This window comes from Solea solea, chromosome 20, assembly GCF_958295425.1.
Source record: "Solea solea chromosome 20, fSolSol10.1, whole genome shotgun sequence".
Taxonomy (NCBI): Eukaryota; Metazoa; Chordata; class Actinopteri; order Pleuronectiformes; family Soleidae; genus Solea; species Solea solea.
In genome coordinates this window covers 13,602,279-13,856,699 of record NC_081153.1, presented here as the reverse complement: position 1 = coordinate 13,856,699, position 254,421 = coordinate 13,602,279, and the positions used below count along the sequence as shown (strand labels likewise).

Here is a 254,421-nt window from a genome sequence, read left to right as displayed (position 1 = left end):
GGTTTCTGAATGTGATAGCTTTGCCATCCACTGAGTTTGCACCTAATGAGTGTGCAAAAATATTTGCTGGATTGTGTGAAATTATTGCAACTGGAATTGAAATTGGATATTTTGAAGCAGCAGCAGCAGCAGCAGCAGGGGGGGAGGGAGGGAGAGCCTGAGTGCGCACTGATGGTTCCGTTCCTTATACCCTCTGGTGTGCTGACAGTCATAAACTGGACACAGTGCGGCGATGGGGTGATGTGAAATGACAAGACAGAAGTAACTAAGAGACTGTGTTCGACACAAGGGGTTTCATTCAGCAGCAGTGACAGAGCTCCTGTTCTGCTCCTGTCTGTGTCCGAGCGGATGATCTGACCGGTGCATTCATCACACATCTTTGTTTTCCTGGAGTTCTGCCTTTAACAGTAGGTTTTCATGCATTACTATGCGACATTCTTTTTTTTATTTTAGACAATTTAGTGATGTACAGCCTGTCATTATTACTCTTGTTTGCATATGAAGCTAAAACAAATAGGGTATAACCTTTTTGATTAATCACCCACATTATGTTCCTTATGGAACTTTAATTGACATACAAAGCACAGGAGAGTAGAAAGGATCGTTCAGGGAATACCACTATACACTGTAGTGACTGGATTGTCTATAAGTACTTACTTATAGCCAATAATTTTAATCTTTTATGGTTTAGTTATGCATGAATGTAGGATAAAGTCATCTGGTTTTCTTTATATATTCTCTCTCTTTCCCTCTCTCTCTCTCTCTCTCTCTCTCTCTCTGTCACATGTTACATGTCTTTAGTAAACTGTGTGGAACAATTGTGAAGATATTTTGACCTTGTGAGGACATTTTGGCAGGCCCACACAATTTTAACTTCAGGATTAAGACCTGGTTTTAGGTTTAAGGTAATAGGGTTAGGCATTTCCATGAGTGTCCACACAAAGAATGCAATACCTCTTAAGACCTTTTCTGGCATACACACTGATCTTATCAGGACCAGTAGTCCTCATGGAGACCAAAACCTGGTCCTTTTGAGTCAGAACCTCATTGCCGGGGAACTGGTTAAATTTAGGACTACTAGAGTTAGGGTTAGGCATTAAGTGGTTAATCCTAATCTTAGGGTAATGCTTTATTTCGGCTGTTCAAATGAAAGGGAGTCAATGCAGTGTCCTGAGAAATCTGTGCAAATCTTTGTCTATCCTTGTGGGGACCCATACTCTAATGACCTTGTGGCTATGAGCATCTAGTCTGGCCAGTAGGGGGCTGGTTAAGTGAAAAACTTTAAAAGTAAAAAAAAAATAATAATTCATAGGAGCTTAAATTTATATCACAAAATTCCACCATGATAACAGACACAATAACAGAGATTAAACAGAATTTCAAAATAAAAGTGTCTGTTGATATGGAACAATATAAAGTTCACGATAAAAGTGACACAAAACTAATCGATTATCAAAAAATAAAATAATAAACGTATACATTTATAATAAGTGGTGGGCCACATGAAATGGGCTGCAGGGCCGCATGTGGCCCCGGGCCATGAGTTTGAGACCCCTGGTTTACACAGTCACATCATGGAGATTTCCTTATGGGGACAAAAATCAAGTCCCCATAATGTAAATGACTACATTTTAGGGTAAGGACAGGGGTCAGGCAGGGATAGGATGAGATCAGTAGTAGTTATGGGTAAGGTTAGTGTGTGTGTGTGTGTGTGTGTGTGTGTGTGTGTGTGTGCGTGCGCGCGCCACCAGTCACTGAGGAGGAGATATTAAATCACGGAGCCAGTGCAGAGCTCACCGCAGACACTGATGGAGTGAGTCTAAGTGTGAGGGATCGCTCCTCACTTTGTCCGCGGGTAAATCTTCACTTTATCAGCCGCTGTCAGGAGCTTCCACACAGACACACACACACAGGATTTACATAGCCAAAGCCGGTGCGTCTCCGCGTAAGTGCAGTCTGCGGATAAACGGATTCCCCAACCCGCCCCCCGCCCCCCCTCCCCGTTATACTACCAGGACTAAATTGACTCTCGATTCCGAGGGAGAGAGAGAGTCTGACTGCGAGGATGACAGACAGAGTCAGCCAGAGAAGAGAGTTGCTCACATCAGGCTCATCCCGTCTTTACTGCGGCTGGAATGGAGAAAAAAAAAGGTAGGATATGATTCATTTTTACTCATTACACAGAGCAACAAGAACGGATGTTGTAACCAATGCGTCTTTAATGATTGATGACTTGAAGAATACTTGTCCCCTCATCTGCACAGACACTTTTATAAATGGACGTCATTTCCTCGCAGGCCACATTAGCAGACGTGTGTGGAGATCAATCACCAGGGTGTATTGGATTGTTAGTTGTTAGAGGACATTTATTTTCCCATCTACAGCAACATCTATAGAAGTTCCATGTTTGGGCAGCGTTCACATTTCACAGTATTCATGCACGTATGTGTTTATGGCTTCAGTGGGAAATGAAAGTTTAAAAGTGTCTGATGATGAGAGCTCTGCTGACTCATACATGATGGAACCAGCAGCCCTGAACACAATTAACGTACCACTCACTCACTCTCTCACTGAGCCATACACTGTGTGACCTCACACAGTGAAGACGTATACTTCTTTCACCCTTTTTTTGTGGACCTCACAACAGCAGAGACATACCAGAGTGTCGTGTCCTGTCCTGTCCTGTCAGCATCTGCAGGGAAAAAGCCTAACCCAGCAGAAGCAGCAGTCACTGAGCCAGACCATCACTTCTGAAATGCAACACCAACTCCATTAGTGATGAGGAAGCTCTGGCGAAAAGACACACTGTGCTTGTAGCTGAATGTGTGACGGTGCATCTGCATAACTAGATTCAGGTGTGTGGTTGCACTCATTTGTCCACCTCTGTGATTTACTCCCATTGTTGTGGAGCTATAAAAACTTTAGGGTCCACACTTGAGTTAGTTTGCTCATGTTTTATGCGTGACTGTCTCGCTGCTTCTTTTTTACCTCCGTCTTTTTCTTCCTTCACCACTCACTTTCCCCCCCCAACCCTGTGTTATAGGAACGCTGATAGGAAGCGTTTCTCTTTTTTGATGCATCATTCAGAGAGTGAGTGCTCTTAAAGCACCCACTGGGCCAGTAATGCATTTATCACAGACATTCTTCAAATCAGAGTGCGAGCGAAGAGACTGATGCAGGAACACAGAGTGAGACAGGACCAAGGTCACGCCAAAGTATCACTTTGTGAAAGAAGAAATAATCATAATCATTTTGTCCGTGTGGCAGATTCTTGAAGCACAATCATTAAAATCGGGAGTCTTGCTGTTTCACACAGAACCCTTCATCATCATCATCATCATCATCTCCCTCCTTTGAGATTATTCACAAAGAACTGTCTCTGGAAGCTGCGCATGGACTAGCAATAAGAGACTTTTTCCTCTTGTCCTCTTTTTTCATTGAAACCCTTGTGCATGCTCTTTACCACATTTGCAAACTTCTTTATTTTATTTTTTTTATATGTGCTGGATTAGAAGCTGCTGGCGCATCATAAATAATCAAATTGAGTAGAACAAAGACGCTTGGTCGACAAACAGGGTTTGTTTGGATCACGACGAACCCGGCATCCAGAGCCGACGAGAACAGTGGCTCATTCACAAGACGCCACACCAGGGTAAAAGGGACCCAGTGGAGGGAATAAGGTCTCTGTAAAAGCCTGTGTATCCCTGGAGAATAACAAGGAGAGGAATTGTGAGCGGAGCAGAAAAAAAGCCCACCTCCATTATGTGCTGCTCATAACAAAATGATCGAGCGTTAGTGTTCAAAGGCATGCCCTTAAAGGCAATAAAAGATGTCGTGGCTGTACATTCCTTTAATGGTAAAGTCACTGTGAGTGAGCCTCCCTGCACATTAGGAACAGACGAAGCATTCCACGCAGGTAACCTTGAGTTTATGTTGCCGTGGTTCAGTTAAGGTCATTGGTAGTTGTCAGTTTGCATGACAAGTCTTACGGCCCTTGTATTCTTCCGCATACATGCCGCATATCGTGGACCCTGGTATACTCGCGCGTCAGGGTCCTGTAGTATCTGACTTCAACATCGGGTGGTGAAGAAGAGAATGAAGAAGAGGACAATGCTATAGCTCCCTCGCACACGTCTGGTTTGAGCGGCTCATCAGCCGAAAGGTCCGTCGGGGTGTCAGCCGGTTCGAGGGTCGCAAGGTTGAGGCTCGGATGACTGTCCTTGGCGACTACTTCTTATGTTGTCAAAATGTTTTTTTGGGGCTTAATTCTCCACCGACCGGTGGGGCGGAAATTCAGTTCACAAATCCCACCATGCGTATGATCCATGTTGGGTCCACCAAGTATACCAGGGCCTTTAAACAATAAGCGTCAGAGGTGGGGTTGGAGATCCTGGAAAAACTGTTTGAACAGGCTACATTTTGAATTGAAAAAGTCCATGCCCCTTTCTTAAGACTTTCCCGCAAAGCTCCGCCTCCAGAGCACAGGAACGTGCAACGAACACAGACTCACATGCACTGCGCGGCATCTGTAACTTTCGGTACTTTTTGGGTGATGCTAAGTTTTTTGGATAACGTGATGCCGAAAAACAACAAATACTCTCAAAAAAGATCGTAAAGACATGAAGTTAACGTACTCGGCCAGTAGAGCCACCATGTCATCACTTCGCAGCCTTTTTCTTGGCAGTAGCTTTCCCAAAAAACGTCGTTTGTTTGCGACCAACACCTGCTGTTGGCACCTTTTCTGCCATAACGTTGCTGCAACCGTCTCGTTGGATTTAGCAAGCTAGCATCAGCGTCATTAGTGCACAAAGAGGGGTTCGTGCATGGGGGGGGGGGGGAGGGAGGAGCAGAACGCAATTTGATTGATGCATCACAATCCGATGGATTTGTTCCATATGATTGGACAGTGTTTTCACAGGCCTGTCCGCTCCACAGCTGACTGACATTTTTCAATGTTGTGACTATGCTTTCAATTAATTGGTTACAATCGGGGTGTGACGAGGCTTTGAAGTAATACAGTAAAAAAAAGAGCTCCTACCCTGCCTTAAAGTCAAAGACAATGGTGTGAAATGGTGGCGTATTTATCTCCCATTTTCCTTGATTGCCTAACGAACACCCACAGTCAGACAGGACCGCTCTTTTTTCCCCCTGCGACTGTTGCAGAGCCCCAGCCACCCTGAGCATATTGACTGATTTAATGTGCGTGCGAACAAACGTTTACTGTTCAATTGCTGTGAGATAATAAATGGAGCTAGTGATGCCTTGTGTCTGATGTGAAAGTAAATATGAAGTTTAATGAGTGTGTTCACACCTGTGTGAGCCTGTAGACGGTCTCATTATAAACTGGTTAATGCAGATGAAGTAGGAGCACAGGGAAACTGTCAATATTAGGATGAGGTTTCCTTTTTTCTTTTTTTTTTTCCAACACAGTCACAGTTGACACAATGCACCGTTGTTAACTGTCTATTGTGTGAATCTTTGAGTACGGGGAGGAACCTTTCTGACGATAAGGTTTTTTAGTGGAGGGATGCACGGCACGTATCCATTATCTAGAGAGTGATCATTGTCCTGATTGTGAAGAATAAGTGGGACTTACTACTCAACATCAGCACTTCAATTACAAGTCCCATTAATTGCACACCGCCGCTGCACAAGATTTTCACCTGGCAAAGTCATTTCAGCTGTCAAAACCCATTGTTACCGTGGTAATGAAAGGCAATTCACAAATACAATTAAATGTAGAATCTGGGTGGCCTCCTTCTCGCCACAGCCGAGTTGCCTTGGGCTGTTTCCAGTAGTATGCCATCCATTATTAGTAAAATGAAGGCCGACGAGCGCTGTGACTTAGATTGCAAAAGGTGCTAATGTCTTTTAATACACCAATATAATATTTCCTTGCCTTTAAAGATTTGAATATGAGACCAGAGCAAAACCTGTTTTCAATTTCTTGTTTGTATCACAAGCTTCCTTGAATGAATAGAAATCTGAGCATAGTTAAAAGCCAACATTTTTACAGAGCTGTGATTTGGGCAGTGAAAGGTTATAGAAATAAAGCTAGTAATTCTATGTCTCATTTTGTGAAAAATCGACAAATTTCAATAGACAAAGTGCAGTAAAATAAACACCTAAATGTGTATTTCTTCCCACTATAGTCTGAAATAAGAAGCAATATAGCCTGAAATCCCTACATATACCAGTGCAGGAATAAACAAAGTTTTTCCATTTTCTATCTGGCCATTAATTGAATTTGGCCCCTGGCTCTCCACTTCTTTTTCCCCCCACTTGCTTCATCCTTCAGCTCCTTTCATCTGTCCTCTGAGTTCATATCCCCGCAGTCTCAAACCTTGTTTGGACCCATTTTTGTCCAAGGAACACGGCAAGAGAAAAACACTCCTGTAATTGCCGGTATCACAAAAGCAGCAAGTCTGGTGTGACCAGAGAGGCTGATGTATGCATCTAAAGATCGAAAGTTTGAACCTGACAGGAATACAACACAGAAACAGAAATTATGAGTAAATGTCACCGGGAAGAAAAAAAAAAAGGGGGGGGGGGGGGGGGGGGGGGCGGAGGCTGTTGATTATTTTTCTTGTCTCGTCTGATGATGTTCCGTTCGCGGATATGAGAACATGTCTGTGTATAACCGTGACATTTGCAGACCTTTGTTTGTGATACACACGGCTCAGAGTTCACTCAGCTATGACCTTTTAACGCCTGTGACATGGCAAACTCACTGTGAGAGATGAGAGGAAGGAAAACTGGGAGAAGAAACAGAGTAAGAATTAGAAGCGGTTTGAGAATTGATTGGATATACAGTATATATATATATATGTATATGTATATATATATGTGTGTGTGTATATATATATACATATATGTGTATATATATATATATATACATATACACACACATATATATATATATATATATATATATATATATATATATAGCATATACTATCTTTTTCTGTGGACCCGTGACACTATAGTAGTCATTAACCTTTGAGTCAGGCAATTTGGGACAGAGGAGATTTTTCTCTGGATGTGGAACAGAAGGTGTGAGATGTGGGAGGAAAAGCCAGCCCCTGCCTCTCACAAGGTGCTAAAGGTTATTTTCATTGGCCAGGTGATAAATGTGATGTCTTTGGAGATACATTGCCCCCATGGTGCCCTCTCCCTCTCACTCGGATTCACTCTCCATTAGTATTTCCCCTGGTTCTGCGATACCTCGTGTTCATTTTCCCTCTGTTCCCGCCACTCGCTATCACGTTCTTCCCTTTTTATTTCCATCCGTCTGCTCCCCTGTGTTTCTCACATAGAATGTATTGTGATTGACTTTATCTCTCTCCCCCTTATTTCCTTCCTCTCTGTCTCCAGTGTCCTCCTCCTCCTCCTCCTCCTCCTCCTCCTCCTCCTCCTCCTCCTCACAGTGGACCAGCTGTTACCGGCCTGAGCTGAAGGTGACCTTTGGGCTGGGCCAAGGGCTGCAACACAGGACATGGGTTCTGCCTCTCATCCCGCTCGTGTCTTGTGTTGCAGCCAGTGGAGCTGCCTGTCTGCGTGCCCTCCACTGATGGACTAAGCACCCAGAGCAGATGGAACCTGCTGACCCTGCTCCTCACTTTACAACAGGCTTGTATTTTTTTTATTTTTTTTTAAGTGTAGTTTTCAAAATGTATAGATGTTCCTCTCGCACGGGTGAAAGGTAATCATGTACGTTTGAGAAAATGTTACTCCTGGAGTGTTTGTAATACTAATAATAAGGGATTCAAGGATTTTCATGAAAGGATATGCTTGGTTTCCCCTGCTTTATTACCTGCAGAGATCAACACTCTGATGACATTTGCACTCTGACATTTAAAGCCAAGTTCGCGCCGCTGCATTATTATTATGACTGTGTCGAAACCACAAACATAAGGTGAGCCAAATCGGTTTTTAATGAGCCTTGTCTCGCATTAAATGAAGCAGCACTTGTGACTTTCTCGAGGCAATCGCTTCTGACAAGGTCAGCAGCGATGTACCCCCTGGGTGAGGCGTGCAGGTGCTGGGGGAGAGAGACATGCACTGGCTGTCTGAAGCCATTTCAATGCTTCATTGTCTCTTGCAAAGAACAGCATAGATGAAGGAGGGAGTCACACGGGGTCGAGCTTCGTCTTTGTTCTCGCGTCAGTAACGGGAGGAGAGATGAGGGGATGCAGAGGAGCGGACGGGGATTGAACAGCGCTTCCTGCGACAAGATGCGACTGTGTTACTTTGCGTTGTCGCTCCAGTGACCTGGTCAGAGATCAGTTTGTATGCAGAAGTGCTTGTGGGTCTTAATAATACAGCGACTGTGTGTGTGTGTGTCCTGACAGGGGGGCGTCACTTGATTGGAATGTAAATCCATGTGCAGATGTTTGCCGATTTCAATCCCCCTCTGCCCAGACTGTTTACTAAAGGGATAGAGAGGAGATAGTGTGCTGAATTTGCTGTGTGCACTCGTGTTGATGTTACCTCGTGTTGGTGCAGATGTCTCAGAAACAATATTTATATTTATGCAGGCCAAATACTTCTGAGACATACTGTACCTCCGGGAAATGTACCCTGACCCCGAATTGAAGTGAACTAACTCAGAAACAGCATGGATATTATTGGGGAGCATAATTAAAAACATTTGGGGACCACTTTTTCATTTGGTTTTGGAAAAAGATGTTTAAAGTAAACGTCGGTGTCTTTTGTTTGAAGAAGAAAATGATGTGACTATTTCATCAAGACTTTTAATAAATACTAATACGATTCCTTTGCAAGGGTCCCGTGAAGAGAGTGATCACCCATTCTCATGCTTGTAGGTGAAATATTAAAGCTTAGCACATGCTGGAGAAACCGGAGAAACCGTGTGTGACACATTTATGTCATTGTTTTTATTTGGATGTAGCCAGTCTGTAACCGTTGATGTGTTTAAAGCCTAGAAAATATGGTCAGGAAGGTTTGATTTTTATCTATTCTACTATGGCTTGCTGGTTTGTATACATAAATAATATAATATTTGTATAAATAATGCATGACACAGTAATAATTAAAAAAATATATTTGAAATAAAAGATTCATTAATGTATCTGAATTTGCTGAAAGTATTTATTTTATAACCTTTATGGATGCTTGTGTAATTTTCCCTCCATATCTCGGCAAAAATGTCAAATCCTTCCTTTAATTACTTCCTTGCGATCATCCCTGGATACTGTTTATTCCCCCCCCCCGCTCACTCTGTTGTGCATAAAGAAAATAATGCAGACATTAAACGAGTCCGTGTTAACTAAAATACAACCTTTTAAATCATGTAATTAGCATTTGCATCTTTCTCCCCCCAGAGATGGAAAATGTCAGATCTAACAAATTGTTAGGTCTTAACGAGGATTTGCGGCACTGCATAATCTTTCCGTACCACTGCACGTTTGTGTCTGCAATCAGTGGTTACAGACAGACATAGAGATATTCCCCCTTTGCTGCTGTGGATTAAAGTCCCTATAACAACCCAGTAAATGTGGAAATGTTTCTGCTACACTATCAAGAATTGATAAAGAGCAGGTGCATTGCAGGGAGGGAGTGAGAGGAAGCCAAGAGCAAAGTCACATGACATGACCTGGGTTTACCGTCACGCCACCAAATTAAAAGCCTTCTGACTGACGACGCCACGTGGTGAAAAACAAGGAAATAAATTTGGGGAGAGCGAGTGATGACGTGAGGAAAATATACAACACATCACAGTCCACCGCTGCATTTCCGGGCCAATCAACTGCTGTTTATGTGCAATCGGTCACGCTGAAATACAGCTATAGACAAAGGAATAAATGATAATATGGTCCAATGCTCGGATTCAATAGCGGCGCATTAAACCCCGTTGAGAGATGGAGCGAACACCAAGACCTCATAAAGTCAGGGCTCGCTCACCGTGATAAAGGATTACCAGCAAACATCCAACTCATTTATGAGATGGAGCACGCGTTGGCATCTCAATCAATTCCTCAGCCTATTCCAGTGACTGTGGATCCATTCCCCACTCACAAGGTTATTTGTGTGATGATGCCTATTACATAGTGTGGGATGGCCAAAGGAAGGAGGGGGATGAGGAATGACAGGGTTGGGGGGGGAAAGAAAGGGGGGAGAGGGTTTATGTGAGAGGTCGCCATTAATTATGCCATAATTCTGCCACTTTGCAAAAGAAAAAGTGAGGAAGCCACATGACCAGAATCTTTCCAAGGATTCTGGGCTTTCAGAACTGGCTCAGTACACCAGTGCTCCCGGGGGAAATGACTGAGCAACTAAGCAATGATAAAAGGCTCTAAAGAGAGACTAGAGAGTGTGAGGAAGAGAGGGAAGAGGAAGTGGAGTAATAAAATGCGGGAGTTAGAGATGATAGAAGAGGGGTGTGGAGATGCCTCCCAGAAGGCAGCTGGGAGAGATAAAGACAGACACGGAGGAAGTAAATGGAAGGCAAAGGAATGACTGAACAGAGATAGTGAGTGGCGAGGAGCGAAAAGCACCGGTCGTAGATAAGTAGTAAAAAGGAATGAAGGTGGAGAGGCAGAGCGGAGAGAGAGAGAGTGGAGAACAGACCGACGGGGGTTGATTTATTAAAGCTGATCGAGACAGCTGCCACTTTCCAGAAAGTTTCAGACAAGGCAAATGGCTTTGACACATGAGGTGATAGAAACAAAAACGTCCCCCTGCACTATTCAGCAAAAAACTACAGCAAAATACCTGCATGGTGGAGGTCAGCGAGGATGTAGAGGCCCAGAAAACACCGAGACATCAAAGTATAAATATGCCAGTGGTGGGAAAATAAAAAAGAAAGATGGTATGACTTCCAGTCCCAAAGCACCTTCTCTGTTTTCTTTTTTCCCCCTTTTTTTTTTGCTCTCCCTGTTTACTGATCGCAGAGACAGCAGCACAAAAAAAAGAGAAGGAAAACATGCCAGCATATGCAGATACAATCCCAGACAGTCTGAAATGGAATAGTTTGAGTGCAATGCAAACAAAACCACCATTACCAGCATTTCAATGAGCGTCTGCGTCATTTGTGCGGCGCAGACACAAAATGAAAACATGATGGAATTCAACTTAGTGACAACACAGCAGGTTGTATAAGATTTGACATTGTTATTTGTCATCCTTGAAAGCACTGAGCGCACTTTGTTGTGAAATGTCACGCACTGAAGGGAAGAGAAATGATCAATAGTCAACTATTCTACAAAGAGAAAACATCATAGAAACTATGAAACTAGTAAATCTTTAACACCGAGCATATCGAAAATGACACGTTTCCACTGTTTGGACATTGAGACAAAGACTCAAACAAATGCTATTTTAAATCTGTAGACATATTTATCACGCAAAATGTTGCACTGTACAACTGCAATGTTATTTCTAAATAAAACATTTAGGTTTTCTTCATTTTAAATTGTTAATACACAAGTTTGACATGCAGTAAACTGTAAATAAGTGCCCGATATTGAAACTTATTGGGGAAAAATGGACAAAAGCACTTGCTCGCATTTCATTTTCTGGCCTTTTAATGGTTAAAATAAGCAAAAAATAAAAAGACATGTAGCCTTAAATGATCCCCCTTAATAATCAGTGACATGAGGGATTTATTTGTGTCAAAATGTAAGTCCTTATGCATTGTTTTTTTTATTCCTATGTGCACATGTTGTGCCTGTGTTTCAGGGTCAGTTACCGCAGCATATTTGTAAGATACTGCAATTTTTTTTTTTCTCCTTTTCAAGTTATAATTACACAAAATGTATGTACATTTTTTTCTTTTTATATTTTACCATGACACGGGCGTTTAAGTTTTCATGTGGAACATTTGTGATTTTGGGGCGCCCACCTGGTATTGAAGGGTGTGTCTCTGTGGGAGAGGTATTGTTTAGCATTGTCATTATGCACATCATAGGTTTCTTGCTAAATTTGACACACACCCTGTACACATTTTTATTTTATAGAGGGCACATTTTGCTGTGTTTCACATGCTGATGGCAGTTCCTTTTATTTGCCTCATGTCAGAAATAAATAATAAAGATAAAGATATTCATCTGGCGTATGGCGAATTCTTCACAACACTGTGTGGTTATATGTGCATGACTCTGTGTGTGTGTGTGAATGTGAGTCCTCACACTGGAAAATGCCCTTGAAAGGTTCACTGATTTGATGGAAGGATCCACATCATAGATTTCCTGTAAAACTCACAGACGCGTGTCGCGGGCAGATGTTTTCCAAACCCCCTTGAAGCACCTACAGGCTGCTTGGATGTGACTTTGATCATGCAAATGTCATCAGACGCTGAGCTTGTCGCGATTTCTGTCTCAGTCCAGTTTAACGCCTCACGGCGTCCTCCGCCTGCCCACCAGTGGTCCCTGGATTGTCTTTCTGTTTTCCACTTCCCTGCCTGTGCTTGTACACCTGCTCCTGTTTTCTTGTGGGGTTTTCTATCTCAGCCTCCTTCAACAGTCAAAAACACAGACGTAGACAGAAAAGACCTTTTTGATGGGGTTATTTATTTTAAAGCGGCCTGCTAAGGTGTATATTTATAAAAATATAAGAATGTGGCAGCAACACAGTTGGTGTAGTGGTTAGCACTTTTGTCTTTGCAGCAAGAAGACCCGAAAAAAGATCCTTTCTACATTAAGTTTGCATGTTCTCCATGTGTGCGTGGGTTATCTCCAGGTTCTCCGGTTTCCTCCCACAGTCCAAAAACATGGTTCATTGTCTCTTTGTGGATGTGTGATGGACTGGCGACCTGTCAAGGGTAGAAGATGGATGGATGGATGAATGGATAAAAATGTGAAAAACAATCAGGACCCTGTGACTGCGTCGACTGCCTTTCGCGTTATGGAGATTGGATTACAAAATCAAAGGATTCAAAGTTTCTTTTTGCTTGAATTTATTTCCCCAGGTTGAAGCAATTTATGCAGAGTAAATAAAAATGTAACTTCTTAAGAAAAATGTTTTGGGCTTTTTTTCTCCTTTGCCTAAATTGGATGGTGTTTCTCTGCTGTGCACCTCTGTGCAAGCTCAAAGGTCGGAGTATTTTTTTTTATGCATGCGTGTATGTGCAGCTACTCAGATAAGGCAGAGAAGGAGACACCAAAGGGAAGGACATTTAATCAGATTAAAATTTAAAAGGGAGCGGAGGGAAAAGAACTCAACCTACTGAAAGAATTGAAAGTTGCTGTTCAGATGCATGCAGGTAGGTAAAAAAGTAATTAACCCTTAGATGTGCCCTCATAAAGGTTATGTTAACACACTTAGAACACCAAACTGTGTTCATAAAAAATAAAGCTATAAAAATTTTATAAATGTAAAAAAAAAAGTGGTAAACCAACATCAGTCCTTTTCCCATCAAATTTGAATGGATTTTTAAAGTTTTTAACCATTAAATTGCCAAGTTTTTTTCATGATGCACCTTCATCTTAAGGTCTAAAAACACAGTGAATGAATTATTTTCAATATACGTCATGAAAACTGGATTATTTTTCGTTATTATTATTATTATTGCAGCCTGGTATATTTGAAAGATTAGCAGAAACATTTGTTTATATGCATTATTATTTTCATTTTTGCAATGTAATTTTTCATAAAATAATCACATTAACACACTTAGAGCACCAAAATGTACTAATTGTATAAATGATTATCATTATTATTATTTTTTACAACAACAACAGTCCTCATCATATATCAAACATTAATGAGTTTAGTATGTTTCTAACCCTTAAATGCTTAAATTGTTATGACGCATCAGTAGTGATTTGACATTTTTGTCCGTAGGCGTGTTAGTGTGAGTATTTTAGTTAACGTTGTTTACAACAGACTAAAAATAAAACATACATCAATTTTTATTTTTTTGTTAACAATATGAATGATCTAGAGATGTGTGCCTAGGTGTGTTAAATAGAAGACAGAGATGGAGTGAGGATGTTTCAGCAGGAGAAAATGATGCATAAAAACATGGGCAGTGGGTGAAACTGAAAAGAGGGAGACACGGACACAATGTGATGGATTTCCAGTCGACAGCAGATATGGGCCAGCTGTGATACGTGTCTCTATTTCTATTTCTCAGACGGAATATATTGTAGTGCAGTGCTGAAGCTACTGTATCAGCTGCCAGTCCCAGGCTCAGGTCCGACAGAGACAAGGTGACCTTCCTGTGAGTCAGCCAGTCGGTGTCCGGGAGCTGCAGACCGCTGACAGTGACAGGTGTTCACTTACAGCTCTCGGCTCCCACCGACACACTCTGCATTATGACTCGTTCATTCTCTCTGAATTAACACCAAACTTTAGAAGGGTAAAGAGAACTCCTCCAGGGCATGTTAACTCATACACTCCTCCTTGCATGAAAACAGGAATGCAATGTACATTAAATTGGACAAATCACAGCAGACAGGATGGAAATGTCGACACCCTGTCAGATTCGCTCACAGACGATGTGCGGGTAATTATGAGGGTGTTTCTTTAAAGGGACCAGGCTTTGAAATGACTAAAGAGTGAAGTGATGAACTGCTGCATCCCCTCATTGCCGGGGATAATGTGTTTTCAACTGGGCCTGTTTTTCCTCTGACAGAGATAATGATTGTAATACATCACTGAAATGTGAATTTAATATGGCCGGGTTACAAGAGAGCCGAGGTGAAAGAAACTTTTTTTTTCCTCTTTTCACTGTGATTCCCGGTGAAGATGCAATTTCCCATTTCATTGCCAAAACACTTTTGATTTGCACCAAGAAAAAAAACAAAACCTCATACTTCCTCTTTTCCAAATTGACGAGATTGGAACTCATTCACGAGTACAACGTTGGTGCTGAATGCAACTGCTGGTGCTATTTTTTTTCTTTTCTTTCCAGTGGTGGGAACATTTTTATGAGACCAGCAGCCATGAAAACACCACTTTGCTCTGGACTATTGCTTCGTACCAGGGCTTTTGATTAATGTGAGAGGCAACTGAAGAACAATTCTGATGTTGTTATCGGCAGCAAACAGAGGGAAACAAGGGGCCCCTGAGTGCAACAACAGGAGCCCCATTAACTGAGTTCCCCAGGCCAGCTGAACTGATAATGTCCAGCATCACATATTGTTTCTGTTTACCTGTGTGTGTGTGTGTGTACTTGTACTTGTTTCCTCTACAGGACCTTCTCTGGCATAAACACTGCTCTTTTCAGGACTGGTAGTCCTCATGGAGACCAAAACCTGGTCCTAATGAGGCTGAACCTTATTTCTGAGGTGTGTGTGTTCTTGTATGGGAGTCTTTGGGAGGGAAAACGTATAAACCTAAGGGTGTGAGGACATTTTGGGAATGTGAGGACATTTTGGCTGGTCCTCACATTCAGTCGGTCCTTAAAAGGGCTTTTTGAGGGTTAAGACCTGGTTTTACATGCAGGGCTAAGGTTATAATTGGGTTTATGTCAATGCGTGTCCTCACTATGAATGCTGCACAAACATTCATAGTGCTGTGTAAATGTGTGTGTGTTCTTGTATCTTTGTGAGGATAGAAAAAACTTAGAAACCCAAGGGCATGAGGACATTTTGGGAACATGAGGATATTTTGGCTGGTTCCCATTGTGTCAGCCTTTAAAATTACTTTTTTAAAGGAGCTAAGACCTAGTTTTTAGGGTTAGGGTTAGAATTGGGTTTAGGTTAGGGTTAGTTTAAGGGTTAGGGTTAGGCACTTAAGGTTAGGGTAAGGGGCTAGGGAATGCATTATGTCAACGTGTGTCCTCACTTTGAATGCTGCACAAACATTCATCATGCTGTGTAAATGTGTGTTCTTGTATCTTTGTGGGGACAAAATAACCTTAGAAGAGAAGAAGAATTGGGTTAAGGTAAGGATTAGGTTAAGGGCTGGGGTTATGCACTTTGTTGTGATGGTTAAGGTTAGGATAAGGGGTTAGGAAATGCATGATGTCTATGAGTGTCCTCACTATGAATGCTGCCCAAACATTTGTGTGTGTGTGTAAATGTGTGTAAATAAGTTTTGTGACTTTTTGTGTGGCGTTTACGCTCTGATTGAAAATCTCTGTTCGGCTGCACTTAACTGCTGATTGGTTTGCCCTTGCCAGCCCAGTCTATTTGTGTTTCCAACAACCCTCATACAAAGAACCTCCATCATGCCACATTTCACAGCCCGTTTTTATTTAAAACACAGTGAACTAATAATGTTTTTTTGCCAGTGTGGAGTTTGTTTGTGGACTAAGAAATAGCAAATATTTTATGAAGTGTAGAGATGCACTTTTATCTTGGGCACCTCTGTGATGGTTTTCTGCCACTTACAAACATTACACTGCGTCCCTACAAATAGGGCTACGCCACTCTCTCTTGCAGCTGACCATCCTTCAGGTACAGTAAGTGGCCCCCAAAAGAAAAAAGGAGCCAGAGAGAAAAAGAGTTTTTCCTCTCTGACCTGAAAGAAACCATCAGCAGCTGTCATTCTTTTTTTTTGTCAAAAAAGGGGGATCTAATTATAGCGTTTTGACAGTTGTGCTAATTTCTTGTTTCAGGAAACCTGCGAGGCTCATGCTTCGGCTCACACTCTGAAGTTGACGTTCCTTCCTGGCAAAAGAGGGTTTATTTACATTCAGCAGCCTTCTCAACTGTGTTTTCACTCTCACCATTCTCTCTCTCTCTCTCTTTCTCTCTTGCCACCCTGTTCTCTCCCATTGTGAATTAGATGTGAAACAAACAAGTTGGACGGTCACTGGACTGAATGTGATTCGTTGCCTGGACGACAGCGGGACAGGCTGAGGAGTCTGGATGTGGATGAGAGATTGGAGAAGGCGGCCGTGTGTGTGTGTGTTTTAGACACTCCCACTGGGCCCCCCCTGGCTGGCGAAGGTTGACTATTGAGTGGACTCACTGGCAAATAGACAACACTTGCCGCATCCCGACTACTTCCCCCTCCACTTCACTTGGAGTCTACTTTAATTGCATTAATAAGAGGATTTGTCCCTTTGTTGTGCAACCTTGATGTAGCCGCCCAACAAAATACACAACGACGACAACAAGGCACACACACACACGCAGCCTCGGACTGTCACTCAAGAGAACTACATACTTTAATGATTAGATGATATTTTTTTTTTTCCTTACACACAAAATTATCATGCTACACACACACGCACACACACACACACACACACACACATGCTGCATCACAATGAGGCGTTTTCACAGCAGACATTAACACTGGTTTCATGAACAACACCACAAGCTTAACTAAATAACAGTGGTGGAAAGAGTACTGGAAGTTAGTTTTTTAACAAGGTTGCGGTTGTTTCTTGTGTCGTGCAAAAAGGACAAGGGGACACAAATGTCTCACATTAATTGTTGTGAATTAAAGGCAAACCATAACAAATTAAAGTGCTGATAAAATAAAATATGTAAACAAAGTCAAAATGGGTCAACGATCACATATGCTTTAACTTCCTCACTCACTCAGGGACCTTAATTAACGCCAATTCACCTGTCCTAATCATTCATTCACCTGTCCTCGTCATTCATTCACCTGTCCACATTATTATTTCACCAGTCCTCATCAGTCATTCACTTGTCCTTGTCATTGACCTGTCCACATCATTCATTCACCTGTCTTCATCATTTATTCACCTGTCCTCATCATTCATTCACCTGCCCTCATCATTCACCTGTCCACATCATTTATTCACCTGTCCTCATCATTCATTCACCCTCCCTCATCATTCACCTGTCCACAACATTTATTCACCTGTCCTCATCATTCATTCACCCTCCCTCATCATTCACCTGTCCACATCATTTATTCACCTGTCCTCATCATTCATTCACCCGCCCTCATCATTCACCTACCCTCATCATTCACCTGTCCACATCATTCATTCACCCGCCCTCATCATTCACCTGTCCACATCATTCATTCACCCGCCCTCTTCATTCACCTGTTCTCATCATTCACCTGTCCATATCACACATTCACCTGTCCACATCATTCATTCACCTGTTCTCATCATTAACCTGTCCACATCATTCATTCACCTGTTCTCATCATTCACCTGTCCACATCATTCACCTGTCCACATCATTCATTCACCTGTCCACATCATTCATTCACCTGTCCATATCATAAATTCACCTGTTCACATCATTCATTCACCTGTCCTCATCATTCAAGCGTTTGCTAAATGACATGTAATGTAATGTAATGTAATGTAATGTAATCATTCAAGTGTCAAGTTTCCGGTGCATGAATTTATTTACTTATTTTTTAAATTCAGGGCAACATTTTTTTTACTCAGTAACAGATAAAGTGAAATTACAAATTTAAGAAATTCATTTAAAAAGTGCAAGTACACAAAAAACCTATTCAGTTGCAGTAACACGAGTAGTAATTCATCACTTTCCACCTCTGCTAAATGGAAGTTATTATAGTGAGATATTTCTGTCTGAGCCCTTTGCAGAAGGTGGGCGTGGCTAACATAGTGACATCACTGATGTGCTGTTGTCACATTTGTCTGTCCAATTAGAATTTTAATCACATTTTGTATCACATTAAAATCCTGTGATACAAGCAGAGCTGCTGTCAATCAAATAAACAATATATGGGATGATATTTTAAAAATACATAGAGGGGCTTAAAGTGAACGCTGTTTAATGAACATGTACAACGTGTCTGTCTCTAGTACGGAATCAAGAGCGGATTACAAATGTGTTATGAGCTGTGAAGAATTCTGTCAAGGCAAGAAAGTGTTAGGGAGGGTTATTTTTTTTTCGTTGTCCCTTATCTGTCACGTCTCATGGCCATAAAATTGAATTGTCTTGTTTCCCTGGATTGTTTTTCTTGCCTTTGTCCATGACTTTCTCCATCTCTCCCCCACCTCCAAACTCACTCACGTATACATCAGTTTCAAAGGCAGTCTGCACACACATGCCAACCTCTCAGAAGGATAACATGTGAAATATTAACCAGCACTGTGAGCGTAATGATGCAGCTCTGGCAGATGCACCCCCTCCTCCCCCCCTCCCTCCACCAGTTGAAGCAGACATATTTCAGTGAGCTGCTTTCACTATATGTAATAGGCTGCTCACAAGGTTGAAAAGGAGGCCTAACCTTCAGTATCAGAATCACTAATTGATGACCATATTCAGTTTTGATGGCTGTAGGTCATCGTGTCTTCTGCTCTATGGGGAGTTAATATGCTCTGGAAGAGTACGTTCCAGAATCCATCTCCATTAAATTAAAGGAGCCTGGTCCCACAGCGTGACCTCTGTTCACTGATGATTTATTGCACGAACAGATTAAATGAACATGAAACACAACGGACGTCCAGCTAATGAAATCATTAGGCCAAAAGGTAAATCAGTTCCTTTCCAACATAATGTAGGTGTCGTTTTAATAAAGTTGTAGAGACGTAAGAGGTGCAGATAAACATTCCTCACATAACTGCTTCGAGTGTCTAGAGGTTCATTTGCCCACTGACAAACTTGGCATGTACTGTGTCTCAGGTGTAAAGAGTATTAGGGCCACATGTAAAACATTTTCTGGAAAGAAAGTCATTCATTTATTTATTTTTAAATCAGATTTCTGAGATTGAAGTGATATTCTGAGAGAAAACTAAAAATATAGGATTTATGAGTTTTTGGATGCTCGAGTGGTCCCAGAGGAAACCATCGCAGAACAAAAGGTGAGTGCAAATAGTGATTTATGTGCTTATTAATTAATAATATTTTAATATTTTTTCTCGAAATTCTTTTTTTATTCTTTTTTTTTCTTTCTTTCACATGTTTTGTTTTACCCTAATACTCTTCCATAGTAATGACACCTTTATCTGGGCAGATGAAATGACACTGAGCTATTGTCTACTTAAAAGAAGAGTGAGTGTTTCGCTTACCTTTTTTTTTCCTTTTTCCTTTTTTAAACTTGTGCACTGGACGAGAGAGGAAGAGCAGAGTGGTGACCTTGGTCAGAGCAGGACACAGTTTTGCAGTTCGACACCAGAGGGATTGAATCATCCAGATATCTAAAGGTTACAGGTGTTTTGGAAACTAGTTCATGAACGTTATTTATTCAGAGAACTGTTGGTCAGGAGGTCTCTTGTCATGTAACCCTACATGTATCATTTTCTCTGCTGGGCAAGTTGGGACGTTATTATTCAGAATGGGAGAGGTTTTTATTCTATATTAATGACCCCTGAGTATAAACCGATTGGAACGCCCCCCCCGCGGTCTGTCTTATCTGATACAACAGGCAATTGCTCCTTTGCCTTTTCCCTTTGTTTATATGGTGAGATTATGTACAATGTTGTGTTACGTTTTTTACTCTGTTACTCATCTTAAAACCAATAAAAATGTGGCAAGGAGATCCGGGCTTGTGACCCGGTTGGAACAGGGACCCGAGTTTGCATGTTTCTCCGGTTTTCTTCCACAGTCCAAAAGCATACAGATTTGGGGATTAGGCAAATGTGTAGGTTAAAGCGGATTAGCGGTAGAAGATGAGTGAGTGAGTGAGTGAGTGATTGAGTGAGTGAGTGAGCGAGTGACCTATGTAAAATGTAAACAAATGTGGTGCATTTTAAGCAATCACTAGGTGGTGCTCTTTACTTAACTGTTTCATCTGATCTTATCGCCTACTACAGCCACATGCAGGTCAAATAATAATCATTAACACTGTATTGTCCCTCAAATCTATAAAGTTAAAGCGCTCTCAGTCATATGTTGTGCAGCTGTTGAGTTGAATCCACATGCAGATTATATATATATGTAAAGACAATGTGTTTGATGAAGTCTTAAATTGGGTTATCCTTTGGCCCGAACAAAAATAATCATGTTAACTAAAACAGCTACACTTCTTTGTGATAGTGATACTAATTCTAGATTTTAGAATGACAATGAGTGAGAGCTATCTTTATAGGCCAGGAATCAATGGGCGTTCCATTCCTCTGTGCACTTGCACAATAAAAAAAAGGGTCATTAAACCAAGGACAACACAACCTGAACAAGGAAGTTGAATATTACATTACGCAATTGCACAGAAAGGGTTAAACAGGACTCACGCAGGAGCAGTTGTGTGACTGTGTCGTTTATGCAACTGATGTGTGAACAAGGCACGCAAGAGAAAGGTTTGTGATGGTAAATAAATACTGTATGAATACGAGGTTATATCTATACACACCCCCACATGAGTATTTTTACATTATATAAACACAAATTGTTGGGATATGGTTCCTGGTTGTTTATCAGAGTGTGTGTGTGTGTGTGTGTGTGGCCTGTCGGGTAAAAAAAAAAACCCTGTTGTTTAAAGGATTATCTATAATCTAAAGGGATTCAATTTAAAGATTCATAGAATGCTTAGATGTATTTCAATCTATGCAATGAAATTATGGAACGAGCTAAAGCTGAAAAACATCATCTGTAATTAATGTATGTTCATTTACGTACGCATGTGTATAATAATTAATCTAGAAAGTTATTTATGTCAACTGTGAATAGTCCTCTACTATAGACAGCAATTTATCATTATATCAGCTTCTGATTTGTATACAATATAGATTAGGGGTCCAAGAGAGAATATAATACAAAGTTCAAGTTCTTACTTCTTCCTACCCTCATTTCAAACATGAAATATGTTCGAAAATAAATAAATAAAGGACCTTGACACAAATTCAGCTGTGAATAATCTGTTGCATGTTTATAGAGAAAGGATTTGTAGTTTCAATCAGGGTGAAAGGCTGGATTACAAGACCTGCAAGAGCCCTCCTTGTAGCTGTGAAAAGCCCCAGATCCTTATCACAGAAATGGGACCTTCTTCAGTTCTGGATGAAAGCACATGAGAGAGAGAGAGAGAGAGAGAGAGAGAGAGAGGTGTGAGAAGAAAAAGAAAGGCAAGAAAAGAAAGAAAGGGTGAGATAGAAGACAGTGGCAAGTTGCCAGTTGTTGCAGGTGTGACAACAGCGTAACTCTACACACTGTGGTCAAGTGAAGTGCAGCCGGATCAGGACCTACACTTCATAGGAAAGCACACCACGCCTAAGATGGCAAACACACAGAACACACACTCACACTCGCACTCGCACTCTCTCTCTGTCATTGTCCATTCATGCAGAAGACGAATAGATCCTTTCATCATCCTCCAGAACATTAAGACACTTTGTGACTTCAGATTCTGTCTGTGACGCAAACGTCTGTCAAATCATTCGTTCCAAATATGTCATCATATACTCATATGTTTAAAAGTACCCTAAAGGGAAACTTGAGTAAAAGTACAAGGATTTTACCAGAAAATGACTTCGGTATAAGTTGATAAGTCACTTTTAATATAATATTACTTCAATAAAAGTCTTAAAGTATATGACGTTTACTGTACTTAAGTATCAAAAGTCCTTTTCTGATATAAAATGTACTTAAGTTTTACTATAAAAGTAAAAGGACATGTCGTGGAGTAAAAGTAAAAGTTGCTAGAAATATAAATAACAAAGTACACTGGGTACAATCATTCAAATTGTATGTAGTTTGTTTACGTATATATATATATATATATATATATATATATATATATATATATATATACATATATATATATATATATATATATAATTCCAAAGAACCAATTTAACGTTGCAATTTACTGAACACAGTATTGTTCCAGATACAATGGCGAAACCACACGTCTCCACTGGGCTTGGCAGAGTCACTCATTAAACAGAACAAAGGTCACTTAGTTCACATTGCTCATACATTTGTTACAGACAAGGAAGCGAGAGTTTAAGCAGCTTTTATATTTTAATTCATTCATATTTTATAGCTTTTCTTCCCCACCACACACACACATGCGTCACTAAAAGTTTCAATTTAGACTAAGTTTAGGAGTCTGTAGAGAAGTACATATCCTAAATATTTGTTCATTTTAATTAAACTTGACATTAAAGTTCAAAATATGAGTTCACACTGTCACTGAAACGAAACCACTAAAACCTGCTAAAGTTTTAATCACCCTTTCATTCCTAGAGGCGAATTGCAGGAAGACACAGATTACGGCTAATAAACAGGCTAACGTGGAGTGCTGCGTCAAGTTAACTGGAGTTAGAGTCTCACCGACAAACGGAAGTATGACAGAATTAAACCTTTCTTTTTATTATTTACTTCTTGTATGGAGATGTTTTATTTCACTTGAAGGGCTTTCATATGCGAAATAAAGGTAAGAATATGATACAGACTTCAAACACGTCATAAAAGTTTCCAGAAAGTCATATTTGCAGTCCTATGACTATAATGTCCATTTTGAAGACAATTTTAAAAGATGAGAAACATTTAGTAAAAGCTGTCTTAAATGTCTCAAAATGTTTCATATTTTGTGCATATAATTATTCATCGAGTATTGGAGAAGCTGAAAGAAAAACATTTATTACATTTTTTATTTAATAATGGTCTAATGGTGGGATTGCTACAAGGAACTACGGTGGCCTTTGCCTACCAAAAAGGATGGTATTCTTCATTCGTGTATAGGAGCCAGGATTGAGTTGATTTAGTTTAGGTTTAGTTTAAATGATGAATGCAGGATTACTTGTTACAGCATAACGTTTGAACAGTTGAAGCCTTAAGCCTTTAAGTGAATGTCCATGAAGAAAAAGAACGTGCCTTTGTGGACCTTTGATGTTAGTGTTAGTGTTAGGGTTATGTGTGGATTGAAATGTAACCTGGATGTACAGCGAGTGAAAATAAGTTTAACCCCTCGTTTGCATGACTCTTTCTCGCCTTCTTTGTCTTTGCCACTTGTTTGCCTGGTTTGCCACTACTGTGTGGTTCTCAAACTTAAATTAAGTACCACTTGAGAATATATTGAGCTCTTGAAGTGACACTAATATCACCAACGTGAAAATACAGTGGTGTCAATAGGTCCAGCTACAGACCTTTCACAGAAGGCAGATTTATTCCCAATAAGATAATTTGCTCTCTCATAGTCCTCCTCTTCATCACATATACTTTACAGTGAGATTAGATTAAGATATTTTGTTAATTGTTTCATTTTCTACACACTCTGGTCAAAATTCCTCAGCTCCACTCTGATCACACACCCTGGCATATACAGTAGAACAGTATTTCTGTTCTGTTTTAATATACAAAATACCGTATTGTGTTTTTATTTTGAAAGGTCGTACCGGAAGCTCGTTGGTTCTCACGGCTGCATTAGCGCATATTTTGGTGGAGGAGGAGGAGGAGGAGGAGGATGTGGGTATGCTGACATCTGCAAGTCAAGAGGTTCGAGTGGAGGACGGTCAGTCTGACGAACGACGGCCCCAACATGCTTTAAAGATAGTCCAAGACATGTAACCCGTGTCTGAAGGTAAATAAATCACCGCATCAATGCTATCTTTCTCTCTTTTAATCCCGCTTTTTATAGTGTTGTGTTCGCTGTCGATACGTTCATTTGCATTTTCGACTCTCCTCCTGCATGTTTAAGTGATAGAGTCTTGCAGGGCGACTCATTTGACAGCGAAAAACGACTTTAATGAAGCAAATAAGTTCCAAACTCATTCAGTAACAGTCGTTTTGTCGTAAAAAAAAAACTTTTTTATTATTCTTATAAGTTATTGTTTACTAATGTATGCGACGTCCAGACTCTGTTGGACACATTTCAAACCCTGACGATGATGTAGTTTGACACATGGGGAGAAACCTGTTGCTCTGTGTGAAGACTCACTCAGTCTCACTTCCTCAGTCTCTTAATCCTCTTTTCCTCTCTAACAAAACCAAACCTGATAATGTGTGTAAGATATAGAGCATCAATATTAGGGATGTCCCCATACCACTTGTGTCCGATACCGATATCTACAACTATCGACCGATACCGATATATTCCGATACAGCCATTTTAGACCATTTATGAACATATGAAGCTGTTGACAAAAACATTTGTGCTGAGTCATTTCTGACAAGACTGTGTAACTGACTCTGCTAAAATGCTATTGTTGGTTTTTATTAACATTTTTACCGTCTGTGTGTAATGAAGCATGCAATATACAGTAAAGATGTTTGGATTGTATCAGATTCTACATTTTTATCTGTCCGATATCCGAACCAGTGATTTTGACCAGTATCGGACTGAGACCGATTCCCATCCCTTATTAATATACAGTCACAGTGATGTCACATCGTCATTCTACTGTATCATGGTGATATATGATATTATCGCACACTGCAGTGAATATAAAACTTTCACAATGTGTTGGTGAATTTCCATTGTTGGGAGCATCATGAGAAACAAAAACCAGCAGTGACCTGAAGATACTGGACACGTATATACAGTCCTAGTGATTTATACTGTAGTGCCTCAACTTCCAATATCTAATGTCAATATTTTACAAACTATCACTCACTTCTTTTTAGGGGTGGGTAAACATCCGTTTGTTGACAAATCATTGTCCTTCCTCGTGTAATACGATAATGGATGTGCAAATATCAATGTTTTAATCAACAAATTACGACACTGCTGTTTTTGCTCACTGGGCGTTAATTCTTGCGTGTCTCCTCATGGTGGCGCTGCTCAAATGAATGGGGGGAAACTTGGGTGGAAGTTACCTGGCTGAAGAAGAGAGAGTTTACAGCGGGATAAGAGTTGCTCCATCCACGGTCAATACATTTATATTTATCCTTATCCTTTATAGACTTCGTTCTCTATGTTGAGATTAAATAGAAAAATACTGCACTTGTGAACTTTTCAGGTCTTCTTCAGTTAGGCAGATATTGCAGTGTATTGTTATACGTTTGTCTTGCAAGATATTGATTATCACAGAATCGCTGTATCGCAATATTATTGGTATTGTGGACAATGTATCGCCATGTACCCTGTGATTCCCACCCCTGTTTCTTTTACCCCTTTTTGGTTTACTTTCAAATAAGTCTCCGAAGCTGACGGGTCTCAAACGCTGAATATTATGTGCAGGCTCGTCCAAAATCTTCCCACTAATTCCAGCCCCTCATCATTTATAATTATATTATATTCCCACTTAAGAATGTTAAATAAAAAATGTAATGTTTTTGTAAGATGTTTTTGGAAATCTACGTCTGTTAGTCACGCCCATTGGAAGTGGGAGGAGATGACACACTTTCCAGACTCAAATGAACTTGACATACAGTCTGGTGTTAACCAGGCCACTCTGTATCTGTAAACTTTCAGAAAATGCCGCCAAATAAGAGCCCATTTCTCAATCATGTCGGACTTTCATGTTCTCAAACTGCTTGATCGGTGAATTATCAGCGTTTTTTTTATCAGCACAGGCCACTTCTGAAAGCTTTAGAGGCGTTTTCCCTCGCCTTCGTCAGTCTTATCAGTCTTGTTGTAAAACCATTAATTTCCTGTGTGCAGTGTGGGAATGTCACTGGCTGACATGAGATTCCAAACACTGTTAAAGTAATAAATCCAGAGATAGTCGCAATGAGCTGATAAACTTAATCAGAGCTGTGTGATCCCATGTGGTTCCAATGTAACAGGCATTTATTTATATTTAAAAGTTGCACAACAGCTTTAAAGCATTTCGCTTTGAAAGTTATCTCAATAATATTTAGATTTTATTGATATTGTGTCAAGTCATTTCAACTTGAATGAAGGGAGAAGAGGTGGGTCTTTAGCAGATTTAATTTCAATGGGTAAATCGTTGCAACCTGTTATTAGACCTCAGGGATTGCGATTGCGATATGATTTGATCAGAGGAATGGTAATCATTATTCTCATTTTCATGCAAAAAAACCACCTTTAAAATGTAAAAATTTCAAAATTTACTGTGTGATATGTGTGCAGATCTGTGAGGAGCAAAGATGTTCTCTTCAGTCTGTAGAAAAAGATGTGCCTAGATCAAGACAATAATTCATCTGAAGGGATATTTTGACAAGGGACCACACGGTTGGTGTAGTGGTCAGCAAGAAGACCCCGGTTCATGACCCAGTCGGAAACAAGGGCCTTTCTTCTCCGGGTTCTCCAGTTTCCTCCCACAGTTCAAAAACATGCAATATGGGGATTAAGTCAATTGGACACTCTAAATTGACCGTAGGGGTGAGAGTGTGAGTGGATGGTTGTTTGGCACAGCACCCCCCGTGACCCTCATGTGGAGGATAAAGCGGTAGAAAATGGATGGATGGATGGATGTTCAGCCCCAAGTGGTCTGAGTTCTTCTCTTGATTCCCTTTTTGCAAAGGTGAAGAGAGAAAAGAGAACCATCGTTTATCAAGGCTCTCTCGTGTCGTTGCACATTTCAAGTCTCTATCTGTCCAGCTTTTATCTGTTGGGCCTAAAACGCCTCCGAGGCTCATTTTACAGCCCTCTCAGTCAGTGTTGTATGCACAGATCGTTTTTAGTAAAGAGCTGTTTGTGCTGTGGAGGGGAGCCAGCGATACCTGTTCTACAAGCCTAACAGCAGGATTGCTTTATTTTCTCAGCTGCAGCATGTGTAACCTCTTCCTCTTGTACTTACTGCATGTTACACATTACAGCTATTTGCTCTTTTCTCTTGACTGGCTGACGAGGAAATGAGCCATGTGTGTGTAGTACACGCTGTTCATTCCAGGCTAACCATGGAGAGTGATGGCGTCCTTCCTTCTCCAGCGTCATAGAAATGAACTGTCCTCACCGGTTCCTTCATCGCTATTAAAGAGGTTGGGAAAGTACATGTAATTCTTATCCTTCATTTTTCTTCAGTACCTTTTTAGTCAGGAAGCATGGCTATCGGATTCAGAGACAGAGAGAGAGGGAAGTGTGATGGACAACCAGTAAATGGGGGTTTTGTCTCCAGGCGTCTCCATTTTGTAACCTCAGGACTCCCTAGTCTTCTGGCCCAGGCCCAGACGAGAGTGAAAGGACTGAGCTGCTCCTGCTGCTGCTGCTGCTGCTGCTGCTGCTACTTTCAAGAACTCAGTGGAAATTGAGTTCCCCCTGACTTTGTATCACAGCACCCTGATGCAGTTTTTGTTTTGTTTTACAGCGCTTTCCCAGCGGCAAAATCAAATTGTTACCAGAATTAAGCCCAAAATAAGGAAACAACCATGACTGGGCTCTGATGTGGATAAGAGGAAGGAGTGTGTGTGTATTTGTTTATCTGGCACTGGCTGGTAGTCCTGTAAACAACACTCTGCACGCTGCTTTAAAATTAATGTAATGTGATTACGTTCAGCTCAGTGTCAATACAGCCAAGTGCTCTTAATTACTGCAACCGTCTTTCATATTCACACACGGTGACTCGATCTGACAGACATGAATATCTTACTTTAATCTGACACCGATTTTCCTTATGTGTTTCTGCAAATCCTATTTTTAAGTCCAGATAAAAGGGATCTGTCTGGTTGTGCAAATGTTCCACCCAGGTCTCTGGGCAGTCTCAGACAATGGAAGTCCTAAAATTAGGAAGCCTTTACAAAAGGCCTGACTTTTAATCTCAACCTGAACAAAAGGCTTGCTGAGGCCCGACTCATTGAGGTTATTTTAAATACGAGTAGGCTTGGATGTAATGGTGCAGTGTGTTTGCTACATAAAGTACTGCAGCACAAAACTGATGAATATGCAAATATGTGTTAGAAAAATGGGGGGGGGGGGGGGGGGGGGTGCATTGCTGTAGCTAAAACATTTATGCTGTGTATAAACATCCAGTTTGAGCTTTTGTTGACAAGAACTGGGTGAGAGGTAAAATGTCTCAACACGAGCATGTCCAGTTACCTACAGCTGTTTCCTGAAGGGTTAGGGTGCCTAACGGTAGACGATGGATGGATGGATACCGGAAAGCAGAGAAATAGATCTTGTGTCCAAATACTTGTCATTATTCACCAGCGCGTCACACATCTGTGACGCCAGCGTCTTAGTACCGTAAAAATGCCAGATATTGAAATTGAAAGTTATCTTGGAAAAAGGAGGCAGAAGCACTCACTCATTGACTCAATTTTTTTGGACAATTCTACAGCTGTAAAATCAATATAAATCCAGGTGTCCTGATTATCATGATGGTCACAAGAGGGTTTCATGCCTGACCTTATATTTAAAATGTCAGTGTTGATTAGCGGTGCTCTGGTCTATTAAGAGTTATGTCCTAAGGCCACTTTTTAATATGATTTAGTTGATTAAAACGCATTAACACCTGATATGTAAAATAAAATATTTTACAACCCTATCGCCTTTCTCTTTTCCCCCCAGAGGCTTGTGTCCTGTCGGGCACCCCGAAGCTCCGCCAGTCACGGTGCCTCCCTGGGGCTGTCCGTCATGAGGGGGCGTTTCTCTCGAAAACTGGGTGTGCTGGCCAAGGCGTGCCTCCTGCTGTGGCTACTGTGGCTGGGCTACCTTCTGCTGGAGCGTGCCTCGTTCCCATCCTCTGTGCAGGAGGAAGATGAGGACCTCAAATTTCTGGAGAGAGATAAGGTCTTGTCAGAGGAGAGAGGGGCTGAGGGGCTGCTGGCGAGGCCTCTGTACATTAAGCCAGTGCTAGAGGGCAATGCTCCGGGGGAGTGGGGTCGGGCTACGCACCTCACCCTCAGTCCTGAGGAAAAGAAACTCGAGGAGGAAAGCATAGAGAACTATGCCCTCAATATCTATGTCAGTGACAAGATTTCCCTTCATCGGCATATCCAGGACCACAGGATGATTGAGTGAGTAGAATTCAATATGGTTCCTATAAATAATGACTTAATAGAAGTCACTAAGTGAATAATTTATATTCACGGAGAATCAGTTGCCTGTTGTTTTCCAGCAAATCACTTCTTTTTTTATTTTTTTTATTGCCTGCTGTTTCCTTTGAGGTTCTAGTCGAAACATAAATGCACCTCTGGCCCTGGCCGCTGCATGGAGCAGATAGCTGTGCTGCAGCTGTGTCAGGGAAAAGTGACTCAATAGAGATTAAGTCGAGCTCTTTACTGGAATCAGTTTTCCTGTGACAGTTAGAAACAAAGATGAAGGCTCATGATGCTGCGCTGCAGGGCTTACCAAAGCTGCTATAAGCAGCTCTGTGCCTGAATGGATTTATTCCATCCAGAGTGGTTCTCCACGGCGCAGCCTGTGATGAAACGCAGAGTAACGTGTCTTTTATTAGTCGTTTTTCATCTTGCCCTGGCATACTAATGAAACCCAGATGCGCTGTCTCTCGTTTTGTGTGTTGTATATGCCCTGGAGCACACCAGTGATTCATAGATTCCTTTTAGCACTGGATTTCTTGAATTTTTATCTTTGTGTAACGTGTATAAATGACTTGTATTGAACATGCTGGGATGAAACTGACTTCAAGCTACAGTTGCAAGAAAAAGTACAGTGAGCCCTTTGGAATTATCTAGATTTCTGCACAAATTGGTCAGAAAATGGGAGCTGAGCTTCATCTTTCTGTTTCTGCAAAACAATAACAGCATCTCCGTACAGATGACTGTTCATAGAACCACATTTAGGGACCGTTGCCCTTTCTTACTATTTTGTTATTATCAGACCATCGCAAAGAAGCTCCTCCTCCTCTCTTTTTAAGTTCGACGTGGACCGTGATGGGTTTTTTTGAAAGATAAAGACAAGATCAGCATCAATATGAATATTGAGAGTGTCTGAAAATCTCTCTAATTTAGGACATAACTATCGGGGAGACTTGCCTCTGCTGTACTACATGTGGGGGATTTATACAGAAGCATCGTTTGTAGATTTAATTGTGATTGCTACTCTGTGCTGCAGATCTCCCGCACAAGCTTGTTGTGTGGGTAATACTGTGGCCAGTTTTTACTTAATAACAAACAAACATTTTGCAGCTGGGATATGAATGGGTGTCATCCAATCTAGGCCGATCAGTCGTTACAGGCCAGTGAAGTGAGATCTGAGGATTACACCCCTCACAGATAACAGTGAATAGATGGTGAATGCTGCACTAGTGTTTCTGTTTGGCTTTTTTGCGTAGCAACAGTGTGAGCAGTGGTGTGACGTCCTCCCATGCTGATTTATTTTAGGTGGTGTTTGTGCACTTTGTTACACTTTTAGTTTCCTCTTTTGTTGCAGAACAATCTTTCGCAAGGCAGCACAGTGAACGCAGTGCTTTTAACTCGTTTCCAAAGACGTAGTTTGGTGATGTCAGAGAGCGGCGTGGGAATTGCTTTGTTGTCTCATTTGGTTGAACTTCCCGTTTGCGCTGTACAGGGAGACCGTTGGTGGCAGAACTTGCTGCAAACGAAGTAGTTGTGATTCGTTAGTGACAAATGCACAATATAAATAAAAAAAAAAAAAGACAACACACTGCCTAACTTGGAAAAAAAAACATATTCATTGGTGGTTTCCCCCGGAAGTTACAACAGAGATGGTAAAGCAGATGGTGTTGATCAAAGGGGACCAAAATGAAACGGTCCATTACTTTGAACAGAACGACAGATTTCTATGGGTATGCAGAGTACTAACTCCACCATATATATACCATCAGTCTTGTCATTTTTAGACATTTTAATGTCATATTTCAAACTCAAAGGAAAGGAAAACAGTTGATTTGATTGGTTTTGACCGTTGCGTTATATATTTGTTCCAATCCAAGCACCATTCCAACTGTGTCATAGTTGTTGGTTTAAGCCTCTGGCTGTAAAATTGGCCTAAAGCCATTCCGCTTGTGTCAGTGGTTACACTTTGTGTTGAACACATGGATGTACAAAGATACAGCTCAAAGAAAGGAACACAAGAAAAGCCTTTGCTGTTGCTTCATACCTCCGTTTGTACTCAGTCTATCAAATTACTACTTTTTCATTTCTTTGGTTTTATTTTGTTACCAGTTTTTTCCCCCGGCCCATCTGTTCTTCCCTTTATGTCTGTTTGCCCGGGTTTCTGTGGTCTGTCCCAGAGCACTGCCGTGGTATGTTGCTCATTGGTATGATACCCTCCCTACACCCCATCCGTATTTTTTGCAGCTCTTTATTATTTTAACGACTGCCATCTGGATCGAGACCAGACACCTCTTCTGGCTTCAGTAGTTGCTTTAGGTTGCTGACCTACGGTATATGCAGGGAATTGTTGCTGAGTCCTTTTAGAGGGCCAATTTGTTCCTTTTTTTTTTAATAAATCTGCACCCTAAATGTGTGACCATGTCTCCCCAACACCACCTACACCCACAAAAACACATTTCAGATGCCGAACCAAGACGTTTGACTACCGGCATTTGCCAACCACCTCTGTGATCATAGCCTTCTACAACGAAGCCTGGTCCACCCTGCTGAGGACTATCCACAGTGTGCTGGAGACCACGCCTGCAATCCTGTTGAAAGAGATCATTCTCATTGATGACTATAGTGACCGAGGTTTGACACTCAACATGAAACAAATGTGTTATTATTTCCTTTTTTTTTTAACCATTGAGGGCCTGATCAGAAGCCCCCTTTTTATTCATTTGCAGCAATTTTGGACCAGCAACCATATGTGCACATGTAATGTACTTTATTTTAGAGCTGCAACTAACGATTATTTTAATAATCGATTAATCTGTCGATTATTTTCTCGATTAATCGTTTAATCGTTCGTCCATAAAATATCAGAAAACCTTAAAAGATGTTGATCTGTGTTCGTCAAACCTGGAAATGACGATGTTCTCAAATGTCTTGTTTTGTCCACAAACCAAAATGATTTACTTTTAATGATTTCTTTGTTATCCAGAACAAAGAAATGAAGAAAATATTCACATTTAAGAGGATTAAACAATCGGAAATCTTGTTTTAATCATGAAAAAGCATCACACCGATTAATCGATTATCAAAATAGTTGTCGATTCCTTTAGTAATCGATAAATAATCAATTAATTGTGTCAGCTCTACTTTATTTCTATAGCCCTTTACAACAGCTCACAGGGGCTTTACAAAATAAAAGCATGTCAGACACACAGCCTCAAAAACACATGGTATAAAAACAAATCTATGAAACATAAACCAAAGCATGGAAATACAAAAGAATAAAACTATCACAAGCAATTTAGGACAATGGACAGATGCTATTTGTGGAGAGATAATTAGATAATTGTCTTATATGAACCAACGGAGGAATGAGTCAGGACACATTCTTTTAAAGATAAACGAAAGTGAAATGTGACTGCAATTTTTAGCCATTAAGGATATAAATGATAAGGTCTTAAATGTTGCTGCACAGTGCGTGTTGTATACATTTGAACTTCAGTGCAAACATTTATTCTTGACCTTAAAAGCGAATGTGATGTGTAAAAAAACAATTTTCACTCACTTGCTTTTTCTAGTCTTCATGTTCTAATGGAACTAGTATTCAGCCCCAGCTTGTCTAGTCAGTGTGCATCGGGAGACATTTCTCCATAACGATGACTTCAGTGAGCCCTGAACTGCCCTGACATCATTTCCTCTCCTCTCACCACCCTGACCAAATGGAATGCCAGAGATGCCACTCCAGAACCAGAATGGTTACTGCAGACAAGACAGGGACGACGGGACTGACAACATACTCTCTCGTGTTTCCGAGCTGGTTGAGTAGGATGTACTGTAGCATCCAGGCCTCAGTTTTCAATCATTTAGCCCCTAAAAGCTCAGTTAACGGTGATAATGGAGTTTAGACAGTTGTGAAATGGACGTCCTTCATCAGCAAAGACACCTCAAATCTTGGCCGGCAGATATTTCCAAAAAAACTTTGATTTACCACTGCATGCTGCCTGTCTGACCCAAATCAGTGTAAATAGAGTATCTTTGACTCTTAAGGTCGCTGCTTTTGCTCTTTGTACTGGCATTAACATCAGAAACTTCTTTTCATATTAATAAGTAAAGCATATTTTAATGTTTTCTGTCCCCTGGCACACTTAATGCTAATAATGGTTGTGTGTGTGTTTGTGTATAGTATATCTGAAATCCCAGCTGGCCGAGTACATCAGCAACCTGCAACGCGTGCGGCTCATCAGGACAAACAAAAGAGAGGGTCTGGTCCGCGCTCGTCTCATCGGCGCCACCTTTGCTACGGGCGATGTACTGACGTTTCTCGATTGCCACTGTGAGTGCGTCCCAGGCTGGATTGAGCCTCTGCTGGAAAGGTGAGTTCAATTTGTGCGTAAAGGAATTTGAAACGAAGCACCCTGCCCAAGTAAAACGAGAGGGCACGCAAACCGGTTGGAGTATGAATGAGAAGGTTTTTGAAACATTTCAGAACGGCATTCTACTGCTCAATAAGCCGGTTGTTCTGCATTTTTACTGGATAAACACTTCGTGCCCGACCCACTCCTGCTCAGTGGCAGTCCTCGCTTGTATGACGCCCTAGGCGGATCACTACCCTGGCAACCTCCCACACACACACACACACACACACAAAACTGTTGTGTTTACATATCAAATGTTTGTAACTATTGTACAAAAAACATTTTTTATTATAGATGCATATCAAGACTATGTACAGTCATGAATTTAAAAAACAAAACAAGAATAAGAATAAATCCAACATAGAATATAAATGTGCTTTATTTATAAGCAATTTGTGTTGTAATTGACTTTTAACCTGAGGACTGAGGTGAACTCACCCCCACCCTCCGTTTGGTTCTTCCCACTTCATGTTGGCAGTGAGGGTGCCGGCGTCCCTGCCTGTAGAGGGCGCCCATTTGCAACACATAACATTATTAATTAATTACATCATTTGTGTTCACAAAGATTAAACAGAGGCAGAATAATAACCTCAGCAACAACATAAATCACCAAACGTTATGCACTGCAGCTTTAGGAAACACCAGTAAGAACACACACATAACACTAAATCATGTGTTGTGTTGTCTCGTCTCCTCCTCCTCTACATTCTGTTTTGGATTTTAAGGATTGGTGAGAATGCCAGCACCATTGTTTGCCCCGTGATCGACACAATTGACTGGAAAACGTTTGAGTTTTATATGCAGACGGATGAGCCAATGATTGGAGGATTCGACTGGAGACTCACCTTTCAGTGGCACTCGGTCCCTGAGGTGGAACGCAAGAGGCGCAAGTCTCGCATTGACCCCATCAGGTGATGGTTGGACACTTTGCAAGATGTACTCGCAGTGAAAAGCACTAAAAAGACTAATTGTTTTCCTTGATTTTACTCTAGATCCCCTACAATGGCAGGTGGATTGTTTGCCGTCAGCCGGGCTTACTTTGAGTTCCTCGGCACGTATGACATGGGCATGGAGGTGTGGGGAGGAGAAAACCTGGAGCTCTCCTTCAGGGTGAGTTCAGGTTTCCTGCGGTGGAAACCGCAAATCACTTAGACATGTATCAGTTTGCAACCTGTGACTAATCTCACCATTATCGCATTTGACTGAGCTTGGGTTTTTCCACTGTGACAAAAAAGTACACAGAAAGATCAGTGAAATGTTGACATCCCATTCGCAAAATGAATGTTTTGTTGATGGTCTTACGCCCCCCGAGAACGCTTGATTCATCCGCTTAACAGCGAACAGTCACTGCTTAACTGACGTGACAGAGACACGCGTCAGTGTCGGATCACAGTGGCATCTGAAACTGCTCCCTCCTATTGGCGGATACCTTGTTGGGACATTGGTGTTGATTTTCACTTGTTTGCGTCAATCAAATTGGCACAGACGTAAGGTCACTGTGAGGGAGGTCATGTAAATTGTGTGTGAACTTTCTCCATTTGTGATTGGATTCTGGTTTAAATGGGCTGAGGGGTTGCACTGTATGTGTGGGGATAGGAATGCAGCTCACTGGGAAAAATAACAAAATGCTTGGTGAATTAAGATGTCGAAACTGTATAGACAACAATTAGTTTGCCCTGTTTTGGTCAAAACACAGTGGCCATTTTGCCATGTTTTAGCAGGAAAACAGGTTTTTCTGATCACATTAATGATGTCTCTGTTCAGTTAATATAAACCAGGTCACGGTGACAGTGAACTGGCATGCGTCCTGAAACTGAGCAAGCTAAATGGAGCTCAAAATTCATTCACTAATTCAAAACGAGTGAGTGTTGTTTATTCGTTTTTGTTGATTCCACAATAAAGGGGGGGGGGGCATGTATACAGTGCTAATCAATATCATGAACAAGTTACAGCACACAGCTGTGTTTCTCACGCAGGAAGGATCTGTCACCACAGATACCATTGTTTGTGTACAAAGGCTGGGATGGACTTTAAGCATTTGCAGTATATAAAGTATCGACTTGCTCATTTGCAGATAAGTCAGTCAGTGGCTGAATGAGAGACAACGTCATAAATGTCAGTACAAACATGTGGCGTATTATTGACAGTGCTGGAGGATAATGATAAATCTTTCAAGAATTGTCAGAACGTGTGTATTTTAACATGTTAACATGAGATATCACAAGGTTGTAATTATCTGATGTGTGCACTCAGGTGTGGCAGTGTGGGGGCAGCCTGGAAATTCACCCGTGCTCTCATGTGGGCCACGTGTTCCCTAAAAAGGCCCCTTATGCACGGCCCAACTTCCTCCAGAACACCGTACGAGCTGCAGAGGTTTGGATGGACTCTTATAAACACCACTTCTACAACAGGAACCCTCCAGCCAAAAAGGTAGGAGTGCTCAGGTCTTTAAACTTTGCTGAACATTTTGCTGGCTGTCAAATTGACCTGTAAATTTAGAGTTGACTTTAAGCTCCTCCTCCTACTTTGGAACACGCTACCCTTAGATATCAGGGAAGCCAGCATAAAACTTTACTCCGCACATTTCTGTTTACATATTTTATTTATTTATTCATTTAATAAAATGTATTTGGACTAGAACATGATTATTGAATGATTCATAAAGTACATGTTTACAGTGTTGGCAAACATTGAACAACTGATATATATTTAAAATGCATTTTAACATCAAGGATTTAGAGATTTTAAGAGGTTCCTCAAAATATATATAAAAAAAATAATTCTTTATTTTAATCTTTCTACTTACAGGTCATATTAGCCTATTCACACATCTCTGTCACTCACACCCGCACAGTTTTCTGGGGGCAGGAAAGGGTTTAGTGTCTTGACCAAGTACATTCTGACATTTTGACCCCCAGGATCAAACCACCAACCCTCTAATAGGTGGACAAAGTGTTGATCCACAGTTTTATTTCCATGACTGTGGGTTTTACTGTTTTATTGTTACATGATCTTAGCCGCGGGCAGTGCAAAAAATGTTCCCGACTTGTGGTTTCTTTGTGTTGGAGCTTCACCTGAGCAAACACCTATGATGATAACTACAGTACAGTTTGTGCACTAGGTGTGATCAGTCTGAACAGGATCCAGGATGTAAATATTACATTTACTGGTATGCTTTATCAGGTTTTCCAGAGGATGTAAGCTGAACTAACAGAATGATGAGGATAATAATAGTAGTGCTGTCAAACAATTAAAAAAATTGAGAGATTAATTAATCACGATCTGTAATTAATTCATCTAATTAATCTCTTTTTTAATCTCACCTAAAAAATTTGTGTGTGAGTGCTCGGGCCCTAATAAAACATCAGGTCCATATAGACCCTTACATTGTATACAAACATTCCAAGCCTAGTATCCTGTCGACTAGTCCCACTTCTGCTTGTACTAACTAGTACTAGTACTACTACTTCTACTAGTTCCAGGCCAAGTATGTTTTCTGACCCCACACATGAAAACGGATTTTATAAAAAAGATTAAAAATTAGATTAACGCGATTATAAAACTGTCATTAATAAATCGTAATTAACGCGATAATTTGACACCCCTAAATAATAGTTTTGCTTGTTTTCCAGGAAACCTATGGGGACATCTCAGAACGGCTGCTACTGAGGGACAGGCTGAAGTGCCAGAGTTTTGACTGGTACCTGAAGAACATTTATCCGGAATTACATGTACCTGAGGACAGGGAGGGCTGGCACGGGGCTGTGAGTGTCTGTTTTTTTCCTTTCTTCCCTCTATGATGAATCCAGACAAGAACACCACGTGTTTAAAATCCTGCGGATGGATCGATGTCTGAACCGAGACAAACAAAGGCTTTAAAACTCATTTGGTCTTAGCTGAAGACAATTTTAGGCCAGACGTCTGGTCGGAGTGCTTCACCCACCACAAGATCTTTAACAAAGAAGTTAAATCCCCGCAAGATTTCCTAAGACTTAACCACCCTCTTGCCTTGCTGCCCCTTGTTACACTTTGACAGCTGTGAGGCATTCATTGTCTGATGTGTATCATACTGACAACATGGATACACAATGGCACATGTTGAAAATAACGTGTTTTATGTAGAGGTTAAAATGTTGACTTTTGGTGAAAATAAGCACACCAGCGGAAAATGTTTTTGTTTTGAGATGATATTTCAAAAGGCTTTCTGTCATTTAATCCAGTAGCTTCAGGGGTGTTGTTCAGTGTATGGTCTCACAGTCTGACCTGCCGCTCCAGCATAAAACCAACCACGTCTTACAGCAATCAATACAGCATTTTAATCATGACTGATATTTATTGCTCTCCTCTTGCCAGGTGCGGAGTTTAGGAATACAGTCAGAGTGTCTGGACTACAATGCGCCAGACCATAATCCTACCGGTGCCCACCTTTCTCTCTTCGGCTGCCATGGCCAGGGAGGCAACCAGGTACATTAAACTTTCTCCCCTCTTGCACGTACGTACTCTGGGAGGTGTATTTTAAAATGTCAGCAATTTCTGCCAACACCTAAAACGATTCATGTCTGAAAAATAATCTGTGCTGTACTTGAATGTAATGAAGGGAGAAGAATCTGACATCCACATAAACCCCAAACTATCGCACGGTGCCATTTAGTTTTTTTAGGTTTCAGATGAACGCCTGTCAGCTCCAGTGATGGACGGTTGAGCAAGCTGCTGATTATTTGTCTCTGAGGGTGTATATTTAATGTTGGGCAATAGACAGAGCTTTCTTTCTGTTAATCTCCACCCTGCTTGATGTCTCTGATTACCCCACCAGTGCACGCCATTGAGTCATAGAATAGCACAGCGTTAGACTGAAAATCGATGTTTGAATGGCTCTCTGCTGAAACAAAACCTGAGGGCCCTTCACAAACTTCTCCCTGCTCCTTTTTCCCTGGCCCACATAAAAAGCACTTTCCTTTTAAAAGATACATGAGCGTCACTGGCAGAATTAATGGCACAGCCTGGGTAAACACGTTTGAAGCCAGAAACCGGAGCCTCGAGAGAGTCTTTTATTAGAGGCAGCCACCAAGGGCCCCAATGCACCTGAAAGATGTTTGAGAAGTAAAGACAAGGATGGGCAAGTATGAAGATTGATTACCGGACCCTCTGTTTAATGGGTAACTAGGGATTGTTGCATGTTTTGATGTTTTGTCCCAGTGGGCCAGGATGTTGAAATGACACCAGTTGGGTTTGTGTTCACGTCTGCTTGACAGGACCTGCCAACGCTCCATCTCTCCCTCAGCAGAGGAAGAGAAAAAACATTCTGTTTTTCATGCCAACCTGCAACATTGTGCTTGTTGAAATCCCTCCTGAACAAATAGAGATGAAGGTAGAGAGAGAGATGCACTGAAAGTAGACGGGGAGGGAAAACAGAATGCTAATCTTATAATCACCAGTGCTTTTCCAGTTGGGTTGCGTTTGAAAAACATGTACAATACAATACTATGTGCTGAAGTGCTCCATAGACAGACCTCCATCAGATTGAAGCACTGTCCTCAGTGATGGGGACATCAAGTCACCTAGTATCCTCTGGGATTCCACAGGTCCGAGGGTTGCTAACATTTACACACCAGTATACTTTCTGTCAACCAAGTTCTAACCAGAGATAACTCATTAGCACGTGACATGATAGCAAGCAAATACTGGATGGTAAAAAGACAGTTTAAGCCACTGCAGAGCTTTTGTGTCAATGCAGAGGACAAAACAGTTCAACGCTTTCATAGTGTTTGGGTTGGGTTGCTTTCTTAAACACACTTACAGTAGAATACAATACAATACAGAGATGTGTACAGAGCAAATAGCCACACAATCGGGTCTCTCTTCTCCTGCAGTACTTTGAACACACATCTCAGAAGGAGATCCGTTTCAACTCGGTGACAGAGCTGTGTGCCGAAGCGCTCGATGGACAGACCTCCATCGTGATGAAGCACTGTCCTCACGACGGGGACATCAAGTCTCCAAGTATCCTCTGGGAATTCAGAGCGGTAAGGGATACTAACATTTACACACTGTCTCTCAACCAAGTGCACACCCAAGACAAAAGCCAAACAATTTGTGTGCATATGCAACTGACAGAAGAAAAAAATACATATGTACACAGATCCATCCCAAAACAGAGCTCATTTCACAAGTTAAAGGGACTATATGCAAGAGATGCAACTAGTTTGAACCAATTCTGCACAAACCAGAAGGTGGACCTATAAGGATCTAGCCACACTTACCCCTTTTTTTTTCATAACATAAACAAAAACAGAAATTTCAATCAGTAAACACAGTTTTAAGTTGTGAATAAAATGGCTCTATCACTGTAGTCAATCAGTGCCTTTACATGCATAGTTTAGTTCAATCAATGTAAGGCCGTAGTCCGACTAAGACAGGCAATCGGACAACTTTCCAAGCCCGGACTCCAGTCCGACTAAGTGTATACATGCAGGAGTAATCAGACTATGAATCGTATTATCCAGGTATATTAGCCTGACTAAAACATGCTTGATTTTAGTCGGACTAACATGATTCCATGACATTAAGAAAAGCTAATTATTGTCTTAGTCTGACTTAAATCAGACTTTTAACATGCATGTAAACGCACTGAGTGTTTCAATTAGATGCATGCACAGAACACCAAGTCCGACTCCAGTCCGACTAACCGTATACATGCAGGAGTAATGAGACTATGAATCGCATAATACAGATATGTTAGTCCGACTAAGACTAGCTTGAATTTACAGTAGTTGGACTAATGTGTTTACATGACATTAAGAGAACCAAATTATTGACTTTTAACATGCATGTAGAGTGTTTCGATTCAACATGTTTTCTTAATCTCTGATGACACATCAAATAATTTTATGACCTAATACTGTAATGTATTGACCCCCAAACCCAACTTAGTATAGCATTCAAGGATTACTAAACTGCACACATTTCTAACCCTACACCTAATCTACATGTCCCCCCTCAAACCCTGTCAGGATGGGACCATCTATCACCCTCAGTCAGGCATGTGTGTGACTGCCTACCGCAAAGCCGACGGACGCACGGACGCGCAGATGAAGCAGTGCGCCGCGGGAGACAAAAACCAGCAGTGGAAGTTTGAGAAGTAGAAGGAGAAAGAGTGACCCTCACAGGAAGTGACCTTCTTTAACCGTAGTGCAATTACTACAGTGGATGTCTCTGTCCACTTCTCCCAGTCCTCCAGCTCTCCAAGTCTGCACTCTATCGAATGGGAAAAGCAAGCAAATGCTGGATAGTAAAAAAGACACTTTAAGCCACTGCAGAGCTTTTGTGCCCATGTGAAGTGCAGACTGTGGTGGAGTGGAGGAGGATTCCCAGGTGAGATTTACTGGGTCTTTTTTGAGACTTAAACGTTTGTGTTGCCTTCGTCCAAGTGCCTTTGCAACCAAAATGGAATGCAGTGTCACGTCTTTTTGCAACGACGCGACGGCAGTAAAACCTGTTCGACTGTCCAGCTCTCCGAAGAAGTGCCTTTCAGATTAGTTCGAGACATAAATGTGTTCGCCGTCCAGCCTAAATGTGCAATTAATATTGATTTTTAATGTTTAATACTAAATGTTTGTTTCTTACATCTAAAAAAAATAAAAAACCAGTGGAAAGATAGGCTGCTCAAAGACATAATGCCAGGAATGTAACATGCTCCGTCATGTGAGAGGAAACCTGGTAGACCGACGGAGAGATTTGTGGTCACACTAGACTGACACTCAATTCTATGCTTTGCATGTGGAGCCAGTTTCATGGTAGAATGCTGGCTGAACAAGACTTGAAGCAGTCCCCCGAGGTTTAGAGTGATGACAGGAGTCTTGTAATCCATTCTTCCCTGTGGTGTAAAAATGAAGGAGACACTCCAAACTCGTCTGTCAGTGTGTGCCTTTGACAGGTTTGTCGTACTCAGAATGTGTTTGTGCCAAAATGAAACGTGCCAGTGGACGTCAAATGTATTTAGAGCCTGAGAAATGCTTAAAACATCTAAAACACTGATTAAATGCACTTGATTTTATGTCACACAAAGGCCTTAGTCTTAGCCTGTTTAACTTAATCTTGGCTGTGTGAAAACCTTATACTTGAAATGGCATCGAAACACTCCTCTGTTTTCTTTTCTTTTAATTTATAATGAAGATTTTGTCAGCATTTGTACTGTGGGGTGTGAGGACAAAGAGATGCGGTGTAGATGTTGTTGACATTGTAGATGAATAGTGAGTGAGTGTGCTCCGAGTTCACGGATGAAGAGTTACTCAGACATGTCAGTGGATACAGAGTGAAAACATGAGAGGTGGTTCTTGTGTTTGTTTTACCTTTTTTATAAATAATGTTTGGAAAAAGGGACCAGAGGGGGGGCCGTGCTACTCTAAAGCACCGCGAAAACTACTGATAATGCAAAAATGATGATTACTTGACATGAAGAACAGGGTGATTGACATGGGATGGATGATTTAAATGAGGTTAAAGCTGTAAGGATGGTGAAAAGAAATAAAAAAAAAATCTTAACCACAAATGTCCATTTGTCGTATTCTTGCACTCATTTCTTCACACACAGCATCACTTACAATATTCAAAATAGACATTATTTACTTTTACTGTGCTATGGTTCTAGCCACAAGCTTCATTTCTCACTCCCTGTTCCACTCAAGTGACACTATTTTCAGTTATTTGGCGCCACCTTCTGCTAGGTAAGCGTATAACTGAAGAGTAAGGTGAGAGAAAGGTATAGGTGATTTCAAAGAATGAGTCAAATTTATGCTGTAATGTTATTTAATGTGATTACTTAAATTGCATTGCATGATTTAATTTTATATTCATAAAACAATAAAATATTTATTATTATTATTTTAACTTGTGTGTGTGACTTAAGTGTAAACAGATTTCCCTTACACACATTAAAACCATTTTCAAATGAGTTCACCCACGATTAAAACTATCACCTCAGTCACAGGAGGACTCTTGTGTCTTTCAGTAAAGCAGGGTTTTGATCCTATACATTGAAGCACGAGGGCTGTAAATTACATACATAACAGAAGTGAACTGATTTAGTGTGCAAGCATGGCGTTGGTGGTATAGTGGTGAGCATAGCTGCCTTCCAAGCAGTTGACCTGGGTTCGATTCCCAGCCAACGCATTCTTTTGGGATGCCCAAAAGGAAAGGTGTTTGGTCCCTGAGCAAAGCACCCTGGGCACAGATAAAAACTGCTCGTGCAGCCGGCTTGTTTGAGCTCAGTAATGGTGAAATGCAGAGGTCCAATTTACTGCTCGCTGTACACAAAAATGACTGTAACTCTGAATTAGTGCAGTTTACATGCGGCTGCATTTGTTCTGGTGTCAACAAGTTCAAAGGAAGACCGTAACATTGAGTGCCATGTGCTTGTTTTGCCATGGAAGTATTATTTCTATGAAACACCCATCCTAAATGTTTGGAAAAATGCAAAAAAATGTGTAAATGTACAAAGAAGTAAACTGATTCACACTCAAGGCGTTGGTGGTATAGTGGTGAGCATAGCTGCCTTCCAAGCAGTTGACCTGGGTTCGATTCCCAGCCAATGCATTCCTTTGGCAAAGTTATTGGGCTTGTAACGTGTCGAACAACAAAATAACAAATTGAGAGTATGACTGAAAACACCAAGAAGTGCATACAAAATCCACCACTGAAATGCTTCTTTCTGCTGCCGTATCCACACAAACTCTCCCCGAGTTAAGTCTGAGAGATAGATAGACAGATAGACAGACAGACAGACAGCCGGGATCAATCCCTTACACGCCGGGCCACGGAAAGTTCATTTTTTTAAAAGGCTGCATTGAAGTGACTACAGAAAAGATAATTACAGCCCTGAACTGTATTGTGTTTTATCTCCCCATCAACACATTTGCACCAAATATCTGTTGCATGGAAACTGTTATCCATGAGCCGGTCCTAAATGAAAACGCCCTCATGCATTAACGTTAACATTGTTTCTCTGACAGACACAACATGCCCAGTCAGCCGTGGTATATTACAACACACCCGCTGACTTGTTGTCTTCCCGTGTCTCTTTGTAGTTTTCACAATATGTCGACTCGATCAAACAGCACGACACTCAAATTACCTTCTTGCCTTGAATGGCCGCCTTAATTATTTAGCATTTTAATTTGCTTAAACATACATTTTGCGTCCAATTTCATCTTAGGTGTCAAGAGTTTTGATATCAGTTTCATGTGAGTGACAACGGGCCTCATGTGAAGTAAGATCACCGAGGTAAATGATCTAATATTGGGTCCTGGGTTTGTTTTTGTTATTTTTCCCTGAAAAATAATCCCTAATTTCTGTAAACCATTCCTATTATTTTCTGAATAATTTATCAGAAATATCTATCAGAGTTGTTCTAATTTATCTTATTTATTCATCTTATTATATCTTATGGCTATTATTTTATTATAAATTGTAGTATGTATTAAGGATGCTGTTAAGGTTATTTGTGGTATCTGCTTTAAGATTAACCTGCTGCTTTATTGACATTGAACCTCATCTTCTCAAAGTAAAAAAAAATAGTACATTATATATCTGGTTTAAAATAAAGGCATAAAATCATTGTAAGGTGTTTTAATACCACAGTGTTAGTTTTATTCATATACAATAATATGCCTTTTTTCCCACAGACCATGGAAAAAGATTTGTGAACTAACTAACTAACTAACTAACCCTTTGGAGTAACAACATTATAGATATAGTACTTAGTTATTGTTAGCCTTAATGTCTTTCAGCCAATAAAGCATCTGTTGAGTGATCAGAGTGTTGGTGCTGACCCAGAGGATGGAGTGGTGGTTTAAGGGATCTGTTGCCCCCTGTCAGACATTAACCCTGCTGTCCTTCAGGGATTAATAAATCCCATGACATCGACCTTGGATAATCTGCAGCTTTATATTCAGGCACTTGATCTTGTGCAAAGACTATGTTCCTGTAGTTGCAATCCAGAAATACATTTTGATTTAATTTTTTGGTATGATGTATGTGTCAATATGTTCAAAAGAAGAGAGTGACAAGTGTTTGGTTGCCCTGGAAGTAATGTTTTTTATGAAACACACATCTTAAACGTTTGGAAATGACATGAATGTGTACACAAAGTAAGCTGTTTTTTTTTTAAAGTCTATAAAATCGTGCACATGCAAGGCGTTGGTGGTATAGTGGTGAGCATAGCTGCCTTCCAAGCAGTTGACCTGGGTTCGATTCCCAGCCAATGCATTCTTTTGGGAAGCCCAAGAGGAAAGGTTTTGGGCTTGTAATCCCCAAGCAAGGCACCTAATCCTGGCCACAGATAAAAGCTACCTGTTGCTCCTGCACCCAGCTTGTTTGTGCTCAGTAATGGTGAAATGCAGTGGTTGAATAATGACAAACTCTAAGTGCTGCAGTTCATTTTGATTTATTTTTTAGTTTTCATACAGTGTCAATAAGTTCAAAGGAAGAGAGTAACAACGAAGTGCCATGTGTTCCAAGTGTTTGGTTACCATGAAAGCAATATTTTTATGAAACACATACACATACACAAAATACATGAACGTGTAAATGTACACAGAAGTGAACTGATTTAGTGTGAAAGCAAGACGTTGGTAAGCCCAAAGGGAAAGGTGTTGGGTATGTAACTGGGAGGAGTCCCTGAGCAAGGCACCCAAGCCTGTCAATATTCTTACAACTTTTCCTTTTATCCCTTACTACATTTCCTCAAACTATCTTTGTTATTACCAAATAAAATCAGAAGAGTATAGTCTGTATTTATATAGAGATTTTCTAGTCTTGATGAGCTGCTTTACACTACAGTTTTGCCGTTCACCCATTCACACGCTTAAACATGGGGTTAAGTGTCTTGCCTTTAAAATGTGTTTTACTTCTAAAATGTAAGTACATTTTATATCAGAAAATTGCTTTTGATACTTAAGTACAGCAAACGTCATAAACTTTAATTAATATCGTAAAAAGTGACTTCAACTTACTCGTACTTTTACTCAAGTATCCCTTTTGAGACCACATAGGCAGTTGCCTAGGGCGCCATCTACTGGCGGGGGTTCCACACGACTACAAAGAAAAAAGACAAAACTGCTCTTTTGACGTGTAACGTCACTTCACAGGACGTAGTGACGTACGTCACACTACAGCAGACGTGCTCATGATGCTCATTTGCTCCCACTAAAAAGCCCCGAACACATGACACGTTTGTGCCCCAGCTGCAAACAACAGAATTCAGGGGGAAAAAAGAAAAACCGAAAAAGATTTGCTTTATTTTATTCTGTTTGACCCGCACATATTTTTTACTTTGTTTACTTTATGCACCGGAAACAGAACTGTCCTCCCTCAGTCCAGCTTGACCGTGGACTAAAAAACTTCACCGACTTCTATGTGTCAGGAGGCTGCGCGTGACAGGAAATATTATTACTTTAAAACACACAAACTAAATTTGAAGTCTGTTTCGAGGCCTGTTTGTGTGTTTTGTGTGCACAGTCTGTATCTTTTGATTTGACCTAGATGTGTTTTGAGTCGAGGGAGGCCACAGGTTTAAACGTAGCAAGCTCATCCGAGGAGATCATTTATAATCCGAGTTTGCTAATCCGTTCACACTTCTCCACGACGTCGCTGAAGAAGAAGAAGAGGACCAGAAGTAGGAGGAGGAGGAGGAGGAGAAGGAGGAGTGTGCTCCAGTGTTGCTGCTCCAAAGTCCATCGAAATAACAACATTTTGAAGAACATTTCTCCAACTGACCTGAAACTCACCTCAGACCAAAGCCTCGTTGGAAGTGGAGTAAAGTGAAACTACGCTTGATAACTTTCGAGTCGTCGCCGGCTTCACGAGGACGTGACAAGGCTGTTAAACTGGAAAGGGGACACAAGCAACGGAGGAAGTGAAGCAGTTATTCGGGGCATGAAACCTCGACCCAGCTTTACTCCTTTACACGATGGCAGCATGCGGAAGGAGGACTCGACCGAGGTTTCTTTTCTTCCTCTTTGGTGCCACTTTGCTGGGATATCTGATCTTTTTTAGACACAACTCCGAGGACTTGAACGCGGCTAGTCGACAGGGGTCCCCTGAGAGGAAGAGGGAGAGGGAGGTGGACAAGGAGGAGGTGGCGGCGGCGGCGGCGGAGGGGAATGAACTGCTAAAGAAGCCCGTCTACGAGAAGCCCCCCCTGGATTTAAATGGCCTGGGTGAGATGGGGAGAGCGGTCAAACTGCACCTGACGGGCGAGGAGAAAAAGAAAGAGGAGGAAAGCATCGAAAAGCACAAGGTTAACGTGTATGTCAGTGACAAAATCTCGCTTCACCGCAGGGTGCCTATCATCTGGAACCCACTGTAAGTAACTGGTGGAGTAGGGACGTTGGTAGAAGTTTTGTGGCCCAAAACACACACACACACACACTAAACTGTATTTATTTGTAGACTTATAGCTGTGCTGTAGTCTAGGTAGATAAGTATAGCTAGGGCACAAAGGTAACGTTAACTTTCTAACTACTAATGCTGCTAAAGAAACTGGAGTACTATCATTTGGCAGGCAGTGCATCATTTTGTTAAGTCATCAAAGTGAAATAGTTTGAGTTCCGTGTAACTTCTCGTCTGATTTATGGCTGGAGTTCAAACTGCTAATCACACTGACAGATGCTGACACAGATTCAACATGATGAATCGGCTTAACAACCATTAGCAGGGCTCCTGTTGAGGCCAAAAATGTATATGCAACAAGTGCTATGGGTGGCTATCGAAAGGCAGTCAGTCGATGACCACCAGGGCCAAGTGTCTAGAGCTGAAACAATTAATCGATTATTAATCGATTACTAAATTAATCGACAACTATTTTGATAATCGATTCATCGGTTTGAATATTTTCTTCATTTATTTGCTCTGGTTCACGAAGAAATCATTCAAAGTTAATCATTTTTCATTTGTGGACAAAACAAGACATTTGAGAACATCATCATTTCCAGTTTTGACGATCACCAATCAGCATTTTGATAGATTAATCGATTATGAAAATAGTTGCAGCTCGACAAGTGTCCTAGGCTTAATAAACTGAGTAACCGAGTGTCTGCCCTTTCCTTCCTCTCCAGCTTTTCTTGCCACACTCTTCTTTTCTTAAATGATGACATAGGCCCATATGCAGTGCCTCGGAGTCATCCTAGCACCCCCCCCCCACCCCCCCCCTCCCCCCCCCCCCCCACGCCGACTCCACCCACACTGCCTTACAACACCCCTGGGTGGAGTGTGTCAACTCTCACACCACAAGTAAATCATCACCCTGAAGTTAAGCTGAGAAGGAATTAACTGTGTGGTCTTATTATCATATTTTTATAACCATTTTTTATGGCAGCACTGAGATTAAAAATCTCTTCTCCACAAGGGTCTTGTCCAAGTCAGGCAGCAGCACAATTAACAGGCTTATAGACACAATAACAAATCACAGTAAAGGTTAGAGCATCTCATTTACCTAATTGAAAAATGCCCCAAAATGTATTTTATTTGTAATTATCATCTACAGTTGCAATGACCTGAAGTATGACTACCGCTCTTTACCAACGACCTCCGTTGTCATCGCCTTCTACAACGAGGCGTGGTCCACCCTGCTGAGGACTGTGCACAGTGTGCTAGAGACGTCGCCTGACATCCTGCTGAAAGAGGTGGTCCTGGTGGACGACTACAGTGATCGAGGTACAGACACGGGGGGAGACACATGAGGGAATCCAGCTACAGGAGATCATTTGCATGTTGTAGAATTACAGGGGAATCATCCACAGACTTCACGAGAATGTTTTGTGTCCTCTGTATGTATGCACAGAAATATCCAAACACCATTGTGATAAGGAGTGTCTCCAAAGTATTTTGGTGACGCAAGTGAAGCAACGCCTGCCACGCCCACTGCTATTATTTTGCCGACACATTTAGGGTGTGCTTGTTGGCGTGTTGGTTTTCCTCATGGTTTTGTGAAACATATTTGCTCAGAGCCTATATGCACACAGAAAATAATTATCAATTCCCTCCACGGAGTGGGAGTGAAGTATTGTTTTGGTGGCACTGTCTATCCATCTGACTGACTGTCTGTCTATGCTTCCGCACTTGCACTTGCCAGTATGACCAACAGAGGCTGCCAGAGGCTTGTTGCGTGATTGGGGTGAAGTCTGCCATCTCGGATTGCCTTGTTAATTATTTTTCCTACTTGTGTCATTTCCTGAAGAGCACCTAAAGGAGCCATTGGAAAGGTACATCTCAGGTTTGAGGAAGGTGCGCTTGATTCGCGCCACCAAGCGGGAGGGGTTGGTGCGGGCCCGGTTGCTAGGGGCGTCCATTACCACGGGTGACGTGCTGACTTTCCTGGATTGCCACTGCGAGTGTCATGAGGGTTGGTTAGAGCCGCTGCTCCACAGGTAAGAAAATCCTCAGCAGGAAAGGGAAGAACTGTGTCAAATTGTCTGTCATCGAATAAATCTGTACAAGTCAGGTGCAGGAGAGCGGTTGTGCAAGTGACGGAAGACTTGATATACCCTGTACTCGGATAGACACAGACATTTGAGATTTACAAACTGCTTCCACCTTGTCGACAGCTTTTCTCTCCTTCCTTCACCAGGATCAAAGAGGAGCCTTCAGCTGTGGTGTGTCCAGTCATCGATGTGATCGAATGGAACACCCTCCAGTATTTAGGCAACGCGGGTGAACCTCAGATCGGGGGGTTTGATTGGCGGCTGGTCTTCACCTGGCATGTTGTCCCGGAGTATGAGCAGAAACGCCGTCACTCACCCACTGATGTCATCAGGTGTGTAACGTGACTATTTAACTGCATATCAGGTCTCTCTTGAAAATGAGATTCAACATACAGACAGACTTTATTTATCCCACTCAAGTTTCTAGCAGGACATGGGAATAGAAAACACAGTAGATGACAAAAGAGATATAAAATGTATAGAAATTGTATGTCTGATAAAGCAGTAGAAGATGGATGGATGTCTTACTTACCGCTACTAAACCACACACAGATAAATACACCTGTCTTATCCAAATGTGTTATTTTATGAACGTGAGTGCTAATTACTGTGTGAACATGTTTTTCTCCTCAGGTCTCCTACGATGGCAGGTGGTTTATTTGCTGTAAGCAAGAACTACTTCCATTACCTGGGAACATATGACACCGGGATGGAGGTGTGGGGAGGAGAAAACCTGGAGTTTTCCTTCAGAGTAAGAAATGATGTTCATTTAGTGTCTGTAAATGTTCACATGCTACATGTGCCAACCCTCCAGCTGTGTGACAAAAATACACAAAGCACATACTGCCTCCACATGGACATGAAAGATGCATGGTTTTAACATGAAGCTACAAAGCACGGCGTGGAAAAGGCAGTCGTATCTGGTTTATATTTAATAAATGAGGCTTCCTCATTCGCTGTCAAAAGCTGAACCGGTGAAATAGGCCAAGGAGTCACTTTTGTTGCTGTGAAAAAGTTGAATATAAATTTTCAAAGGCTAGAGTCTGATTTATGTCTAGTTTTGTCCATTGTATTTGAATCAACAATTACCATCATGGCAAATTTATACGTGACCAGCCTTGGCAAATGTACTGTATTTCTCAATTCTGCTTATTGTGACGCCTTAGCATTTCGTAGGTGGTTGCAAAATCAGATTAGAGGTGCAATATGTGGCCGCCAAGGAGTTGCTACTTTCTCATACATAGGCACTCTCAGTTCACATGGAGTGACTTCTTGTGGTAACCTTCTTCTACCTATATAATCTAACATGTGTAGGGACATTGTTGTTTTTTAGGGCGCCTTGGTCTTCATAAATTGAAATGTAATCAGTTGAAAATATTTACACTAGCCCCACCCTACAAACAGACCAACCGTTTTATTGCCACACCAGTCGACTACAAAGGGCCTGCATTGTGTTGCCTGATGAAATGGATGAGTCATAACCAAATCCTCTTGGTGATGTTAGATTTGGCAGTGTGGGGGCACCCTGGAGGTCCACCCATGCTCCCACGTGGGCCATATTTTCCCCAACAAGGCCCCGTATTCGCGGAACAAAGCCCTGGCAAACAGCGTGAGAGCTGCTGAGGTCTGGATGGATGAATACAAAGAGATCTACTACCATAGAAACCCCCACGCACGACTGGTGAGTCTGCAGATTCTGCAATCTTCTTTACCAAGTGAATGTTTGAATGACTTGAATGCGTTTTTGTATTTATGGAACATCGTGAAGCAGTATATTTTCGGTAACTGGCATCATCACATCAGCGATCGGACTGATTGACGGCTTGATTTCACCGGTGACACACATTTGCATTCATGGAGTGAACACAAACTACACAAGCACACGCGGCACTCCCGCTGTGGCGTGAAAGCTCCCCTGATTAGGTGACACTTGGGATACATGAGCGGCAGACACCCGAGGTGGCAGCGCTGTCGGGGCGTTACGGCGTGTGATTACCACCTTTCCATGTCACCTACCTGTCCTGTCCTTGACAAGGTGAGAGTAGTGCCATCCCATAGTTGCCCTGGCTTTGTATGCGTGCGTGCCTGCATGCGAGTCAGTGTGTCACATTGTAGTTAAGAGGAGAGGCTCTCTAAACACAGATCAGGTAGCCTTCCTCTATGTTAAATCTTTTAACTCCAACACAAACTCAGGACACAGAAGCCTCCACAGAGGTGGTGATTAATCTTTAGTCTTTTATAATCTTTGTTTTCATATACCTAACTCTTGTCTAACCTGCTTTGTTGAAAGAAGTTAACAGATGACCTATCAGTTTGTTTTCATTATATTCATAATGTGTGGTTGGTCAGCATGTACTAACACAATAATCTAGTTCTTTTAATCTGGAAATAGGTGTTTATGTGGTTTTACCACTGCCTGGTACTTTACTAATTGACAATTCTGCCCTTCTATGTACTAGTGATGTTCGATATCACCGATTTCCTTTCCGATCCGTAAAATTCAGGCTGGTATCGGCGATACCGATCCGTTTATTTCTTTTAAACTTGGAAGTAGCCTATATTGAGGTAGCGGCCTATATTGAGGTATCTTTATTTCAGTATTGATCCGCACATCACTACATATGTATGCTATATCACATTGGCGTCTAGTTGCTTCCTCAGATTTGTTTTTCAGTGACCGTTACTGGTCAATATACTGGATTCTGGTTTTCTGGTAGGTCCCCTGATTGGCCTGATGTACTGAACAGGCCCACACAAGTCCCCATTGTCTTTCTATGGACCACAGCATTCATGCCCATTAACAACAGACTGTCTCCTATGGGAAATACTCTGGACAAAATAAGCCCCAATTAGAGGTACTGTCATCCACCCTCGACCTGAATCAAAGTGGATCCACTCTCTAGCTCTTTATTTGTTTTGTTGGCGTCTAAAGTGCCCGTGCAAAGATGTTTTTGCAGTGTACTCACCTTGATCCACAAGTCTTTGAATAGGATTTAGAACTGGTTTACTGTTTTTTTTTGAAGGATGGTCAATTGCAATATAATGTCAACAGCACTGTAGGTGGTGCTATTGTATACCATTTCAGCACTGAGCAGCGCCAAAAGCTCATCATCTGACACTGCAGCATAATGTGTACACATAGCTTTTTTATGTATATATATATATATATATATGTGTATGTATGTATGTATGTATATATATATGTATGTATATGTATATATATATATATATATATGTATGTATATATATATATGTATGTGTATATATATATGTATATATATATATATATATATATATATATATATATATATATATATATATATATATATGTATGTATGTATGTATATATATATATATGTATGTATATATGTATGTATATATATGACACTCATTCACTCATTAGTTCCATACATATTACAAACTATCATTTGTGCTTTTTTTGTTTTCTAGGAGGCCTTTGGAGATGTGTCAGAGCGGAGAAAGCTTAGAGAGAAACTAGGCTGTAAAAACTTCAGGTGGTTTCTGGATAATATATACCCTGAAATTAACATTCCATCAGATCGGCCAGGCATGTTCGGAATGGTGAGAATGCATCACTTTTTTTGTCAGATTTAAGTTAAAATATGAATTTATGCTGACTTTGATTTCCTTTCTACCCCACAGTTGTTTGAAAGACTGTGAGCTCTCTCTCTCTCTCTCTCTCTCTCTCTCTCTCTCTCTCTCTCTCTCTCCCTGTCTCTCTCTGTCTCTCTCTGTGTAAAAAAACACTCTCTTTTGATATGACTTTGCTTTTTGCTTTGCTCCTTTATATAGCTTAAAAACCGGGGTAAGGTCAACTACTGCTTTGACTACAATCCTGGAGATGAACACATTGTGGTGGGCCAAAAGATCATCCTCTACCCGTGTCATGGCATGGGTCAGAACCAGGTACTGGACTTTGGTCTTTGACATGTAATAGCTGGTGTTTTAAACCGATCACAAAACAGTATACACAACCAGAATAGTGTGCACTTGTATGATGTCCATAGTACATGATAATTAATCATTTCTCAAAGCATCATCTTACTTGAACTTTACCTCAAGAATTTAATTAATTAATTAACCAAGTTAAGGAACTTATCTTTGTAGACGAGGCCCACATCCCAGGTGGGAAAAAATACTGCATGTTGGCTTTGTTGAGAGCCAACATGCAGGATTTTTTTTTTATACATACATACATACATACATATATATGTATATATATACATACACACATATATATATATGTATATGTATATGTGTATATATATATATATATATATATATGTATGTATGTATGTATGTATGTATATATATATATATATATATATATATATATATATATGTATATATATATATGTGTGTATGTATGTATAAAAAAGGTGTTTTCTAACATCTTTATCCTTGTGATTAAGGAAACACTGTGAAAGTTACCACTGTTATTCCTGCAGCCGTCTGTGTGTGGCCTCTTGCTGCTTGTCTTATTCCCTCTCAATAACACATACACAAAAGACAAACACTTTTATTTATTATTATGAAAAGATGTGGTTTGGATTTGATAGATAAAAGACAAAGGAAAAGTGGTGGATATTGTCTAGATTGTGTCAAACCATTCTAGGAGGAGGAGGAGCACTTACTCACAAATAATACTTCAATAAAAAGGAACATTACATTTTACACGTTACACTAAAAGTCACACAGATGTACACTGAAGCTCAGCCACCGTTGTCTCCTCCCACAGTTCTTTGAATACTCGACCGACGGCGAGATCCGATATAGCACAAGGGAGCCTGGTGGATGTGTTGTGGGGGACAACATCAGCACCTACCTGACTGTCCAGCTGTGCAAGAAACGAGACCAACCCGTACCCGTTGATCAGAAATTTGTCCTCCGAGAGGTAATGCGTCTATTTTCAGTTTAATTTTCTGTGTCCACACTTAAAAACCCTAACAAAAGACTTTCTGATGCCATCGGGAGGCAGGGGAATTGTTTGACCCAATCTAGACCAGGGTGAAATAGTATATACATTATTTCTGAGTGTCTCACTATTAAATAGGCTTGTTGCATAACATATTATTTATTAATTGGAAGACACTGTAGACACAGGGGAATTATATAATGTAAAATATATACTTTAGGCATGTCGAAAGTCTGGCACGTGGGCTAATCACGGCCCTCGGTGAGATTTTGGACGGCCAAGGAAGTACTTGGACAAAAAATCGACCTTGGTCACACGGCACCCCCATTAGCTCAGCTGGTAAGGAGTTTTGTTTTGAAACCAGAGTCTAGGGTTCGAAACCAACCTCTGACTCACAGCTATACGCACTCATCTCATATTACTGCTATACTTTTTTCATTTTTTCACAGCGTGGCTTAGGTTTGGTTACATTTCCATTTAAAAATGATAATTGTGACAATAAAAAAAAGTTATTTTGTTTGTCAATGCTACTGTTTAAAGAAGGTCTGAAGTGACCATTGGCCCCCGGAAATCTTCACATTATCAAGTCTGGCCCTCGTGACCCCTGATTTACTTCAATTATATAAATATTTGATAGCGAACTGAATAGTGACGTCCCTGCTAGGACCAAAATCTTATTTATACTAACTTGTGAGGCAATATACTGTATGCTCAACATGACTTCATATTACAGAGTCATGTCAGGCACATTTCCTCGCCGCGCCAAGCTCCAGATGTTAGGGACCAGTGCGGCTAATACTAAACTGTAAATCACAGAGCAACATCCAGCTGGGTATCCATCACACAGTGTCTGAACTCGCTTAGCATGTATTCAGCAGAGACACCATCTAAATGTAAATGTAGTCGGTAAAGACTGAATGGACGTAGAAGAGCAGGGGAGCTCAACAATGAAGGGAGGGAGGTGAGGAACTGGAGAGAATGAACGAAAACTGGACGGATAAACGGGCAGAATAGAAAATAAAGAGCTACATTAGCAGCTACTTGTTAACCCTTTAACACCGAGCGTATCACAGACGACACGTAAGTGCACTTTGCATTACTGTAAGTGCATAGCGGTTTGTGCTATCGGGAAAAATTCCAACGCTTTCTGAAAAGCTGAGACGTCTAAGTGGTTATTACGGTAATTTCACTCTTTTTTTTGGCTGTTTTTGGACATTGAGACAAAAACCTTAAACAAATGTTACTTAAAATATGTTTTATATTGTTCAAATACTACAGTGTTTTGAATAAAACCTTTTGTTTTTCTTCATTTTAAATCGTTAATACACTATTTTAACATGCAGTAAATCGTAAATAACTGCCAGATATTGAAAGTTATTCTGGAAAAATGGGCAAAAGAACTTACTCACAGGAAACTTTCTGTCCCTTTTTAATGTTTAAAGTAAGCAAAAAAAACATTTTGAGATTTAGGTGTTTAAAGGGTGAAGATGTAACTAATATGTTCACATTTTATATTCTCACACCTGGCTGTTTTCAGGACGGGACTCTGTACCATGTGGCGAGCCAGAAGTGTGTTCACGCACTAGACAAGGATAAAGACAGCGGGAGTGGGGCCCCATCGCTCCAGCCGTGCTCTGACAACCTTCGCCAAAAGTGGTTCTTTGAGGAAAAAGCATAAAAGCTTGGACGCCGAATGTAATGTACACATGATGTCGTTTCAGGACCAACACACTGTGGAGGGATATCAATGAACTGTGTTGTTTTTTTTGTTTTTTTCCGGAAATGCGTGCCTTGCTCTGAAAAGGAGCCTAAAGGAGGAAAGCGAATGTGCTCTCTTCCAAACTTCATCTTTTGCACAATCTCCTGCCAGCTGGATTTAACTGATCTATAGGAAAACATAATGTACATGCAGGGAAAAAGAAAATCTTGGTTGCTGTTGCTGGGAGACGGGAACCTGCTGGAATATGAAATGTGTTTCTAATCAAGGGGGTGTTTGAGAATGGGTGATGAGCTACAGAAAGTCCTTTTTATTAATCTAATTTACTTTCTTTTCCTTTACTCTCCTGTGCTGGTGAACTCTTTCAGAATGAGACCAACTTAGTGCTTTAAGCACACATGGATAAGCTCTGACACATGTGTGCCTCTATTGAAACAACTACTTAATACCTCGCTCATCACATCCGGAGCAGCCTGTTAGGAGTTAGTGGCAGACATGACTGTGATTTCTCCATGACGCCATTTAGGTTATATCCATCTTATCCTGTAGAGGGCGCCAAAGCGCCTTGTTGCATTCTATTTTATTCACCTCTGCTTTCTTTTTTTGTTTGTCAGGAGAAAAGTAGATCAAAAGATATTTTGAGAACGTTTTTAGGACATTTGAGTGCATGTTTAGATCACAGGCGTTATGCAAACTTAAATCACAGATAACAAGGCTGTACTGATCCTGCTTTTACAGAGTTATTTGAAAAGCACAAAAAAAAGAAAACATTCAGCATATTGTACTTTGCCATTGCATCTTGGATCCACAGCTACTTTTTTATGGGTTTAATTCATGTTGTGTAAAGTCTCTTTGTTTTAAATTATTTATCTCGCGGGCGACACAGAAGGACTGCTACAGTATGTCGTAGCGTCGCTGCAGACTCACCGCCGGTGATGCATCGGTGTGAATGTTCGTTTAACGGTGGCGGGTGCAAATGCATAAACACTGATGTCTGATGTAACACAGATTTGGGTCTTCGCCCTCATCTTCCTCGTCCGCGTGGAACCTGTTGGAAGTGCCTAGTGTAAAAAGCCCATGAATCAATCGTATGACATCGCTTCACCGTGATAGAATCATGAGAACTGCTCTTGAAGTGAATGTGTTATTTGTCACAAAGTTGAGATTTACAGTACACACGCACACACACACACACGTGCACCTGCTGAGGAGCGAGGAGGCGTTCCCACGAGTAAATGAATACACTCGGTGGGGTTGTACTGATCTGTGCACTCTAACTCTGTTTCCATTCGTCACAATTGGACAAGCATAGATTCCTCTGTCCCCAGCTGTGGTCACTCGTGAGACTGTCCCTCAGGCGATGCAGAGGGACTGAGGGAAAACACGGCGGAGGAAGAGACAGTTGTTGGTGTCTCCTGAGTCCCGGGATGGCAGATGGCTTTCTGATTGATTTTCTGGTTCTCTCCCAATTCTTTTATCACCACCTCTGTGTTTCTGTCTCTCTGTGTTTGAGGTGTGCAGTGGAGGACTTATCTCTTGGACAGTTTCCAGCCAAATCCTCCTCCTCAGAAGAGCACTTGTACACGCGAGGTTTGATTGATGAACTAAAGTCACCGATTGTACAGTTTTTAACAGTAGAAGGAGATAATGGAGGCGTGACCTCTGTTTCCATGTTACCATTAACCTTCAGAGGCCGTTGACCCACGAGTCTCAAAGGACCGGTGTGGGGAATTGATGTTATGGGATGGTCGTGCTAAATTAGTTTATTACTCACAATACGGCAAATGTGAGATGGAGAAATACCATTAAGGGTGGAATAGGAAGCCCTTACTTTGCCATGTATGATGAATGTACAGTAATGTGAAAAACATCAAGACCTGATCACTCACAATGAACATGGGTTTACAGTTTTATCACAGTGGGAAAGAGCTGCTCTGAGCAGGACGAAGCCATGAAATACATTCCAAGCACGTCGCAGTATGGATTAAATCCTCAGGTCAAAGTTCCCCACTGGGCTTCTGCCGGCATTACGTGCAGTTTATGGTTGTGGAGAGAGGAAAGCTTGGTTACAAACAGATGAGAGGGAAGATTATGGTCAGCTTTACATAGGAAGGGGCGTGTGGCATCTGTCTGTGAAACCAAAAAGGGGCCAGGTTGGGGACAAAGCTCGATTGTGGCCCTAATAGAAGTAAATAATATGCACTGAGTGTCCGGGAAAGTCCTGACAGTCCCGGGCAATCCTGCAAACTCTTGAACTCGTCATTATCTTTCCATGATTCAGGACTCCGTGTCATCCATGGAGGCTGAGTTTCAGCAGGAGCAGGTGAAACGGCTGTTTGAATACAGTGCTCATGCTTTATGCATCAAACACTTGTAACTTGAAGTGACAGCTTTTCCATTTTTTTATTTTTTTTGCGTCTTAAGCCTGTGAATGCAGTAAAAATATTCCATCTCATTATTCAAAAAAGGTTATTTATTGTTCACTGTGACCATCTGTTTTTCCCAGACATGTCCTACATACGGGACGGGGGACGGGGGGGGGGCATTATATTGTATGCTAATTTGATATTCTACAGGCAGCTGCAATAAAATTCACATTCGCCAGAAGGGGGGGTCGTATATCTGGCAGGTTGTAAAGGGCTTTTATGTCTCTCTTTGTCGTAAAGAGCGCTGATATTCTTGGGGTTCTGTCGGCGCACTTGTACACGCAAATTTGGCGATTGTACCATCGCCCAACCTTCAAGGACCGAGTGGTGCTGTTTTGTACCTAATTCTGTGTCACAAATCCCAGCGGAGACCATTATTGAAGTTGTTAATAATGCACAAATATTAATGCTGGAATTCAAGAAAATGTCAGGTGTCGATAACTCTGGTGGTCTGGTATTGTTAGAGGAAAATAAATAATGTAACATAACCTCATTTTTGTATTGGTGGATCCAATAAATGGACCATATCTGATATCGGCATGATTGTTGAAACGCATAAATACTGTTGTAATGTTCAATTTTTATGTGCTCACAATGTGCATTTTAATGTGACGGTGATGTGAATCGAGATGCTTTTTGGCGAAATGAGAGTAGAAGAATGGAGAGGTTCCCCGACCATGTCTGATTAGTTTGATTCCCAGCTGATGAATGAGGTGGTGGTTAATCTGTGGCAATGCTCTGCTCTTTTGTTTTCATAGTAATAGCACTTCGCTTTCTACCGAAGGCACGGAGATGGCGTACATCGGTTAGGTTGGTACTAAAAAGTATATGCACTTCTTTGTGTACACATGTTCAACTGCATTTTAAAGCTAATATTTAGTTAACCTATTACATATCATATTCTACAAACTGAAGAAAACGCCCTTGTTTCCTCACAGAACTGCACAAATATCACACATTGGTAATCATTTTAAATATGTTATTCAAATGAATAATGAGAAGAAATAGGATAAAAATGACCATTCCCTCTGCAATTGCAATTAGATATTTATACAAAATCGTTCAGCACCAGGTGTTTGGTGCCAGAGTTTTTCATGAAATGCTATAAATCTATTGGGAGTGTTCCCGCACTATAATCTCTAAGGCAGTGTTTCTCAATCGTGGTGCTTGGTGAACCCGCTGCCCTGCATGTTGTTTCCCTGCTCCAACACACAGCAGGTCCAGGGTTTATTGAGATGGTCCAAAAAGGAGAAAAAGCAGTTCTTGGAGCAAAAATCCTTGTTAATGCCAGAGTTAAGAGGCAAACTGGTTCCAAATGATAGAGACACGACAGTCCAAGGACACGTCATCAAACCTTGAAGCAGATGGGCTCCAGCAGCAGAAGATGACCACACTCCTGTGTGCTCACTTTGTTTTTGATACCTTTTATATGAACCCTACACGTTTTTAAAGACCTACAGAAGGTGCAATCCCAGTGTGTGCTTCACTGCCAATAATAACACTGAGGGATATTTTTACCCCGTTGACGTCACTGCATGAGACGAGCTATTCTCCGTCTTGCACAGGAGGCTGTGATGGAAACATTTTTGACAGGAATCTGCATAGACGCTGCTCAAAGTGTCTGTACAGATTTTTGGCAAGTAGCAGTGCTGCAGAAGGACTGTGGCGATACTGCTGTCTGCTGCACCCTCAAGCCCTTCACTGCATCCCCTCCCCCCGTGGAAACAGTGCAATGAAATGTCCCAACGTTCATCCCAGTGAAACACAAGAGATGGGACCAATATTTCTGCGTCTTTACATGTGGCACGCTTCATATGTGTCTTTAAAGATAATGCTAAACATGACTCCCCGCGGTGCCAGTCTCTGGAGGTGCTTAGATGTCAGTTGTCAGGGAGTGACGGGGAACCATGGGAGCACACGCATAAACACCAGCAAAGGGAACGCCGTCTCCGCTCTCCGTGTTGGTTTAGTTTGCGTCGTCCCCAATACCCAGCACAGCTTAGGAGACGGAGCCTGTTGGCTGCATACATTAGATGACACACTTTCACTTTCAGGAGGGACTCCAGACGTTGCAGCAAACATGTGAGGCCTAGTTACAGAGGCGGCGTTGCGTTTTCTGTGTGAGCCTTTTCCATGCGGTCTCTCTCGGGTGGCAAATTTGTTTAAACAACCATAACCAACTATTGCACAGTTCACCAGTCATGTCTGAGCAAATTACTACAGTTTTGTTTGTGCGTCATTGCTATTTGGCAGTGCTCATCAATTTAAAGGTGGGGTGGGTGATCATTTTTTACTCCTCTCCTCTTAAATCCTCTTCACAACCCCATTGTAACCAATTCATTAATGCATTGAAAGGCCTGTAAGAACAACATCCAATCATATTGAACGGCCCGTATGAAATAATTGGATCGCGATGCATCAATCAAACTGCCATGTGCATACCGCCTCTCTGTGCACTAATCGCGCATGCTCAGACGACTTGCTGAATCCAAAGAGACAGTTGCAGCAACGTTATGACAGAAAAAGGTGCCAACAACAGGTGTCGGTCGGAAAAGAAAGACCGTTTTTGGGAAAGCTCCTGCCAAGAAAAAGGCTGATGAAAACCTGAATCCAAGACCAGAGTGAACATCGCTGCTGCGTTTGAGCGGTGGTGACAACTGAAAGTCCAACTACAAAGTGATGACGTGGTGCACAGGTAGGTTAACTTTATGTCAACAATTATCCAAAAAAAAGCACCGGAAGTTGCCCGTGAATCTTTTGTTTGTTGCACGTTCCTGTGATGTGGAGGCGGAGCTTCGGAGGGAAGTCTGAAGCCTGCTCTTCCTGTTTCTCCAGGATCTCCAACCCTACCTCTAATGGAAACCAGTTTTTCCTGAAAACAAAGACAGAAAACATGTCAGCTGTCAACACAACAGATGTGCAAAATTGTAAACACAAGCAACTTCTGGTGGGTTTTGTAGCAAAGATGGTCCTAGAAGTATGCTTATTTATTTATTTATTTATTTATAACAGTGGAGTGACACGAATACCACAGAAACACTTGAGCGCCGCAACTATGAGAGGAATTATTTGCTTCAAACGATGTCCTCAGAATTCCTCCTAATACTTGAGGGACCGGTTTCCCAGACGAGCCTGGACTTAAACGCTCTTTCAGCTCAAAGCCTTTCGTCAGTGTCGGACCAATCTCGACTAATCCATGTCTGTGAAAGCAGCCAGTGCCGCATCAAAGGCAGATTGATTGTTGCTGCGTTGCCTTGAGTTGCCCACTGTGTTATGTCAGCCGAGTTGGACCTCGCCACGATCTCATTTGCGGAAACAACGTCGAAATTCTCCAGCTCCAAAATATGATTCGGCTGAGAGTTTCAACGATCCGTGTTTTTCCGCCCATCTGCTGTGATTTAAATCCAAAATCCTCGCGCAGCAAACACACAACACTCGACGTGCTATTCCTATTATTAAAACCTTAGGATGCCATTTTCTTTGGGCACAGTTTTAACTTGTGTGAATCATTATATCAAGTCGATATCCCTAAAAGTGGACTGTGGATAATATCTTGCCCTTTGCGATTGCTGCAAATTAGAAGGTCGTAGCTTTGCTAATGACATCGGGGACCATGTCCTTGATAATGAGTCACTTGTCACTTTGTGACCATTTGTTGCAGAGCGACAAATATGCAAGAGGCGACAGGTGGTTTCTGATCCTCCGTCGTGTGTGTGCCGCTTGTGGAATTTGTGAAATTGGAAGATGCAATTACTCCCACAAAAAGACGTATTTATTCCCGTAAAAAAAGTGACTCAAAGGAGATATTTTTAAACGGCAAGTGGAACAAGTGGAATAGAATCCGTATATAGTATATAATAGATTTAATCTATGTATTAATAGATTATCCTCTGTGCAAATGTCTTTTTTTTTAAGTTTTAAATTGTGTTATTGTTTGGTAAAACTTTGAATCTATTACACAATGAATATTGACCTAAACCTTGATTTGTGTTTGGCGGGAAAATTGCAATTAGATATTTTCAGCCCGTAAATGAATAGAATCTTTGTGGTCGGAGTGAAAGGCCACTTTTATTGTCCGGTCCGGTGTTCTTAATTTAGTGAAACAATTTTGCTCCCATCTTCTGTCATCTCTCACCGTTGTATCATTTATGGTGACGCCGCCAATTATGGAGTTAATTATGAGGAGCAGAGAAGGAGTCACTGTGCATATCACACTTGTCTGCTAAAAACAGGAGCCTGTCACTCTTTTTTCCTCCCATAGCAAATGGACGTGGCAGAGCCTGGAAATATGTGTCCTCCGTAATGTAAACGACGTGCACTGGGATATAAATAGAGAGTCCAAGGCAACATTTTGTTCCTATGGTGCCTTGTTACGTTTCGGCTCTTCAGATGGATTGATGCACTCTGTGAGGCTGAGTTTTCAGTGTTAAAAAAGAAAAGAAAAAGCCTCTCATACAGCAACTCATATTCTGCTTAAGAGAGAATACCAGAGTCACTGTGATTTACACCCTGGCAGGCTGTCATTTTTCACAGGCTCCCCCGGCGTTGCCTGCAGAACAGTCACAGAACACCTCTTTAATGTGTTCCTAAAGAAAATGCTTCCACAGGCAATTAACCATTTCCCCCCCCCCCTCACTCCCGTACATCTCACGTCATCACATTACATGATTGCTTGCCAAATGGGCCGCCAAACCCCTGGGGAAAACTCTAACTGCGTGTATATGTATATTTATTTATTTTTTCTTTGGAAAAATTAGATGTGGTTGATTTGTTTTAGACACTTAGTTCCATTCAGTCAAATGTGTACCTCATGCATTCAGTTGTTATTAATTCTTAGTATTTTTTTCTCAGGCCTTGATCCGTTTTCGAGTTTCAGGTGGGGAAAATATAAGACTAAATTAAAAAGGAAACCATTCAGGCTTGGCCACAAACTGGATTGTCCACCCCTGCAGAAAATTGCTTAATTTGGGCTTCACCTGGAGCCAATCACAGAAGACAATGGAGGTCAATCTAGGGTATTCAGTGAACTTCTGCTTGTTTTTGGACTTTGGGAAGAAACCGGAGTAACTGGAGAAAACCCATGCACACACGGGGAGAACGCGGGAATGGGAACAACTGGTCTTTTCCTGGTATAGTGAGCTTAGATTAGGATGGAGTGATACCCTGGTATGATTTTCCTCCAAGTACCACCAGAGGAAGCTCACGTACCACTGGTGGGACACCTACCGCACTTTGAGAACAAACACATTAGAGAATTAACTTCATTACACTTTCTGAGTGAGATTCAGTCTCACGTTGGAGAATTTATTTTAGGCTTTTAAGAATGACTGAGTGAGATCTTGCCGTCTGATGCAGCTTTTTTTTTTTCTTCCCATCACTCCCAGGAGATGCAGTAAATCCTACACCTTGCATCCTCTGATTTACAGCACTAAGGGCAGCTACACTGCCTCTAATAGTGCACGATTAAATTAAATTCTGCCGTCTCTTGAGGGGCTTTTTCACTTAAGGGGTGTAGCGATTCAGGTCAAACGAACAGATCCCTTTGCTGTCTGGGTGAAGTCATGTGTGCCAATGAAATGCCTCATCACTTTGCGGAGGCAGCGTGAAAGTTAATTGTGATGGTCGTCCACGTGAGCACACACACGCACGTCTGTCTGTCTGTCTGTCGGTGTGTGTAGCAAATACAACCTGCCGCACGCAGCAGACTCACAAATCTGGGCTTTGTGTTTTGTTTTGTGGTCTTTTTTTCTCAAGTGCTCTTTAAATATTGTTTTTTTTCCTGCCAGGGAATTAATTGCTGCACAGTATTAATCTTAGCTCGTGGACGGGAAACGGGGTAGAAGAAGCAGGAAGCAGTCGAGCTCACGCTCATCTGAGAACTGCCCTAATGTTCTTCCTAAAGAGAGGCAGCACTTAGAGTTAGCAGTCACCAAGTCTAGTAAAAGAAAAAGAAAAAAAGGAAAATCCCTGCGTCTGCATAATTCATTACTGATGTGATGATGATGTGCTTGGTCAGACAGACAACCAGCTGCCCTGGCAGTGGAAATTTAACTCAGATTGATGCAGCGTACACATGGTATTAATCATCTAAGTCGTTGAGCTGACGCCTTATTTGGAGTTGATAAAAACATATTCATTAGGGGATGCCTGTCAGTGGTTATCCTCCCCTCCCCTCCCCTCCCCTCCCCTCCGTCCCCTCCCTCTTTATTACCTCAAGTAATTTTACTTTCTAAATTAAGTACGTCTCCGAGGTGAATGTGAAGCTACAATCAGCAGCCGATTGGCTTAGCTCAGCACAAATGTAATGGATTTATGAGAACACCGCTTATTCTAGCACTGACCAAATGTAATGACGAACGTCTCGAAACAATACGCTGCAAGAAATTACAGCATGCAAAGTTTAGATACGGCGCAACAAATCCTTGCAAAAAAACAAGCGCTTGGTCGTGAAGTTGCGTCGTATATATGACAGAGGAAAAACCTCCACCAGGGCTCCTCTGGTCTAATCTTGGTCCCTGAGGACCCACTGCCCTGCATGTTTTAGATGCTTTAACACACCGTTGTTAAAATCACTTTTCATTAGTTTTGACTTTTTGTAAATGCTTAGTTTGAGTTTTGTTTTTATTAGCCGTAGTGTTAGTTTCTTTGTAATATGGAGTATTTGCCAGGTGCATCATTCAAAAAGGCCATAGTAAGTATTATGTCATAAAACCACCAGCAAATGATGCCATTTTAAATGTTTATTAGTCAATTAAGTCAAATATTCTACAAGGAAGTAGACTAAGGTGTTTGATTCATTTAGATGAACCAAATCAGCCCAATTAACTACATAATAAATGTTATGTTTAACTTGCAAAGACTTATGTGTCACATTGTAAACAAAAACAAATAAATAAACGTTTTATTATGGAAGAACTAAGCACATTTTCGCTGCAATTTTAGTTAAGTTTTATAAACACACAGTTCATTTTCAGTTAGTTCTCCTTTTGAAATCTCTAGGTTTTACTTTTCTAGTTTTCGTTATGTAGTTAGTTTTCGTTAACTCATAACCTTGGCACGCACACCTGATTAACATTAACTCTCATCAAGCCTGATAACGAGCCGTTCATTTGGATCAGGTGTGTTGGAGCAGGGAAACATCTAAAACGAGGCAGTGGCTCCACAGGACCAGGATTGAGAGTGTGTTGAATCTAAGACAATAGTGATAATAACTTTTCTGCCTCTGTAACATCAGATCTGACTGAGGCAGCATCCGTGTGTCTACAGCAGCAGCACCAGGACGGGTTGAGACGAGAAGCATTTTTCCAATGAAACTGCTGAACGACCGGGTTTTGTGAGTAGTAGAATCCACCTCTGAAACTGAAGAGTGAGTGCTTCTTTGTGTTTCCAGTCATAAATCCAACCTGTTGGCAGCTGTCTACTACTACAACTACTGCTACTGCTTTACTAGCACACTGATGCTGTTGCCTCTTTCTGTCTCGATATGAGACAAATCATTTCCTGTGTGCAGGCTGCAGCGTGACTGGATTTCTAAACACTGCTACAATGACAAATACAGAGAGGTGAGCTGATTGAATCAAGTGTGAACTCATTGAACAATGCTTCAATGACACTTAAAGTTATGCACTACTATTTCAAACTAAAGCGGTGTTCAGAAATAAAGGACTACGGTGCCTGGCGATGATTGAAAGGTTATATAGGTTTGTGTTCTTCCTCTTCTGCTGGTGCATGGCGCCGTCCGAGTTGGACAATGGATCATTGTGGGTGCAGTGCAACGTGGGGGGTGGGGGGGTTGGGGATAACCGGCAGCGGGCCAAGTCACTGACCTTTCCAGCATGCCAATCGATAAGGCTCAACGTCGCAGGGCTCCGGAAATCTCTCAGCAGAGAGACAAGAAGCAGAATACTCATGCTGTCAGATGATGTGCTAATTGCTTGTGGTTGCTATAACCTCACCTGCCCCTGCTGGATGAATGTCAGTGGGATGATTTCCTGCTCCCATGTGCTTCTGTCGAGTGTGGACCCACGAATCACTTGGAGCCACTCACTCTTAATCACTCTGTCACATTATGTCTATAAAGTCCAATACGTCGTACTAAATACTTCTTACATTCTAACCATTGTTAGATGAGTTCACACGATGCTGATTTAAGTCGATCAGCGCCACACGACTCTCTGTGTCTCTCAGTATCGCAGTGTTTAGATCTCATGTCGCCCAGTGACGCTCTGGTGCTGCACACAGCAAGTGACTCATTTTAGAAAAAGACAGATGGAGGCAATGGAAACATTGCACGAGTAAAGTGAGACGGCTGCAAACAAGTATTACTAAAACCCCAAAGAATCTGCTGTTAAAATGGACGGAATAAACGCGTCTTGTTCCCACCCAAACCTGCAGTGCAGGTGTATACACACAAGCGCTCCCTCGGTCAGGTCTTAAGCCTTGTCCAAACAGAAACAGGACTTTCTCTAAATGATCTCTATGCTGTTCTTAATGCACATACTAATGACGTTCAGCATATGCATTTAGCATGAACACTGTGAGCGCATTTTTTTTAGTTTTTTAAACATTATTTGAATTAATATGCATTACAATGTATACAATCACAGAAGGAGAGACAGAACGGACCAATCCAGGTCAACTAAGGAAAGAAAATACAAGTAATCATAAAGCAAATAGACTAAACAATCTCCAGCAACAGGAGGAAGATATGTGGGACTATGACATCATCGTTTCCCCAAAGTAGTGCACTGTCTATGTTTTTGAGATTTCCTTGTTTTTAACAGTTTCAAGCACTGTTTCCATGTGGATAAAAAAAACCTTTAGCAGATTCACCTACACTAGTTTTTGCGTGGACAGCTCCTTATAGTATTGTTTGACAACATAGTTTAATCAACAACAACAAAAATCACCAAAAGTTGTGTACTGCAGATTTAAAATATTATACATAATTACTGGGTCAGACAAACCTCATGTAAATCACGTGTCATGTTTGACAAGCTCGATAAAATGTGTGACGTCATGCTATGTTATCAAACAAACCACACCTTTTTTATTTGGGGGGGGGGAGCATAAGCCTTTTTTGGGATAGGAACATCTGCCACTTCCACAACAAAATGTGCATGACAGCATTCTCCTCACCGCCTCACCAAGCTGAACTACAAGTGTCCACACTGCTACGTGTGAACGAGGCCCCAGTATTTGGAGTAATTGTGCACAAAAAGTGAAAGGTGAGCAATACTCAGCAGGTAGTGGTATAGAAATAGTACATGCAGGAATACACTCATTGAGCCTTCTTGCTGATAATGAGCCTGCAGACATGTGGAGGAGAGGCAGCGAGCAGGGCCAACTCCTCTTACTGCCTAACTCCGCTTTCATCGGCCTGCTTTCATCAAGCTCAAGTGCCACAGCTATTAGACCTTTGTGCCATGTTGAGGGGGGGAAGCTGAATGTGCCAGCACGGTTGGCTGGGTTACTTCCAAACTGCTACCCACAGCAGCTCTTTGATTATGCACTCAAACGTATGATTAGCCTTAAGCATTTTGATTTTTAAACATACTGCATGAATAAATTTGGTCACTGTTGTTGTTTTGTGGTGTTACTTTGTCTGATAGTAATTCTTCAAATGGGAAGGAAGAGTGACATCCATTTAATAGACTCTGAATTTTCCAGAAATGCTGATTTAAATAACATTGGTGTATCTTCTTTCACTCACCACACCTGCAACCTTAACTATACCTTTGTCAGTGATATTGTCCCTTTAACACCTAAGGCTGGACCTATGGTTATTTTAACCATAAAAGGGCCAGAAAACGTCAGGTAACTAAGTGCTTTTGCCGGTTTTTCCAGAATAACTTTAAATATCTGGCAGTTAATTACAATGTACTGCATGTTAAAATACTGTTTATTTGAAGTTTGAGTTTTTGTCTCAATGTCCAAGAACAGGCCAAAAAATGGAAACTATGTACAGGCGTTTTTCCAACTCTCTCCACTCTAGTGACAAAGACTCTGATTCGCCGGCTTCCTGCAACAGTGCGAGAGAAATTACTGTGATAACCATGTTTTCTTTGACCTGCAACTTCTCAGCTTTCAGAAACCGTTGGAATCTTTCCGATCGCACAAACCGTTGCATAATTACGGTGACGCAAAGTGCACTTGCGCAAACGTGACGTCTGCGATACACTCGGTGTTAAAGGTTAAAAGCTTTTTTTTTTTTGTTGAGAAGGGAAATTCATCATTAGGTAGTAATATATGCACTTTCTTTTTATGAGGAAACATGTTAAAGGTACAGTATGTACAATTTACTTACATCTATTTGTAAATTTGCATATTGCAGCTGAATACCCCTCGGCCTGGACACTGGGCTTCTGCATGATGATTGGAGGAATTGTCTGAAAGGCGGAACCCGTTTTTAATTGACAGCGATGCAGAAACAAACCCAACGGCAGAGCCTTTTCTGCCACAGTCCAGTGTAGATTTTGTGATGGAAGTCTGCAGACACGTATATATGTAAATAAAAACACTAGCATTTCAGTTTAACATAATTATCGCGTTCCCTTGTTCCAGTTGTTCGTTTATGTGAAAATGTACGTAGAAATAACTGGGAAACAGAAATGAGCTTCCCCCTGTTTCAAAAACCAGCAACCGCCATTGCTCTCTACTCACTCTTTGCTTCTAAGCATGAAGGAGAACCTATGGTAGCCTTCAGTTACCATTAAAACTGAAATTATGTATAGTTCGTCCATTAAATATGTCCTAATGAAAATATAAAGCATCCATTATATGCTAATGAAAGCATTACTTTAGATTCCTGCCTGATGGAAATCACTTCACCTACATCTCACCTTTAACTGTTTATAGAATGTATAGAATGTAAAAGTTAATGTTTTGAATTGTATATTAAAAGGGGATACTTGTTCATATTTCTATTGCATCAAGCCGCATATAGTAGTAACGCTGATAATAGTAATGCATTGAGAACGTGAAAAAGGGTTATTTTATCTTCACCATCCATTAAAAACTGACCGTGTCTCTATTTGTATTCCTGTCCTCTCGTTCTCTCTTTTCATCATGTCTTCCATGGGCCTCCTGACGCTTGAATTTGAATGGCGTGGCTACAGCGCGGTGTTTCTCGCAGGGCCTCAGGTTGCCATCTCTGGAGTCTTGCACATCTTCCACTGCATGTCAGAATATGTGCCTTGATGGGTGCCAGTGCAGTGGCAGGTACAGTATGTAGTTTTCTCTCTCTGCCCACATGCTTTCTTGAAGCAAAACACACAAGAGATGGAGGAGAAGACACAGAAACACAGTCTATTGAGCGGAGGCTGCCAGAGGCACAGTATGGAACTCCTGCCAGAGAGGAGCCAGTGAGTGAGCGGCAGGTGGCCCGGCCCCAGGGACTCCTAATGAAGAGAGTCTGCCTGCCTGCTTATCGATCCAGCCACATCAGCTGATCTGATGCCTGGCCGACTGGCAGACTAGAGGGAGGCCCCTTAATGGGTACCTGGGCCACACACACACACACACACACACACAGGTTTACACTGTTTTGACGTCTTTAACCATAACTGGTTTCAAACTTCAAATTTTAGCCCTTAACTTAACCACCCATCCATCCAACTACTACCACTTTATCCTCCACATGAGGGTCCACACTGGACAGATCATTAGCCCGTCAGAGGGCCACATAGAGACTAATAACAATCCACTCTCATGGTCAGTTTAGAGTGTCCAATTCAACTAACCCCATATTGCATGTTTTTGGACTGTTGGAGAAAACCAGAGAACACCCCGAGTGGGTCACAAACTCGGGTCTTCTTGCTGCAAAGGCAAGAGTGCTAACCACTACGCCAACCGTGTGGCCCCCTGAACTTAACCAGTTCCAGAAATGAGGTCCTGCCTATTTAGGACCAGGACTACTGGTCCTTACAAGTTCAGTGTTTATGCCAGAAAAGGTCCTACAGATGTAACAAATACAAGTCCACAGTACACACACTAAAGCTTCTTGAGCTGTTGTAGTTCAATGAAAGAATAAGATGAGACAGTGGAACAACAGCTGCCCGTCTGTCACACAGCAATTTTAAGTACAAGTGTGCATAAACGCGTGCACGCACACACACACACACACACAGCCCTCTGCCAAAATGCTCCTTCAAGCTCCCTCATTATTTCTGGGACTGTCGGCTTATGGCTTGTTGTGTTGCCTGGGTAATGCATCTTAAGCCGAGCTATCAAATATGAATGAAGCGCTGACTTCCTCATCTATCTTTCATGGCTCTCATTTGTTAAGCTGTTTGCCTTAAAAAAAATATTTTTGGATGTTCCCAGTTACTGTAGTGAATGTGGTGCTAAAGCAGCAGCAGCAGAGGGCCTATTAAAAAAAAACCCCGGAACATTCTGTTCTTGTTTGAGAGAAGCTTATAGTTTTTGAGAAGATAAGTTATAGTTAAAAGCAGTTTTATGTGGGTGGAGCCTATAGTCATAAATGCATCTGCATCCACACTGCTCTGCTCTGTTAACCAGTGCACTATACTGTGCTGTTGATTCCTATAAACTATTTGAGTCTTCCAACTGCGCGTATCACCCAATTTGGTCCAATTAGGATTGAGTGTTTCCACGTGCTGGACTGGCGACATATTCAGTCCAGTCTGTGAGCTGAGATTGGCGCCAGCGACCTTCACGACCCTTATATGGAGAATAAAGCGGTAGAAGATGAGTGAGTGAGTGAGTGAGTGATTCCACCTGCAGTAAAAGTTTTCCCAAGCACATCACAGAACTATGTTGGCCTTTGTACACCAGAAAAAATACCATTCTTCTTCTTCATGTAGTAAAGTTTTCCCGTCCTACCTAGAAATTCTACTATTTAAATTCTACTATAGCTACATTTTACACATTGGACCTTTAAGAACATATCCCAGGTCTGGCTTCTTAGTGATAACCCAGATTTGAGTGTAGCACTCTGAGGCCAGACTGTGGGAGAAAGAGATGACTCTTAAGATCAAACACACGGTCCTGGTTTTAAGAGACCACATACACGACCCCTGAGACTGAGCAGGTTTTCTACAAAAGGGCACATGAACCTGACACCGCTCTCCACGCTGTCCACATCTCTGAGCCATTAGGATATCAGCATTTCACAAGCAATTACTGATCAATACACACACTGGAGAGCAGAGAGGCTTTACATCTCCTAGTATGTCCATTGGTGCAATCCCAGGTGAAGAGATACAGAGACTTTATCCCCAAGTGCTTTTCATTTGTCCCAAAAGAACCATGGTTATCATGGAGAGCCACAGGAATCAGCTCCCACTTATAACACGTATAAATCATCCAGTGGCTTTTAACCTCTTAAGAATGTGCACCCAGAAAGTGTCTGTGTATAATTAATGCTGTTGCTGGGGTAAGCTGAGGTGGGAGGTTTTGGACGCCGCCGTCCACCCCTTCTATCTCTGAGCTCATGCTCCGTGGCACAGAACACGCACATGCATCAACGTCTGACGTTAATTCGACCCAGAGAAATGCCCGGAGATTCTTTTTCCTGCACTACTCTTTCGTGCGGCTTATTCTTCATGTCTTTATCTAATTCCCCCACAGTTCCCCCAGTGAACCATTTTCTTTCGCTTTTACCCTTTCGCCCCGGCTTGCTTGTACTGTTTTATCACTTTGAGTGAAAGTTTGTGAGGAGGATTTTGTGTGTGTGTGTGTGTGTGTGTGAAGAACGGCCGTGCATGCGACAGAGGGATTTTGGCTGTGTGCATCAGTGCACTTGTGCTTGCATTTCTGTATATGTATCACCTCATAGCCACTAATTAGAGTGACAGTTTTTATTAATAGTTTGGGGCTGATGTGTGATAGCATGACTCTGGCTTTCCTACTCGCTTATTTATCCTGCACTCTTGCAACCCCCGGCCTTAATTATCGAGCTGAAGATCTGACATCAGAACACTGAGGCAGACGACACATTGACATATTGTCACTCTGACTTTGGAATGCACCTCTTTCAACCTCAGGTTATACTGTGTTCCATCAACCGGGTCCCTCCTGTTTATCTAAATCTGTGTGGATTGCAGGTTATAAATATACAAATGTTCCACTCTTATTCTGCATTAATCACAGAAAACAACAACAAAGTCATTTTGATATAAAAAAAATATATGAACACATTAAAAGGATGCTGCTTTCTATCTTTTGAAATTGTCCTTGCGTCTCAAGACACAAATCACTGCATGGATCACACATCCATGTAGCAAATGCATAATATTTTACGCAGTACATAGTAAAAAACATCCATTTCTCTATTCAGGTCTGTGCTACACAGACATTGTTAACATCGACTCTTGTTATATCCCATTATTTTTAACCTACAGGCATGTGGAATTGCTGCTGAAATGATCCGCCCTTGCTGTAGAGCGCTCTCGATGACGTTGGAAACCATCATTGTAAGTGTGTGATTATATAAGACACAGTTCTTGCTATTACTAAGACTTGACAGTAATCAAAATAGTGTCCTCCCACAGCTCATCCGCAGCTGAAGCTCTTTTGAAGGCAGTGGCCTACTTTACACCGTCTCTCCTCCATAATCTTGATTCAATTTCAGAATGGAATAAGAAAGAATATGATCACCTCGACGTACCAGGAAAAATGCAACAATGTAACACACTCATTCAAGATTATTTTTCCAGGGTGCAGAGGAGAGGACCCACTTTAAATACAAAAATATGTTGTGTGCTATTTCTGGATATACCGTTTATGCTTATACCTATTTAGCATCTAGTGTCTCAAACATTTTAGGAAATCCCACCTAGTAGTGTCCAGATTACCGAAAGACCCCCCCCCCCCACCATAATATATTATATTATAAAGGTTTTCTAAAACATGTACACTTGTACATGCTTGTGTATTGTGTATTTTAGGTTGTCCAAAGTACATACTGTGGTACAACTGTAATAAAGGAACAGAAAACAAAACACAAACCAACCAACAAAGCAGTCACAAAATAAATAAATAGTAATAATAATAAAAAATCATATCTACAATTCAGTTGTGGAATTCTACATATCTCTAACTCCAGTTTCAGATATAATTTTGACTCATCTTAATTCAAGATCGGAATTATGACAAGTCATAATAATGTTGTAGATATCTGAAACTGGAATTGTAGATATCTACTGTATAATGACAACCCCCATACACATGAATGACAAACGTGACGTCATTACGACAAGTAAAAACAGAATTGCAGGTATCTGTGACGTCATTCTGACAAGTCAAACAGAACTGTAGATATCTGTGACGTCATTCTGACAAGTCAAACAGAACTGTAGATATCTGTGACATCATTCTGACAAGTCAAACAGAACTGTAGATATCTGTGACGTCATTCTGACTAGTAAAACAGATTTGTAGATATATGTGACGCCATTCTGACTCGTAAAACAGAATTGTAGAAATCTCTAACTGTAGTTTTGACTTGTAGGACGTGAGTATGCGCTTGCCATATGCGCCTCAGCAGCGCACCACCGAAGCAACAAGAGGGACGTCACTTCCGGTGGTTTGTCACGCTGTCGACAGCCACCATGACAGCAATGGGGGGAAAGTTAAACATTCCTGCTGAATGGAGTTGTGGCAGAAGAGCTCATGGAGTTTCGGGGTTGAAGTTTTAAGCATTAACACACGCATGAACCGAAAAAACTAAATAATATTTTATTTAATCTTCTTAAACAAACAGGTCCGTCTGATCCACAAACACAAGATGGCGGTAATGCACCAAATACGCCGGTTGACAACCTCCGGTAAAGTGAGAAAAGGAGGAGGAGGACTACTACTACTGCTACTACTACTAAGTAAGTGTTGTTGAATAACGCATGTTATTTGTGTATTTGACAGCTTAGAGCTGTTAGGACAGAGTGTTTCATATTATCATGATAACTAGCATAATCAAGATAGCTAGCATAATTTTCCAGGACTAAGCCTCAGTTAAAGTAACTTTAGCACTAGCTAATTGGTAAACTTACCAGGCTGTTAATATGGAATTATGGAACACACACACACACACACACACACACACACACACAAAGCTCATTAAAGGTGTGTGAACCACCCAAAACATCACAAGATCAAAACGTCTTGACAATATAGGTTTCTTTGACAGTTAGTCCACACAGCCTATTTAAGACACAAGCTGTATATAGTCACATTTATTCACTAGCCAATTAATTGTGGAAAGCTGTTCAAATTCTTGCTAAAGACGTAAAGGCATGGTCAAGGACCTGCTGAAGTATAAACCGAGCATCAGAATAGGAGAAATGTGATTTAACCTTTCACTAACTGCTGATCTGGCAGCCCGTGGCCAAGTGGAAAGGGAACTTGACTTGTAACCGGAAGGTCGCCGGTTCAAATCCCCACCCGGTCAAAAAGGCTGGGGTACCCCTGCGCAAGGTACCCAACTCCCAATGCTCCCCGGGTCATAACATGCCAAACTCAGTGTGGCAGCCCACTGCTCCTAATTCTAGGATGGGTCAAAATGCAGAGGAATACTTTCCCTAAGGGGATTAATAAAATTAAACTTTAACTTTATCTTGTGAGATTTTCACCTACATCCATCTGTATGGCTTACAGTGAGCGGTGTGAAAAAGAGAAAATATCCAGTGAACAGCAGTTCTCTGGGTGAAAATGCCTTGTTGATACCAGAAGTCAGAGGAGAATGACCAGCCTGGTGCGAAATTTTCGAAAAGTATCAGTCACATTCAATTGTTATCTCTTTGAACCCAAAACTCTGCATGAAGAGTCTTTTTTTTAGGCAGAATGGTTTTGTTTTAGATGATTTTGTAGTTTCGTTATTTTATTGCTTACACGTCTGTAACTCTAAATGGTATCAAATTAAGGTCATCACCAGTTTTTTAAAATGGTATCTACAAAAGGAGATGGCCCTATTTTTAAATGACATTTCAGGAAAAGCGCAGGTGTGTTTTATAACTTAAATGGTGGTTTTAATTATCTTTGTTAATTAGACCTCCTCTCAGGGCTGAGTATACTTGTATAGACTTGGCTTGATTGACAACCCCTTAATCACATTTTTAGGATGGGACAAGGTAAACACATTTTGACATGTTCCATGAGGCAACAGTACAGCTGTTGTTACCCCACTGCTAAAGCTGCTTCACTTTAAATGAATATGCATGCTGTCTCACTGTCACAGACTTATTGTAGAACTTGAATAAAAAACAAAGCCAATGTTAATCTTACAAGTAACACGTGTGCTTCTCCTACTGTGACAAGTTAAAATGTCTGCTGTGGAAGAAGCGTCTCATTAAATGTGGTTTCTGGTGACATCGCTTTCAACCAGAGCCAAATCTAATCATCTAGAATAATAGTAAACACGTGTGGTGGGCCATCAACGTATTATTGAACACCTGAGAAGAGACTGTACACTTTGTCCACTCTCTTTTTTTTTATATATATGGTGAGGTTTAAATAAATTTTGACCTGTATTTGGCCCGGTGACATGCTGCTGACCTGTCCACTGTACCCTGCCTTTCAGCGAATGTCAGCTATGAATGGCTCCAGATCTCCCAGCAACCCTCAAATGATGAGCATTACAGGTGATGGATGGATGGTCCTGCGTTTGCGGACAGCCAGTGGTGATCTGATGGAGACTTCGGTGACTGTGCATCTGTCTTCTTGAACATTTCCAGGTGAATTTCTTGTAGTCAGTTTATTATTGAAGTCCCAGTTTTTTATGACCTGAATGTAATCTGCTTAGTTAAAAAACAATACGCTCCAAAATATTACCATGATCCCTCATGTACCGCACAGAAATGCCTGAAGTGTTTCTATTTTTACATGTTTTAGAAATGGCAAATGAATCAATTGTCTGCTTACGCAAGTGTGTGTATTTACAGTAGTTCTTATTTATGCCATAGTGATGATGACCAGCAAAACCATTTTTTTTAGCATATCTTGTTAAAAGACAAAACTTTGGGTTCCAGTCCACCACCAGAGACCAATGTGAGTAATCCCTCTTCTTTATCTCAAGGGGAAAATTGCCGTCGACATTCTGCAGTGTTTTCAAGTTTTCCAATCTCATAAACATACATTCGCTACCTCCATGCCTGGAACACGCCCTGTTGAAGAATTGCTACCCAACTTGTTGGTATGCATGGAATTCACAGGACTGTGACACCAGATTTTGAAACCAATTATTTAACTCGCCACCACTGTATCTGGCAGGGCAAGTGTGTCGAGAACAAAGGAGAGTGGCATCTCAGAAATGCATAATGAAAATGTTCTCTGCTATATGGTTGAATTACTTGGCTGCACCATATCGAGACAACACTGTCCTTGACTGGGAGTTTTCTGATTAGTCATGTGTGGGATGACTCTGAGGTCAGGTGTTTATCTGGCATGAATGGAATTTCTGGCTTTTAACTCTGGTTCAGATGTCTGTGCTGTAAGAAAATCGCAGTAAAGCACTTTTTTGTTCAGAGATGTGCAACATGATATCACAACCTAACTCAACATGATGTGACTAAATATTGCATTACAAGGCTGGGTATGTGAGTAAAGTTGTTAAAATATATCCTCCCCTCCCCTCAGATGCTTGAGAAACACGAGTAACAGCAGGGAGTGATGTGATAAAAAAACAAAACAACAAACAACAACAACAAAATCTGTGATTTTACATGAACGTGACACGCAGATGAACGAGATGTAAATGGATATTCTCTCCATGAGCACAAACATCTGAGCAGTGAAATATGAGAGCATCATAAATATAATTTTTCATTCATCCTTTTCTGAATACCTGGCATTTAAAATTCATAGAGCATGTCGCGGCGCATTGTCAAGAGTTTTAGTGAGTGATGTCCTTAGGCAGCCCCATTAATCTCTTTTAAACAGGGACATGTGACCTATCGGTGTGTGACTCTCTTTGTATGTGTATTGAATGCATCCGTGAGTCTTTTGAGCAATGAATATCAAATGTTGTAATAGTAATATTGCTTATAATGTAGTCTTGAGGTTGTTTTTTTGTTGTTCGATCAGTACCACAAGAGAAAAGAGAAAGAAAGAATTCCCTTTGTTTATTGATCATTTGCTTTAAGGTGGATAAATTGGCGATGCAAGTATTTGTAAACGTGTCTAGTGTAGCGGTAAAAACCATTATAAAGACTCACTTATGGTGATGGTGTAGGGGGGGTACGCCATCACCATGACCATAACAAATGGTGTGAAGAAGGTGTAAACAAACAGAAAGACCTGATCATCGTGATAAATAATCAGAACCGCTCCTATACCTGATTAAAAGAAAGCGGTTGTCCAAGTAGCTACATGAGCATGGTCATCTACAGAACATTTTATATGAAATTTAATCTCTTGATTGCTCAAGTACCAACATCTGCATAATGATTTCCCCGCGTGTGTTTCTTACCACACAAGTACGTTCCAATTAGTGGAGATTTATTGGCTTGACATCTAGTTTTGTGAGGAAGGGCAGGTTGCAGAGCCGTGATTGAAAGCGTATTGAATGATTCATAATCTGGAATGAAATGAGCATTTTCCTTTGGGTGTCTGGCAACAATCATTAGGACACAGAATATTAAAGCAAAAGCGTCAATTTAGAGGTAATTGATTGTACCTGAAAATGTAGGTTGTCTTTTTCAATATTAACCATGTGCTAATTGAGATACACATTGTGTGTTTTGCTTGCTCAATTTGGAGTTAAAGATTCCAAAGACACAGTTGCCTACAGCTAAATCCTGAAGAACCTTCACACATATTAAAGGGACAGATCTTAAGATTTAAGATCACCTCACTCGTTGGAGGCTCAATAGAGCTCACCCGGCTTCTGATATAAATACAAAAAAAGGCTCACTCTTGGGTAAAACAACACGTGATTGTACGCCTTTAAGTAGAATTGTACCTCTGGTTTTTACACACTGGACCTTTTTGGTTTGCTGTTGGGTACAGTTTTGTGCTCTACACTGTTCTAAGCAGGATGGGATATTTGCTGTTGTAAAAGAAACAGATGGGATGACAACTTGACCTACATTTTTTTATCTGGACCACTCTGAATAGAAAAGATGGATGGTTATTTTGGGGGGGGGGTGATTGTAGAGCCATGTGATGGTTTATTGTTTGCACGAATACAAAGTGCATAAAAAGAAGTTATTTTCTTTCTGATTTGCCTCTCTTTGTATCTATTTTCAGCATTGTGTTGTCCCTGTTACATGTGTCCTGTACATCGGCAAACTCTTCCCTGCTTCTGCCTGGACTAGTTATTTGTATTGAAAATAAATTAAGACCCAGACGTACACAGGTCAATAAGACGACCCGACACCACACTATGTTTCTGAAGGGGTTAGGATGTACAATTTGAGAAAAGCTTTCATATAAAGGATGTGCTTGTATGTGAGAGAGAAGGGAATAGACCTATATTCCAGCAGTCCCCTTTGGCTATGCAGTTCCTTTGTGTGTTGTTATCATGGAGTTGCTTGGCCTTGTAATAAATGACCTGTGTTTTAAGAAGTCAGAAGGGTCAGCTCTCCCATATCAACCATGTCATCTTTTATTAAAGCCCTAATGAGAACTGAGGAAATTGGTTCTGTTACTGGAGGAGTTTATGTCATAATAAGGCTGCATTAAGTGCCATTTTGTGATCTCAAATTTAATTAATTTAGGAAATGTGGCTATTTTATAGTTCATAGTTGTACTACTGATATTATCCTTTGTATGTCTTAGTTTTCAGCTTTGCCTCGCATGGCCATATTTTTCCTTGTCTTTAGGGATGCATGATATTGGACTTTTTGCTGATATATTGGGAGTGCTAGTAATGTTAACCGATACCAATATACGTCTTTCCTTTTGTCCAACTGCAGAGGTAATTTAGTTTCTTCTTTAATGAAATTGACTAGGGCTGCAACGATTGTTAGATTAGAACTATTTTGATAATCGATTCATTAACACAAATTCTCTGTGTTTTTTTTATAGCTTGTTTTATGTGAATATTTTCTGGTTTCTTTGCTCCATATTACAAAGAAATCATAACTGAATCATTTTGGTTTGTGGACAAAAACAAGACCTTTGAGCAGGTTTGAGCAACATTTTTCAACATTTTCTGACATTTTTACATGACATTTTAAGTATTAAGAGAAAATAATCGTTAGTTGGATATAAATTATTTTTTATTGTGAATAAATATAAATATATATACGTTTTTAATATATCATTTTTTTAGCAGCTTTTTTTAGCCTACTATTTTAGTCATTAGTCGTATGTTTGCAGATGTTGGCAAATGTATGGTGGACATATTTGTTGTGCTTTTGTTTCATTGTTTTTGTCCCATTGTGGGACACAGGATGACAGAAAAAATATACCCCAACCACAAGCTACTGCCCCACTATCTCTTTATTAATGCAACAAGCTACATTTTAGCATAGATTAACACTATGACTTTATAACTATAATGAAATGATTTTAAAAAGGAAAAAGTAAAGTAAGGGAAAGTTTGAGAATTGTTACACCCTAATTATCCAGGCACTTCTCATGTAAATGAAGACCCTTAATGTTATTTGTAACAGTGAATGTGATATTCCAGGTCAAACATGCCTTTGTTTTGAAGTGAAGTTGCAGCTGATGGCTTGAAAGGCTTTTATATTTTCCCCCACATGTGGAGAACATTTACCCAGTTGGCAGCATATTCTGTTCACTTCCCACACCTCTTAAACAACACCATGAATTGTGATGCACACTGTTGAAATAACACTAATCGTCGTACAGAGAAACATGAATGAGATGAATATACCCTGCCCTGGGGAAGCACAGGTAATGGACTGATGTACAACAACGTAAATGAATACCCTACTTTCTTAACAAATGCACTTGTAGGTTCTCTGAGATTTAATGATCCAGTGTTGATGTATCAGTAACCAGAGAAACATGTCAGTAGTAAACAGGATAATGTTTTTTACATGATAAATTACAATGCTATAAAAACCTAAACCCTGAAAAGTTACTAAATAATGTCTGGTGCTGGCATGGGCAATTGATCTGTTCAACCATCACTACTTGAATGGGGTAACTGACAAATGTGATACTTAACCAATTGAATTAGTCTGAGACTTAAATGCTGACAGCAATTAAGTCTGAGAATTATTAAGATACAATTCAAGTGTGTTGCCTTGTGGGGATATTGGGTTTAAATACACCCTGTCTCCAGAATGGAATGGCATCACACACTGTTAGTTTGTACAGTGTTTCTCTCTTCATGCATCAGACACAAATAAAATTCTGCTGCGCCTTATGCTGCTGCATCCCAACCAGTTATTAAATACAATATGTTTTTAATACGTTAACCTTTCCATGAAGAGTAAGTGGGTGGATGGGGAAGATGGGTTATTGATGATATGTTCTCTAGACTTTTTAATAACATCACCTTTCAGTTTGGTTAAAGCAGAGGTGTCAAACTGGCGGCCTGTGGTCCACATGTGGCCTCCCAATTGATTACATGCAGCCCACCTCTTAATATCTTGTTATAATGAAAACATGGCCTTTGACCTACTCTTCATTTAAACACAGTGTTTTTTTTAATAGATTAATTTTGCATCATAAATAAATGTTATTATTGTGAAGTATCAGTTGTTCCATATTAAAACAAGCACTTTTACTTTAAATTACTGAAATTTAGTGAAATATCATCATGAAAATCTTCATTGTGTTATAATTTTAAGGCTACTGAACAGTTGCTTTTTTTTTCACATTTCACCTTTTTTTTCCCTCTCGCCTGACCCATTCTTGACCAGACGAGATGCTCATTGGCCCCCAAGTAGTTTGCATTTAACACCCCTGGGTTAAGGTATTGACCAGGTAACAGGAATATTTAGCTACTCATCAAAATGCGCACCTAATAAAATCTACATCTACTGAAGTCTATAACATCCTCTGGTCTCTCTCTTCTGTCGCTACCTCGCCTCTGTCTTGCTCTTTCTCTCCCCCACCTCTCCTTTGTTCCCCATTTTTCTTTTCACCCCAACCGGTCGAGGCAGAATGCCACACATTTTTGAGTCTGGTTCTTCTCTTAGAGTATGAATTTTTTCTCTCCACTGATGCCTAGTGTTTGCTCATTGTGTGAACTGTTGGGTTGCTCTTCTTTCCATAATATTTTAAAAGTTTCTGCCTTAATATGTACAGTGCCTTTAAGATAATTTATGTTGTGATTTGGTGCTTTACAAATAAATTGAATTGAAATTTATTTGCTGGAAAACTACAGTTTGCAAACCGCTTACTCCCCTCACCAAAGTCCATAGTGAAAATCAACTGTTTTTTATCACAACACTCAGGAGTTGATAATCCAGTGCTGTTTCTGTGTTTCATTTTTTTTGAGATTTACTTGAGTAACACAAACTTTTCCAACAAAGGCAGCAGTAGATCAGCACCTCTTGTGTCACTACAAGCCAAAAATGCTGATGTTCTCCCTTTGGTGTGGGAAAGAAGCAGTTTAAAAAGTCTGTCTAATAGTGAGATAAGCAGCAAATACCTAAGCAGACAGATTTTATTTGTTGAGCATTTTGTTAACTCGCCAAAATCATGTTTTCAAATGTGTCCACCTCCCAGGCTGGTTCATGGAAAAACTGACCTAGCCCTTTAAGGACACGTTGTGTAATGCTTTTAGAGAGTTCAGTTGACAATCCTGTTTCCAAAGTATTTTACGACACTTTGTAAAATACAGTCGACAAGGATAAACCCACGGTTGCTTGTGTGCGTACTCAATCAGTTTCAGTGACCCAATTTCGTTTTTCCCCCCTTTACTCATTTAAGAGGGACTCCTGATGATGTCTGAACTGCTGTCTTTTTGGCCCATTTAGTTTAAGTGCTTGCCATGTAATACCATTTATTTTAAATAGCCCCAGCCCTTGTGACTGTTTATGTCTAATATTGATTTTTTATCTTTATTATTGGTCCTGGTGGGAGTTTCATTCTTTTCCTCCTCAGGTTGAGCATCTAGCTGAGCTCTTTACTGTATTTCTGGTGATACTCCAGGTTAGATGAGGCGGGTGCGACTGTGGGAACAATCTCACCACGAGCGCATCAGCATTTGTAAGGAGGCCCCTGAATTATAGCTCTAAGAAGTGGTTTTCATTTTTTTTATGTGAGGTGCAACACATAGTAGAGCATGTATGTATACAGCTCTATTTTAACTGGCCCTTTCATGCATGTCTGAAACATGGTCTGCCTCCACCATAAAAGCCCTGTAAATCAGCCCTGGCTGTCAAGCCGCTGATGAGTCTCTGCCCTGTACAAAGCCTGTGCAGCTTTTCCACCAGGCTGTTGTATCCCTCTTCCTCCCTCCCTCCCTCCCTCCCTCCCTCCTTGTTTCCTCTCCTCCTCCACATTCAGTGCTCCCTCTTGCGCGCACGGCGAGCATCAGCATCAGCAGCATCAGCAGCAGCAAAGGCTCCAGCGCTTCTCTGATGCATCATCGCGGATGAGCATCCCAGTCCCATAGGCTGTCAGGGAAGACTCTCGACATCTCTCCGTACAGGACCTCTGCGGTCAAGCCTTTCTACCATCAACACACGTGCGTGTTTTTAGTCTTGTTTTTTCGTATCTCTATTTTTTTTTTGCTGTCTCGAATTCAGTCAGTCTATGCGTCGCGTTTGGCAGGGATGCCCGCAGTTGACATCTTTTGGCTGGGAATTTACTTCGGAGGTGATTTCGCATCCGCAACATCTGTCAGCGAGTGATTGATTCGTGTCCACTCTGTTGGAGATAATCTCAGTGTTTTTCTGCGCTTTCCCCGGGACATCCTTGTGCTTCTAAGAATAGTGGTTCAAATTAAAGGTGAACAGGAAGAGAGGGCTGGCTGTTTGACTGGACATCGAGTGGAGGACGGACACCCAAACCCAGTAGCTCTCCCTCTGCAGCGTCCTTGGAATATTTTCACACAGGAACTGTTAGGGAATAGAAATATTTTCACAGTCTGCAGTCCTCAGCGTAAGAGAAGTTTGCCCATTGCAGGGGGCTGTTGCGGCTGTCGTGTCTGCACTATTTTGCTGTACGATTTCCTCGGCGCACGGGCGTCTGAGAATCCCGGAGGAGCCCGACTTTGCGATGCCAAAACAGTGAGAGTGCGGCGGGCTCTCTTTTGGTCACCCTGCGCGGTAGCATGGCTCCAGCCCGGAGGGACTGCAGTGGCTGGGAGATGCTCCTCCCGACGGGATGCCTGCTCCTCTCTGTTTTGCTGTTTCACCCTGCGCTGGCCAAGGTGTGCAACGACCGCACCAAACACGGACAGGACAACAGCTGGTTCACCAGGGACGGGAAAAACTTGCCCATCATGGTTCTCATGCCCATGAACAAGTCAGCCCCAATGAGCGGCATCAGCCGCGGGATCCAGCCCGCGGTGGAACTGGCCATCCAGCACATAAATGAGTCCGGGAAGTACTCCTTCTCACTCATCACCGAAATCTTCGACACCGAGGTAAACAGACATATTGCAGTAAGCTGGTGCTGACTGGTTCAGGCGTGTTATTAAACAGAGACGGAGTGTGTGCGGCTCGTGTGTGCGTGTGTGCACGTGTCTTTATGCGCGTGCCATTGCCCCGCAGCGCTCCACACTGCGTGTGTGCGTCCAAGGGGAAACGCTGGGGTCCGTTCTGTTCGGCGTCTGCACACACCGACCGACCGACCAGCTTGTTTCCACTGCAGCAAAAGTAAAGCGCCGTCACCTTTCCCCCCCCCTCGAATGACAGCGCGGTCGGTGATAGTGTCTGTTTTTCATGTTTCATCCATTAACGAGCGCTGATCGTTGATGGTGCATTTTAACGCGTCAGAAGACACTGCATCACTCGGGCAGTTTCCCTTCATTGAAGGCTTTTCAGTGGTTACCGCATTCTCAAGATGAAGCGGATTGACCAAGATGTCTGATCATTCAAATGTCACTCATTGTCGTTACTTGGATGACTTTTTTGATTTAAACACTTCACTTAGGTCTTTTTTTACTTGTCACTTTATAAGGCGTGTGTATGACTGAAGCTGGATTCCTGCTCTGATGATTTTCAGTCACGAATTCAGTGAATCCATTTTTTATTTATTTTTAAAAAAAAACAGGAGTTGGTTCTCCTGAAGATGGCGGTAATTGGATATAGGAACTATTGTGACTCCTTGCAAGAACTGGATCTCACATCATTCTTGATTCTCCTGATTTAGATCTGTTGATGTGGTAACAGTAACAATAATTAAAGGCTTTCACTCCTGCTGAAGTTATCCTGAGATCCAGTCATAGTTAAATCTCTGTAAGCTTTGACAATGTGGGGGTGCTCTCCATATTATTACACTTTATTCAACAGTATGAATTACATGGTGTTGACTTGCACTTACATGGATACATTTAACAGTGTAATTATAATCTGTTTAAATGTGTCATGGTAATTCCTGCCCCTTGAGCCTTTAAGTGTAGTCATTATTGTGGTTTGTTCAGTGAAGCAGTCAGAATACTGTACGTGCACAGGTGTGTCGGTGTGAAAGAGCACCCAAATCGCCTATTGACAGAGGTAAGCCCTCACTGGCAGGTTGTGCTCAGACCATGAGATTAATATGGGAACTCATGAGACCAGTGTTATTCGATGACTTGGTGGTAAAAGGCTAAACACTGTTAAACTCTATTGGCACCGACGATCCCATCGTATTTGATATTTGTTTTGTTTACAGGCCAGCTGATAATCCAAGATGAGATTTTTAAATGTCTCAAATGAAATAATTTTGTGGATGCAATAAAGTAAAGCAACAGAATAATGCTATGCTATATGTGGAGTATATAAAGAAGCAGCCGGAAATGTGATTTCAAGAAATGAGAAACACACATACACTCACAGCTTCCCTACATGCCAAACGCTTATGTCAGAAAACAATACATGCATCAGTGCGTTCATTGCAGCTAGCAGCAGGCCAAGTGTGTGCCTGTGTGCTGTTTGTATGTGTGTGTATGTGTGGGCACTGGGATTTAGCCTAGCAGATGTAAGTAATCAGTCCCTGAGCAGAGGCTCTTTATCCCTTTATCCCCTGTCGGTGGAGCCATGGGTAGATGGAGCAGGCCCAGTCCATTCCCCGGTGGTGTCGAGCTCGGTGGTGGTGCTGACGAAGGGGATGGTTAACACTGGAGGGCTGTCCCATTGTAAAAAGGCCCGGGAGCTGACACTGTGCTGCTAAGATGAGGCACTTGGAGGTTAGAGGACTGAAGCAGTGGTTACTGCAAGTAAAACAGTTCTCCTGGTGTGGACTGAGATAATTGCTGAATGCACTTAAGCTCTAAAACCAGAGTATTGCAGGTGGAAAAGAAAAAAAAAAGGTGGTTTATATCAACTGGAGGGCTTAGTGAAGGAGCCAGAGTTGGTCCTCCATGGCAGCTCTAGATGTGTGAGTGTGGGTTTTAGAGTAGCTGAGCACTGATACTGTAACTCTGCAGGCTTAAAGGATGAAAGCTTTGGAGAGGATGGGAAGCAGTGCAGGAGGATGGACGGGACCGCTTGGGCAGCGAGCACATTTTTGGGCTAAGATATGCAAGAATACAGGTTTACAGGCTGTGTGACAGGACTTTGACGGGGGCTACGCCCGAGAACTCAACAGTGGTAGGCTAAGTTTTTGAAATGATTGCCACCTTGTGATAGGGCTAATCAGTAGACATGAATGTAACGATCATGAATCACTAGTTACGCAACACTGGGACTGAACTCTTTCAAAATGTGTTTAATATTGACAGTATTTTCTAACTCTGGTGTCAAATCCAAATAAATGCTTCCATACTGATGGGTGGTTCGTTTAGCATGGCTCACCACCTTTATTTTGCATTAACAAACAGAACGGCACTTTTGTCACACAGCGACAGTGCAGTTTACAGACACCTCTCAGAGAAGGAGGCGCAGCCTTTCGCACGTATGTGCTGTGAATTTTGCAATTCGGTAAGAACATCGCGGCTTGAATAATTCATCTCGGCCGGCATTTGAACAGTTGTTTGAACTGTGAATGAAAAGTGACAGCCTGACCACCCATGCATCCTCTGGGATCCAACACCTTTTGTTGTCAGTTGTAGAATGGAGACGTTACTTTTGATGCCATGTGATAACATAAGACATGAGAAAAAAGGAAGGATATGGTGATATACTGTTTGATGCCCTTTCTCAAGTGTGATCGTTTCAAAATGGGCGAGATTAATAAACACAGGGTATCACCCACCCCCCCCCCCCCCCCCCCCCCCCACCCCCTTAAGTGATGGTGTAACTGATAAAATTGTGTTGCTGCATTGGCTCTCGGGGCTTCTTCCTCCTCTCTTTTGTTACTGGCTGGTGAATCTGGGGACCTGTAGGCAAGCACAATCTGGGGTCTGGGTGTATACAGAGGCAGAGGAGCTGCATTTCAAGGTGTTATGGACATTTTGTACTTACTGCTTACACCAAATATTTGTGTATTTTGAGTTATACTGTGTGTATAGAGTTTGACTGATATGGCTTTTTCTATGGCCGATGCAGCCGATTGACAAAATGTGATTTCAAAATAGATTTTTAGCAGAAATGTTTGGCTGTTTTTTTTTTTTCAGCTGAGAAAATAATAAACAAATAATACACAAAATGGCTTACCTTTTGTAACTATGTGTATTAAATAACACTTAGGGCATTTCTCTCCAATTCAAGTGGTATGTCTGCACTGTCATGAACTAAATATTAAATGCATGGAACAGGCAATCAGAGAACTAAACTTTGTAAAATCCAGTTTTTAATGAAAAAAAAAAGTTTAAGTGACAGCAGCATTTGTAAAGATTCTGAAACAGAATTTATAATCAACAGATTAATTAAGTAATAAACGGCTGATCTAATTAAATGATGATTTAGTTTTTAAGAATTTGTGTTTAGAAAGGTGATCATTTTAATACCATTTTGATTTCAGCGAATCAATTCGTTATTTGTCATTTTGTTTTGTATTTATTTGTTTCTTTCGTTTTTGGTTGTTCGGTCATAACCTCCATGGCAGATTGTCTCTTCAGAGGCAACAGGCAATTTGATATCAACTCTTGGAAACTTTCCATCTAAGATCAATTTGACAAGAGAAGTCCTCATTTCTTGGAAGAAACCTCGATTGAATGTATTTTAAGTGACTCTTTGCTATCATGTATCCTGTATTCTTAGCAGTCCGAAGAGCGAACACATGTATTGTAAAGGAAAATCAATACGACCGCAAAGACACAGAGTCTACAGTCCGAGATGTGGATCTTGCCCATGTACAGTGCACCAGATACAGCGTGCATATGGTATTTATAGTATTTGCAACACCATGAACCTCCTGAGACTATGTTAGCAGTGACCTATGTTCAGGTACTGCACATAGAGACATATGTAAAGTGTAAACCGTTTTCCCAGCTGTCTTTAGAGGACTAGATGCAACATGTCACATTTGTGCCATCCTGAAAACCACACGTTCACCGGGAAAAGAGCTTTCCCCTCTTGAGTGTACGTAAAATATTCTGTCAGTTTGTCAGAAGAAAATGTGAAAATGCATTACTATAATGGAGGTTATGATGCTGTTGAGCATAGGTCCTGAGTTCAGGGGAGCTGGTTCAGCGCTCTTGGCCTTTTTTAGGGTTGTTTCAGCAATAAATCATATGTCTGCAGTGTAAGTCGTTCACAGATTGGTTCAAATTGAGGGTCATATTACCTGTCGTTTTCTAGGAGACGGTGACTATTCAGGGATAATAGAGAAAAGCAGCCTATGACAGCCTGGGTACTCTAGAGGCATACAGAAAGTGCTGAGTGTGGCCACGTCCACTGACCTGACACAGATAGTGGGGATCAATGTACAGCAGCCCTTCTTGCAGAACGGACAGGATCTCAGGGGAGAATGGGAGAGAGGCAAGTGAGAGAGAGCTAGAGATGTGTAGGGTTATTAGATGGAGATTCTGAAATAGGATTATACCATCCTCTGTGCAGGAAGAGGAAATGGCCAGTCTTTTAATTCTTATTGGATCATAAAGTAATGCCATTTGCGTTGCTTCTCTTTGGCTACAAATTTTAATGGTCATGCGAGGGGGGGAAAAAAAGCAATTACACCATGCACAAAGTATGATCATTAGATCAGTTACAGGCTCCCAAAATGTTAAAAAAGAAATGTTGTGAAGCTCTGTGTTCATATCATAATTCGTTTTTTTTTGTCTGATTGACTCCAAATTAAAGGGACATGGGCTATTTAATAAAGCTACTATATGAGCATTAACTGCTGACCTTTTGTCTGAGTCTGGCTTCCAGTGGCCTGGAGGGCTCGAGCACAATAACTAGAAATGTGAACTTTCTTGATAAAAAGACTGTTGTTTGCCCTGAAGCTGACTTTACAACGATAGCCGGACACAAGCACATACACAGTTTAATAGAGCGTCACACGAAACAGAGCATTATCTCCTAACCCTAACCATAACCACTTAATGACTAAGTCTAACTTTAACCTAACCACAAGGACCAGCTTTTGGTCTCTATGAGGACTACTGGTCCTGACAGGTCCAGTAGGTCCTACAGCGGTAACAATTACAAGTACACGCTCACACAAATAGACACAATTAGCACATGCAGTCATGCACTCCCACATATGGTCAAGGCTTTTTTTCACTTGGATCCCTGCAGCACTGCCTGAGGTCATGACAGTGTTGTCAGCTGAGTACTGAAACACAACGTTGTTCAGCACCAACAGATATAGTCGTCTTATCATCACAGTGCTTTATTGCACAGTTAGTTGAACAGGTATGTTTTCAGCTATTTAAAATCTTATTTTTATGAATGACAAAAAAAATGGAGACAGTAGATTTCTCAACGCATTCTCACTACTGTCATATTCAAAACTTGTCATTCCTTGTGCCCATGTTTTTCTCACCATGCTCAAAACCCACTGAAGAAAATCTTGAGAAAACCGAAATAAGTTGGTCTGCTCCACTTCTCTGGTACATTACTCCACCACACAGCAGCATCTTCTTTCTAACATGTTAACCACACAATGCTTTATTTGATCTAATATTGTTATTCCCGGCATAAAGCTCAATAGGCGAGTTCAAGTGTGACAAACACAAATTAGCCTATGGCCTCCTCCACACAACAACCTTGCATTTGCCTGCAGTAGATTACAATGTGTTTGACTGAATCTCATTCTTTGTGCAAGTATATTGCTAATTGGACAGAGAACGAGTGTGTTAGGATTTGTCTCCCGTCTGTGGAGTCGCCCTGCAGGGCCTGATGTACCAGTCAAGTCAAGGACTAATCACATGAGAGAGGCAATGGCTGAATTCACTCTCAAAAGCACCTGTAGTGAGTCCCATTGGTTGCTTGCGAAGCAGTTAAAATATGTGTTTGTCCACAAGTGCTGCTGGAAGTTGAGAAAGGATGAAAAATAGTCTGTACCCTTGATGTGTGAGTGGAGTACTTATGCAAGTATATTAGTCACTGGCTGCTGAATGTGATTCTTCAAGATGGAACCAATCACCCCACAGTGATGTTGTTGAGAATCAGACAATTACTCTGGAGCCTCCTGCTAAAATTCAACTCGGCAGAATAATGACGTTAAGGGTGTCGCTGTCATCACTGTAATTAATCTGTAGCAGTCTAATTAAGCTATTTGTTATTGAACCAAATAACAAACTGTAAGGTGCCCTGTTTCCTAGCCTGCACATATTCCTAATGTGATCCACGGCCTGTACTGTGGTCAACACCATTGTTTAGGTGGTGTTACATGAATAACAACCTAGTATGAGCACTGTATACTTAAGTGTCAGTAAATGAAAGGGTAGGTAATAGTGATAATAATTGGTTCTTCAAGAGTTGAAAGATACATTGATTTGTAATCAACTACTAAATTCATCAACAGCTATTTTTATAGTTGATTAATCTGTGTTTTTTTTTTTTAAATGAAAACACTTCTTGTGATTTCATCTTCTTAAATGTTATCATTTCTGAATAATTTCTGATTTCCTTGCTCCTCTACGTCTTATGGACAAAACCAGACATATGAGCATTTGATTGAAGTTTTTGGATAGACCAAAAGAATGAATCGCTTCATTGAGGAAAATAAGCAATAGAATAATCAGTAATGAAAATGAAAAATGAAATGGTTGCATCCCTAATATTAATGACGGCTTGACGCCATACATTTTAGGAATGACCATCAAGGTAATGAGGCTGTCTCGATTTTATTTTGATTTTATGGCCCTTTCTGCTCCTTTTTTCGAAAATAACTTTCAATTTTGATATCTGGCAGTTATCCAACTGTTTAGGAATTTTGCCTGTGTTTGGTTGTCGTACCTGGAACGATTGATCCAGTATAAATCCTGCATATGTTGCTTAATTACAACCAGACATCGCACTGGTGCATTTAAAGCTGTAATGAATTCAGCTTATGATAATCAAAAAGGGTTCAAATGAATATGTCACTGTCATATTTGAATCTTCATTTCTTGGCACTGTCCTATTGTGTTTTCCCAGCAGATACTTTAATGAGAAATCTGTTGGCATGCCACCCCTCCGCACACATCCTTTTCTTTCATTCTTTTCTGTGCTGTTTTTCGAGGACAATGACTCCAGAAGGTGGTGGCCCTGGCATCTGGCCGCTATTAAGATTAAACAAACGGTTACTCTCAGATTCACATGGCTGTACTGAGGCGCAGAGGAAGGCACAGCCATTGGGAAATCACCCAGGAGATGGAAACAGGGTGGAAGGACGGAAGAAGAGGTGGGGGATGCAGAAAAGTGGTAACTCAAGGCTGACGAGAGATAGCAAAGAGGTGGAAAGATGAGACATGGAAGGTGAGGCAAAGTAACTGCAGGATGTAAATCACTTAAAATGCAGCTTCAGCTTTTAGGAAATGATAGACAAAATAGGGTTAGCTGGGATGAGGAGGAAAAATCTACCATCTTTATTCACTGCTGCTGAGAATGCTGTCAAGATGGCTGCTACCACATTGAGTGCAAAAATGAAGTCGGTCTGTCTGGCTGCTACTGCTGCTGGTGCTGCTGCTATAAAGCTGCTGCTGATCCACAGCCAAGACATTTGCACAGACAATTAACACAGATAATGTTTATGCACTGCTATAGCTCTGCTTTTCTCATTCTAACTTCAAAATGTGGTTAAAAAGTCTCCCAGGATTCTTGATTTGGCGGGCGAATGGTTTCGTAATGATACACAGTATGTGATGTTGTAGTTTGTTTACTGAACTCACCTCTGCAGACACGATACATGAGGATATGTGTTTGTGTGCTTATGGTTACCAACCCCAGGAGAGGTGTCCTGCTGCTGCATGTCTGTAGAATTTCCATCACTGAAAGGCTGCACATACAAAATCTATATGAGGGAGAGGGACGGGCAAATCGGAGAGGCAGGTTGAATGTGAGAGACTGTAAAATGAGTTGCATCTCCTCAAATGTTGTTTGACTTTTAAGACTTAAGCTTAACAGGATCTGACAAGGATGTTAATATTTCACAGGGCTGTTTTAAAGGACGTCTTCTCTGCTTCTCAGTACCTTCTTTGTCAGCCAGTATTACGGCTTAATCGTTCAAATTTTACCCCCCATCACTCCATCACTCCATCACTGTCTGCTCCTCTCACTCTACCGCACACAAACACCATATTTGCACACACACATTCACAGGCACAGCATTCACCTCTGAGCCTCGCTGTCCCTTTCCCGTGAGTGGACAGGAATGAAAGGATTATTGTGGAGAGGGTGTGGCATTGTCATTAGTGATTGGAAAAATAGTGCATGTTCCTGTCTGGCGCTCTCAAGGGAGCCCAGCACAGAGCAATAAGCAGAGAGAGTCTGTCCTTGTCAGTGCTGTAATTACATTAAAGCTCATGTAATTCTTGGCCAAAAAAAGAGGAGCCAGCCATTGTCTGCTTCTTTAGAAGGTGTGAGTGTGTGTGTGTGTGTATGTGTCATGGGTTGTGTATAAGTGTGATAACTTATAAAGAGATAATGACTGGTGCTTGCATGGTTCCACACATATTGTACGGTATGTGTTGGACTCGGAGGGTTGGTGACTCAGTGGGTCTGTGTGTGCACTTGTGCATTTGCGTGATAATGGCTGCATGCAATGTGTTTGATGATAGCATGAGTGCACCCAGTGCCCATGGGTGAATGGCAGTTAACATTTGCTCCCAGGGGGCACGTTGGCTGTCATGGCCACAGCTGCATTGTGTGGCGACTCCAGCATGTGCCACGGATGAATAATGACATTTCCGTGTTTGTCTCCATGACATGTACCTACATGTTCAATCTTGCCACAAAGTGATCAATCTCCACACTCCAGCTACGTGTAAATTCAATAGCCTGACCCATGTTACTGTCTGATATTGGATTCTCACAGATTAGTTATATAGGATTTCTAATATGCTCCAAAATTATTGCTTAGAAAAAAAAAACCCAGAACATAATATGGAAGAAAATTAGAGCTGCCTTCGGAGTCAATGTGCTGTTTACTTAGTGGGTGTCTGCTGCTTCAGTCCATCCTCTCCACTCGGTGAAGTTGTCTGTGATGGGTAATTGTAATTTACTAACCGAGCCACTCTCCAGCCAGGTGAAATGTTTTAGCTCGACACATACCGTAGCAGTAACCAGTCATTAGTGGAGCCACTAATGACTGGTTTTTCCCTCTTCAGAGTAATTAAAGAATACCCTAATTTCTTAGCAATTAGACAAACATTGATCTATCTATAGTTTGGGCTGAGCGACACGGCTGAAAATGTGCATTTCAATTTCAATAATTGTCACAATAAATGTCAGATCATGTCTTTATTGATTAAAAATGTCAGACAACTGGTTAAACAGAAATATTTTATACAAATTTGAGCTAAAACATTCAAGCCAGTATGTCTTAATATATATTACATTGCCTACATTGAAATTTATATCTCGATGTACTGTATGTTACTGAATTATTTCCAGCCCCATTTATAATGCATTTCAATGATGAAGTGAGAGCCAATTTAATATTTACACGGCAGTTTTGTAATACAGTGATGTATAAATGATTGACTCACTTTCTTTTTTTTTGGGGCTCTACCTTTTGTCTTCCGTGCTTTGATGATTTGCTTTCCTGGCTATCATAGCAGGTCATTGTCGCCGCTGTTCCTCAGGACCGAAGGAGTGCTCACACAGTTCCAGTCACACTGATAAGGACTTTTATGGAGCACAGCCCCTCTCATTTATTATTTTGTCGAAGTAGGCTGCTGAATTTAATACATTAAAGCTTCTTTGAGCAATAGTCACGCTTTTGTGCTCATCTAGCTGGAGGGAATCAAAGTGTCAGTTCGAGTTTTGCAGGGTGTCTGCCATTCAGAGTTTGTTTTGTCAAACATCTGGTGTGTGTTTTCTACAATTTTCCTGCTTTATCTGACTGTATGTTAAAGGATGATCCGAAAGTGGTATCTACTGCGATTCGTTGCGGGTAGCGTGCCTCGGCCTACATCCCTGTGGTATGCTGCAGCTTTTTTGCTACAGCAGTCTCTGGACACATATCAGACCTTTGTCCATTAGTGGCTTCCTCTCCCCCATCAGTGATTGCTGGGGCCTGTTCGCAGAAAGCAGTTGGTGAGCCCATTGTGTGCCAAGAGCGATAAAGGCAGACAGTGGAACCACAGATGTAACCTACACACAAATACACGCGCACACACTCCTTGCTACACTCCCTAAGTGCCCATACACAGTAGTGGTATACACATCTGTCATGCCCATCCAGAGCAGGCAATCATGCCACATGCGAGCACAAAAGCCTGTGCAATGATGATAAGAGATCATTTGCAACCAAGCTCTGTCTGCTGAGGCTGAGTCCTAATCTTTCACGCATGTGTGTGTGTATGTGTGTTTTCATAGTTGGATAATGAGATAGCAAAACAGATTAAATTGTGCTTTCTTATGTTGTATCAGGGGAACTATGTTTTGTGAGTGTAAAATAAAACTAAATAGTAACATGCAGGCAAACAGAGCCCATTAAAACACAAAACCTCACAACCTCACACCATTTTTCACAGATGTGGCCACATGTGTAAATGTTGGTCTACATGTTGTGATGAAGTAGTTTCTCTTTGGTGAACGTGTCTCTAAACAAACTGCGTTAGAGACTGCAGAGGTAAATGTGGCTGCAAAGAGTAGTTCGTGTTACAGGAGCATGTGTCAGACTGCTGCTGATAAATGGGGTGGGGTCCTGATTGGACAGACCTGTGGCTGCCTGTCTGACTAATGAAGTACTGTAAGGCAGGAGGCTTTTATTGGCTTCTTTATGCGGAAAGGACACTTATGACTTGGCCCACTGTCAAGTCAATTTCTATGTGTATGTGCACACTTAGACGTGTATGTAATAACATACTCATACACAGGGTCTGGGTTTCCTTGAAGAGCTGTTGTGTCTCTTGATAATTACTCCCAGGTGAACCAGAGGCTGCGTTTTTTCGATGACCAGGCAACAAACTGCTGGATCACACTCAATGGTAAATGGTCTGTTCAAAACGTAAGTAGGTAGGAACAGGATTTGCAGGGGATGGTGTTTGTTGAAGTTTTATTTTCAATTAAATTAACAATCCTGGTTTATTGTGTGTGTGATTGGAAGTTGAGCTGCATTGTCATTCTCCAAAATCTTTGTCTTCTTCAGTGATCCTGTTTGCGCCAGTCGCAAAACACAGTGATGGTGTGTTCCATTATTTGTACCTTGGCCTTACATTGGCCATCAGTCTGCAGCCATTTCATCACATTTACATCACATGACATGTGTCGCAACAAACATGACATTTAGAAAACTTTCAATGCAGTTGATATGTTCATCAGTGACTGACGGGATATATTATAAGTGTAATCTTATAATCCTTATTTCGGACAACCTTATCTGGTGATAACACTATTTACATGATTAGATGCCCCTTCTTGCATGCTTATTTCTCGCTTCTGTCCAAATACACAAGTGTTTTCCTGAAAATTGCTCTTCTCTTCATGTTGCCCCTCTATGTGTGGATTTATTTCATGGATAAAAATGGGCTGAAGAGTTGAATAGTTTATTCTTGCACTTGGGGAACATCCAAGAACAGCTGATGCCACCCCCCCCAAAAAAATGGAGCTTATTGACAGTATAAATCCAACTGCACCTGTCAGTGATCACTTACATGCCATGTCATGTCAGTTCAAAAATGTAATATTTTGACTGGAATTCATTGACCATTTACCATAATGTGGCGTTTCATGGGCTCAATGGGAGACTCTGATTACTGGGGTTTTTGACCACTTATGACAAGAGATACTGTCATCAGTCAGTCATCATCTACCGCTTTATCCTCAACCAGAGGGTCGCGGGGGGTGCTGTGCCAATCTCAGCTACATCGGGCGATAGGCGGGGTACACCCTGGACAGTTCGCCAGTCCATCGCAGGGCCACACACAGATAGAGACAAACAACCATTCACTCTCACACACACTCCTATGGTCAATTTGGAGTGTCCAATTTACCTATCCCCACATTGCATGTTTTTGGACTGTGGGAGGAAGCCGGAGTACCCGGAGAGAACCCACGCACACACGGGGAGAACATGCAAACTCCATGCAGACAGGCCCTTGTCCCAACCGGGGCTCAAACCCGGGTCTTCTCGCTGCAAGGCGAGAGTGCTAACCACTACACCACCGTGTGGCCCAAGAGATACTGGTCTGTGGTTTATTAAACCCTTCCTTTATGTTTGAAATTCTAAGGTAAAAGATGCTCTAGGGACTGAATGTCACCAGCCCTACTCAGCCACGCCAAGATGGTGCAGTACAGTTTGTCTTTAAAATGGAAGCCATGTTTATGTGGAGACCCCCATTATAGAGTAGGGCACAAATGTCCCATCCATGTATAATTCCTGATTTTTTTTTTACTGTCGTGGTTATTGAGCTTTTGCAAGTTTTTATTGCCTCAGTTGTCTGTGATTGATGTGCCCAATGAACAGGGAATGCGGGTCGGGCTGATGACACCCCAAGCTGTGAGAAGGAACTATGCCTTTAACGGTAATTCAATAAAAAGCAGTTGGATAGTGAGTGAGATTTCATTATCCCACGTAAAGCAGATAATTCCAAGGGCCATCTGGGTGGATGGAGGACATAACTCCTTAGGCGTGTTCATATCAACCTTTGTATTCACATAGACAGAGCTATCACAACCCTGCACTGATATAATTGTCGACAAGCTGCCTGTTGGCCAGTGTGGTGTTATGGCTAGCTGTTTTTTTTCATGGAAAGGACTTTTAAAAGGACATTATTTTTTTGATGTTGCTTTGATTGTGAAAACTTTGCAACCATTAAGCATCTGCCAAACAAAACCAAATGCTAATTTTAAACGTCCTCTCCCTGCCAGGGATTTCAGTTGTATTTGAAAGGCAAAACAAATTCATGTCCACACTGAGCTACAGCCCTTGTTTCACTAATTACTGACTTTATTATTATTCTAGTGGAACATAAGCAATTAGCATAGTGATTTAAACTATAAGGAATTCCTCTGAGGGAATAACAGGGAAAAACATTAATGAGGCTAAAATGTATGCCATTGTAATATAACTGTTGGTGCAATTGCTTTTACACTTTTCAACCTTGGCTGACAAATGTGTAAAGGGCACTGTGGAAATAAACTACTGTCTAATGTATGTAAATTGTGGGGAGAAGGGACATAAATTAGAGTTGGCAATGCGCACACACTCCGTATTTATTCATGAGGTTGGTTAACTTGTTAATTGTTTGCACTGGAGAAATTTGTCACGGACGCTGGTGACTGAATCAACGAAAACGCAGCGAATGACAAGGACGCTCATGAATCTGTCCCGCGTAACGTTGTGGGGCGTGCGGGTGCGATCGCACAACCTCTCGCACACACACACGCAAAGGTATGCGGACATGGATGGATGAGTGTGCTTTCGTGTGTTCAGAGGCATCTTGTGATCTTAAAAAAGGAACAACACGCACAGTCGCGGGGTTGAATGCATGAATATTTAAAGGTGGCACACTAAACAATTCTTCGGCACTGACCTGTTGCTGCGTGTAGTTTTATTGAATAAGAGAGTGTGCCTCAGATTTACTAGATCACTGCTTTCAAGATGTATGAATAAGAATTATACATGGTCCCAGGCGGTTGTTGGTAGCCCCCCTCTACATAAATATTATCTGTGTGCTGCTGCTCTCTGCTCTGTTGACTTGCTCTAGCACACAGGGGAGCTTCTATTGATTTCTGGGAAGCCTTCATGTCGGTTTCTTCAACTCTCTGACATCACATTTTCAGGAATGGGCCTTCCATCTTTCTCATTGTGTGCAACATCCCATCTTTGCCTGCTTTGAGTGTCTCTTTTAAGAATGGAGTGGTTTGGCTTCCTTGGTGGATTTTCGTGTTATTGTCTTAAGTCCAGTTAATAATTTATGCATGGAGTGTTATGCAAAGCAGTTAAATTGTGAAAAAGAAAACCCCATATAAAATCACTTTGGCTTCAGCATTATTTAAAATGCCACTGTAATAAATTATGGCGTGCACTTGCTCCTCTAACCCACTCACACTGTCAGTGGTGTTGCATCAATGGGGGAATCAGTGTTAGCTCAGATTTTCCTCAAGGCAGAAAGTGTGACAACGATGGCAAGGGTACCGTGGGGTCATGACCATTCTCCTCTCTTTGACAGAGGGCAAATATAAATATCAGCAGTGTCTGAAAAAGGAAGGTCTGCTGGTCGGATGTTACACATAATAAGCTGTGGCAGATGGGAAAAAAGGCAGAGCAAGTAACAATTTGTGGAGGCAAAGCGGAGAGGAAGAAAGATGTAATAATACTAGGCGAAAGAGCATGGAAATGACAAAATCAGGATTTTAGAATACCAATGTCATGGGTTCAGTAAATATACTCTTGATGAGGTATTTCGACTTGTTACCAGAAAAAGACAGAAACACAGTGTTCAAGCTGCAGTAAATTCCATGACATTTTGGTACAGTACATTTTTTGCAAACATCTTTTGAGAAAAATCCTGTGGAACTACCCTGATCCCGTGTTGTTGTAACCTTTTGATTTTTAAAATTTTTTTAATCTGATGCTGACTCTTAATTAGTCACGCTTGGCACCAAATGTCAAAATTCAGATGTAGTGTTGTAAAAAAAACATAAATGAGCAAATCAAGATCGCATTTTTGAAACTGAACTGCATAATTTATGAAATAATCCTAACCATATTTCTCAGAATACTGTGGAGCCACTACTCTCCAATCTGGAAAGTATTAGGAAAAGGGTTTTGGCCGCAGAGTCTTGTCAAAGCTTACTCCCGCCACGACAAAAGCAGAACAAGAATGTTGTTGGTTCATATTTAATTCATTTATTCATGATGGTAATTGAAATATTAACGCAGCTGGTTAGACGCTGAAGACCGAGTGTCTTCAGTGATCAAATTGCACTCGGCTCACCAAGGAAATTATGTTTTATTTACACATGGGTTCCATTCGTCACATCATAATCCCCATGTTTAATAGAAGTGTGTCTCGGACAGGTCCCTGGACGGTTTATTACTTATATGCAAATCATTTGTTTATGATACACATTTGTCCCGTGTGCTAATTACCAACAGACCAAAAGTAAATGGAGTAAGAGGGGGGAGTGGCTCAGGTACAAGTGTAGTAATGTAATGGATACACCCCTCCTTAATGATGTGAGAGTGGTGCAAGGAACAACATTTTTGTACCTGTGATCTGTACAGACATAGCTTAGGCCTCCGAGACACGTGACATTATGTTCATGCTCTACACTTGCTGTGTTCATGCCTGTGTCACTATATGCGTCTTAATTGCCCTGATATGCATCCATGTCTGTCGTATGTGTAGGTGTGTGCATGCCTCCCGGATAGTCATTTGGGGTTGCAGACTGGGGAGCGAACAGGAACGTGACAAGTGTGCCGAGCTTGTTGCGGGGAGTCAGTCAGGGGGAGCTGGGAGGCCATGTGCCGCTACTGTCACATGTCACGCTCGGCACGGTAGCAGGGCAAGCGACAGGCGGGCGAGGAAAACACCACCCACCAAGAACCGTGGGGGTGGGGGAGCAGGATTGCTGCAGTGCTCGCGCTTCTTCCTCAGGCTTTATCAAAGAGAAAAAAATGAAACGCAGAGAGATGGATCTGCCACTAACAATCAACACATTCTGTTTGCGCGTGTGCCGCGCAGAGAAAGGATACGATAACTTACACGGACGACGGAGTGTTTACTCAAAATGTAATTTAAAAAGTGAATGATTTTATTTTTTGTTGTATTGAATTAGTTATTTACAGAATCTGATGTATCTGTAGGTATCTCCTCAGATGAAAATAGTCTGAGGCCATGTGCACTGTTGAACAGGCTTTTGTTGATTACCTCATTGGTATTGGGCCTCATCCATCATTTCCCTCAATCATGACCTCAATCATGACTCACTCGTGAAGAACAGTCACTCACATACCATGAATGCTGCCTTATCCAGGCTTCATATTTCACTTTAAGGATGGCAAGTTGATATGCAGCATTTGGTTTGTGCCAGATGGATCATTAAGCATTCAAGCCACAGTCCTTTAAGTGCCATTTGGAAAACTGGAGTAGCTTCTCTCCAGCTATTTTACTAAAAAGGTGGGTTAAATGGAGCATGTTTTCTTTCCTCCAGGAGCAGGTTATGCAGAGGAAACCTGGAACTATTACAGTGGTCAATGGATTCTCATGTCCCCTGAGGAATATTTAAGGGACAGACTGGTGATATTACCATTAGATCCAATGAAAAGATGAAAACAACATTGATTTTACAAACACAATTTGCTTCACATCCCTTTGTTGTTGTAAAAAAACAATTAAAAACACATCATGAGCCGTGCAGTTGCACTTGGCTTTGTGAAATTATAGATTGTTTCATGCCAGTCCCACATACACCGTCTTTCTAATGCAGAGAATTGTCACCAGATGTGTATTAATCTGGCGCTGAATTCTACCCCAGCAAATTGTTTTATTGTTATTGTACTCTTGTTTAAAATGAGAAGAAATACAGTGTTTAACTAAGCTGATCCAAGAGCTACTGAGAAAGATAAATACTTCAGCTCAGTTAAATCTATAGTCGACCTTGGTGATAATTCAGCAACCTTTTTCCCCGTTGCAATCATGAGAGGTTGTATTTCAGTATTAAGCAATTTGAATTAATATTTTCAAGCACATTTTAATTCTCTACATTGGAGTGCAGTTTTATCAGGTTACTCTTTTCACATTATGTATGAAAATAATGTTTTCCTCTTGGGAGAATACTAAAGTGTTGGGGGGCCATTTTGACAGGTGCATGCACTTCTAATTATGTCCAGTCTCATTTAGATCAAGAGACATTTCAAGTATGATCAAAGGAAAACAAATACACAGGCCTCGTGTGTCACAGAAAAGGAGGAATACATTCAGGTTGGAAATGCTTTGCTTTTGCATTTCAGACTCAGTCGGGAATTTTAAGCAACCGAGCATTTGGCAGGGTTAGGGAAAGAACAATTCCGACCGCATAAATCTGTTTGTCCAAAAAACATTTGCCTTTTTTTTTAAAGACGCAGACTTAGCACACATCTCACCCATTAGCCTTCCTGCCTGCTGTTTGATCCTCAAGGCAACCAACAGTCCACACCCCCACACTTGTATTACTACATCCCCAGTTCCCCCCTTTAAATTTTTCCCCCCTACCCCATCACTTCTTCTCCTCACCCTGTACTTGGTTGTGATGGATGTCTGCTGTGTGCGGCGTACAGCTGCCTGGAGGAAATATTCTGTCACACATCATCATAATTTGCCCAAGGACGCTGTTGTTTAAGCCCGAGACCCCGGTGCTGTCATGTCCCCAGATTATTGTGTAACAGATTGATTAAACCTCAAGTGGAAGCAACCCTTTATGTCACGGTGGCGGATTGCTACCTTTCTCTGGGGTGTCATTTTGTGAATATTTGTTGCTCCGTCACTCTGCGTGCATTCAACCTGTTGCGCTATCGATTAACACACCCACAAAATCGATGTCTTAAAAGGTCATGTGTCTTTTATTCACACGTGCCACAGCGAGATGGGGTAACACCATTAGTATGTTTTCTCCAGCTGATGGTTTTATGTGGTGACGAGTGGATTGTGAAGAATCTATGTAAACCGTGCATTACTTATTGAACTATGTATGAAAAACCGTCACAAATCCAAAAGTGATTAATATTTTAAACCATGTATCACATCTTTAGACACACACACACACACACACACACTGTGAGGGCCTTTGTTGTTGCCTGAAGAAACAACACAACTTGTTTATAAACATAGGTTTAGGTTTATAAATGAACAAAACCTCCCTTCATTGAATTTAACTACATTTGTGAATAAATATACATACATTCTGAGTCAAAAATGAGTTAGTCAGTACTGATTATGGATACAATATTTGTTTTTACACTGAAAAACAATCATACTGCATCTAAAATATTTAAAAATGTGACATTTTAATCATCTTGCAGACACTAAGGATGATGTGTTGCACATGTGTGTGTGTGGGGAAAAAAAGGAGAAACAGATTTATTGGATTTAATCTGCTTCTGACTTTCTCTGAACACAATATTCAAATGTTTGTCAAAGTCCGAGAGAGAGTCACTCTGTCTAATCTGTTGATTTAGCTTTTGGCAAGATTAAGGGTTATAGTTTAGGGTGAAGGAGGGAGTGAGAGAGAATAGCTGTGGTGAGATGAGAAGACAGAAAGGAGGGAAAGAGATGACAAGGCACAGGGGGGGAGTGGTGGCAAAGCAGGGATGATTAGGAGAGATGGAAAAAGAGAGAATTGAGCAGAAGAACTGAGAATCTACACAAATATATTGTTCCGGTTTTGATTGTTTGGTACAATCCCTGAGATCTGTGAGTTTATCTGCAGCTATTTAGGTCAAGGTGTTGGTAGTAGTTTGGAGGTGGTCTTAATATTGTGACCTCTTACATTGAAGCTGGGGACCTTACACTGTGCTGTCTTTCACACAGTGTAGGTATGACTTCATTCTATAGGCTAAAACTGCTACGTATCTTGCCTTAACCAGCAGCTTTATACATACAGAGGTGCAGTAGTTTGCAGTAAAGGTTAGCAACAGGCGGTGTATTTCAATCATGATTTTTTTTTTCTTCTTCTTTCTTTTCTGTTAATTGGACACGTTTTGCCGCAGCAGGGTGGAGGTGGAATTAGAGCCAGTCCCACATGCAAATCTGTTCGAAATGTTGTCGTTCTGAATGATCAGAACAAAAAGAAGGATGAGTCACACTTTCACCCGGTTGTGCCACTCAAGAAGCTAATGTCACGTCCCACTATATGCCGAGGAAAAGCACCTCTGTTTTCATCCTCCTCAGCTACATGTTCATCTCAAGGCTCGTTATTATGGTGAGCTGTAACTGGTGATGGATTTCACTTTAGTTAGTTATAGTTGTTGATTATAGCAATAGGTTTTTCCCCAGTCCATTTCTTATTCTTTTAGTTCAGGGACCTTTTACTGCGTTTACATGTACACAGAGTGATAAACTACTCAATTTTTCATGGCGGTCAGAGGGACTTTCTTCACACAAACTTGACATTAAAGGATATTCCCAGGGGTTTCTCCCTCTGGGTTGTGTAGAGCTATAAGAACCTGCAGTCTAGGGCCCCCCCCCCCAACTCCTCACTTACAGGCCTATTTGTCTTGCCTGGTCAAGCCTATTCATTTAGTTCCCAACTGCCACAAGTACAGTAGTGGTACAGTTTATTTATAGCTCCGATTCAAAGCTCAGTCTTCTGCTTGGCCAGCAGTGCTTTTGTGCAGTACAGAGTAAATATAGCATCTCTTCTGTTTCGCCCCCTCGCCTCTTTACATCATTTGCTCTTTCTTTACTGTAATCTTGACTCTGCCTCACAGGTACGCTTGCCCATGTGTGTTGCATGCACATATGTACACACTGATATCTAATTGGGCTTTCCTGTTATATTTCCTGTCAAATATAATCGTATATGCACACAATGTCAGCGGCTCCACGTGCTTTCACTTGACTTCTTTCATCTAAACCTATGTGTGGGTTTAAAGAAACATACAATGTATGTTCTCTCTGAATGCAGTGTGCTGGATGTGCAAATTGTGTCACACATGAGAACATGAATAATGCAAATCTGTAAGTTTTTCTCCTCTATCTCTCTCTCCCTCTCTCTCTCTCTCTCTCTCCAACATGGCTATTTGAAGTATGGTTAATATGAAGTGTATTAACCTGCAGGGCTGAGACAGAAATGCTCTAATGAGCTTGGATTGCTACTAAAGTGTGTATTTGTGTGTGTCTCTGCAATCAAATCGGTGTGTGTTTGTGTATGGAAGGCAGTAGATTTATTTTCTCCCTCAGTGCTTTGGCGTTGCAGTTAGCAGTATGACACAGAAGTGGGTTTCTCCCGTACTTTAGTCCCAAGTTTCATTAACTCAGTCAGTATCCCATAGTTAAGAAGACAAAGAGAGAAACAATGGTGGGGAAAAAAAACTAATAGGTTTCCTCAGGAGAATAAAAAGAGTACAAATAAAGATAGAGAGAAAGAGTTTAGAAGCACATGCACCTGAACCCAGCTGGAGGGTCCTTTTTCCTGGCAGCTGAGACTATAGTTAAAGCATGCACACACACACACACACACACACACACACACACACACACACACACACACACACACACACACACAATCACTATCACAATCTGCCACAAACACCCTCAAACTCTTAACACCTACACACACACACACACAGTGCCAATGCTACTCAAACCTCTAACAAACCGGGCCCCGTTCCACACCATTGGCTAAAAAGATGGGGAACGCAGCTGACACTTCTGCCGAGGAGATGAAGAGCAAACACAGCCAGCTCCCCCTCCTCCTCTCTGCTTGCAAGTGCTGCTTGCAAGTGCTGCTGCTGCTGCTGCAGCTTTTATAGCCCAGGCTCCTTCTGCAAGCCATTTAACATTTCATAGCTGTAATGCTTGGTCCTCTCCTGGGCTGAGAGTCGCGGCACTGGTTTATTCATCAGACCTGACCAACTCGGCTGCAACAGGACAGACAGACAGACGGAGAAAAAGAGATTTTGAGTTTGCAAGGTGTTAGTGATTATCGTAATGACTATTGGAGGCACAAAACCAGTTTGTTTGTTTGTTTTGGTATGAATAGAAAAGAGAGGAAGACAATCTTGGTTTGTCGTGGTATTAAAAATACTTTTTATTTTTGTTCTGCAGTCAGACGCTGTGTGGAAGTGCTGCATCTCACGTGCTTTTCCTGCATCACTCATCTGTTTTTAGCTCTTCTTATTTGAATGACAGTGTGTTCATCTTCCCCATCACCTTCTCAATATGTCTCCCTCTTTTTCACAGCTTTCTTTTTCGGCTCTCTAATTAAGGCTCCCTGGTTCCTCCTCTTCTGCACTAGTTGTTTTTTCCCACCTCACTGCCTCCTCTGTCTAGAGAAGTATGGGGGACTAGTGTTTTCTCATTGAGTTAGCAGGGGAACTGTAGAGCACAACATTCTAATATCTGCCCAGATGCCCATTAGTCCAGCAGCTTGGCCCAACTGATGGGAACACATATCAGAGGGCAGACAGTACAAGTCCCCACTGGCTCTACCTGATCAAGCGTCCTGTTGCAGTGTCGTATTGGGGCAGTCAGTTGGTTGTGACGAAGTCACAAAAAGACTGCTCCAGAGGGGGTTACAAAGATGTGGGAAATGTTTTTCTGTGCAGATTGTTAGCTTTACAGATGGCTGACGGAGCACCCATCCTAAAAAAGTCATGGCGCTCATTAGAGCTGTCTCTAGCATTGAAGACAAAATACATTTAATGGATATCCATTCCTGCAGAATACATTTAGTGTTGTGATTTTCAGTTTTAATTGTTTCAAAAATGTCTTGACATGTATCGAGCGTGCTTTCCTTTCTCCTTCTCGTAATTATGACGTTTATTTTCCGTAGAATTCAATGTGTGCACTTGTGACGACGGAGAGATGGAGGGCAGGAAGCGAGGGATTGAGAGAGTGGTAGCAAAGATCAGTGGGAGTTGGCAGGGTGAAAGGAAGTCAGCAGGGACCTGCAGAGCTGAGTGATTCACCACCAAAATGAGTAAATCACATTCACATATTCACGTGTCCACACAGACAAGCTACCACACGCACGCAGATGTACCAACCGAGACGGACGCTGGTTACGTTTTGAGTATGTCAGGATGCATCACTGTGAGAAATGTGTCCGTAAGAGTGAGGTCTCATGTTTACTTATAGATGTTTTTGACTGAAAGCAAAAGAGGGGGCAACATCTCCATCTTCCGCCCCTGTGAAATTTCATGCATGTGTGGAGAAAAGCCTTTTTGTTATTAGTCAGTCTGTGTATGTTTCCCATTTTCAAAATCCCAAGGCCATTCTGCCATAATTACAAGACAACATCTGGAATAGAGACCAATCAGTCATTAGTCTGTGCTGTAATCCAGAGTGTTCAGTGTAATGTAAACACTGTTCTCCTACTTCTCATCCACGAGAATGTAGAATTGACATCAGTCACCTGACTTTTAATGACATCTGATGAAAGTAATCACAACCAAACACACCTGCTACATATACTGTAGGTGTAAGGGTTTTTGCATGTCATGCAGAAGGAGTCACAGAGGCTTCTCCTGTATACATACATGCTTAAATGGACACATTTTTTAAATGGACGTGTTTCTGTGTGTATGCCTGTATGGCCTGACATAATGAAGCAAGCATCTCATTGCACTTTCCCCTGACTAAGGTGCAGTCATAACGCCTGACACACAAAACCACACACAGAATGGCTTCTTGCCATTTAGTTAAGCATCCAATACAGTGCTGATGTAATGATTTTCCATCTTAGGTCTGCTCTGCCACCATGATCAGAAGGACAGACGGTAACACTTGTATGCTGCATGTATCCAAATGCACCATCATCAGTCCCTTTCCCGGCACAATGACTATACTGTGTTAGACGGCATCTCCCAGCATTCCCATGTTGTGTGCATGGTGGTTAGGTCAGATATACTGTGCAGAAATGCCTGAGGGTGACTTCACTCTTCATTGAGACCAGCCCTGGTGACACTACTGAACAGTGAAGGAGGAAAAAGAAATACAAAGAAAACCTAGTGGACCAGAAATGGAGCTTGTGTGCTGTGTTAGAGGCCCATGTGCATTGTCTGAGTGTCTAATAATAATTAAATGAGTCACATTAACATAGAAAATGGAAACACAAATGCACACATAGAGAGAGAGACTCAAAATGTGTGATTACTTAGTTTATACAGTAATACAAAATGGCATCAGGAGAAGCAGTGTCATTCCATTTCTGTATCTTTATGTTAATTTACTACGTAATAGCTAAAGCATTTGTCTGGACTGCATATTGCACATTTTGTTTTCTTCAGTTAGACCGATATCATGATGTATCGCTACATGATTGTCTTGCAATATATTGATTATCACAGAATCATTGTATCGGGATATTATTGGTATCGTGGACCATGTATCGCATATTGTATCGTGAGGTTCCCTTTGATTCCCACCCATACTAGTGACCAAGGTATCGCATGGAAAATTGTGTTCTACTTCTAGCATAATGAGACTGATGATCCCAATGAGGACAAGGGGGTTACAAAGCCAAGTTCTCTGAGTGGCAAATATTACTACTCTGCATTATCAGCATTTCCCAGCACTTATTCTTGCAACAACCACACAGGCGTCAAATGCCAGAATGTATTGTGTCGTGAAGGCAAAGTTCTCTGCATTGCTGAAAATGAATCATCGTGTTGTAAGGAAAATTAACTTTGTCAAGTTTGCAAAACGTATTCTTAGGCCTTGGGTCTCCAGTGTGCTTTATCGAGCCACATTTCACCACCATCTTTCTACAGCATCCGGTCAAACAAACCAGCCAAAGCAAGCATCCTGCTTTTTAATGTGGAGACTCACCAAACAAAGATATGAAGGCCACCGTAGTACCGCGACGCTCTTAGGAAAGGAAGGGCTGAGCAGTGAGTTGTCTCTCAACCTTTCTCACTGGACCTTTTGAGATGAGGAATTAGTGTGGACGTATTTTATATTGACTTGCATAACACTCCAGCTAAGGTTGTGCATATTTCACAGATATCAGGCCTTTGATGATGCCTTTGGAAATGATACCACGATAAACAAAAATACCCATGTAGGCACTGTAGGAGCATCTCTACTGCAGGGTTCAAACGGTTAACTTCACCCTCCTCCTTCTTAGTACATGTGAGTAATTATAGACGTACGCATACAGAGACATGGATTTTCATAAATAAACACTTTAGGATGAAACAAGTCATCGAGTCACCAGCTGTTCCATGTACCATCGTCTTTGATGCAAATTAGATGTGGATTATGGGTGATTTGTGAGTTATTGTTTTGTTTTTACAGAAGGTAATTTCTAGATTATTGATCCATGTGTCCATTTTTACTGTCTGTGTATGTGTGTGTGGCAGGTTTCATAATTACAGTTATGCACCTGATTGCCATTTCTCTGAGCGTTTGGATCCTTCCTGTCTATTTGCAACAAACTCAGTGGGAGACTGTTTGAAGTGCTCAACACAGGCTATGATAAATCGGCCTGTTTAAAAATATATTCACTACCCCTTGTCAGCCTCCTCTTTCTCACACGCACACGAGCAAACATGCGGACAAGAAAAGAAGCGGAAACACGTCAGCACTCGCTGTGTCACTCATACGTAGATGGACACGCTGAAGGCATGCACACAAATATGAACATGTTTTCCGGGCTCTGTCCCAATCAAAATCTGCAAATACCCTGACCTGAATACCTATATACCAAACACCAGTGATGCAGTTTACCCCTTCAACAGGTTCTCTGTTGCCATGGCAACATGCTGCAGGCTGACCGAGCGGGATGAGTGAAGAACTCATTTCCTTGGCGACCAGTGGAGCCATGGGGAGACATAAAATGGTTTGCGTGTGTGTGTGTGTGTGTGTGTGTGTGTGTGTAGAAAGTGAATGAGCTGATGTGGTGTGTTAATGTAATAAGATCTCATCTGCTTACTCGCCACCGTGCTTTGTATCTCCTCATTCCCACCAATGATTAAACAGTCTGTAAGTAAGGGGCGGGATTACTTGTAGGTGAATGACATGGCTCTTGAATCGCAATTGATTCACACACACACACACACGCACACGTACGCATTCACAAATTCACACAGATACAAGCGTAGTCCTACTTGTTCCCCCTAATGATCGCAGCCATCATTATCTGCTAGCGGTTTGTGGCTGTGTGCAGGAATGTGGAGACATGAAAAGAGAACAGGCTCATACTCGTTCTACATCTCTGTGGATGAGCTGATGTAAGGGAAGTGAGAGAGAGAGAGAGAGCGAGATGGAGAGAGAAAAAGAGAGAGTCATGAGCCAGTTCCCTCTGCATTCTTCTCTCCCATGAATGCACCCACGCACTGCCTTCCACCCACATCATCGCAGCAGTGGTGGAACTTTTCTACCTCCTCCCTGGCTCGTTCTCTCACTCTCTGCTCCTTTTCTCCCTCCTATGCACATGTCCTCTCCGTTTTTTTCTATCTGTCATACTCCCTTCTGCAATTTGTGTCTCCCTTTCCTGTGCGCTCTTCATTTGTCATTGCCAAACTCTGCCTTCCTCTATCTGCTATTTCTTCTTTATTTATGTCCCCCTGTCTTGTATTTTCTTGAGGGTTTCTCCACTTCTGTATTTATCAGCCAGATGCTGGCACTGCACCAAAACTCTGGAGACCACATGAGGTCTTGGGATTTTCCAATTTCAGAGAGTTGTCCTATCTAGTGCAGCACCTGTTAGTAAATTATTATTTTTTTCAATCTGAAGAAAAGATGCTTTTTATGGAACTGTATTGTGTTTTCTGGCTGAATTGCACTAAACATAGTATCAGAGTTCAACTGTAGATGGAAAAACTCTCATTTCCAGTAAATCTCTCCCACCGTTTAAGGTTATCATCATGTCCAGGGACAGGTGACTCGGTTTTATCCAATCACAGCCAGCGGAGGTGCCTCATCAAAGGCCTTCTGGCCTGGTTTACTCCCCTGGGGCAATGCTATCCTCCAGGAGACACATGAAACACATGAAAGAGGAACCTCCAGAGGCACACTCCTTTTTTCTCCATCACAGCAGTCCACATTTATCATCATACCTGACCACTTATTCCCTGTGATGCTTTGTGCAAAGGTATACAGAAGCTGCCAATGATTCCTTTGGTATTTATTCATAACATCCACTTCTCAAACCACGTTTTTGTAAAAAGTAATAGCACTATGAGCACTATGTTTTTGAATTTGAGCAAATCAAACTGAACTTGAATATTCTTCTTAGCAAGTTTATCAATCATAGGATGTATAGCAATATCGACAAGAATATATTTCACATATTTAGATGTACTAAAACAGATTTGTATATGTTTTCCAGGCTAACACACCTCTCCATTTTAGTTCTTAGAGCAAATCCTCATGTGCTCCATAACGCATTCTACCATATTCTCACCTGCAGTGTGCTTTCCTACTGTCAGATGTAGCACACAACACAATTCACAAGGAGGGGGCTGAGATGCAGCCATCTTGGAGTCAGTGGTGCGTGCCAATGTCTGCCTGATGAGTTCACAGAGGAAGGAGTTCATCTTCTTCCATTGTTATTTTATTCATTACTGCCTGTCGGAGAGGAGAACAGATGCACACGCTCACTCTTTCTAATATAGGCACACATACACACAGGCAATTAGGTGGGCTGAAGAATACGTCTTTATGTGGAGCTATGTTCCTTTTTTTTTTTTCTTTTAACCTCTTATATTTTGTTCATTATTTTCATTCTGATTACTGTCGTTTAGCTACGTCAATGGTAACTGCTTAAATGGTTCGCCAGCTTTAATACAGTTGTCCGAGGGTTTTAAACACCTGTCTAAACAAAAGTGCTGAAACCTTCTGAGGATTCACTGGAGATATGAGAGGAACCCTGGCAGCTTGCGTTCATACCCCTCTGCCTTGTATTTGTCTTTGGTTCTTTCAATTTGAGCTGAACTGCTCTGGCCTCCTTGTGTTGGGGGCAGTTAGGAGAGAACCCTTGGGCGTTTGCTATTGAGGATTTCCGGATTCCCTCGCTTGAGTAAACAGCAGTAGATTTCAAATACACACAACGCTCGCACACACTCAAACACAGAGTAAAAGGTGCAGCAAAGCACTCGGTTCAGGCCTGGAGGTTGAGTTTTTTTGAATGTTGCTTCTTTGCCTTTGTATGACACGTTGTGTGTGAAGGGCTGTTGGTTCGCTGAAAAAAAAAAGAGAAAAGGAAGCCATCGGGCATGGTAGAGTTAAGAGAGACAGTATGGAGGAGGAGTGTAATGTTCTGTAACTGCCTGGTAGCCTATGCTTACTGCAGTTCAGCAACACTCATTAAGCTCAGCTGCATGTGCAGTAGAAGTTTGGGAGATTTAAACTGAAAAAGACTCCTATCCCTCCCCCTGCAGGCCAAAACAGCCTCTGAATTACACTACATCTCCCTGGCTTCTTCCTAAGATGGAAATAAGTTCTGATTTGCCTTCAATGTGTTTATGGTTTCTAAGGCACAAGACTATTCTGAGGCTGTTTTTCAGGAGCATGATCTGTATTGTGCTGAATTGCTGTTGAAGTCAAATGTAAGTAATAACCTGAAACTGAAATACAGATAACTAACTCGGATTTTACCTGGTATTAAATCTAAATCTGATCAACTGAAGCATTAGATCATAAATGTCTAAAAGTATATGTCAGTTTTGATTGCTTGATTTCGTTTTTGCTGATAATATTTTTTACTAATATTATATACAGTGACCAAGGATTTCCAAAGTTTCTGTGCATTATCTCTACAAAATGGAAGCCTATACAGTAGGTGATTATACACACAGATATTGTTTGCTGAAGACAACATCTGGGAATCCATCACCCTTTTTTTGCCATAAAGAATCTGCACGTGCACTCCCAACTTTGCTTTGATTGACAATGATGCTGGCAGGAAACAAAACAATATAATAATATAAACATTTTACTCTTCACCCCAATGGAAGGGTGTGGAACGGTCGGGGCTGGTTACTTTTTACTGATGGAAAAATAATACGATGTACTATTTCTGATGGAAACACCAAAAAATATGGTTGTGGTCGTTTATATTGCATTTTGAGCTCCTGACAGATGCACATTCCCTGAGGACGACAACAACACAAGAGAGTTTCTCCCCCAAAATGTTCTCTCTACTTTTATCCTAACTTATTTCTGCTGAAATTATTGATCTAGTGTACATCAGCCACTCAACCTGTTTAACTATGCTTTCTTTCAAATATCTTATCAGCTGGCAAAAGCATTTAGGCCTCTACGTGGTCAAGACGACAGGGCATCAGACTGAGGAAGAAAGGTGGTTTAAGTGACTTGAACGTGACAGCTTCAGAAACTGCTGATCTGATGAGATTTCCATACACGACCATCTCAAGGGTTTATAGAGGAAACATTCCTGTGAGCTGCAGTTCTCTGGGCAGAAGTGCCACGCTGATGCCACAGATCAGAGGAAAATAACAATTTATTGATTAGACACCAGGGGGCAATACAGCTGGTTGCAGATAAAACTCAATTTGAATGGAAATCCATAGGAAATAAAGCAAATTCTCCCTTAAATTATTATGTAGGTATGGAGAAAATGCTGATTTTGAAAAAAAGATCTAAAAATAGATTGGATTCATTGATTTGCATTGTATAATGCTTATTCAGTCCTATGTGGTTAACATGTAATTTAGAATGGGCACTTTGCTCTCTCTTAAATTATTCAGGCATATAACTTCCTACACACACACTCACAGGAGCTCTGTGATCGGTGATGCAGTCACACAGCGTCACGGGTAATGACTGTCACTTGCGGTCCCCTGTGTAGCTCAGTGGTCTGAGATTGGGATGTAGCAGAGAAAGACTATTATTGTGATCTGCTCAATTATTTATCAATGGATGAACTCTATACCTCGGGTGGAATAGAATGGCGTGAAGCACAGCTGTCACATGCCCGAAGATGAAAGTCTGTATTTTGACACGGTTCGTTCATGAATCAGATTTTTCTTGCGTTAACTGATTAATTCTGTACCATAATGGAGGTATATTATTTGCAATGCATTATATTTTAAAGGTAAAATGTGAACGATTTAGCAGCACTTTGCATGTTGCAGCTGAATATCCCTCACCTAACTCTTCCCTTGCAAGAATGTAGAATCTTTGGTAGCCTTCACTTATCAATAAAACTCAAACGGCATCTAGTTTGTCCATTGTGGGCTAAAGTTAAAAACTGGTGGTCCAACATGGCAGCCTCCCTCACTGCGATTTAAACATAAAGGACTCATTCTGGCGTAATGAAAGCAACACGTCATACATTCAGGTGATAATATTTATTTAATCTTCCATTACGGAAATAACTTCACGTAAATCCTCCACGCTGGACCGTCGTTAAGGCTGCAACACACCTTTCCAAAGGTCACATTTTCACAGTGTCTTGATTGCTCTTCTGTTGTCAGGAGCAGTGCCAGAGCTTATCAGCTGTGTTCACTTTGTACCTTCTCTGCTGGACTCACTTGACAAAGTGGTGTTTCTTCAGCGATGCAATTGCCAACCGGCCTGAAGCTCTGCTGCTACGAGCCAAAATGTTCAGTTTGTATTTATTTTACTCAAAATTAGAGGAAATAAGTCATTTGTATGTACCGCACTCCCCGCTGCCTTATAACTTTAAGAATACTTCTAAATTGAGGAACACTTGCGACTATGACTGCCAGACAGGCCTTTCTATCCCATGTTGTGTTTACGTACTAGCAGAACGACCTTTGATGGGATTAGAATCACTAAAGATGTGCTTTTTGCCGACATGCGAAGCTGCTTGCGAAGAGAATGTGCAGGGATTTATGCATTTTTGATGCAGCGTGGGGAGGAGTGGAACTCTAAAAAGGCTGCATGACCTACTTAGAGAGCCGTGGAATTCAGATGACTTGTCATGCCGCAAATCTTCCTCTCACTCTCTGTATGTATACGTGTGTGTCAGACGGACGAAATACACCAAACTTCTCTGTTCAATATTGAGATTTTAGCTAAATGTTGGAGATTAACTCATGTTTTCAGGTGTTTTAGGTCATTGTTTGGTTTGATTCTTGTGTCGGATGTCGCGCTTGTGACTCTTCCAGTGACGACACTCTCTGTCGACGGCACATTTTAGTATCAGCTCAGCTCGCTTGGAACCTTGCCAGTCAAGTAAAGTCAAGCCTTGTATAGTAGAAAAGTGCTGTATACCTGCAAAAAGCCTTTAAAGTTGTGGGGACTGACAAAAGTTATGTATCTATCTCCATGGGCTTCATTATCATACAGTTTCTGTCTGTTGTCTTTAAAAGAATCTGTGATAAAGAGCTTTCGCACACCCTGCTACACAGCTGGCCACAATACACTGAGGTGGCATGTGGAAAGCTGTTCACACACACACGCACACACACATCCACACAGGCAGTGTGCTAACAACTGCTTCCCCCTCTGTCCCCATCTAAGAGATAAATTCAATTTTCTTTGTGACATGGCCTTGTACACAAATCTTTTAATTTTCCTTTGCAGTCAAGACCCCCCCCCCCCCCCCACACACACACACACTCCCTCCCCTCTCAATCACCCCCAACAATCTCTCTTTTTATCAGTAACTATGGTAACACAGCGTTGTACATCAGTTTCTCAAATCGAGATGGTATAGTCCTCATTCCTGCTTTGCCATCACTCTGTATGGTGAGAGAAAAAAAGCCGGCGAGGGGGCTGAGAGACTCTTTCTTGTTGCTCCGAGGTCTTTCCACTCACCTCAGTGCAGACAGTCAATGAGCGATTCATTAGCAACGACAAGCACCCACAGTCAATGTTCTCAACTGGGGCTGTTGATTTGACCTGGAAATGAGCTATTGTGAGACAAGAGTCGACCACCTGGTTGGATGTTGTGTGTATGTGTGTGGTGATTGATGATTGTTTGTGTGGACACTGTTGGCATGGCCCCCAGCCTAGTTAAATATTCGCTGACTGATGAATCCCAGGGCGCATAGCGTTAGTGTGCACTTGCACGTGTGACATTGAGTGTGTGTGTGTGTGTGTGTGTGTGCTAGTGGTCTTGGACTTCCCACTCACATGTGGAGCTGCTCTGTTTAGTCTTTGTGAGCAGAAATGAAGTAATGTTATCTGAATGTTGCATCCTTCATCTCTCAGGCTCTCAGGCTCTGTCAAGCAATACTATCAGACCTGACTGCGTTTGTGTGTATACACTACCAGCGCAGTGGGGACAAGATGTGTTCATCCCGTCAAACTGCAGGTTTTTTGAGCAGTAAAGCTCAACTCTGAAGCTTCTTTGTGTTTTCAGTACAACTCCAACCTGTTTGTTCTGCTTTACTAGCACAATGTTGCTGTTGCCTTAGTCTATAAAAAACAAATCACTTCCTGTGCACAATGTGGGAATGTCACTAGGTTATCTTAACAGCGCTATACTGAGAAATTCAGAACAGTTGCAAACAACCATTCACTCTCACAGCTACAGCCAGTTTACTGTGTCCAATTTATTGTGGGCCATAAATGTGGTTCAAAATAAAGAAATTAAATTAAATTAAATTAAATTAAATTAAATTAAATTAAATTAAATTAAATTAAATTAAATTAAATTAAATTGAATTGAATTAATTGTATATTGCTGTACATAGGCATGGGAGGGTAAGATATTCTGATGGTATAATAACCACAGCTAACAACGCTTCACCCTCAGCCACCATGTCACAAAAACACACACTTGCACTTGGTGTGACAGAAACTTCTAGTGGTTTTGATATCATGACTCTTTACTATCATGGTATACCTTGAAACCGGTAACCAGCTCATGCCCACTTGGACATCGGGGCTGCTTTTGTTCAGAATAAATCATAGTAACACTCAATCTGCTTTCACGCAGACGTCAACATCCATTTACCTTCAACCGCTAATCTGAATCCTCCTGTGCTGTCCTGTCACTGATTATTTAATCATTTTCCAGCTCATGTTAATAATTGATAAGCACATTTTGCTTGACATGTTATGACAGTCCACTCTTTAAAAGCATCCTTTGAAAAAAAATAAAATAAAATATGGTGATAGATGATAAACTAAGAAATTAATTGGATTGAGCCGAAAAAATCATAACATCCAGAAATGAGTTAATGATGCAACACTTACGCAGTCATGACCCTTTATAACTTTAAACCTCCTGGAGCTGAGAGAGCCGAGGAGAGAGAGAGAGAGAGAGGGGGAGTTGAATGAGAGGTTGGAAGGGAAATGTTGAATAGAGGGAGAAAGAGAAAGGTGTGACAGAGAGAAGCAGGAAGTAACTGCGAGACAGAGAGAGAGCGAGGATGAAAGAATGACAGGGGAAGAAATAACAATGTTCATAATAAAGCGGGGAAAGAAGTAGTCGACGGGCAGAAAGGTAGAGTGGTTGTGAGAATGAAAGAAGGGTCCTTAATCCAAACAGAGACTGGCCAAGGATTACTGGGAGTGCTGTGTTGTGCTGTAACAAGAGTGATGTGTGTGGACAGAAAAATCTCCAGGCTGCAAAGAGGGACAGCTTGAACTGTGCTCTATCCTTTAAAACACACACACACACACACACACACGCACACACGCACACACACACACACACACACACACACACACACACACACACACACACACACACACACATCATGCTGCTTTCTCCGCAGTCATTCATGGTCATTCATGGTCTATTTTCCAAGACTCTCTCCTTCACTCAACTACTGCCTTGTCACAAAGTTGTCAATAGACGGTCTCTTCATTTGGAGAAGGATGAGAGTAATCTGTCGGTGTTTGTCCTCTCAAGACTAAATGTCAATAGCAATATCTGCCTTTTCCCACTCTTTTAAATGACCATATTAGATATCCAATCAGAGGACTTCACCGCATCGCGTAGAAAGGAGACGGCAATGTCACTTGAACACGCACTCGTACGTGACTTGTGTGATGATTGCGGTGGGTAAAGTGCCTTTCCCGAATGACAATGTCAAGCTATATCTAAAATAAACCTCCATTATGTGTTACATGGGAGAGATTAATGAAAACAACATGCCAGAGTGACTGACAGGTATGTCGCAGCAAAACAGAATAGGCATTTGGCCGTGACGATTCCCGTCCTTTAACCTTCAGGCAATTCATCTTTACTGTAAAAGTTTGCTTGGCATGTTCTCAGTACCTTAGTTTTGTCAAATCTAGGTTGAATTCTTTTTTGAAAAGTTGGATCTTGTATGAAAACACTGTCACCACAAATATTAGAAGACTTATTATCCCTGATTAATAAATGTTTAGTATCAACTTGTGATATAAAAATATAGTCAGAGCTTTTACCTCGTTCTCACTGCACGTCTGACCACGAGCCATTTCTCCCGGCTATCGTTCTACACACACTTGTGTTTACCCACAATGCCCTGCGTTGTAGTCTGCGTCCTGCATCCGAGACCTACATTTTTGGTCGGTACCGGAGTTCGCCTTTTTGATGCACATCAGAGTTTGGTTGCACATTCACCCCTCTGCAAACGAACCAGACTTTCCGAGCAAACAAAGTAGGGGTCGATTAAGAAGGGAATGCACTCATAGACTGGATACTTTACAGGCATATTTACACTTTTGGGTTAATACACTTGTTTAATGTCATGCCAAGAGATGGGAAGATTATACCTGTCCCATTCTGTAGGTGATAAACACAGAGCAGTACACACACACACACACACACCAAGCTCCTGCAAAGTCATCATTCCTATTGGCCAACTGAGGCAGACCATCATGGTCACGGCCATGTCTGTTTACACAATCTAATATAAAATTTGCTCCTAACTTGAATATGATTGATGGGCTCCACTGTTGCAGGCGGCATTATATGAAGTAAACAGGCTGTAAATGGGTTATAAAAAAGTGCAGCCTCTGACTTTTTAATGTGAATTCACAGGAAGCAGTGGTCAGCACTATCCACCAGAACTTGTATACAGTATTTATTTATGCTTGAAAAGTTTTCAAAGGCGAGGGATGGCTGTCAGAGTGGGAAGTGAGGGATCGGGTTGAAACTTTCTCAGTTTTCCATTAATCATTTAATATGCCGATTGACATAAAACTTCTTGTGATGCCTTATTATTCCGTTTTTTTTAGGCGCCTTCAGTCAGAAAAGCTCAAACATAACAAGTATCTTGAAGGGTAACAATTTTTCATTGTGAGTTCATTTGGAGGACATGCTGTCAGTGATGAAACCGAACCAAAAAATTATATGAAAAGCACCTTGAGTCAAAATGAACTGAGATGCATTTTTTTTTTTGTAGCAGCAGCAGACGTTATGATTCTACCAATCAAGAAGACTGTGGAGGAATTGCTAACAGACCTGCAGACATGTTTCTGTCTTTCTCTTCTCCGACCTTATCTATCTATCACCAAAGTGACTTTCATCCCATAGCTGGACTCATTTTCTACCCTCCACCTCTTTCTTCCTTTGGAATTTATCTAGTATAAAGGAGAGCTTGGTAGACCTTCAGGGCCAAGAAACAATTAACTTGATAATGGGCTCCCTCCCTCTTCTCCTACTTTCCACTATCCCCTCTTAGCTGGTCTTTATCATTTACTAGTTAGCAGATACACCAGCTGCAGGCACGTCGATGGCAGCTGAGACCTTTTATTAAAACCTACACAATATTTAATGAACGCGTGTGTTCAGATTCTGTTGCACAGGTATGGAAATTGCTTTCCTCCCGTCATGAGCAATTCATGCCCTTGGCATGACGCCATAGACGTACGATGGAATCGAGTAACAGAAGAATACACCGGGCTATTTTTAATGTGGACGAAACTGCCAATTGCTTAACACATTTCACCCCCACAGATGCTGCCCACATCTTACATTTTTGATATTCAAATAGGTCAAGTTTTCATTTGACTGTTTATTTCAAATTTTCAGCTGAAAATAATTGATGCAGTATTAGTATTGTTGGTTTAGGCAGACTGAATAAATGAAGCGAACATAGTATTTTTGCTTGACTGAATGTAGTACGTTGATTGTTCCTCTCCTCCCTTGTGTGGGACCCACTGGAATGTTTCAGTGGGATTAAATTTTGGTTTGTCCCCCTCACTGGTTACCGCAACATGTCCCAGCTGTTGTCAAGCCTTGTCAAAAACACAACAACCTGTAATAGGCTTAACACAGCGTCTGCTTCCTGCACAGCACAGATTGCTAATAAACGTGCAATGTGTTTGCTGCAGTATTCATAGCACCCGGCCAATTTCGAGCTTATCTCAGATTGGCGAGTGAGCCGATGCATGTTTTTAATGTCCGCGTATTTAAATTAAGGATGATCATTTTTCATAGTGTGAATGCGTTTGAAAATAAGCATGAGCATGAGAGACTTGACACCACCAAAGAGGCTTCCAGCATGCCATCATGGTTAGCCTGGTGGCCATCTGAGCCACCAGGCAAGTGTAATAACAGGAGACAGAATGCAGGGGGATGAAGGGAGACAGGAGGAGATGGAGAGCAAACAGTGGAGAGCTGCCTCGTCAGTCTGTCGCAGTGGATTTTAAATGCTGGTCTCTCCCGAGATAAGTGTTGGGTTCCTCAGCATTTTTTTCCCCTCTGTATTGTGGGCAGAGGGTTTTTGTGAAAGAACAGAGAACAGAATGAGGAAAAACAACTCCATCACTCCTTGCTGCTCTCAATTTTATTTCATCTACTCACACTCAATAAATGTGTACTCTGTTCGGATACTCCCGGGCCCGCTGTCTAAATGTTACGACAGAGAGTCTTGATGCTCGCTGCATACACAAGTCAAGCTTCATCTTCACCTCCTCTTCCTCCCTTTCTCTCCGTCTCGTATCTGTTTTCAAAATATCTCACCTAGAACCTCGGCTGTTGCTTTTTGTTCCTTAAGTCTGTAAATTACCTTTCATTCTTGTCTTTGTGGTCATTTTAAAAGAGAAAGAAAAGGCTATTTGGGTGATATGTTACACCCCAGTGGACCTCACAAAAGGCTCGCTGATGGGGAACAAATAGCTCCAGCTTCTGTGTCTCTGTGTATAAGGACAATAGCAAGTGATGTGAGGCTGCCACTGACGTGTGAGAGGTTTAGTTAGCTGTGTGGCGCGCTGACCTTAATTGACAGATGAATGAGCCCAGACAACTCAAGGGTGCCCTCTTAATCAAATTGTTATTGATATGCTGTTAGGATAATCAAAGATAATTCTGTTCCATTTCCTCTACGCTGAAAAAGTAAAACTTAACGAACTGCCACCAACTGAGTCATACAATAAAACCCTGTCTTCTCCTCTTCTGAGAGTAGTTGGTATTGACAGCCATGACAGAGTTGAGAAGATTATTTGGGCTTGCACATGGGGAGGCAGGTAATCTCCCTTAGCTCTGATCTATCGGCCGAACCCTGGCAACTCTGTAGGTAGAGCTGCAACTAACAGTTATTTTCATAATCCATGAATCAAGTTTTTGTTTGGTCCATAAAATGTAGAAAAAAAAAAGTTCATTGTTGTTCTCAGATGTCTTGTTTTGTCCATAAAACTGAAATTTTCAGTTTGAATGATTTCTTTGTCAAATGGAGCAATGAAACCAGAAAAAAATATTCACATTTAAGAAGCATTTAGTCATCAATTAATAATCAAGTGACTGAATAATCATTGCAGCCGTATCTGTAGGGTTTTATGTTATGTTTTATCAGCCTGGTGCACATTTTCTAACCTCATTTTGAGGTGAAATAATTCACTGAGGCAGATTTTCTTTTTTAGAAAGTAGCAGCAACTGCACTGCTGCTGCAACATTTGACACAGAGAAAGTTTGCAGCATCAAACTACAAACTACACAACATTTTTTTTTTAAGCAAAATGTATATCAATAGCATTCAGATATTTATGCTCAAGCTACTGAAACTGTAGTTTGAAACAGAAGAATGCACTTTACTCTCTGCGTGTCTGCATGTCTGTAGTAGGCTGTGAGGAAAGATTTTCATTCAAATCTATCTTTGTGAAGACATTTTTAACCAGTGAGGGCATTTTGGCTGGTCCTCACAACTTTAAAGGGCTTTATGAGGTTGAAGACTTGGTTTTCGGTTAGAGTTAGAATTGGGTTCAGCTTAGGTTTAGGTATTGTTATGGTTACAATTAGGGTATGGTGCTAGGGAATGGATTATGTCTATGAGTCTCCTCTCTAATAATTCTGTATAAGACAGTTTACATGCATGTTAAAAGTCTAAGACAATAATTCGAATGTTAGTCCGAATCAAACTAATCTTCGTCAGACTAACATACCCGGATAATGCAATTCATAGTCCGGTTTCTCCTTCATGTCATACGCTTAGTCAGACTGGAGTTGGACTTGGCGTTCTGTGCATGCACCAAAGTTTCCTCCTCTGCTTTTTACCCGGAAGTAAGGAGACGACCTATAAACTGCAGTACTACAGCAAAAGCTACGGAGAAGACCCATGTACAGCAAGTACGAAACACAAAGAATCCGCGTATGTTTGCGATCCGTTCTGTGGTTTTCCGTGACATAACGGTCAACAGGAAACTGATTCAATTTCGCACTAGCTTATAAAGATACAGCGCCACCTACGGAGATGGAGTCAGAAGTACACAGCCAACAAATAAATAAAAAGTAAATGTACTGTCTGTGTATGCGGGAGTCTGCATTATCACACTTGGTAAATGTACGTTTTATGTCTATCCTTAGTTACATGGGTAATCAACTGAAAGTAAGACACAAGTGAAGCAAATCCTTTAACTGTTCCTCTATGGAGGTGCAATCTTTTTCACAACAATGCGTTTCACACCCCTCCTTAACCTGTAAAGACAGATTGTGTGGTGATTCTTGCATTTTTGTCGTCAGTAATCACATGTACCGTCGGCCCCGTCGTGACTAAACACCGATGGCTTATGACATCAGATCGGGCTCTCCTCTCCCTGCTTCTCTGTTATCTCTCACTCCTCTCTCGCTCTCTCTCTCTCTCATACACACATTGACACGTGTGAGCGTGCGTGTGCAGTACTGGGCCTCAGGTTGCTGATTTGGGTGCAGTAATTTGCTATTAGACGAGGGACAGGTGCAGCTGCCTCTGTGTGCCGCGCTAACAAGGCATTTCATCATGGTTAGCTACAGCCTGCTGCTCTTATCATCCCTTGTTCTTGTCACAATATCACACCAGACGCACTCACACTGACACACACACACACACACTATAGGGTCATTCTGCCTGAAGTGGTGGTGGTGCATGACAAGGCTGTGTTATACTGATCTCGTGTAGAACGGGATCATTTTCCCGAGGAAAATTTATCTTAAAGAATTACTTAGAATACACTGTATGTCACCTTGTCCTTGGGTAGTGTGTTGCACTGCATTATGCACAGTAAGGGCTTTTCTGATGAAAAACTTTTACTTAAGCTGTCAAACTTTTAGGAAACTGTCTTAAACTTTTATGAAGACTTGTGAGTGTGTAAGTTTGTATCATCGTGTGCTTCTTATTTTTTAGAAAAACGACAGGCAACTTGGTGTGTGCTGACCTTTAAGGATAAGCTGTTTTTAGATATGCCATAGAATGTTGAGTAAAAATATACGGACGTTATTATGTGTGTAACTGTTAAAAAACAAAAAAAGAAAAGAAAGAGAGATCCCAGGCAACTGTTGCCTCAGATTTAGTCTAATTGAGTGCGATTCATCTGTAGCAGAATAACAGCAGGCTAATGGCATCAAGTAATGATAAATCAATAAGGATGAATCTCTATGGCTTTGTGTAAAGGTCGGAGAAGGAAATGGAATGCAGGCAATGGATTGAGGAGCATTTGAAATGAACTCCTCCTTGGCCAGCTGTTCCATCAGTAATGTCTTCTAAATGGTTAGGATAGTGGTGCAAACTCAGTGTAGTGAAATGTCAAGCTGAGGAGGAGAATGAAGGCCAGTATCCTGAATATTGTAGCACATTTCACCAAATGCAGTGACTAATTCAAAGTGATTCTAGAGTGTACGGACAGCCAATTATGCTGTGGTAACGTGATGATTTTTTTATTTATTTTTTTATGCATACTAATCTTCAGACAGGGTAATATGTCATCTTGGAGTTTGCATCTCCAGGTTCCTCTGCCACCAGCTCCATCAGCCCCACCCCACACACATACACACACACACACTTACCCTGGCCGCTTCCCAAGGCGGTCAAACAGATTACCACGGGCGTTAACTCCATCGATCTGCACCAAATGGCCTCCAAATGCCAGGAATTAGATTTCAGACTGCAGAAGAGGGAAATAAAGTGTTGTAGTATTTCTCACTGCTTGAATTGGTAGTTAAGTGCTGCTGCACCTCCCCTCAGAGTAACCGTTTTCTTCAGAACTTGTTTGTTCTAGGCATTATTTCCTCTGAATAAACCTTGTTTAAAACATTTATTTTTTTTGTCTGGACAAGTGTGAGAGATGTGAGCTCTGTACCCGAACCTCTCAGTGTGACCGCTTGATAATCCTTGAAAAATACACCAATGTGTCTGTGCTGGAAAAGGAGTAGGAAAGAGAAAAGAGCCAGATAAACGTGGAGTGGACGAAATACCAACGACGTGATTGAGAGATCTGAACGATCAAAAATGCACATATTTCATAATTGATGGACTGTAGACAAATCTGGCTGCATGCTGAGCACCATGGAGAGCAGCAGAATCAATCTCACGGTCATGAAGTACTCTATTGTGGGGTGATAATAGAGGGCGGGTTTAGAATACTGGATGACTTGGCTTTATTAGTGTGCAGTTAAGGTCAGCCTAATACCTCTTCACTCTTCATTTCGTCGCTTCCTTCTTTTTAACAGCTTCTTTCTCCCTCCTTTCATCCAACCATCACTTTCACTATCGCCATGTCTTTTTACTCTTTGTGTCCCCGCCTCGCTCTCTCTCTCTCTCACTCTTCCCCCGCCTATTCTACTTTGTCTACGTAGCATTAAGCTTTTCAGCGTCTCCATTGCTGAATAAGTATTGATTAATGTCTGAGTGGTTGTGCTACCTAATGAGAGGCTAAATATAGCCATTGCTACATTGGTCCTGCTGCGGCCTCCTCCTTCATCTCGCACACGGAGTGTGGATAGTCACACTGTTGGCATGACAACACACCAGTCAAGGCTGTAGGAGAAGACACAACAGATTGTGTGCCTGGTATAAGTAAGAGAGGATAAACCAAGCGAGGGAGGATGAATGTAGAAGCTGAGGAAAATGGCATGAATCTGCTTCGCTCTCTTTCTCTTGCTCTGTTCCATCCTCCAGAAAAAAAAAAAGCTGGACAAGTTTGACAGCAACTCCAAGAACTGATAAGCCTGTGAATAGAAGAATATGAAACTATTTGAATTATCATACAATTATTATTTATTAAACATGAATGAAAAGTTTTAAAGTTTATAGAGACCAAACAACCCATACAATAATCAGTAGATTCATTTACTTTTGTGTCTTTTTCATAAATCTTAAAGGAAACGTGTCTTAAAGACTGATTTAGCCCGTGTTGTCACACTCAATTCTGACTTGGCTTAAAATAAACGTGTGAACCATCTGTCATCAGCTTTCAAATGTTGCAGCAGCAGTTTTATTTTCTTAATAACGTAAGGTTGCTGTCATTTTCTTCTTCTTTTTAAAAAAAAAACAAACAAACAAAAAAAACAACCTACACTACATTGTTCATAAGTCGACTTATGCCTGCCATTTCCACAAAGCTCTATTGTACTCGCATTGACAAGTTTACTTGCCCACAGTTTTTCTTTTCTGTTGCATAGTAACCATTTCTAGAGTCACAGTCCTACCAGCCCTCTTATGGCCAGCTGGAGACACATGAATGATAAGAGTATGCAAATTGGATATTTTCTTTAATAGCCTGCTGTTTTATTCAGCTGTGTGGCCGGGATAAGGAATCCCCACTGTGTCTAATCACATCTTCTCACACTCATTTCACCTGAGGCATATCCATAATCTAGTGTCTATTTTTTGACTGGCATTAAAGCATACATTGTTACAGGCATAAATGTATGTGCGTGTTTTAGTTTAATAGTCTGATTGTTTAAATTGTGGCGCGTGATTGAATCGTCCTTGTCAGGATTGAGCATGGTGCAGGAGGATGCGGCTAAAGTTCCCTTGTCTCTCAAAAAACACGACACCTTCCATGCGCTTTAAAAGAAAAAAAAAAAGAAGAAGTTACCAACCGATCACAACCTACAGTCCTATAAGCCCGAGTCTCGCTCCTCCACATTTAATTTTCATCCTTTCAGTGGGCGCTGTGGAGGGCTGGCTGTTGTTCAGTTGGAAATCTCATTCAGTCGCCAGCGGATGGCTAACAAGGTCAAATAACTCTCCAGATGAGATGGACTGTGTCAGAAGGTGGAAACACACACGCTCACTCACACTCACACTCACACACAGGTTTGCTCCGCTATTCTTCTTGGGACTCTGCATTGACTTCCACACATTTTGGACAAAAAAAACCTGTGGTCTGCAACCTGCGGCTCTAGAGCCACATGTGGCTCGTCAGCCCCTCTGCGGTGGGCTCCTTGTAGCTCTGCAAAAGTAAACACACATCATCTGTGGGTTACTTTTAATTTCCTTACATTTTCCACAAACAATGGAAGGACTAGGTCTACATTATTATGAGATTTATTTCAAAGTACGTTTTTTTTTCTCCACTTAACCAACAAAGGTTGGGTATAAACAGCAATGAAATGGTAACAGTCTTTTCCCCCTATGGTCCCAGCTAGCCTCACGTTTAACACGCGACACACACACAATCATTCTTTTACACACATTATATATGATAAACAAACTTTATATGTGCTATTATCTTAATTTTATGGGTCAAATGGGTTTTTGCGGCTCCAGATTAATGTTATCTGGGTGGAAAGGGGACAAAAATGTCTCTTTTCATACTAAAGGTTGCAGACCCCTGAACTTAACTAACCCTAACCATACCCAGTTAATGTTTAACCCTTACTTTTTTATTACCACAATGACAAATCTACAAAAACACCACCTGCCATTCAGTCACTGAGAAATACCCCCTCAATAACAGGAAACTAATTGGGGAAATTAAAAGTTTTTTTTTTTTTTTTTTCCTGTAAAAGGTTTTTGTGTTCCTTTCCCACAACAAGGTTCTTTCAGGACACAGGATGTTGCTTTATGTCCGTATTGTGAATCCCGCTGAGGCAAAATTGTGATTTTGGGCTATGCCGATACAATTGATTTCATTGTGATTTTGAAGTGTTCATGACAATTCATGTCACTACAAGCTGTGGAAATCGCGGCAAAATCAGTCAGCCAGCACATGTATGTATATAAATCAATAGGCACCTACACCACTCTAAGCTTCCCTCCTCTCTTTTCTCTCTTTCCTTTTCACACACTCTTTTCCTCTGGTTGCTATGGTAACGTGAGATGGCTGCATTCTGCAGCACTGGATTAGAGCGGGGGCCTGCAGCTAGTGAGTTACATAGTTTTACATGATGGTTTTAAACGACATGTATACACACACACACACACACAAAGGCTGCAATTATATGAGTATAGTATTCGAGTATAACAAGTTAAATGTTATTTAAATGTCACATCGTTTTTCATAAATAGTATACATTACTGGAAGCTGACACGAGTGAGCATGCTGCTTTTGCTGTGCATCCATCACAGTGCGTCAAAGTATAAATGGTCTTGTGAGCACAGTGCCTTTTCTTGTATGGTTGATAATCACTGATTTATTGACTCTTTATAACCTGCAGTTTTTGCAGAAAAGCACAAGGTCTCCTTTAACAGGTTCAGGTTATTCACTTGTGCTACATGTTAGCCTTGAATGCATCCATACTTTCCTATTAGTGTTTTAACAATACTTTAATTATGGCTTTAACACAATACCTGCAGTGGCCACAAAAAGGAAATTAAAACACCAGGAAGTTAATGGAGTATTAAATGCAGCACATGGAAGAGAGATTTCACATGGAGAGAGTTTCCTCATCAAAAATGGGTTCAGATTAGAGCAGATTAATTTGCTTCTTCTTCTTCCTCGTCATCATAGCAGTTATCACTTCTGTCTTGTAGCCCTTCCCTTTCACTTTTGCTGCTATTTTAATGCTCAAAATGAAACATAATTATTTTGTAAATTGGCCCATTTCGCTTCTTGTGTGCTTTTTTGACAAGCCATGGTCAGAAGGATATTTGTAAACATGCCTTTTATTTAATTTCCACCATAAAAGCTGACAACAGCGAACACTGATGCAACTCAGGCCTCAGCTCTTACTAAAAAAAACGTCATTCTTAAAGTACTAACGGCACTTACAGTTCTCATTTCGCACTTACAGTTGTTTGCTTTTCCATAAGAGATAGTACCTGGTACATGGTGCTTTTTTTAGTACCTGAGCCGATTCTTAAATGTGACATCGGCAGACAGGAATCAAACAATGCCAAACTGTAGAACAGTTAAAAAGACTTAAAAATCCGGAAAACATGCATTAATCACCAACATTTAGAGAGGACATTTCTAAAATCACAGCTATCGTGAGCTGAATCACATCCCGTTGCGCCATATTTTAGTCCGGTCATGCAGGAAGTACTGAACTAATCTTTTAACTAATCTTTTAACAATTTCTAATAATTCTATACAGCTCGTCACTGGTTTGTTTGTTTGTTTGCGACATGCCTGGTACCAACCGAGTAGTGCTACGACTGCATAATGGAAAAGTGCCATCATACGTGCGAGCCGTTTAAAAGAGCAGGGTACATTACTGCAGTACTGCTGTCCACCTCTCCTGTTCCCTCCTCTCTGGAGAGCTAATTAAAATGTCCGTTATTTTCTTGTCCTCTTTCCGATGTTTTCTCCTCAGCCGCACTCTGTCCTCCACCTTCACCACCTGTCTTTGTATTTGCAGTGTGACAACGCCAAGGGGCTGAGGGCCTTCTTTGATGCCATATGCTACTATCCCAAACACCTGATGATCTTCGGCGGTGTCTGTCCATCTGTGACCTCCATCATTGCAGAGTCTTTGGAGGGTTGGAATCTGGTGCAGGTAGGAGATGCATTCTGTTACTTGTGCACATGGTTGAATGTGGGTGTCGTCTACAGGGCAGAATGAGATTAAATTGACGTGAATTTTGCATCGTCAAAATTCTGGTTTCCAAGAAAACCTGAACACCTTTCTTAGTTTTGTGGTGTGTACATTGGTTCCGTACCAATGACTGATTATTGCTGCATTTACAGCTGAAAATATGGTTTCTGTTTTTTCTGTTTTTAATTGGTGTGAGATATAATGGTCCTATACAAGTTAATCCATGCCAATTACCCACTGAATATTTGTAAAATTGATTTTTACCATTATTTTTGATAGGCATTTGCTGGTGTTTACTTGGGGAATCTTTGTGATTGCCCACTTTGGGCACTGGATACAACTCATCTTTGTGTGACTTATTGCTAACAGTGTAACTGTATGTACTGTCCTTCAGGAGCAAAGAGGTGAAATGTCTCCTTCTAAAGAATACATTTCATTTGCTGCAGACGCTAAGGTTATCGGGCACGGATAAGAAAGGAGCAGGCTTGTGCTCGGAAGAGATAACATAAATTCAAGTGGTTGCATTTTGAACTGACTGTCACATCATGTATCATTTTTTTCTTCTTTTCTTTTTTTTGCGTCCAATTACTGCAGTTTTTTTCTTTTTTTATCCGTGTCCATTTTTGGTTGCTTTCTTGTCAGGGTCACTTGAGAGTGAAAAGATCAGCAGGATGAAGGAATGAAAGATGATTATTTTTTTGTGTGTGTCTGTTCTCTTCCTTTTGCTGTTTGCTGAGTCTGAAAAAGGCTCAGTCTTAAAAAAAAAAAAAAAAAAAGAGGTTCATGTCAGAGTTGAAGTTTAAATTCTCTTAACTAGTTAGTGTGTGTGTGTGGGTGTGCATGTGTGTGTCCCCTCCCCCTCCCTATTTATTGGCTTGTTTGGCCGTGATTACCTGTGAGAAGTGCAGTACCAATCTTCTGCTGAGCAGAACACACTGCTGGGCACAGTGTGTTCTCCGAAGCACTTAACCAACCAGGCTCTTTTTTCCCCCTATAAATACGGACCAATACCAACAAATGTATCTGGGCCTGATCCCCAATGTGACGCTGTCTGAATATCAGACGCCAAGCAATCGCTGCTGCCATAAACAATAAAGTACCGTATTTAGATCAGCAATGGTGTAACAGCTGTTTCTGTTAAGCTGTTGAGCCCACTTTCATTGCGTGTGTGTGTGTGTGTGTGTGTTTATGTTTGAGATACAGCCCATACAAGTGCTTTTATGATGGACAACTCTCTGCTTTGACAGCACCTGTGATGGGAAGTAGTCAGCGATTAACTGAACCTCCCTGAAACCCAGAGGGAGAGGGAGATGATTGAAAGTGTTGAATCCTGCACCCCACTGTGTTTAGTGAGCCATAGCTGCTGGAATCTGGGAATTCTGTCACCCTACACATGTATTACCCAGCCAGAGCATCCCATCTGCAAGAGTTGAGTTGGTAATAAGGAAATAGCGATGGTTATTTCATTGGCCAGACTCATTTCCACATTAAAACAGCTGGTAGATTCAGTGGAGGTAGAATGGAGAACATCCATTACTTAAAAATGAATATTCAATCAGTGCTGGTGCCTGATGAATTCAGTTTTCTGAAAGACTCAACAAAAATAATCTTCCACTCAAATGTCACTCTCAATATTTTAGTTGTTTTCGGTACTAGTGCTGTGTTTCTTTATTTGTAGCTGATGCCTCCCACTGGGTTAGAAAGCGAGATGTCTCAATCTCGCTCACCGACAATTATATTTGTTGGCGACCAATCTTCGTATTGATTATTGCCGACTAATCGCTGCAGCCCTACTGTACACGTGCTTCAATGACTGCCACTGCATATTAAGATGGGGGCTGTCAGGGCCAGTGGACCAATGACAAGCAGTGGGGTGAGGGTACAATGGAGGAACAGACAGACAGGAGCGGATACAGAGACGCGCTATTGACATGAAAATGAAAGTCAGTGAAACAGTGCAAGAGGCAGCTGTGTTTGTGAGCTGCCATCAGTAACAAATGCCACTGATTGTTGTGCTTTTATTTCCACAAGACAATGGCCCTCATCTGTCAAACTTGTGTAGAAACTGGTGCAGATTCAGGTGTAAATATCACCGCATTATGCCAAGTCTCACGTGTGATTCATGAAACAATCCGATCTGCAGCCAAGCCTGATCCGCCTTTGATAAATGCCTCCCCATATATTCATGGTTTTGAGACCTCGTCCCTTGAGTTTTACGACACAGAGACGCGGAATACGACCCAAGGAGAACAGCTTCTGAAGCTGAAAATAAGCGTCACAACATGTGAATTTCATAAATAACGAGGCGATTCTGTTTTGTCAGCCTAAAAAGTGGAATCAAAGGAAGTCAGAAAGCAACCGGGTGGAGAGAAATCACTGCTGCGGTCAACCGCGATGGTGTTGACAACCTGAGTCTGAGCCAGGTAATGGCAAATATTGAAATGTGCCACTTTCACAAGAAGCACACATCTGCAGAGTATTTGAATATTTTAAATTTGTTATTAACGCAGATCCTACACACACACACACAATAGACATTTCTCTATTTTTAATCAGACGCGTCGTGTGGTCAGAAACCAGCTCCAAAGAGCCAGGCGACCACCAGCTCAGAGAGCGGTTCATGTCCTTCATCTCCACATCCAAGACCCCTGGATTCTGAGGATTAAAAACAGCCGGGTAATTACCGACATAAGTCGCTCTCTGTTTACAATAAATGACACCCTAAAAGGAAAATCCAACAAGAGCATCAAAGAAATAAAAGAACATCTATGTAGTGCCGTGAGTTTCTCCTACTGAATTACCTATATAGCCAAAAATAAATATTTGATACTCCTCCTCTGTGTGGCTCTGAGATGTGGCTGTGGTGGACAGGGCTCTGGCTGCTCTTTATTTTCTGCTCTCGTATTTTACAGAATCTCACAGGCCAAAATGATGACGTCACACACCTTTTCAGGTGTTGAAATAAAAAATTATTATTATTGTTATAATATTTTTAACCATAATAATATTCAACATTTTGCATACAGAACATAATTTGACTGTAAATCCACACATTGCACTGCGAGTCCACGGAGATTTCAAACGTGCGTCCACCAGGGCACAGAAGAAGGCGCGCGCCAATTTCTACGCAAAGTTTGGGATTTATAAAAAAATTAAATAAAGATGAAAAAAAAGATGAATAACCATAAACTGTTTAAAATGTGTTAAAAAAATACGTTAAATTATTACTGTTTACAACAAGATTTTATTTGCACACACAGACGAGCCGTATTTTTAAACAAACACATACATGCTTGACTCATATATTCATACACACCCAAATAAACAATTGAATACAAGATATCTGCTATAACAAAGTACATTTTTAAATAAATGATGTCATTATTAAATACTTTTGTGGTATGAGACGCACCCTCGAGGATAATAAGGTAAACAGGAGGGCAGATTCCGTTTTTTACGGATCTTGATTTTTCTGACTATATATCATCAAGTATGGGCGTTACCTGAAGCCCGCAGACGCCGTGCCACATTACGAGTTGATTGTGATTTATAAAGAGAAACTGACATGGGACGTGCATGGTTTTATAAATAATGTTGTTTTTTTTGCGTAAGCAAATTCTGTGTTTTGTATGTACGGCAACTTTTCATGCGTATCTACTCACAGTTTTATAAACGAGGCCCCCTGGTCTGAGCTGGCGTGAGATTTAATCATACACCACGCCACTGTCCAAATTGATAAATGTTGATCTTTGCATGAACAATAATAATACTAGAAAGCATTTTAAAGCATGCAAGTGCACATGTACACTATCTGTACCCAGCCAACATGTTGATCACTTTACCACGTTCTTGCTTTCAAAAGGTCAATTTCCTGACTGCGGCAGTGGTGTCTGTTGTCTGCAAATGGCTCACTCAGTGCCAGGATATAGACCTCACCCACCTTTTCATCAGTTGCTGGCCCCTCTCCTCTCCTCTCCTCTCATCTCCTCTCACTAATTAGTCTTATCAGTGATGGCACTGTTCATTTTCAGCCATGTCGATTGTGTAACGAAAAATTATGCCTCTCATCATTCAGTCTCTTGTAATTTGGAAAAGAAGAAGAAGAAGACGACCGAAAGAAAGAAAGTATTCCCTTAAAGATTATGATTTATATAAGTTGATTTGAATTGTCCCACAAATTTAACTTCGGTTACCTCAGAAAGATTGTGATGTAAGAGTTTTTTAATGACTTTCAAGAAGTTATTGGAGCATTTAGATGCTAGAAAATCAGACACTTGTGTTTGTGTCATAGCTTCGATATTTCACTAAAATGTCTCTCGGGCCTTAAGTGTAAATCTCAATTCATCTTTCAGGGACAATGAATATTGAAGTTAATATTTAGGAGGAGGAAAAAGTGGCTGCTGCCCTCAGTATTATTGTCATGACCTGGACATATATTTATCTGTTAACTAAGCCCATTTTTCTTCTTCTTCTTCTTCTTCTCTCGCAGTATTGATTGTCAGTGCTTCGTTACACCGGGCAATTTAGGCACAAGAAATAGCATCTGTGCCACCTTCTAGTGCAGCATTCTCTTCTGCTAAATCCTCCACAATATTTTATGGCCGTCTTTTTTTTTTTTCCCCATTTTCTTTTCTCTTACTCTTCCTGAGTGCTACAGTGGCTGCTTCAATAAAACATGCGATGTCGAGCACTGCAGTATTCGGCCTCACTTACGTCAAATCCTCCTGTGTTCCGTATCAATATTTCATGACTTCCCAAAGTTTAGGCTAAAATCTCAGAGTGCAAGGGCACGGATGCTTTGAGCATCACAAACAGATCATTATAAATCAACATAATGAGTAAAGTTCAAGTTCATGTGCTGTGAGTGAGTGAGTGAGGGCGTGTTGGTTGCGCAACCTGGCAACCGTAAGTTATATAAACTTTTTTGTGTGTGTTTTGTTTGTTTCTTTTTCTACGAGTGCAGCACAGCATGGAAGGAAAAACAGGAGGCTTCTAAGATTGGCAATTAGGTCAGCATTTCACAGTGTCTCAAAGCTTCTAGACAATTCCTGAAGGAACGGGGGAAGGGGTTTCCTCATATGTATCTGAACCAGTTCAAAATCTGTTGAAACATTTGGCTTTAGAACGCGTTTAAAATGACATTCTACATTTCAAGATCATGCTTCTGATGGAGCGTATTTTTCTAAACAGGTGTAAGAAAAAGAAAAGAAAAAAATTCTTCTTTCTTATTCAGTTTGTCACCATGTATTTCTCTTCTGTTGCAGAAGGGGAAAAAAAAGAAGTTGAACGAGCTGTAGGAAAATATTAATTACACTGAATTATTTAGGCATGAATGTTGCCTGCACTTGTGGAATGCACCAGCATGTACTGTGAAGCTGAGCTTACACACACACACACACACACACACACACTGTTGTACCTATTCGAAGTGCCGAATGTACGCCATTTGACAGGAAACACAGTAATTAGCTAATTAGCAACATTTGTTGAATACAACCCGCTAACTGTTTGCAACTGTTGGTGTCATATATTGAATAAACATGCTGGTTCTGAGGCCCTCGGTTACAACGAGCGCGCCGACGAACCATTTGTGTTTCTGTTCAACAACAAGTGGAAACAGCCTTCTCATTATTTTTTTTTTTTTTTTTTGACACCAAGGTCTGTGAGACAATTCAAAATGAATACAAGATGAGTAAATGCTGAATTCCATCCATGTGTTCAAGCGTTCTCATTCCCGCAGGTTAGTTTTGTGGAGGAGGGTGAAGAGTAAAAAAGAAAAGCAGCGCGTCATCCTCGCTAATGATGACACGGGACCTGCCTGCCACCAGTAGCAAAAAACACATTAGACACATTGAGCTGGCTTTTGATGTTTCTTACAGATTTTTATCTTACATGTCTTGTGAAGATATATATATATATTTTTTTTCCTGTAGCCCCAAATCCTGGTTTTCTCCTCGTTTTTCTTTTGGGGTTTACAGGCTTTGATATTTCTTATTTAGGTCATGGAGCCCATAGCACTTTGAAGAGCTTGCTGGGTGTGTACCCATTTTTGATATACAGTTTCAAACAAAGAAACGGGCCACTAATAAATAGCTCTACCTAAATGAATTTGCCATCATAAGCACAAGCAGCTTACACCCCTTTTTAGTTTGCATTTTGTCTGAGGCTACGAGGAAGACAAAGTAAAAAAAAAAAATGAAATCATTTTTGACAGAACAAATGTAATCTAAAGCAGGATTTCCTCAGTCCTGGCCCTGGGGACCTACTGTTCTACATGTTCTAGACGATTCCCTGCTCCGACATACCGGATTCAAGCGGTCAGCTCAACGACCCATTTATTTGAGTCAGGTGTGTTAGAGCGAGGAAGCCTCTAAAACATGTAGGCCAGTGGGTCCCCAGCACCAGGAATCAGAAACACTGATCTAAGCTACGACAGGAGGCAGCATTTAATAATTGAGAAAGTCAGACAGCACATATCAGCATTCGGCTTCGGCCTCTCAGGGATACAATTCATTTGCAAATGCAAATGTAGGGGATTTCTCTCTGATCAGAACTCCACATCACGCTAGATACCAAATAACCGCGCACAAAGCCGCGGTACAGGACGGTTTGGAACGGTAAAGCCTTCAGTCAGGCTTGAGTTTCAACTGAGAACAGTACCGTTACTGGTCATGGTCATGTCATCTGTTTGTGGCTTTTTATCTCAGGAAGACGTCAAACTTTGCTCGAGATTAGACTGAGAGTGACGCTTTTCTGCTTTAGCTCAACCCGTACAGTATCATACCGTTACTCTGGTACCCCAAGACAAAGGTATTGAAAAGATTTAACGGATTATTATTTTGCTAATATTTCTAATTAAATAAAAAATAATACGTACCGTACCGAACCCAACCATTCCAAATAGTGTATTTTAGCGTGATTGGATTCACTTGACTACTGTTATGACAACTTTACCTAGAATATTTTTTTTTAATAATCAACATTACTTGTAGGAAATGAACAAGAAAATGTAGAAAAGATGTGAAGATGTGACAAGAAGCTTTTTCCACTGCATTTAACAAATAAGCTGTGAAGAGCTCCTCAAGTAAGGGTTATTCTTCCGTGATTATTTAGGTGTTAGTGTTTTGTCACGTCGTGATCAAACCTGAGACAGCGTTGTTTGATCTATATCACAGCACAGTCTTTCCATCGCCACATTTTAATATTATCAAAGAGTTGGGTTTCTCGTCAACCTAAAAAAAGAAATTGTGTCGGAACTTGGCTTCTGTGCAGCCAGCGTTAAGAGCATCCTTTGTATCGCTGTCAAAAACCAAGGGTGGACTCACTGAGCAGTTGGACCTCAAAGAGGACCCGGCTCCATTACAAGCCATTAAAACCATAACGGCTGTTTGGAAAGAGTGAAGCTCAGGATCGATAAAGGGCAGTTTAACTGTCTCACACAGCTCACTAATATCTGAAACATCAACTCCCCTTCATGGAGGGAGAGACAGAGAGAGATCTTGCTAGATGTCTGCCAAGAGGACAGTGGGTGAGAGAGAGGAAATGGAGAGAGAGAGACTCTTGACATCATTAGAGTGCTCTCTCTCTCTCTCTCTTCCATAGCTCCTCCTTGTCTTTCTTCTCTCAACACTCCCTGTATCGTGTATATTTACAGTCATGACATATGGTGGTATCGTAAATTAGCCCATAGGTGAATTTAAAGCTAATATATGCACACATGTAAACACAATGACAGACTCTTTTTCCTACTCTTAAATCTGCTTTCTAGTGGATTTCAAAATCAACATTCTGAAGTACTTTTGTTGCCATATTCTTAATAACCTATTTGTGCGCTTCACCTTTTCCTGTGGTTTCTTATGTTTTAGGATTTATTATTTTGCACTTTGAGTTGTATTCCGTGTAGGAAAAGTGTGGCATAAATGATGAAAGTATTATTAGTCTTAAAGTACCAAACGAAAGCTTTGCTCATGACGGCAGTATTTACTTCAACACCACGGACTCGTCTCTCCTCAGTTCACTCGATGGCTTCCTGTTCAGCACACTAAATCTTCAAACTGATCAAATTGTTTTGTGTTACAAACAATAAATCCAGGTAGAGAGAGCCCGGGCGACTCCTTCCACCTCCTTACTTGATTAAATTCCGTTTCCTGTGTGTCACTCCTTTCTGTCTCTCTTTCCCTCCACACGATCCCCTTTCACTTTATCTGGGAATCAGAATGCGGAAGCGTTAAGCCTCCTTGAGGTTGATACTGAGCTCAATGCTATTTTCATTCCCTGTTGGTGCGGTCATTGAATACCTCTCTTTTCAGTCTGCTGCTGCAAATGGAATCCACTTTGTCTCCAAAGATATAATTGCAGCGTTAAGTTACATAAACACGATAAGAAAATGACAGTTATGTCTCCCACAGGTCTATATATATATATGGAGAGAGATATATATATGTCTGGTGTGTGTGTGTGTGTGTATGTGTATGTATGTGATTCACTAATTGTCTAATTATTGGTCATAACTTAATTTGACATTAAGTACATTTAAAATCTATCTCCACATGATGAAGTTGCATTCAGTTGCATTGAGTTATCACACAGTCCTTAGCTCTTTTATCACTTCTTGCTGTCTTATAAGAATAAGCTGGCTCTAATGATGCTTTTCCACGATAAAGTTCTAGCACGGCTCTGCACAGCTCGACTCTACTCAGGGTTTTATTTGCTCTTCCATTAGTGATAGTACCTTTTTTTTAGTACCCGCTCTGGCAAGGTTCCAAGCGCGCTGAGCCAATGTGACGTCGACAGAACACAGGAACAATGCCAAACTGTAGATCAGTTAAAAAAATCCTGAAGGCTTGCGTTGATCTACATTTAGCGAGGAAATGACTAAAATCTCAATGTTTATTTACAGAGGAGTCTGGTGTATTTAGTGACAGCACTGCTGAAAGCCAGCTATCGTGAGCCGAATCACAACCCCGTTCAGCCGTATTTTAGTTCAGTGGCTGTGTCAGATGGAGTCTGCGCTCCAGTCAAGCAGGAAGTACTGGACTAATCTTCTGAATTCACTGATTTGAATGAAAACCACTGCTTTGCTCGTCGTCGAGTATAAAAACGACATCACGGCAGCTTTCGTGCAGCCTTGCTATGACGACCCTCTAGAACCATTTTGGTAAGGCATAGTAAGAAAAAGAGAGTACAATCATATCAATTACTTATTCTGTAGCATGTTATGCATAATAAGTCTAAATGAGATTGTATTTTAATTAGATTTTCATAAAAATAAAAACTTGGACACTTTGATTACAGTGACCCCCAAACATGTAAACAATCAAGTACTATTTAAATTATTTAGCGGCGCTGCTCAATTGACATTATGTGAGTCCTTCAGTCTACAGTGATGAAATATGTTAAGTTAAGACTTGTTTTTCTTTTCCAAGATAATTGGAGAACACCTTTCCCTCTGAAATCACAAATCCCACAGCCAGGCGGTGTTCTCTTTGAACAGCTGCACTATTCAGGCTGAGACTCCTAGAGACAGTTGTTCGTGTTGATAAATGAACACGCCTATACATGCGGCAGATGCAGAGGGCAGGGATGTGTGTGTTTGGTTTGCATGCAGACAGTCAGACCCTTGCACACGTTTGTCTTCCTCCCTGTCAGGTTTATCTGTTTCCTTCCCCAAAGTCCTGTAGAAACCATCGTCAGCACAAACCTGGCGAAGATGTGGTGAAAGGTTTGGCACAAGAAGCTCCCATATTGTAATTGCGCTAACATGGAAATGGTTTCATGAATTGTCGTGCTGTACAGGCTTCGTGCTGCGTTATGATACGTTTTTACTGCGAAGTTTGTCGGGAGATTTATCGTTTGCTTTGAAGCCGCAGCATCGCATTTACATGCAAATTGGTTGCATGATGTGTACTTTGAAAAATGACGGAGCAGTTTCTTTATACGTGGGTGTTTTCAAATGACAGCCCTTTCAGTTTTATTTAAGGTTCCTAACTGGTGCCGTCATATTGTTTATACGCCAGGCCATTTGTCTAAGGTGCTGTCCTTCAAATCGCACGGGGACAGCATACATTAAGTCCTTCATTGCAATGATAAATTTACCAGAGTGTGGCTCATTTACACATGCAGCATGAGTATTGGGGGCATTTGCATCACAGCAGGTGCTCAAAAACACACTTTTGTTTTGTGTGATATTAAAACTGAACATCCAATTAACCACTACGAACATGTTGGATGACCGTATGGTCCCGGAATATTAAATCTGTTGTGTAGCAGCAGAAACAGGGGTTTGGAAAACTCTCCACTGTCCACACACAGGACTGTATGTCATTCAAACCTATATCTGCTGATGGTGAGGAACTTAAACTTCGTTGTAGACTTAAGATGGTGGCAACTTGAAAGAACAAATGTAAGAACACAGTTTTTCCACCTTGCACAGAGCACAAAAACTATATGACTCATGACTAGTTATACAAAGTGTGTTTTCATATATATATATATTTACTATATATATATATATATATATAAAAATGTCCTGAGATGCAGGCAGCACTGCTCTGTTTGAAATTTTAATTCAAACCTTTTAGTGGTCTGCAAGCAGAAGGGCCTGAGAGACAGCAGCAGCAGCATCAGCAGCATCAGCAGCAGCATCACAGCTACCTCATTAGTACAGAGTGGATTTAGTCTGTCCTTGGAAAACACACACAGACATACATTGCAGTAGACCAATAAAAATGCAAGAGTGAATTTAAGATGCAATCACTTTGTAGAAATTACAAAAAAAAACATGCATTACATGCAAAGTCGATGCTGAGACACAAGTAGATAGGAACGCAGCTTGTAGTCATTTGCACAAAAGACACACAAACAGGTGCAGGTACCACAGTAGAGCAGTAGAGAAATTGGAAAAGTAAGGTTGAATATTTGTCGGTACTGAGCCCAGAGTGTATATATGGTACAACAACATCAGCACACACACACACACACACATGCACAGACACAAGGTAGATGCATTCTCATTATTGAAAGCCAGTGTGTGTTTGACTTGTGTTTTCCTTGTGATTCCTTAACTGAGGTTTTTACATTTTTGAGGAAAACACAGTGTTACAAATGTGTGGACTACTTTAAAATGATTGACAGGTCTCTCCTTCTACAGTACACTCACCCTCCTACACCAAACTGGTAAAAACAAACCAGTTGCTGGGCTGACTCTGTTTTTTTTGCTGCTTTTGAAACTGAAAAACCATTAAAATAACGAGAAACGGTAACAGTAAAATGACCAGTAATCTGTAATGACAGCTTGTACAGTTGTAGAATCATACATCATTTATTTATTCAAGTTTTGACATATCCACTAATTACCTGCATTTGTTCTTTTTGAACACTTTGCATTCAGTGAGTTCACTCTAATATTTAATGCCAACACCTGCAGTTTGAGAGGATGATATTTAAATTGCAGTTCAAAGCCGTCCTGTGGCGCTTTACCTGAACGGCGGCTCTCGTCCTTTTTGCATAAACTGGATGACGGTGCTTTCAAGTCCATTCTGCATGAAAAGAGGCATGAAATACAGGCACCTTGGAATTTGATCACAGTGACAACCCAGGATTTATTCGTCTTCCTTAAAGCTGTAGTGTGTACATTTTCAAATTCAAATTCAACTGTACGACGAGTTTGGACGATGTTGATCAATCCTCTCAGCTCCACACAACTCTCACTCTTTGCCACTGTAGCCGTGGCTTGTTTTTGTGTCTGTGGAGACACAGAGTCATGCATTTTACATCACGACTGATGGAGGGAAGGCGGAAGCAGAGCAGCTATGCTCATGAGACAGCAGTGAACTTTAAGTGAAGGTATTATCTCCAGTTCTCTGAAAGATTAGTGAGGTACTGAGACCCTGTAACAAATGTTTGAAAGAGGCCGTTGGAATATGGACCTATTGGAGTTTTCCTTCAGAAAGCTTGTGGCGTAAGTCTTGGGGGGTGATGCAGGAAGAATATTATTCACACACATCCCCAGCACTTGGCCTTTCAAGCCACTTTTCCTCTCCTATTCTATCTCCTTGTTCAAACAGGATCCATCACAGGCGTCGCATCTTCATTTGCAGTATGATGTACAGCTCACACACGGAGCTCGAGCTCATACACGCGTGCACGTGGAAATCAATACAGCGTTCTCACTGGCGCTTAATGGATTTATTTCATTAAATAAAGGCGCTACAGTTGTGTTGGTGCTCAAGGATCACCATAGAAGGTTGTGAAGGAAGAGGAAGCTCATGAGATGTGGAATTTCAATCACCATGTTACCTGATATTTACCGCTCAATAGGTTAACGCCCAGGGGGTCACCGCTTCCTGTGGTGGAACGTTGTGCATTTTTAAAAAGACAGCACAGACTTGGCAGCAGGAAGCCAGCTGCCTCCCGTAGCGTTAGGAAATACACATAAACACACCACCACTAACCTTTAGCTCCAATAAACACCATTAAATATGAATAAGGACATAATTGAAAGTAAACAGTGGTACTTTCTTCTTTCGCACACACACACACACACACACAGACACTGCATGTTATCTGGCTTACGACTTGACCAATAATAATCTTGACATTTTCTGCGCCGTCATTAGGGCACACTGCAAACACCACACACAGAGTCGAGCCTGCAGTGGGGCCTGGAAATGTAAAAAACCCCAGATTCACTCTTAATATGGTTTCTAGCGACCTAAACGCAGCTGATTGGACTCGTCCAGCTTCCTCTCATCCATCCCCAGTGTGATATTCACAGCGTAATAAAGAACGTGAGACTTATCACAGACAACTTGAGAGTTTGATAGAGGCTATCAAAAGGCAACAGTGCATCACTGGTGAGTGTGAAATGTTTATTTTGTCCATTGATTCATTTCCTGAACAATTCCGTTTCGCCCTCTTCGTCCAACCTCCTCCTCCTCCTCTTTTTCAACCTACTTTCCTGGATCTGTCAGGCTGAGAAAAGGAAGATGGAGCAGACATAGGGTCTAGGTAGATATTTTATTTGGACTGGATGTTTATCCTGCAGAGGTAAACTTTGCTTTCCTGCTCTGTTGTCGCATTACTTCCTTTCCCCCCACTGGCAGAGAACAGTGGGAGTAATCAGCTTAATTGGTGTAATTATGGGGGTAAGCAGTGAACCTTTGAACACACGCCTCTGCTTGTCTAAACGGATATTTGCAGATTATGGGGGTAAAGTTTTTCCTCATCTGCATTTAGCTGAGTCTCCTTTGTCTGTAAACGGGGGGCTGCAATCTGCAGAACAAATTCAACAAAGACGATCAAATCCACTGACCAGGTTTTTTTTTTTTTTGCTTCTTCTTTTATTAATTGTGATTTTCCAGTCACTGCGGACCAGAGACCATTGGCGATAGATACATAGGTGTGAATTCTGCCCACTTTCACACATCATCTCCCGTGTCACTTCTCAGAAGTCTTTCAGAAGATTACACAGGGCAACTAGAAATACTAGTCGCAGGCTGCATCTGGTGGAGGGACCTGTTGACAGTCAGTCATGGAGTGTGACCGCTCCGTATGAGTCTTGCAAGCTGTGGAGTGTGAATTGCACATCGCTGCCACCACTTTGAAAGTTGTAAATGTGTGCCTGGCTTTAGGCTAACTATTTTTTTTTTTTTTTTTTTACATCATGAAGTGCCTGCGGTCAAGTTGAGGGAAACATCACAGATTAGGCAAATGTTAATTAACACCCCCTCCATTCCGTGCCTCAAGTCCATTACTTTTCAATATATTGAACCAAAACTCTGCTCTTTCCCGAACCTTAATTAAATTTGGTGTTAGTGCCTAAACCATTTAAGAAGCCAATCTGGAATACATTACCATGAAACTGTTGCTAATTGTTTTGTTAACCATTATAGTGGCAAATTGATTAAACATTTATTCATGTGTCTAGAAAACATAACCAGTTGCTGATATGATTCTTTTCTATGTCGATGCAATTTTCTAGTTCTTGTTTGATGTATCGCAATTCATTTGTGTTTCAATTCATGTATTACATGAAGGTTTTTCATTATTTGAAGAAAATGCTTGAAAATGTACATGTCGCACTCCAATCCAATCCCTCTCTCTTTCTTTCCTAAACCTCTTTAGCACAATGTCATTTTTGCAGAGGTGTAACTCTGCCCCGCAGAAAGCAAAAGGTTGGAGTGGTATTCAGTGTTTGGTGTTATCGTGCTCAGGGGTCCTTCATGTTACTTGATGTCTGACTGCCAGCCCACCTCACACCCTGGCCATGTCTCCCTCACGACCCAGGAGATGGAATTTTAAAAATTTACAGTCCTCTTTGAGCCAGCCTTTTGGCCCCTGCAGGTCTCTGAAAATTGAAAAGTCGGAGAGAGTAAAGGAGAGAGCTGGGGAAAGATGGGAGGGAAGGAGGGAGGCCATGAAAAAGACTGAGCGAGGTCTCTCTGTAGCAAACTCTGTATTACTCCACAACAAGATCTCTCTCTCTTTCTCTCTCTCTCTCTCTCTCTCTCTCTGATGCCATCACTGAAAAATTCAACCTGTGTTGAGGGCAGTTCATTGGAATGATCTCCACAGCGGCTCCTGTTTTCTCAAACCTCTCTATGGCATATTTCACAGCCGAGGCTGCTTCATTGCCGCCTTTCGAAGAGTAATTGAAAATCCATGGCTGATTGACTCAGACCCTTGGTAATTAATTTTCCTTCAGTTGAAGGCCAGTAAGACCAACACCCACATCTGTGCTCCGCGCTGCACCGAGGTGATATTTCGATTGCTTAACTTGGGAGTCTAATTGAATAAAAGTACTCATGCATAATAGATATTGTATACATGTTCATATACATATAATTGTGAGTGAACAGTTGACCAATTTCTTTCTATTGTAAAGTTAGTGAGGAAGACGGAACATAACCATGTAACGTTAAATTTAATGTTAATAAAATATCAGTCAGTGTAATTTGCCATTGTCTTACCAAAGCTTTTCCCTACATTTAAACGTGCTTGTGAGCTGATTTTATAGATCACAATCTTGCAATGTCAGTTGTTTGGTTAGTTTGCTTAAAAGTAAGATAATAGGACTGAAGGATTTTGAATAAATATCTAATTGTGATTAGAATTGCAATTGCGGGAATGTTAAAAAAAGATGTTTTGTAATCCCTTGACAGTTACTGGATAGATGCTCATAAACAATTTTAGGCAGGTATATTTATTTACTAAGAAAATATGGGTTTAAACCAAGTCTTGATATTTACTCCTCATTACTTGTCTAATTTTAAGTGTCTACACGGCCACCGCAGTGACTAATAGCTCATTGCTCAAGGTGGCTCTGCTTCACTGCCTGTGTTTATGACAACTGAACTGTTGATCAAGACAGCACCTGCTTAGAGGTACGCAACAAGCTTGGCTGAAGGACATTTAGGTGAATACAGCAGCGTGTTTAAGCATTGTTTAATGTTTAATTATGTTTTCATTGTGTTGAACCACCGCTTTTCTTCGGTTTTGAGTCATTTGCACAGCTAAGCAGCAGGATATCGCTATTTTTAAGCAACAGAGGGCATCCCGATGTTAGACTACATTGTCTTATCTGACACTGATGCAGCGTGTTGGCTATAGTTATCACCACCATACTCTCCTTGAAACAATACCAAAGGAAGTGACATCTGCACATGAAACCAAAGAGGAGTGACATCCGAGTATTCAAGCATAGAAAGGGAGAGGGAGGGAGGGAGGGAGAGCGACAGAGACGTAATGGCACGTCTCACATTGAGGGACCTTGGAGACTGTGTCTCGGAGATGAGTCGCTGATATATGTACCCAGCACACCAAGTGTGGGAACGGGCCGCGTTGCTATCCAAGTCACGTTTGTGGTGGGGCGTCCTATGGCACTATAATCATAGTCACACTATAGAAGAGCGACAGAAAGGCAGAGCATGAGACAGAGACCTACTGAAAGTCGTCTTTCGATCAACAATTCTGTGAGAATAAATAAAAAGTATGATGTAGATGTAGATGTGATATTGTGGGTGTATCTTCTGCCGCTTTGCTTTGCACACCCTTCATTGTGATTTTGTCCATCTGTCACTGCACCACAATGTTTTCCCTACTACTGTCCAAACCCCAGCAACTATACATTTGCTATGGCTTATAGTATAGTAATGGTATCCTGGCCAAAACACTGTAACCAAGTCAATCAGTTCCATGATTTGAGTCTTTACCTCTTATACGATCTTCTGCTTCTGCTATCGGCTTCTCCCTTTAGGGGTCACCACAGTGGATCATCTGCCTCCATCTTGTCCTATCCCTTGTGTCCTCTTCTTCTAAATGACTGCATTTTTCTAGTTCATCATATCAATTACTAATTGGCAAATTAAACCTAATATGACCTACCTTTGTATCTTTTGTTTATTGGTTTTCAGATGAGATTTTACTGTCCACTGTTTTAGAGCCTGTTGATTGACTCTACAGTAGAGAATACCTCTGTCTCTTTGTGGCCCCAGCGTTGCAGAATATTACTGATGTCAACTCCACCTCAGGGTTCCTCCTGGGTTAAATACAGGCAAGTGTAAAAACCTCTGCGTTTGCACTTAAGCTTGTAAATGTGTATGAGGCAGACAGGAGAGGTGCTCACCAGCCTCCAGCCTCACTCCAGGGAGGTGGATCCTAGTCTCACTCTCCTCACACGACCACATTGACTCACTCAGTGTGGTGGTGAAGGAGTGAAATGAAGTAGTACGGGCAGATACATTTGAGTTTTGCAAGTAGGCCCTACATACGTACCTTTTATTTATGCGTGGATGTGGTTTGTAGATGGACAGATGGAAGCTCGGTGAGGCAAAATGATACAAATTTACCAAATGAATATCAATACAAGGTCATTTATTTGAAATTCTAAATATTAGTTTGAACCTGGGTGGGGAAACTCAAACCATAACAACGAAATATACAGCCTACAAGCGCTTCAGACTGTATGAGGTAATTACCAAGTTGGCGAACAGAGGGCGTTTTGAGCGTAGCTGTATCTATGCCCCCTTTACTCGTCAGAAGAAGACGGTTATGTTGTTTTGCTGTGCTAATGGAGGACAAAACGAGCTAAACTGTCCTCTTGAGTGGACCCTCATGACACCAATGTTCACTGTTTCTGGATTTTACACTGAAGGTTGCAAAGTAACAACCAAATGTGGACTCAGCTGTTAATCTGTGTGTGGCTATAAAGCTCTGGTGGAGCTAACTGCTAAAGACACAAGCATCTGTTGTCATGTGTCCAAATATCCCAGTGTGTCCCTGTGTGTTTCACACATTTCATCCACAAAATTTAAACCATAACTTTATTTCTACTTGAGTGGGTCAAGTAACTTTTTCAAGGTTTGACAATCAACTGTGGATGTAGACTACTATTCTTCTAAAGCAGTGTTTCTCAATCCTGGTCCTTGAGGACCCACTGCCCTGCATGTTTTAGATGTTTCCCTGCTCCAACACACCTGATTCAAATGAACGGGTGGTTATCAGGCTTCTGCAGTGCTTGCTGATGAGCTGACCATTTGAATCAGGCGTGTTGGTGCATGAAAAAAACTAAAACATGCAGGACAGTGGATCCACAGGACCAGCATTGAGAAACACTATTGTAAAGGACCAACAATGTTCTGCTGACATCTCTCTCCCACACCTGCCTATTTTCATAAACACATATCAATCAATAACCTTGTAAAGAAACTTGTGATCGAAACCAACCTCTACTGACAATTTTGTTCCCAGCTATAATCAGTCACTCACTCCTTCCAGTTAAAAAGAGGCCACCCCACTCCCACAAAAAGCCCCCCATTGGAACCCTATGACCTTGTGGTCATAAATCCACCAAGACGTAGCATTTCCGCTGTCAGCATGGGCTCAAACTGTTTCAAAGGCTGAATTTTGAAATGGGAAGAAAAGTCTTTTTTTCCTTCCCTTTCTCCCCTCGTCCACACTGCCTTTTGCTTCGAGGGGGTTGCTTGGGAAGAACAAGAGCATAGGAAAACAAAGCAATTTGCATGGCAAAGAGGTGTTCTGACAAGCAGGGAGGCGCTGGAGTTGTTGCCCAGAGGACTGGACGGCTGTTGAGCAGTAGAGGGAATTCTGCTCTTCTCTTTTCTCTCTGGAGAAAGCGACAAGTGTTGACTTCCCTGAGGGTGAGGAAGGTAGCATGGCGCAGAATTGCATTTTGTGAATATCAAATAAAGGTACTAATACAGTCAGGCAGCAGAGAAAAGGCTGAAATGAGAAAAGAATTTGAGACGCGCGAACACAGAGGTGATACCGTTCAAAAATTGAGTGAATACAGTTTTCCATTACCAGATTTAAGTGGCATGCATTCCCTGTGTTCATAAGGATTTGAATATGTCGGCAAGACTTTTGATACGCAACCGTAAAAACAATGTCTCATAAAAAAAAAAAAGGACACATTTTATCTCTTATCTTCTCAGTGTTGCAACGTGTGGCGCTTTAGTTGAGAAGAATCCATAGTGTGAAGAGGAGGCACTTAATAAAATATACTATGTCATGTGAATGGATGTGTAGGTGTCACGTAGGGAGATCAGTTGACCACCAGATAACAATGAGTGATCTAGGATAGAGTGGAGAAGAGCAGGGGGTGGATGCTTCAACCAACGCAGTTTTGTGATCTCCAGTCACGCTTTAAACACAAGCAGAAGAGTGTTTGGAACATACTGCACACAATTGTAGAAAGCAGAGAAGTACTTAAAATAAAAAAAAAAAAACCCTGACTGAGCAATCTGCAAATTATCAAGTGGGAAGTCTTAGTTATTTTGTTAATGCCTGAGAATGATGCTATCAGCAGTTCAGCAGCAAATTCTTCATTAACCCCAAGATTTATATCTTTTTTCAACTACAATGTGAAAGAAACTGGGTTTTTTTAAGAGAGAAAATTCTTATCTATCAGGATGAGAGGATTGGACATGGACTGGGGAGGATGTGATGGAAAGTGAGGCTGGGTAGGCAGGAAGAAACGCAGGAGGCGCTCGCTGTGAGTGTCCGTGATAGGCCAGGAGTTTAACACAAAGTCAATACTACTGCAAAGTGCAATCACAATGTGTTGGCTGAAGTGAATGGCTGCGATCAATGGTACAGCAAGACCGGTCTCAGTGGCCGAGTGGCCTTAGAAGAGATGTTTTATGTGGGGAGAGATTCTTCAGGCTGTCTGCTCTCTTTCTTTGTCCCCGTCCAAATCTGCCCATGTCCTTCTCTCTGTTCTTTCACTGTTTCTTAATTCACTCTTATAACCATCTTTGTTTGCTCTATATTGTGAGTACACATACGCTGTATGTCAGTATACTGCAGGGGGGTCAAAATGATACAAATTTACCAAATGAATATCAATACGAGGTCATTTATTTGAAATTCTAAATATTTGTTTGAACCTGGGTGGGAAACTCAAACCATAACAACGAAATATACAGCCTACAAGCACTTCAGACTGTATGAGGTAATTACCAAGTTGGCGAACAGAGGGCGTTTTGAGCGTAGCTGTATCTATGCCCCCTTTACTCGTCAGAAGACAACGGTTATGTTGTTTTGCTGTGCCATTGGAGAACAAAACGAGCTAAACTGTCCTCTTGAGTGGACCCTCATGACACCAATGTTCACTGTTTCTGGATTTTACACCGTAGGTTGCAAAGTAACAACCATCTTAATAACCATCTTTGTTTGCTCTATATTGTGAGTACACATACGCTGTATGTCAGTATACTGCAGGGGGGTCGCAGAGTCTTTGGTTGATTAATCTAAATGTCTTTAAATACAGATTAACATGAATCATCCACAGATGGCTTGAGGGAATCACTGTCCCTACTACATGTTTCTCGTTTGTATTTTAACCCTTCAACACCTAAGCCTCAACATTTTCTGATTATTGTTCCCATAAAAGGGCCAGAAAATGATCCTGAGAGTAAGTGCTTTTGCCCATTTTACCAGAATAACTTTCTGGCAGTTATTTACTGCATGTTAAAATAGTGTATTAATAATTTAAAATGAAGAAAAAAACAACACTGTAGTTGTACATGAACACCAGATTTTGCATGTTAAATTTGAAATTCAAACGGTACAAAACATATTTAAAATAACATTTGTTTGAGTCTTTGTCTCAATGTCCAAAAACAGGCCACATTGGCTTTGACGTGCAACTCCTCAGCTTTCAGAAACTGCCATATATATATATATATATATATATATATACATATATAAACTATTTAAGGTCGAGTTGTCACAGGTTAGTGTTGTGTGGTTGTCTGGAGTGTCAAGAGTTTCTACAGTGATTGTGTACATGTGCTTCCATATAATGAGACCCTCCGCAGTTCTGTTCGACACAACAAAGCATGTTATGTAATATCTGGGTGCAATAAACATAGTGCATTCCAAGTTATGAAATCAAGAATATTGTGTCACTGTTAAACCTAAAAAAAAAAAAAAAATAATCGACTTACACACAGTGTTCTGTCTGTCTCACTTCCCCTACTGCACACTTAATATTCTCCATTTCATTTCCTCTCCTTCCAAGTGCGACATGATTAGGTTTATGTTGAAGTGACATAAGAAAGAATATGAGAATTGAGCTTCGACGCAGGACACACTCCTTCAAGGGTCTTTTTCTTGGAGTCACTAAAATAATATGGATGTATTTTACAGTCCTGGCACGCACACACGCGTGTAATGTGCATCCTTGCTTTCACGGTGAAGAGGACCACTAGATTTTTGGTTGTTTGTATCCCTGAAAACTGGGCAGGTATGTGGGCTCTTTCTCATTTTCATCACAGGAGGGAGTGCAGCCTCGGGCTACAGGAAGCCGTAGGCCACGGTCCCCCCTTCCACTGCTGAAGGAATAATCAGTTTGCAATAATCCAGCAAGCCCACGGCGTGTCACATGTTGGGAAACGAGGGGCTGAGTGAAGAGCCACAGTTGATTATTCAATTCTGTTCTCCTATGGTTTATTCAACTTACAGCATGTTTTTTTTCTGAGATCTTGCCTCACACATTGTGCTGCATTGTAAGCAGATTAAAGAGCATGTTGAGTCTGTCTGGAAAGCAGTTTGCTTTTTAAGGGCCGATTTTCACTAATCAGACACAAGTGTATTACTGTGTGTGTGATGTAGTGTGAACCTTTTGTGTTGCGACAACATTGCGGAATCACTCACACCTCACAAGAATACATTTTCAGATGTTAAGAATAGAGTGTGCTGTGACATTTTTTTCAACTCAAAACGTAACCGTATTATGGTCAAACTGAAGAGGAAAAAAAGATTTTATCTTTCGAGAATAAAGTCGTAATCTACGGGAAAAAAGTCGTAATATTAAATAGTCACAATATTACGAGATAAAAGTCATAATTTTACAAGAATAAAGTCAGAATAATACAAGAATAAAGTCCCAATATTAAAAATGTCATAATATTACAAGAATAAAATCGTAACATGAGATTCTTTTTTATCATATAAATCATATTTTATCATATATCCTTGCAGTCGATCACTAGCAGCCATTTCCTCCTCCAGTCCTCAAAAGAGATGATTTTCTCCAATTTTTCTGATTCTTTCTTCCAAACAGACTCAGTTTCTTGCACAGTCTTTTCAAAGTGGTGATGCTAAAGATAATGTGGTGCTGATGTGACTGAAACATTAAGGAGTTCTTTATTTGCGAAGCCCCAATCAAAATGTAACTTCACAAAATGCTCCGCGTTTCTCATCTTGACGCAGGTTTGCGGCAGATCATCTGAGATTTTGCTCGAATAATAATTATTACGACTTTATTCTGGAAAGATTTGAAACAAAATGTCTTCAATTTGGTCCTAATACTCCGTCGTAGTTTCCCCTGCCGTGTCTCATGCCTTTTTAATTTTTTACTTTTCTCTCACGTTTTTTTTTTAAACTACTGTTTTCCCTCTGTGAAAATATTTTACCTAATTATACTGATTGCATCCAGCATATGAGGCCTCGTGGGTGTGCAAATGAGCATGGAGCTGACTGATATACATATGTCTAATCATGGCTGTATGTGGTGAAATCCATTGTAAAAAAATAAAATAAAAATACTTCTCATTTCTGTGCACTGTTGGTTGCAGGGGATATTTCCAGCAGAGCCTGAGATTACCTGTTAGTATGCACACTGATTTACTTGATGTGCACTGCTATAAAATGCACCCTGCTTCCATTAAAGCAACACAACAGTGACTTTTGAATTACACAAGATTTACTGGCTGTTGAAATTACGAAATCCCATGTATAAATAATGCGCGCCATAAAGGAACACTGGTACTTTATGTGTAAGTGTTCTATGCCTCTTCATCTTTTTACTGATATCTCCTGGCTATCTCATACAAGGAGGGGAGAGGATAGCCTGCAAATCAAATTAGCTGTCTAATGGAGAGAGATGAAGAATGAAGGAACAATGAGAGGAGGGAAGAGAGGGTGAAAGCAGTCACAATAAATCTGCAGGATTACATTATTGTCTTTTTTGTGAATGGAGCACGAAACAGAAAGAGTGAGTGAATGAGGGAAATGGTGGTCTGAGTAATATTGATTTCAGGGGAACTTTTTCAAGGATGTATAACCAATTACGGTGGCCCTCCCACCACAAGCGTCTTTTCAGTTGCAGGACAAGTCAGTTGAACTTCAGTGCCGCTGCTGCTGCAGTGCTGTATTAGATTCCATTTTGCCTAACCTCGGTAATCTAATGCTTTGCTTGAGCAACCAAGGAATTCTGCTAGTGACGCACTCAGACGTGCAACTCACACACAGGTGCACACAGAGGCATCAGAGCCGCGCAGATAACGGAACACGGAGCTAAAAAGGAAAAGTAAACATTATTTGATGTATGTCTTCCTTATACCAAGGTTTTAATAGTTTTGGATTTTTCATTACTATAAGTTTTTATTTGGTTTTGACTTTTTGTTAAAAACTATTTGCCAGGTGTTTCATAAAACCTGAAAAGTAACCTGAAGTGCAAAATGTGCATAATACTGCTGAGCTTGGATGCAGTTAGTGTGAGAGGTAGAAATCAAATAGCCAACAGGCTAAAGACACACATGAACATAAATAAGTAGTTTTCGTTAACTATAATAACCTTGCGAATTCAAAATCAGCCGATGCAGGTTTAAGGTGCTGGAACATGAATGTTACAGATGAATAAACGTATGTGCACTCTGCTTTACAAAATAAACAATCGCCTAAACTTTTCAAATGCAATTTGTTTTAATTACCAACATTCACAGTGAATATAGACTGATAGTGTAGGCCCAGAAACGAGTCTAGCGATAGAAAGAAAGGACAAAACACACGTAGCCTCATGACGTTCTCCACATACTCCAACAATAATATCACACCCACACACTGAACTGTACATATAAAAAAGTGATTGAATAAATCTTATTGTTCAATACAATAGTCAAAGCGTTGAGATTTAACTATTCATGCAATCAACATGTTTATTTTGTACCCCTCTCTTTCTCATCTTCTTGTCCTAGTTTGCATGAAAACAAGATGGTGTCACCCTTGCAGAGTGACAGAATGTACAGGAGAACAAAAATGACAGAAGGAGACAATGTTGCTCATGAAACCATCTGGGTGTTCCCAGCATCGTCCTCTCGCTTTGGCACAGAGGCTGGTTTTTTTTTTGTTTTTTTTCCTCCCTCTTCTTCTTCCCCTCTCTCTCTGTCTCTGTCTCTCCAGCATGCCAGGTCTGTTCTGTGTACCCATGCTTTATTTATCACTGCCTTCATTAACAATTTAATTGAAAAGCAATGGGAAGAGTCACATCAGAATATTACTGGACCAAATGGAGACCAATAGAGTCCCATAAGTATGGACTGTAAATGCTTTTCTCCTGCAAATGGGAGAGAACGAGACAGAGCGAGCACAAGAGAGAGAGAGAGAGAGATCTCTCGCTAGATGTCTGCCAACTTAAAAGATAGTAATTTGCAAATGCTGTCTCCACTGAAACGTTTGCCCACTCACAACATGAATTGCCTGTGTGTGGGCTTTCCCTGCACTGCCCATACATAACCTATTATAGAATGAATATTGCACTGTGCGACTTATCAGCTGTTCTGACAAACATTAGAATACTTTATTGGGCATCAGTAAACACGCACATTCCTCCCAGGGGAGAGATGGGGCGACTGATCTTTTCTTTTTTTTTTGCAGCATGCAGTTCTCCTGAAGCTTCACATATTTCATTTTCTCAGACGTGACGATAAAACGATGTGTTAAAGCAAAGCGTTTGGATGTGGCAACTTGAAATTTGCCATTTTCCTGAACACTGAAAGACGTTGCTAAAAGGACAGGAGAACAGGCGTCAACAAAGTGTTAGTGGATCTGAAAAATAGAAGAGGGAAAAAAAAGCTGCTTTTTATGAGAAAGTAAAACTAAAATGTGTCAAGTGAGCAGTTTCTTGATTTAGTAGGTGACATTAGCTTTGGTGCTTGGCTGAGTGATTTGTCTCCTTGAGAAAACATTGTTTCTTGTTTCTCGTAAATTCATCGAGGTAAAAGCAGCCAGTTGGATCCCTTTTCTCAAAACGCTTAATTATGATCATGTTTGCCCTTGGGAAACACGGGTCGTGACAAATTGAGCAACTTTGTTGTTATGCTGTAGAGGAGCCACAGGGAGGAGGCTAGAATCTATGGCTTTGTGTCCACACGCAGCATCTCATCAGGCAGCCTAGGTGTTCTCAGGTTTAGAGGAATGCAACACTTGTGATTTCTTTCATTTTTGTTTTTGACTGTTTACTGTGAGAGGACTTTCTACCCGTCAGCCAACTTTAAGTTTAATTACTCACATATTCTTATAACCAGACCTGGTGACCGCCAACGAGCCGTTTCCCAATTACCGTTTACAAATCGGGTAAAAGACAGAAAGATCATTCTGTCATTTTCCCTTTTCAATGATTGTCGGTTTTAATTTTTCATTTCCCTCTTTGTAAATGGTAATCGGGGAAATTGCCCTTTTTCCGATTTTGGTTTTATTATCTTAAAATGAAACTCTGTTGGCCGTCAAGGACCCATAACGTAGGATAAGACACAAACTAGGCGCCTTTCAAGGTCCCCTCACTCGATACCAAGATGACAGGCATCACAAGTGTTGCATTCACACACTATCTCAAGTCTTACATTGTGTATCAGACTTGGCACACTGCTCTCTGCTCAGATGTCAGGCATTGTCTCAGTTCTCCTCGGATCTTTCAACTTAACACATCACTGATTCCAGAGGTTCCATCTTTGGTCATCTCCCCTGATAATCAAAATCTCCGTAACATTATTTTCTTAATAGGGTGATAAAAAAAAAAGCCTGTATTCTTCTTCATCACAACTGTGATCGCTTGGATTAATCTGATGGACATTAACCAAACTGAATTAATCCTGATTGATGCACAGAAATGTCCAATGTCTAAATAAGGCCTATGTGGTTTTTTTAAAGCAATGACAAGAACACAGAGGTGAAATTAAAGGGTTACATTTGTCAAAGTAAAGTCTGTTCACACAGGATGCCATCACTTCTTGTGAGAAGCTGCAGTGAGAGGCAGCGTTGGTTTACCAAGAAATGAGTGAGGAAGGAGGAGTAAATTGACCACCTTGGTAAGAGAGTGGCTGTGATTGGACCGTAAGTAATGGATCGTGGTCATCTGGCTGTCAGCTAATGAGGCTTCATTTTTTTTTTTTAGAGCCTTTGAGTTGACCACAGTCCTTAGGAAGTAACTGAACTTTTACAAATAACCTTATATCCTAAAGTTGACATTTAAGGCTTCAGCAACACTTTGGTTGGAGTTTCTGTGAGTGAGCCAAGAGAAATACTAGTTCATGAAGTGTAAATCCCTGCTTCTCTGACAGAATCCGTGTGTAGAGTGATGGAAAGAGAGAAGAGGGAGGGCGGGAGGAGGTGGAAAAAAAAAAGAACAATAATGGTCTCTACTGTTCAGCATCTTCTCATAAATCATTCATAGGCAGCCAAGTGGCAGCAGGGTGCACCGTGAGATTTCAGGTTGTGGTATCAAATCTCAATTTATAAATAGAATAGTTATGGAGTGAGGAGGCAGAATACCATCATTCAAAGTCCCCTCCTCCTCCGACCTCCCCGTGAGCATTCAACGGATCCTTGGAATCAAATGTTTTTCCAGCATTCAGTGATACTATCACGTACCATTTGGTTGTAAAGTACAAAGGAAAATTGGTTTGGAAATAGAGAGCAGTCAAATGATACCAGTTTTGTCTCATTTTTACTAATTGTAGAAAAGGTCCCTTTTTTTGTCATCTTCTTAACCCTTTTCTCATTTCCTGTTTTGTGTATATTGTACTTTTTAATATGGGGTTTTTCTATGAAGTGTGGTTTTAAAAAAAATGATCAGGCGGAGCACAGGCATGTTTGAATGAGATGTCTGCGCATGCTGGATTTGATATATGTAAGGTGAAAAAAAAGGAAAGCCTCTGTCTCACTTGGCAGTGATTCATTGACAGCGTGTGTATGATTGAACGCTTGTACGGGTCATTACCAACACTGAACACATTGCTGAGACGGAGCTTCATATTCTATCATTTCCTTCGCCGGGGAAGTTAGGCTCGGATACGAGGAAGGACGGCCGTAACGGCACAAATAAATGACAGTCTTAACAGGAGACAAGCGATGAAAAGCAGGTCTGAGCAAATGACCTGAGATAAGAGGGATGCGGTCGGGTGTTGTGCGAGGTCAGCAAAACATAAACGGAACATCACTCAGGCATGTGTGTGGGTGGGTTTATACATGTTGGCATGAGCTATAACATGATTGGCATCTTACAGCTGGGGCTGCCGCAGACCAAAAGCTATTAGAGAGGAGGCTACTGCCACATCACTCACCTGTCTAGCAGCCAGTACACTATAACTCAATGCAGTGGAGTGGTTGTCAGAGACCAGTATTTGCACAAAGGACAGTTGCTTTGTTTAAGTGAGGATGATGTGTTTGAATGTAAGGTTTACTGTTCCCCACGCCATATTTTAATTCATCCAAGCTGACAGTTGTCTGAAATCCTGTGTACCTTTATGGCCTTGGAACTGAGGCTCCTATAGAACAAGAGCGCTCACTCTTGTGCAGCTCTGGTTTTCGTTTGATAGTGTGGTTGCATATTTCTGATCAGTAAGTAGTGTAGTTAGCACGGAGAGCTAACCTAGTGAAAAAATTAGGTTTCTGACTGGGGAAAAATACTTACAGGACGTGCAGGATTTCATTTCACATGCAACTCAACATTATAAAATGTAAGTTATTTTTTTAAAATATCAAGTTAAGCTTTTATTTTTTCCACCAGTTCCAGCACTGTTATCAGTATCAGGGCTCCCTGAGGTTTTATTTCTTTTAATGTTATTTCATCTGATGAATGCATGTCAATAATCATCACCGTAATGTGCTTAAATGGTCTCTGTTATTACGGTGGATTTTTCTCAAGTCTACTCATATCTGTTTACCACCACCACCTGACACACACACACACACACACACACACACACACACATACATATGCATGGATAATGTGCCTCATCTCAAATCACTCCCAGTAATTTGCTAAAATGAAAAACCAATACCTTGTAAATTGATTTTGCTGCTCATCTTGTGGTGTGTGTTTGTATGTGCGTGTGAATGTTCAGTAAAAGGCGGATCTTTTTCTCACATGCAGCTCTCCAAGGTTTTGTGTTTTTGTGTAGGACAATAGCGTTCTGATAGGATGATACTGTAATTATGATTATACTAAACAAACTTTGAAAAAAAAAAAACAAGATTCAGAATGCCAATTCCACAGAACATAAACACTGTAGATGCACTGCTGAATGTTTGTTCAGGTCTGTCTACAGAGCTGCAATGTCTCAGTCCAAAGTTGTGCAACGTGTGCATCTAATCCGCTATGAGTACATCTCATCTCTTCGCTCATTGACAATCCATATGGCAATATGTTCTCCGTCACTCTCACATCACTGGGCTAAACTACAGTGAAGTTATGTCATTTCAGTGCTCTCCGTTTAACCCCAATTGAAAATGAGGCGACTTCGCGGCGCGGCTACTGGTTTGCTGTTTTCCAGCAACACATGCTTGACTGAGCCATGTGACGATCTTGAACAGTACATATGCATAATGGTGCATGTGTGCATTGTCCGCAAAAGCCCGTGCAACCCACACACCAACGTCCCTGTATAGAATCAATAATGACTGGCACATTGTTCACCATGTCTCTTCTTCTTTCCAATCATCTGTTTATTTGCATCATTCCCTCCACTGTTTCTGACTGTCTTATCATTGCCAGACATCTCACTTAAGTCCTCCACCATCTACCTGTGGTATTTTTTCTTTCTCCATCCCCAATTCCGGTGCTAATGAGTCCTGGATGTGGTCAACATGGGGTCCAAAGCTTCTCCCTTACTGACGCCTCTCCAGCTGGGTTCTCCCACGGTGCACCAAATGCCTCTCTTGCATATTGAATAAACCCCAGGACCACCTCTGTGCTTCCTGATCAGTAGCACCACTATTACTGAGCTATTACTCTGCAAGGGGTCCCACGGTTCTGGCAGTATTGATGGGCTTTGAAATTGTTGTGAGGTGGGCGAAGGTAGAGATAATAGGCATGGGTGGGCTGAGCATTTGAAGTTGTTTGATACTATCCCTTGTGATTATTAGAAGCGCTCTGTTCAATTTATCATGTGTTGGAGTTGGGGAGTCAACTCAAAGCACCTCTTGAAAATGTTTTATTCCAGGATGCATCCAATCAAGGGCTGACACTCTGGTAACCTGACTACATGTGTGTGTAAAATTCACTATAACCTCCTATTACCCTTTGAAAGTATGCCCCCCATTGTCAGTAACATCGAACGAAATTTATTGAAACCAGTACTTTCTCTTTGTAGGTCATCAGTAATGATGAAAAAAAAAACATATTTAAGGGTGTTTTCATACCTAGCTTGTTCCAAAACTGTTTTTTTTTTTTCTTCCCTAGATCGGTTCTAATAGGTTTGTGTGAACAGAGCGGTTCGTTTGCAGTGTGTACACAATTTAGTAGTATACTTAGTAGCATACAGCTGCATTTACCCACAAACCGGTACGATCAACTGTACTTGTCGGAGGTGTCTGGATGCAGCAACAGTAAACAGTGTGTCTTCTTCTTAGCATCATCAGACGTATGGCATTGTTTCCTTGGCATAGCCTAGTTGCTCGCTCAAATTGGAAATCTCAAACCTTTTTATAAGCATGTAGCGTTGAGGGCATGTTGAGTCTAGACTGCAGTGTGAAAGCGAATCGAACTAATGTTATGTGCAACGTTGTAACATATCACTCCCTGAAATGGAGTGGAATACACGTATGAAAGCACCCTAAATCAAGTCATAGAATCTAAGTTTGTAATCTACTGTGAGTACAAATTATAAAAAAAAAAAATGATTTTAAAGTTGACGTACCCCCTGTTAAGTCTACCATCAGACTGATCATTATTAATGATAGTGTAGGTAATTGATCACTTAATGCATGCCCTTATTATAATATATCTATATGTGTTTGCTGCAGTGCACTAGTATTGCATCTATGTTCATTAAACAAACTCTTTGTAAGATACAGCCTGAAGAGTTTGGTAGGTAGGCAGTATGAAATGTTGCAGTTTGTTTTAGTTACTTGCTGTTTGAGAAATGCATGTGTGGAGTAATATTAATATCTGTCACCAGTTTTACTGAGAAGAATTATTGTACGATGTTATCTGTTCACTTCTTGCACATTTCTGTGTAAGATATACACACACACCGTTTTTGTGTTTTCTAATGCACTCTTGTCTCAAATCAATTTTTTGATTAACCTGTGATCCCTTTACTTTTTTAACTTTATCGTCTATAATAGGCACTTCATTATTCAAAGGCCAACCATACAATTAGCACCAGCAGATCCTATTGCGAGTTGTTCCTACAAGGACCAATCAATGCTATTACATTAATCAATGTGATTAGAGCCACTCTTGCATCTCCTTTATTTGTGTCTAAACCGCTTGTGCTTGGACGGTGGTAAGGCTTGTTGCCTTTAATTTATGCTCCATTGATTCTCCATTCCTCGCCAAATCAGGCAGGTATATTGCAGAAGGTATTAACAAAGGGACATTTTGCTGTGGATGCTTGTAATAAGGGCTTTAACAGCTATGTCTTGGTCTTTAGCTGTGGCAATCTTCTGTGGCTGTGTTAGAACGTGATCAGAAAGACAAACTACCTTTATCATACCCACTAACTCACCACACCCAACTCCTACAAAGAGCACTAATGGCTAATGGCTAGCAAGAAGCAGTTATAGCTTTTCTCAAATGGAATCTCAAATCTCATTATTACTAATAATGGCATGGCTCAGTGGATTGCAGTGTTGTTCTGCTTGTTAGTTATTCAGCCCGACCATTTTTGTTCCAGACTCAAATTTCAATCACTGTATAGATTACCATCGTTTTGTGTAGGCATTCATGGTTCCCAGATGATGGCTGATGAGGATAACTGAAGCTAACGTGCTAAACTATGACGGGTAACATGGAAAACATATCCGAACAGACATTTAGTTTTATTTCCAGATACAAAAACACAGCATAGCTGCTGTCACAATGGGCAGGACAACCTGTCTGAACAGTTGACAAGCAACTGGGATCTGTGAGCTTGGCAGCCAAGGCAAACTATTGCTCACTACAACGACAATTCCACTGAACGGATGTCTTAAAATCCTGAAGCCCCAGCAAAATAAATAAATAAACTGGTTGTGATTAACATAAGAAGTTTGAATGTCATCCATTCATTGAGTTTCACGCATGCTGTATCTGGTTAATTGGTTTGAAAAATGTCACCTTTCCAAGTCCCCTTATTTTCTTTTTGGCAAAAGGATGGCGAGGGAGCCGAGCCTTCATACTCACTTCAAATGGACTGTGATAAACGACTATGTGTACAAAATGCTTTAATACTGTCATCTCCACTGTGATGGTGTCAGGGAATCACCCGTTCTTCTTCAGCAAACAGATCCTCAGTCATGCTACCAAGGGCCTTAGTGACCTTGTGGTGATACGAGAGGGAGAAGCTGCCCCAGAGCCCAGTGCCACAGATTTAATTACTACTGGCAAAAGAAGACTGCTTGCTCTAGTTTGTGTGTACCAGTGAGATCAGTGGTTTGAGTGTGTGTGAATGCATGCGCTCTTACCTGTGTGTGTTTTGTGTGTTTGTGCGTACCAGTGTGACTCTGGTGTAGAGCTCTCCACTAAAGACCATCCTATTTGGCCTGGCCCTCTTTAAACCGCTCTTACATAAGCCACTGCTCTCAGATGTGTGATATCATGACGCTATTTTTGGCCTGTCCTCAAAAAAGGCTGCTAAGAGTTAGATAAAAACCAGCCTATTCTTTAAATAATACATCAGGGCTTCCTCTCATCTTGTATGACTTAATACCGTCTTCCCAAAACTGGCCTATTGTTGCCCTTGATTGATATTTAATACTTAAATATTACCTTGTGGTTTTCACTGTCTGCTATGATTCACAGCAAACGGCTACATTGATCTTGAGCAGTTAATGGGGGGTCTTTGGACCATGACGTCTTCTCCCAGTACAGTTGTGAAAGAACTGGTGCAATCAATTTGGTTTGAGAAAATCACAAGTTCTTATTCGAGATCAATTTGAGCATCTTGTAAGTGTGGCTGAAGCGAACAGTCTAAGAACTAAAGGGAGATTAAGGCAATTCTGGAAAAGACCCCCTGACGCCCTCAAAGACTGGTGGGTGATTTTCGTTTTAGGAGTGTTACCAAGATAAAGGCCTTTCTTCATGCTTAATTGATGACTTAAATCCATGTGTTGTTTTAAAAGCCCGTCTCGCTCATGTGTGAACACAAACCCCTGTGGGTCTGTGCACAAAGTGGTGATTTAGTGAGCCAAAGTGAGGGTTTCCCACTGGTTGGGTGAATACTTTTAGCTCTGGGATCTCGTGAATAGCTTGGCTGATAGCATTAAGGTTGATGAGGGTTTTTTTTTTAAAGGCAGGCACATCATTTGTGGTGGTTTTTCCTGCTATTATGGACACAGTGTACACAGAACGGTACTTCTTTCATCACCTTAAATGTTACCCATTGATGCTTTGACAGTATTTCCACTCAAAATGGTCAACTGCTCTTTATTATTTGACATTCTATCTGTGTTCCGAGAGTGTCAGACTTCCTATATAAAATTATTTTGACTTGTTAATGATGCATGCTCTATTTTTGACAGTGCTACAGCATTATAGTGGTAATAGTAACAGCGGTACTATGATTAATAAGAAGTAAATGTGTCTATAAGTGGACCGAGATTTAATGAGACCTTCACAGTAATCTCTTAAGTTAGGAGGTGCTTGAACTCCTCACGGCTTTGGCACTCTCTGAGCAGATCTCCTGGTGTACTTCTTGGTCTCAGTCAGAGTTATAATATCCTTATGTTGATCGCTATCATCATGAATCACAAATTCTGCTTAATCTCTACAAAGTATGTAATTAACCCTGCACTGATTCCTATCGCTCATTAAATTAACACAGATAGGACACTGAAAAATAATATATAATAGTGCCTCATTATCTTAGCTCGGCTGTGAGTGCCAAAATATTCTGTACCTTTCAGACCTCAAGTTATTTATGCATATTTACAAGCGACTCTCTTTGATGTGTTTCAAGATATAGTAAGCTGTGCCGCTTGTGTGTGCGTGTGTGTGAGTGAGAGAGAGTGAGTACGTGTGTCTGCATGAACCTCCAATTAACTAAACCAAAGATAAATCACATTTCCAAACACACGCAACAACACTTAGGCAGCATCTTGCACACCTCATCTATACATTCTCCAACACACACACACACACACAGCTTGCCCAAGGCCTTATCCCTTACCATAACCAGTTAATGCCTAACCCTAACCTTAACCAACCACAATTCAAAGGCCAGTGTTTATGCCATAAAAACGTACAAACACAAGTACAAACACACAGACACACACACACACACATACTTAAAAGGTCATTTGGACAGGGGTCATCCGTTCCATGCAATAATTGCAGATCTATTTACAGCTACAGTTAAAGGTGCTGTTTCACTGACATTTAAAGTCATTTGTAAGGGTTTATTTGTTCACACCATTAGACTATGAATGAATGAGTGTGTGTGTGTGTGTGTGTGTACATGGGTGTGTGTCACTGATACACTGCCATGGTTTGACAGGCCACCGACCAAAACAAACACTGACCTGAAATCTGTCATCCACTGGAGTCGGTTCAGTGACAGTTAATACTCAACAGTGCGACTGTACCTACTAACAATGCCTGACAGGTCGTTGGTTGGATTATTTGTCGTGAAAATTGTGCAGGACCGAGTCGGAATCGGTGCTCAATGTGTCTCTCTCTTTTTTTCTCGTTCCAGTTGTCCTTTGCAGCCACAACACCAGTTCTGGCAGACAAGAAAAAGTACCCCAACTTCTTCCGCACTGTGCCCTCGGACAACGCTGTGAACCCTGCTGTAGTTAAGTTCCTCAGCTTCTACAACTGGAGCCGCGTGGGGACGCTAACACAGGACGTTCAGAGATTCTCAGAGGTCAGTCTGTTTTCTCTTGAAATAAACTGCACTTTTAAAGTTCACTTTGTGAAAGTTGACAAACATGCACGTGATAGAGATAGACCGTTAAGTCCAAGATCCACAACGTTGCTTTGTGTATTGTAGATGAATCACTATTGTGAAACCAAGCCCATAAATATAAAACCGGCTCAAATCAAGAAAAACCCACCATGGCCAGTGGTTATGGTATTTTGAGGTTTAACCTGACATTCAGGACAGACATGGATGAATATTTACAGCACAAGAAATATCGTTTCATTCATTGCTGTCCGACCACCCTAAACCTTTTTATCTTTATGGAAAATTAACTTTCAACTTCTCAAGGTGAAGGTAAACTCATCTCATTTTTAAACTACATTGAACATAATTCTGAGTCAAGGATATTTTATTGTGTCATGCAAAGATGCGGAGACTGCATTGAGTTGAGTTTGGAATTTGTTTATTATTGTTCAGATGATGGCAAATTGATTTGAGTATGTGGTAATCAATTTGGATTTTAATCATTGCAGTATCACTGAAAAGGAGTAAAAATGAGTTCAGCGTCTCCCCTTCATTCGGTCGTAGAGAACAGCTTACTGTGCATTGTTAGGTGAAGCCATTTGTGGACGAACATTATCTTTGTTGACTTAGCACTTGCAGCTCATGCTCACATACATTGTTTGCTCACAATTATTATCAGAGCTACAGATGATTTACTTGAAAACGTCTGTGCATTAGCCTTTTCCTGCAAAGGGAAATGTGAGACATGCTATTGTAAAATTGTATAAAATTGATTATCCATGAGCATAAAATAAAAAAAAAACCAAAACAACGAAAGTTGCACTAAAATGGATGCTCACTACAAATCAAATACATTTCTTTTTCCAGAAGGGTTGAACAAAAACAAAATATTAATGTTTCATGCCTGTGAATAACAAATTTAACTCACGTCATAAACATTACATCACACCAGCAACTCAAGAACATTCACATAAAAAATAAATAAAAAATATAGCCACGTCAGAGGTATTGAAAGCATAAATTCGAGAATTATATTGTGAGCTCTTGCCTCAGGGCCCTGGGTGAAAACAATCTCCTCAGCAGCCCAGGTTGGGTGGTGGTGGTGGTGGTGGTGGTGTATAAGAAGTCTCACTTCAAATCTCAGAGAGACTAAATCCTTTTATCGCTCCCCTCCTGAAAGCACCAAGGGGCTTAGGACGGGAGGGAAACGGAAGGCCCGATTCAATCAACCTGTCACCAGATTGGCCTCTAATCCTGATTTACAAATATGCAAGCATCGCTTCTGTACGCCACGATTTGCACAATCCTCTGTCAGGTTATGAGAACGCTGGTTTTGGGTGTTTCGTCGAGTCCCAGCGACGCACAACGAGACAAATGCAGCTGTTAATGTAGCCTCACTTTGAAGAGTGTGCCGCCGAAGTTATTTACGAATAGTGGTAGGACCGTGTTTATGTCATTGAAAACTAGCAGAGAGATTTTAGTTCGCCAAAAGTCATTTTCAGTGGGTCACATTTGAAAAACACATGCTGCATTTTGTGCATTGGGAGCATTATTAATGTACACAGCTGTACTATACATGCAGGTATTTACACACATACATATATGTACATAATGAGTGAATTCAAGTGACACCGTTGTCATCTCCACCACCATCTACGTTTCTTTTTCTCTTTACCTCTCACACACTCTCTCTCTCTCTCTCCTCATCTGGGATGCTGTTTCCCAGGGAGACTGCTCGCAAGGTTAATGTTATATAACGCTTGTTAGGGATTCACTCAGTGGCATGCACGCCTCACACGCATACAGTGCGGCGTCCCTTGGGACTGTAACCTGTAAGAGAAAGCCTGCTTGTCACGTCTATTTATAGACACAATTGAAACACATGCCGCGGACCAAAAAAAAACAGAAAACGCGGCCTCATCAATGGGGTTTGTGGTTCATTGTAATGACAGATGAGAACGGCTGGAGTATTTGCTAGTGTGAAGATGTCACACACATACACACACACACAGCAATCAACATTATTGAGATTTCCAGACTTGCACAGGAACAAAGCAGCTGTCATCAGACAGGATTAGGCCTCTTTCCTCTAACCTTCTAAGCTCAGGTGTTTTTATTACATTATGACCGCAGATAAACAGAACAGCTTTCTCTTATACTGAATTCCTGCTTACAGTTCTGAATGATTGAAGGCTGTTATCTATGCTTGGACACTTTTACAGTTTCTGCTTGTTCATTACCAATCACCATGCCGGGATGTACAGAATCCTCTTCAGGATGATGCTGACATACCATTGTACAGGGCATGTAAGGTTATGGGGGGGAAGCCAGTGGAGGGCTTGTTATCAAGCCGTGGCACCACCATTTGTCACGCTAGTTTGTGCATTCCTGCTCTCTGGGATTTGCCTGGAGATTGATATGGCTACTGTTTTGTAGTGTAGAGTAAGAGGCGCTGACTTGTGTAGTGTAGATATGCTGCACGTGCACAAAGCACAGATGGACCGATGGAATGACAAAAAGCACCTGCTGACACTCACTGGTTCTGCTTGTGTGACACTCTTAACCTTTTAACAGCGAGTGAGAAGTTGTGAAGTAGCATGTCAAAAGTGCTTATTATGGTAATTCCACTCGCACTCTTTCAGGAAGCTGGAAAATCAGCGTAGAGAGTAGGAAGAACACCTGAACATAGTTTCCATACTTTGGCCTGCTTTTGCACATTGAGACAAAGACTCGAATTTTCTCGCAATATCTCGTGTTCATGTACAACTGCAGTGTTTTTCTAAATAAAAATGTCTTACATTGTTAAAACAGTATGTTAACATGCAGTAAAATTGTAAATAACTGCCAGATATTGGAGGTTATTCTGGGAAAAATGGACAAAAGCACTTAGTTACAAGACATTCCCTGGTCCGTTTATGGTTAAAACAGACATTTTGAGGGTTAGGTGTTAAAGGATTAACACCTAACCCTCAAAATGTCTCTAAGAGAATGATAGCTCAGTTGAATTTAATTCATATACATGTACATTTAACAACGCTCCAATGCAGAGCAAACACTATACATGACCCCTTGGTCTCTGCAACACACACACACACACACACACACACACACACACACACACACACACAGACTGTAAGATAGATAGATAGCCGTATATAGAGGTTATACAAGCAGTGGAATAGGTGTCTTCACACTGTCATATCCAGCCTGAAGACAGACGGGGTAAAAACTGGTCATCACTTCATCTTAATTGGATGGAGTTTTTTTGTTGTGTGTCTCACATGAACAAACAAACTCTTTTTTTGTGATCATTTTCTGTCTGCTTCTACAGTGCAGCTCTGACACTATAATTTTATCCACCGTGCGTGGGTGTGTATACTTGTGTGCGTGTGCACATGCTCAGATGTGGAGCTGGGTTATACTTCTCCTCTGTATTTGCTGCCGGGGATTCCCAGGCTGTCCCAGACAATGGAGGATGTTTTTGTTGCAATAAAGCTGCTCACTTTTCCCTTCCTCCTTTCACTCAATCCATCAGTCCTCTCCCCCCCTCCATGCCCTGCTTTATCTGACACACTCTGTCCTCTTTTCCGTCTTAGAGGAGGAATCACAAAATCAAACCATTAAAAATCCCCCTCGTGACAAAGGCTATTCTTTTTCCCTGAGAGGCGATTGTGCATGGACTGTCGTGCAGCACAACTACATGTCCTGTCTCTCTGTGTATGTCTTGTCCCAGCTTGTTTGCCGTTGTCTCAGCCAGGCTTTTTAGATCAACGCTCAACACAACAGGACAGTGCAGCTTGTCCAGACCACCAAGCCAATTGTTTCTCAAGAGCAAAACCTGGTTATATTGATCTGCTGTGGCCTCCCTGTTGTTTCACCTCAGCAAGCAGTATATTAGAGGGCCTGTTTGTACAGGAGTGAGTGATGTACAGTGATTTCGAGTTTCCTCCAGGGTACCAGAGGAGGACGAGGAGATTATGACAGCAGACATTTGGAGACACGAGGCAATAAAGCTCAGATTCCTACAATTTTTTAAGATGCCTATAATTATGTAAAATAGGGATCAGCAAGTAAATGTGGCTGAGAGACATTTTTTCACAAGCAATTGAATGTTTTGCTGCCTTAAACTAACAATAATGTGGATGTTGTCTTTAATCAGGAGCTTGTTACGAAGTCAAATGTTTGTGACATACATGTATGTACTTGTACTGTTAATATTTTTTTGTGCATCATTTCAATTTTAAGAATTACTGCTTCTTCTTTGAGCCTAACACATGCCCCATACTCCCCAAACCTCTGAACTCGATATGAAATTTGAATTTTTTTTGTGAGGATAAACAAATAATTGAAATCATCTGCCGGACCAGATACTGATGCTTGTGGGCCAGTTTTGACCCACGGGCCACCATTTGCTGACTTGAACTAAAGTTTTGTCATTTCTGATGCCGTGTCAGTAGAAACAGTACTGACTCTGGTTAGCCAAGTTGCCTGTTCTAAATATTCTCACACCACTTTGATATGCTGTAGGTATTTCTAAAGTTATACATGAAATCCATCTTTTCAGTATAAAACACCCAAATTGTGGAACCATGAAAGGTGGAAGTTTGTAGCTTCTGAGTTAGTTCAGCTCAAATCTAAAGTTTTCCCCAAGAGTCATCTAATAAATTATGTAGTTAAAAAAAATCATTATGAAAATGTTCACAGAATGAAAATACTTGGTTGCCTTCCACTGCTTCACGAAACTCGACAGGTGAAGAACGTTTGATGCCATTTTACTGCAATGTCAATCACTTATTATAAATAATGTGAATTCATGCTCATCCAACTCTCCAACCTGTCAATGAAGGAACTTCAAATCTTACGGACACACATCGCAAGAAATAAGTTTGGGTGATATAGGAGCAGTTAGAATGAGAAACAATGCATATATTCATTTTTTCAAACAATGTGTATTTGAAGTTGTATATTATGGAATAATACTATGGCACACTCACAGTTTATTGCATGAGAGCTCATATTGAAGTGAGCCAACTCCTTTACTCTGATGTGGGGCATTGCTGCAGGACATGCAAGACATTTGCAAACGTTTGGATCTCTGAGACAGAGGTGTAACTGATGAGATTGATGATGGCTGCATTCCCTTTAGATTCCTCTGTGCTAGGAACCCAGTATTTGCTATGTTGTCTGTCAGGAACAACTCAATCTGAGGCTTTTCTGTGTGGAAGTTGAATGTTTCTCATGTGCTTGTCTGTTTTTTTTCCTCCAAATTTCTCCATTTACATGCAGGTTAGGTTAATTGGAGGCCCTAAAGGTGTGAATGTGGGCTTTTGTTGTTGCAAAAATGTCGGTGTAGTTAGACCTGAAGGAATTGATGTTGTTTATTGATCAACATCACTTTCAGAGTTTTATTTTTGACTGGAATAGCCCCTCACACCTTCCTGCTGGTATATGGTAAATGGTCCGTATTTAGATATATTCTAGTTTTGATGAACACTCAAAGCTGTTTTACACTATATTGTCTGTGAAGGTTCTCGCAAACGTTTAGAGAACGTTTTCTAGAGGTTGTGACAAAGTACCTTTCTGGGAACATTCTGGGAACCAAATGTGCAACGAAAAACTAACGTTAGGGGAAATTTAGGAAAACTTTCCCTGGCAACCACAGGAGAACCTAAGGGGGAACCTTCTGGGAATGTTCCTGCAACGCTCCCAGAGCGTTCTGGGAACCAAACATTTTTAGCTGGGTCTGATATTCAGGTCAAAGTCTTCTTCTGTACTTAGCTGAAGGCGACTGGACCTGCTAAAGTCAAGTTGAAGACCTTTCACCTCTCATCCAAGAGGCTTCTTCATTTTCTATCACATCCCCATTCATAACACATTCACACGCTGCCGGCACAGCCAACAGCAACATGGTGTTAAGTGTCTTGCCTTTAGTGAAAGTACCGATAAAGAAGGAAGATATCATTGTAGCATTGAATTGAATCCCCCTCCCCCTCATGCTGATATCTCAGTTACTGAATACTAAAAGATCAGTGAAGCGAAGGCGTCAGGTTTATGCACTAAAGTGTGTTTAAGGTGTATTAGAAAAAGAACAGTGTGAAGACCTGCCCCAAATTATGAAAGGGCTGGATGATAAATAAAAAGAAGACATTGACACATTGTAAAGGACTATAAACCATGCTCATATGCTGTCCCTTTCTGTCTCTCTGTCCCTCTCTCTCTCTCTACTGCTGTTTTCTCAGGTGAGGAATGACCTGACTAATGAGCTGGAGAAAGCCGACATTCAGATAGCAGATACAGAGAGTTTCTCCAATGACCCCTGTGTCAATGTCAAGAAGCTCAAGGTAAGTAATTCAGCTTGGGCACTTCATAGTAATTTTTGCTCTTACCAAATAACAAACCAGAATCATTCAAGGTCTAAGTCAGTTTATTGTCAGATGCACAAAAGAGCTCAGAGCAGAAACTGTTTATGCTGTCTCCGTATCTGTGTAATGCCGCACAATGAATAATTTATCCGAGCATTGTCTCTCACTTTGACTAAGCGGCGCGGGAAAATTGTCAATGAGATGAGTGGAGTCTAAATGACGACACTGTAATGGCTGGGGGGGTCTGCACAGTGACCTCTAGTGACCCGCTCTGACTAATGGATGTTTGATGGGCATTTATACATATAAACACACATAGAGTATACTCATGCACGCTGGATTTCATCATTTCCCCACAGTCTTCTTTTCCTCTCCTCTCAAATGAGATGAGTCAGAATGAAATCATAATATTTTCAAGCCAATATTGAGATATTTGACATGTCTTCACATCATTTACTCATGGATTTCATGTCTAACTCAATGCTTAAACAGATAAAGAAGAAAAAAAGCATTAAATGCAAGTGTAAATGCAGTCAAGTGTGATGGTGGAAATATCCAAGTCGAAGCCTTAGAAGGGAACATTGTCAGAAAGTGACACACATGACAGTGAGAGAGGGTGTTGCAAATGAAGAGAATGGCGTGAGATTAATAAAAAAAAGTACAGCTTGATTTGTGATCTGACGTGTGCAACAGAACGATGACGAGACAAAAGAGCAAAGGGAAAGGGAACGGGGAGATAAGCCGTGCTTCTTAAAATATACACATAACTCAGCATGTTGTGGGTTGACGTTTTGATTTTAAGCTGACACCATCCTGCCTTGATCAACTCTAAATATGCAAATCACAGTGTCAACTCAAAAGATGTGACACCCCGTAGTGGTAGCACTCTACATTGCTCTTGGATCTGTCTCCTGTTTGTTACTGGGCAGCCTGACAAAAATGTTGTCAGCAACCAAAGACCACCAATGACTGCAATCATTAGTATCCGTCAAATGCAGTCTTTTTTCGGTTTTATTAAGAGAAAAAAAAAGAAAATGTCAGATGACAGATCGTTAAGGGAACTCAATTCAGTCAAAACACCCCACGATAGAAAATAAATAAATTAAACATCAAAATCAAGACCAGAACACTTTATTATTTATCATAAGTCAAATATTTATAACATATTCATAACTTCTGCCTTTTACTAAAGACGGAGCACAATTTGAACCATTTCTTAGCTTTCATTTTTATTCCATCTTATCCCATGAGTTGTGTGTTTGTAGTGGAGTAATCTTTAAACTTTGACTGTCCATTGAACACATGAATTAATGTTTGATTGGAAAGGCAATGGTGTAGTGGTTAGCACTCTTGCCTTTGCAGCAAGAAGACCCAGGTTTGCGACCCAGTTTGAACGAGGGCCTTTCTGCATGGAGTTTGCATGTTTTCCATGTGTGTGTGTGGGTTTTGTCCCATAGTCCAAAAACATGCAGATTTGGGGATTAGGTCAATTGGACACTCTAAATTGAACCTAAGTGTGAATGTGAGAAGGAATGGTTGTGTGTCTATGTGGCCCAGTGATGGACCTGTGACCTTTTTCAGGGTGTGATCCGGCTGAGATTGGCACAGCAACCCTTGTGTGGGGGATAAAATGGTAGACGATGGATAAAAACACCTTAACACATTAATGCATCATTTCATTGGGAGCACACAGCACCACAGACTAATTTATTAAACCTCTACAATAGGTTCTTCATATCAACCAGGATAATAACATTCTGTTTAGCTAATAAAAAAAATCTTTAATTGTGTGTTAACTGTGTGTGCGCTACTCTCTTGTGGTGCAACTTAAGACAAATGGTTTGCATTTTTATTTTCATTATGAGTTTGTTTACTTCTTTCAATCCATTATTGATAACATCACCGGGACAGAGTGGTCTGCTGTGATTTCCTGGCTCGCTCTTCAATCTGGTCCAAATCCCCAAATGGCCCCACGTTCTCGCAACATTCACATTTGGAAAGCAGAGCCTTAACCCGACTTGCACACTTAATGTATCGGTGCATTCTGATATTACCTCGTGGACTTTTATTTTGAAAGCAGCGGCCTGGTAATTCCATCTGCGCTATCGATACCAGATTTGAGATCATAAAAGCGTGTATGACATTTATTACTCACCTGGGGTCAATTAGCGATCAAATGCTCACAAACGCGCGTCTTGCTGCACAGCAATCATCTCAAACAGGCGGGGGGACTGTTTTAGTGGGTAGAAGTAGTCATACATCGCCCAGTCTACAAATCACATCTCCACCAAGCTCATAAAAGACCGTCATTAGTACAGTATTTGTATGTGTGTGCTTAATAAGCCTGAACGGTGCCTGATTGGACTGATGAGGTACAATATTGCTAAAACCATTACCAATCACCATGGTAGAGTTACAAACAATCCTGTCAGAGATAAAGCAGTGAAGGAAGCCCCTAACAGTACTTTCTTTGAGGCCAATTAGTCTAATAATTATATAAGAGCTCGAGCAACAAAGGTAGTTGGGGGGGGGCCTGTGTTGCCCTCGCCTGTCCTTAATGTATAAACAGTGTACAACACAGTCATGCATGCCCTTGCCCAGAAGTACACAGTTGTTTTTATGTTATTGCCAGACAGGCCAGAATTTATACTTAGACTTTGGTCCTTGGTTTAACTGGAGTCATTTGGGTTAAGTGCCTTTCCTCAAGGGAAGCGCAGGGTTATTGAATAGCCACTGTTACACACACACACATCCACTGAGGTATATGCAACTATTCTTCTAAGAGCATTGCATTTATTTGTGCAGGCTAAACAAAGGGTTATTCCCCAAAGGTTAACTTAACCACAATTCACACTAAAGACAATAAGAGTTCACAATAACTAAATGTTTTTTCTTTTTAATGACGACTGAAAGACAGGGGATCACACATTTACTGACCAAAGATCCCAGACTACGTGATCTTTCAAACCAACTGAAGCAAACTGAATGCATCGAACCCTGACACAAACTCTCACGAGAGTGTCCAGAGTTGAAATTCAAGCATGTTAGATTGACTGAGGTCAGGTCGCGTCTGTTACCCTCACACACTTGCCGATTTCTGTGCCGACGAGCCTTGCCGACTGTCCTCAACTAGTGCCAACTGTTGCAGATTCGATTCTGAAATTCGATTCTGAAATTAGACCCCTTGAATGTCCCAGCATGCTCTCTGGCTCCCTTGATTGAGCTCAAATGTTGGGAAACATTTTCAGTTTATTGTATCAGTATACTGCCTAGGATTTCCCAAATCAATTTTGATCATTTTTGAGGCCTTTATAGTATCCCATAGAATTTAATTTAACGCAAACTGCTCTGCCATGACAGTTTAAAGTTTCTGTTTCATGTAATATGAAGAGGCTGCGCTCGGCTTGCTGCCCTGGAAAACATTGCTGTGGGCACACACATAGAAGGAACGGGTGGGGGTTACGTGTGCTATGGACACTTAGGTGGCCATTTTTAACTCAGCCCTTGCAAAAGATAACTATGTCTTTCACAAAGCATTAAAAGAATGCGAATTCCAATGGCAATTTCAAATATTTCAAGGGCATTTAGCTATGCTCAACTGTTTGTATGCATTCTTTGTATTTGTGTGAGTGTAGGATTGTGCTTGTACTTGTACCCTACATCTACATTTGCACAGTAAATAACCCACTGTTGGCTCCAGAGCCTCGTTTTTTTTTCTTTCCTCTTTCCCATGAAACATGCTGCTGTTCTACTCAAGCAATCTGAATTATTTACCGAGTCAACACCACGTGGTCTGAATACCCATGTAAATGTGTGCTCTCCAGCCCGACTGGCAAGGAACGCAAGTCAGCCTGCTGACACTAATGTCTGTGTTGTTATGTATGGACACGTCACTCAGCCACAGTTTTGCACTGTACTTTTTAGTTGCTGATGAGAGATGAAAATACTTTCTTAAGATAAGTGTGTTACGCTTCACTATGAGTGTAGGATTATGATATTTGATCATGTTTTTTTTCTTTTCAGGACAATGATGTCCGGATCATCATTGGTCAGTTCGATGAGCACCTGGCCTCCAAAGTCTTCTGCTGTGTAAGTGCTCATGGATCTGTTTTCCCCAATGCTTTGTCTCCACACTGCTTTTGTTTTGGCGCAGTGCTGCTGATTGGGATGTGGTATGATTTGGTTGACAGGGTAATGATGTGAATATGTACGGTAATAGTAGTTTGAAAATGTGTGGCATTATTGGGTGACATTTATGTTCAAAGCTGAACTTAATCTTGCTCAGATGACATTATCCAACAAAAATTTCACACTTAACTATTTCACTAAACAAAATCCAGTCTTTAGATGGGTTTTAGTCTCATTTCAAGATTTCCCCCTTGATGCTCAGTTCAAGATTTAACATTTTAACATGTCATTTTCAAAGGTTATTTGGCACTGGATCCAAACTTTTAGGAAACTCAGCAATTCACAACCCTTCAAATTGGCTACACATCTTCAACCTTTCACTTCTTCTTTACCCCCAGGCGTATAACTTGAACATGTTTGGCAGTAAATATCAGTGGATTATTCCCGGCTGGTATCAGGGCAACTGGTGGGAGCAGGCCAACACCACCAACTGCACCACCAAGAAGCTGCTCACAGCCATGGAGGGGTACATCAGTGTGGACTTTGAGCCACTCAGTGCTCGGCAGATCAAGGGCATCTCTGGCAGGGTGAGTATCACACACTGTTGAACATACTCGGGGTTAATAGGGGGAGATGGGAACTCGGCATAGAGAAATAATCGTGCTGTTAAAGTGAGGTAAACAATTAATCTGTGCCGTATGATAGCCTGAAGGAAATAATGTAAGTGACCTATTTAGATTCTGTTTTTCTCATTTCGTAATCTAATTTTCTCTCTTTTTTTGTACTTCTTTGTAATCCAAGTCTGGCCATGAAGAGCACCTGTTATTGTTTCAAAGACCAGTTTTCTTGTTGCTGTTTTTAGAAGTATCTCGGGAGACGGTAGACATCTTAGTTGCATCCGTTTGAGCCGGAGAACTCAATCAAAATCAATCATAGGTTTTGTTTTCACACCATCAATGCTGCATTTATCCCCAGACGGACATATTTCCTGTAATTCTGTGTCTAAAAGTGTGTGGGAAATGATGGCAATGACAATTTGAAAATAATGAACTTCTCAAAAAACAACAACAGACTCTTTATTTCAAAGATGCACACATTTCTCAACTTGATTTCTTCTCTGCCCCACCATTCAGACCCCTAAAGAATATGAAAGGGAATACAGCCGAAAGCTTCAGCAGAAAGGTGCAGAGTCCAGTAAATTTCACGGCTTTGCCTACGATGGGATCTGGGTCATTGCTAAAACCTTGACTCGAGTGAGGGAAGTGCTGCGGGTAAAACAGAGGCAAAGCGGCTACCACAACTTCACCGTTGACGACCGCGAAGTGGGAAAGATGGTGCTGGACGTCATGAACGAGACCAACTTCTTTGGTGTTACAGTAAGAAATAGATTTCTTCCCGGTTTTCCTGTTTCATAAATATCAGTAATATGACACAGAGAGGTTACCACCTAACACTAAGGTCGCTTTCATACTGTACATTTCATTGAGTTTCATACTGAGTTATAAGAGCCCCATACACACACTTATACACATACTATATATATATATATATATATATATATACATATATATATATTGAACATTTGCATGTACATGCAGGTAAAATATTTTCAATAATTATTAAATATACAGTGAGAAGTAGGGGGAAAAACATTTGTTTATTGCAGCACATGAACAAGAACATGGTTTAAAGCAAAACATTTAAAACAGTGTGGAGTAACTTCACTTATTTTAATATGATATAGTATAACGGACTCATATTATACCATATACAGTACGTGTGTGTACAAATGAATCACCTAAATAATGCCAGTGAGGTGAAAAAATAAATCAATAGGCAAAATCATTATTCAAACATCCTTATTACTCTAAAACAAGAGTATAACAATACTACAACAAACATTGACAGGGCTGGGGAGATTATGACCATAACCATACATGGATGACAACAAACTATACATGACTGGACATGACAATTAAGAAGGGTAACAGAATGTAAAAAATGAAAACTTGCAAGTAATAGTTCTGAGTTAAAAGTTGTAGTTAATGTTTTTATTTCAGAGTATTCCAGGTCTGCTGATTTTTCACTGAAAATGATGACTGACCAAATGTTGTCTTAGGTTTTGCTGGTTTGCCGAATAAAGTCATGGCAGGACACACAGAGAGAGAGAGAGAGAGAGAGACAATAACACAGAGCTACAGATTCCTCTACAGTGTAGATGTCAGCAGAATGAGAAAACAAAAGAGGGAGAGAAAATAGCCTTGGAGAAAGTCAGCACAGGCTCCTGACTTGTATTATTGTGAGACCCTCTTGGGGGGGGGGGGGGGGGGGGGAGTTATTACTCCTGGGGATGTGCTGTACAGTATGTGTGTTGCAGTGCTGTAGTAAATTCTTTAAGTCATCATTCCTCCTCTCTTGCCTCTCTGTGCACAAACCCACTCAGGGCTGCTGGAGCATGCTGACATTGAGACTCTCCTTTAAATTTCAGGGGAAAACAGCAGTGAATACCAGTGGCCATGTAACTACTACTAGTCATTAAATGTTTAATCAAGGCACACAAAAGATGAACAAGTACTTCTAGGCTGTTTGGAAGTTGCTTGAATTTTTCTCCTCCTTTAGATTTCTATAGACATCATATTGGTTCTACACTTGTAGCCATCATGAGCGAGGCAACATCTATTAAGGGAGGAAATGTTGTATCCCTCTAAAATCACAAGAAGAGTAACAGACTTTCCAGTAAAAACTAAGATTTGCTGTAGACATCGGATAACAAAAAAAAAATGTTTGAAATGCTTAAATTGAAAGTAACAGTGTTCTTAGGTTTAATACTTAAACAGAATGAGCCATCCCTGAAGAGTACAGGTAATGTGGAAATATTCAGAATAGCGGCTCTAAATCTGCCCGATTCAAGCAAGGGAAAAGCAGCAGTTACTTAAAGATTAGTTTAACCAGCGCCAAAGTTTTTCCTTTAAATTTTGACATTCAATATCCTTAGAAAAACAAATTAAACCTGTGGTAAACAAACACTGCTGCAGATTATAATGATTTGTGTTTATTTGTTTGTTTTTTTTCTCTCTTTTGTAGCTGTTCTTTTAAGGGATTACATGAAATGGGATCAGAAGCATTTTCTTGTGCAGCACACATGCACACGGAAACTTCCACCCACACGCGTTAAACAAAGACATAGGAAGGCAATTTTGCTTCGGCGCTGTTCCGCGCTGCACACATCTTTCATGCTATTTTTGAAGTCAGATTTCAAAAGCAGCTATTATGCAGTTTGCTTCTGAACTGCACTTCAAACTTGCACTGGGTTTCCAATAAAAATTAATCCCCGTACATGCACCAGGGAAGTGGCAAATTCTGGCTGTTAATCTTTAGTGTGTGTGTGTGTTTGTTTGGTCATGTGTGAACATACCATCGTCTTGAGCCTCGTGTCTTTCCTGTTGTCACGTTTTTCCCTGCTTTGCGTTTGCTGTGTGCACACACACACACATTTGTGCGCTTGTGCTGATTTCAGTCCTGCTGCTGAATCAGTGGTGGAGGCAGCTGGAGCAGCAGGAGAGTGATCATCAAGGGTCCACAGTATTGATCTGGCTGCTGCCAGGGCTACTGAGAAGGCTGACATTAGCTGGGAGGGATTTAGAGAGCGAAGATAGCCGCTAAAACCACAGGATGAAGTACACTCAGATTCACCAGGGAGGGTCGGATGGGAAGACACACACTGGGGAGTGACAGGGGGATGACTGGAGTGTAGGATTTGGTGTGCGTGTCACTGTTTTTGTTGTCTGTGGTCTGTGTGTGTGTGTGTGTGTGTGTGTGTGTGTATGTTACATTTACATCCACCTTGTCCTTATGTCAAACCTTGAAAACACAGAGGATGTCACACCTGCAGCCCACAGTCTGACAACTCATTTGACCCTAACACCCTTGTCACTGACAGTATTCTCCCCTCCACGGTGAAAGCTGCCCTTCCCTCCAGTCTCTCCTCAGAAGGATACATTCGCATCAACACAGTGACTCACCTCTGCAAATACTTTGAATATAGAAAGAAAAAAAAAAAGATTCATGTCCTGTCTGTGTCAGTAGACTCAGGTTAGGTTGACCACACACATTCATTACAGTTACTTGTTTGACTTTTTAGTCAGAAGGGGTTCATTTAATCTCAGTGGCGCAGACATTTAGTTCCAATTACAGCTGTCAAATTCAGTGCGTCTGCGTATGTTTGATCTACCTAGCATATTCTACACACTGTTTACACCCGAGAGAACAATTGGGAGGCTGTTAAACTAACTGCACACCATTTCACCAAAGCTCTTAAAGGGAAATGATGTTGGCAATCGGGCCGCTTGATTATGTGAAAAAATAATAATCCAATGATTATTTGGCTCAAAGTTGAAATCACAATTCAAACAATTACTTATTGACTTGAACTTGAAACTAATGGAATGTATTGTATATTGCATAATATACATCTATAAATTATAAAATATATATTATATATATATATATGTATATATAGAATATATATATTATATTATATTATATTATATATAATATATATAAAATATAACTTTACTCACGCTGGGTGTATAACCTGGGGATTCCAGTGAATGCCTGTGTTCTATTTTTAACGATTGGATGACGACAGGGACAGGAAGTCTGTCACCATTACAACATTAGAAGTGATATTTTCAGAATAAAAGAACCCGTTTTGTAATAATCGCTTTGGTTTTTGTAATCATTCGGAGCCATAGCCGTAATTGAAACACAAGTTTTCGATGAATTGCACAGCCCTAGTTGGCAATGCCAAAGCACAGAGAGCATGAAGGTGAAGGCTACTATACAGTAGAAACCTGCACTACATTGTTCCTATGCACAGATAAAGGGCGTAACTGCAACAGCAGTGTGTGACGAGAGGCACATGTTAGCAACACATCACATGGGTAACAACAACATCATGTGGGGATAATATGAAAACATATTAGGTGACAAACATCAAAGATGCCACACAAAGACTGGGATTCAAACAGAGGGGAGGGATCCTGCTCTGCTACTTCAAAGCTCACCATCTCTATAAAGGCGAAATTGGCTTGTCGCGCCCCCCAGCTCTCTTTTAATCAAGCAATGCAAATGATCTAGCTATCTATCTATCTATCTATCTATCTATCTATCTATCTGTCTATCTGTCTATCCATCCATCCATCTATCTATGAAAGAGCTCTATATGTGGATGCTGAGCTGAATGAATTGAACAATCTTGGTAGATGAAAAGACAGAGGGAAAGAGAACACCGAGCTAGAGAGAGAAACAATAGATGGATAAAGATAAAGTGACAGAAGCCAAATTGATTTCAATATGACTTACAATATTGCCACTTAGTGGAATTGTTTTTGTTTTCCTTGTCTGCTTTTGTCAGACTCTCCCTGGCTGGAATTTGCTTAGTTGAAATCTTTGTTACTTTTTTCCATCACTTCCGGAGTCTCTTTGACTGATAAACTGAGAAATTAAACATCGGGGACAAATATGTGGCCTCTGCAGCGTGGTTCAGGCCAAATGTGAGTCTCACTGAAAGAATTACCGATTAAAAACTGTCTGAGCACAGTTTGAACACAGCTTTCGTTGATGTTGTTCCAAGGATATTAGCAAATGAATTGACTGGAACACAGTTTTCTTTGCCTGGTGGCAAAATGTATCTATAAATGGAAACATTTTATCCACATCTACTCAAATGAGTCGCAATGTTTACAAGGGGAGATTCTGCACTTTGTCTGCCAATGCTCCGGTATCCAAAAATCAATCATTTGATTAGTGGACTTAGCTATTTTTTTTTTATTTTATTGTTGACGTTAAAGTTTATTTAAGAAATAAGAATGATTTATGTATAAAAATATTGATAGTATGCATTTCCAGTGTTATATTTTTGTGTCTTCTTTTTTCAGGGTCAAGTCATGTTTCGGAACGGAGAGAGGATGGGCACAATAAAATTCAACCAGTTTCAAGGTATGTGAGACACGACTCCTACTACACCCCATAACCAAACAGTTTTTAGTCTTCTGTAAAGAATCAGTAAGGTATGAGACTTTACTGATTCTTACTTTGTATAAATTTGATAGCTCTGTAGCTTTAGGTGACCTTACGTAACCGCTGCAGTTTGTTTGCATCCACACGATGTTGAATGAAGAGCTTTGTTTTTCCATATTCATAGATCTTTGTGCTCGCTTCACTCAGGCTGTCACAGTCACCCTCCTGCCATCCAATTTTTATTTTTCTTGCTCTGACTGCTGAGCTGGATTTATGATTATGGTCAAATTTAGTTGGATTCCAACCAAACGCCTGGTTCAAAGAAATGGTGCAGGATTACCACAGTGTTTTGGAAAGCTCATTTTCAAATTTTCCCAAATCATAAGGCTGTCATGGTTGATGTGGTACCTGGTGCCTGTAATGGATTCTAACCAAGTGAGCTTAAGAAAAGCTTTTAGTAGATTAATTTCCACAGGAAAAAGGATGCGGGAAGATTTCAGGCTTTTGAAGTCAAATGCTTTGTACACACGTTTTTTTTTTTGTCTTGCTTATTTGTTTGACAAAATAAACATAATTCTTTTTTTCTTTGGCGCGGCAGGTCTATTAGCCTTATTGCATATTCAGTCTTTGTCTGTGTGGGTGCAGGTGAGGTCTGCGGTGCTTTACTGTGAGTGCTGCTGATGAGATGTCTGCATAGATGGTGCGGCTCTAAATGTAAAAACATGACTCAGCACTCTCTGTCCTCATGTCCTCGTAGCATCGTCTTAAATGTGTCTCTCAGAGTCAGCTGGGTCTACTGGATGGCAGCATAACCCAGAGATTGCATCTTCATGCAGGGGATTCCCATCTCCTATGCTCCCCAGACTGTATGTAGCACGCTGCATGGTGCTGTTCAGGCCTGTTTGCCTAACCTTCTTATCTTCCCAACCGCAGAGGGGCTCGATCCCTCTGGCAGCTTACATCACACGCACTGCATGTGTCTGTCTGCGTGTGCATGAGAGCGTTAGAGGAACAGAGTAGTATGTGGTTGCTGATGTGTCCGTTTACCACCACTGGTGAATCCACAATCCTTTTAATGTTTGCAAAAAAGAGAACGACACTAATCATTGCAATGTAATTGCTCCTTTAAGTCTAATTGTCATTGTTTATGCGCTAACATCGAATAATAAAACAACTACAGTTTTCATGGCCACAATCAGCATGTGAGAAATAAATGAGCTGAATTTGAATACATATCTGTTCTAAATGTCTGGTTTATCTTTTAAAAGTTAAGTATTACCAAATTTCTTTTCTGGATCACTAATGGACACAGTTCTTTTTGCTCAGGTGTGTTTATATAGTTGGCGAAAATGGAAACAAAAATCATGTCATCAGACTGCCTATAGGTTGTGCTGAGAAAAAATAAGACACTGCACATTCTTTATAGCCTCTCTCTCTCTTTATATATATATATGTATATATATATACATATATATATAAATAAATAAATATATACATATATATGTAAGTTTTAACATAGTCATAAAAAAAAGCAATGTGTTATAAGGGCCAGAGAGAGCTTTTTTTTTCTACCAAGAGGAGTTACCCACTGTTTCCGTCACTTTCTTCCCTCATCCAAGCCCGTTCGCAGCTGTCTCTCTGTCTCTCTCTCCTTTGAGCCATATAATATTTGGTCAGTGTCTTTAACCCTCACTCTTTCCTAACTTGTCAGAAGTCTTGAATTCGTCACCCCCTTTCGCACACCAATAGTGTCAGCTGAGCGCAAAGGAGCGGAGGGACACCCCTCGCTTGAATATTTCAAGAGGCAGTGATACTCAACATGACCCTATCATCTGTTCCCAGCAACTGATCCATCATCTCACCCTGTCGGATGATCACGGTCAAAGACCTCGATGGCTCTTTTTTCCCCCCCACCGTCTCTCATGGGGATAAGAAATAGCTACCAGGGGTCTTGATCACGGGAGCATTTGCTTTAACTGCCGACTTTAAATCACTGCACGTCCAGGCATGGTAAGGAACATGCACAAGGATCATACAGTAATGTACAAAAGTCTTGGGCCATCCGGAAAATATGGGAAACAAGTGTGCCTGGCTCTGGAGTGGAACCCTGATTAATGTAACTGGTACAAAATTGTGTTTGTTGAGAAATATCTGCATATATATTATGCCAGATTTATTCAAGACACGTTTGTTGCGTTACATACACGTGTTGTATGAGTTAAATTCATTGACAGCTCGCTGATACCAGCACTCTGCATATATCAGATATATAATTAAAAAATAGTTGTTGTTTTTTTTTTAAATCTATACACATAGTGTCTGTATTGAGCAAGAGGAATTTATCAGACACACACACAGTCGCCTGTATTACTACTCCCTCACTGGAGTTCTTGACCACTAGCAGTGTTACTAAGCAACATTTCTGCAAGTGATTTTTTTGCGAGTGAGTCTTGGGTGATGCAATGGGTGAGACATTTCCACCAGTTGTTTCACACCATTTCACTTAATTGCAGGTGGCGGCAGATCCCAGGAAAGGGAGCTTTGAAGAAGGAGATTTTTAGTTTCTTGACCACTATTCAGTCGTCTTACTATCTTCTATTTTTAAGTATATTTATAAGTTAAAAAATTCTTTAAGCTCACAGCATGTATCCCCTGTTGTTTTTTTCTGTTTCTGTTTATTTTTGGATATATTCGGTGGGGCTGACGGTATCCATGCAGTCGTAGCTCAACTACAAAATGCCTGATTCTCTTCTATTTAGTCCAATTCCAGTCCGACAAAGTTTTTTCATTGTAATCTGTTTTGTAGTCGGACTAATACGGTATTATTATTTTTTTTATTCTACTGTCATGTACTGATTAAATACTGATTGGGACGCAGCCTCCACACTTTTGACATAAAATATGTCCACAGCTTAAGGAAGACAGCTACCGGCATTTTTATGGACAATACACACACGCCCTGGTCACTCCCTGTTTGAACGCCTGCCACCTGGCAAGCGGTCCAGATCCATTAAATCCAGTTCCAACAGAGGAACAGCTTTTATCCAAGAGCTTTGGCCTCCATGCCCAAACACAATAGACTCTGAACCATATCACACAAACATGCCATATTGAATTTAGACTAATTCTGCTGTTTATTGAATATTGCTGCTGGTTATATTGAATGAATTAATTAATTTAATTACATCTCAGATGGGAGAAGCCACACAAGTGTAATGACAATGAAGATATTTCTGATTCTAATCAGTATTTGTTCAAATTGACTAATGAAACAAAAAGGCATGAGATGCATTTCCACGGGTTAAACGACAGGGTGAGTTATAGCAGCCCGCTGCAGCCATCAATATTCCCTGTGGGGGTAGAGTGCTGAGATAGTATTTTAGCACCTCAAAGAAGGGAGTGCTGTTATACAATCCCCTCTGCTGTTTAGATCCTAACAAAGGATGTGGTCAAGGGAAACACAGCCATTGATTGTTCAGCACTTGGAAGTTTGAAAAAATACAAATTCAAATTGTGTATGCACACACGGTTTACTTTAATGGTCAAGATACAGTTTGAGCTTAAGCTGATGCTTTGATGTCAGAATGAAGGATCAAATGGTGTTATTCGGAGGAAAAATGCACTGCCCTGTGATGTTGGAAAGGCTGATGTTATCTGTCATTTTCCCATAGTCAAGGACAATGCTACAGAGGAGTTCAATGGGCCTATCAAAGTGATAACAGGTGGAAGCAGAGTGCGATTTGTGTGTGCACACCCAAAGAAATTGCAGGTGGTTTGCAGTGCTTACGAATACATCGGAATAATCTGTCCTCTCCTCCCATCCCCTGCTTCTCTCCTCCCTGGTATATGCTCTGTGAGAGAGTAATCTTTCTGAGTGAGAAAGAGTGAAGGCCCAGGTTTGTTTGACAAGGTCACGCTTACTCCAGCATTAGACCTTTGGGACTCGAAGAGAAAACACAGAATTCAAATGGCAGCTCTTTGAGCAGAACTCCAGAGAGATTGGTCTTTGCAGGATGAAGTGTACAGCAGTTTGCATTCCCTCAAATGAATTTAGAAAGTGCATAAAGTATAATGCAACATGAATACCAAAGTAAGTTTGCAAATTGTCCCCACCTCCACAGCATTTAAGCGTTGTATAAGGTGCTGTCATTCTGCCCTTCATTTGTATTTTTGTTGCCATTAAGGCAAATTAAACGCATAATTGAGGCTTTTTAAAAAGACTGTTTCCTGACAATATTAAGTTGGCAAGTTTTGCCTGACCTTACCTTTATTCCTTTACTTTCCTTGCCTTGTTTTGTCGGGCGTCATAAGATGACAGAACCCCTATACACAGCATGCACAAGTGAGTATTTTGAGCTCATTGTCATTTCTCTGCATACTTACCAACGCCAAGCTATGTTACTTGAATGCTAATTGGATTTGAACATGATCAGGACATGTGAGGGTGTGACCTAAAGTGGTCAACACTTTATATCAAGGTGTGCATCATTTTTAGAATTATTCTTTGACTCAGAAAACAAAATATTTAACCGACTCTGAAAAGTCACAGACACGCAGCACTGTTGAAGTAACTAAGCTATTGAGGCGTGATCACCACACAGTCAAAGAAGAAAAGATGCAAATGAACTACTTGAGAAGAATTAAACGCAAAGCTACCAGGAACCCATTAACCTCCAGTGCCGTCGTATTCCAGCAATGCAACCTACCTGAAGTGTCCACACGTACAAGGTGTTCACTGCTCAGAGACATGGCCAGGGTACAGAGAGCTGAAACACGGCCACCACTGAACAAGACTCACAAGTTGAAATGTTGAAAAGGGCCAAGAAAGGTTTTATGGACAGATGACTCTTGACGGACTAGATGGATGAGCCTGTGGCACAGAGCTCCATTTAGATTCAGGCGTATACTGGTATGGGCTGTTAAGGAAGAACTAGTTGGACCTTTTGGGGTTGACGATGGACTTAAACCGACTCCCAAACCTACTGCCAACAATGGTACAGAAAAAAAGTCTACATCATTAAGTTTTTTATGCAGGACAATGCTCCATCACATACATCCAAGTACTCCATTGTGTGTCTCGCCAGCAAAAGCCTTAAAGACGACAGAATAATGACATGTCTCCTTCCTCACCTGACCTAAACCCTATTGAGAACTTGTGAGCTCAAAATCTGATCGTCAACAGATCAAGAAACTAATCCATGGATGGAAGGCTTATGAACGTTATTGAAGCGTTGATTTGTACATTTTAGTTGTACATTTGTTATTCTTATATAAATGAATATAAACAAGTAAGATGGGAACATTATGGTTTTTCATTAAGTTCCATAATCATTCTGCACACTAATAGTTGCCTAACAATTGTGGTTTATTAACACTTTGGATTGACTGAGAAACAATAAAGTGAATCCCCAGGAACACAACACAACACAGTGACAGTGAAAGTGGTTTGAATATAATGGACATTTAAGAGTTACACACTACAGTAAAACAATCCTACTTGGTGCCCTAAAATTCAGTGTTTTGAATATTTTGTTATATTACTTTTTGGGATATCTCCTCTGTGAGGTTGTAACACGGTGCCAGACAGTGCAGCTTAAAGCTGGGCCATTCTTCACTGTGTCCAATTACTGTTTGAACTAGATTTGCACGTTCACTCTAAGTAGCATCTGTTACGGGTTTTTTTTTTTTTTTTTCAAACAAAGGATCACTTAAAGCTACACTTTATAAACCCGGCAAGCTGCTTTGTGCCTGCGCTCCATTATTTTTACACTCCACTGCTGAAATAAGTCTGCTACCTCGAATATTTCAAGAAAACCGGAACAAACGTTGTGAGCTTTGAGCCTCAAGTGACGGCAGGGGATTATTAGGCATCATCACCCTAATTACCTACTCTGCACTCATGACGTTTGTGTTTTGAAAACTCAAGGAACGTCCTTACTTTTCATTCAGTGCCATCGTCAGGTCAAGTATGTTGTTTGAGTGATAGTTGGCAGGAAGGAAAACGAGAAAAAAAACATTTTTATGTGTGTTATTTGTCATTTTTTAAAGTGCTGTTCACAAACACATGGTGTTGGTTGGCTGACAAGCGTTGTGATCTGTAAATGTAAAAGCAGTCCAGGCAGTAAAAGAAAAGTCGATGTGTTTTAATATCTCTACATGTGTGTTTTTTCATTGAACAGAGGGCCAGGAAGTGAAGGTGGGAGAGTACAACGCGATTGCTGATGTGCTGGACCTCATCAACAACTCCATAAGGTTCCAAGGTAGGAAGTTAATAGATATGAGTGTGTGCTCCCGCGTTTGTGTGTGACTGAGATACAACTCAATGAAGACCAATGAAGAAGTGCCCAATGGTTTATTTTATAAGGGTATTACTCACAACCTCAGCACCCTCTCCACTCTCTCACTTGAACCCTCTACCACACATACTATCCTCATACACCACCACCACTTAGTGTAGGGACTCACTACTCTCTTTTACCACTCTAAACGGTCCTCTCTCTGCTAAATTATTAACCAGTCCATTTTTCACCCCCCCTACCGTGTTTGCTTGTGTTGACACACTTTGTAATTTGTTCAATTCCCCTGGCCATTCTCCGCTTCACCACCCGTACCCCACATACAGAGAAAGTCTTGGGCAGTACCATCTGAAATGCTTGTTTCCCCGTCCCTGACCACAGTAAGTGGATATAGTGTAAGGCGATGCCATTGCGATCGATTGGCACACCGACAGGTGAAAAATGGAGCAAAAGATAAGAAAGTGAAGGGTCCGACCACAATAACTTACATGTGGTGCTTTAAGACGTGCACATTCAACTGGGGTCGGTTTCTGAACCAGAGTTTTCTTCATTATTTCAGTGTGACATGTTTGAGGCTCACTTATACTGAGGGGTTGTCTTAACACATTTAACGCACTTCCTCTCCTCCTAAGGTGTGGAGCCTCCCAAGGATCGTACATTTGTGCGTCTGCAGCGCCGCCACATCAACGTGCCCCTTTACAGCATCCTGTCCACCATCACTATACTGGGCATGCTCATGGCCGGAGCCTTCTTGTTCTTTAACATAAAAAACCGCAACCACAGGTCAGCAAACAGCACTGGTGAAGCAGAGGTTTGATGGGGGGTGGGGGGGAGGGAGGAGTTATCAGGGGTGGAATAGATATAATGTCTAATATGTACAGTTCAGTCAGAGGCAAGCGGGGTAAAGTGAAGGATGGTAGGGATAATGGAAGAACAAATAAAGGAAAAACAACGACTATCTGCAGATACATTATTGGTTCACATTTTACTCTCTGTATACCAGATTATCATACTTGGATAATGGATGGATTCTATTCTATTCTATTTATTGTCATCCGCTCTAATCTTCTGATCTCCTCCAGACTAATCAAGATGTCCAGTCCTTACATGAACAACCTGATCATCCTGGGTGGCATGCTCTCCTACGCTTCTATCTTCCTGTTCGGTCTGGATGGAGGCTTCGTCTCTGACAAGGAGTTTGAGACCCTCTGCACTGTGAGTTTCTCCGTGCAGTTTATTCATTTTGTTTAATAGACTGGTTAGGATTTTGCTTGTCAGATCCCAAAAATTCAGTTAAGGTTATACATAGCAATTATTTTCATTAATATTTAATCTGCTGTAAATTTGTCAACTCATTTTGTCTGTAAAATGGAAATTTTCTCAAAGCCTGTCTTTAGTTTGCATGATTTATTTTCAACCAACATTCAAAACCCCAGAATATGTTTAACTAGATGCTGGAGACAGGATGACATACAACCTAAAACAATGAATTGATAATTTTTAGTTTGAATCCCCCTCGCATTTAACCCTCCTCCAAATAATTAGGATCAGGGTTAGAGATACACTTTATTCAGTACTGTTGTTTTAGCATTAATCTGACTCCATAAACTGTATAGACAATGAGCCAAAATATGATGAGAAAACTGGCGGAACACTAATCACATGATCTATGTGACAAATTCTCACTGAAAACGGAATGAATCTCTCTCTCTCTCTCTCTCTCTCTCTCTCTCTCTCTCTCTCTCTCTCTCTCTCTCTCTCTCTCTCTCTCTGTCTCTCTCTCTCTCTCTCTCTGGGTCTCTCGCTAGCACAGAGCACATTAAGAGTCTCCCCCCAGGTAGTATGACTGCGTGACTGTGTACATGCTGGATTAATTAAAGAGTTTTGATTACAGTGATAGCGTGTTTCCACTGAGATACCACCCCTCCAGACACAGACACCCACAGCAAGGATAATGCCAGGGTAGGTCTCGAGCTGCCACCACCTGGCTGAAGCTCTGTCGCAGAGCCAAAAAAAAAAAAAAAGGAGCTTGTCACTTCAGATGCGTCTCCACAGCACAGACACACAGAGGTTGATCCATTCTCTCCATCAATCAACATGTGGCCGGTCACCTTGAGAATAGATGCTGCGATTGTTTTTATGCCATCTTTTTTTAACCCGCATTGTGCCCCGACCTGACTTTTTCCACACGGTAGAGCATAGTCAGGTATTGAGGACACGCGGAGCACAAAGGAGTTCACGCCGATTACCGAACTTGTGTACCACGTGCAGCAGTCAAACACAAAAGCACACACACACTCACACCTTCAGACCCTGAAGCTATATTAGGATTTTGTCATTTAAATTTAAATGCGAAGCTTTTAAAACACTTCAGCCGTGTCCTTTGTGCCGGAGCAGAGAGAGGTCTACATTTTGTCTCTCATTATGATGAAATGTGACAGCTTCAATGGTCCAGGATGTTCTTTCAGTCTCAATACTTCGAGATGAAAGAATAATTCTGACAGCATCTTTATTTTTAGAAGGCTTCACAGTGCTATTTTGAACTTCCAAAGGAAAATACAAATATACCTCTGAGATCAGATTGTTGTTTTAGGCCTTGATCACCACTGTAACACTTGTGTTGTTCTGATAGGTTCGGACGTGGATTCTCATTGTTGGATACACCACAGCTTTTGGAGCCATGTTTGCCAAGACCTGGAGGGTGCACGCCATCTTTAAGAATGTCAAGATGAAGAAGAAGGTATGGGAGCATTTTACATTTCACAGAGACCTAATTGTTTGTTTTTAACAAATGAGACGCAGCCATCTCAGTAAACTGCTGTTATTTTAGTTCTTTAGATCTAAGGCTTCAGGTTCTTATCACGTTGTATGTATCTCTTAAATACAAAAAGACCCGTTGGCTTCATCAAGGATGTTTTCCATGTCTTTTAAAAGCCCAACGCTGATGTGTGGGAGCTTGTATTCAGACCCACGCTTTATAACACTCTGAAAAGACTGACAGCGGCAGGCAACTGTTTTTAGAATGTTGTAATAAAAAACGAAATCAGAAATACAGATGGCTTTTCCAAAACATCTGACAAACCGGTTTCACTGGCCCAGTTATATAAAGCAGTGCCAAGTTCACTGCGTGTTGTAACTCTGCTTGCCCTTTTTTGTATTTATAGATTTTGCGTCCCCCTCCTTTTGTCTATCACTCTCTCTTCTTCTCTTGCATATTATACTGGAGTAAGCGTGGGTAGTTTGCCCAGAGAGGGAAAGAGGAAAGATGGATGGATCAAACAGTTGAAGTTTGGAGAGATGAAGAGAAATAGTGGCAAAAATAAAAAAAGCAGGGCAGATGAAAGGACAAGACAAACAATGTGGCAAAACTGGCAGTGAAAGTAGGTTGGACACTGAAAAGAAACAGGGGAACCCGTGGGAAAACGAGGGCGACAGAGATGAAGATAAAGAAAATCCTCACTACAGGTTAAATGATCACAAAGTCCGTGACCTAGTTCTACAGTATATTCACAGTTCACTGTAATTGTGTGGTCTGGTCAGACACAATTATGTTTCTTCAGCTGTGTCCAAATAAATGACACTGACCATGGCCTTTCTTATCTTATTTTATTCATTTTTCTTTTTTTTTTTTTTTATCACTTGACGAAAACAGTTTTACTTCTCCGAGAACAGTGAGCTCGGCTGACCCTTTGCAGCCAATTATCTGTGCTCAGTTCGCCCTTCCTCACCCTGTCTTCCTCGCTAACAGAGACAAAACAGATGTTTTCTCAGCTGTATTTATACCTACCACATTCAGCGTTGGATAATTCAAGATGTATCCATTGTTGGTTCGGGGCCTGGGTTTGTGTGGGCGCGCACACACACACACACACACGCACATTACACTTCTTCCACACTGATTGAGTGCAGGTGTTTTGGGTTCAGTGGAGGAATAACTGCTGTTGGTTGCATGAAATCTCTGCCAGCGCTGTCAGAGGAGGGACACGCTCAAGTGTTTGCCATATTTTCTTCAGTTAGGGTGGCAGTACATCCCTCACCCCTTTCTGCAGACCATTCCTCCATTTTTTTTTTCTCCCCCCCTCACACTGAGAGCGAGCAGATTGTAAATCCTGGGTGTGTTCGATAAGGGTTCCACTCAGTGGGTCTGCAGCCGGCACTCCTTCACTTCCTAAAGAGCTCAGTGCCAGAGACAGCTTTGGGGGAAGGACTGTCAATCAATGTCCTCCTCCTCCATGTACACACCACACACACACACACAAATAAACATACACACTCACCATAAAATGAACCCTCAACCCCCCCCAGGCCCCTGTGCCAGCTACTGGTGATTATATGCTGAATATACGGTGTATACACACCCACGCGCGTGCACACACACACGTTATAAATTTTGTATAAGCCTGGAAGTTTGTTTTTGTTCATTTTGTCTCAGTTATGAATGAAGAATGGAGGAGATATTTGGATCCATAGTTTCATTCTTATTCACGACAGGCCCAGTATTATTTTATTTTTTTTTCCCAGTTTGAAAAGATGAATGAGAACTATGTCATCGTACTAACATTAGTGGGGACAATAAAATATTTATAAAGGAGACCTGGCCAAAAAAGCTCACCAGTTACTGTTCAGTTAAATAATACACAAAACATTTACAATAAAAAAACGTTAAACAGCAGTGAAAATTCAATCAGCTGAAATTTCCGGTCACAACACCTTTTTAACTTGGCTGACAACAGAGCTTTTTGTGTGTGTTTTGTCATTTTTACCAAAATATCACACATCTTATACTATATTTAATTATTATTCTATTTTTTTTTTTAACTCTGAATTTGAAGCCACGGTCCGATATTTGACCTGTTTTGCTTCTCTTCACCGGCCTGTCTTAAAGTATAGCGATATTCCAACACGAACACCACACCTCGCCCATTTTGGTTCGGTGCCAACATGATGAAACAATAGCACATCAAAAAAAAAACGCATGCGTCTCATCCTGAGCCCACCGGAGGATGAAAAGTACAAGAGCTCTGGGCAGCATCAGGACTACGTGATCGTTTCCAAACACTGCCCTGCTTGTGTTCCCTGACCTTTCCTTTGATCCACGGTTACAAACGGTCAAACACTATTATAAATAAAGATCACAAACAGGTCATGGCTTTCATCACTCTAAAGTTCATGCTACAAAAGAGGCGCTTTACTAGTTGACAGCATTGACTCTTAGTGGGTAGGTCTTTTCCATATTCTTTGCATATTTATGTAAAAATATCCATACTTGTTTGGGTTTTGGACTCAATTTTATATTATGATGCTTAATTACAGCTACAATCATTGTAATCAGTCACTGATTACATGTTACATTGGGCCTCAAGATGAGGTCAGGAATGGCTTTACAGACACGTGTGCTCTTACATGTTGACAGCAGGTGTCGTTTTTGGACTAATACAAGCACTGCTTCTTCTTTTTCCCCCTCCAGATCATCAAGGACCAGAAGTTGTTGATTATTGTAGGTGGGATGCTGCTAATCGACTTGTGCATCCTCATTTGCTGGCAGATTGTGGACCCACTTAGGAGGACTGTCGAAGAATACAGCTTGGAGGTCAGTGTGCTGATTTTTTTTACTTAAACTTGTGCTTGATTGTTGTTGATTTTCTGCCTTCACTGGAAGGATTGCAGTCTTAGCACATTCTTGATCAAGTGCCTGTATTTGGACTGTATTTTGGACAAAATGTCTGCCTTGGGCTGTGGCACAAGCATCTTTGTTGTACTTGTTATTTTTGGGTCAGGATGTGAGCCAGTGCTGCCTCCTGTGCCCGTCTCATGGTTGGACATTTGCCATCTGGGATGTGACACTTTGGCAAGGCCTGATGGAAAAGAGGCACTTGGCACCACTTTCTCTTCGCTGGGAAGGTGGTGTGGTGAAGAGTAGAAACAAACTCTACTTTGCTGCCATTGGTTTGAGAACACTCAGGTTCTATAAGATTGGTACAGGATTAGTCTGTTAGCTGTGTGCCCGATTGGATGAAACGAGCATACTGGATCTTTGGATTCAGAAGTTGATTGCGTGTGAAGAGTGTTTTCTGTTAGGTGTGACATATTAGCAGAGAACTCAGCGGGTTTAAGGAAATGTGGACTGAATTAGCAAGGAACACACACTTTTAGAGGATTTGATCACTGTTGCCAAAATGGCAGATTGACTTGTTATTTCCCCCCACATTTGTGTTTTATAAAATATTTTTTATTTACAGCTTGGCACCCATGTGTTCAGCAAACTGCTTAAAGTGGGGGGGTTTAATGCTTGGGTCAGGAAGATTTCAAGCTACATATATTAAAATAGCTTTGACTCAAGTCTTTTTCTCTGTTTTGTTTTTGAATAAATTAGCTCATGCTGTTAAATAGCTGGTTCGCCGTTGCACCGGTGAAGCATAAGAAGCTGCAGAAGCTCATTCGTTCCTTAATCTATTAAGTTGTTGAACCAAAATACCGGCTCACATTAAGCCAAGGGCAACTAAAGTACTATAATGGTAAAATGGGTTATGGAGCAGGTGCAGTGAGGAATACTGTGCGAATGCGATGAATAGTCACATTCAGTTATGTAGCACACTTAAGATATGGATTGTTAAATGCGATTATATGAATGTGTGTCACTCTGCTCTATATCAAAACAAAAAGTGCGAATGAAGAGAATCCTACCACTGTATATGTAACATTTACTGGGTTTTGCTGAACAAAATCATTACTCAAAATATGATTCACATTGCTCTAAATAGCATTCTCTTCATCTGCTGACATGTAATTCAGGAAAGATAATTTACTTTACTGTTGCTACTAACAACGGGCAAACAGGACTAATTATTCCTCTGAAGCTGAGATGAAATCATCTGTCTTTGAGGATCACAGACCATGGATACTGCTAAATAGAGATTTTCCCTATTGAGTTGTCTTTCAAGTCCCACAGAGCCTTTTGCACGTAGACCACAAGACTGTTAGCCGTCTCCCTGAAGAGCCTGAAGTCCTTAGAAATCGAGGGCATTGGTCAGATCACCATTGACCAAAGGTCACTTAAAGGCAAGGGTCGAATTGTGGATTTTAATGGAGACTATTCCTTTGATTGTATTGAACAGATGCTGTTTGCTTGCTCGTTGCTGCCAGGGTTCTGTTGGGATTGGAAAGATGATTTGCTATCGTCTTGCACCCAGTTTTGACTTTTTGTCTTCACTTAAATTAAAACCTTGTGAAATGATAAATAGAACCTATGTAAGAGAAGAAGCAGTTCAGCTACTCCTGAGTTTTTTTATTTTGAAAAAAAAAATGTCCCTGTGGGAGATCTCTGGAGAAATGTGTGCATGGTATCTTGCTACACCTCTTTATATTCTTGCGCTGTATAATTGGCACATTTATACAACTCTAAACAAAGTCAAAAATTCCTTTGTGATGATAGTCACTTAAAGCATATATTTAAGCCTGCCTTAAGGGTGTAGCAAAGCCTTGCCTAACATATTCATTTGTGAATGTTGTCAGTGTGTGCAGTCAGGTCCTCATGGAGTAGTCTCAGACTCTAAGCCCGTGGCCAGGGAAGTGTTGTGAATATATTAACTACTCAGTAGGAGTCTGCAACCCCCATGGGGTCATGGATCTGCATGCCTGGGCTGAGGCAGCGGCGCCTCGTGCCTTGTCCAGTCTGCCAAATTTCCAGTACCTGCAGTATTGGACCCTTGAGGCCCAGCAAGGAGAGAGGCAGCCTCGTGCTCCTCTGCGCCTTGGGCCTGCAGGATTGTCAGGTGGGAGAGGAAACCAGAAGGCAACTCAAACACCCAGACAGGGGGTAAAAAGGTAGGAGAGAAACATACTATAGACAAACACTGTATTTACTGCAATAAATAATGTAAAGACATTTAAGGTAAATGAATAAACATCTTGTACTACCAGAGACTAAGGAGAGTTAACTGCAACAGATAGCATTACCCCCTCGTTGATCTTAATGAGGCTGCTGTTCTGGCAGAGCTCTTGACAGATCCAACCACAAAAAAACACAGAATCGTCCTCACAAAAATGTTAAACCCGGTGCCTCAAGGCAATGCAACAGATAAGACAAACCAGCTTGGGTAATATCTAATTTTCTCCCTATCTGTAGTAACACCACCAACACAGCCCCCTTGTGTTTTTAACATGTTGCTATTTTTGGTCCAAACACCCACTTAGGTGCAATGGGGGGGTTGTGTGCGAGGTAATAGTGAATGGGAACACAGTAGATGGTCATAAAGCTCAGGAGCAAGAAAGACCAGCTCTGACTAACAGTACTAACAGTAATTGGCACAAGGAGAAGGACCATTAGGCATCCAGTTTCCTGTGAGCTGTCGGACCATGTTGATGCTCCTCCCCTTTGCTGCATCTCTATAGCATTACATTTCCCACCCTCCCCAACAAAATACTAAGCCATGAGAATATCTGTTTTTATATTTATAATGTCCATGCACTGGTTTGTGATTTTCTTTGAATGTTAGTTATTGGATGCAGAGAATTCTATATCAGAAAAATGTTTCTGTCCATGATTGAGATTGGTGAATCACAGGAGCGTGCATCATTTTTCAAAATGAGTTCTCACAATAGCACCAATTTGTAGTGCCACTTTAGTTGTTAATGTTCCATGTCTCCCACGCCTGATTTTGATCAATGGACTCCTCACCGTTGTTTTTGTCTCAGGTCTGTGTTTAGATTGGTGATGTTTTAGGTTGGAGTGCATTTATATTGATTGTACCTGTAATTTACAGGGCTCGGTTTATTATGTGTGTCACGTGTGCAGATGGGCTTGTTATGCATTTATCAAGCGGTAATGTCATGTGGGGTTGTTGTCTGACTGCAAGCGCACTAATGAATGAGGAATTCAGGTCTGTGGTGTGAAGCTGACTGTACTACTGTCAAGAACTTAACAATATATGACTCTCCCTCATTCTGCCAATAAACATCAACAGACCATAACCAGTCGTAGTTTATTATCATATAAGAAACATCTGCAGCTGAGGCTGCAACTACCTGCTGCATCCCCTTCAACGCAGTGTTTGATGGACAGTTTCCTTTTTTCTCGTTGGAAATATATCATGATTCGCAAAAGTGGCTTCTCCTATGTCGCCCAGTATGATCAAAGAGAGGACTACATTTTAAAGTAGCGATAACGTTATTATCCTGCACGTGCTTTTACTCGGCGGAAACATCGACAAATTCAATCCTCTGCTTCACCGGGTATGAACCGTCTGCTCTGAATCCAGAAAAGCTCGGCTTAATGAGCCACTATTAACAAAACTAGGGCATCCCCCTTGAATCCTATATTAGCATTAGCAAGAAGATGAAACTGTGAAGAGGCTGACAATAGATCCTTGCGGTATGCTTCATAAAAACCTGACTGATTTTATACCCTCAAATTAATGTAAATAAGGGCCGTAGACCATGAACGGGGGTTCAGTCTGTGTCTCTAAAGGAGAGTGACCCTCGAGTCTTATTTCTGCACCAAGCCCACAGTAGTTTTAATTACAGTATGTAAGTGTTGTGCCTTCACCAGAAATTACTTGTGACCTTGACATTGTCCACCCTCTTTACCGCACTGCACATCGGCTCGCTTTGCAGAATTCAATAAAAATGTTCAGATTAAAGGCAACATTGCCAAGACGGTAATTGCAGCTCCCCCTCCCCCTCCATTCTTTTCTGCGGTCTGACCCCTGGATCCCAACAAGGCAGGGAATATTGTGAATATCAGTGTCCTTTTCTTCTACAGGGAGCTTAGTCGGGGCAGGAATAACTTCTGCTGCTCCAGGAACGTTGCGAGAATACTGATGGAGACGTTGGGCTGCCATGAGCAATTAGATCCATTTTGTGGCTCTTTAATAATTGAGCATCTGTTAATGGTGTAAATGTTTCACCAGCAAGACAGACAGCTGCTTGCCATCGGATTAAGTCACACATTACTGACGCATGTTGCAGTGTCAGGGCACACGTGTGTGTGTGTGTGTTGAAGCGTTTAGGTGTAATGTGTGTAGATTGTTCATCATTGTATTTGCTGCTTAGTGTTTGTGCGCTGACCTTGTATGTGCTGTGTGTTTCAGCCTGTATGAGTACATGTGGAATGTATGTGCTCACCCATGCATAGAAATGTTTTGTTTTTTTCTATAAATTTGCCTGTGTTTATGTACACATTAACATCCTCCCTTGTGGTCCTGGGCATTGTCTCCTGCATAATGAAGGACAAACCGTCGAGAAAGGATGATTAGCATTCTGGTGCTTCCTACTGCAGACCCCTCTCTACTCGAGCCTCTCCTCTTGTCTCCTTTCCTTTCCCTTCCCCTCCCTCCCTCCGTCATTTTTTTTTTTTTCCCAGCTTGGAAGTGCTGCAAGCATCAGCAGGCGAACGAGCTGCAAAAGAATATTGCAGTGTGGCATCGCCATGGCAACAGCCATGGTTTCTGACATCCATAACACAGAGAGCGGCACTGTTGATCCATGAGACAAAAATAGCAGATTTTAGGGCACCCACTTGAGTATGGCAAAACATGTAGAGGGGATGTTAAACATTCATGTAGAAGTACAAGCTACCTGGCTGATAGGAAGACAGTGACTGACAGAAACAGAGAAGGTGTTCAGTACGTACTCATGTACACTAGCATGCATATTTTAAGGCAGAAGTTCAGGAATGTTCATAGAGATTTTCCTCTTCATCCCTGCCTCTGACGCCTCCATCTGTATGCAGTGAGGCAAGGAGACCTAGAGAAAACATTGTTTTTTTATCCCAGTGCTTTGACATTGTACTCATCTGTTTCCACTATCATTTCACTGTAATAGGAAACCATCATATGACTCACTGCTAGCATGTACTATAGAAATGAAGCTCACGTAACTTCAGTCATTCATTCATAATCCCCCCCCCCCCTTTTTTCTAATCAGGCTCTAATTGTGGGTGTTTGGTTATATTTTGCCAGTTATGTTTTACTCACCCAGTGTCTGACTATGATCTTATCCCAGATGTTTTGGATCCCAGACCAGTATCCATGTGCTGTAGGAGATCACGTTTAAGTTCTTGGATGGAGCACTTGCCTGGCTCTGTGCAGCATATCTCCTACAGATAAGCCCAACTTCCTACTGTTTCAACTCCAGGATTGTGCCAATACTCCAGCACTAGTTCTTCCTCTTTCCTAGTACTGCAAGTTGGCAGTCTAAGTCTGGTTCCTCTCTGTCAAGAATGTGGAGTTGCTTTAAGCACAGAAACAACTTTCTCCTGCTCTTCTACATACGCATACGCTTGTGTCACTTAACTAAAACCTTTGCTCACCAGTTTTGCAGAAACTGTCACTGACACCCATGAAGCCAGCCTTAACACACCCACCAATCACTCGATGCAAGACACCTGTTATGGTTTGCTGTTGGCTGTCCCAGCCTCTCTGCTGGGTTAGGGGTTAGAAGGCCATACATTCATCAAGCAGCAAACAAAACTCCCCAACTGAAGATCTAAAATCCTTTAAGGCAAATACATTAGTTAAGTGATCCTCATCCTGCTGTCCCTTGAGTGCAATAAAGTTATTGCCACCAGGGAAAATATCACCACCTTGTCTGTAGATCCATCGACTATGAAGGATGATAAGAATTTGAGTCATATTCAGCCCTGATTGGTCCAAACGTTTCCTGAACTTGTCATTATTGGCGTTAAATAACTGGTGATGTTTGCTCTGGGAAAAGTGGTAGTTGATGGAAGTTGGGCTTTCATCTGCTACTGTTTAACTTTACAGAATTTGGTTTGTTCGCTGGCAATCAACATACAAATAGATAGATAGATACTTTATTCGTCTCACAGAGACATTCACTAGATAGAGAAAGTAAGATGTCATGACCTTCCTTCCTGTTCAGTTTAATCAGTAAAAGCATTTGCAACTCTAAAAGGATATTGTAAATCTCCCTTTGTCCCTGACCATCTCAGTCTCTTGCTCTTCCATATATTATATTTTCTGTACTCACAGATGATACCTTCTCTTGTTCCATTTTATGGCATTTTTGGTTTAATGCAGTCCTTAGAGGTTGGGATTCATTACTTCCTCTTCTCCCTTTTTGTCCTTGTGAATCGCTGATGAAAATACTCTCAAATTGGACCTCATTATTAGCAATTCCCCTATCCAATGCTAACCTTAAATTGTGTTCTGACTTTCACTTACACATGTAGAATTGCTGCTGCTGTTTAGTTGTCACACAACTGTATTTCGTAGCATATATAACATATTTAATATATTATATTCATCCATGATATAATATATAATAATAAATATTAAAAAAAAAATTGGGATACACTATAACAGACACAGCCCATGTGGGCTAATCAGTCTCATATACCACATTTATCTCCTCTTTGAACACATACCATACCATAGCATTAAAAATGTTCCTAGAAATTTCTGACTTAAATATTAGGCTTCATGGTGAGATGACGATGATCAGCTTGAGTGTGAGCCTTCATGATCACATTGAGACAGTGACTTCACCAACAGCCTCAGGCACATGAGGGCAGAGACGCAGCAATGATCAGACCAGAGACTAAAGTGCAGTGTTGAAGTTTCCATTAGCTGGCTTTAACGTAAATCTCATGCTCAGATATCGGGTATCCGTTTTTACTTGCGCCATTAAAACACATTTAAAGTGGCCGTGCTTAGATTACACTGGAGTTTCTCCTGCTCATACGCTATAAGATACCATCTGTTTGCGTAATGCTTGCATACATTCGTTTAGTAATATGGGAAAATGTGATTAGGATCTACTGTATTTATAGGCCTACACTTACACCAGTGGAGATGTAAAATGCCTCACTTCACTTAAGCTATATACACATTTTATTCTAAAGCATTAATACACTTAACAAATGTTATTAGTATCCAATATATTCAATTTCTGCCAATAAACCCTCCTAAATGTTACACACTGGACATGATAATGCAATAGAAAGTTCATCACATAACCTCAGCAAACATTCAGTCATCATACTTGTGTATTTATGCAGTCCGATTTCCCAATAGCTCAGACCAGTGGCGGTTGTGGGTCTTTTAAACAGGGGTAGCTCATTTCAGTTTCCTAGTTGTTTATTCATAAATTCTTCAAACAAACAACTTGAACAAGGAAACGCTATAATAGTGTTTTTATTTACAGTGTATATGTACAAACAAAAATAAGCTATATCGGCCAGCTATTTGTCTACAGACTTCCCTTGTAAAATCCACACAGGACTGACGCAGAAAAGGCTCCGCTGTCGTAGTTTGTTTCTGCAACGCTGTCATTACAAAACTGGTTCCGTCTTCCTCCAATCATCATGCAGAAGCCTCCCATCCTCCCATTGCACTATTGACTCGAAGAGAAGGTGAGCTTCCCTGGAAGCGACGTTTTTGCCGCATTTGTCCAATCACCATCGAGCTCACTGCAGAGAATTGTTAATGTGGGTGGAGGCTGCTACAGGAATCGCATTCTGGCGCACGTTTTGTATTGAAATGTAAATACAACACAGTACATTTGACCACATTTTATATATATTTTTTCACCCATGTTTTCTGTTTTTCCTCCTTGAATCCTTAGACATCTGCTGATACACTGTCCTGTGTTCCCATGAATATAAACCTCCCTCTTTAATTGAAATGGTTTTCTTCAACATTTCTATTTGCTTCCTTTGGAACTGTCTTTCTCTTTCCTTTATCATCCATCGTTCTTTTCATCCTTCTGCTAGAAGTTTCTCCATCAGAATTGTGTTACCAGTCCTCTTTTTCCTCTTTGCAGACCCTTTTCATTTCAGACCTCATGCTCCCATCTTACACTATACATCTTTTTCTTCTCCTAAAATTGGCCAGCACCTGCATATGGCCTTAATTTTGCTCCGTTATTGCTTCCCATTTTCCCTCACATTGCTGTTTTTTTTTCTTCTGATTCACCATCATCATCATCATCTCCGTTTTCCAACTCCAACCCCTCTTCCATGGAGTGATAGGGATCCAGACATGTCCAGCCAGGATTTGGTGTCTCGAGAGAGAGAAAAGTAGAAAGTGTAGCCAGAGGGAGTCTAATGTGTGCCAGCAAAGTTATTCTGGACACACAGATGACCAGTGTGGAATTGTGTGAGTCGATGTCAGTCAGACATGAGACTGACTGATTGTGATTGTAAACCAAAAACTTTAAAAACAGCATGTCAGGGTTTTGATGAAAAAATACAGGTTGTTTAATGCCAGAATACCATATGATCATTCCTTATGTTGTTAGTATATTTAGGTTTTACTTCACACTCATCGTTCCATATTGATATCTGAATCTGATGAGATGGCATTAGTTTTTTTGTTTTTGTTTTTTATTAATGCTTTATTGCTGCTTTTGTACGTTCATTGCAGAACTCTTACATGCATACTCATCTTCCAGTGTTGTAGTTGCTCCCCTTCCTCCTGCACTCTCACTCAGGATGTCTGCTGCAGTTCCAGTCAACTGTTGATTGTGTGAATGTCATCTGAAGGACACGTTGCTCTTGTTTCATTATCAGTCTGCACAGTGAAAAGGATAGTCCCCTTTTCCCATTTCATTTCATCATATTGGCTCTTCCCTCTCAACGTGATATTCTTTGGAAATTAAGCATACTGTAGATGCTTTTCTTTGGAAAAGAGTCACTTTTTTGTATTTTCACAGACTGGAAAGATAAACAAGGTGTATTTTATTCTATAGGATGAAGAACAATTCCATTGACAGCACTATCTAAGGTGGACTTTGAGGCTCATTTGTTAACACTGGGTTTAGCACTGGCTGAGATCAATGTATTTTCAAAGTTGACTGGGTCATTAACGGATAACCACCAACCACGCAGCCCTTTTCTTAGCAACAACAAAAAGGAACGCGACTCACTTACTCCAAAGGGATGGTTATACATTGCTGTGGACAGTTATCATAAGGCGTTGTTGACTATATGTGTTGCAACAGTCATTGTGGTGAATGATGGCTGCATTCTTAACAAGCTATTACATCGACTTGCTTGCAAAGATTGTCTTGCTGATAAGAAACCGCTGACATTAGGCGTCTTGGTAAACTTATTTTGTTTGTATAGCTATGTCTGAAGGCATTGTGGAGGTTTCAAAGACTCAAACATACCTCTGTAATTACCTCTGACACTGGCTTGTTTTGAATTCATCCATGGTGTATATCCTAAGTAAGTGTGTCACAGGCTTCACCTAGGGGATACCTGCTTCTGCTCATAGTTCTGCACATTTTACACATTGCAGCCAGAATCCAGAGTCACAGCAAAAAACCTCAGCCTGCATAAAGAGTGCTGAATCTTAACAGATGATGAATATGTTTGAGTTGTGATCAAATTAAGAAAAGAACATATACCTATATATAAGTGGCACAAAGTGGGTAGCATTGTCCAGTAAAGACATTTATTGTTCTGACACAGAATCAGTTGATTACCAAATGTTAATTGCATGCAATTCATGCGGTAGAGTTGGAAGGCAGAACTGCGAGTCAGATGGGGACAAAGAGTAGAAATACTCAAAATCATTTTCAACAGCTGAAACCATTTAAGAGCCGATTGGTTCCGAAAAAGTGCAGCTGGACAGTTTCCTCATTTTATGTTAAAGCAGCAGACGGGCGAAAAGGCGAAAATTGTGTATGAAATGGGTTCAAGACAAACGGATACATTTTACATTGTGGTTTGTGGCAGTTTTAGTGCTAGATTACACAACTACAGATTCATAGGTCAGTGCTGCCCTCCCTCAAATGTTTAAAGTCAGATTTAGTTCCACTTTTTTTCTCCACATATTAAATCAGTAAAGTTGTTCAAAAGTTTGAAAGCATTTTCATATTTGCTGTGTTTTTGTTTCGTCTCCATCTCTGCCTCGATCTCTTTTCTGAGCGAAAGATAAGGAGGGAACTGGATATCTTGCCAAGTCAACAGAGGTTTCAGTTTGCACAGGATTTCATCATTTTTTTGTGGAGAATATTTACCCAGCGTGTTTTGTAATTCTTTGGCAATACACTTGTATTTGTCTTGTGAGGGACAGCAGTGTGCAGGATGTGTAAGGTGATAGCCTTATCTGTGAATCATGCAGCAGAGCACTCCCAGGAAAGGTTCCATGCTTGTTGACACTCTGCCTGGTAAATTGGACATGAGTTTGGAGTGAGTCTGTTGAAAATGGAATTGTCTTTGGCAATATTTACCCCATTTATTTTACTTTCCCTCTACCTCTATGTGCTTAGTGATCTCTCTCTCCCTTCATTCTTTTACCCCGCTGCACGTCTTTCTGTCACTCTTTCTGTCAAGCGTCACTAAATTACCCCCCAAATTCCACCATCACCTGCACCTCTCTTTTTGCTCTCCTCTCAGTTTTTGCCCAGCCTTTCATACCCTGCACCTTTTCTACATCTGCCCTGGACTACAGTTGCTAGGCAACAGCAGATTGAGCTTGAGGGGTATGCAGTTGTCCAATTAGAAGTCTTATACAGCTATAACTTAACTATTGTAAGATATTACAATATTTACGTGTATGTGTGTGTGTTCATCTTTGGGAAGGGGGCACGTGTTAAGGCTAAGTTTTGATAAATTGCTAACGTTCAATGTTTAACTGGTAATCTTAAAATAGTGAACATGCTGGTAGTGGTACGTCACATCTGGTGTAACAAATGAACCTGATGGCCTAAATTAAATTTCTCACTTTGCTTTGTGCACACTGCTGTCAGTTCTCATCAGAGAACTCATCTAATACTACTGTACAACCACAGATGACCTGAATGTGTATGCACCTTTAACAAATAGAGTGAGACGGCTTAGTGTTTTGCATCATGTCCCTGTTTGTGATGGTACTTTTCCCACACACACTGTCATTCACACCTTATCAATAAGGTACGATTATAGACTTCATACTTCAGAACCGCTACTGCTGTGGTTTATTTCCGTGCTGTGTCTGTCAGTCTTTCATGTCCTTTTCGTTTTGTTCCCTCTCACACGTCTCTCTTCTTCTTTTTTTTCGCATCTCCCTCCATCTTTTGTTCTCTTTCTGTTTCACTCTTTTGTACCAGAGACACCCTCTACCAGTGACCAGACACATCCATCACTGTTTCTTCTGCTCTGCTCATCCACAGCCCTGAGGATTCTATTATGGCTTAGCAGCTGACACACACACACACACACACACAGACACACACAGCCTGGTTTCAATGACTTCAAATGACATGACATTGACTTACATTAATTTCCAGTCGTACACCAACATTAACCATAACTACTACTGGCCTAACCCTAACCTCATCCTAACCATTCAACTTCAACTTAAACTTACTTTGTTGTCCCTATAAGGAAGACAAATCACCATAATGTGACTGTGTAAACAGATTTATGTACCCACAACATGAGTAATTCCTGGAATACACCCCCCCCCACACACACACATACACATACAGATTATAGGGATAGACAGCTCTATCTTGTCTTGCTGCAGGCAGAGATATGATTAGTTAGATAGCAATGCAGCTTTTGATGATAGTGGTGACTCTGATTGTGATGATGATGATGGTCGTGGGCCCCAGAGGCAGTGAGGTGACAATGCACTTAGACGCTAATGTTTCTCGCTGTTGTTCGAACCCTTCATCGTTCCCAGAGCTGCTAGTCTTGAAGAGAAAGCGTGAACGTGAATGTAGTGAACGTGAATGAGTCCAAGCAACATCCAAACAATGCATTCTGCTTATTCTCAGCCGGTGCTTTTCCAGGGACAGCCTCAAAGCTTGTTAGGAAATGAATTCTTTGTCTTTATTATTGGTCAGGAGGGAAACATTTGCCTGATGTGTTGTCGAGCCAAGTTTTGTACTTTCATTTAGTAATATTATTATATTACGTTCCAGTTATATTAGTCCCGTGCAGAACAAAGGTTATTTTAGAAATTTTATTTTAAAGGTGTGCATGTTGTTTAGGCCTTTCTATATTTAAAAACAGGTCCCTTACAATACTCTAATTACGGACTAGGAAATGCACCTGCCAGGAACTGAACCGGTGGATTTTTCTGGTGAGTGTATATTGACCTGGTGTGCGCCTTTAATCACAAGTAACAACTTTGAAAACTCAGTTTGATAGCTAAGCATTGAATGCAGACTTTTTGTTGTGGTATTTTTTAAGCCCCAGTGTGCTTGCCCTGCATCTCATGTTTTGTGAATGTGCTTGTTCCCCCCGTTAAACATTATACCTACTTTAGAACAACAATATAAAGTGGTATAGTGACTACGCCACTTTATATTGTTGTTCTAGCAATATACTATACTACATACTGTAGTGGCATCACACTAACTGCTGTAACTTGTAAAATGTTCTAGAAACTGCGCACCACAGATATATGAATATATTAGCAGCTGCGTGACAAGGGAACTATATTATTAAGATCTGCTGGCAATTATCTTTCCACTCACATTCCTAATTACTTTTTATGTGAAACCATAAGCTGTTGCACACACACCCACACTGCTCTGACACTGCAGAGCCATGTTCACCTCAAGGACAGCGAGCACCTCTGGAGACTTTAGTGTCTCGCTGAGAGAGCGCTTAATCATCAATACAACACAGTTTCTCACATGCGCACACGCAGATATAAAGACATCAAACACAGGAACACAACTGCTGCCTTGGAGTCAGGTATAAGAGACCACCAAGGTCGGACAGTGATGGGGAGATGAGAACACTCTGCCACTGCTTGAACAAAGGCCTGGTGCTGCCTCAGCAGTCTGAGCCCACAAATACAAATCCATTGAGCTAAATGAAAGAGTTCTCTTACCCAAGACCTTGAGCCCTCTTCAAACTGCAAATTTTACACTAGCAGTGTAGAGGGTTGGTGATAGGAGGACAGGGACAGATTGATAGGGGACTCGAGGGTAACTCGAGGCAGACTGAGAGGAGAGAGCAAGAAGAAAAGGTGGCTAAAAGGAGGTTAAAACCGGGGAAGAAGAGTTGAGGCAAATGAGCTAGTGAGAGCCAAACGAGTCGGAAGGAGCCTAGAAGCCAAGAAACCAGAAAGGAAACGGCTGTCACCATGCCAGCCATAACAATGAGGTAGAGACATTCGGAGAGATTAAGTTAAAGATATGTGATGAAAGGCAGATTGAAAAGAGAGAGAAGGGAAGAATAAGTGGTGTCATTGCCACTTATCATCACACTGCCAAGAGTCACATTGATTAGCACTTGCCATCAGCAGGAAGCCTGTGAACCAGTTGAAGGGAAGGTCAGATAATTGAACCCAACGGCACTGCAACAAGCTGGCACCGTGCCTGCCCCACCACCGCACATGACTCACTGGAGTTGGATGAGACAAACTCCCGGCGTGTATGTGGTATTGTAGTGTGCTGCATATGGGGGGGGGGGGAGGGGCGTATCTTTGAGATAGAGTCAGTATGTATAAAATATAGCCCCAGAAAGAAGTCTCCAGGTTGATTTAGCTGACAAATGCAGACATTGAAGTGTTTAATTGCATGATTGATAGCAACAAGAGCATTATGAAACACCTGCTGTGTGAACAGTTTATCTAAGCAGCTGCTGATTTTAATTGAAGCAGTTACACTGGCAGTGAAAATACTTCCACTTTTTCTTTTGTCAGACTTTTGGGAGATGCCTCCCTAATGAACCATGGAAATCATTCATTCGTTCATTCATTGTCTACCACTTTATCGTCCACATGAGGACCCTGGAGCCAATCCCAGCTGACTTTGAGCAAAAGGTTAACCTCTAAAAATTAACCTCTACATGTTTTTGGACTTGTGGGAGGAAACCAGAGTGAACCGTAGAACTCTGAAGAGATCACTTTCCTGCAGGTCTACAGTTTCAGTCAGTCAGTTGTCAAATATGTGCAGTCTAAATCTGCCTTCCTCTCATCTGTCTCTTTTGGTGTGATGTTGTGATGTATGTGCTCTGGCCTATCTGAGGGAGGTGTTTTGTGGGCATGTGAAGTTCTACCTCTAGGTTAAACGCTGTGCTCCTCCCCCTTCTAACCCGTGCTATTGTTCCTGTCATCACCAGAGTCGACTCTTCAAAGAGTTCAGACGAGCTTTTTTGGCATGTGAGTGGAGCGTGGTGAGATTGGATTTGACCCCTATGAATTCTCTACTTATTTTGATCCCAGCATGCATCCTTTTTTAAACCCGAGCCCACACACTTTTTTGCTGTCAGTTTGGCAGTCATAGCATTCATTTTCCTGCAGGCATTATTAATAATGCTCTTTAAATAAAGAAGAAGGGGCTGGTGTTGGGGAACAAAACACTCAAGAGGAGTAAAATTAAGTGGTCCCATTAAGTGGTAATCGGATGTATTCTATGTGGATAAAAGCTATCAGTAGCTTTGATTACATGTGCAAAATGTCTTTATGGGTTTTTAAGGATTTACATGGACGCGAAATTCAATCATCTGATTGTGTACACATGCATCAAGCTTTAAGTCGGAATGCACTATTTTGACATGCACAGTAATGTCTATTTCTCCAGAAGTAGAAGCAGAAAAACTTCTTTTCCGCTTCCTTAGTAACAGCTACGGAAGACGGCTATCTCTCTCATTTTCCTCCTCTTCCACGTCTGTGACTTTTGTGTCCGACTTTTGTTACTTTTGGGCAGTAACAAAATGGAAATATGTCACGTTTGCGTGGATCCGACACGTGATGGCACCAAACCAGGAAGTCAGGACTGGATCGACAGTTTATATGAATATGGCGATCAGCATACATATACCAGCCCTCTCGTTCGAGTGTGCTGTATAAGATCAGAGGCATGTTTACGTGACATATTTTATTATTCTTATCAGGCTTTTATTCCAATTACTTGTGTCCATATAAAAAAATCTGTCAAATTTATAGTCTGTTTAGAGGATATTTCATAGCCATTATTGCCTACTTTAATATGACTTTGCTGCCAAGAACTGTGCACACAACATTATACATAGCAGTTGATGGTTATTACTTTCCAATGTACCATTATTTACAATTGTACCAATTTGCATGGAAGCATCCATTGCTTTCCATTGCTTTGTCAACAGCAGTCCACCATCATTGCTTCATTTGACATTGCACCATGCAATGCTCCTGTAACAGTAGCATGATGACATGTAAACAACAAGGGCCCGGGACTAGTAACAGCTTCTGAAAATTACAGTCATTAATGATGAATTACCTGTCATGTGCAAAGTGCCTGTTTATTTCTGCGTTACATCGTCTGATTGCTTCTCTGTGGCGCATTACACATTATCAGCTGTAGAGAGGCAGGCGCTCTCTGCGTGAGATTTGAACGGCGAGAAGTGTCACTGAGGATTATTGAGAGAGCAGCGTTGCAGAGGAGGTGTGAAGGTTGCAGAAAAGGAGAGGAGGTGAGGAGAGGAGGTGATTGAACAGAGAGAGGCATGATTAGATGGCGATGAGGAGACACTTGCTCACACAGCCAGGCTTTATGTACGTTGGCCTATATGCGTCCACCCATGTTTATCACCTGCCCATGTAAATGCGTTGTTCATGTATGTTCACAGAGGAGGTGTCATTATCTGTCAGGTATGCCATCCCCGCGTTTTCTCATCATCCACACCCTCTCAACCTCACTGATAGCCATCTGTCCAATAATTAACCTGACTGACAAAATGCAACACCGAGTGTGCACTGCGACCACTGCATGTACATGTATGTGTCTGTATGTGTTTGTTTATGCGCTTTACTGACGTTAACTATTGAATTCAGGTGTTTCAAACAGACTTTGGGCTTTAGGCCCCTTATCTCCAGTGAAGGGCAATGCTGTGCTTCCAACTTTGTGGCAACAGTTTGAGGAAGACCCTTTTCTATTCCAGCATGACTGTGTCATACTGCACAAAGCAAGGACTATAAAGACATGGTTTGACACAAGTGTTGTGTGGAAGGACTTGACTGGCCTGCACGGAGCTCGAGCACCTTTGGAATGAACGGGAACAGAGACTATGAGCCAGGCTCAACATCAGTGCCTGACCTCATAAATGCCCTACAGAATGAATGGGCACAAATTCACATAGAAACACTGCAAAAAAAAAACTGGAAAAAAAGTGTATATTTATTTAAATACATCATTACAGTCCCAAATACTTTAGTCCATATAATGTATTGTCTACCTCTTAGCCTCAGAGCCTAAACAAATGTGTGTCTTCTCCAGGCCTGGTACCTTGTGTCTGTGTTCAGTGCTGCGCTATAATCTGATGTAACGGTGAAAAGTGTGCACTGCAACTTCACACAGCTCATTTATTTATATTCAGTGGTCATTAGGAGCAGACAGGGACAGCCTGAAGGGTGGAGAGAGGAGGGAGGGTCAGGCTGAGAATGATGAGAGGGCGAGGAAGATAGTGATGTTCGATTGCGAGCACAGAAGGTGTGAAGCAGCAATATTGACTTTTACCTGACATCACCACTTTGATATTTCATACTGAATGCAGGTAGAAACTTGCCAGACTTGCCTTTCCTTACATTTTATAAGCCCTTGCCATTTGTGTGTGTGTGCTCTAGGTATTACTTATGTTGTGGGAACCTAAATCTCGTTACACAGTCACACTTCCTTAATTTGATGTCGTCATCAGAAATCCTCACCACCGTAGCGCCTCCCGGTGCGGGCACTAGTCCGGGCACATCCGGTTGCGTACATTCAACCGCAGAAGAAGAAGAAGAACTAGTCTCGTTGTAGCTGCTGAGATGCAGAGCATCCACTGTGCCAGAGGGGGAGCTGTGTATCTGAGAGCTGGCCTATCTATTACGTCACTTCCAGGTACCTGGCCAATCACAGGACAGTTCTAAAGCTCTCGTTGGCTGGCCAATCACAGCAACTGTTTGGTCTGAAACAGCGCGGCTGACGAGAGCGTCAGTGAGGAGATATTTTGATCGGCTCGTTTGCAGCGATTCGGAGGTTTTTAATCATGAAAACATGTTAATATATGTAAGTAGACCTCCATAACTAACATATATGTGTGATACAAGCATTCTATGTCACCTTTAATAGAAAGTGCTGGTGAAAGCTTTGGTTTACAAAACTCAACAGCCGATCTCTGTTTCTACTTAACACCTAATTGATGTCATTTTCAGACATGCCTATCGAAACATCTTTAATACGTAAATACGTATACAATTTGCATTCCTCCAAAAGACATCCTGATATTGATTTGTGCACAGATTAAATGTGCTGCCATGTCCTCAGAATGAGATTCACGTAGCCACAAGAGCCTGATTGGACCAGGGGATCGATACGGTGGCACAGAAATGGAAAGACAAGAGATGAGAGGGAGCAAGGAAGAGGGAGGCAAAGAGATGTACTTGCTGTTCTTCATTACACCTATAAAAGGGGAAAAATGAAAAGTGGCAGCCAGGGAGTAGTAACATTCTGTTGCAGTGGAGTCCCAAGTATCTCCAAAGTACTTACATGCTTTTTTTTACATTAGTACAGTAAAAGATGTAAGAAATGTCAAATCTCACATAGTACAGATGCCTGTAACGTTCATAGTGTGAGAATAAAATATAGCGAGAATGCAAAAGTACAGGAATTACAGTGACGGAAACCAAAGGAGGGCTAATGATTTTATCTGCAAGGTGACGTTTCTTTAGATCATGTACGTTTATATGTACTGGAGACATTGGAGAGAAGTTGGACTGAAAGTGGGACAGTGCCAGAGGAGCTTAGGTGAGCGTCACAGTGAGGGACAGAATGCATCAGTGGGCTCATCTGTCTGGGATAGCTGGGTATAATTAAAAAGGCATTGGTTTTTAATTAATTTGCCTCAATCACAGTGTAAATTCTATTCTTACATTTTGGGCTACATTTTCTCAAGGAAACATGCTCAAACAGTTCAGACTATGTTCTACACTTCTTCTTGCTTTATTTCCTATGTTGCTTTTTATTTGTTTTTCTTTTAATACCTTTTCGCTCTGCTTACCTTCCTCCTTTACGTCCTTTTTTTTTTTCATCAGAACAATCCTGATGTGATTCAAATCTGGCACCATCCTCTACGTGCAAAAAGAAAAATATGGTGTCCTGTGTTTTCAGCCATTATTCTAGTCACAGCATTTGGCAGCTAGAGAATGCACCAACACTGCAGTGCCCTCCAATGGTGGGTCTGTGCCCAGGGACGACACGGCGGTACCTGGTGATGATCCTGACGGCCAAACTTAACCAGCTGAGCCTCGAAAACAACCACCATCTGACATTAATGATAATCCCTCTGTCACACTGCCAGCTCCATGTGGTCGGGACATCAGAGAGAAGCTATTACTCTGCCTTGCTGGAGGTTCACATTCTCGCTAATCGTCTTCCTCCTGTTCGATTGCTTGATCTTATACAGCGTAGATAGTGATCCCTCCGTTTCTGGACACATCATGCCCACCCCCGTGTTTGTCTATGTCTGTTTCTTAATGGGACTACAAAAGGGGACATTTGGACTTGAAAGATGACAGAACGAGAACAGAAGGCATGTTTGAAGGGAGACCGCATAACGTTTTACATTCATTTGAGTGTATTGATCATGAGCTTGGCTCATATTAGGAACTCGTAGTCTGGATTTCACAGCCTCTGCTGCTTCACTTTCACTTTCAAAATGCATGTCTTCTAACTATCACAACTGCAAGGGTGTGCAATACTAAATGTCCACAGTGCTTCTTTAATCTTTTTCATTGTGATTGGCCATTGGATAAGTTGTTTAATCATGGTTTAGTCGTCTGTCAAAATGTTGGACAAATGTGGCTCCTAAGGATTTAAGTGCATCCCAAAATCTTTTAGCTGTGAAATGATTTATACATTAAAAAAAAAAAGACACACAAATATATCTAGTTTCTTTAAAAGCTGTCAGCTGCTCTTTTTGTCATGCACTGCCTCGCCTCTTATTCCTGAATGTTTGCATGTGGCTCACACTCTGATGGGTCTCGATGGCACATGACACAATTCAAAGAGATGTTGATATGCATTACTGTGATTGCCAGTGAAATTTCTATTGCTCTATTGCTATTGAGGGGCCTCAGGAAATTTACTGTGAGATGAGATGCATTGTTATTTTTTATTTTTACATCAGTTATATCTGTTCCCTGGTCACACTTAAAAAAACGCCTCTTTATAACTTTATAACAGATTGGACAGGTATGTGGACACACTGTACCAGGTTGCCACGCTAAAACTTGTGTGTTCTGGTTAAAATGTGAACACAAAATAAAGTGTCTGTCTTGTGCTTTGACCTCCTTTCTAAGTGGAGACTCTCTTGGCATTGTTTTAACTGAACAGGAGGGACGGTTTGCCACGACCGAAAAAGACCCAATGGGTTTATTTACTGATTGAATTGGTGAGGAAAAGGGCTTAAATTTGACGAAATGAAGGTGTGTGGGTGGAGCGGGGTTGTTGATGTTATTAATCTGCTTCTGTTTGTTCTTTATCGACAGCATTATTTGTATGGGTTGCTCGTGGAAAAACATATATCTTTAAAACTATGTAAACACCAGTTTCTGTCTGTGCCTCAGCTAAGTTGGGACAGAGTGTGTTTATTGATATTTTTGATCTTGTAGTTTAGTTGTGTACGTTGATTGATTGCTTACTGGCAGGTGGGATCCTCCTCTGTGGTCACTGGTAGTGCCACGTCCTTCTTGGTCGCAACTGGTTGCTGTCCTTGGGGGAGGCAGGCAGGCAATGACAGTTCAAGTAATTGTCTGTTAAGATCCTATGGATTTACTGCCTGCTGCTGGTGTAGCAGAGGGCTGATCAGCCTGTACTGTATACACACACACTGCTGTTTATACACCAGCTCTCTCTTATACACATTTAGCCAAGCGAGCAATAGAAGGTGTGAATCTGTTACTGGCTTTCGATAAAGTCTACCGCAAGTTCTGGGCATTGTGCTGTATAACGAGTGCATTAAGATGTTGTCGCCGTGTTTGTACTGTTCAAGATAACACAGGGATAGGATCGGGATAGTGTCTGTATTGCTGTTTCACCTCGGGCACCAGTGGCGGACCATAAGGTGTTGTGTTTGTCAAAGCTAAGCTTAACCTAGGTGGAGAGATGCCCCCGGGAGCGTCTGACTCACCCGTGCTTGTGTGGGTATGCGCATGTATGCGTGCATTTTCCATGGAGAGGGTGTGAGGTGTTGGCAGGGCTGTCATATTAAGCCAATGGCATTGAACTCATTTTGTCAGCCCATGCAGGCTGTTATTGATGCTCCTATCATACGACGCTCTCTTCCCTGTCGTCAGTGTGGCGTCGCTAGACGTGTTCCTGTCACTACTCGGTCCTGGCACGTTCACGCTCGCATGTGGGAGTTCTTTTTCAATTGTGCCTTTGCAGCTGTGTGTGACGGTGCATGTGCATATGTTTTATGTTTTTATTTGAATGTTTGCTCCCCTCCTGCTCTGTCAGTGCATCACTGGGCTCCTGCAGAGCGCTGCTGCCTTTCTGCTTCATTAGGTGTCTCCCTAAGTTTGAGTGAAAGGCCAAATGCCACAGGCGATGGATTTGGACCAGAGAACAGGGAGAATAGAGAGGGGATTTGAATAGACTACAGGCAGCAAAACAATACAGAGTATTATGGATCAAAAAAATGTAAAACATAGGGACAGAATGAAACAAAAAAATGTGGCTAAGCGAGAGGAATAAAATTAGAGTTGAGAGTAGGAAGATTTGGGGAGACAACAAAAATGAATTGCTTGTATCAGTCATAATTACTTTAAGTGTTGACTAGAATCTAAACTTTAAGCTTTAGTTTGCTTTTGGTTTAATGTCCTTCCACCTCAGCTAGTGAGCATACAAGGTTAAAAATAAGGTTGTCCACTTTATTTGTGTCAACAAAACATAATTACAGAAAAGCTTTTAAAGCTTGTACTGCAGAAAACATCCGTCCTTACAAGCCGTTTAAGTAGCCTGTCACAAATTACAAAGAAAGTGCAGTTTGAGATTGAGATGTTTGCTTCAAAAATCAAATGAAAATGTTGTTGATGGTTTTAATTTACCTCATGCAAGTCAATGAGGGCTCATTAGAGACCAGACAGAATTTCACTTGCTGGCAGATTTTTACTGTAAGAAGGATTTGGTGCAGTTACAAACATTTAATGACAAAATCAATCAGTGGGAGAGTTTAAAAGGTGGTCAGTAGGGGGAAAAAAATGAAGAAAAGTAGAAACAGATGAAGACAGGGGAGCACAAGGAAAGAAATTGATGATGCAACTTTCAAAATGATAATGGAATAGAAATATTAAGAGTTATAACAACATATAAAAGGAAAGGTTTATGAGCTGAGGATGATACAGTCTCCATTAAAGAAACAAATTCATAGTATATGCATAGGTTAAGATGCAAAATTGCAGTCTTTATAAATATTAGCCATCTTCTCCCTTGGAAAAATAGACAAGCGGCACTCACGGGTCTCTAGCACTAACACAGTACAGTACACAGTGGTTTACGCTTGTGAATAACACAGCCAATTAAGCAGCCACAACACAGGGCTCATGGCAACTGTTGGCCTCAAAGGACTCAATTATTGCTCTCAGTTTGCAGGGACACAGGGAGAAGTAGAGAGAAAGAGACATGGAGAGACACATTCCTTAAAAGAAGATGGTGTGGTTTCCCTCTACTGGAAGTACGGGGATTCCAATTACTGTCCATATGCAAATGGTTAATCAAATACCATGATGACACCGTGTTCAGAGAATAATGGGGTTGCATTTCTGTTGGGTATATCCCCAGCTGTTGTCTCCTTCTAAACAAAGGATAAGGAAAAAATTAATATTTCCAGGGTTGAAATAGGTCATTTATAGTCTTCATTCTTATTGTGTTGAATCACTCTTGCATTTGATGTTATTAGGTACTGAAGCGGGAAGCACGTGCGAGCAAATTCATTCATTCTGTGCACATATCGCGCTCACTCTCGGTGGGTTAAAATGCGGTACGTCCACTTGTTCAGTTAATGTTTAACATGGCAGATCATTTCCGGTAATTTCCTGAGGAAGATTATGTGACATAATGGGAAGGTCTCCTATCAGATGTGTAAACAGGCGGGGGGGGGGGGGGGGGGGGGGGGGTGAATGGAGAACAATGGGAATTATTTCCTGGCGGCACACAGCCTTTTTCTGGCACACATTTGTTTGACAAAGGATGATGGGAAATGTAGTGAAGCAGGTGGAGTAAAAAAAAAAAGGCAATTGCTGCCATAATGATGCTTGGCTTTTATTTCACTGTATTGTGGTCCATAATTACTAGCACTAATTCACACACAAAGGAAGGGAGCGGAGGCACCAAAGGCTGTTTCTGTGTGGAGCCATACCAAAAATAATAGAGAGGGGACGATTAAGAATGAGATGAGGAAGAGTGGAGTGGAAATAAAAAGCAGGAAAAGGTCATCAGTGAAAGTCATTTTTAGTCTTTCAATCAGCATCTGGAGCAGAATGATGTATAAAACATTTGCCAGTGAAATGAGAAGTATGGTAAGCATCACGGGTGGACGCTTACTGTTAATGGCTCAGAGGTGTATGTTGTTTCTGGAAGGAAATATAGATTGAAATATGTTGTGCTTGTGTCAATCTGTCATGGAGTGGACTGCCTGTCCTCCTACAGATGATTGGAGTCATCATCAACTGACCTTCTGACAAACAGGCCAGAATGAGGACAGGGATGCCAGGTAAAAAAAAAAGAAAAAAAGATGCTGCTAAATGAGAAATAGCTGGGAGGGACATGAGAGTGAGAGAGATGGAGGATGATGATGGGGAATAAGAGTGAGGTGATATGTGAGAGTAACTTGTCATATCTGATGGTTTGTCCCCAACCAGGATTTATGAACTTCTACAGAACTACAAATCCTGATTATGGCTCTTCAGATAAAGATTGCTACCCAGGAGGTAAAGGGAGAGTGTTTGCTTGGGCTGGACAGTTTCATTTTTTGGGGGTAATAGGGAGGGGCAAATTTAGGCTTATTTTCCACAAATCCTGGGTGGTCTAATAAAGTGTCATCACAGTGCTAAAGCAGGGGATTAGCAGAGCAGAATCTGCTTTTGTCCTGTCCTTGCTTCTGACAGGCCTTTTAAATATGGAAACCAGGAAAACATCCTCAGCAGTCAAATCATTTCAGAGATATTTGCACATAACAGCTTGATAACACCTAAGCTTTTGTTATATTTCTTCAGATAAATCAGATAAAACCGTATGTATGTAAACATAGATAATACCTTAGGTGTCAACACAACTGAGGTCTTGTTCCATTAAAAAGCTTAACTGGAAGTGTTTCTAACAGAGGGTGAACAGAAATGCTGCAGTAAATCAGACAATCACCCATGTTTTAAACATTGCCGCAAGTAAACATGTCCTGTAAGACCTTCAAATTAAAAGTACGAACCTGTAAGTGACCAATTATGAGCTCTTTCGGACTAATGGGGAGTAAGCTTTTCCACTCAATAGTTCTAGCACGACTCGGCACAGCTCGATTACATGGTTTCGGTAATGGGCGGTGTCGCACAAAACTGCTGTTACGACATTTTATACGCGACACAAACCAGAAGATTAACGCATGTTTTCAAGTATTTTTTAACTGATCTACTGTTCCGCATTGTTCGGTTTGATTCCTGTGTCGGTAGTCGCGCTCATGACTCTTCCAGTGACGACACTCTCTGACCAATCAGTGGTTGGCAGTCTGTCCACGTCATATGTTAGTATCGACTCAGCTCTCTTGGAACCTCGCGAGAGCAGGCACTAACAAAAAGTACCAGGTACTATCACTAATCAAAAAGCCATAATTGATACATACATTGAATGGCATCCTCCGCTCAAACCACCCAAACCGTTAAAGTAATGCACCGTCCACCCGGCAGTAAACATATCCCATAAACAGTATTCTCTGCCATCATATCACCTCTCTCTATAAACCTAATCCCTCAGCACTGTTCCAACTTCCGTAACGATGTACCTACCTTCTCTGCAACTTTGCTAACAGTGGCATAAGGCCGTTACAGTTACATGCAACGTGCAGCCCTAAGCTATAGGCAGCGTGCAGATGGCCACTTTGATGAAAGTGAACGCTATGACGGGGAGTTATGTTAAAGAATAGCAGCTATAAAAACAGTTGGAGCCTGTGATGTAAAAAGGCCTCCGCTCAGCTCAGAGGGAGCTGCAGAGCTATACCACAGTATTTGCATATTCTAATGAGCCCAATGTTCAGGGTTAGCTGCTTACACTAATGACGCATTTAGTCCTTCATAAATCAGTTAAGGCAGCTCCCTACTGGAACCCAGGGAGTTGCAAAGTGTGTGTGTGTGTGTGCGAGCCAGGTCAGAAAAGCCATTATGCTATAATTTTGTTAAAATACACAAATGGGTGAATATGTCTGTTTCTGAGCACTTGCGTATTTGTTTCTATATCTAAAGTCCCTGTGCGGCATATGAATGTCTGTGCTCTTGTCTTCAGTCTGCGTGTGTGCGTGTGTGTGTTGAAGAGGTTGAAGCTTCTGTATGGAATTAGACTTGTGTCAATATTTTTCAAACAGCACTTCGCACGTCTGAAACTTTTAACTTCTAACGTTTGTCACATTATAAAGATTTGTCAGATTTTGTCGGGTGTCGACGGGGAAAACTTGGGGAACGAAATCCAGTCGGACAGCCACTCCAAGCCTGTGACTACTTCCGGTCCATTTAGCTGTCATTCCAAAACTCAGTAGCCAATCAGCAGGCAGCTTCCTAAGGCCCACCCACGGTCAGAATCATAAACAAAAAAACACAGCACAAAGAACAAATCAGGGAGAGCACAGAACACATGTATTTTCAAAGAATAAAATACAATATTTTTGAATAATTAAATCTATATATTACAGAAATATTGACACAAATCTAATTCCAATACTTCTGTCCCTTTCCTTGAAGTTTCTTTTGAAGTGTTGGTACAAGATTTCGATTTTTTTTTTTCCACCACTGGCACCTCTCTCTCTCTTTAAAAACTTGACCTGACGACATTTCTTAAAGAAAGAAGAAGAGATATAGAGTAACGAAAAAATATATATATACTTTTACAATTTCATCATGCCACTGCCAATGCTGGCTGGCTGGTGGTCAGAACATTATTATTTCTCAAACAGCATTGCAGCCAGTATGAAAAAAGAAGAAAAGGGGATGCTTGAACAAGCAGAAGTATTAAAATGCAGACAGACATAAAGATAGGTGAGATATGAATTCTGTAGTTTAATAAATATTACAGTTGAAAGACTGAAGTGCAAATTGAACAAAGAAAAATTATCTTTGGTAGTATTTTTTTTTATGATTTATTATTATTGGTTTTCTATGCATTCTCTTTCTTTTCTGACTCTACCTCATTGTTTGCTCTTTAATGAGCCAGAATAACATTTGTGAGGATTCACTGGAGTGGAATAACCTGGTCCACTACATCCGGGTGTGACGAGGACACAACAGTAAAACGCACACATACACACACATGCATATACACAGGGAAGTGGGATGGCTGAGACCCACATGGCTTGGATTGCCAGCGGGGTCTTGCTGCTCTGCCACCACGGCCCTTCTGCATGTAGGTCAGCTTCAGCTGGGAGCAGCCGCCTCCCTCACACCCTCCTTCACTTTCTGCAAACACTGGTTTCTTCTTCACTTTCTTCCACTCTCTTCTCATGACTGTTCGTACACAGTAGTTAACCGATACAATTGAGCAGATACAAAGCTGCATTTTTTTGAAGCAGTTTCCAACCAAACTGTGCTGTGACAAAAAACTAATTGGCCGCACTTAAATCAGGACATGAATTAAACAACATGAATTAAAAGGGGGAATATGGTGCATATTTGTGAAGGAAAAACAATTGGTTGTTTATAGGAGTTTCACGCAACCAAATGCATTATTCATGTGAGAAACAGGTTACAAAGATAAGGATCATAGGTTATTGTTTTTCAGGAGCTGTGGTCTGTAACTTCAGAATTAGGTTTAGGATTAAAAATCTAGCTGGACACTGTGAGTGCACAAGTACAAACTCTTTCTTTTTGGCATGAGGTTCCCAATCCAACTGGCGGAGCTCATCAGCCATTATGCACTTCTCCTGTCTGCTTGTCTGGAGGCCATTATTGCAGCTCAGGATTTGATAGAAACAGAGCTCACAGCTTTTCAAATTATTTCCTTTAATTCACTCTGGCACCGGGAAGCCTTTCATCCTCTCTTGTCTGTGAAGGTTCTGTCCGTAGGCGACTGGACTTGCTTGAGTTAAGTTTGAAGACGTTTCACCTCTCATCCAAGAGGCTTCCTCCGTTCTGACAAACTGGTGGAAAAATCCAAAGGTATTTAGACTCTGCAAGCTGGAAACCTGTGTAGGGAGACGTTAGATTAAACAATGCAGATCGTTCACTCCTCGGACACAATTTCAGGTTGTTGGATTCACCTGAGTCGAGGTGTGAAAGAGGATCGTTCGATCACCTGCGTTTACATGCATGTTAAATGTGTGATTTTAGTCGGACTAAGACAATAATTTGGTTTTCTTAATGTCATGTAAACATGTTAGTCCAACTAAAATTGAGCTAGTCTTAGTCGGACTAACATACCTAGATATTGTGATTCATAGTCCTATTACTCCTGCATGTATACGCTTAGTTGGACTGGAGTTTGACTTGGTGTTCTACACATGCTTCGACATTTCCTCCCCGGGATTTGACCCAGACATAGTAGGAGATGATATATATAAACTTTCCTCTGCATGTATAGTCGGACTTGGCAAGTTGTCCCATGTCATAGTCAGACTACGGCCTTAGCTTGATTAAACTGTACATGTAAATGTACTGTTAAGTGTAGTGTTAAGAGTTCATCTTTGTTGTTCTGTTGTGTTCTGCTGTTTTTTGTTCCGAGGTCAGGACAGCATTGTAGATGGTGTTTTAGTCCACCTGCTCTGTTGAGTGATGTTTTCTCCCGGTTGACATTAATGGCTTTTGTCTTCCTTCAGTCCTCTTTTAAACCATCCATCTTCCCTGGCCAGAATGTGAACATTCTCATCATCACAAAGAGTCCCTTGCTCCTTAGGTGTAGGTGGACACCTGAGCCCTGTCCAGATGAGCTGGTGGATGAATATCAGTGTGAGCAGAGCTCTTCTGACTCAGGTGAAACCAACAACCTGAAACTGGGTCAGAGGGGTGAAAGATCTGCATTATTTAACTTAACGACTCTCTAGACACGGTTTCCAGCCTTCAGAATCTAAATACCTGGATTTTTTCACCAGTTATTCAGAACTAAAGAAGACTCTTGGATGAGACATGAAATCCTTTCATCTCTTTGCACTCTGTGCTCCTGACTTGTTGTTTTGTTTTTCTCACTATGCCACTCTACTTATCTCTTGTCCTGGTTTTTCCTACGTTCCCTTATTTATTCTTTTTAAATAAATCTGTCCTTTTGACATTTTTCTCTGCAAACTACAGTTTCTTCATTTTTTTTTTACGCAGTCACAGAGATTAGGAAACTTTTTGGGGGTCTCTTCCAAAAGCACTTTCAACAAGGAAAAGTACTTATAGTGAACTTTGTATCCTGTGTGTTGGACAGTAATTGCATTGAACGAGCAGAGTCGTTTGAAAATGTTGACTGTCCACTAACTGCCAGGCTTTTAAGTCTTATACTGTTTCATCTATCTAACCTATAAAATCTAATTATACTTTTTTCCTGTAATGAGGCAGGATGATGGGGTTGGTAGGGAGTTTCAAAGGGCATTTCCTCCACCCATGCCTGAAGTCCTGCATGTGACACATTCTAAAAATGTCTTCATTTACACATATGAAAACAGTTGGTGCTACAGAGGATAATGTGTTTGTGTTTGTGTGACAACACTGTATTAGTGTGCATCTCCCTGTCTCTGTGCCCAGGCAAACAGTTGGTGGGGCTGGTGCATCTAACCCCGCTGACATTTAACAGATTACCGATCACAAATCAGAAAATATAAACATTTGTTATTCCTAAACTAGACACAACATATGACATTGCATACTGTTTCTGGGAGATCTTTCAAAAAGCCTCAGCGTGCATAAATGTAAATGATTAAATCCCTGGAGTAATTACAACCCAATTATTCTGTGCAGTCTTTTCATGATAAAACTTTTACAATCTTCCCCAAGGACAAAAGAAAAAATCTATTGCAGAGAATGGTAAAGAAAGAGAGTCATCCTCTATTCTCCATGGCTTTCCCTTCATCATTCTCTTCACACACAGTACAAAGTGACATAAAGTGCATGAAGTCTAAATCTCCACACAGTATTCACCTACTGCTTTGTTGCAGTTTTAATTGTGAGGGCCAGAGTTAGCTAATAGCTCATCTGCCTGTATGTACAGTGCTTAACAAATGTATTAGACCGCCCCCCAATGTAAGGTTTATGCCACAGCTACCTGTAATGGTTCATACACCAGTACAGTTTGTAGAAGCTCCTTAACCAACCTGATATTTTGTCCATGAATTTTCAAATGTACTGTTTTCCAAAAAAAAAACAAACAGAAAAAATTGTAAAGCACATTAATATTTCTTGTTTAAGAAGTCAAACAGATGTCCTGAACAGAAAAAAGTAGTTTTAGTGATTGAATGTTTTGCTTGATTCATTTCTGACTTCTCAGAGAAGAAGCCCAGTGAGGACTCAAATTTGGGTATCAAAAGGTCAATTCAGTTTGTTATTTGCCAAATAAATAACACTAACATTTTTAATTTATAACAAGTTTTGGAAAGATTTCTAAAATATTTATGTTTTCTCGTTTTTATGACCGGTGGTCCAATAAATGTGTTAGGCACTGTATGTAGGAGCACACACACTCTCCATTTCATCCTTACTTGCTGTTTTCTCTGTTCTTTTCTCTGTTCATAGCCTCACAACCCACAAAACATGGGTCTATATGGATAGTATGTAGTATGGATGTTTCTGACATGCATTTCACTGCATTTAACTTTCAGTGAGTCGAAGCCATAATTCATTACAACAAAGACAAAGTCTTTTTTGTTTATGTTTATACAGAAATTTGTACATATTTGCATTGACTTTCTATTCTGCCATAGAATCAAACGTTTTTTTGTTTGTTTTTAATGAGCCCTCAACTCCCAGCTTTTTAGAAGTAAGATACAGTGAAAGCAGGTGCAGAGGAGAAAAAATGTGGGTTTTTCTGAGTATCCACATTGAGTAGCTTTGTCTTAAAACTTTTACCCCCTCCTTTCAATCACTTTGGATTTTTTTTTTAAACTTTTCCATCTGCTCTCTTGTTATTTCTTCATTTCTTTCTTCCTTCATCTTCTCATATCTCTTTGAGGTGGTATTGACAGCATCTATTTGTCTTACCTCACCATGTCCCCTTCCTGCCATCAATCCTGCTATCTCTTTATTATTCCCTTCATTTCACCTTCCATCTTCCATCCATATTTCTCACTCCTATCTCTCCATTCCACCCTTCATCTTTTCTCCCTCTTCCTTCCGTCACCCCCCTTTATCGCCTCATCGAGCTGCATCTCTCCATGGACAATCTGCCAGTACTGTGCCCGCTCCAGCCCTCCCAGAGTGATCCCGTTAGAGGGCTAATGCTGTGAAAAATGACAGTGAACCGGCACTTTTACTGCCATCACCACCGCTTTGGGGCCACCCTCTGCCTACAGCTTCAGTTGCCTGGCAACTCCCCAGACAGCTTCCCCCCAAAAAAGGGAGAGCTCCTGTCTGCTGTGTAGTGATAGAGACCCAAGCCTAATAAGCATTATATCTCATTTGGTCTTATCTTTTTGTTGTTAGCGACACAAGTTTGCTTGGAGCTGAAACTATGCAAAGAGCACTGGTGCAGAATGTGTCCCTCTCTCCCTCTCCCTCTCTCCCTCTCTCTCCCTCTCTCTCTCTCATAGTGAGTGAACCAAAGAAAGTGTAACTTCCTAGAGCATTGTTGTTAAAAGAAGGTCGCTCAGGCAGAAATTGTAAATATGCCTCAGTGATAAAGATGCAGATGATGCAGTGCTTTTCAGTAGAAAAGAGGGCGGGGATCTTCATTATGTGTTTCTGGATACAAACATTGTAGTACCCTTTCATTTTGCTAAATGACATGTAATATTGTTTTGCTAAACGTATACGAGTAAATGTATATAGAGTTTTCATATAGGCTGCATCAGTGATAGATAACTAAACTTAAAATGTGACTTAATGTCCAACATGAGGAGAAACTCCTCAGCAAACTAATATAATATGCTTATCAATTGGTAGACTTATGTGTGAAAAACTTACTAGAAATGTAATTAAGTGAAGAATATATCAAATAAGTTGAACACAGTATGCATTTAATGTCTCTCGGAGCATATGTTTAATCTTGTGATTTTTTTAAATTACAACCACCACAGTTCAACATGGCTGACACAGGAGCTTGCATGACGTGTGGCTGCTCTTTTCACAAAAATTCAAAATCGTACCACTTCTCCAGCGCAGAGAGGATTTCTTCTATTGGCTTCTTCCAACAGCGTTGGCCAAACAAGCACATCTCATGCATAAATCATGTCTGTGTCATGCTCGTTTCCGACGCATTCAAGAAGGACTTAAAAATAGGTTGAAAGACGTGTTTCATGAAGAAAGTAGCTGTCTGAGAAAAAAAAAAAGTTGTGCTTGAGTTTCTTCCTTCTCTGCACTGTGCCGACTAATTATGGTTCCTTGTAAAAAAAAAAATATATAATAATAAATGAATAAATAAATAGCCCGTCCTTGCATCATCTCCTGTCCTACTTTCTTTCTACCATCACGCCTTATAGAGTGGAAACAGAAACCAGCTATTTACCAAAAGTTAACGAGAATCCTCTGCTCACAACGCTAAAATACTCAGAAACGTGAGTGACATGAGCCATGCGGTTGCCATGGGAACTCTCAGACAGGGTTACCAGAGCGCTTTGACAAAGTGTGTAAAATCGCTGCTGAAGCAGTACTTCTGGCTGTTTAATCTGTTCCTGTTTTGAAACATCTGAGGTTTCGTAGCCCTTTTCGGAAGATGCTGGAAAATGTTACTCTGCATCTGAGTTTTCCGCTACGTTGTCGCTGTGTCTTTTCCCAAATGCTGTGTGATGTGTTGCTGCATATGTAATCCATCATCAATGTCGAGTGCGAGTGCTGGAAAAAGGAAATCTGTGTGAAGGGTGTATTTCCAGGGCAGATGCATGGAGAATTAATGCTAGAATACACTGTACTATAACACAACAATTCAAGGATGGACAGAAATAATATTGTTCACATCGATTTGTGTTCAGCACATTAGCTCTCTCAGCACCAATTTTCCATTATAAGCGATCACTCTGTGGAGACCAACTAATGTGAAGCCATCAAGGTCATACATAAAAAATCATGCTATTGTAATTTCCATTATTGCGAGATAAATGGGAGAATGTGGTGACACAATAACGATATATTGTGAGTGAATAGTATATTTATAATTCATCCGATCAAAAGCTGTGCCATGGACGCCCGTACACACATAAACACACCATCTGCTTAGTCGTTTTTTACTGAAACTGCACACACGCGCTCGTGTGTACCTCAGATAGATCCAAATGTTCTTATTAAAAGCTATTTAAAGCTCCAACTAACAAGGAGTAGAGGTGTTTTAGCATCATTCGCCCTGGGAGTTACCTGTGTCACCAGCTGCAGCTAAAACACTCCAACAACAAGTGTTGGAGATAACGTGACGGGGAATGAGTGAGAAGCGAAATGGAAAGGGAGAAGGTGGAAATGCCATTAATAAATAAGCTTGATTAGTTGTTTCCATTAGCATCGTAAGCGCGGATTAATTTAACTTCAGTCGACGAGCCTGGTGGCCATGATGAAAGGCAGTTTTATTACACACCTGGATGTTTGATCACTGACACCCTGCCTTCTGACCGGCAGGCAGACAACAAGTATATATAGCTGTTGTCTGTGAATGTGACATTGAAACATCTGCGCAGAGAAAACTGTTACATAGATAAACACAACATGGCGTTTATAATCACTTCCTCTTCTTTGAGCTCTTGTATTGGCTTTTGCTGTTGGTTTTATCCTTTCTTGGGTTAAATGGATTTGTTTATCTGTCTAACATGTATAGAAAAGTACATTTTCGGATGCTTTATTCAAATCGTTGTGCGCGTTGTGTGTTTGTGTTGTCTCTAGGCGGACCCCCAAGGGCGGGACATCTCCATCCGTCCCTTCTTGGAGCACTGTGAGAACACCCATATGACCATCTGGCTGGGCATTGTCTACGCCTACAAGGGATTGCTAATGGTGAGAGGAAATAACTCACACCACTTAATGTCTGTGTTAGACTCTTATGTGATGAATGCGCTGGGATCAGGTGATTTGACTCTAAATGGCCTCATGAATGTAAAATATGAGGCTTGACATTTTTGTCTTCATTTTGCTGTTGGTTTATGATTTAAAAATGTGTCCTATTGTGTACCTTGAGAGATGTGGCTTTCTACTTGCTACTACCAGAAGTTATTGATTTTCAAAGTTTGAGTCTCTAATTAAAGTAAGAATATCGGGAAGTCTGATTTTTGGCGGAGATGTAGATAAGTTTGGAATTCTTAATCAGCATTTCCATGTCCTGTTTTCCCTGTCATCCAAATGGTGACTTTATTTCAACGTTTAACTTTCATAGGCCAAAATTGCAATCTGCACATTCTCTATATTCAGACCATGTTTTGGACAAGGCTGCAGAAGCAGGGAGCCTCCGTTCATGTTGCTGTGTACATAATAGACAAAAATAAAACAAGTATGATTATAATGTGGACACTCAGGGTGACAGTATTAACTCTTCTGTCGTTGCCGACAGGATTTGGGATGCGTACTTCTCATTACCGTAACTCCTAGACTGTTAGTGACATCTTGAATATTCAAAAATTATGGATTGGCGATCTGTGACCCCGCCTTTCGCAGAAAGAAGAGAAGAGAAATAGAGCTTTGCACCCATACGCTTACCCATTCATTTGTGACTTCAGCCTCTCTGTACCGTAAATTCCATAAAGGTTGAATAACAGAACAGCCAGATATCTAAAGTAAAAGTTATCTTGGAAAAAGGGGCAGAAGCACTCAATCATTGAACATTTTTCTACAGCCATAAAATCAAAAATAAATCCAGATTATCCTGGTGGTCATAAAAGGATTAAGATCAAGACTGTTCAGTATTGCTCATTGCTCCAGTATAGTACAGATGATCCTGCAGGATCTGAATATTTACTTGCTCTGTATGTTTATTTCATTTCTAGTGTTAATATTTGAAACTTTCACGAGGACACTCGATGGGATAAAAATGGACAGGCCCAAGCCTATGAGCTGTAATGGTGCATGTACCTGTCACAGTGTGTGAGACCACTGTCTTCCAATCAGACCAACACACCTCGGAAAAATTTCCATTTCCCCACCACGTAGTGTTGTGGGGTTTTTCTTTTTTTCAAATCTGTGTGAAGCAGGAGCAGCTGTAAATTATGCAGACCTCACTACATTTATTTTGAGGTGACGAAGAAGGAACGAGACGCAGCAATAAATCATCTTAAAGCAGACTGAGAGAATGCAGAGGATACAGAGTAAAATATACAACTGGAAAGAAAACGCTAAAGTGGAAATTTAAGGAAGTGAGTAAATGGTCGGGTAACTTTGAAGGACTTTGATATATAAGTCAAAAAAAAAAGGGGGAGCAGGTAGACAAAGTTAGAGTGGAGTGATTGACAGGAGTCCTCATTTGTATGACGCATGGAGAAGGACAGCACAGCAAAAATATGCATTTAAGCCAGTCACCCCTGCACACACACACACAGGTTTACACAGCTATTCTTTTTAGGACTTCCATTCATTTGGACAGCCCAAACAAAGCATTATCCTCAACTTGAACCAAACCACAATTCAAAATCCTAGCTACAAACGTAACCTGTTCCTCAGAAATGCGGTTCTGCTTCAAAAGGAGCAGGTTTTGGTCGACACGAGGGACTACTGGTCCTGACAAGGTCAGCGTTTATGCCAGATAAGATCCCAAAATAACTAAGACAAGCACACACACAATCACATGTGAATACCTACACAAACACCATATCTCTCTTCCGAATAATGCGCACACACTCAAGAATCACTCACTAATCCTTGATGACTGCTCCTCTAATTCTGCCCCGCGTCGTTCCACCAGTTCTCATGTAGACTTTAGAACAAGCAGACATGTCTCCTTACACAGCGCACTGTGAATTATGCAGCGGGCGAGGCAGCCTACTGCAATTCTAATGAGCCGCCAGACAATGAGTTCACTTTCATTACATACAAATACTGACAGAACAAACTTAAACTGGTCTCTTCACATAATTTGATGCTAATACAATCTTATTTCAAATGGCAATTCCATCTTGGTTAGAACAATGTAAAAATTACATTATATTACAGTTATTTCCAGTAACATCTTAGTAGAGCATTACTATAACTATTATTTTACTTTCACATGAAAATCTTTGTGAATCTTCATATTCATCATTTCATTGATAAGTTAGAATTCACTGGCTATGAATTGTATATGTCTCATATACAAACATTTTCATTGTTATTATCAAACTATTACTTAGTAATTACTATAAAAATAAAATGCATTATCACATTACTTTTGTCAAAAGAAGACTCAATTAAAACATTAAGATATAATATAATTTGCCTTATTCAGAAGAAATCTGTGCTTTTAATGTCGTGATGTTAACCAGTACTGCTGATAAAATGATAAAATGACTCAGCGAAAGAACGATTTAAGTCAAATCTGTTTATTTTGATGCCTGTGTTTCTCAAAAAACTACTGTATCTCTTTCTTTTTTTTTCTCCCTCTGATAGTTGTTTGGCTGTTTCCTGGCCTGGGAGACCAGGAACGTGAGCATCCCTGCCCTCAATGACAGCAAATACATCGGGATGAGTGTGTACAACGTGGGCATCATGTGCATCATCGGTGCCGCTGTGTCTTTCCTGACCAGAGATCAGCCCAATGTGCAGTTCTGCATCGTAGCGCTGGTGATCATCTTTTGCAGCACAATCACACTCTGCCTCGTCTTTGTTCCCAAGGTCAGTTTGTGTGAAAGAGGAGTGTGTGAGAGCTGCAATAATACGGCAAAATGATGTTTAATTATCAACTCATTCTTTCCTAAGCCAGTTATGTGTTGCTTTTTTATTCTACTGTGCAGCTGTGACTAATACTTCAAAAAACATATTTTAGCTCCTCACCATGAGAACCAACCCTGATGCAGCGACCCAGAACAGGAGGTTAAAGTTCACCCAGAACCAGAAAAAGGAAGATTCCAAGACCTCAACCTCGGTCACCAGTGTCAACCAGGCTAACACTTCTCGGCTGGACGGGCTGCAGACCGACAACCACCGCCTCCGTATGAGGATAACAGAGGTCAGAGGGAAGAAAACAAACATGTGCTTTTATATTTTACAGGACAGAAGAGTGTTGCAAGGTTTCTAACGCAATGCTGCAAAAAAGAGTATTTTATGATAGTAATTAGAGCCTTGGTTCTAGAAGAGGAGAAATAAAGCACTAATCATTTGACTCTATGGAACTTAATAAAAACAAACTTCTATTAACTTGTAATAGATCATGGTTAGTTCTAGTCACTGCCAAGAGACTTTATTGTCATTATGTCTTAAAAAAAAAAACCCTTGGCACTCACATCAGCTTTGTATCAGCAAAATCTTTTTATTATTACAGCAGACTCAACTATGGAGCCACATTTGTCAGTTTCTGTGAAAATGCAAAATGCCAAGCATCAATTTATAGTCGATACAGTTTGCAAAATAGCGTAATAATAACTTGAAATAACTGTTTTTCCCTTTTAAAAAAGTTGGACAAGGAGCTGGAGGAAGTGACCATGCAGCTGCAGGACACTCCAGAGAAAACTCCCTACATCAAACAGAACCATTACCCCGACGCAAATAACATCCTCAGCATACGCAACTTCACAGACGGCAAAGGTGAGAAACTGGCTGCATGTGTTCATCTGTGCTATAGCTGGTCACTCGTTGTTCTTATTTTTCTTCGTTTGTTCGAGAAATGATGTGCTTGCTGATGTAAAACAAGAATCAATTTATTTTATCCTCAAAAGCCATGTAAAAGCCAAGATGGTTAAATATTCATTAGTCTGTGCTGGTCAGTGCTGCTGCCGGTGGCTGGAAATCATATTGCAGCAGTAGGTAAAGGCCTTAATCAGGTTTTCAGTCCTGCCTCAATGCACTAAAGTGTAATTCAATCTGATGCAATTCTTTATAATGTGCACCACCTATACGAGATCAACTTTCCACAATGTTTAACTACATCTGCATACTGAGTGGCCTAAAGGATTTCAATGCTGCAGCTTTAAGGACTGACTGGAAATGATCTCAACTGCTGGACCCCCTGTCAGCTGCCAGCGAAGACAGGACATAAACGAAGCTGAACTCCATCTGACAGCAAGTCAAGAATCTCTTAAAATAAGTGAGACCCAGTGCCAGAGTCAGACAGGGATATGGTTTTTGTGGGGGAACCTAATTACGACATCACTTTTTAAACTGAGTTGCGAGTTGAGTATGAAATCAACGACTCAGTCAGCTACCACATACTGCACATCCGTGTGCATCATTTACACCATGGCGGGTGCAGCATTAGTAAATAAATAATAAAACGTGCACTCGAGTTAGTAAAGGTTTTTCGCAGGGGTTTAGCTCACAGCTGTTGATGCGCCTGGTGTCGCTGCATTTTTCATTGCGGTAAACAAACTGCACATTGCTTACAGGCACTGCTGATCGTGGCGCAGTGTCCATTTTCCATTCTTTTTCACTGAGCTTGTTCAGATGGAACTGTCAGCCCTCTGTAGTCAGATTCAGCAGTTTAGTCCTGAGTCCTTATCTGCAGTAGAGGCTTGGTTTCCACTCCATCCATGCAGTTCTCCCTGTCAGCCTCTGGGTCCAAAGCAGCTACACAAATCAGATGGCTGTTGCGCTACATCCTCAACAATCTCCATCTTTGCACTAACTCCTGCTGAAAGTAGTATTTTTTTTTTTTCAGTCTTTACGGCGTCACGAGTCACTTGCTTTGGTTCGTCAGCACAGTCACACAGAATAATTCAACAGGCCTGCTTAGTCCTACCGTCACATCATAAACAGAACTTGGCAAGCACACAACACGCAGAAGGAGCATTATTTAAAATGCTCATGTAAAATGACATGTAATTTAGTGCAGAGGCGATTGCTCTAAGACAGAAGCTCTGCTTCGTCTAAAATGTCATGAAATAAATGTACTGTTGTATTTACATTTTATGACTAAATGTGCAATAAAGCGCGATCAACTGTGTGACTAGTTCATTCAGATTTGGCCGTTTATCACAGATCATCTGGCGCCGTTAAAACCAGTGAAAGCTGAGCTTCAATTGATCTCAATTGAGCATAAAATAGCTTTTTTCCCTTTGGTGAGCTGGACTGTGTTTAGATACTTGCAGCAAAATCGTCACTTCCAGGGAAGCTCAGCGTCTCTGGGAATCAATGGAGCAGTGAGCGGGCGTAGGCGCATGAGGATTGGAGGAACTGTCTGAAAGGCGGAGCCAGTTTTAGATTGACAGCGCTGTAGGAAATATACAAGACACACCGGAACCTTTTCTGTTTCAGCCACATGCAGATTTTGCCGGTGAAGTGTAGAAACACAAAGCAGCCGTTGTGCTCGAGGATATAGCCTATTTCTGTTGTATATATTATACACTGTAAATAAAAACACTATTACAGCATTTCCTTATGTCAGTTTTACGTAATCATTGTTAATTATTATTTGCTTGTTCCAGTTGTTGTCCGTTCGTTCGTTTGTTCATTTTCAGCTGTGTGGGGTTGGTCAGTTATTTATGTATAAATAACTTAGCCTGAAATGAGCTTCCTCTGTTTCAAAGAGCAGCAACTGGTGGCTGGTACTGCTCTGCTGACAGACATTGTTAATAGCATGAAAAACCTTTGTATGTCCGTGATTTAGACTTGCTAAAAGCTTGCTGAGGTTGATGAAATATGAGGCACATTAGCTCTGGCTCTTACCAATGCCTGTTGTACACAAAACTATCAGGAAGCCCACAAACAGGTGTTCCATCTTACTTTGCTGCCAATCACAGGACCCTCTGATGATTGACAGGCCTCTAGCATCCCTGACCGTCAAGACACATTCACTGACCTCCAGGAAATCTCATTAACAATACAAACTTAATTCTTACATCTCATTAAACATGATACAGATTCAATTAGATCTTGTGCCCCTCAGTGTTTAGTGAAACATGTCATATCTGTCTTTCCCATGTGTCAGTTTAGTCTCCCAACTTCTGCCTGACTCCTCCAATTGTATCAGCAGCATCATTGCTTTGCATCAGGCCCCATTTTACAGCATGTACAGCAGCACTCTCAGGAGTGTCTTTCTAATGGATCCATCTGAGTTAGAGGAGGTAAAAAAAAGAGGGTGAAACTGCCCTTTTGTTTCTGAGGATTTGGAGCCAAGTATGTTGGATTTGCCTCTCATTAGTGGAAGTTAATAGTTATGCAATGAGCTGATGTGAGTTCATGAGTACACTCGCAGGCAAATGTGTCTGAGTGTGTTCTCTGCTTCCTTCTGTTACCCTTTTTGTCGCTGCATCTCGTCTTTCGTAAGGTTTGCACACATGCTCTCCTTTCAAGAACTCACATTACCTTCCATTCATTTAGGCAGCCTTACCCTAACTTACCCCCAACTATAATCAGTTAATGCTAAACCATTAACTGGCAATTCAGATCTTAGCCCTAAACTTAAGCAGTTCCTCAGAAATGAGTTTCTGCCTCATTTGGATCATGATTTGGTCTCCATGAGGATGACTGGCTCTGACGAGGTGTTTCTGTCAGGAAATGTCCTAAAGAGGTAACAGATTCAAGCACACACACACACACACGTGCTCCTATTTTAGTCCCAACACTGTCTTGCTTTTTAAATGATATGAGGTTGTAAGTGACGTCTGTGTTGTGAGCACAGTGTTGAGATGTCAGTGCCAAGAGTTTTTTTTAATGAGTAAATAATGAGTTACCATCTGTGAGATTTCTAACACTTCTATATTTATCCTTTAAAGAGCTGAATCCACAGAGCTGCGTCAAGTTTATTATTAGTCATAAGATTTTTCAGTGGTTTCAAAGATAATGAAAAACGATGAACGTCCACTGTTGGAGCTACACAGTCACAGTTCCAGTCGAGTGATTGAAAGGTTTTGTTTTAAAAGCTCAGAGCTCAAACAGAATGAATGTTGAGGTCTTTGTAGCTTAGCGTTACTGGAAATCTTGCCGTAGACATTATCATCTGTTTCATGTGCAGTTTTTTAAAGTGCTAACGTTTTGGACACATCACACCTCTGTTCTGACGTCCTCTCGTCAGATGAGCATGAACAGAAAGACGCAACATCTCCATCTCTTAAAGGCTTTAGTGTCCGACTTCCTCACAGGCAGCTGAGATCTTTCCACTGAGGGAACCTGTATGCAGAGAAGTTGTAGTAGAACATCCAATAGGAGGAGCCCTCTCTGTCTCTGAAATCCCCTGTGATTGGTCACTGTAAACAGAACCAGAGCAGGTGCAGAGCAGTCCTTGTCTCTCAGATCACTTGATTTACATTATGCTGAAGGTTTTTTTTTTTTTGTGGAAATATTAATTGTTAACACCAAACATTCTACCTACTAGACTTTAACTAGAACTTTTACTAGAAGTGTCATCGTGTAGGATGTCTTGTTCCATAGTGATGAAGATGTACAGTATGTTGTAGCCGACTGAAGAACCTGACCTTACTGCTGTTTATCCTATGATGGCCTTCAGATGTCATAGAACATAACAAGCCAGTGTTTGGTTTGTTTTTTCTACAATATTGAAACATGGCGGTGGATACCATGAAAAAGGACTCACTCCCCTAATTGCAAAATATGATAGATATTTATAACTGAATAATTGAAAAATTTCTTGACTGCTTCGATTTAGATTTTGTTTTGCTGCTCACGCCCTGATCACATGTCACTTTTGCTCATGCTACACGTGTTTCAGTTCCACACAGACTCACTTTACTCTTAGAGAGAGAACCTTTTTCCATTATGATAACTTGGAAGAGAGAAGGCGAGAGTTCTGAGAAACAAGAGTTCAGACAAAGAGAGACATTAGCACACGCGGTGGTACTCGCAGACATCAGTGTGATGCACGTCATGGAAATAAAATCACCGCTCATTAAGCCTCCTTTAAGATAAAAGGCATATAAAAAAAATAAAAATGTCCCTGCTTGAATCTGATTGTGCTTGACTGTCATCACCATCATCGCTGGCCCTCCTAACTGAAGTAATCAGAATTCATCAGAGAGAGAGAGAGAGCTGGTGAATGAGTGGCTGTTAAAAGAGAAGAACGCCATGTCATCAGTGATTACACTCACTCTCAAAAGGTGAGGAACAGCACTCCACCTCTCTCTCTCTGTCCATTTTTTATATAATATATAATATACACCAGTAGACAATACTTGAGGTGTGTTTTTGCCGACAGCTGAGTCCTGGTTTCAAACTGAGGAGGCAAAGGTCGTCATGTTATTTATTCTACTGTAATGTAAAACCCTTTTATACTTACAGTATTCTTTATTGATCTTTTGATTGTGCAAAAGATCAATAAAGGTAATAAACCTAAGGACATCGTTTAGGGTTCCACAGTTCATTTTCCAGGCTTCATTTCTTAAATCTTTATTGGTTATTTAAGAAATAACAATAATTATTGTTCAATGTTCTGATGATACTCTCCTCCTGTCTCTGCTGTTTGGGTCTGAGTCTGATCACGGTCTTTCCTTGGATGAATTTGTTGGATGGTGTGACAGAAATTGTCTTGACATCGACACTGAGGAAAACTAAGGACATGATTATTGATTTTGGACGCAGTGGTGGACACAGAGTGAGTGCTTTAAGAGGTCCAGGTGGTAGAATCATACAAATACCTTGGTACCGTATTTGACTGCAAGCTACAATGCGGTTTTAATCCTGAGTCCTTTTATTTGCTGGTCCAGTGTGCTGTCTTTTAAGGATAAAAACAGCCTGTGTTACATTGTAAAGACCTGCTCCAAGATCATTGGAGGCAGGTAAAAAGATTTGATTTTGCTCTGTGAGAGGCAAGCAAGAAAGAAAGAAGGCCACTTTCATTGTCAGTCAACCCCAGTACATTCTAGTTGAGTTTGAAATGCACACATTTATACACATTTTAAGTTTTATATTCCTTCAGTTATCAGGCTGCTGAACTCAGATAGCACTTAATCTAGCATTTTAAACCTTATCATTTTATTGATTGTCCAACTGTCCAAATGTCTCATGAAACTTCTGTTCTGTCATTGTTTAAGTAAGAATTCATAAATCCTCAGTTTGCAATCTTAAAATCACATATTTTCAACTGACAATAATGTAAAACAGCAAAGAAAAAACGTCTTTGTATGTGATAAATAACTGAATGGAGGTCATGGCTCGGGTGCTAATAGTTGAACAACCTAGCAGGCGAGTATGAAAGTTACTGTGGTGAAAACAGTGGAGTCAACATTATCCACAGACTAATACAACTCTGTGTGGGTAGAATTACAATGCATCAACTTCTAAAACAATAAAATAATAACTTTTCTGAACTTTTAAGCGTTCAGAAAAGGCCGAGGTACGAGGTTGTGATCAATACATAATATTATTTCTATTATTTAGGCAGTAGTCTCGTTTCAAGAGAGAACAAACTTGTTGTGTTTGTGTTGGTTCTTTGGTCTGAATCCATAATGCGGTAAATAAATACCTGTCTCTGTGCTTTTAACGAGACCCGAAGAGCTACGCGGTTTCAATTTCAAAATTAAACGAGGACTAGTCTGCTCGAAAACAGACCGGCAAGCTCAGATGTCCAATTGGGGCCACGGAGTGCTGTGATCAGTAAATCAGGTCAAAATGTGCAGAGAAATCTGGGACGACGAGAGAGAAGACTGTTGTGAAGAAGAAGAAAAAAAGGTCACTCACCTCGCCAGAGACAATCTTGAAAAAGTGATGTTTGTTCACATCAATTCTTATTGTTTTTTTAACCTCATCAACCGCGGCATCTCCCGCGACAATCGCGTTAGGAACGATTTGTTTTGTCCACCTCACTTCTCCTCTTGTTCATGTGTTTCGTATTTTTCACTTTTACTTATCCTCTGAATTGGTTTCTCTCAGGTGCTCCTTCTGTCTTTCTTCCCCCCCCCCGTGTGCCAAATATCACACTGTCTACCATTCAATTGTGGAATGTGTCCCCTTTTGCAAAAGTAAGGACATGGGTGGATTAAGTGCTTACTGATTATTGTGTTATGTGTATTATTTTCTTCTTGTCATGTTTGAAGAGATCAGGGCTGCAACCTCTGTTGCCATTAGTTAAATCTCTCTTTTTATGGCATTTCAGTGATTTAATGGAATATTTTAACGTCCCTGTTCTTTATCTCCAATCCACTCCACTCCAACTTTACTTTTAAAACACCTTAAAAACAACAACGGCTGAAACATCAGAGATAAATAAAACAATAAAACAAATAAAATATAAAAACCCAAGACCTAATAGACCTTGGAATAAACAGTAAAACATACAATAAAACAATAAAATAAAATCTTCCTGTTCATTTCAATTGCTTTACCCCAGCTGTATATTTTGGGTTTTTAATTATTGTCCATCACTTTGAAAGGTGCAATATAAATAAGGCTTGTATTATTATAATTTAGAGCTGGTAATACGTGGTCACAGGAGACGCATCCGGGTGTGAACAGTCGCTCTCAGCGCTCCTCACACTTGATTGGGTCGCTGAGGACGAAATGTTAATAACCAGGACCTAAACTGTCCCAAAGGACATTTCTCAGGTGCCGCTCGTGTGCAACTTACCACAGCTGTGCCCGCGACCGCTGTGTCAAGTTGCTTGTCACTTTTGACAGCCCACTTGACTCAGTCTATCATATCTAATGGTTCCTACACGTGTTTTCACAGCAGACGGAGAGAAGTCGATACTGAAGAACCACCTGGAGCAGAAGCCTCAGGCCCAGTGGGGCTCCATGGATCCTTCCAGAATAAACAGAGGTCCCCTGGAGGATATCAACTCACCTGAACAGTGAGATCTCCCTTTTCTTCAGCACTTCACAACCCCCCCCTCTCCCCTCCTCCCCTCAGTCTTGTCAGCTTTCTCATCAGACTACATGTCACATGTATTGCAACCACCAGCAGCTCTCAGGCGGTTGCTCTGGCAACAGAGATCTGTGAAAGCATGGACTGGCCCTGTACTTTTCCTCTCCCACGCACGCCAACATACAAATAACCACATAGAGTGCATGTGCGCTCTGTTGGCTAAACTCACATGCAAACACCGGCACGTTTACATGCGCAGTGTACACACACGTTTACACGCCGCTCATCTGTTTGTTGCTCCCGCGTTGTAAAAGAAGATCGACTTGGACTCTGTGCAAACACTCGCGCAACAAATGCACAACGACCTGCCTTATTATTCATACGGTGGCAAAGCTGAGGGATGTTGACTTCATCCATGGGGGGGGGGGGGACACTTCATGCATCACCGAGAGCTCCCACGCCCTCCCACAATCTTTTAAGCAGGACCAGGAGAAGAATGCACCATGTAGTGGCACAGATGAGAGAAAAAGAGAGACGGCAGACAGGGTGGATAAAACACCGAGGGGAGGGCAGTTAACGAAAAGGAGATGGATAAAGAGAGAAGGATGTTTATGGAGAGAAAGAAAGACAGTTGAGGAGACGGAGAGAGAGAGAGAGAGAGAGAGAGAGGAAGAGGAAGAGACTCGGAGGCTTATGTAACCAGTGATTTACAGCTTGCATTGAAAACAGCTCTGAAAATAGACAGGGAGGAGAACAGAAGTAAAGGAACACTCAGAGCTATTCCCATGCTGCATGAATGTTTGATCACATGGAGGGAAGAGAGATGAAGAGGCAGCGCGAGAGAGAGAAAGAGAGCGAGTGACAAATATAAAGAAGTTAGAAAGTGGAATAAAGAAAAGGGAAAGGTAGAGGAGGACAAACGGTGTCACGGTGCATGTAACTGCCGAGTCTAAAATAAATAAATAAATAAATAAGCAAGATCAGAATTAGAAACAGGTCAGAATAATTGATGGAGCCTGGGGAATATTCCTCAGGCCAAGTCAGGAGAATATTAATATTTCAAAGTTCCTCCTAATTAAGACATTTTTCTTGGTCTGTCCCTGACTGAGCCTGAATTTCAGTCGCCTTTTCTTTTATTTATTTATTTTTTTACATAAATGGCTACATGGTTGCATAATTTTATTGCAAATGGCTGGCAGTGGCTCTGGCAAGGCAGGGTGTGAACTGTCACACCATGTGGAAGCATGAAACATTCCTTTTTTCTCTCTCTCTCTCTCTGTGAGATGATCCCAGAAGCTGCGAGGCACAGTGGATTAAGGACTTAGTAAAGAACAGTGAAGAATACAAGAAAACAATTAGAAGAATTGCTGAATTGTACTCGCCTGTCTGCCTGTAATCATCATTTCTGTGTGTCTGCCCTTTGAAGTTGTGAGGATGTGTGTTGTCCCCCCCGTGTTATCCTTGTATTAGGTCATTACAGTTAATAGCTACGTGTGTTATTTTATCATGCACATGCACACACCCGGTTATGTCAAGGAAAGGCAAGAGTGCTAACCACTACACCAACCGCGTGGCCCTTGGTCACGATCGTATTTTGCAAAATGGCTGAAAAACGAGTTCAAATGTCACTAAGAGAGTAAATGTATTAAAGTAAGTGTACTTGGTTACTTAGTGTGTCTGCCGCTCACGTCGTGCTTTCCCTTTCTCCGTCTGCAGCATACAACGTCGACTGTCCTTGCAACTTCCCATCCTGCACCATGCCTACTTACCTTCCATAGGAGGGATCGATGCCAGCTGCACCAGCCCCAGCGGCAGCCCTGGTTCCAGCCCGCGCCACAGACACATGCCCCCCTCCTACCGGGTAATGGTCTCTGGCCTGTGAGCTTCACACACTCCTCCGCCTGGCTCTTTGCAGAGGAGACTAACATGGTTCCTTTTTTTGTACAACGAATAGACTGATATCATCAGCATAGTGTGCGTATTTTCGTCTTGAAACAAAGAGGACAGGGGGGAGAAGAGAGGGAGGGGGGTGGGGCTAGGTTCCACTCTTTGCACCTCTTCACCCCGGCCTCTCTTGAAAACTGAAACCCTCAGTCAGGAAGGGGTGGGAGGAGACAGAGTGGGCACTGGATGACACGATCAGGTCACAGCAGTGCCCCCTTGTTCATCTGCTCCCCATCGCCTATAGGGATATACACATATGCACCGTCAAACACACACACACACACACTCACATGCATAAATACACCTACACCCCAACAGCAGTGCAGCAGTGGACCGACCCTGACCTGACGTGTAGCCTTATCTGCTTCAGAGGGGATTGTCTCTTTCTGTTCCTTATCTGTTGTACGTACTGTGTGTGCTCGCCGAAAATGTCTAACTTGAGTATTTCACTGCTTCAGTGACTGGACACCAGTGTGGAAAAACGTGGAATTTACAAAAAAAGAAAAAAAACCCGACAGAAAAATCATCCAACATACCCTACCCCCCCCCCCCACGTTCTATTTCCAAACCTCGTGGAGACGTGTAAATATCATGGATTCTGACTTTGACGTACTGTAAGCTTTGTATATGGTGTGAATGGACAATTAAATGGGTTCTCAGTGTGGAGTTTGTTACAGAGGCCAGGTTGTCATGACAATTTCAAACGAAAGCTTTTAACCATGACACTCTTAAAAATAATTGGACGCTTATGAATGAGCTACAAATTAGTTTTTGTAACTGTCGATTGATTTGCTTTTTTTTTTTTGGGGGGGGGGGGGGCGTCAAAGTAAGAGAACGTCAAAGCCTTTGAGTCAGAGAACATTGTGGAGTAACACGCACATGGCTCTTTTTCTTTTCCCACGTTGCTGAATTTGCACCACCAGTTTCCGTGAAAAGATTTCACATCAGATTTTTGCAAAGCTCGTCTCTAGTTTGCAACTCACGTGATATGTCCTCAGAAAGCATGTTCAACTGAATATTGATGCTATGCCTTCAAACAGGTGCGACAAGGCTGCGCGTATATATTAGAAATGTAGAGCTCAGGCACCACAAGAGTGTTCCACAGTTGTATTTAACGTGTGTGTGTTAACATGCCAAGAAACGATGCACACATCCACATGTACACTTCAAACTCTAAAGCGAGAGCACCTTACGAGGCCGGGCCGGCTTTCAAACACACGAGGGGTCTGGTCATATTGAACCACGCTGAGAGATCCGTACAGACTGCTGTTCATGTCCGTGGAAAGGACGGAGATCTACCACTTCCACGGGCAGCTGGGATTAAATGGCGGATCTGAATTTTCCAAAAAAAAAAAACAACATCAGGAGAAACACACCGGAGCCTCGTGTCACAAAAAAAAAAAAACCCTGTCCAGCTGTAGCTTTCAGTTCCAAGGATGGTGATGACACCGCTGCCGGTCACAGTGACCGAGCATCAAGCACAGGCACAGGGCTTTTCTTTCACAGGTGATATTGAGTGTCAAGAAAAATCACTTCACACTTAGCAACGGTGAACGTACCTCAGTTGCTATGGAAATGTCATTTGATGCCGTTGAACTCGGCCCAAGAAGGCTGCTCTGAGCGAAACAGTCATGGACGCTATTGTCTTCTTCTTTTTTTTCCCTGTAAAACTGTCCTCATGCAGGAGACGAGCAAACTAGGACTCCGGACAAAAAAAAAAAAGAAAGAAAAGAACAAAAAAAAAAGGACTTTTTATTGTGTGCGTGTGTGAGACGGTTTGTTCTCAGCATATGTTTCACCATCGGTGTCTTGGTTTTTAGTTTTTAAGACGTTTGTTAAGCGCTGTGCCTGTTGTCTTATATTGTAGCCTGCAGGACCCACGATACACACAAGACGGGGGGATAACGGCGTCAACCCAGCAAACAACAGCATTGGCCACACGTCTGTAAATTGTATGTGTCATAGATTTATTGAAATTGAATGCCTCAATGCATGGGACAGTGCGGGAGGTGAAGCGGCGAAAGTGCCCGCATCGGCCGGGGTTTTCCGTTCCGAGTTGGCGTCTGATCAGAAAACACCACGTCTTCTGTCATTTGAGGACAAGCCTGTCGGAGACGAGCTGTCGGAGAGCCACCGGAGCTGGCTGGACATATGAGCGTGACTCGCCGTGAGAGCTCCTCCCCCTTACCGTCCCCCCCGAGCACAGGAGCGAGGAAATCCCGAGCACAGATCTCCGAGGGGTCGCGACCTTTCCTGCACCTTTGTCCAGCGAGTCACTGTCACTGGACGAAGCGAGTGAGAGACAAAAAGGGTTGGGTCTTCTTTTAGGGGAGAAGAAAGCCCAGCCGCACATTTTATATATTACATTATATGTGATTGTGTACAATTTGCTGATACCCTGACGATGGTGTCCATGTATGGAATATTTGGTATTTGGCTTTCTCAAGATGGCATGAAATAAAATGTATAATTCACAGAGTTACCTCTGTTTTTGCAACCGACGTGACAAATCCACTCTGTTCTGTCCTTCCGCCTGCAGTTCATTTATTTATTTATTTTTTTAATGTTTATTTCCGGACAAAACATTGGTTTAAAGTTACTTTTTTTTCTTTTTTGGATCAGCTCACATGTGTCGATGCCAAGATTCTCAGCGACAAACTCATCGTTGTCGTCATCTGCTACTGGTTTGGTCGTCATTCACTGAGGGCAATAAAGTCAAGGTGGTAGCACATGATGGATCTTAATAAGACTCTTCTGGCATTTTCCAAAATTACAAGGTTACATTTTCACGAGTCCACATCATCAGGTGTTTGTCCTAGTTTTTTAAAAATGTGCCCTGACATGTTTTTTTGTTTTTCTTTTCTCTTGTGGATCCATTCCAGTCTTTTTACAACACAAATGAAAACTTGTTCTAATGCAACTGTGGTTGGTCAAGGGCTCATAAATATCCTGTAATAAAATAACATCATGCTGATGGTCTGTATTTGCCACAGGTCTTCTTGTGTGAAGATCAACGTGACATATACATATAATATAATATAATATAATATAATATAATATAATATAATTATAACTTTGTATGTGTCGTCATCAGGGTCTCCGGAGAAAACACGAAGCAGTACATGTCCAGAAATATAACAATATGACGTATATTAAGTGGAAAATCACACACACACACACGGGTCCTGTTACTGTTTTGTCGGTTAGAAATTACGATTTTAAAAAGGACAAAATGTTTAATGCAACATGTTTACGAGGGGCAATAACTTGTTTTCTTATCAAAGAAAGAATAGAGAATTATATATATATATATATATATGTATATGTATATGTAAAGATCTTTACGTACATTCTCATTTTTACATGAATATGTCACACAAACGCCACCAGGATACTTGGAAGTCTCTTTTTTTTTCTTCTTTTTTTTTTTATTTACAGTATCTGTAACGATGTTATGTACAGATGAGGTATAGATATGAAAAAGTTGTATAAAATAAGTATCACACTTTGAACACCTGAACATTTTTTGGAGCCATTAGTTGTTATGGGGGAGGGGGAGGGGGTGGGGGGGGGTGTTTGAATAACATTCTTCTTTTTCTTTTGTTGTCTGAATGTTATGGACAGCCTTTACTTTTCACATCATCGTCAAATAAAGTGAGACTGAAAATGAAGGCAAATGTCTGTTTCATCTGCACACGAAAGTTTGGAAACAAAATCCTTGTGTTTGCTCCTTTTTTTTAGGGCAGAAAACTAAATCGTTCAAAGCGTGGACGTGGATTTGGTCATGTCTGTAAACATCAAGACGTTACCAAATGCACACTTTAATCAAGCTAAGGCCCTAGCCTGACTAAGACTAATTTGGCGAGAAAATCTCTATTTATTGGCTGTATACGTCTGACTCCTCCGCCTCTGTAGGTGGCGCTGTCTATAAACTAGTGCATATTGAATCCGTTTCCTGTTGACCTTTACGCTACAGAAATAGACGGTGAGATGGAGCGTGTTGTGGTTCTTTATGTTTCGTAACGGCTGTACATGTTAATCGTCTCTGTAGCACTCGCTTGCGCCGACGCCATCGAGTTGTTTGTTGTTGTCAGGCAACAGAACTGCACTTTATACGTCGTCTCCTAACCCTAACCCTGAGGAAATGTTGGTGCATGTGCAGCACACCAAGTCTGACTCCAGTCCGACTAAGCGTATACATGCAGGAGTAATCGGACTATGAATTGCATTATCCAGGTACATTAGTCCGGCTAAGACTAGATTGACTTTAGTCAGACTAACGTGTTTATATGACACTAAGAAAGCCGGATTATTGTCTTAGTCGAGGAAGTCTACGTCCTACTCCGCACCTGGGATGACGTACCAGTAACGTCACATCTCTGCTGATGACGGCTACAGTTGAAAGCAGAAACATATCAAGGTAAATAAACTTATTTTACCTTAAGTTGTTAAAAAAAGATACATTTTACTGACTGTGGGTGGAACCCGAGAGCAAATCCTACAAAGGGTGACTCATGTGAAAATGGCACAGAACTTGCTCTGATTAATTAGTCTCCAAGATTCTTCCCTCGGCTCTAATACAATAAATATGAATTAACATTCAAAAAAATCAATCAGCGTTTCAAGAAAAAGTGTCTGTTTCTCTGTTCAGTCCACAGATCGTACTTTTCCAAATGTCCATGAGAACTTTTAGTGGACAAATAGTCTCCATTGGAACTGTTGCCAGTGCTCTTTTGTTGTGTTTTGACACACACTGCACGGCTACGAGCTGGATATCAGTCTTCTCTCAGTGTTCATATTCTTTCTGCGACACAGTACATTTACATTTTTGTCCTGCTATTATTTATGTTGCAGATATTCCAGGGGCTTTGCAGCACAGCTGATAACCTTGTGACTGCTTTAACTGTTGGGCCTGGATCTCACCAGGACACAACGTGGACTTGAGCTTTCAAATCCAGCGTGACCATTCCTCCACTGCTGCTCACTAATTCTGAGATAGCCACAGAGTGAGCCACACACACACACACACACACACACACACACACACACACACACCTCTTTCGGACCTTTTCTGGCTGAAACACTGACCTAATCAGGACCGGTATTCCTCATGTAGACCAAAACCTGGTCCTACTAAGGCCTAACCTCATCTCTGAGGATCTGGTTAAGTTTAGGGCTAAGATTGGAGTAATGGTTAGGTTAAGGTTAGGGTTAGGCATTAACTGGTTATGGTTAAGGTTAGAGATAAGACTTAGTTAAGGCTGTCCATAATAATGGAGGTCAATGCAGTGTCCTAATAAGAATAGCTGTGTACAAACCTGTGTGTGTACCTTTATTTATCTTTGTGGAGAGGGTCCACACACGCACTGTACACTCCACACTGCACTGATCTAAAGACTCAAGAATCACAGCACAGCAACATCTGGGTCACGTTTCATTTGCTTTGACTCCTCTTGACCAACGTAAAACTAATGCTTGGCCATGCACAGCTTTTAAGATGATATTACATGAACACGAGAAGCGACTTCTTGTGTTTTAATTCACATGAACCCAAAGCTCAAAGCTGGAAAACCTATGGACCGTTATTGTTGTGTGAACACATTTTAAGTTTTTAAGATTCATCTTCATCAGTGATTCCCAAACTGAGGTAACGAAGAGGGAACGCGAAAAATGATGCAGTGAAATGGGAACGTTATTACTTTTATACAGACGTACGCTGGACATCAAGAGGCAAAGTAGTTTTTGAACTGAAAGATGAATTTTAGATTTTCTCCAGTGGCCATAACATTCAACTGTATTTGCATGATCTTACACACCTGGCTTATCTGGGTGATATTTTTTTTTCTCACCTGAACCAACTCAATCTCAGATTACAGGGTGTTCGTGCAACCTCATTTTAATGCGCGAAATAAAATTAAGGGCCACAATAAAGAAGTTCAACCTGTGGTTAAACAGCATGGCCAACAATAAAACAGACTTTCTGTAGTTTGCTTGACTTTTTGTACGTAAATGAACATAACCTTCAGGGTCAAATGTCTGAAGAGGTACGTGACAGTGAAACGTTTGGAAACCACTGGTTTAGAGAAATAAAGGGCAGTATTTTTGTTCTGCAGAAGTGCACTTCAAAACCTCTTTGTACAACTAATCCTTCTTTGAAACGAGCAGGAGAATTACAATATAAAAACAATAAGTTACACTAATGTGCGACCGACTCAAATCACAGAAAGGGATCACTTCATGTATCTGACACACACACGCCCACCGACCGCACACAGACAATAGCTGAAATGTCACAATGTTAATGCTGTAACAGAAAAAGAAAGAAAAAGGGGGATTAATTTACATGATTCTAATGGAAATTAGAATCATGGGCTATTCATGAAGCCGACACTGACACAAAAGCATAATGACATGTTCTCCTGTATTCCCCTCATTCACATAACCCTCTGCAGTGTTTCTGAGCTCTCAGTAACCTTTGTCCGGGGTTTATTACCTGTGCCACTGGTCACCAATTCCCCATTATGTGCGGCATTCAAGTATTTTCAGGCTCGACTTCTAATCCCTCCTCAACACCACATTATGGCAATTCAACCTCATCAAGATGAGCAGTCAAGGGCATATTGGAGCGGATATGGGAGAGTATTAGTATGCTGGTCAGAGCCATGAGCTGAGAGAGGACCTCACACATACTGTATGTGTTGATGAGAATTCCCCCCTTCATTTTTAAACTGAGACATCACTGATAACGATTCAATAAGTACTTTGTTATATATGATGTGGATACTTCTTTGATTATGCTCATATTGTCTCAAAAACAGCCTTCTTTGTCCTGGAGGAGAGTGTGTGTGTATGTGTGTGTGTGTGTGTGTGTGTGTGTGTGTGGTCTGGGTTTGACTGATGCCTCCATACATACCAGGATATGTGATGAGAGAGAGAGTTATGGCCAGTAGTTACAGTCTCCTGCAGATAAATTAATGGATGACATATGATGTGGGCACACTCGGCTGGGTCCACAGTAAATCCATGAATGGACTTGTGTCCTTGAGAATTCTGTTAAGGTTTTTTTTTTTTTTTTGTCTCACACAGTCTAGCCGACATACCTTAATCTTAAACTGGAGCATTCGGTAAGTGGACATCCTTACATTGATTTTTCTGAAGCTACTGTAATGTTTAGCCTCTATGAGGACGACTTGGGCATATTTACTACCAACAACGGTGCTTCAAAGGAGTTGTCAGGTAACTCCAGATGTTTTTGGCATCACAAGCTTTTCTTATGAACTGGAAAATGTAATGTGGCAACTGTATTTTCATTGGTTAATGAGAGATGATGAAACATGACTTAAGGTAAGGGAAGTGTGACCCACTCATGTATGCAAATGCAAATGTTTGTGTAGTAATGTTGAAGTAGTGTTAGTTAAATTAAAATGTGACGTGTTTCAAATCACGCAAGTTAATATGGTTAAAAATAGTGAAGAATGAGATATGTTTGATAATCAGTCAAAAAAGTAATAGTATAGTATATCGTCCAAAATCACCTGCAAAAGTCATAGTATAGTGTGTTGTCCAAAATCAGTCAAAAAAGTCATAGTATAGTATGCCATCCAAAATCAGTCAAAAGTGTCATAGAATTGTATGTCGTCCAAAATCGGTCAAAAACGTCATAGTATAGTATGTCGTCCAAAATTGGTCAAAAACGTCATGGTATAGTATGTCGTCCAAAATCAGTCAAAAACGTCATAGTATAGTATGTCGTCCAAAATCACGAAAAAAAGTCATAGTATAGTATGCCGTCCAAAATTGGTCAAAAACTTCATAGTATGTCGTCCAAAATCGGTCAAAAACGTCATAGTATAGTATGTCGTCCAAAATTGGTCAAAAACTTCATAGTATAGTATGTCGTCCAAAATTGGTCAAAAACGTCATAGTATAGTATGTCGTCCAAAATCGGTCAAAAACGTCATAGTATAGTATGTCGTCCAAAATCACGAAAAAAAGTCATAGTATAGTGTGTCGTCCCAAAATCGGTCAAAAGCATCACAGTATAGTATGTCGTCCAAAATTACCTGCAAAAGTCATAGTATAGTATGTCGTCCCAAAATCTGTCAAAAAAGTCATAGTATAGTATGTCGTCCAAAATCGGTCAAAAACCTCATAGTATAGTATGTCGTCCAAAATCACGAAAAAAAGTCATAGTATAGTATGTCGTCCAAAATCAGTCAAAAAAGTCATAGTATAGTATGTCGTACAAAATCTGCCAAAAAAGTCATAGTATAGTATGTGGTCCCAAAATCGGTCAAAAACGTCATAGTATAGTATGTCGTCCAAAATCACGAAAAAAAGTCATAGTATAGTGTGTCATCCCAAAATCGGTCAAAAGCATCACAGTATAGTATGTCGTCCAAAATTACCTGCAAAAGTCATAGTATAGTATGTCGTCCCAAAATCTGTCAAAAAAGTCATAGTATAGTATGTCGTCCAAAATCGGTCAAAAACCTCATAGTATAGTATGTCGTCCAAAATCACCTGCAAAAGTCATAGTATAGTATGTCGTCCCAAAATCAGTCAAAAAAGTCATAGTATAGTATGTCGTCCAAAATCGGTCAAAAACGTCATAGTATAGTATGTCGTCCAAAATCACGAAAAAAAGTCATAGTATAGTGTGTCGTCCAAAATTGGTCAAAAACGTCACAGTATAGTATGTCGTCCAAAATCACCTGCAAAAGTCATAGTATAGTGTGTCGTCCAAAATCAGTCAAAAAAGTCATAGTATGTATTTCGTCCAAAATTGGTCAAAAACGTCATAGTATAGTATGCCATCCAAAATCAGTCAAAAGTGTCATAGAATTGTATGTCGTCCAAAATCTGTCAAAAAAGTCATAGTATAGTATGTCGTCCAAAATCACGAAAAAAAGTCATAGTATAGTGTGTCGTCCAAAATTGGTCAAAAACGTCACAGTATAGTATGTCGTCCAAAATCACCTGCAAAAGTCATAGTATAGTGTGTCGTCCAAAATCAGTCAAAAAAGTCATAGTATGTATGTCGTCCAAAATTGGTCAAAAACATCACAGTATAGTATGCCGTCCAAAATCTGCCAAAAAAATGTCATAGTATAGTGTGTCGTCCAAAATTGGTCAAAAACGTCACAGTATAGTATATCGTCCAAAATCACCTGCAAAAGTCATAGTATAGTGTGTTGTCCAAAATCAGTCAAAAAAGTCATACTATAGTATGTCGTCCAAAATCACCTGCAAAAGTCATAGTATAGTATGTCGTCCAAAATCGGTCAAAAACGTCATAGTATAGTATGTCGTCCAAAATCACCTGCAAAAGTCATAGTATAGTATGTCGTCCAAAATCGGTCAAAAAAGTCATAGAATTGTATGTCGTCCAAAATCGGTCAAAAACGTCATAGTATAGTATGTCGTCCATAATGACACCAATACACCTCAGGATTGAAGAGAGCACTTGTGTCAATCAGGGATTGAACCCTGGCCTTTTTACTCAAAGGTAAGAGTGCTAACCACTACACCAACCTTGTGGAGCCGTTCTGCAGTATTTCGTCCTAAATGACACCAAAAAAGTCATAGTATTGTATGTCGTCCAAAATCGGTCAAAAAGTCATAGTGTAGTATGTCGTCCAAAATCAGTCAAAAAAGTCATAGTATAGTATGTCGTCCAAAATTGGTCAAAAACGTCATAGTATAGTATGTCGTCCAAAATTACCTGCAAAAGTCATAGTATAGTATGTCGTCCAAAATTGGTCAAAAACGTCATAGTATAGTATGTCGTCCAAAATCAGTCAAAAACGTCATAGTATAGTATGTCGTCCAAAATCAGTCAAAAACGTCATAGTATGTATGTCGTCCCAAAATCGGTCAAAAAAGTCATAGTGTAGTATGTCGTCCCAAAATCGGTCAAAAAAGTCATAGTATAGTATGTCGTCCAAAATTACCTGCAAAAGTCATAGTATAGTATGTCGTCCAAAATCAGTCAAAAACGTCATAGTATAGTATGTCGTCCAAAATCAGTCAAAAACGTCATAGTATAGTATGTCGTCCAAAATTGGTCAAAAACGTCATAGTATAGTATGTCGTCCAAAATCGGTCAAAAACGTCATAGTATAGTATGTCGTCCAAAATCACGAAAAAAAGTCATAGTATAGTGTGTCGTCCAAAATTGGTCAAAAACGTCACAGTATAGTATGTCGTCCAAAATCACCTGCAAAAGTCATAGTATAGTATGTCGTCCAAAATCAGTCAAAAATGTCATAGTATAGTATGCCGTCCAAAATCACCTGTAAAAGTCATAGTATAGTATGTTGTCCAAAATTGGTCAAAAACTTCACAGTATAGTATGCTGTCCAAAATCTGCCAAAAAAATGTCATAGTATAGTGTGTCGTCCAAAATTGGTCAAAAAAGTCATAGTATAGTGTGTCGTCCAAAATCTGTCAAAAAAGTCATAGTATTGTATGTCGTCCAAAATCGGTCAAAAACGTCATAGTATAGTATGTCGTCCAAAATCACCTGCAAAAGTCATAGTATAGTGTGTCGTCCAAAATTGGTCAAAAACGTCACAGTATAGTATGTCGTCCAAAATCAGTCAAAAAAGTCATAGTATAGTATGTCGTCCAAAATTGGTCAAAAAAGTCATAGTATAGTATGCCGTCAAAAATCGGTCAAAAATGTCATAGTATAGTATGTCGTCCAAAATCAGTCAAAAAAGTCATAGTATAGTATGCCGTCAAAAATCGGTCAAAAATGTCATAGTATAGTATGTCGTCCTAAATCAGTCAAAAAAGTCATAGTATAGTATGTCGTCCAAAATCGGTCAAAAACGTCATAGTATAGTATGTCGTCCAAAATCGGTCAAAAACGTCATAGTATAGTATGTCGTCCAAAATTGTCTAAAAACGTCATAGTATAGTATGTCGTCCAAAATCTGTCAAAAAAGTCATAGTATTGTATGTCGTCCAAAATCGGTCAAAAACGTCATAGTATAGTATGTCGTCCAAAATCACCTGCAAAAGTCATAGTATAGTATGTCGTCCAAAATCTGTCAAAAAAGTCATAGTATTGTATGTCGTCCAAAATCGGTCAAAAACGTCATAGTATAGTATGTCGTCCAAAATCAGTCAAAAAAGTCATAGTATAGTATGTCGTCCATAATGACACCAATACACCTCAGGATTGTAGAGAGTACTTGTGTCAATCAGGGATTGAACCCTGGTCTTTTTACTCAAAGGTAAGAGTGCTAACCACTACACCAACCTTGTGGAGCCGTTCTACAGTATTTCGTCCTAAATGACACCAAAAAAGTCATAGTATTGTATGTCGTCCAAAATCACGAAAAAAAGTCATAGTACAGTATGTCGTCCTAAATCAGTCAAAAAAGTCATAGTATAGTATGTCGTCCAAAATCGGTCAAAAACGTCATAGTATAGTATGTCGTCCAAAATTGGTCAAAAAAGTCATAGTATAGTATGCCGTCAAAAATCGGTCAAAAATGTCATAGTATAGTATGTCGTCCAAAATCAGTCAAAAAAGTCATAGTATAGTATGCCGTCAAAAATCGGTCAAAAACATCACAGTATAGTATGTCGTCCAAAATTACCTGCAAAAGTCATAGTATAGTATGTCGTCCAAAATCTGTCAAAAAAGTCATAGTATTGTATGTCGTCCAAAATCGGTCAAAAACCTCATAGTATAGTATGTCGTCCAAAATCGGTCAAAAACGTCATAGTATAGTATGTCGTCCAAAATCACGAAAAAAAGTCATAGTATAGTGTGTCGTCCAAAATTGGTCAAAAACATCACAGTATAGTATGTCGTCCAAAATCACGAAAAAAAGTCATAGTTGAGTGTGTCGTCCATAATGACACCAATACACCTCAGGATTGTAGAGAGTACTTGTGTCAATCAGGGATTGAACCCTGGTCTTTTTACTCAAAGGTAAGAGTGCTAACCACTACACCAACCTTGTGGAGCCGTTCTACAGTATTTCGTCCTAAATGACACCAAAAAAGTCATAGTATTGTATGTCGTCCAAAATCACGAAAAAAAGTCATAGTACAGTATGTCGTCCAAAATCAGTCAAAAAAGTCATAGTATAGTATGTCGTCAAAAATCGGTCAAAAATGTCATAGTATAGTATGTCGTCCAAAATCAGTCAAAAAAGTCATAGTATAGTATGCCGTCAAAAATCGGTCAAAAATGTCATAGTATAGTATGTCGTCCTAAATCAGTCAAAAAAGTCATAGTATAGTATGTCGTCCAAAATCGGTCAAAAACGTCATAGTATAGTATGTCGTCCAAAATCGGTCAAAAACGTCATAGTATAGTATGTCGTCCAAAATTGTCTAAAAACGTCATAGTATAGTATGTCGTCCAAAATCTGTCAAAAAAGTCATAGTATTGTATGTCGTCCAAAATCGGTCAAAAACGTCATAGTATAGTATGTCGTCCAAAATCACCTGCAAAAGTCATAGTATAGTATGTCGTCCAAAATCTGTCAAAAAAGTCATAGTATTGTATGTCGTCCAAAATCGGTCAAAAACCTCATAGTATAGTATGTCGTCCAAAATCGGTCAAAAACGTCATAGTATAGTATGTCGTCCAAAATCACGAAAAAAAGTCATAGTATAGTGTGTCGTCCAAAATTGGTCAAAAACATCACAGTATAGTATGTCGTCCAAAATCACGAAAAACAGTCATAGTTGAGTGTGTCGTCCAAAATTGGTCAAAAACGTCATAGTATAGTATGTCGTCCAAAATTGGTCAAAAACATCACAGTATAGTATGTCGTCCAAAATCACGAAAAAAAGTCATAGTATAGTGTGTCGTCCAAAATCGGTCAAAAACGTCATAGTATAGTATGTAATCCAAAATCACGAAAAAAAGTCATAGTATAGTATGTCGTCCAAAATCAGTCAAAAAAGTCATAGTATAGTATGTCGTCCAAAATCTGCCAAAAAAGTCATAGTATAGTATGTCGTCCAAAATCACCTGCAAAAGTCATAGTATAGTATGTCGTCCAAAATCGGTCAAAAACGTCATAGTATAGTATGTCGTCCAAAATCGGTCAAAAACGTCATAGTATAGTATGTCGTCCAAAATCACGAAAAAAAAGTCATAGTATAGTGTGTCGTCCAAAATTGGTCAAAAACGTCACAGTATAGTATGTCGTCCAAAATCAGTCAAAAAAGTCATAGTATAGTATGTCGTCCATAATGACACCAATACACCTCAGGATTGTAGAGAGTACTTGTGTCAATCAGGGATTGAACCCTGGTCTTTTTACTCAAAGGTAAGAGTGCTAACCACTACACCAACCTTGTGGAGCCGTTCTACAGTATTTCGTCCTAAATGACACCAAAAAAGTCATAGTATTGTATGTCGTCCAAAATCACGAAAAAAAGTCATAGTACAGTATGTCGTCCAAAATCAGTCAAAAAAGTCATAGTATTGTATGTCGTCCAAAATCGGTCAAAAACCTCATAGTATAGTATGTCGTCCAAAATCGGTCAAAAACCTCATAGTATAGTATGTCGTCCAAAATCACGAAAAAAAGTCATAGTATAGTGTGTCGTCCAAAATTGGTCAAAAACATCACAGTATAGTATGTCGTCCAAAATCACGAAAAAAAGTCATAGTATAGTGTGTCGTCCAAAATTGGTCAAAAACATCACAGTATAGTATGTCGTCCAAAATCGGTCAAAAAAGTCATAGTATAGTATGTCGTCCAAAATCACGAAAAAAAGTCATAGTTGAGTGTGTCGTCCAAAATTGGTCAAAAACGTCATAGTATAGTATGTCGTCCAAAATCGGTCAAAAAAGTCATAGTATAGTATGTCGTCCAAAATCACGAAAAAAAGTCATAGTTGAGTGTGTCGTCCAAAATCGGTCAAAAACCTCATAGTATAGTATGTCGTCCAAAATCGGTCAAAAAAGTCATAGTATAGTATGTCGTCCAAAATTGGTCAAAAACATCACAGTATAGTATGTCGTCCAAAATCACGAAAAAAAGTCATAGTATAGTATGTCGTCCAAAATCAGTCAAAAAAGTCATAGTATAGTATGTCGTCCAAAATCTGCCAAAAAAGTCATAGTATAGTATGTCGTCCAAAATCACCTGCAAAAGTCATAGTATAGTATGTCGTCCAAAATCGGTCAAAAACGTCATAGTATAGTATGTCGTCCAAAATCGCGAAAAAAAAGTCATAGTATAGTGTGTCGTCCAAAATCGGTCAAAAACGTCATAGTATAGTATGTCGTCCAAAATCGCGAAAAAAAAGTCATAGTATAGTATGTCGTCCAAAATTACCTGCAAAAGTCATAGTATAGTATGTCGTCCAAAATCTGTCAAAAAAGTCATAGTATAGTATGTCGTCCAAAATCAGTCAAAAAAGTCATAGTATAGTATGTCGTCCAAAATTACCTGCAAAAGTCATAGTATAGTATGTCGTCCAAAATCTGTCAAAAAAGTCATAGTATTGTATGTCGCCCAAAATCGGTCAAAAACCTCATAGTATAGTATGTCGTCCAAAATCGGTCAAAAAAGTCATAGTATAGTATGTCGTCCAAAATCACGAAAAAAAGTCATAGTATAGTGTGTCGTCCAAAATTGGTCAAAAACATCACAGTATAGTATGTCGTCCAAAATCACGAAAACAGTCATAGTTGAGTGTGTCGTCCAAAATTGGTCAAAAACGTCATAGTATAGTATGTCGTCCAAAATTGGTCAAAAACATCACAGTATAGTATGTCGTCCAAAATCACGAAAAAAAGTCATAGTATAGTGTGTCGTCCAAAATCGGTCAAAAACGTCATAGTATAGTATGTAATCCAAAATCACGAAAAAAAGTCATAGTATAGTATGTCGTCCAAAATCAGTCAAAAAAGTCATAGTATAGTATGTCGTCCAAAATCTGCCAAAAAAGTCATAGTATAGTATGTCGTCCAAAATCGGTCAAAAACGTCATAGTATAGTATGTCGTCCAAAATCGGTCAAAAACGTCATAGTATAGTATGTCGTCCAAAATCACGAAAAAAAAGTCATAGTATAGTGTGTCGTCCAAAATTGGTCAAAAACGTCACAGTATAGTATGTCGTCCAAAATTGGTCAAAAACGTCATAGTATAGTATGTCGTCCCAAAATCGGTCAAAAAAGTCATAGTATAGTATGTCGTCCATAATGACACCAATACACCTCAGGATTGAAGAGAGCACTTGTGTCAATCAGGGATTGAACCCTGGTCTTTTTACTCAAAGGTAAGAGTGCTAACCACTACACCAACCTTGTGGAGCCGTTCTACAGTATTTCGTCCTAAATGACACCAAAAAAGTCATAGTATTGTATGTCGTCCAAAATCGGTCAAAAACGTCACAGTATAGTATGTCGTCCAAAATCAGTCAAAAAAGTCATAGTATAGTATGTCGTCCAAAATTGGTCAAAAAAGTCATAGTATAGTATGCCGTCAAAAATCGGTCAAAAATGTCATAGTATAGTATGTCGTCCAAAATCAGTCAAAAAAGTCATAGTATAGTATGTCGTCCAAAATCAGTCAAAAATGTCATAGTATAGTATGTCGTCCAAAATCAGTCAAAAAAGTCATAGTATAGTATGTCGTCCAAAATCAGTCAAAAATGTCATAGTATAGTATGCCGTCCAAAATCACCTGCAAAAGTCATAGTATAGTGTGTCGTCCAAAATCAGTCAAAAAAGTCATAGTATAGTATGTCGTCCAAAATTGGTCAAAAACGTCATAGTATAGTATGTCGTCCAAAATCGGTCAAAAACGTCACAGTATAGTATGTCGTCCAAAATCACGAAAAAAAGTCATAGTATAGTGTGTCGTCCAAAATTGGTCAAAAACGTCACAGTATAGTATGTCGTCCAAAATCACCTGCAAAAGTCATAGTATAGTATGTTGTCCAAAATTGGTCAAAAACTTCACAGTATAGTATGCTGTCCAAAATCTGCCAAAAAAATGTCATAGTATAGTGTGTCGTCCAAAATTGGTCAAAAAAGTCATAGTATAGTGTGTCGTCCAAAATCAGTCAAAAACGTCATAGTATAGTATGTCGTCCAAAATTGTCTAAAAACGTCATAGTATAGTATGTCGTCCAAAATCTGTCAAAAAAGTCATAGTATTGTATGTCGTCCAAAATCGGTCAAAAACGTCATAGTATAGTATGTCGTCCAAAATCTGTCAAAAAAGTCATAGTATAGTATGTCGTCCAAAATCTGCCAAAAAAGTCATAGTATAGTATGTCGTCCAAAATCACCTGCAAAAGTCATAGTATAGTGTGTCGTCCAAAATTGGTCAAAAACGTCACAGTATAGTATATCGTCAAAAATCGGTCAAAAACGTCACAGTATAGTATGTCGTCCAAAATCAGTCAAAAAAGTCATAGTATAGTATGTCGTCCATAATGACACCAATACACCTCAGGATTGTAGAGAGTACTTGTGTCAATCAGGGATTGAACCCTGGTCTTTTTACTCAAAGGTAAGAGTGCTAACCACTACACCAACCTCGTGGAGCCGTTCTACAGTATTTCGTCCTAAATGACACCAAAAAAGTCATAGTATTGTATGTCGTCCAAAATCACGAAAAAAAGTCATAGTACAGTATGTCGTCCAAAATCAGTCAAAAAAGTCATAGTATAGTATGTCGTCCAAAATTGGTCAAAAAAGTCATAGTATAGTATGCCGTCAAAAATCGGTCAAAAATGTCATAGTATAGTATGTCGTCCAAAATCAGTCAAAAAAGTCATAGTATAGTATGCCGTCAAAAATCGGTCAAAAATGTCATAGTATAGTATGTCGTCCTAAATCAGTCAAAAAAGTCATAGTATAGTATGTCGTCCAAAATCGGTCAAAAACGTCATAGTATAGTATGTCGTCCAAAATCGGTCAAAAACGTCATAGTATAGTATGTCGTCCAAAATCTGCCAAAAAAGTCATAGTATAGTATGTCGTCCAAAATTACCTGCAACAGCCATAGTATAGTATGTCGTCCCAAAATCTGTCAAAAGCGTCATAGTATAGTATGTCGTCCAAAATCAGTCAAAAACGTCATAGTATAGTATGTCGTCCAAAATCAGTCAAAAAAGTCATAGTATAGTATGTCGTCCAAAATTACCTGCAAAAGTCATAGTATAGTATGTCGTCCAAAATCTGTCAAAAAAGTCATAGTATAGTATGTCGTCCAAAATCAGTCAAAAAAGTCATAGTATAGTATGTCGTCCAAAATTACCTGCAAAAGTCATAGTATAGTATGTCGTCCAAAATCTGTCAAAAAAGTCATAGTATTGTATGTCGTCCAAAATCGGTCAAAAACCTCATAGTATAGTATGTCGTCCAAAATCGGTCAAAAACCTCATAGTATAGTATGTCGTCCAAAATCGGTCAAAAAAGTCATAGTATAGTATGTCGTCCAAAATCACGAAAAAAAGTCATAGTATAGTGTGTCGTCCAAAATTGGTCAAAAACATCACAGTATAGTATGTCGTCCAAAATCACGAAAAAAAGTCATAGTTGAGTGTGTCGTCCAAAATTGGTCAAAAACGTCATAGTATAGTATGTAATCCAAAATCACGAAAAAAAGTCATAGTATAGTATGTCGTCCAAAATCAGTCAAAAAAGTCATAGTATAGTATGTCGTCCAAAATCTGCCAAAAAAGTCATAGTATAGTATGTCGTCCAAAATCACCTGCAAAAGTCATAGTATAGTATGTCGTCCAAAATCGGTCAAAAACGTCATAGTATAGTATGTCGTCCAAAATCGGTCAAAAACGTCATAGTATAGTATGTCGTCCAAAATCACGAAAAAAAAGTCATAGTATAGTGTGTCGTCCAAAATTGGTCAAAAACGTCACAGTATAGTATGTCGTCCAAAATTGGTCAAAAACGTCACAGTATAGTATGTCGTCCAAAATCAGTCAAAAAAGTCATAGTATAGTATGTCGTCCATAATGACACCAATACACCTCAGGATTGTAGAGAGTACTTGTGTCAATCAGGGATTGAACCCTGGTCTTTTTACTCAAAGGTAAGAGTGCTAACCACTACACCAACCTTGTGGAGCCGTTCTACAGTATTTCGTCCTAAATGACACCAAAAAAGTCATAGTATTGTATGTCGTCCAAAATCACGAAAAAAAGTCATAGTACAGTATGTCGTCCAAAATCAGTCAAAAAAGTCATAGTATTGTATGTCGTCCAAAATCGGTCAAAAACCTCATAGTATAGTATGTCGTCCAAAATCGGTCAAAAACCTCATAGTATAGTATGTCGTCCAAAATTGGTCAAAAACATCACAGTATAGTATGTCGTCCAAAATCACGAAAAAAAGTCATAGTTGAGTGTGTCGTCCAAAATTGGTCAAAAACGTCATAGTATAGTATGTCGTCCAAAATTGGTCAAAAACATCACAGTATAGTATGTCGTCCAAAATCACGAAAAAAAGTCATAGTATAGTGTGTCGTCCAAAATCGGTCAAAAACGTCATAGTATAGTATGTAATCCAAAATCACGAAAAAAAGTCATAGTATAGTATGTCGTCCAAAATCAGTCAAAAAAGTCATAGTATAGTATGTCGTCCAAAATCTGCCAAAAAAGTCATAGTATAGTATGTCGTCCAAAATCACCTGCAAAAGTCATAGTATAGTATGTCGTCCAAAATCGGTCAAAAACGTCATAGTATAGTATGTCGTCCAAAATCGGTCAAAAACGTCACAGTATAGTATGTCGTCCAAAATCACGAAAAAAAAGTCATAGTATAGTGTGTCGTCCAAAATTGGTCAAAAACGTCACAGTATAGTATGTCGTCCAAAATTGGTCAAAAACGTCACAGTATAGTATGTCGTCCAAAATCAGTCAAAAAAGTCATAGTATAGTATGTCGTCCATAATGACACCAATACACCTCAGGATTGTAGAGAGTACTTGTGTCAATCAGGGATTGAACCCTGGTCTTTTTACTCAAAGGTAAGAGTGCTAACCACTACACCAACCTTGTGGAGCCGTTCTACAGTATTTCGTCCTAAATGACACCAAAAAAGTCATAGTATTGTATGTCGTCCAAAATCACGAAAAAAAGTCATAGTACAGTATGTCGTCCAAAATCAGTCAAAAAAGTCATAGTATAGTGTGTCGTCCAAA

The 254,421-nt window shown here is 40.9% G+C and overlaps 3 protein-coding genes and 3 non-coding genes across 8 annotated transcripts; all 6 read left to right on the top strand.

Moving 5' to 3' along the window:
• Window positions 1-24,196: 24,196 nt before the first annotated feature.
• On the top strand, window positions 24,197-42,597 carry poc1bl (POC1 centriolar protein homolog B (Chlamydomonas), like). Of its 2 annotated transcripts, none has more exons than XM_058619613.1 (11): window positions 24,197-24,336; window positions 29,167-29,615; window positions 32,098-32,267; window positions 33,814-34,003; window positions 34,771-34,956; window positions 35,038-35,155; window positions 36,299-36,475; window positions 37,678-37,809; window positions 38,399-38,509; window positions 39,916-40,068; window positions 41,056-42,597. In XM_058619613.1, the coding sequence occupies exons 2-11, from the start codon at window positions 29,233-29,235 to the stop codon at window positions 41,185-41,187; spliced, it is 1,752 nt and encodes a 583-aa protein (XP_058475596.1). In that variant the 5' UTR covers window positions 24,197-24,336; window positions 29,167-29,232; the 3' UTR covers window positions 41,188-42,597. The 2 variants fall into 2 exon arrangements, with proteins under 2 accessions (XP_058475596.1, XP_058475597.1); XM_058619614.1 differs by lacking the exon at window positions 24,197-24,336 and adding an exon at window positions 27,492-27,641.
• Window positions 42,598-43,141: 544 nt separating this feature from the next.
• trnag-ucc (transfer RNA glycine (anticodon UCC)) lies at window positions 43,142-43,213 on the top strand. Its single transcript has one exon. It is a non-coding gene; the product is annotated as a tRNA-Gly (tRNA).
• Window positions 43,214-43,564: 351 nt separating this feature from the next.
• trnag-ucc (transfer RNA glycine (anticodon UCC)) lies at window positions 43,565-43,636 on the top strand. The gene has a single exon. It is a non-coding gene; the product is annotated as a tRNA-Gly (tRNA).
• A 1,599-nt stretch (window positions 43,637-45,235) lies between these two features.
• On the top strand, window positions 45,236-45,307 carry trnag-ucc (transfer RNA glycine (anticodon UCC)). The gene has a single exon. It is a non-coding gene; the product is annotated as a tRNA-Gly (tRNA).
• A 958-nt stretch (window positions 45,308-46,265) lies between these two features.
• Window positions 46,266-59,136, top strand: galnt12 (UDP-N-acetyl-alpha-D-galactosamine:polypeptide N-acetylgalactosaminyltransferase 12). Its single transcript, XM_058619431.1, has 10 exons — window positions 46,266-47,404; window positions 48,585-48,754; window positions 49,278-49,467; window positions 49,668-49,853; window positions 50,155-50,272; window positions 51,026-51,202; window positions 52,972-53,103; window positions 53,335-53,448; window positions 54,281-54,436; window positions 55,995-59,136. The coding sequence occupies exons 1-10, from the start codon at window positions 47,010-47,012 to the stop codon at window positions 56,133-56,135; spliced, it is 1,779 nt and encodes a 592-aa protein (XP_058475414.1). The 5' UTR covers window positions 46,266-47,009; the 3' UTR covers window positions 56,136-59,136.
• Window positions 59,137-74,188: 15,052 nt separating this feature from the next.
• On the top strand, window positions 74,189-235,769 carry gabbr2 (gamma-aminobutyric acid (GABA) B receptor, 2). 2 transcript variants are annotated; one of them, XM_058619699.1, is made up of 20 exons: window positions 74,189-74,439; window positions 76,137-76,290; window positions 127,627-127,764; window positions 161,223-161,393; window positions 167,654-167,755; window positions 171,800-171,865; window positions 172,303-172,491; window positions 173,038-173,280; window positions 177,844-177,904; window positions 184,105-184,185; window positions 184,854-185,004; window positions 185,304-185,436; window positions 186,854-186,961; window positions 189,689-189,811; window positions 222,330-222,440; window positions 225,015-225,239; window positions 225,391-225,573; window positions 226,019-226,148; window positions 233,179-233,299; window positions 235,030-235,769. In XM_058619699.1, the coding sequence occupies exons 3-20, from the start codon at window positions 127,690-127,692 to the stop codon at window positions 235,193-235,195; spliced, it is 2,439 nt and encodes an 812-aa protein (XP_058475682.1). In that variant the 5' UTR covers window positions 74,189-74,439; window positions 76,137-76,290; window positions 127,627-127,689; the 3' UTR covers window positions 235,196-235,769. The 2 variants fall into 2 exon arrangements, with proteins under 2 accessions (XP_058475682.1, XP_058475681.1); XM_058619698.1 differs by lacking the exons at window positions 74,189-74,439; window positions 76,137-76,290 and adding an exon at window positions 83,002-84,071.
• Window positions 235,770-254,421: the final 18,652 nt, after the last annotated feature.

Excerpts from the sequence above, each read along its gene's own strand:
- galnt12 (XM_058619431.1), top strand. The coding sequence starts at position 47,010 with ATGGCAGCATGCGGAAGGAGGACTCGACCGAGGTTTCTTTTCTTCCTC. Across the intron at positions 53,104-53,334 it reads GGCCAGGCATGTTCGGAATG|CTTAAAAACCGGGGTAAGGT; the intron begins GTGAGAATGCAT and ends TCCTTTATATAG. Across the intron at positions 54,437-55,994 it reads AGAAATTTGTCCTCCGAGAG|GACGGGACTCTGTACCATGT; the intron begins GTAATGCGTCTA and ends GGCTGTTTTCAG.
- gabbr2 (XM_058619698.1), top strand. The coding sequence starts at position 83,757 with ATGGCTCCAGCCCGGAGGGACTGCAGTGGCTGGGAGATGCTCCTCCCG. Across the intron at positions 171,866-172,302 it reads CCTCCAAAGTCTTCTGCTGT|GCGTATAACTTGAACATGTT; the intron begins GTAAGTGCTCAT and ends CTTTACCCCCAG. Across the intron at positions 233,300-235,029 it reads GATATCAACTCACCTGAACA|CATACAACGTCGACTGTCCT; the intron begins GTGAGATCTCCC and ends CTCCGTCTGCAG.
- poc1bl (XM_058619613.1), top strand. The coding sequence starts at position 29,233 with ATGAGGGGGCGTTTCTCTCGAAAACTGGGTGTGCTGGCCAAGGCGTGC. Across the intron at positions 34,004-34,770 it reads ATTGAGCCTCTGCTGGAAAG|GATTGGTGAGAATGCCAGCA; the intron begins GTGAGTTCAATT and ends TTGGATTTTAAG. Across the intron at positions 35,156-36,298 it reads ACCTGGAGCTCTCCTTCAGG|GTGTGGCAGTGTGGGGGCAG; the intron begins GTGAGTTCAGGT and ends GTGTGCACTCAG.